The 236,992-nt window shown below is 42.3% G+C and overlaps 2 protein-coding genes, 1 long non-coding RNA gene and 2 pseudogenes across 11 annotated transcripts; 1 reads left to right on the forward strand and 4 right to left on the reverse strand.

The window, feature by feature from the left end:
* Window positions 1-2,172: 2,172 nt before the first annotated feature.
* On the reverse strand, window positions 2,173-43,781 carry ASCC2 (activating signal cointegrator 1 complex subunit 2). Of its 2 annotated transcripts, none has more exons than XM_012763874.2 (20): window positions 43,666-43,781; window positions 38,849-38,946; window positions 33,513-33,671; window positions 32,977-33,147; window positions 31,408-31,537; window positions 25,905-25,972; window positions 24,869-24,979; window positions 23,355-23,467; window positions 18,621-18,695; window positions 17,879-17,986; window positions 17,573-17,641; window positions 17,279-17,353; window positions 15,739-15,931; window positions 14,115-14,329; window positions 13,066-13,185; window positions 6,815-6,914; window positions 6,598-6,728; window positions 5,318-5,417; window positions 3,992-4,071; window positions 2,173-2,743 (listed from the first exon to the last, which is right to left on the reverse strand). In XM_012763874.2, the coding sequence occupies exons 2-20, from the start codon at window positions 38,927-38,929 to the stop codon at window positions 2,572-2,574; spliced, it is 2,271 nt and encodes a 756-aa protein (XP_012619328.2). In that variant the 5' UTR covers window positions 38,930-38,946; window positions 43,666-43,781; the 3' UTR covers window positions 2,173-2,571. The 2 variants fall into 2 exon arrangements, with proteins under 2 accessions (XP_012619328.2, XP_012619329.2); XM_012763875.2 differs by lacking the exon at window positions 43,666-43,781 and adding an exon at window positions 35,711-35,760 and having other exon boundaries at window positions 38,849-38,942.
* A 391-nt stretch (window positions 43,782-44,172) lies between these two features.
* On the reverse strand, window positions 44,173-60,081 carry LOC142863453 (uncharacterized). Its single transcript, XR_012914217.1, has 3 exons — window positions 59,968-60,081; window positions 58,047-58,139; window positions 44,173-44,491 (listed from the first exon to the last, which is right to left on the reverse strand). It is a non-coding gene; the product is annotated as an uncharacterized LOC142863453 (long non-coding RNA).
* A 16,244-nt stretch (window positions 60,082-76,325) lies between these two features.
* On the forward strand, window positions 76,326-210,831 carry MTMR3 (myotubularin related protein 3). Of its 8 annotated transcripts, XM_012763878.2 has the most exons (21): window positions 76,326-76,519; window positions 151,623-151,707; window positions 162,009-162,098; window positions 162,511-162,627; window positions 166,112-166,144; window positions 170,274-170,356; window positions 172,612-172,778; window positions 179,628-179,724; window positions 182,902-183,015; window positions 187,586-187,791; window positions 188,366-188,497; window positions 189,880-189,991; window positions 193,210-193,405; window positions 194,211-194,396; window positions 197,051-197,221; window positions 198,423-198,568; window positions 199,338-200,745; window positions 202,538-202,648; window positions 203,115-203,203; window positions 203,978-204,004; window positions 205,928-210,831. In XM_012763878.2, exons 2-21 carry the CDS (start codon window positions 151,705-151,707, stop codon window positions 206,097-206,099), a joined length of 3,660 nt encoding a protein of 1,219 aa, XP_012619332.2. In that variant the 5' UTR covers window positions 76,326-76,519; window positions 151,623-151,704; the 3' UTR covers window positions 206,100-210,831. The 8 variants fall into 8 exon arrangements, with proteins under 8 accessions (XP_012619332.2, XP_012619333.2, XP_012619336.2 ...); XM_012763879.3 differs by lacking the exon at window positions 203,978-204,004; XM_012763882.2 differs by lacking the exon at window positions 202,538-202,648.
* Window positions 90,361-90,418, reverse strand: LOC142863810 (uncharacterized; annotated as a pseudogene).
* Window positions 160,809-161,403, reverse strand: LOC142863482 (ras-related protein Rab-22A pseudogene; annotated as a pseudogene).
* Window positions 210,832-236,992: the final 26,161 nt, after the last annotated feature.

Consider the following 236,992-nt stretch of genomic DNA (forward strand, 5'->3'; position numbering starts at 1 on the left):
CTACCCAGTCTTTGTTGACATCTTTTTAAAGAGCTACACAACACTCCCCTGTGTTTCTTTGTGTGTTGGATTTTGTTTTTTGTTTCCCTCCCTGTATTATTAATATTTACCCAAGCTCCTAGAGTGGCAAGACAAGCAGGTTCTCGCCAATCATTCACTCTTTCAGACTGCACCTGGCCCTTTAAGGGGGCGACTCAAGAGAGGATGTGCCTCCAGGCTCTGCTGCTAACTTGCCAGGGGCTTTGGGCAAGTTACTGGCCTGTTCCCACCATAGGTTCCCGGCCCCTTTTAATAAACAGTGTTAGGCTCTGCCCCCGACCTCTCAGGGGCACTGTTCAAACACACATGTCCACCAGCATTGCCACCCACGGACTAGGAACAAAGACATTCAAGTTTTAAGTCCACTCAGAGACACAGGTCTTCAAAGCTTCCTGGGAAACGTCAGTGATAGTCGTGTTCTCTGCCAGGGCCCAGAGAAGGCACTTAGAAAATACCTGGGCAGGAGAAGCAGTCGGGGTGATGGGACACAGTGACGAGCAGGCAGGGACCAGAGCTCCCACCCCACTTTGCTTCTAACACTTCTGCAGCTGCTGCTCTTAAACCTTGGGGTCTCCTCTGATTTAATTGGCACCAAGTGGAAACATGTTATCTGGTCCAATGGGCTCACTTCACAGATGGGAAAACTGAGGCCCTGAGAGGTGAAGAGGTATGCCTATGAGCCCCTTGATGGCTCCTGAGTTGTTTTCAAAGCACCCCTGAAAGAGTACCCCCAAGATCTGAAAAGAGAAAGTAGTAGTTCCTCAAGGGAGACTGAGTTGAACCTGGCGCTACATTCTGAAAATTCTGAGAAATTGCCTGGCTTCTCAAACTCTTTAAAAGAGGGTGTTCATGTGAGGCCTGGACCCCACTCCAGGTGATTGGGAGGCACAGATGACACGTGAAAGGGAGGGGGGCTGTACGAATAGGAACAGGTAGGACCAGTGAAGCCTGACAGCTCCCTGATCCACCTTCCCTCGCTCCAGGGACAAGCGCTGGGTCTGAGGAAAGGAATGGCGCTGCCACTGAGCTCAGTCACTGGCGACTGCTTGCAAGAGGTAACAGAGTCTTCCTGCTGCCAGTCAGGACGGCTAACCCTGGGCCCGAGCTCTGCTAATCTGGCAGCAAGAGGGGAGGACACCACCCCCGTATCTGCGCTGCATCTCAAATGCACCAGAAGCAGCGGCGAGACAGAAGGATTGCCATTGATTTTCACTTGTGTGGGCTGACCCGTCAAGTGCCTGTCTGCCTCTGCTTCAGACTCGCATCCTAAGCACGTGCAAATAAATTGCACGAGCATCCACGGTGCTTTGTCAAGGCCCGGCCAGGCATGGGCCCCGGCTCCGCTGATGGACTCCGGGCCAGGCCGAGCCAGGCTGGGTGAGCCCGGCTGATCCTCCACCAACTGGCAACATTCCGGGAGGCCCAGGAATCAGGAGGCCTGCCAGTTGCTGCCACGACAGCAGCTGGTTGGCTGGCCATGCCTGGGAGGGGGCTTTGAGGAATGAGGCCCAAGTCCCACTCTCTTCAATAGGGTTTGGCAGTGATACCCTCGTTTTTTAAGGTTTCCATCCAACTCTTGATTTGGGGGGATTTAACAGAGCGGATGTGCAACCTTGAGGTGCTGTATTCTGGTACTGGCTCTGCCACTCGCCAAATGTCCTCGGGCCAGCTATGAGGAGAAAGCACCACTCCGGAGGGATCTAGGGCCCTCTAAAGGCCAGAGACCAGGCTGAATGTCCAGCCCTGCTCTGCTACTTCCCAGCTATGGCCTGAGCAGGCACCTTCAGCCCTTAGTGCCTCACTTTACCCATCTGTACTATGGGGCTGAAAACAGTACCTACCTCCTAAGTGGAGCTGTCAGAGCTGGGTGAGAGCACAGAAAGGACCACAGGCCTCACACCCTCCAGCCCTTCATTCCACGGCAGGGACTGGAGGCTCAGAGAAGGCGGTGATGTTCTCAGGGCCCCACAGCCAGGCAGAGACAGCCTGGGAGGGGTTACACTGACAGCCAAGCGCGAAAGGTCAATGAAAAGGGCACAGTGACCATTTTGCCCTCTTGGCCTCCAGCTGGCAGCTGTCCCTGAAGAATGAGACACAGTGGGAGTAGGTGACAGGGACATCATGGATCACTGCTTGAAAGGGTCAAAAACTTTATTTGCAGGCCTTTTTGTATTTGAATATACGGGTTTCCTGACGTCCAGGGAGAAAGGGAAGTGGTGTCTTGCTACGCCAGGTTTGGGGCTTGCCTTGGGCTCCGTCCCCATCCCCGCCCCTCCCCGCCAGTGCGGCTGGGGGAAGGTGCCTGCTCGCTGGCGCCAGGGGCTGCTCCGCTGTGGGATAAGGCACTGTGTGTTCTCTAGAAGGCGCTCATGGCTGGCTGGTGGACAACAAGGCGGCCTTCTCAGGGGCTGCAAAGCTGAGGCTGCTGAGGGGTTGAGTTGAACTTGGGGCCCGGCAGGGGGCCAGCTAGTGAGGAGGCCCCAGGCTGTGGGTAGGCAGCAGTGCCTCCCTGCTGGGGCTGGTGCAGCAGCCTCAGGACGGGATCATGCCTTTACTCTTCTTGCGGTCGGCCATGGTTCTCCGGTTGTGGTTGGCCCTCGTTGCCTTGCTGGCTTCCTTCTTCCTGCGTTCCTGCGTCGTCTCGCGGCTTTGCCCGTGGCCCCGGGGGCCACCGGCCACTGCCGTTGAGCTGTCATGCCGGTACCTAAGGGAGCAACAACCCGTCCCCAGGAGATTCTGTCACCAGAAGAGGCTCTGATGGGAAGAACCCACAGCCTGCCTCGTTGGTTACTGGGAGAGGACACACAACTTGGGCCAGGTCACCTATGTCCCAAGTTCAGATGGGGGGAGAAATGGAGCCGGGCGGAGGCGGGGCTCTGGCCAGCCCTGAGCCTGGTGTTTTCTTTCTCTGAACCTTGGTTCCCGGTGGGTCCATCGCTATGCTGTGGGGCAGGAGCAGCTGGTGGGCTGACTGCAGCCCACAGGAGGGGAACAGGGCTTGGGTGGGTGGCTTCCCTTGACGTCCAGGGCCACATGCTACAGATGAGACATTATTCCTGTCTTACACCCCAGGGCCTGGCTCAGTGGTCTCCAAAGACCAAGTGCATTCACAGACATGACCTAGGACCTTTTCAGACCATCTCAACTGCTGGGATACGTCCAAAGCTCTGTGCTTGTGGGGTTGGGATGAATGGAAAGTCAGAGTTATGCTGCTTCCTGCTCAACAACCTTCTGTGGCTCCCTATTGCCTTCAGAATGAACTCTAAATGCCTTCCCTTGTAGTGAGGCCTTGGGCACCAGTAGGCAGTGTATCCCGAATGAGTGCAAGGCTAGGAAGGGGGAATGGCCTAACCCTGGCAGACCCTGGGCCCCTCTAGACTGTTTCCTCACTGGAAAGATGAAGGGCTGGATTAGAGGACTCTCTGGCTACCCACTCCCAGCTCCCCTCCGAAGACCTCTCTCCCTGACCACACCTGCACTTTCTTGCCTTTCTGTCCTCGAGTCACAAGCTCCTCTGCGCCTTTCCCACCCAGCTCAAGTGCCCCTGTCCCTACCATGTCTCTCTCAGCCATGAAGGACATGTGTCTGTCTGCCTGAGATCTCTCGTATTTTACACTCTTCCTGACACCAGCTAGCCCTGGACATGCTGGGCTCCTACACTGGGCGATGAACCCCTTGCCATGTTCATCAAGTAACGGTTACGAGTGTGGACCCAGAGCTGAGCCAGCCATCTGGGCTCAATCTTTGCTCCACCACCTACTAGCTGTGTGACCTTTGGCAGATTACTTAACATCTCTGGGCTTGTATTTTTTCATCTGTAAAATGCGGTTTTCATGATAGCTAAAGTAACGCACATGAAGGACTTAGGGTTTCTGTATGGGCTCCCCAAGGGGTTGGCTGGACCTTCCCCACGTGGGTCCCCTCCTGCCAGAAACAGCCTTTGAATGCTCACCCTTTCCTGGCGAGAAAGGCCATGCGTCTGGCTTCTGCCTTTTCCCTCAGCACTGCAGGGTCCTGCACAAAATGGTCGGGCTGTGGAGGGGAGAGGAGACAAATCTGGAATTGCTGGGTAAGGCCCTGCCCAAAAGAATCTCATTCACGCCTCCAGCAGGGGGACGCTGCGGCACAGCACAGTGACACTGCAACCGAGTGGGCTTGCTGTGGTCTGAGGTTTCCACGAGGAGCCCCCTGCTCACCTCTTCCCCGAGGAGGAGGAGGTGGCTGGAGGGCCTGGGGCTGCTAGCGTGGATGGACTGTGGCTGGAGCGTGACAGTGACATGGAAGTGGGGGGAGGGGCAGGGTGGCCACTGCGAGAGGCCACGCAGGGCCCTGAAAGCCAAGAGAGGCTTGGAGGCCAACTTGTCCTGGGAGCTGGAGGCCTCGGCCTTGCTCTGGTGCCACTGGCCCTATGCTGTGGGAGCATCTGCTCTCGAGGACAGCCTTCTGTGCCAAGAGTGCAAGAAGGCTGGACCAGTGCGGGAGGACACTGCGACCCAAAGACCACAGGCAGGCTTTGGTGGTCAGCGGTTTTGTAAAAAAAAAAAAAAAAAAACCAAACCCAAACAAAAGAAGCAGAATTAGTAATATGTGCAAACTGGTAGATTTTACATAAATGCCTTGGCTGACCCTTTGCCTGGGAAGGGAAATCTGCGGTGACTTCAGGCCCGCGCTTGCACTGGGGAGCCCCTCAGGCATGGTGCGCGCCTCCCGCCACGCAGCGCAGTCCCCACCAGGCCCTGCTACTCAGGGTGACTGGGCCTGCAAACATCTGGATTTGTCACCCTGCTGGGAGGGCATGAGAAGCTCAAGGGGTCCCAGGCTACTGCCCCATTCACCAGAGCAGTACCGCTTTCAACTGTTTTATATGTCGAGGTTTGAGTTAAGATTTCATTTGGAGAATAAGTTCAGCTGCTAAAAAATAGAATTTTCAAACCCACTCGTCCAGATGACCTCCCAGGGCCCTTGGGCGCTAACTGCTCTCTGAATCTAAGAGTTGCCAGCCTGGGCACGGCAGTTGACAGTTGCCCTTCCCCAGCGCCTGGGCTCCTGGGCCTAATGAACCTGGCAGCTCAGAGGCCCAGCCTCTAATCTGTACCCTGGGCAGCAGAGGGAGGTTCTAGGCCAGCAGCTCTGCAAGCAGACATCGTGGGCTTGAAGGGACCCCTCCTGTCCCCGGCAGTGATGACCCATGGCCAGATGCAGGGTGGGGGTCGCAGTGCTCCCCATTCACCGCTCAGAACCGCACCCTCCCCTTCATCTGCCCCTGCCAAGGAGGTACCTTGGGGGCCTCATCTTCAGCCTCCTCTTCCTCATCATCCTCTTCCTCCTGCCCTTCTCCAGGCACTTTGGTTCTCAGTACCTGAGGGATGGTGAAGGGCCTGAGGGTGTGGAGAGAAAGTGAGATCAAAGATTAGGCTCTTCCTGGAGAGAGAAACTCAAGGAGGAGAAACTCAGCAGGGTGTGAGGAGGCTGCCAGGATGGGAACAGGCCTGGGAGGCTGGGAAATACCTAAGTGCTTTTCAGGCCAGCTTTGCTTCCTTGAGGGTGCCAGGGTTGCATGTGGGGCCAAAGGAGAGGCTGAGCTGAGACCCTGGGGGCCGCCAGTCCTCCATTAGTTAGGGTGGCTCTGCTTTTTTGTTTGTTTTTTAGAATGGGGTCTCTTGCTCTGTCCCCGCGGCTGGAGTGCAGGGGTGCAATCATAGCTCACTGCAGCCCCCTGAGCTCAAGTGCTCCTCCTGCTTCAGCCTCCCAAGTAGCTGGGACTACAGGAGTGCAGTGTGCCCTGCTAGTTTTATTTTTTGCAGAGAGGGGGTTTTGCTATGTTCCCCAGGCTGATCCTGAACTCCTGGCCTCAGGAGATTCTCCCGCCTCAGCCTCCTGAGTCACTGGTGTGAGCCACAGTGCCCGGCAGGTCTGCCTTGATCTGTGCTGGGGAATCACCATAAGATCCCACCGAGAAAAGTTTTCTGCAATTAAGAAGAAAAATGTAGGCTGGGTGCAATGGCTCATGCCTATAATGTTAGCACTCTGGGAGACTGAGGTGGGAAGATTGCTTGAGGTCAGGAGTTCGAGACCAGCCTGAGCAAGAGTGAGACCCCTGTCTATACTAAAAATAAGAAAAAAAATTAGCTGGGCAAATAAAAATAGATACAAAAAATTAGCTGAGCATGGTGGTGCACGCCTATAGACCAGATACTCAGAAGTCTGAGGTAGCAGGATTGCTTAAGCCCAGGAATTTGAGGTTGCTGTGAGCTAAGCTGATGCCGCAGAACTCTAGCCTGAGCAACAGAGCAGGACTCTGTCTCCCCGCCTCCAAAAAAAAGAAGAAAAATGTAAAACCACTGCATATGAACAAATAAATGCCTACTCAGGGTGGGCTGGGGTGGAGGAACACTGGAGAGGGAGTAAGGAGGCCTGGGTTTGGGCCCTGATTCTGTCACTGATTTGCTCCTGTGATCAGGGCTGTGGCTTCCTCATCTGTATAAACAAGAGGCTGCGGAAGGCCCGTGGACCTGAGAGCTGCTCTGCCCTGGAATGTTCCCCGTCCTACGGCCTCACCTGCGGCTGATGAGCTCATCATCGGAGTCTGCATCGTTGGCGCCCACCTGGTTGCCATCGTATGTGTCATCATACTCATCCTCGTAGTCGTCACCATGGTAAGGTAGGCTCTCACCTGGCTGCAGCGGCACCTGCAACGGCAGAACCATGGGTCAGAGGGGCTCAGAGGCTGGCCCAGTCTCCCCCGCCCAGCAGAGGCTGGCCTTGGGTGGCCTACCTCCTCCACCACCACGCTGTACTGCTCGTAGCGCTGCCGCTGCTCTACCACTGATCGCTTGTCATTCAGCAGGCTCCGCGTGTTCTCTTCCTTCCTGGTGCTAAGGGGGAATGGCAGGGAGAGAGGAAGGAAAACTATCAGGCTTGGATGGCTGCAGAGTGCAAAGGGTCTGGAGAGGCCACAGCTCTCACTTCTCCACCTCCTGGACTGGCACAAACCGAGACAAGTGAAACCACGCTTTGGTGATGGCGTGGGTGGTTGCGACTCTCATTGCTGCTGGTGCCGGTGGGGACAGGTCCAGCCACTTCAGAGGACATCCCAAGAGCTGCCAGTTTTTTTGCTTATTTTTTTGAGACAGAGTCTCCCTTTTTTGCCCCAGGTAGAGTGCAGTGGTGTCATCATAGCTCACTGCAACCGCAAACTCCTGGGCTCAGGAGATCCTACTGCCTCAGCCTCCCAAGTAAGTGGGACTACATGCCCAGCTATGTTTTTTATTTTTAGTAAAGACAGGGTCTCGCTCTTGCTCAGACTGGTCTTGAACTCCTGGGCTCAAGCAATCCTTCTGCCTTGGACTCCCAGAGTGCTAGGATTACAGGCATGAGCCACCACACCTGGCTGAGAGCTGCTGTTAAAATGTAAAACGTATACACTTTTTGACCAGAAAATTCCCTTTCAAGGCATCTACCCTAGAGAAACCCTGGCTGTGTGCACAAAGAGGCCTGGTCAGGGATTTTCGTTTGAGCATTGTTTGTAACAGTGGAAAATGGAAAGCAACTAATGTCCATCATGAATGAAATGGTCAAATGAACTGTGCCACACCTGTATTACAAATCACCGTGTGGAAGTTCTCGAGAACAACATTGATCTATTTGTGCTGACAGGGAAAGAATTCTAAGACTTTTTCCCAAGGAAAAAAGCAAGCTAGAGAAAGCAAGCTATGATCCCAAAAGCAAACAAGACCGAATCTGTTTCTATGGGCCCATATCCATGTACATAAATGCACCGAGACAGGGCTAATAAGCCCCCCACGTCAAATGACAATGGTTACTCCCAGCAGGGACCTGGAGTTTGAATCTTCTAAAATAAACAAAAATTTAAGAAAGAATAAGACTACATGTGGCTTTCCTACTGAGCTCAAGGGAGGCCAAGGGATACCTCTGGAGTGTGAGGCGTGGAGGGGACCTGGCCTCTTCCTCTCACCCCTGCTTCACCATGGTAGTCTTCTCTCTGTTCCATGGTTTAAGCTTCCATGTAAGATTTCACTGGAACAAAAAAAGTCTGAAAGTCCAACTCCTGTCACACCACAGGGGAGGAAACGTGAGTACGGTGAAGTCAGGGGGAAGGGACGTGCTTGGGGTCACAGTGAGCTGCAGCACAGCCTGGTCAGGGACTCAGGCCTCTTGACTTACGGCTTTGTAAACCTGTGAAAAAAAAAACAGCCTGGCTTGTCAGACACATATACAGGCCTGTGGAATGCAGCTTCTAGACCTGCAGGGGAAAATCAATATGAGACGCCAGGCAGGAAAATCCAGCTTAGCTGTGAAATTGGGTCTCTGGAATGTATCAAGGGTATGGCAAAAAAAAAAAAAAAAAAAAGAGAGACACAAAGCTGGACATAGCTTCCATAAAAATCTTCTATCAAGTGGCTTTTGGAGCAGGGAGGGAGCAGGCGTCTGAGTCTGTCTGGGTCTGTCTGAGTGTGTGGGGCTGCCTGCCTGGGAGCCTGGAGCAGGTTGGGGCTGCAGCCTCCAGCCTGGCAGGCTAGGAACTGCCTTCCTTCAACCGTCTCATTAAGGGCCTACTATGTGCCATGAAGGGTGGAAGGCTGAGCTGGGGAGAGATTCAGAAACAAGTAAAATATGAATCTGCCCCCATGGATTCATAATTGCAACACAGGTGATGGGAAGCAAACGACAGCTACCATGAAATGTGTTGAATGGAGGCACGGCTGCCCGGGAAACAAAGAAATGCATTCCAGCTGGGGGCCTGGAGGAAGGGGCAATGGAGTCTTCATGCTGGGGGATATTTGATCAGATCAGGAGTCCCAGGCTGTGGCAGAAAGGATGGTGCATTTGATTTGGACCAGGGAGAAATCTCAGTCCACAGGAATCTGTTTGTTTTTTTTTTGACACAGTCTCTGTTGCCCAGGCTAGAGTGCCGTGGCGTCAGCCTAGCTCACAGCAACCTCAAACTTCTGGGCTCAAGTAATCCTGCCTCAGCCTCCTAAGTAGCTGGGACTACAGGCATGTGCCACCATGCCTGGCTAATTTTTTCTCTATATATTTTTAGTTGGCCAATTAATTTCTTTCTATTTATAGTAGAGACAGGGTCTCGCTCTTGCTCAGGCTGGTTTCGAACTCCTGACCTTGAGTGATCTGCTTGCCTCGGCCTCCCAGAGTGCTAGGATTATAGGCGTGAGGAACCCGCCTGGCTGACAGGAATCTTTCACATCCACCAGGGAAGGCAGCCTGTGACTGTGGCCTTGGTCCTGTATCTGGCTTTCTTCACCAAGTCAGGAAAGAGGTGGAGAGGAAGTGGAAGAGAGCCAAGCTAGTCCAGGTGGTTGGTGCCATGGCAGGAGCACAGCCATGCATTTGACACACATCTCCCAAGGGCCTACGAGGGACTAGGATCTGTGCTGGACCAGGGGACTGAGACAAATGAGAGGTGTTGCCATCCTTTCTTCCATACCCTTGGCTCCTGGTCCGACCCGTCAGACATGCTGTGTGGCCTCTGATTAAGTGGCTTACTGGCAGGGCCAGACAGAGAAGCCTGGCAAACTCTGCCTACCCTAGTGGTCTGCCTGGGAGACGATGCAGGTAGCGACAGTGAAGCCTGGCACCTGGGCAGCCTGTCCAGGGAGTTGCGACTCTGGCCCTATGACCTCATTTGGAGCCAGGAAGGAAAAGAAAAATCAAGAAAAATCTTTTCCAGGCAGGAGAAGATCTGTCAGAGGGCCAGAACTTCAGTCAAGTTTGGAGATACGGGCAACAGTGGCTTCAGAGACTGTCATTGGAGCAGAGAGCTTCCTCGGCTTCCTGCAAGATGGCAGCAAGCACAGGGAACACGCAGGCTCCCCTGAAACCTGGCCACCTTGCCCTTCCTCATCTCCCCTGCCTGTCCTTTGAGGCCCAACTCAAACTGGTCCTCAGGGGTGTGATTCCTGCCTTTGAACCTCTAAAGGGCCTGCAGAGGCAATAAAGCCTTCCTTTTCCAAGTGAGGATCAGTGGATCCAGAGAGGTAGAGCAACCTTCTCAAGATCACACAGCTTCCAACCGCAGAGCCAGGGCCAAACGCAGGTCTCCTGACTCAGGCCTGCTCTGTCACTTCCTGGGTTATGTGACCACAGGCAAGTCCTTTATCCTCACCGAGTCTCAGTTCCTTCTCCCAGCACCTGTTTCCCAGGGCTGATGTGAGAGAGAAATATGATATCATGTGTAGAAGTGGACCCAGCACCTGCTAGGCCCATCAGAATGAATCCTGTTTCTTTTATTGCATGACTTGTGAGAGGCTTTAACGTGCCAACGTGCTCTATGACTCCCCAAAAGGCAGACAGAATGCAGACATTTTGGGGGATAGAAACTTTTTTGAGGGAGAATAACTTGTTATCTTCCGGGGCACCACGAAACAGTCAGAGGCGTTAGGGGACCCCACCTTATACATCCTGCCTCCCCCACTGGCTACGCTACACCGGCAGCACACATGCCTGGTGTCTGCCCGACAGCCGCGCTCCGCCTCACCCACGCGCTCCACAGAGCCTCATCTTGCCCAGGTGTTCCCACCCTCCACTCCGCACCGCAGCTCCAGGCCTCGGCCCTGTGACGTGCTTCTCCTGATGAGATGTAAGGGAATCTGGAAACTTCTGGGAAATGTTTCCTACTTTCTAGGAGAGACACGGGAAGACCTCATCTGGACTTTCAGCTGCACTATTGTTTCTGGAAGCCATTGTTTCAGTTGTGACCACCAGGTGAGGGCCCAAGAGACAGAAAAGATGCATCCTGGATGACATTGCTGTACCACAGGTTAATTAAGCCTAGACTGCCCTACCTTATAGCTCCTTGTCACTCAAGGGGATAGATCTTCTTACTACTTAAGTCACTGAATGTACCCTATCTGATTCAACAACACACACACACACACACACACACACACACACACACACACACACACACACACACGTTAACTCAGGTATATCTGCCTTGCACTACTTGATTTCTCATATGCTCCCCGAGGGCAGGGCTCTGAGCCTCTCCACCCTGCCTACATTAGGACAGGTGTCCCTGCACCCCTGCACCTTCCCACTCTGTCATTACTTGTTTAATGGTCTCTTTCCCACGGTCTCTATGCCATTTGAGGGCAAGGCCTGGGCACCTGGCTCACCTTGTTTCCCTGGTGTCTAGCGTAGGATCTGGCTCTAGTAAATTGCTTAATAAATATTTGCTGAATGAATAAATAAATAATGAACACATGAATGGAGGCTTTGCCTCTTTGCAATCCTCAGCCCCTGAGCTACTTAGCACAGTAAGTCTGTCTGTCTGGCAGCCCGGAGGGCCTCAGAGCAGGGACACAGCCCTCCAGAAACCTGGTCACCTCAGTGCCAACCTCTCTGCTGACCCTTTGGCAAAGCTTGTAGATGACCTATGACCCTGGCAGGGTGAGACAGGACCTTACAATACCATGGGCCCTGGGAAAACCCATAGATCAAGGTCAAGGGAAAAGGCCATGTCCAGAGTTGCCTAAGCTATGTGGGGGACCTACCAATCAGGCTCCTGCATTGGAACAGGGGGTCAGCCTTCTACTCCTTGTCTGCCCCTTTCCCACAGCTGGAGCTGCAGGGAGTCACGCTGGCTTGGAATAGTGGCCACCAATGCAGGATCACAACTCTGGCTTGGGATCTGGAGATGTCGCAATGTGTATGACTAAGCAGTTTGCAAGTGCTTCCTGTCCAGCCAGCCAGATGGCTTCATAGCCGCCCTGCGCCCATTCCCGAAGCCCTTGGCCAGACAAGCTTCCAGCTCTGGACAGCCCTAGGGAGGGGGAACAGCATGGGGCCCTAACTGAGGCAGCAGCTGGCACTTCTGCCACCAGGACTCCTACCACAAGAATGAGGCTGGTCTCCTCGCTCTGTGAACCTCACCACTCCTATCTATGTGGCAGGGGAAAGGGCAAGCTGTACTTTCTCAGAGGTCCCCTGACTTCTGGATTCCACAAACCAACACCATTGCAGAACTTTGGGTGACTAGCATGGTGTTGCCAACATCTTATTTTGCAGTTTTCTACTTGGATGTCATACTCTCTACCATCACCTCTGACTCTTGGTCCTCCGATGGGTCAACATTCCAAAGCCGGGTGATCTTTTCAAAACATAAGCTATGTCAGCTCATGGGACCCCTGCCAGGCTCACTATGGCCTCAGAGCCACTGCCCCTCTTGTTCACTCTGCTTAGAAAGCTTTTCCTTCTCCCCTTTGCAGAAATGACCCCTCCTCACCCTTCAGCTCCTGGTCCCACATCATTTTCTCAGAGGAGCCTTCCTGCCTGGGGTGAAGCTCCTCCCAGAGGCTCGGAAGTCTGTGCACCTCCACCTTGTAGTACTTGCTATATCTGCAATTTGACATTGCTTGTTTGATGAGCTGATTAATGCAAACTCCACGTGGGCAGGAGCCGTGTCTGTTTCACTCTCCACTACATCCCCAGAACCTAATTAATCCAGGCCCTAGAATGCTGTAAGAACCAGACAAATATTTGTGGAATGAATAAATAAATCACAAATGGACTTTTCAATGCCAAAAAAGTAGAAAGGACATAAACTAAAAATAAATAGAAAGGCCTTAAAATGGAATACGGTCACCTTCTGAAAAGCTCTTTCAGTGCAAGGCTTTAATTTTCTCATTTTGTACCAGCCTGGGGAAAATCAGGTCAAAGAGTAGCTTCTGGGAAGCACTGCCCAACTCTACCACCCAGAGATCTGATGGTTAACACATGGAAAGATGTAAAAAGAAGGGAAGAGGGGGATAGTTTTGGCTCTTCTGGCACTTTGCTATCGACAAGGAGGATTTATCAACCTCCCTGCACGGAGTCGGGGCCTGAAACATCATCATGAAAGAAGCTGCTCCCACCTGCTGGAGCGCACAGGTCCAGGGCTGAAGCTCTGTGGCCAGTTCTGTAAACATGGAGTCCTTGCTTACTCTCACTTTCTCTGTGCACTTCCAGGGTTGGGGTACCTGGAACCCTGCGGCCCGCTGCACTCACCTCCTGCCCTTGTGCACCCGGCTCAGGTCCACTGAGTCCCTGCTGAACACGTCAAACTCGTCGTTCTGGAAGACGTTGTGACGAGATGTGAGCAGGGGCGTTGGGTCTGGTTTCACCTGTCTGGGTGGAAGCAGGGACACTGAGATCAACTTGAGGGGGCCATGCCAGCTGATGCCCACCTGCACCCCACTTCTCCCTGCCACGTTGTATCCATCAGATTTTCCACTCCCCTTCAACAGCGTACCTAAGACAGCCTAAAAAACTTTTAATGGGGAGACAAGGTCCTTCCCCAGCCAGTCCCTGCCAGGGTATGCAGCCACACCTGAAACGAAGCTCCCCTTCATTCTGAGTGCCATTCATACAGGTTTCCTCTCTATTTCTTAAAGGCTCTACCCCTCATTTAATGCTCACAAAAGCCTTAAGGGACAGGCATTCATAGATCATTCAACTCCATTGTGCCTCAGTGCCTTCATCTGTGAAATGGGGCACAATGAGGCTGAGGAGCTTATCCAAAGGCACAGAGCTAATCTCACTCATTCATTTGGTAAACATCATTCGTTCATGGACAAATCACCCAGCTATGCACTGGTTCCTGCTGTCCTATGGGGACTTCGGGGCAGCAGTGGGCCAAACTCAGAAAGGGCAGGTGTGAAGTGAGAAACTTTGGTTATCCTCTCTCAGGAATCTCCTGGGAAGGTGGTAATGACAGGGGCAGGTCAGGAACTCAGGAGCTCTGAAGGGCTCAGCAACCCTTTGTCTTAGCCTGTGTCTCTAATCCGTCTTCCCACAAAGGGTAGCAGGGATGCCCAGTTGTGCATGCTCCCTGCTCTGCACCAGGCAGGTGAGACCCTGCTGGAGGACCTAAGGCTTTTATTAATATGTTTCCCCAAAGAGGGCATCAGTTTAAATGGCTGGGAAACACCACTGTGGGAAAGAGAGAGTAAGTTGAGTCCCCCGGGCCACGAGGGAAGGCAGAGAGGGAGGCAGAGGAAGGGTCCCCACCCCAAGGCAGCCTGGGCACTGGGAGCCTCCTCCCCTCTCTCCCCCACCTGTCTAGGCTGTGGTCCAGCTGGCTGAGGGGTGGGGCCAGCCGCTCCTCCAGGATGTTGTTGATCACCTGCTCCGGGTCGTAGTGGTAGTGCTCCAGGCAGGCCAGGATGAAGCCCTCGCCCAGGTCTGGCAGCAGGTCTTTCACTTGCGAGATGAGCGAGTCCAGCTCCACGCCACACACGGCGGTGCCCAGGGCAGCAGCTGCTCCCATGCACTGTCACAAGAGCCAGAGTGAAGGAGGTGACAGCTAAGCCAGGCAAGTGATAGGGCAACAGGCTCCAAACGGCACTGGACTCGATGTCAGGGGACCTGGTTTGAGTCCTGTGTGATCTTAGCCAAATGACTCAAGTCTCTCTGAGCCTCCATTTCCTCCTCTGTTAAAAAGGGGGGGGGGCAATCTATGACTTACCAGCTGAGCTGCTTCTGGCTGTGTGACTTTGGGCAGGGTCCTTCACCTCTCTGAACCTCAGTTTCCTCCTTACAAAATGGACACACTATCACCCACCTCATAGGGTTGTTTCAAATGATTCAAAGAAAAGCTGTACATAAAGTAGCGAGCACAGGACCTGGCCCAGACTGGGCACTCCATAAATGGCTGCGCTTTCTACGAATCAAGAACTTTTCTTTCCTTGCAAAGTTCGTTTGTTTAAAAAAAAGAAAATAAAAGAACTTTGCCAACTCTAACAACGGACTGATGCTGAGTTGAACAGCATCCATGAGACCTGGACTGTGTGGAGATGTTCACTTATAATTATATTCTTTCCAGTAAGGGAGATTCATTTTATATATTGCTCAATGTGGCTTAATTTGGTTAGCCTTTTAATTTAAGGAAACTTACAAATCACAGCAATAAAACCCTCCATGACTCAGATCAGCATTTGTTAATGGAGTAGGAAGAGCCAGCCAAGCTCAGAGTGTTCCAGGCAGCAGCTCTGGGAATCCCAGCAACCTCACGCAGGTGGGGGCTGCACCTACCCCCGCCTTCCAGAGGAGGGACCAAGGCTCAGGGTGAGTGGTGTGCCTAAGGCCACACAGTTGACAACTGGCAGGACCAGGCTACACCCATGAGCTGTCTGACCTGAGTCCCTGTGGTCTCAATCCCCGGACCACACGGTCTCCCAACATGCAGCAAAGCATCCTGGGCTCAGTGGCCGATGAAGACAGCTGCAGACTCGGCCAGTTCTGGAAAAGCTTGGAGAGAAGGCACTAGATCTGAGGTTTCCACATTTGCTCAGTGGAGCCCTGCAGGCCCGTGGAGGGGCTTCCAGGGAGGCCAAGAGGAGGGTCCTGGCACTATTCCTAGCCGCAATCAAAGGAGCTCCACTTTTATCTGCATAGAGGAGAGGTCCAGGAAGGATTCACGTGGGAAAAGCTTTGCCTCCATTTTATAGAGGGAAAACTGAGGCTTCCATAGCTTCAGCAAAGACCCAGTCCAGCATGCCCTCAGCTTGGGACCCTGTAAAGGCAGCACAGAGCTGGCCAGTAGCTCCAGGCTGTCAATTCTCAAAGAAACCTTTTTTCTGAGCCTAAAAACAAGGCAGAGAGATTTCCTGCTGCCTCAACCTCTCAGACAGGGCAGGAGGGGCTGAGGAAGCAGGGGAGACCACTGTCCCAGACACACACCTCCTCTTCCTCTGAGTTCTCCGGATATGATGACGATTGACTGACTGGCTCCGCTGTCACCATGACCCCATTAGGTTTCCCATTGGGCTCCTCAGCCACTGATGGGTCTTTAGCGTCCGAGGCTTTCCGTCTGTCCACCCCTTCCCACGCGCTCTCGACTGCCTGGAGGATGTAGGCAGTCCGTGTCTCGTCCCTGTGAGGACGTGTTAAGGGGTCTCTCTTGGGTCTCACGGCCTTCGCTGCCTTCCCGGCTCTGGGGCACTGTAATTTCTCAGTCCCTCCCCAGCATCTGACCCCACAGCTTCTGCCAGGGGCCTTCTGGCCTGCACCCAGAGGGTGTTAGGGGCACCTCGGCTGTATGGGGAAACGGGCCAGACCACAGCACACTGCCCACACCCCAGCATGTGCCACTCAGCCCAGAGCAGCTGAGTAAAGACAGGGCCAGAGATGCCATCGCAGTAAAGACAGGGCCAGAGATGCCATCGCAATGTCCTGGGACATGGGTTTGGATAAACCAGCAGCTCCTTTTCCATTCTGACCACCAGGAGAAGGGCCTGACGGCCACGGCCACGGCCACTGGGCCTCTGGTCCCACCAGCTGAGGGAACTCTGCAGGGTCTGGGGACCCACAGGCCTGCTCCTTCTGCCCCACCCTCTCTGCCACCCTGGGTGCTGTCAAGACAGAAATCTGAGAGTGGCCTTAGATTCCCTCACTCATAGTCCAAACCCACATCATCCATGCCTGGATGCCCGCAACAGCCTCTCCCTGGCCTCACGGGGGGCCAGGCCTGTCCCTTCTCCTCCCTGTGCCACACAGAGCTTTTCCACAGTATAGAACTGCCCATGTCACCTCTGTTTTCGCAGCCTTCCATGCTCCCCAGTGCTTGCAGGACAGAGCCCAAACTTCTTAGTGACAGTCACCTCAGGGCTGTGCAGGTTACCAGCCCTCAGCTCACCTGTCATGGCCCAACACCCCCTTTTAGGAGACCTTTCCCCTATGGCCACGCCCTATACTCTACCCACTATATCTGTGGGCTCCTCTGAGGAGCCTGTTCACTTCTTCTTCTATCCACTGGGAACGCTCTTGTCCTTGCTGTTAGCGCTTGGCTTGGCCTTCTCCTAGTCCTCCTGCTATTCTCAGGATGGACATCACTTCCTCCTGATACCCCTAGGCAGAGCTCTGTTGTGTGAGGCACCTCCTCTGGTTTCCTGCCCTCTGAATGCTTTCCATATGACACTAACTGCTGGTTAACTCATCTGCCTCCCTTCCTGCAGTGAGGTCTATGAAGGCAGGGCTGAGTCCATCTTGGTCACACAGGCCCAGACTCTCCAGAAACACCTAGAGAAAACAGGACTGCACCTCCCCTGCCCTGAGCATCACAGCAGTCATCTCCTCTAGAAAGAGGGGGTAGGGTCTGGGTGGGCATCTTCAGACAGCTGGCTGGCCTCAGCTCCAGAAACCTCTCCACTCCTCTGGGTCCCAAGCAGCCTCTGTGATCTAGTCAGGCCGGGCCCCACCCCCGTGGGCTGTAGTAGGATACAAGACTGACGAGGCCTGCTGCAGCAAGCTGATGTCTTCGGCCACTGGGAAGAGTGCATCGTAGTCCCGGAGGAACCTGCGGGGTGGAGAGCAGATGAGAAGGACAGGGTTAGGACCACCAGGACGCTGTCCTGCTGCAGGGCGCTCCATGTGTCTGTTACCCCAACCTTGGAGTGCCAGGACCTTAGAGCCAGGGTGAGCCTATGGCAGGGGCTCTATCATGAATGGCCTTGTGGGGGCTGGTGGGAGGACCATGAGCCTGTCCCATTGTTGGTCCCAGCTCAGCCGTACTCACCTCTTCTCCTGCAGCACAGAGCTGAAGATCTGCAGGAACTCTTCGATGAAGCCCTGAACATTGTCACAGCTGCAACAGGACACCAGGGAAGATGAGCCCATGTAATGCAACATGATCACAGCTCCCTCTCATGCCCCCCTATGCCTCTGCAAGGCTACGGCCCGTGAGCACAAAGAGACATTTTTCTCAGTTTCCCATCTGTTCAGCCAACCCCAGAGCAAAGAAGGAGGCCAAGATGAAGTGACAACAACTCTCCGAGCTTGGGGAGGGGGTTCTTCCAACGGGAGGCAGTTCTAGAAGGTTTACCTGCTTTCTAGTATGGGGAGGAGGCAGATCTGGTTCAGGATTATGTGAAAAATCTCCATTAGCTTCTTCCTAGAATGGGAGAGCCTCTGCCATAGGTCACCTAGCAGCCTTTGAAGGTCAGAGAGAAAAAAGAAAGAGATTTAGGAGGCAAAAAGGCACCAAGGGAGCTCCTCCCTAGCAGTTGCAGGTGCCTCCCCAGGGCAGAGAAGCCCTCAAAGGTCAGTAGTAAGAGCAGCTGGCAAAAGGTTGCAGGCCTGGAGCGGCCAGCTGGATCCAGGGCCGCTTCTCAGTTCACACAGTGGGTCAGGAACTAGCAGGCTGGTTACCAAAGAGCTTGGAACAACAGCTGAGGGGAGGGCTTACATGCAGGGCCCAGCCATCCTATCAGTTGTATTTCGGGGGAATAGGGTTAATGGATTCAACTGCCTAGGTACAAGCAGGACTTTGAGACAAATCTCCTTTGTGCTGTCTGGTAACACGTAACTCTCTACTTGTCACAATCTTTCTCCTTAGGTCCTCACATAATTCCTTAGAGAGCACTATTTTTTAAAAATCTTAACAATTAAAAAAAAAATGCAGAGACCAGGAGGCAGCCAGGTAGGGACACACGAGTCTGAAGCTGCACAGTCCCTGGTCCTACCCCCTTGTCTTAGCGATGGGGATGCTGAACTCTGGGGAAGGCGGAACCGTGCTTGAGCCTCTCTTTCCCAAAACAACATTCTTAGGTTAGTCTCTGCCTCACTTGCTATCTTCAAGCCTCCTCTTCTTAATTGCAGATTCCATTTCGGGAATTGCCACTTCATAAAAGGAAGCCAGCCTGTGGAGGCAAACGTGGGTAAAACGCGGAATTAGCTCAGCAATGCCACACTTAGTCAAAGCAAACCCAAGCAAGTGGGATGGTTCATTTCCTGTTTCCACACAATTTTCTCCAAGGGCTCCCCTGCCGGCTCCCCTGCCTTCTCCCCGAAGCCACCCTAGATTGACCACTGTGGCTGGTCCCAGGAACAGCCTCATGGGAAGTGACCTGTAGCTGTGTCTCTCATTCGGATGGGAAATCAAGGCCCATATAGGCTCTTTCTAATAGAGTAACCAGATGGCCACTCAGGACTTGCTGAGGTTTGAGAAACAGACACAAGGTTACTCTTTTTCTTACTCAAAAGCTGCCAGTTTTATGTGCACTGAAATGTACTTATATAAAATAACATTTCTTTTTTTTTTTTTTTTTTTGAGACAGAATCTCTCTTTGTTGCCCAGGCTAGAGTGAGTGCCATGGCATCAGCCTAGCAATCTCAATCTCCTGGGCTCAAGAGATTCTCCTGCCTCAGCCTCCCAAGTAGCTGGGACTACAGGCATGCGCCACCATGCCCAGCTAATTTTTAATATATATATTTTTAGTTGGTCAATTAATTTCTTTCTATTTTTGGTAGAGACAGAGTCTCGCTCAGGCTGGTTTTGAACTCCTGACCTCGAGCGATCTGCCCGCCTCAGCCTCCCAGAGTGCTAGGATTACAGGCGTGAGCCACCATGCCTGGCCTAAAATAACATTTCTTAGATTAGTTATGTAATAGAAAAAGCTTTAGCTTCGGCAACAAAGACAGTTTGGCAAGATTTAAAATCTTTAAAAATTGTTTTAATGTGAAAATGTCAACACAATATTTGTATTTGTTCAAAATAGGCTAAATGTTCTTTCTTCACATTGGTTTATGAGTTAAGCCAGTTAGCATTGTTTCTATAACTTTTTAATCAATTTATTTATTTTTTGGAGATGAGGTCTGGCTACATTGCCCAGACTGATCTCCAACTCCTGGGCTCAAGTGATACTCCCACCTCGGCCTCTCAAGGAGCTGGGATTATAGGTACCCAGCTTATAATGTTGATGAAATTTAAAATTATATATATATATATATATATATATATATATATATATATATATATAAAGATCATTTTCAAATAAATAAATTAAAAAACAACAACAACAACAACAAGAAAACAACTGCTAGCAGCTCCCTACCTCCTACGACAGCAAACCATAATCTTTCTCTCTGGTACATCTATACCTGGCACAGTGTAGCCAACCTTAAGTCTCACTTCAGTGACTTCACATGTACCCCCTTCCCAACTCAAATTCTAACTCTCCATCCCAGCCATACAGTCCCTCACCATCCTCCCAAAGATCTGCATTCCCACAGCCCTCTGGCTTCCACTTAGGCTAACCCCGCCATGGCTCTCCTCATCTTTCTCCTCCTCCTTCTCCATGCAGCACTCCAGGGCTACCTCCTCCCTGTGCACTTCCTGATTCTGCTTGCTCTCCTCCTTCCCAGAACTACAGGCACTGCACCTGAAATATGTTGCCCTGATGACTGAAAATGCAGCGGCCTCTATGGTGTAGCGTCATTCTCCCCTCAAACACCTTACACTTCCCAAAGCCAGAACTGCAGCTTAAGCGCCTAGGACAGTGCTCACTTTGTAGCTGGTGCTCTATAAATAATTATCCATCCATTAGCTGGTTTCTGGCAATATCTATCCTACTGTAGCAGAAGGTAACTAGGCCAAAAGAGGGAGGCCCCACTAGGCCCACAGCATGGCACTAGAAGAAGACAGAGAGGGCAGTTTGGCCCAAACAGGTTCAGTTGTTGCCAGGATACATTGCTGGTGGGAGGGTAAACTGGAACAACCCCTATGGAGGGTGACTTGGCAAGATCTATGAAAATTAAAAATGCACATACCATCTGTCCCTATAATTTTACTTCTAGGAATTATTCCTCAGATACACTTGCAAAAGTACAAAATAACGTGTGTGCAAAGTTAGTCTTTGTAGTATTTTTTTTTTTAATAGCAAAAAACTGAAAAAAACCTAAAGGACCATCTATGGCATCTGGTTCCCCATACTCAGCCATACCAAAGATGGAGGGTGCTTTAAAGAGGGCAGATAGATAATGTGTATATTTGCATATATATGTATGTATGTGTGTATGTATGTATATATCTTTCTCTGGAAAATTCCACAAAAGAACTAATGACCATGGTTATGTATGAGGAACAGAACTGGAAAAGGGAGACTTTCCACTGTATATTTTATACTTTTTGAGTTTTGAACTGTGTGAATGTATTATACATTCATAAAATTAAAGGACAAAAAGAGATACACTCAGATATTCTTAGGGAGACGTGAGAGAAAGGAGGAAGAAGGTTGTTACGAGAACAATCAGCAACAGAGCTGTTTGGACCATTGGAACCCCTTTGGGAGAGTTCTCGGGAAAGGAGGCGGCTGCATTTGCTCAGAGGGTGTGTTCTCCACTCCGCCTCCAGCACAGTTTGAATAGGCTGGGCCAGCTCCAGGTTGTTTGTGGGTCAAAGGCAGTGTCACTTTTAGTCAAACGTGAATCCCTTTCTCCAGTCTCACCCCTGCCTGTCATTCCTTGCAGGAAAGTCAGCTCTTCCAAAACTTATGCCCCTTTCCCTCTCCAAAGACCCTTGCAAAAGCAGTTTGTGCCACATTTGGGGAGATGCTTTAACAAAATGGAAAAATGCCTATGATACGTGAAAATGAGCAGAGTACAAAATTCTAAAACTAGTGTGATCTCTCAGTGCATTTCCTAGTTTTCTGTATTTTCCAAATTTCCAACAAGCATGTGCCACTTTTATCATGAGAAAAGATACTTTTTTAAAAAGAGTGGGCAGCTACCTGTAGTCCAGGGAAGATGTTCATCAGCACTTTATTCTAACACTCTCTGGAAGGCTGATGAATCCTAATGTCTGACTGTCATAAACCGAGGAGACCAGGGAGGGGACATGGCACCAGCTGCCATCTCTGGCACATGTAAGCGCTAGATGAATGTTTTGTTGAATGGCAAAGTAAGTGACAGAATGGATAGATGGCTGGATGGATGGGGTTGGGCAGCTCCCAGAAACTGCTGCGAATGGGAGAGAGAGACGCCTGGCAAGAGTGACAATCAGACACCACTAAGAACTGGCCCAAGCCCGTGTTGCCAGGCAACATGCAGGTTGCCAGCCCCTTCACCATGCCCTGGGAACACCCATGCCGGCACACCCCAAGGAACAGATGCTCATGGTGATAAGATGGCAAAGTGCTGTCTCCCTCTGTGTCCCATATTCTCCTCCATGTCTGCCTTCATCCCAGCAGGATCTTTCTGAGTCCACTGGATAAAAGCCTCCCTGCTGCCTACAGAATAAAGGCCCTGCCAGCACATACAAGGCTCCTCGAAGTCTGACTTCTCCTGACTTACCCAAAGTCAGCTCTTGTTACTGGCTCGTTTTCCTGCTGTCCTGGTGTCCCCGCCACCTGCATCCTGGCCCACCCTGTTCCCTGGCTCTCCCCAGAACACACTCTGAGCCTTTGCATCTTCACTTCACCTACCTAGAATGCCCTTCTTGGCACTGCAACTTTTCTTTCTTTTTTTTTTTTTGTGGACTGAAAGACAGACAGATGCAACTTTTCTTTGTCTGGAAGATTTCTGTTCATTCTTTAAGACCTGTTTATTTATTTATTTTTTAAGAGAAAGGGTCTCTCTCTGGCGCCTAGGCTGGAGGGCAGTGATGTGATCATAGCTCACTGTAGCCTTGAACTCCTGGGCTCAAGCAATCCTCCTGCCTCAGCCTTCATGTAGCTGGGACTACAGGTGTGTATCACAATGCCTAGCTTATTTTTAAAATTTTTTGTAGATATGGGGTCTTGCTATGTTGTCTAAGCAGGTTTCAAACTCCTGGGCTCAAGCAATCCTCCTGCCTCAGCTTCCTAAAGTGCTGAGATTACAGGTATGAACCACACTGCTGGCCTTCAAGACCTCTCTTAAGGGTCACTTCTGGCCCCACTCTTTTTATTTTTTTTTTATTTTGGCATATTACAGGGGTACGAATGTTAGGTTATGTATATTGCCTTTGCCCCACCCGAGTCAGAGCTTTAAGCATGTCCATCCCCAAGACTGTGTGCACTGTAAGCATTAGGTTGAATATAGACACCTCCTCCCTCCTCCTCCCACCTCCTACCTGCCCGGCAGCCAATGAATGTTATTACTATATGTCTGGCCTCACTCTTATTGTTTCCTTGAATGTGTTCTACCCTGGACTAGATGCTGAAATCCTAAGACCATTTGTTTCTTTTTTTTTCATTCATTCATTCATTTATTTATTCCCCAGGTACTGCCCCTCTAGACATTTCTTATTGACTCCCTGTGCCTGCCCACAATAAGGGCTTTGAAACAAAATGAAGCAGAACTGAAACTACCCTTTTCTTGGTTGTGTTGTTGTTTTTTTCCCCTCCTGTCCTGTTCTTAGCCAAAAATGGGAGTGCTTCTAAAAGGCTGGCTCTACACTAGCAGGCGCCTTATCTGTTTTCTTCACTGCTGTGGCCCCGGGCTGGAGGAAGGACTGACATACGCTAAGTACCCAGTAAGCATTTCTTAAATGAGTATGTAAACCAGAATCTTTACTTCAACAGCCAGAACTACTGCCGTACCTGTAACAAAAGTCGTGCTTCTGGAAGGTCTGGCAAGCCAGAGGAAAGATATCCAGAAAGGCCCAAAGTGTAGTGCAGGTATCACAAAGGTAGAGAACAACGTCCTTTAAGTCCTGTTGCCAAAAGAAAACAATGCATTGTTCTTCTCTGCCCCTGTATACAGATCTGCAGTGGGTCTGAGACAAAGTTGATAAAGTTGGGGTCTCCAACAGGCAGGATGTGGCACAGGAGAAAGAGAACACTCAAGATCCTGAGCAAAGCCCAGCACTGTGTCCATGAGCAAAATCTGAGCAAGTCACCTAACCTCTCTAAGCCTCAGGTCCTGCTACTGTAGCTCCATGGCCTTCCACCCAACCTCTCTAGAGTTACTTATAGTTCTAAGATAATAGGAGTTTCTCTTCTAAGATGAAGGGGAACCAAGCCCCAAATCTGAAGACATCTCTGGTCCTGTGCAGGAAAGGAACATCCCAGTGAGGATAAGAATACCAAGCCCACACTTTTCTCCCATTTTGAAGAAGATATAGAGAACATAGAGTGCTTTCCCACACACTTTCCTTTATTTTATTTTTTTTGAGACAGAGTCTCGCTTTGTTGCCCAGGCTAGAGTGAGTGCCGTGGCGTCAGCCTAGCTCACAGCAACCTCAAACTCCTGGGCTCAAGCAATCCTGCCTCAGCCTCCTGAGTAGTTGGCACTACAGGCATGTGCCACCATGCCCGGCTAATTTTTTCTATTTTTTCTATTTTTCTAGTTGGCCAATTAATTTCTTTCTATTTATACTAGAGACAGGGTCTCGCTCTTGCTCAGGCTGGTTTTGAACTCCTGACCTCGAGCAATCCGCCCGCCTCGGCCTCCCAGAGTGCTAGGATTACAGGCGTGAGCCACCGGGCCTGGCCCCACACACTTTCCTGATTCTCTTGACACCTCTGAAAAGTAGGCTGGGCAAGTGTTAGCATCTCCATTTTATGGATGAGGAAACCGAGGTTCAGAGGGGTAAAAGGATTTGCTCTCGCAGCACCTGGCATGTGCCCTGCCGAGATGAGAGTGCAAGCTCCAGGGGCGCAGCACATGGCTGCCTCATTCCTGCTCTACCTCCAGTGCTTAGTGCAGCACCTGACACATGTCCAGGCTCCTTAAATGTCTGCCTTCTGTCTGTCGTCCCCATAGACTCTAAGTTCCATGAGAGCAGGTGCCATGTCTGCTTTTCCTTACTGCTTTACCCTGAAGGCCTAGCATAGGGCCTGCCATGTGCTGTGGCTCCTCGATATAACTCTACTAAAGGAACGACGAGCTCAGTGAATAATGCACAAATGGCCTGCTGAGCGAACTAAGTAAGGACTAGACCCTTGTCCTCTGAATTCTAGTTCCCTGTTCTTCCTGCTACTCCATCACTGAAGCTCCCAGAGAGAATTGCAAACCTGCTGAAGGTGTTCTAAGCCTGAGTGATGGGAATACACAGCCACTCACTGAGCTGGGGAAAGGAGCTGCAAGAGGCTGGGCTGAAGGGCAATCTCACCAGGAGAGGCATGTCACTGGGGGTCAACCGACCCCTCTCCTCGAGCTTCTGGGGTGTGGTGCTGGCCCCGTCCCCTTGCAAACCACAGTGCTGGAGGATATTGCTGAAGACCTGTGAAAGGCAAAAAGGACTCTCTCATACTCTAATAAACCAGGCTGTGCCCCCCTCCTGCAGCCAGGACTGGGTAACACGGAAACTGTCTTAGAGTCTTCAGAACTGGTACCTATGTCCCTGGGATACCAGGTGAGATAATGACCTTCTCAGAGAGTGGGGTCAGAGTAAACTGTGTAAGATGAGGATTATGGGAGCATCCTTCTTACAGGATTGCAGAAAGAGCTGAAAAGACAACATGTAAATCTCCCAGCGTCCAGTAGGCATTTTCTGACTGGATGGGCTGACCAAGTGTCTGATAATGAACATTTAAGACATACCTTTAGCAATATATAACAGATTTTTGGAACCTCTATAGATGGTTATTTATGAGAACTATATTGAAATAAAAGACAAATGAACAGTGGGGGCAAACAGAGCCCACTATAAAATATGGAAGTATCGGGGGGAGGGCTATCTTTAGGCCAGCATGTAACTATTCCAAAAAGTCATTGTGAACAGTGGATATCTCTTGAAGGTGGGATTAAGGGGGAAGCGTAATATTCCTCTTTCTGTTTTTGAATATTTTCCAAACTTTCTACAATGAACATTATTTCGCAAAATGCTTTTGTAAAACTTTAAAGCTCTTATTTGAGAAACACAGGTCTCTTAGAGGAATATCTTCAGAGGCATATGGCTGTTGGCAAGTGACACAAAACACAAGCCAAACTCTTTCTGTGTGAGCGCCAAGGAGCCCTTAGATGTCAGTCTTGTTCAAGAGGAGGAAAGGGTAAATGTGAAGGGGCATGGTCTAGGGAGATGGCCCTAGAGAGGCAGGTGGGGAATAAATATGTCCCCCAGATCTTCCAGAAGTCAAGGAACACCATCACGTGGAAGGGGTCTGCCTCCAAACTCACCCTCCCTTGGGCAGGGCGAAAGCTGGTACCTGAAGGATGGTGGGCATAGTTTCATCCAGGTCATTATAGTAACTTGGCTGCTGGGTAAAGATGTTTCCTAAAAAGAGAAGAGAAAAGTAGGAATTGGGAAAAGGTGGAAGGTGGAGGTGGGGAGGTGGTGAAAAGGACACACTTAAACAGTTGCCAGCATGTTCTGTGACCTTTCTCCCCTTTTCTAGGCCTGTCTGTGGCTAGGACCCAGGGACTAGTCCTGGCCTCAGGCCCTGCTGGCACTGAGTTTTGGCCCAGCCTAGAAACTTCCCCAGGGTGGGGGAGGGACCTTGCTCAGTACAGTTTAACCTTTTAAGCACCTCTGCCTAGTGAATTGCGTAAAAGACCTGCCCTGGTCAAACCGGCTCGCCCTGACATCCCCAGGGATTGATCACAGTTGGGCACGGTGCCTCCTATGACAGCTTTGGCTTTGGAATCGGGAGTTAGTCATCCAGGAAAATTAAGAGATATGATCTCTTTGCTCAAGAAACCTGGATGCAATATTCCAGGACCCCTGCCAGGCCACACCTCCAAAAATGTGAGGAGACTCCAGGGAGAAATTTCTCCGGAAATTCTCGTACCTTTCCCTTTTGAATATGCTAGCCATACTAATCCATGCTACTCCAAGGTGAGAGGCCTGAGAAGCAGCTGCAGATAGATTTACCACACATTTGCAGTTGTTCCTATAAAACGAAGCCAGTCTCCGAGTGTTTACTATTCCCCACGTGCTGCTGCTGGGAGTGCGTAGGTTAGAGCATATGGTAACTGGAACAGAGACCAAGTGTTCCGGCTGCCCAAATGGCAAGGAAGAGGGAGGGAATCAGGGAGGATCACAGCTAGCTGGGGGACATGGCCATGTGAAATGCCAACGCCTGTAAGAGGTCAGGGCTCTTCCTGGTGTTAGGATGTTCTGAGGTGTCCTCTGCCTTTGGTCAGGTGTGTCCTTGGTTTCCTTACTGATGTCCCTGCAGCCCTTGCCGGACCCCGGAGGATTTGAAAAATGAATGATATCAAAAGCCAGATGGAGCTGGGTGAGTAAGCAAGTCACTAGGTGGCTGGACTTTCTGAGACACTTTCCTGGAGGCCGCTTCTTTCCTTGATTCCAGAAAGCTCAGTTTTACCAGCACAGGCTTGCTCAGTACCTTCCACCTCCAGATGGGTGCTGATCCCACAACCTGTGAAGGTGCACCCAGACCATCTGCACCCACTTCCTACCCCTGACAAGCAAGGAATGACTGAGCTATCTCTTTACCACCCTCTGTTCTTCCTTGTAAAACCCTCCTACACTCATACTCAAGGTCAAGTCCAAACTCCTGGCCATGGCACAGAGGCCCTGTGAGATCTGACCCCTGCTGGCATTCCAGGGCACCCTCTCCCTGTTCCCCACATTGCATTCCTCCCTCAAACTATCCTCAATCTCAGACAATGAGCCCTGTTCCCTCCTTCTGCCTGGAGTACCCTCCCAGAGCTAACTCCACTATAAGGCAGGTGTCACCTCCTCCAGGGGGAAGTCTCCCACAACTCCCAGGGCCACACCATGTTCCCATGTCATCCCAACCATCTAGCACTGGGAAGGCACACTCTCCTGATCCTTCCAGTGCAAAAGCCTAAGTAACAGTGAGGTTTTACAAGCATCAATATAGATCAAATTTCACAGTCTATCCTTGCCATCTTCTGAATCCCTTTCGTCTCCTTCATCTGATTCTAATAACAGTGACGATCTCTCTAACTTTTGATCTCCTACAAAAATAAATAAGGAACAGCAATGGCATCTTCCAAAATGTCCCTTCTCACATGAAAGCAGTTCAGAAACCCATGGCAAATGGCAGTTATTGCCAAATGGGTCACCGCAGTCCATGATCAGACCAAGGCCCAATCTACTCCTCGTTTGCAACGCAGCTCCAAGAAAGTCTAACTGAAAGGTTTGCTTTCAAAATTATACTTGCTGATTCACAATACCAGCCTTGAAGGTATTTAAAAAAAAAAAAAAAGAGCAGGGTAAAGATGGGGCTTCTGCCCACAGGAGAGTCAACCAGTTCCCTTTCTCCCACCTTCTCTCCCTTGTCAATCCTCTTACAAGTGATTGCTTTGCCCAGAAGTTTCTGTGGTGTAGAAATTGGAGGCTGCCCCTTGTGCTTTTTGCTCAAGAGCTGAAAAGAGAGCTGTGTGTGTGTGTGTGTGTGTGTGTGTGTGTGTGAGACTGCAGGCCACTTTTCCATACCATTCCCCATGTACCCACTCCCAACACACACACACACACACATGCACAGTGAAGGGCTCCTGAAGCCTGGTCCTGATCTGTTTTGTGTTAACCACCCTCTAAGAACCAAATAAGAGCTCTCCTTAATAAGCCAGTTTAGGACCCTCAACCTGGGGGGTTTGCAAACACCCTAAAAACACCTCAGAATCTATAAGGGGGTACATTTTTTCTGGAGAGAAGCTTTCATCTGATTCTCAAAGGAGTCGGTGACTCAAAAGATTAGGAACCCGGGCAGCAGGCAGGGCTTTCTTGCCCCACCCTCGCCACGTCAACTCCCCTGGATCAGCATAGCCATCTTACACCCAACAGCTTAAGCACTGACCTCGCCTCTCCTCACACCCCTCCCTGCCTCTCAAAGGCCCTTTTTCTGCAAGCAACACCAGTTTTCTCCAGAACTGTTAAGATCTCTCTTTCCAGTTGAGCTCACCAAGCCCTCCTTCTGCCTCCTAGATGACCTTTCCCCAACAGTGGCCCAACCAGGCTCTTACCTTAGCACCAACGCTGGCGCCCCCATCTCCTCCGTGGCCTCTTGCCTCCACCCTCCCAGCCTGCATGCTGGCAGATTAACCTTGTTACCAGGTGGCTCCTCGCCCTGCTTCAAGCCCCTAGAGGCTTCTGGCCTCGTCACAGTAAGGGCTCATGCTTACCAAGTGCTTGTAACATGCCAGGCTCTGTGCTCTACTCACACTATCTCTTTTTTTTTTTTTTTTTTTTTGAGACAAGAGTCTGGCTCTGTTGCCCCAGGTAGAGTGCAGTGGTGCCACCATAGCTCACTGCAGCCTTGAATTCCTGAGCTCAAGTGATCGTCCTGCCTCAGCCTCCTAAGTAGCTGGGACTACAGATGCACGCCATGATGCCCGGTGTGCATGTATTTTTCTATTTTTGGTAGAGACAGTTTTCGCTCTTGCTCAGGCTGGTCTTGAACTCCTGACCTCAAGCAATCTTCCCGATTCATCCTCCCAGTGTGCCACCACGCCTAGCCACACCCCTCATATTTAACCCCTATAACCACTCTATAAGCCAGGTATCTTTATTTTATTTGCTTATTTATTTATTTTTATTTTTGTAGAGACAGAGTCTCACTCTGTCTGTCAACCAGGCTAGACAGGTGCAAAGTGGTGCCATTCATAGCTCACTACAGCCTTAAACTCCTGCGCTCAAGCAATCCTCCTGCCTCCTAAGTAGTTAGGACTATAGGCATGTGCCACCATACCTTGCTGATTTTTAAATTTTTTGTAGTGATTGGGTCTCACTATGTTGCATCAGGCTGATCTTGAACTCCTGGCCTCAAGTGATCCTCCCACCCCAGCTTCCTGAAGTGCTAGGATTATAGGTGTGAGCCACTGCGCCCAGCCTCTGTGAGGCAGGTATCTTATTTGTCTTCTCTTTCTGCAGATGAGAAAACTGAGGCTTAAGGTAGTTAATTGACTTGACTAAGGTGACACAGTTAAGAATAGAGCTGGGGTTTGAATTGGGCAGTTCAACTCCAAAGCCTGCCTTCTTAGCCACCAAGCAATACCACTTCCTAAGAGCTAAAGGCTGGCATGGAGCCTTGCTTGATACAGCTCCAACTTCCCCCTCCCCCGTCTCCCGCTGTTACCCTCTTGGAATGCTCTGCTCTAACCAAACTGGCCTAATAATTGTCTAACTAACTGTGCCTTCTGTTGCTCACTCACCCCATCCTCTCTGTCTATGGTAAAATTATTAAGGGTCTTTCCCTGGAAAGATAAAAAAAATATTAATGATGACTAGGTAACAATTAATTTAAATGAGAACCAGAGATTGTTCTAATGAAAAGGCTGGAAGCAAAATTTCGTATACATTACAAATATTTAAAAAAAATATATACAAAGACTGGAAGGAAAAAATAACCAAATGGTTATCTCTTGTTAGAAGTTTAGTAATTGCCTTCCTGCTTCTTTATAATTTATACTCTTCCAAAATTTTCTAAATTAACATATGTTGCCATATTATTATTATTAGGGAAAAAAAGAATGTAAGGATGGGAAGAAGGAAGGAATGAATGAATGGGACCATTACAAAGGATAACTCAGCTTTTTAACTAAGTAGGTAGAAGATTTTGTGCTATGATCTCAGGGTAAGGAAGGCTGGCAGGTGCCCAGGGCAAATGCCACTCTGTGCCAGGCTCAACTCTGTGAGCTACTATTTGAAGAGGAATCCACTGGACCACTCTGTAGCATTAGAACAAGGCTACCATTTCTGATAGAACTTTCCAACCCACTGCCTCCTGATAGGATCCAACCACTGACATCCATTCTTTTCACAACCCAAGAGTCCTCTCTGAACTCTGCCTCCATCTACTTTCAGCAACAATGCAAATCATGACATGTTTGAGGCAGCCCCATCATCCCTGAAGCAGGGAGTAGCAAGGAGTGAGAGCTTGAGAGTCAGGTCTACATGGACACATGTCCCAGTGGGACCACTTATTAGTCATGTCCTCTTGGGCAGGCCCCTTACATTCTAACCTCGGTCTCCTTATCTATAATGGGGACGATGACAGCACTTATCTCATAGGGCTGCCATGAGGACGCAATTGAGATAACATATGTGGAGTGCTTGGCAGAGTGCCAGGGCCCCAGAACACACTCAAATGAAGGTTAGTTATCACTACTGCTCTGACTCTCATCGCCAAAGGAAACGTCCCCACTTCCTTAATTATTTGAAACACAGCCTAATACTAAGACTCTCAGGTCCTTGAGGAACTGTCTGGTACACATTTTAGGGGGAGCGGGATGGGGTCTCGCTCTTTCACCAGGTGAGAGTACAGTGGTGTAATCAGAGCTCACTGCAACCTCAAACTCCTGTGCTCAAGTGATACCCCTGCCTCGATCTCCCAAATAGCTAGGACTACAGAAGCATGCCACTATGTTCAGCTAATTTTTAAGTATTTTATAGAGATGGGGTCTTACTGTGTTGCTCAGGCTGGTCTCAAACTCCTGGGCTTAAGCAATCTTCCTGTCTCAGCCTCCCAACATGCTAGGATTACAGGCCTGAGCCACCATTCCCAGCCCCTGGTACACATTTTTATCTCCACTCTCCCACTGCACGTAACCCCTTCTTTGAGTTGACACTCATACATCCATTAAGCAATTTCCCAGCACTACCTACCCTTACTGTGCTGAATCCCTCTGTACTATCTAATTACACTGGCCTTTGCCACCTCTCCTTCAGCATGTGGAGACTGTTTCTGTGCATCCTCCCGGCCCCCACATCCTACACACCTATCATCTTCTGGAGCAGCGGTGAGTTTCCTTTTCCAAAGAGCACACAGAGGTCCAGGATCTTTGGGATGTCGAAGAGGAAATTATTGTAGAGGATTTCTCCAAATGCAGAGGGGGAAATGAAGTGATCCTAAGGAAAAGTGCAGAGAGAAAGGACAGAGATTTTCTGAATGCTCAGACATTGTAAACTAATAGCAAACTCATGAGAAACAACCTTTGGGTTCATCAACTGGGGATCGGCTAAGCAATGATGGTCTGTGCACACTGTGGGGCCTGAGCCTCCCACACAGACTTGGAGCCACAGCCATCTCCATTTTAATGCAGAAAGAAGCAAAAGCACACTATAAAACAGTCAGCTGGGAATTCATTCTGAAATATTTACAGGTAAATTAGCATGATGTCTGGGATTGCTTGAAAAATACTCCAGGAAAAAAGAAAACTCAGGTACATGGGATTCTTTGTACTTTGTATATGAAAATTTTGTATATGTGTATATTTGAAAGTTTCATACTAAAAAGGCTTTGTAAAAAAGCAAGATCCTTAGTCCCAGCTATTTGGGAGGCTGGGCCAGAGGATCGCTTGAGCCCAGGAGTTTGAGGCTGCAATGAGTTACAATGATACCACTGCACTCTATCCAGGGCAATAGGACAAGACTCGGTCTCAAAACAAAAACAAAGGCCGGGCGCTGTGGCTCACGCCTGTAATCCTAGCTCTTGGGAGGCCGAGGCGGGCGGATTGCTCAAGGTCAGGAGTTCAAAACCAGCCTGAGCAAGAGCGAGACCCCGTCTCTACTATAAATAGAAAGAAATTAATTGGCCAACTGATATATATATATAAAATTAGCCAGGCATAGTGGCGCATGCCTGTAGTCCCAGCTACTCGGGAGGCTGAGGCAGAAGGATCACTCTAGCCCAGGAGTTTGAGGTTGGTGTGAGCTAGGCTGACGCCACGGCACTCACTCTAGCCTGGACAACAAAGCGAGACTCTGTCTCAAAAAAAAAAAACAAAAAACAAAAAAAAAACAAAAACAAAACCAAAAAAACCCCAAGATCCTATTTTTTAAGTACGCATGCACACATACATTCAAAGGCAAAAAAATTCCCTGAAGGAGCATGCACTTTAACAGAGGTTATTTTGGGGGGGAGGGGATTTTGTGGGTGACATTCACTATCTGTCTAATATTTCTGTAATGTTTAAGTCGTTCAGAGACAGCATTATTCTTTTTAAAGTCAGGGAAAAAACAGTAAAGTGTTTTAAAAAGAGCATACAAGTCCCTTTAAAAAGTCAGAATCAGTGCTTTTCCCCTCTGACGCACAAGTAAAGGCAGAGTCACACGTCAGCTGGCAAGGGCCCTGCCATTGATAAAACACTGGGTGTGATGCAGACCGACCTGGTGAATTAGAGGATAAGGGAGGTGGCACAGATTTCATTTCCAATGGTGGGAATAAAGGTGGAGGGAAGACAAAGAGGAAACCCAATGCTTCCAGAGCCTTCCTTCCCAGGGGTGGTGCGCCTGGCACAGAGGTGTTGGGTGTCAGGTGGTGACCTGTCATGGGATCAGGGGCTTACTTTGGATTCCTTGTGCGTGGACATGCGGAGGAAGATGAGAAAAACACTTCGATGGAGGCGCTTCTGCATATCAACAACCTCAGGGGCTGGGGCCACCCACTCGTCAAACTTGCGGGGCACATAGTGCAGGTAGGAGTCCAGGCACTTCTGTAGGGTCTCATCGAAGATAACCTAAGCCAGGCAACAGAGGAGAGTGAGGATTTATCCCTGAGGCCCTAGGGCTTTTGTGTGGACTGTGCAGGAGCTCACTGTCCATCAGCCCTGGTCTACTGCAAACACTCTAACCCCAGGGACCAAGGAGGTATGCATGAGCTGAGGGCTAAACACAAGTTTCTAAAAATGATACTCTGGAAGGTGAGTAAACATCATCTTAAGACTGTGATACAAGACAGAGCAATCCAAACCACAATGTGCTGTTAAGGATCCAGTCTAAGAAGGAGACAAAAAAAGCACCTCCTAGAGGAAGAAAAACAACAACAACCAACCAACAGCATGTCATGTGCTTTGTCTTAGTGTGAATTTTGATAGAATGTTACCTGGCACCAGAATTTATCGTGAGGCAAGGCCAGGAGCCAGTCGAGGTCATTGGCTACGAAGGTGGCGCGTTCCAGGTACTCCTCCACTAGGGCGGGAATGTTGTCTTTAGGGGGCGGTTTGTATAACACAAAATACCGGTCTGCCTTCTGCTCGGGGTGCTACGGATCCAAAAACCACGTGTTAACGTGGCAGAGGTTAGTCAGCGAGGGCCCATTTGCCAACCCACAGCAATGACAACACTTGGCTGTTCCAACCGGTGACCCTCCAAAGAGCTTTTTAAGCATAAAGAACCAAGTGTATCTAACAAAGGTGGCCATTTAAAACCATGTTTTGGAGAGTATTTAATGACATGGGAAAGGTTTAGGGAAGCAAAAGCAAGATACAAAACTCTATTTAATATAACCAGGTTCTGTTTTTTTTTTAAATATACATATTCACACACTGATACAGATTTTAAAAAAAGAAGTTGGAGGGACAACACCCCAAAGCTAACAGTGGTTATCTCTAGTGTTGGGAAGGGTCGTTATAGGTTGAATATATTTTCCAATTTTTAAAAAATGAACATGTATTCCTTTTAAAATTAATTTTTAATTATACAAGTGAGACATGAGCATCTTTTCTTTCAAAAACTTGCAATGCTATAGAGATGATGAGTCACCTGGGATGACACCCCCAGTCCCAGGATCCCCCTGAGAGGTATCCACTCACCCACAATCTGGTAGTTGTCCTCGCAGAATGTTTCTAAACATTTACATTAAAATATATCCACATAAAGCATTTATTTGGGTCTGTTTTCTTCCTTACACAAATGGTATCATACTGTACATATCACTGTGCTATATCCTTTTTATAACCAGAAAAAAAAAACCTCAGTAATTTTTTTTTAAAGAAAAGATTCTAATCAAGTAACTGCAGGTCTCAGCTTAGAATCACAGGCTCTTTCATCCAGCCCTTACCTTGTCATGAACAAACCTTACTTTGTTCACCATAAAGCAGAGAAGATGGGCTCAGTTTTCCCCTCTGACTACATAAGGGTTGCTTTCTCCGGGAGCACTGGAAGCAGGAGGACAGCCAGGCAACATCTCAGCTGTTACCAACCGTAACCCACTCACTTCCAGTCTGCTGGTCCAGGGGGTATGGGAAAATTGAGACTGATGTGTCAGTCTCTTTGAGAACCACCTAGAACTTCCTACTGCTTTATGTAAGTTTTCAAACTGTGCAGTCTTTGGGTTCCATAAGAATTCTTGGGGACATTTATCTGCAGGACTCCGTCCCATTTAAATAAAATGTATAGAGTGGAGCTCCAAGCATGAATCTGTTGTAAAAGGAATTCTGCTCACTGAGCAAAGTTCAAAACAAATGTTTAGAGCCTAAATTCATCCCCTTGATTTTCTCCTTCCTCTATCTGTTGACACTTTACCTCTTTGACTCACCTCTCAGGCCAGGCTACTCATTCCCCTTAACAGACACATACACACATACACACACACCCAAGACTCTACTTTCCTGCAATCCTAAGGGGGTGGGGGGGAAGAAGCACATCTAAGTAACCAAGTGAGCACATAACAGAGGAAGTGACAGCTCAAACCTGACAGAGGGACCGTGGGAATGCAGAAGGGACTTAACAGAGCCTGGAGGACAGGAGACGGCTTCCTGGAGCAGGCAGCATCTGAGCTGAGCCTTGGAGGACGGGAAGGATTTTTAAACAGGAGAAACAGCATTTTTATAGAGTCATAAACACGGGCGATAAAAAAGGGGCACAGATTGCACTGGGCAGTGGGAGATGGATTTGGAGAATGCTGAAACAATGACAATGAAAGCCACCACTTATTGAGGACCTGCCCTGTGCCAGCTGCACAGTAGGCATGTTCCATAGCCTATTTCTTTTTTTATCTACAACAATTTAAAAGGGAGATAGTATTCACCCCATTTTACAGAGGAGGAAACAAAGGCTCAGTAGGTTCAAGAACTTTCCCAAGGTCATAGGGCTAAGGAGACAACTGAGACTGGATTTGAACCAAAGCTTACACTGCAGACCTACTCAGTGATCTACAGTATCCACGTGCCACCCTGGTCTGGTTGCTTGTCCTTCAGACCTGGCTGTTTTCACCTCCTCCAGGAAGCCTCCCTGACTCCCACTGCAACTGGATTAGGAGCTCACCTGAGCTCTCCCCTAGCACCTGCACTCTGTGCTTACCTGTCTGTACCAACTGGACAGCATCAAAAGTGCTTTCAGATCAGTGGTTCCTGGGGACAGGAAGCAAGGAAGGGATGGATCAAAGAGAAGAAACGTCTGGGGATGGCGGAAATGTTTTTTTATCTTTTTCTTTTTTTTTTTTTTTTGAGGCAGAATCTCACTCTGTTGCCCGGGCTAGAGTGCCATGGCACCAGCTTAGCTCACAGCAACCTCAAACTCCTGGGTTCAAGTGATCCTCCTGCCTCAGTCTCCCGAGTAGCTGGGACTACAGGCATGTGCCACCATGCCTGGCTAATTTTTCTATATATTTTTAGTTGGCCAATTAATTTCTTTCTATTTTTAGTAGAGATGGGGTATTGCTCTTGCTCAGGCTGGTTTCAAACTCCTGACCTTAAGCGATCCACCCGCCTCGGCCTTCCAGAGTGCTAGGATTACAGGTGTGAGCCACTGCTCCTGGCCTGGCAGAAATGTTTACTGTCTTGATTATGGTGATGGTTTCATGGGTGTATACAGATGTCAAAATCAAATTGTATACTTTATGTGCAGTTTATTGTCCTTCCATGATGCCTCAATAAAGTTATATAAAAGGGAAAGGCCTGCCTTCTCAACTGTTTCCCTCACTAGCCTGTAGGTCTCTGGAGCCAGTCTGAGCCTTGCTCTTAACAGCATTCCCAGTCTCTAGAATCATGCCTGGCTGGACAAAAGAATGAATGGAGGCAATGAATGACCAGATCCTACTAAGGTCTTTGAAGGACCTTGAGTGCCCAACTCAAGAGTGGGGACTTTATTCTGGAGGGAATGAGGGGCCATGGAAGATTTCAGAGCAAGGCAGCAGCAGGCTCCAGCTGTGTCCTCTCCCCCACCCAAGTCCACCCCACCATTCAGTGAGCCTAGCTTAGGTCCTGTCTGCTCTGTGAAACTATCAGAACATTCTCTGGCCATCACATTTCTGTTTTTCTTGATAGGAAACTGTTTTGCACTGTTCTTCAAATGTTGTATCAGTCTTGTCTTCCTCGAGAGCCCACTCACCCATTCCTGCCCAAGACTATTTCTTCTGGGTCTTCAAGTAGAGCCATTTGAACAGTAGCTATTCAACCAACGTTAGTTCTACCTATTACCCTACAAAGGCAGTGTAGCGACTGCCCCTTGGCTAGAGAACTTCCTGCCCCAAGTTGAGACTAAATCAAATATAGGGTGGGCACGTATCTTAGGACAATCTTTCAGGAGCTTCCCGTGTCCTGCCTAGCAATGCTCTTCAGTATGGCCAAGAAGACCCCTCCCCGATCAGGCAGCTGTCTCCCTCAGCTCATCCCTCTTCTCACCTTACCCCCATTCAATGCTGCTGTCACTGTCACTGTTGTCATCACCATCACAACTATAATTTATTGAGTGCTTACTATATCCTAAGCATAGTGCTAATTCACAGATATTTCATTTAATCCTTAGAACCCCCTTCCCCACTTCCATAAAGCTGGGCCTATTATTACCCTTTTTGGATCCTGAGGATTAGAGAGGTTAAGTAACTTGCCCAAAGACACACAGCCAAATATTTGTGAGATTAACACAAAGCCCGTGCTTGGAATCTCTGCTATATTGCCAGCTACCACCTCAAGTAACTTGTGGGTGATGTAAGAATCAGACTCACTTGAGACTCCAGGTCTGATTGCATACTCCAGTCCTCCAGCCAGCTCCACCCTTCTGCTGTTGCTCTGCCTGACTTCAATACCCAGTTCAGAATCCCCCTCCTCCAGGAAGCCTTCCTTGGCTGTGCATGCGTCCCACCAGCCCCACAACCTAACAACCCGAGTGTTCGTTCAATACACAGGGGGAGGGATGAGGTGGAAAGTCAGACTCAAGCACCCAAGGAACCAGTCTCCACCAATGCTGTCCAACAGAACTTTCTGTGATGATGGAACTGCTCTATATCTGCAATGGCACTCACCACATGGAGCTATTTTAATTTAAATAAATTAAAATTTAACAAAATATCTAGTTTCTCAGTTCACATTTCAAGCACTATCCACATTATAAATGCTCAACAGCTACAGGTGATAGACAAATGGTTACCTGCTTGAATACAGTTCTAGATTTTCCAATAAATATCCTCTATACATAAAAAAAATTATGAAAAGGAAAGGAGAGGCTTTATAGCAGAAAGTTTAGGGTACGGGTTCTAGGGTCAGCCTGGCTGTGTTCTCATCCTGGCTCCCCTAATTTCCTAGTCCTGTAACCTTGAATTCTCAGTTTCCTCATCTGTAAAATGGAGACAATCAAAATAGCTATTCACAGGGCTGTGATGCGGCTTAAGTGAGATAATCCAGGTGAAGTGTTTAGAATGGTTTGGCACAGGGAGAGTACTCTGTAATAATGTTAGGTACTATTATTAGGGAGTATTTAGGAAGTAATAAGAAGCCATCCAAAAGGCAGGAAATAGAACACCAAGCTCCTGTTTCCCACGACTTTACTCAAGCCCCTAGAAAACACTTCCTCCCACCTTGTTCAAGTAAACTCATATTCTTGGGAAAACAACAAGTGGGTATGGGGACTCCAGTCCCTGCGTCTGTCTCCTTCAGCAGCCTGGCACCTCTCCATGGCTCTAATCTCTCTCTGCAGCTGGTAATCAGCATGTTCACAGCCTCCTTATTTTTCAGTCTCACAGGCCGTGCCGGAGTCTATGTATGTGGTGCTTCTTATCCCAGTTGAGATAAAAGAGTGCCCAACCTCTGAAATCAGCGTTCCCACCGAAGTATGGATAGCAGCTTAGATAGCTCAGAAAAAGTCCTACCTGAAACCTGAATACCCTTCACAGGGTCAAATCCCCAAACCCGGCTTTGAGATGGGTCCATTTCTAGCCCAACTCAGGCTGAGTCAGAATTGCCAACAGACTGATTCAAAATTAAATGCTTTGGGGGAAGGTGTGGGGTGGTGACATGGAAAATACTGCTCAAATTCAAGCTGCTTCTCGGAAGGAAACTTCTACCCCAGGCCTGGAAGGGCCCAGGGGTGTCACATCTACTGAATCGTTGACCATGGCCCTCGGGCCATTCTTGCAGCAGATAAAGAAGGAATTTACTTTTTGCTTCTGAAATTGCAAGATTGAAAATATCAGGCTGAACGGCCTCAAGGCAACCGGCTCACCAGCGCGGGTGAAGTCCTCGGCTTTCCTGTCTTCGAGTCCTTGTGGGTGATCTGGAGTTGGTCCAGGGGCAGAGCTGGCATTGTGCTGCGTGACCCTCCTGAAAGGAATATGGATGGGAAGAACAGAGCAGACACACAGACTCCTGGGGGTAGGGCCTGCTCTGGGGCTGATCCCAAAGCTGGAAGAGAAGCTTCAACCTCTGGCCTTAGGAGGCTCCCATAGTGGGCCTCCAATGCACCTACTGATCCAGACAAAGTGACTTTTAAAGGAGTAGTTCTCAATTGTGGAGGAAAATACTTCCCAGGTGACTCCTGATGTATTCCCACCTGCTTCCAGAAGTAACTAGATCATCCTTATTACGGCTCCAGCTCTGTGTGCTCAGTAGCCTGTGAGATCTGTGAAGACAGTGCCCAGGGCTCTCTTTCTCTTTCCCATGACCAGCACAGGCCTGGTACAGAGGCCTCATCGAATATTTGATGAACAACTGAATACAACGACACTCTTCCTAAGACTCTAACCAGATTTAAGTCTTTTGATGGTTGGAGCCATGGGCCTTTTCTCACTTGTCCTCTACAAAATTTTATAACCTCTTAAAATTTTATAACCTCGCTAGGCTTCAGGGAAGGACACAGATGAACAGAGGACCAAGGAGGAAGAGAGAATTCAGAGAAAACTACCAGTGCAAGCTCTTTCCAACAGGGCCTCAAACTGGCATCAGAGCCAGTGAGTGACAGACCCCAGGTCTCCTGTCTTCCTGTCCAATATTCTTTTCATAATATCATTTGGCCTGACCCACAGGAGGGACACATGTTGGCTGAATCATGGAACGGAAGTGAATTAGGCCCCTCACAAGACATGCCATAAAAGGCTGGCACAGTCTCAAGGACTATGTGAAGACAGACTGAGACCAGGATGAGAAAACTGTCACCTTCTGAGCCCTCACAGACCAGTTACAGGGCATGGTGAGTCATGAGCTACCAGGTATCCTGTGTCTCAGACCTCAGGCCAGGCCTAATAATATGAAGACAGACTGCTAAGGCAGGGTCTCTGCCCTGGAGGAGCTTGTGGTCCAGTGATAACAATAATGACAATGACAGCAGCCCCAACATGCTTACTAGATGCTGGAGTGCTCTTCTAATTGTTTTCAGCATTAACTTAACTTTGTCCACCTTAACTTGCTTTACATGTATGAATGCTCACAACATTGCTAAGGTTAGTTCTATTATTATCTTCATTTTATCAATGAGGATACAGAGGCTCATAGAAGATAAGAAACTTGCCCAAGGTCTCACAATTAGTAGGTGGTGAAGCATGTTGGCTCTTAACCACTCATTATACTGTGTCCAGTCTAGTCAAACTTAGGGGCAGGGTGGGTTGGAGGGTGGAGTGGCTGTCAAAGCATATCTAAAGGAGAGTTCGAAGAATCAGGAGAAGCTGAGTAGTCTGGATAGTGGAGACTGGCCAGGGAACGGTGCCCCAGGCAGAGGAAACAGCTTAGTAGTACACAAGGAACCTTGGTTCTGGCCTATTTTAAGGACTTTAAAGATCCCCACCCTACAGGAATACAATGAGAGGACCAGTCTGCCTAGTCCTCTTGAAGCCTGGTCTAGCTCTAGGATCCCCGTGAAGCAAATGCACGGTCTCTTTACACATGTGGTGGCCTAGAAAAAAAATCACAAGGTAAAATAATAAGGGCTGGGGGGAGTTTTCAACTTTCATCTTTGCAAAGCATAGATAATATCCTCTGCTGTGTGTATGTTATTTCTAATCCAGTTACTATCTTACTAGCCTCTCACAAGCCAGTTAAGGACAATAAGGATTATTATTTTTATATGTCCAAAGAATAACCCTGATCCAGTCAAGGCAAATACATTAGTGGCCAAATTGAAACTGAAGCCCTGCTTTTTTGCCTTGGGCTTTTGTGCTGAACATGTTAAAAAATAATTTTTTCCTAACCATCCAGCGATGCTGGAAGGGCAGTTGGAAACACCAGTGATCTGCGTGCCAGTGCAGAAATCTAAATAACTCGCAGGCCCAGTTCTTTCCAGGCTCACTCACCAAACAAAGCAGTGGGAACATAGGGTAGGGAAAGAGTCAGAAAAAAAAAGGCAGGTCTCCACCCTTTAATCTCTAGGCCCCAGAGTCCAGCAGGTCTAGACAGGTAGAGACAGCACCTGCTTTCAGAAGAAATTCACTCCTACAAGCTGGTGCCTGCAAGAGTTCAGGACCAGCCTGGCTTGGTGGTTAAAGAGAACTCTACAGTCCTACAGCCTGGGTTCAAATCCTGGCTCCACCTCTTCTTACCCATTTTGAGACCTGAGAACCTTGAAACAGTTCTTTAATCTCTCTAATCCTTCATTTCCTCATCTGTGATACTGGAATTGTAATAGTACATAATTTCTCAGGGTTGCTGTGAGAAGTTATCAATGCTGAGTGTTTAATACAATACTTGGCATATCAAAGGGATTTAATAAAGTTCAGTTGTTGTTGTCATTCTAGTCTCAACCATGGGCAGGGCATTTGGGAGTCTTCATTTATTTAGCAAACGCTAACTGAATACATGCTGGGTCCTGGGCATGTAAATGACTATCATTTGGTATTAAAGCTGTAACAGGAAAGTTCCAAAACTGGAGCACAGAAGAGAAAGGAGGATGTTACAGAGAAGGTGACCTATAACCTGGATGTTGAAGGACAGGAGGAAAAGGTGGACATTCCAAGCAGACAGCAAGCATGAGCAAAGACTCAGAGCCTTAAAAGTATGTCTTTGAAGAAGAAAGAGACATTTGGAGTTGCTGAAAACAGAAGGTCAGAAAGAGGATGACAGATTTGAGAAGAGGCTGGATAGGGAAGATAGGGACAGTTTAAAAAGAGCCTCAGATGCTACACTAAAAATGTTGGCCTTTCATCTGAAGGCAGTGAGGAGTCATTTAATGGGGGGGCATGACTAGTAAACTGGTGGCAGAAGAGACCTCTTATGAGCCTCCAGAGAGGCAAACACTGTGTTAATCATCTAATTCTGCGGTCCCCAATCCCTGGCCACAGACCCAGGCCACATAGCAGGTGAGTTGCGGGTGGACGAGCGAACCTTCATCTGAATTTACAGCTGCTCCCCATCACTGGAATCACTGCATAAGCTCCACCCCCTGTCAGATCAGCAGTGGCATTAGATTCTCATAGGAGTGCAAACCTTACTGTAAACTGCTTTAAACTGCACATGCGAAGACCAGGAGAGGTGGCTTACACCTGTAATCCTAGCACTCTGGGAGGCTGAGGTGGGAGGATCACTTGAGGTCAGGAGTTTGAGACCAGCCTGAGCAAGAGTAAGACCCCCATCTCTACTAAACATAGAAAAAAATTAGCTGGGTGTGGTAGTGCATGCCTGGAGTTCCAGCTTCTTGGGAGGCTGAGGCAGGAGGATTGCTTGAGCCCAGGAGTTTGGGGTTGCAGTGAGCTATCATGACACCACTGCACTCTAGCTGGGGCAAGCGACATAGTGAAAGTGTCTCAATAACAAAACAACAACAACAAAACAAAACAAACAAAAACTGCTCATGCAAGGGATCAGGGATCTAGGTTGTGCTCCTAATGAGAATCTAATGCCTGATGATCTGAGGTAGAGCTGAGGCGGTGATGCTAGCACTGGGGAGTGGCTGCAAAGACTGATTATCATTAGCAGAGAGGTTTGACTGCCCAGTAAATGTAACATGCTTGAATCATCCAGAAACCATTTCCCCAGACCCCTGGGTCCATGGAAAAATTGTCTTCCATGAAGCTGGTCCCTGGTGCCAAAAAGGTTGGGGACCGCTGATTAACTCACTCAAAGATTTTTGAGTAACTACTCAAAAATGGCACTGAAGACCAGAGAATTCTAAGGTGGGAAAATAACAGACCTGGTCCTGCCCTTCACAGAGCTTACAGTCTTTATGGGAAAGACAGATATGTATCCAATAGCCATAAAAACAAAAACCAATAACATAATGTATTGCTATGTAGGTAAGGCTCATCAGGCTATGGCAACATTTAACTTAGATACCGACTTGAGAAGGGGGGACGTCAGGGAAGATTTGAGTTTTTGTCTAAAGTATGGGTAGAAATTAACTATGCAAAGTTGGAACGTGAAGTTTCAAAAGTACAGGGACAATAACCATGACTATGTCTGTGCCCACCACTGTACCCCCCTGCCTGGCAGGGTAGCAGAAGCCAAAAGTCAGGAAAGGGCTTTCTTTAGGAGGGGATCTCAGTACAAGCTCTAATTACAATATGGGCTGGTAGCATCCCCAGGGCTACTGCTCCTTCCGTTTTGCTGACTGTCATCACTCTTCTGGTCTCAATTCAATATTACTCTCCTAAGAGACCTTCTGATAGCTCTACCTAAAGTATTCTCTCTCTCACAGCTTTAATTATAACATCTTGTGCATTTACTCGTCGTTGACTGTCTCCTCCCACTAGACTGTACTCTCCAAGAGTGCAGGAACCTTGTCTGTCTTGCTCTGTATCCTCAGTGCCTGTCACGTAGGATGCGCTAGACCAGGCGCTTCACCAGTATCTGTTGAACTAATAAATGAACCCCGAGTTGGGGTGGGGGTCTGTGGCTCGTTCACAGCCACTCTGGGGCCAAGCCTCGAACCTGGGGCTCCTGGCTCTAGCAGCCTAGCCTCGGGGGGGCGACTCAAGGCCCCTAGCGCAGCGTAAGCCTCAAAGCCTCGGCCCCGCCGTGGAGGCCAGAGGGTGGGGGAGCCGAGGCCGCCCAAGGCACAGCCGCGGCTCCTCCCGGACCCCGTGCTCCGCATCCAGCAGGGCCCTGCCACGCACTCACCTCGGCGGCTCCACCACCGGCGCTGTGCCGCCGCCGCCGCCGCCGCCGCCGCCGCCGCCGCCGTTGTTCACTGTGACAGCTCTCAGAGCTCCCGCACTTCCGGGGTCAAACGGCGATTCCGCAGCCACGGACCGGAAGCCATGGCCTAGCCCCGCCCCCGGCGGCATCTGCCTCTAGGATACTGGCCTGGGTCACGCCCCTAAGACTCCGCCCCCACAAGGAATCCGAGTAGTTGTGACCAAGTCCCTTTCCCCCATCTACTTCCTTTCCTGCTAATTTAGCAGAGAGGATAGGTCAGCTGAGGGCTGGTTATGTGATTCCCTCTCTTGGAAAATCCAAGGTTGGTACCAGAGATGGCTTCTCAGAATCCCAGGCTTCAACTTCCTTCCCAACCTTCTCAGTCATCGTTTTACAAATTTAATCCAGAAGAGAAGCTTTAACAAGTCAAAAGCATAAATATGATGTTGAGCAAAAGAAGACAGAGGAACAAATACTGACTGTAATTTCGTTTATAAGAAGTTCTAGAGCAGGCAAAACTAATGAGTGGTGATGGTGATAAGACGGTGGTTACCTCTGGGTCTGGTGAACGGGAAGGGGCCAGACAACGGAAGCTGGGGTCATCCCGTCTTCATTTTGGTGGTGGCTATGTAGGTGTGTTCACTTAGGAAAATTCCTCAAATTGTATACTTAAGATTTGTGCACTTTTCTGTATTTATGCAGTACAATTTTTTTTTTTTAATTGGGAAGGCTAGGTATCTTCAGAGCAGGATGCGATTTTTCCACAGAATATTTCAGGTGGTATAGGGTCAGTGATTCCCAAACCTGGCTGTGGATAGAATCATCACAGAAAGCTATTAATAGTTAAGAATACAAATGTCTAACTTCATGTCAGTACTTTGCACACAGTAAGGGTTCAAAAGCCACCACCATCATTACTAGGGTATTACAGAAGCCAGTAATGTAGCACATAACTCAACCCTGGGGATTATGAAATATTCCCCAGCACCCTCTTAGTGCCAGCAATTTGCACTGGAGCTACAAGAACTGTTTGGTCTGGTACCTGTTCTTAAGGAGCTTACAAGGTAGGAGATGCAAGAAAACCAAGAGCTACGAGGCAATGTGATAAATACAGGATACTAAGGAAGTAGGGGAGACGGGTTCTAAACCAAAAATGGGACTAGAGGCATTGGGTACTATATTAGTTATGTATTGCTGTGTAACAAATTATCACTGACTTTGCCACTTATAACACTACACATGTATAATCTCACAATTTCTGTGGGTCAGGAATCCAGGCATAGCTTAACTGGCTCCTCTGCATCAGGATCTCCCAGGAAGCTGCAATCAAGGTATCAGCTGGGGCTGGAGTCTCATCTGAAGGCTCAACTCAAAGAGGATCTGCTTCCAAGTTCACGTGGCTGTTGGCCACATTCAGATCCTTGAAGGTTGTTGCACTGAGGGCCTCAGTTCCTAGCTGGATTTTGGTCAGAGCTGCCCCAGTTCCTTGTCACATGGACTTCATCAATGTGGCAGCCTGCTTCATCATAGCATGCAAGCTGAGAAGGCAATAAGAAGAATCTGCTGGCAAGACAGATATCACAATATTTTTTATTTTTATTTATTTATTTATTTTTGAGACAGAGTCTCACTTTGTTGCCCAGGCTAGAGTGAGTGCTATGGCGTCACCCTAGCTCACAGCAACCTCAAACTCCTGGGCTCAAGCAATCCTCCTGCCTCAGCCTCCTGAGTAGCTGGGACTACAGGCATGCACCACCATGCCCGGCTTATTTTTTCTATATATATTAGTTGGCCAATTAATTTCTTTCTATTTTATAGTAGAGACGGGGTCTCACTCTTGCTCAGGTTGGTTTCGAACTCCTGACCTTGAGCAATCCGCCCGCCTCGGCCTCCCAGAGCGCTAAGATTACAGGCGTGAGCCACTGTGCCTGGCCCACAATATTTTTTAAAAAATTGTTTAGAGATGGGGTCTTGCTCTGTCGCCCAAGCTAAAGTGCAAGGATGCAATCATAGCTCAACTATCCTCAAACCCCTGGGCTCAGGCAATGCTCCCACCTCAGCCTCCTGAGTAGCTAGGACTACAGGTATGTGCCACCACGCCCAGGTAACTTTTTTTTACATTTAATTTTCTGTAGAGACAGGGTCTCACTATGTTGCCCAGGTTGGTCTTGAACTCCTGTGCTCAAGAGATCCTCCTGCCTCGGCCTCCCAAAGCCCTAGAATTACAGGCTTTGATGGGCTACTGCATCTGGCCAGAAATCACGATCTTATGTAACATAAATCTTGAAAATGATATCACCTTTGCCATGTTCCATTGGTTAGCAACAAGTCACAGGTCCTGCTCACAGGGGATTTTACAAGGCCATGAATACCAAAAAGTGGGGATCAGTGGGGCCACCTCAGAGTCTGCCTGCCACAGATATTTAGAGGACACACATCAACCCCAGGTCTGCAGCAGAGAAAGTAGAGATACAGAAAGTTAAAGGCAATTGTGACAGTAATGACCACACTTGTCACACCTTTACTTCACCCTAGACACTGGGACAAGCAGTTTACATATATTATCTCCCAAACTCTTTAAAAGAATTGTAAGAGCCGGGCCGGCTCACGATGGCTTACTCCTATAATCCTAGCATTCTGGGAGACTGAGGTGGGCGGATTGCTCAAGGTCAGGAGTTCAAAACCAGCCTAAGCAAGAGTGAGGTTCCGTCTCTACTAAAAAATAGAAGCAAATTAATTGGCCAACTAAAAATATATAGAAAAAATTAGCCAGGCATGGTGGCATATGCCTTTAGTCCCAGCTACTTGGGAGGTTGAGGCAGTAGGATCGCTTGAGGCCAGTAGTTTGAGGTTGCTATGAGCTATGATGACACCACGGCACTCTAGCCTGGGCAACAGAATGAGACTCTGTCTCATAAAAAAAAAAAAAAAAAGAATTGTAAGAGATAGACACTGTTATTATCTCATTTTATGGAGAGGTTTAGAGACGAGACCAGAGTCACAGAGCTGATAAATGGGTAGAATGGAGATTTGAACCTAGCCCTGTCTGGGTCCAGAGCCTGTCCTCATAATCTCCCTACCAAGAGCCTTCCGAAGCTCCATCATGCAAGTTTGGGGGGGTCTCAAGTGCCACAAGTTGTGTGAGGTCAGTGGATGTTTCCCTTTGTTTCTATCATTTTTTAGGCAAACTGATCTTCTACTGACATGGAAGGAAGGGACAGAAAAAAGTGCAAGAAACTGTGTGTGTGTCTTTTTTTCTCTGTTGTCACACAGATTGGCACATGGAAAATGCAATCTGCATCTTGGTGATTGGTTGGAAGGAAATCACGTGTAGTAGCCTTTGATACAGGAAAAACTTAAAATAGGACTTCTGGAAAATGTATGTGTTGGCTCCATCTTTCCCTATGGGTACAAAGATTTTCATGTCACTGAGGTTTTGAAGCTAAATAACATGACTCTAAAAAGAGAAAAACGTATAATAAAATACCTAACTTCCCCAAACATATCTCGGTTTCCTCATCTGTTAAAAGGGTTCATTAATACAACCTCATCATAATTAGAAGACTTAAATGAGATAATATAGACAATAGCAAGCACATAGTAGGTGCTCAAGAAGTTTTAGTGTTAACTCTTATATTTCTTTCATCTTTCTCCTTGCATGAAGAGCATAATGAGGAATGTGAGTTTCCAAAGGACGCATTCTTGTCTTGCTAACACGTGTCCAACTGAAATTAAATTAAAAATCCAGTTTAACAGAAGAAGCCTCAAACCATGCATAAGTCATTTGCAAACATGCAAATACACAGGGATTTCTTGGCCTGTATTCTCTTCTAGATCGGAAGCAAAACAATTAATTTACTTTAAGAGCAAATATTTGGGTTGGCAAAGGAGGGGAGTCCCCATGGTGCTTATAACTAACCAAGTCTAGGAGTGACAAGGGAGAAACCTGCAAATAGCTAGAGCTAGAAAAGAGACATAGGAATATCTGGATCTGAGTCTTGTCTGGGCCAGACACTCTGAGTCACCTCAGAGGAATCAGTGTGGCCTTTCTGTGCACTGCAATTCTCTAGCAAGCATGTGTCTGTAGAGCACCCGTTGTTGAGATTTGCTATTCTTGGGCCGATCCAGTGTTCATTTCCCACCAACAGCAACTTGATTTCTCCCTCCTGCTTCAGTCTGCATGGAGTGGGGTTGAATCCTTACTCAGGGTTTAGGGGTTCGAAACTGTATGTCATCTAGTACTGTATAAAAAATCATCCCCAAATGTAGTGGCTTTAAAACAGCAACAATAACTTATTATCCCACATGGTGTGTGTGGGTTAGGAATTCCAAAGTGGCTTGCCTGTGTGGTTCTGGCTCAGGGGAGCTCAGGAAGATGCAATCAGATGTCAGCTGGGATTGCAGTCATCTGAAGGCTTGCTTAGAGCTGAAGGATCCACTTCCAATGTGAATCGCTCACTCATAGGGCTGGCAAGTTGGTACTGGCTGTTGGCAAGAGGCTTCGGTTCCTCTCTACGGGGCTGCTTGAATGTCCCCACAACATGGCCCCTGGCTTCCCTCAAAGAGAACAATCTGAGATCAAAGCAGAAGCAGCAATGCCTTTATGACCCAGCCTTGGAAATCACACACCATCGCTTCAGCCATATTTCTATGGGTTACATAGGCCAGCCTTGGCTGACTCATACATATTATGAAACAAATAATAAGAAAACTAGGCCAGGTGTGGTAGCTCACACCTATAATCCCAGCACTTTAGGAGGCTGAGACAGGAGGATCACTTGAGTCCAGGTGTTCAAGACCAGCATGGGGAATATATAGGGAGAAACTGTCTCTACAAAAAAATGGAAAAATCAGCCAAGTATGGTGGAGTGTGCCTGTAGTCCCAGCTACTCAGGAGGCTGAGGTGGATTGCTTGAGCCCTGGAGTTTGAGGCTGCAGTGAGCTGTGATGACGCCATTATACTCTAGCCTGGGAAACAGAGCAAGACCCTGTCTCAAAAAAAAAAAAAAAAAAAAGCCAGCTTTGGTTCAGTGTGAAAGGGACTATACAAGGACGAATATCAGAAGGTAAGATCATTGGGTGCTATCTTGGAAGATGGCTGTCACATCAGTTTAACATGAGCATGGACAATTGGCATATTCTAAACCTTCGGCCATAATGATCGGCTCAATAATAGATACACGATCCAAATCTATCCAGTGATACCCATTTCTGGGACATTTATTTGGAGCCCAAGGGAAAGAGAAATCTCTTCCTGATGAGCTAGCTAGCAATAAGAATGAACTAAGCCTATAGTGGCCAGAGGCTACTATCTGGAACCTGAGACTCAAACCAACACAAAGCAAAGCAGAACTAAGAAAAGGAATGACAGGCAGGGGGAGAATGAGAGATAGAGATGACACCATCTGAGCCCTGAATCCTGAATTTAGATATTCGTAGACTTCTCTCATTTCTGCTTTGTTTAAGTCATTTTGAGCTGAGCGTCTGTTCTAACACAACTTCTAGATGCTCAGTCCTTCTCATGTGTAGTTGACCAGCCTTTTTAAAGATTATGACTGGCACCCACTGGGGAAAGAAGGATGAGATACTTAACTATTCAAGCTCATGACCAGAGGGGTTGCTAGCATTACAAGTCACTACATAGAAATGGAGATGTTAGAAATAGATGTTAGCTTGTGAATTGACCAGGTATACCTTGGGCACCCATCAATGGGTACTAGACCAAGGGTGTTCAGAAGAGGTAGATGGTGAAAAGGTAGGGAATCGATTGGTCGTGGAGTCTGATGGTCTGGGTGTTAATCCCAGTTATTATGCATCTCTTACTCACTGGGCAAACTTGGACAAGTTACTTAGCTTTTCTGAGCCTCCTTTCCTTATATGCATAATGGAAATAGTAGTACTATTCAACCTACTATGCTCACTAAGCAAATATTCACTGAGCACCTACTATGTGCCAGGTACTATCAATAAAGCAATAAAAGCCGGGCACGGTGGCTCATGCCTGTAATCCTAGCTCTCTGGGAGGCCGAGGCGGGTGGATTGCTCGAGGTCAGGAATTCAAAACCAGCCTGAGCAAGAGCAAGACCCCGTCTCTACTATAAATAGAAAGAAATTAATTGGCTAACTAATGTATATAGAAAAAATTAGCCGGGCATGGTGGCGCATGCCTGTAGTCCCAGCTACTCGGGAGGCTGAGGCAGGAAGATCGCCTGAGCCCGGGAGTTTGAGGTTGCTGTGAGCTAGGCTGACGCCATGGCACTCACGCTAGCCTGGGCAGCAAAGCGAGACTCTGTCTCAAATAATAATAATAATAATAAAGCAATAAAAGACTCAGTTCCAGCCTTCAAGGTTTTCACAGTCTTGCTAGAAATATGAATAAAACATGAATTACAACATGGTTTGAGAAATGGTGCTAAAGATATACATATGGTTTTTTGAGGTCATAAGTGTAAAAGCAGTTCATATATGGAATATACATGGACTTTCTAGAAGGCATGCTATATAATCTGAGTTTTCAGGCATTCTAGGAACTGACAGATTGGAAGAACATAACAAGGAAATAACACAGCCTGGGAAAAGACCCAGTGGTGTAAAAGAAGGTAGACCATTCAGGAAATTGCAAGTAGATGTGGATAGCTTGAATACCAGGATTTGAGGGTATCTTAAAGAAAGGCCAAGTTATGGAGCGCTTTGTAGATCATGATATGGAATTTATGGCAGGGAGTGGGGGAAAGGCCCTGGAAAGTTTGAATAGAGCTGAGAAATTTCAGAAAAGTATTTTATTAAAAAAAACTTTTGGTGGCCGGGCGCGGTGGCTCACGCCTGTAATCCTAGCTCTCTGGGAGGCCGAGGCAGGCGGACTGCTCGAGGTCAGGAGTTCGAAACCAGCCTGAGGAAGAGCGAGACCCCGTTTCTACTATAAATAGAAAGAAATTAATCGGCCAACTAATATATACAAAAAATTAGCCGGGCATGGTGGCGAATGCCTGTAGTCCCAGCTACTTGGGAGGCTGAGGCAGGAGGATTGCTTGAGCCAGGAGTTTGAGGTTGCTGTGAGCTAGGCGTGACGCCACGGCACTCACTCTAGCCTGGGCAACAAAGCGAGACTCTGTCTCAAAAAAAAAACAAAGAAAAAAAAAACAAAAAAAAAAACTTTTGGGGGGTCAGGGTCTTTCTCTGTCACCCAAGCTAGAATACAGTGGCACAATCATAGCTCACTGCAGCCTTAAACCCCTAGGCTCAAGAGATCCTCCTGCCTCTGCCTCATGAGTAGCTGTGATTACAAGCACATGCTGCCATACCTGGCTAATTTTAAAAATTTTTTTGTAAAAACAGGGTCTTGCTATGTTGCCCAGGCTGGTCTTGAACTTTTGGCCTCAAGTGATCCTCTTGCCTTGGCCTCCCAAAATGCTGGGATTACAGGCATGATCTATCACAACTGACCAGAAAGGCATTTTAGAAATATAACTCTAGTAGCTATTGGAGTAGAGAGGATGGATGGTAGCTAGAATGGAGCATAACTTGAGTTGCAGTTATCTGTTGCTGTATGACAAACTACCCCAAAATTTAGTGAATAACAATCATGTATGATTTCTCATGATTCTCTGAGTTAGCAGGGCTCAGTTGAAAGGTTCTTCTGCTCCATGTGGTGTCACCTGGGGTTATCATTTGGTTACATTCAATCACATGCTCAATTTGGGCTGGAATATACAAGACCACTTCACTCATATATGTCTGTCACCTCAGTTGGGGTGGCTAGAACAACTGGTAGCTGGGTGGGCCTCTCTCACCACATGATCTCTCATCAATCCAGTGGTCCTCAAGTAGGGGTGATTTTCTCCCATAGGGACCACATGTCAATGTCTGGAGATGTTTTTGTTTATCACAACCAGAGCAGCTAGGACATAGAGGGATTCTGCTAAACATCCTACAATGCACAGGATAGCCCACCACCATGAAGAATTATCTGGCCTGAAGTCAACAGTGCTGAGATTGAGAAATCTTGGTCTAGCCTGAGCTTTTACCCGGTGATTTGGACCCCAAGAGGGTAAAAGTGGAGGCTGCCATATTTCTTAAGGCCTAGGCTCTAGAATTCGCAAAGCATCATTTCGTCCATATTCTTTTTTTTTTTTCTTTTAGAGAAAGAGTCTTTCTCTGTTATCCAGGCTGGAGCGCAGTAATGTCATGGTAATCACTGCAACCTCAAACTCCTGGGCCCAAGGGATCCTCCTGCCTCAGCCTCCCGAGTAGCTGGGACTATACTTGTGAGCCACCACACCCAGCTCTACTTCCTCCATATTCTGTTGCTCAGAGCAAGTTACAAGGCCCGCTGTGACTCAAGGGGAAAGGAATTAGGCTTCTCCCCCTACATCCACAGGCATCCAGTAATCTACTTTCTGTCGGTAGATTTTTGGTGACCATTTTTTACAGACAATTCTATATAGCCAGGGAGACTACTGACTGAGAGAGATTCATGTGAGGGGTGATAGTGGTTTGGGCTCAGGCATTGGCAAAGTGTGCTCATGAGAAAATGAAATAATTGTAGTTGGAATCTCTTTGCAAGTGTTAAATAAATATACTAATTTCATAATCCCCATTGTCCCCAGCCAGGAACTGCTGTCCCCAGCAGCTTTCAGATAAGCCAGGCTTTCTCTCACTAGGCCTCTGCTCCATGTCCGTCCAATCCCCCTGCCCTCTGTCGAGTTCATCAAAGCTTCTGCTGACTCCAGAAGAATCCAGAGAATGATCACTGCAGTGAAAGTCTCAAATCATCCCCCAGGGCCCCTAATAACAAAACATCTGCTTGTCATTATCCCCTACCCCTCTGGGTTTTAGTGAGAAAACAGCATTTAAATGATAATAATGGTAAGTAACTTAAAAAGCAGACCTCCTGGCTTCCAAGACGGGAGGTTTCATTTGAAGGCAGCTAATTATCCACTCATTATAGTTTACAAAGAGGGGTTGTCTTGCCTCCTGTCACTGGTCTGTGAACAACAGTCAGAAAGATGAAAAAAATGTCCGAGTTAAGACACTTTACATTTCTGGGACACTTACAGGTTGAAAAAGAAAAAAAAAAAAAAAGACACTTTACAAATCAGAGGGCAGGGAATCCTCAAGTCAAAGAAGAATCTTATCGAACACGTAACTGGAACCCCTCATTTTACGGGTGAGGAAACTGAGACCTAAGAGAGAAAGGGGCTTGCCCAGAGTCACCTGGTAGCCAGGAGGGTGGCAGAATGGGCATTGGAATTGAAGTCTCCACACTGGCTCTAGCCTAAAGCCCTGCCCAGGAAGATGAAAGGGTAGGTCTGTCTGCCCCACACAGCCTGGAGACTGCACTCAGACCACCCATCAAAGTGGCAATTGGTGTATCCCAGCCTCTCCATAATCATCAGTGTGGGACGACAGAGCCACAGAACCAGGAGGTGGAAACGATTCCTCAAGGGCTGGGACAGGGTTTAAATTGCAGAGAGGTCTGGGGCAGGGGGATATTTGCTTCATGTCAAGATTTAACATTTTTAATTTGGTAGTGTCTTGGACTTTTCATATAGGATCTGAGAGGAAGGACTTTGAAGACACTTCCAGATACCCTGATGATGGGGTAGGTTGATACTTGATGTTTTTATCCATTAAACCTGGGTTTTCAATCCAGTGGGATATTTCCAGCTCTTTAACCTTTCCTTGAAAATAAGTTACTGGAAGATATGCCTTGACCATCACGAAAAGAAGAGAACGTTACTTTCTCTTCTTCTTGGGTGTCTACCCTGGGCTTTCACAGCCCCTACATTCTGATTTCTTAAGTGCAACCATCCCTCTCACTTCAGGCCACTAGCCCATGGCTGCTTCCTCTGCCTGGAATAGCCCCCTGATCTCCTTGTCAAAGTAAAACCACCTCTTCATCTGGCCTTTCTCCAGGTTATAATCATTCTCCTCATATGCGCATTCCTAGCTAGCTTATTCTTTTCCCTTGTGTAGTATTGGTCACAGCTTATCATTGTATTATTGTACAATTGTCTAATCCATGACTGCCTCTTTCATTAAACTATGTGTTCTGATAAATTAGGGACCTCATCTGTTTTGTTCACCAACCATATCCCCAATGGTACCTAGCATCTAATAGTGTGCCATAAATATTTGCTGAATGAATGATTAAATCAAAGTGCCTGGATAATCTACACCAACTCTTCCAATTCCAAGAAAAGCATTTCGAGGAGGTGCATTTTGAGAGACTGAACTATTGTCCGTGCTGTTTTAGTCCATTTGTGCTGCTATAATAGAATGCCTGAGACTGGATAATTTATAAAGAACAGAAATTTAGTTCTCACAGCTCTGGAGGCTGGAAAGTCCAAGATCAAGGTGCTTGCAGGTTTGGTTGTCCAGTGAGGCCTACTGTCTGCTTCCAAGATGGCACCTCAATACTGCTTCCTCTTGAGAGGAGGAGTGCTGTGTCCTGACATGGTGGAAGGCAGAAGGGCAAGAGGGTTGAACTTCCTCCATCAAGCCCCCCCCTTTTTTTTTGAGACAGAGTCTCACTTTGTTGTCCAGGCTAGAGTGAGTGCCGTGGCATCAGCCTAGCTCACAGCAACCTCAAATTCCTGGACTCAAGTAATCCTCCTGCCTCAGCCTCCTGAGTAGCTGGGACTACAGGCATGCGCCACCATGCCCGGCTAATTTTTTATATATACATATTAGTTAGCCAATTAATTTCTTTCTATTTTTAGTAGAGATGGGGTCTCGCTCTTGCTCAGGCTGGTTTCAAACTCCTGACTTTGAGCAATCTGCCCGCCTTGGCCTCCCAGAGTGCTAGGATTACAGGCATGAGCAACCGCGCTTGGTCCATCAAGCCCTTTTATGAGGGCATCTAATCGTATTCACGAGGGCCGACCCCCTCAAGACTCAATTGCCTCTTAAAGACTCCACCTCTTAATACTATCACATTGGCCACCCCTGAATTTTAGAGATGACACATTCCAACCATAGCACATGCCCTGGACAATTGTAGTTCCTTTTCTTAACAGAAGGCTCCCCATGAGGCAGGAATTCTGAGCCCAGGTCCACAAAGGGACTTCCAGGACCTATGTACCCCTTGAATTGTATGCAGATGTGTTGGGGAACATTTACATTTTTTTATAGAGAGGGTGCATGGCTTTCATCTTGTCCTCAAAGGACCATTCTCAAAATGCTATGAACCACTCACATCAGCATTATGCTGAATTTCTTCTTCCCTTCTAGCTAGAAAAGTCATTCTGAGGCTCAAGAATCTCTGGTGACAGGAACATAGGTTAGGCTGGGCGTGGTGGCTCACGCCTGTAACCCTAGCACTCTGGGAGGCTGAGGCAGGAGGATTGCTCGAGGTCAGGAGTTCGAAACCAGCCTGAGCAAGAGTGAGACCCCGTCTCTACTTAAAATTAGAAAGAAATTAATTGGCCAACTAATATATATATAGAAAAAATTAGCCGGGCATGGTGGTGCATGCCTGTAGGCCCAGCTACTCAGGAGGCTGAGGCAGGAGGATCGCTTGAGCCCAGGAGTGTGAGGTTGCTGTGAGCTAGGCTGACGCCACAGCACTCACTCTAGCCTGGGCAACAAAGTGAGACTCTGTCTCAAAAAAAAAAAAAAAGAAAGAAAGGAAAAAAAGAAACATAGGTTAGTGTCAGGCTGCGAGGCAAGCAGTGGTCAGAGCACAGTGGCTAATCCATGGGATCGCAAAAAAATGCATTTTCAGGCCGGGCGCGGTGGCTCACGCCTGTAATCCTAGCACTCTGGGAGGCCGAGGCGGGCGGATTGCTCAAGGTCAGGAGTTTAAAACCAGCCTGAGCGAGACCTCATCTCTACTATAAAAAATAGAAAGAAATTAATTGGCCAACTAATATATATATATATGTATATATATATATATATATATATATATATATATATATATATATATATATATATAAATTAGCCGGGCATGGTGGCTCGTGCCTGTAGTCCCAGCAACTCGGGAGGCTGAGGCAGTAGGATTGCTTAAGCCCAGGAGTCTGAGGTTGCTGTGAGCTAGGCTGACGCCACGGCACTCACTCTAACCTAGGCAAGAAAGCGAGACTCTGTCTCAAAAAAAAAAAAAAATAAGCCGGGCGCGGTGGCTCACGCCTGTAATCCTAGCACTTTGGGAGGCTGAGGCGGGCGGATTGCTCGAGGTCAGGAGTTCGAAACCAGCCTGAGCAAGAGCAAGACCCCGTCTCTACTATAAATAGAAAGAAATTAATTGGCCAACTAATATATATATAAAATTAGCCGGGCATAGTGGCGCATGCCTGTAGTCCCAGCTACTCGGGAGGCTGAGGCAGAAGGATTGCTTGAGCCCAGGAATTTGAGGTTGCTGTGAGCTAGGCTGACGCCACGGCACTCACTCTAGCCTGGTCAACAAGCGAGACTCTGTCTCAAAAAAAAAAAAAAAAAAAATGCATTTTCAGCTTCAGTTGGTTTGGGGGTATCAGGGAGAGCTTCCCGGAGTAGGTGCCAATTAAGCTAGGCTGTAGTGGACTGAGATGGTTTGAGAGGCTGGAAGTAAAGTTGGGGGGGGGGATAGAGTCCAGAATTCCCTTCTGGCAGCCCAATGTCTTCATCAACTTCCATGTCCAAAAGGAGAGCCTGTTTAAACTGTCCAGCATTGAGGTCATTTTTGTCCAGAGATCAGCCTGGCTCTAGGGTTTCTTTTTCCCTTTCCCTTTAGAAGAAAACATGGGCTGATTTTGTGATGCCAACCACTGCCAGTGGCCCTTTGTTCCCTGTGTTGAATTATTCATCCTGTGAAATGAATTATTAATTTCCAATTTTGTACAGCAAATACCAGGCAAACAGGTAGAAATAGAGTTGGAACTCTGGGCATGGAGCCACAGACCTCCCCAGGTTCCCTGCAGCACAGGCCACCAGGGCCAAGAAATTATGCAGGAATCCACAAGGGCTCACCCTGGAATGCACTTGACTGAGGGTGAAGTTGACACAAGATCATGGTGCCCCTGAAGTGGCTGGGCTCCACTAACCTCCAGCTCTCAGGCCTCTTGCTTTCCGGAGGCTTTGCCGTAGCACTCCTGGCTGGCTCTGGCACGGGGCTGTGGTGCAAGTGCAGAGTGGGCTCAAGCAGCTTTCAGTAGAGTCACCTGGGTTTGAATCTGAGCTCACAGTCCAAGTGACCATTAGTCAAACACGGTTTCTCAAGCTTGGCTCTGTTGACATCTTGGCCTGGATCATTCCTTGTCGTGGGGGACTGTTCTGTGCATTGTAGGATGTTAAGGAGCATTTCTGGTTTCTACCCACTAGAAGCCAGTGCCGCAGCTCCCCTTATCTCAGTTATGACAACCAAAGATGTCTCTAGACATTATCAAGTGTCCCCTGGTCACCTGGGGGACAAAATTACTCCCACTTGAGAACCACTGGCTAAATGCCTTCACTTCCCTGAGGATTTTTTTTCTCATCAGTCAAATGGTCTTAAGATGCTTTCCAGCAGTGGTTGGCACCGTGGGCTTCAGTGGCTGAAAGAACACATCTGTCCAGCATTCCAAGCCAGAGTCCTGAGAGTCAGCCTGGCTGAGCCACTTATCGGTCGGTCATATGCCCACTCCGATATTAGTGTGCACATTCAGTGGACTGTGCTGGTTGCTTTAAGCCTATTAGGTCCCACCTGTGGAACTTGGGATGGAATTGCATCCCCCAAGTATATGATGCAATGAAGATTTAAGTACTGATAAGATCTAGTGACCATTCCTAAAGCAATTATTGCAGCTGGAGGGGAGGAAGAGACTATGTTGATTGGCTGGACCTGGGACTTGACTAACACTTGGAGTTGGGGGCATGGGGAGGTGTGGAGGTCAGCCTCACCCAACCACAGGGACTGGAAGCAGGAGAAGGTTGGTTTCCCAATTCCAAAATAGAGATGCTGCTACCAGAAAAGGAGAAATGGATGCTGGGCTGTCTTGGTCCATTTTGTGCTGCTATAACAGAATGTTTGAGATGAGTAAGTTATTTATTTATGTATTTAGATGAAGTCTCACTCGGTTGCCCAAGCTAGAGTGCTGTAGCATCAGCCTAGCTCACAGCAACCTCAAACTCATGGGCTCAAACAATTCTCCTGCCTCAGCCTCCTGAGTAGCTGGGACTACAGATGTGCACCACCACGCCTGGCTAATTTTTTCTATTTTTAGTTGCCTGGCTAATTTCTTTGTATTTTTATTGGAGATGGGAATCTTGCTCTTGCTGAGGATAGTCTTGAACTCCTGATCTCAAGCAATCCTCCCACCTTGGCCTCCCAGAGTGCTAGGATTACAGGCATTACCCCACACCCGGCTGGGTAATTTATAATAGAAAGAAATTTATTGGCTTACAGTTCTGGAGGCTGGGAAGTCCAAGTTGAAGAGGCTGGCATCTAGTGAGGGCCTTCTTGCTGTGTCATCCCACAGCAGAAGGGCAAAGAGAGGCTGAGAGAGAGCAAGAGATTGAACTAGTCAGCCTGAAGCTCTTTTATAATTGGCATTAATTCAATCTTGAGGGTGGAGCCCTCCTGACCTAAACATCTCCCATTAGGTCCCACCTCCCCAAACTGTTACATTGGGGATTAAGTTTCCAACACATGGTAGCAGGCAAGAGCAAAGGCTTTAACAATCCCTGTCCTCTTACATGGGGAAAAGAGAGGGCCACTGGGGAGAGGAGCGTGTTAGTACATCTGTGTAGAATGGATCGGATTTCTCTTGTGCACCACTTCACATATGCTTTTGGACTCACTTTTTACTCCAACTGGTGATAGGTGCTCTGAGGGCAACTTGATAGCACCTCACTTCTTTTGCTCTGTGGGTGTGGGGTATCTGCCAGTCTCGGTACTCACCTACATGTGACAAAGAAGTGCAGGACATTAGTGCCCCACGAGGCAACCCTTTACCAATAGGGAAGGGGGCTGATGGACAAATGCTTCCCTCTTTATTCCTCAGAGTTGTGGTTTCCAGGACATATTTCCTACAGCATCTCAGGAGGTCTTGAGGGATTGAGCCACTAGTCACCATATCAGGGTCACTCACGGCCTGTCCTTATCCTGGCTCTTCCTCCTTGCCTCTCCTTCACTCCTGCTCCCTGGGGCTACTTCCTGCATAAACTATTCACACAGAAGCCTTTGTCTCAGATTCTACTTTTGAGTGAACCCAAGATAAGTCAAAGATTTTAGCTAGTTTGAGACTTAGATTTGTCTTTCTACTTTTTAGCCATGTGAAAAGCAAATAGAAGTAGGTTTTGTGCCTTTAAATTGGCCTCCTGCCTGCTGATTGGGGGCTGTGCTCAGAGGACACTGCATGAAGGGGCTGAAAGTCAGGATTCTGGAATCTCAGCAAGGCCCAGGCCTTTCCTGCCAAGAGGCAGCCGCCTGCCAGCTGCTGTGCCCAGGGTGGGCAGGTGGGTGGCAGAAGCGTCCCAAGATGAGGCGCTGCCCGGAGACAGCTGTCAGGAGCTGACTGCAGAGACCTTGAGAACTCTATTAAGATGTCACCAGCCAAACAGGGAAGGCTGACCTGCCTCCAGCTGAGATCCTGTGCTTCTGACCAACGTATCAGGATACCGACATGTTCTCAATGCCACGCGGGCATTGAGTGCTTACTTGGGGTGGCTTGCTGGTGACAAAGCAAAAAGCAGCCTTTGCAGAGATAGTGAGAGGGGCTGGAGAATGGGCTGCCCCCCTGTCTCAGCAGCCTTGCCTCTCCCCCACTGACCACAGTGTCTCTGCTTCCTGCTCCCCTGAGCTCGGTTTCCTCTACCGATGCCCACTGACAATCCCTGATCCGGATCAGGTGAGTGTCTCATTTTCTCAGGCCCATGGCCCTTGCCCAGCCACCTTTTCTCAGCCCTGGTGCCTCCCTCCTGGTAGAGCCCTTGGCAGCCTCCCCGGGCTCAAACCTCGCTCCCTGCCGATTGCCAATAAGGACAGCAGGCCCCGTATATTGCCTTTAACAATCCTCTAGCTCCCTAGCAGAAAACCAGCAGTGCCAGCAGGGCATGAAGGCAGTTTATGGTCAGGTATACCTGGGGAATTTGGGACAGAACTGAATATTTACAGATTAGTAGGCTGCTACTTTTTAGTGGGTCCCCAGGGTAGTTCAAGGGTCCATGTGGGGCATTCAAGCCTCTTCAATCTCATTTTGTCTTGTCCCACAACCATCTACCATTGAATCAACTGTAGCTCCATGACCATCCCACCCTCCCTCTAGCTGCCATGCCTGTGCCCCAGCTGGTCCCCTGCACAGAAGGTTCCTATTCCCCTTTTACCTGGCATACTTTGAATCATCTTTCAGGTCTCAACTGAGTGCCACCTCTTGTAGGAAGCTTTTCTTACCTTCCCAAACTCAGCAAGTTTCCTCTTATAAGTTCCCAAGTTGCCTAGAATAAACCTTAGCACATTGCCTTGTACTCATCTGTTTATGTGTTTGTCTTCTGCAACAGGTGATAAATTCCTAGACATTTAAGTACTATATCCAGTTCACCCACTGTGTCCTCAGACACAGGCCCTTTGTGTCTGGCACAAAGAAAGTGCTCAGGAAGTATTTATTTATTTTTTTTTAAGAGACAAGGTCTTGTTCTGTCTGTTACCTGGGATAGACTGGAGTGCAGTGGTGCCATCATAGCTCTCTGCAGCCTCGAATTCCTGGGCTCAAGTGATCCTCCTGCCTCAGTCTCCCAGGTAGCTAGAACTATAGGCATGCACCACCAGGTTAGGCAATTTTTAAATTGTTTTGTAGAGATGAGGGTCTCACTATGTTGCTCAGGCTGGTCTCAAATTTCTGGCCTCAAGCATTCCTCCCACCTTGGCCTCCCAAAGTACCGGGATTATAAATGTGAGCCACTATGCCTGGCCTTGGTAAGTATTTGTTGAATAAATATTAGGAGGCTTCACAGTGTCTAGTAATTTGACTTGAGGGTATATTCCAAGTAAATGAGATCTCAGCTTTTATATAACATGGAAAATAGTGGAAAAATAATTAATTCATATGTTAATATGGTATGTTAATATTATCAAGTTGTTAATGTATCAAATACATATTTCAGCAGTCCCCAACCTTTTTGGCACCAGGGACCATTTTTGTGAAAGACAATTTTTTTCCACGGACTGGGGAGGGGAGGGATGGTTTGGGAATGATTCAAATGCATTACATTTATTGTGCACTTTACTTCTATTATTATTACATTGTAATATATAATGAAATAATTATACAACTCACCATAGGTTGGGGACTCCTGTGCATAGGCAATTATTTTAAAACTCATATAACCACAAATTTTGAAAATACTGTATTATTAAAAACAGGAAGAAAATAAATATGTACCAATCTAACAACACAAGCATTGTGTATTTTCCTCTAGTCCTTGCCTGTGGGCAACTATATTTTCCTAATTTGCAGCACATGCTCTTTCTACCCTTTCACTTAACATTACAACACCAACATTTTTCATGTTGGAACCTTGCCCTTTGGAGCTAAAAGGAACTTTAGAAATGATCCCATTCATCTGCTTTATTTTTAGTGATAAAGGCTTAGAGTGGTGACTGGCGCCAAGTCTCCCAACAAAATGACAATTCTAGTTTCTTAACTTTCTGACCTCTGATGTCACTTTCCTGCCCTGTAGCCCTTGGGATTTTCTCAGACACTTTCCCTACTTTTGGTTCCGAACAGAAAAATACTTTGAAATGAGAATTCTGAAGCACTGATGGATCATAGTTGGACTTGCATGTGATCATTTGTTAGAATTTAATGACATGAAATTTTATACTCCTATGGAACTCTCACACGCTGCTGGTGGGAGGGTAAATTAAATTGGTACAACCACCTTGGAAAACGTGAGAATATTTCCCAAAGCTAAACATCTACTTACCCTGAGGCCAGAAATTCCTTTCCTACATATAGTCTCACCAGAAATGAGTGTGTAGGTCCAACAAATATGTCTAAGAATATTCTTAGCTTCTTTTTTCATCATAGCAAAAAATTGGATATAACCCCAACATCTATTCACAGTAGAATGGATAAATAATTATGATCTGTTCATATAATAAAAGTACTAGACAACAATGAAAAAACAATGAACCTCTGCTACGTATCAAATCATATGAGTCTCATGGACATAATGTTGCGTGAAAGAAGGCAGATATAAAAGAGAATACACTGTATGGTTCCATTTATATGAAGTTCAAGATAGGACAAACTAATCTACCATGATAGAAAAATAGTGGTTATATAGGAGGGCAGGTATTAACTTATAGGGGGCATGAGGGAGCATATTAGAGGCTAATAACACTCTATGTTTTGAGGTGTTGGTTACATGTTGTTTACATACATGAAACTGCATCAGGCTGTACACTTAAGACTTGTGCACTTTATGTGTGAACTAAAATATTAAACATACTATGCTCCTCAAACTGGTGCAATCTGAGTAAGGTCTGTACTCTTATTAATTGCATTGTGTGAATTAATTTTCTGATAATGATCTATAGTTGTGTAAGATGATAACACCGGGGGAAGTTGGGTGATGGGTACACAGAACCTATCTATATTATTTTTGCAACTTCTTGTGAGTTTATAATTATTTCAAAATGTAAAGTTAAAAAAAACCTTACCCTCCCCTTTCTTTATTAAAAAATCTGATAGTTTAAATATATTACTCTTTTAATCACAATCCTTCCCACCTTCAACCAAATTTATGGATCAAATACGTTTACTTTCTTTTCTAAGTGGTTCCAGGTCCTTCCTTCCTTCCCCATTTTTTCCTTGAGTATCATTGAAACTGGCCTTTTCCTCTTTTCTCTTACCTCTAGATAGATCATCCCACCTCAGTGACTGTTCTAAGAAGCCATCTCCACTTTGCTGCCCACAGGTTCTTACTACCCCCATCTTGGTGAATCCGAGAGCTGGGAAGTCTAGAATTCTTAATTCCAGTCTCCTTCCTGCTCCAATCCCTGGTGACCTGTGGGCAGGCCTTTAATTTCTAAGTCTGGGTTTACCTGTTTGGAAAATGGGTTGAATAATAGATGCCTCCCTCACCAGGGTGTTGGACTATAATTACTGTTTGCAACGTTGCTTAAGATGTGGGAGATGAAAGGTAGTTTGAAAAGTCCACATTATTGGCATTAGTAATAAAGCCGAGGAATTTGTTTGTGAGTTTGTAAGGTTGTCATAAGTGGGGAAGGGGGGGGAGATAGATTTTATGTGGAAAAACCTTGCCCAAAAAACAGCCACAGATCCAGGCTGGTATAAATAGCAAGAACATGTTGTACCTCAAAGTACTTTGCAAATTTCACATTCTTCCATGCCTCTGAAAAGATAGAACCCACAATTCCAAAATTGAAAATAAGGTGTTTACCTGGGGTTATAAGGCAGAAAATTCAGGGTCTGATGCTTGGCTGAGAGCATTTTCAGTTCTCTTCACAATTTACAAGAAAAAAAAAATGCAGTTTCAGTGCAAGGTTCTTTATTTTTACCATCAATACTTTGTTTCTTCTTCTTGCGTTCTGATCACATTTCTATCAATATCGCAGCTAGCAATAACTTTTAGAAACCTACCATTTTTAGAGCACTTTATAAAGGAGAGGTTAGGATAAAATAAAAGGCGAATACTCAGCTCAAGCCCTCAAAGCATTTACCATCAAACCAGAAGATAAATGGGACTGAGTGGCCTATATTTAGAATTTACTTCATGGTGCCCTGTTATTAATAATAACTTCCCCCTTTGTAGTGTCCAAAGCCCTTTGAAATGTATTACTTCATTTGATCCACCAACAGTGCTGGAATTACAAGCTCTGATTTAAGGGTGAGGAAACTGAAGTTCAGACAGAAGTGACTTTTCTAAGGCCACACAGCCTCTAAGCAATGGTATTAAGACTTAAACTTAGTCTCAGGAATTGGAATGGTCTAGGGGAATCTAGTGGAACGATGTAGTGAACTTTCCACTGTACCGCCACGCCTGGTAGTGACTCAAAGGAGAGCCCTGGATTTTTGTCCCAGGTTTAAGGGTAGCCTAGGCCAAAGACCAATGCCACATGCCATCTAATCAGTGGGGATGTGTAGTATAGGGTATGGGCCTTGGACTCAGAGGCTTTGGTTTCATTCCTGGCTCTTAATGGTTATAAGGATTGGGGCATATAACTCACTTTGCTGAGCTTCAGTTTCCTTATCTGTTAAATGGATATATAATAGCAGTGCTTCCAACTTCACTAGGTTCTCTTAAAAGAGATAATCTACGGAGAGTACTTAGCCCTGTGCCTGGCAGACATAGGCTTTGCCTAAGGTTATCAAGTGATCTTAGTAGACAAATGAATAGTCAGTGCATCTTAACTCCTGAAAGGAACCATCATGGGCCAAGAACTAAAAAAAATTAATCAAACCAAAATAGCCCCCTCTTTGCTTTTTTTTTTTTTTTTTTTATTAGAGACGGGGTTTTGCTCTGTTACTTGGGCTAGAGTGCAGTGGCACCATCATACCTCACTGCGACCTCAAACTTGTGAGCTCAAGCAACCCTCTTGGCTCAGCTTCCTGAGTAGCTAGGACAACAGGGCTGTGCCGCCATGCCTGGCTAATTTTTAAAAAATGTTTTGTAGAGAAGAGGGATCTCGCTTTATTGCCCAGGCTGGTCTCAAACTCCTAGCCTCAAGCAATCATACTGCCTTGGCCTCCCAAAGTGCTGGGATTACAGGCATGAGGAATGGCATAAGCAAACTATTTTGAGATAGCTGTAAATTTACATGCAGTTGTAAAAAAGGGTAAGGAGAGATCCCCTACGCCCTTCATCCATTTTCCCCCATTGGTAATATCTTGTATAACTATAATATTATATCACAGGAAACTGACATTGATGCAATCTACCCTCCCTATGTGGATTTCACCAGTTTTACATGCATTCATTTGTGTGTGTGTGTGTGTGTGTGTGTGTGTGTGTGTGTTCAGTTCTATACAACTTTACGTTTGACCAACATCACAGTCAACACACAGAACAGTTCCACCACAAGGGTCCTTCATGCAACCCTTTTATGGCCACAGCCTTTTTCCTTCCTCCCTGTTTCTCTAACTCCTGGAAACCACTAATCTATTCTCCATCTCTATAATTTTGTCATTTCATGAATGTTATATAAGTAGAATCATACAATATGTGGCATTTTAAAATTGGCTCTTTTCACTTAGCATGATTGCCACTGCACCAGGCTTACTGTTGAGTTTTGACAGTTGTTTGTCAGATATGTAGTTTACAAACACTTTATGAGCAGTATGTAGGTTATCTTTTCACCTTCTTCCCAGGGTCTTTCACAAGCATAAGTTTTTAATTTTGATGTCATCCTATTTACTCATTTTTCATTTTATGTGTTTGCATTTTTGGTGTCATGTTTAAAAACTTTGCCTAGCCCAGAGATTCTCTCCTGTGTTTTTTTTTTCCTAAAAGTTTTATTGTTTTATGTTTTACATTTACGTCCTTATCCATTTTGAGTTAATTTTTGATTATGGTCCAGGTTCATTCTTTTGTCTATGGCTGTCTAATTGCTCTGGCGCTATTTATTGAAAGAACCATTTTTCCTCTTTTAAATTGCTTTTGCACTTTTGTCAAAAATCAATTGGGCAGATTTATATGGGTCTGTTTCTGAGCCAAGAACCCAAAGGAATTTTGACTCAAATATTGAACTCAGGTGAACAAAACACAGAAATCAATCCATATAGAGAATGAATGAAGACTAAAATGTGAAACATTTATCAAACAATCTAATGCCCTATGTAATTAAGTGTGAAGCTATAAGAAATTGGCTATGAGTACCTTGATCATTCAAACACAGGCTCAGAGAAGTGGTTCCAAGCAGCAGGATATATTGAAATGGCCTTGACTTTGGGGCCAGGAGATCTGCAATTGGACTGTGATTTCCTCATTTATCACCTGAGTGACACTAGGCAGGTAAGTGAGTTAACTAACGTCCTGGAGCTGCAATTTCTGCATCATTCAGAGGAGACCACATAACTTGCCTCGCAGGATTAATCTGTGGACCAATGGGATGGAGCCTGCAAAATGGCTGACACTAGCTGGGTCCATAGTCGCTACAGCAAGGGCACATCCGAGGAATGGTTTGGAGGTTTTATCCCATGTTCCATCATCTCCTTCCCAAGCATCCAAGGCAAACATTCACTCTAAGTTAGAAGTGTGTGTGCTGTGCAAATATGCCTTACAAATGCAGCTTGGAGACGAGTTCCCTAGTCCCTTCTTCCAACCAAGCTACTACTCTTAAGCCCTTGTCTTATAGAATTGCAGAGACACTACACTTTTACGCCATAGGTTGGGCATCTTTTCTACTGAGCATCAGTGCCTGATGGGTTTTTCCTCAAAACTATCATTTAAGGGTCCCCATTTCAATCTCCTTTGGCCACTGAGTCACCCTGCAAATGAGGTTCTCATTGTTCTTCTGTGGACACCAGCTTTTCCCTAGAAGGGGGAATACATTTGGTACCTAGCTCCTAAGGTGGCTCAGGAGGATCAATAATAATGAAATGCAGAATATTTGGCAGATTTCCTCACATCTTACATGGATTAAGTGCTGTTGAGCAGGGGACAGCAATCTATGGCTCAGGCCAAAACACTGCCCCCACCCCTCCCTCTAGCCTGTTTTTGTGGCCTTGGAGTCAAGAATGATTTTTACATTTTAAAGAGCTGTAGAGGCTATTATAAAAAAGATGAAAGGTAGCAAGTGTTGGCGAGGATGTGGAGAAAGGGAACCCTTATACGCTGTTGGTGGTACTGTAAAATAGTACAGCCATTTTGGAAAACGGTATGGAAGTTCCTCAAAAAACTGAAAATAGAACTACCATATGATCCAGCAATCCCACTACTAGGTATCTGTCCAAAAGAATTGAAATCAGTATGTTGAAGAGATGTCTGCCCTCTCATGTTCATTACAGCACTAGTTACGATGGCCAAGATATGGAAAGAACTTAAATGTCCTGTAGTGGATGAGTTAATTTTACAAAGGGTAGTATATATATGCAAAATGGAATACTATTTAGCCTTTAAAAAGAAAAAGGCTGTGCATGGTAGCTCATGCCTGTAATCCTAACAATTTGGGAGGCCAAGACAGGAGGATTGCTTGAGGTCAGGAGTTCGAGACCAGCCTGAGCAAGAACGAGACCTGTCTCCACAAATATGTAGAAAAATTAGCTGGGCATGGTGGCTGCACACTTGTAGTCCCAGCTACTTGGGAGGCTGAGGCAGGAGAGTTGTCTGAGCCCAGGAGTTTGAGGTTGCTGTGAACTATGATGATGCCACTGCACTCTAGCTGGGGTGACACAGTGAGATTCTGTCTCAATTAAAAAACAAACAACAGGCTGGGCGCGGTGGCTCACGCCTGTAATCCTAGCCCTCTGGGAGGCCAAGGCAGGCGGATTGCTCAAGGTCAGGAGTTCAAAACCAGCCGAAGCAAGAGCAAGACCCCCGTCTCTACTATAAATAGAAAGAAATTAATTGGCCAACTAATATATATATATATGTATATATATATATATATACACAAATTAGCCGGGCATGGTGGCGCATGCCTGTAGTCCCAGCTACTTGGGAGGCTGAGGCAGTAGGATTGCTTGAGCCCAGGAGTTTGAGGTTGCTATGAGCTAGGCTGATGCCACGATACTCACTCTAGCCTGAGCAACAAAGTGAGACTCTGTCTCAAAATAAATAAATAAATAAAAATAAAAAACAAACAACAACAATAAAAACTCTGTCATTTGCTGTTGCATGGATGAACTTAGAGAATATGATGTTAAATGAAATAAGTCAGGGACAGAAAGAAAAATACCATGTGACCTCATTTATATGTGGAATTTAAAAAATAGACAATAGGATGCTAGCCACTAGAGGCCGGTTGGGGCAAGGAGGTAGACAGGGAAAGTTGGTCAATAAGTACAAAGTTATAGTTAGATAGGAGGAATAAGTTCTGGTGATCTATCACACAGTAAGTTGACCATAGTTAATAATAATGTATTATACATTTCAAAATAGCCAAAAGAGAGTATTTTAAGTGTTCTCACTGCAAAAAAAAAGATAAATATTTGAGGTGATGGATATGCTAATTACTCTGATTTGATCATTCCATAATGTATACACATATTAAAACACCACATTGTACCCTGTAAATATACACAATTATTATCTGTCAACTAATATTAAAAAAAGAAAAAAAAAAGAGAGGTCAAGGAAAGAAGGAAGAAAATGCCACAGAAATGTATGTGGCTTGCAAAGCATAAAATATTGCTTTTTCCTTTACAGAAAAAGTTTCTTATTTCCTGTTGTAGAGGATAAAAATGAGGCTCAAACAGGAGGGAGTGTCATATAACTGAGGTCAAACAGCAAGGAAATAGGGCTGAGTGAGATGGCTCACACCTGTAATCCTAGCACTTTTGGAGGCCAAGGCAGGGGGATCATTTGAGGCCAGGAGTTTAGGAGACCAGCCTGAGCAACATAGCAAGACCCTGTCTCTACCCCAAAAAAACAAAACAACAACAACAAAAAAAAAAACACCAGGAAATGGTCAAGCTATGTATCTATTCATCCATACAAAATATATAGATTGGTCTCTCTTTATGTATAAGGATATAAATGCTTACAAAATGATGGGGTAGTTAATACAGTGTTTCCCAACGTGGGTTCTAAGGAGCCCAGATCTGAAGAGTTGCCCAGAAACATGTCCTCAGCTCAAATCAGTTCTGGAAACTCTGAACTCTGTAACCTGTCCTTAGAAGGTCCCTGTGCATCAGCATATCAAGGATCTGAGAAGTTCTGCAGCAAAGAAAAAAAACCTGGTTACCTTGTTGACCTCAGCATGTCCCAGATATTTTCAGCTGGGAATCTCTTTTTTGGTTCTGTTTATTTTGATGATAGCTATGTAATATCATTCCTCAGAAACATTTGGGAAACGCAGAGGTCATAAGCCAATCCCTTGGGTTTGAAAGCCAGCCCAGCCACTTCTTTGAGTGGGACCCTCAGGAAGTCACCTGATCTTTCTGAGCCTCACCCGTGGGAAGCAGAGACTCATTTTCAGCTACATCTCTGATCCTCTCGTTCCTGCCTTTAGAGCTGTATTTCCTACAGAGGTGTCTGCTGGCGATCTTCCAAGCCACCGCGCTGGGAGTAGAAAATGAACTTTATATTTTTTTTCCTCTCTGGTGGGACACAAATTAATTCTATGATTTCCTGAAAAGTCCAAGGCCTCCACATCACACTGACTGCCCTTCTATGCCACATATGCCCTCTTAAGGGAGGGCAAAGTATGTCAGTTTCCAGAAAACCAGACCTTAAAAAGTCAAGAATGTGGGACCCATGGAGACAAATGGAAGACGTCCAATAAAAGGATTCGTCAACATCCAGTGACTTGTTGGGACAGGGTGGATTATTTCCTAGAGGTGCTGATGAAGGAATTTGTAATATTGAAAGAATGTGAGCATTGTAGAATCCAGCCTGCACTCTATGATTAACACAGCATTAAATCATGGAATTTCAGCAAGATTCTCCCTTTAGAATGGTGACCCTGCCTCACAGAAAAGCGCCCAAATAAATATATGCCTGTTCTGATTGCTTGGTTCGGTGCGTAGGCCAGCTCTCTTTTGCCTTAGAGTCTTTGCATATGTTGTTCCCTCTCCTTGAGTCATCTTTTCCCTTAACTTTTGCCCAATTACCTTCTACCCTTCTTTCCAGTCTCTGCATCAATGTTATCTAGACCCCCATAAATCTGGGGTGGGTCCCTCTACATAATTGCTGCCATAAATCCTGTATCTTCTCCAATTGAGCACTTACTGGGGCTTCTGTTGACTTTGTCTTGCCAACTAGACCATAAGCCTCAGGAGGGCAGAGACTGGTGTTGTCTTGTTCCCTGTTACATGGGCAGAGCTTGTCTTGGTGCTCAATAAAGGGCATGCATGCTCAAGAAGCATTTGCAATAAAGAGATTGAGTGAACGCATGCATCTCTTTGAACTCCTTGGCTCTTAGACACATTGGGGAAACTGAAGCATCTTAAGGGACTCCATAGAAGTGTGGCAGGACTGGGAATGAAATCAAGATCCTGTGGTATTAGGCGTGAGACTCTTTTTTATACCCCTCGACCACTTCTTAAATTCCTACCCAGCAGAGCTTCTGTGGCCTTATTCTGTTCTCTCTTGTCATCACCGCAGAGGTTAAGACTGTTTCAGAGAATTATTTCATAATAAATGGGATCTGGGAGTAGAGGGAAATTTATCTAACTCTCAGGGGTAGGAGAAATGTGTGCCTTTGGACCTTGAATTTAAATGAGCCAGCAAATCCCTGCTAATTCTCTTCTCTTGCTGGGTCCCGTCTGCTTCATATGCAGCAGAGGAGAAAGCCAGCCTGTGTCACCTATGATTTATGCCCTGCTGTTTGCTCTTTTCCCCTAGAACATTAAACACCCTGAGCAGAGAGGGAAGAGGTAATCTCAGGATGCCTGGCTGCCAGACGGGTGTCTGGGGGTGGGGAGCTCTCTGTTCTGTTGGGAAAAGGGAGGTTGAAAAGTTAAAAAAAAAAAAAAAAAAAAGACCCATGGGGCTTCCACATAAAAGGAACAAGGGAGTCTCTGTTTGCCTTGACCTCCGCAAAAACAATTGGCCTCTGAGCCAAGAGACCTGGGTGCTTGATTCACTCATTTACTAAGTACCTTTGGGCAAGACTTTCCTCTGTTTGGGCCTCAGTTTCCCTGGTTGTCAAAGAGGAGTCTGGATGGTTTGAGCTCCCCATAGCCTCCAAGGACAGGGAGCTAGTTGGTACAGTGGCCTTGCATGGAGAGAGGCAGTGTAGTGCGGAGGTTAACCCTGTGGACTCCAGCTCCACGTCCCACTGGCTGTGTGGCTCTGGGCAAGTTACCTACCTCTCGGAGCTTCATCTGCATGATGGGGTTAATCACCAGGACTTTCCTCATTGGGTGGCTGGGAAGCATAGCCAGGCTCTTGGAATGGTTACTGTTACTGAGCCAGCACTTATAATAATCTGAGTCAGCTGTTATTGGGACTGTTCTTCCTGAAATGGTCCTCAACAGTGGACTTGATTTCCCTCTACCTAAATTCCTTGCTTGGGTCCCGCTCAGTGGAAGCAGAGTGTCCTAGTGCATTTGGAAGTTCTGGGCAGAGGAGAGGAGGAGTTATTTTCAGTGGGTTCTGGTTCTATTTGTAGCTGGTGAGTTGGCCCAGGCTGCAGGGAAGCTCGGGGCAGAGCAAGCTGGGCGCTGAGAGGGGTGTGTTGTCTTACACTGGGGAGGGGAGGGAAAGGACACAGAGGAGACAGAGAGGACAAATGGAGAAGGAGGGAAGCCACCTCCCACTTATCCCCCTGCTCCCATAGATTTCTAACCTCTTCTTGCCAATTTCATCTTCTGTGTCTTCCCTGGGGGAATTTGAAGGGGGTGCCTGACCTTTTAAAGGTGGATTTAGTTTGTAACATGATGTGATCCATCAACGCAGTTAACAGTGTTTCCATCCTGATGGCATTGACTTTCTCAGACTGAAATGGGACCTGTATCCCCTGCAGAATTTGGGGGTATTTTTAAAGGTGGGTGGTGGCTAAACCACCAAACACTAAGTCATTTTTGGAAGTGTAGAGGAAGCGATCTCATTTCCCCGGTGGACACTAGGGCAGAACCCGCTGACCTCCTCCCCGATAGCTACCCACTCCATGTGGCTGAGCAGGGTGCTTAACCTCTCTGGGCTTCAGTTTCCTCATTTATGAAATGGGGCAGTGGTTCCAGGGAGACAACTTTGGAGCTCTTGAGTCCTTTCTAGCTGCAATTCTGTGATTCCCTGATGCAATAATCAAATTAGGCGAGGCTGATCCTTTAATCAGAGGATGGTTGGTAGGACTGGGAGGCTCCAGAGAGAGGATGCCACCCTACCCTGTCATTTTCTGGATGAGAAAACTGAGGCCTTGAGGGTGGGGTCAGATCAGTCAGTGAGTCAGTGGCTCAGCTGGATCAGTAATCCAGGCCTTTCCCGACACTGGACAGCCCGGTACCTCCCCTTGGGAGGAAGATGGGAACCACATCTACTGAGCGCCACTGTACAAGTGTTAACTCATTCAACCTCCATAGTGATCCATTTTCCAGATGAAAGTCACCCACATACTAAAGAATGGTGGCAGGTCTGCCTGATTCAAAAGCTCAATCACTATTTGAGTGTTTTTCAAAGTTGAGTCATTTGGGCATCATCTTCATGAATTTTTGACATAATTTTGCTTTATTCTAGTGTTTACTTCACATTTTTCTTTACATTGATTTATTATTTTATTTTATTTTATTTTATTTTATTTTATTTTATTTTATTTTATTTTATTTTATTTTTAGAGATAGAGTCTTGCTTAGCCACCCAGTCATAGCTCACTGTAACCTCAAACTCCTGGGCTCAAGTGATCCTCCTGCTTCAGCCTCTGGAGTAGCTGGGACTACAGGCACACTCTACCATGCCTGGCTAATTTTTGTATTTTTGTAGAGACGGGGTCTTGCTATGTTCCTCAGGCTAGTCTTGAACTCCTGGCTTCAAGTGATCCTCCCACTTTGGCCTCCTAAAATGTTAGGATTATAAGTATGAGCCACTGTGCCTGGCAAAAAAGGCAAATAATTTCTTTTTTTTCTTTTTTTTTTTTTTTGAGACAGAGTCTCACTTTCTTGCCCAGGCTAGAGTGAGTGCCGTGGCATCAGCCTGGCTCACAGCAACCTCAATCTCCTGGGCTCAGCAATCCTACTGCCTCAGCCTCCCTAGTAGCTGGGACTACAGGCATGTGCCACCATGCCCGGCTAATTTTTTTTATATAGATATTAGTTGGCCAATTAATTTCTTTCTGTTTATAGTAGAGACGGGGTCTCGCTCAGGCTGGTTTTGAACTCCTGACCTGGAGCAATCCGCCCGCCTCGGCCTCCCAGAGTGCTAGGATTACAGGCGTGAGCCACCGCGCCCGGCCATAATTTCTTAGTATTATTATGAAAATAGTTTTGACCCCAATAGACTCCTGGAAGAGTCTCAGGATCCACCAGGGACCTGTGGACCATGCTTGGAGAACTACCACTTTATTCTGAATTTGAGTGGAAATGACCCACCCCAGCAATAGTGGTACAGTGTAGTATCTGGAAAATTCTGGGAGATTTTGAATCACAGAAACATGATTCAATTCTAGTTTCTGTCTGACCTTGGGCGAGTTGTTCTTCAAAGTCTGAAAGCCATAGTTACCCTGTCTGCTAGCTGCACTGGGATTTGAAGGAGATGCTGAAGCACTGTGAGAGTTTGGGGCTAATCCACGCAAAGCTCTCCCTGATATAAATGACTTATTATATAAGTAAGCAGCAAGACCTCGTGTTGAGAAGTCTGAATTTTGGGGGCTGGGAGAGTTTTGCCTTCCAGGGGCCCTGCATGACTTTGGAAATTCTCCACTCTCTATCAATCAGCTTTTGTGTCTGTCTTAGGCTACTTCAAAGAGTCCCTGAGCGGTTCGAAGGATATTTTCAGCTTTGAAGATAGCAGGGGGAGTCAGGCTAAAAGGACAGCAGGAGAAAGAGAGGGAGGCCAGGCCGGTAGAGGTGGCCCCTCGAATGAGAAACAGGGCGGTGAGAAGAAGCTGTCGTTGAGCCTGGATTGGTTTCCCTTCTTTTTCCTTGACTCACTGCACGAAGTTAGGGCTTTGTCTTCAGCCAAAGCACACAAGCACCCTGTCCACTTGGCTTTTCATAGATACAACATGTTTTCAAACGCATTCCCTACAAGAGCCCTTTTACACTTCTGTGAGGTAAGCAGGGTGGTGATTACCACCCCACAGGGCAATGAGGAAACTGAGGCATGGAAAAGGGAAATGAGGAGCAAGTATACGGAAGCACCAAGATTCAAATTTAAGTCTTTAGACTCAGACCAGCTTTCTTTCCATTGTGTCTCCTTAAGGCCTTCTCCTTGAGGTGAGTTTCCAAGGCCATGCACCAGTTTTTCTCTATCTTAGAATGTTACTAAAGCCTGCCTTAAAGGTAAGCAGGTGGGCAGCAGTGGGGTTAAGGTGTAGTGTGAAATTTACAAGCACAAACTTGGAGTCAGATCGGCAGGGTTCAAGTGCAGGACGGTAACAACATCTGCTCATAGGGTTGTGAAGATTACATTAGATATACACGAAAAGTGGTCATATAATGCCGAGTATAATCAAAAGGTTCAATCCAGCCAGGTGCATTGGCCCATGCCTGTAGTTCCAGCTACTTGGGAGGCTGAGGCAGGAGGATCACTTAAGCCCAGTAGTTTGTGGCTGTAGGCCTGTGGATAGCCACTGCACTCTAGCCTGGGCAACAGAAGACTCCATCTCTCTACAAAACAACAAAAAAGTTTCCTTCAATCCATCCATGTCAGTTATTATGAGAGCAAGGTGGGGCAAATAGTGTGATTTCACGGGAATAGAGAAATTCCTTCCACATCCTAAACACTGGTTGAGGATTTAATTGAAGATTGCTTTACCCAGATTAAAAGGCAAACACTGTGATATTCTGTCTAAAAAGAAGTCAAAGTGATAGCTAATCCTTTAGCTCTCTCCATATGGATTCCTGGGGAGCTGTGGGATTGACTGAGTAGATACTGACTGCCTATTGGCTGAACTTTTTGCCCTGTGCTATCTCATTGGGAGCTGGCTAGTTTGTGGATGCGCTGTACTGGATTCAGGTACTAGCTTCAGTCTAATCAGAGGCTACCGGCCTGTGGAAGGCCATCCTTCAGTCTTTCCCTGAGCAGAGGGTTAGGTAAGGGAATTTTTGCACAGAGGGGACTGGTGGCTGGTAGGAACCTTAGTTTATTAGGCAATAGAAAAAACAAATTGGAAAACATTTTAAATTTTTTTTCACTTTTTTTTAGTTTAAGTTATTCATCTATTCTATATATTTACTATCCTCTAATTCCATAAAGGCTACAATCATATAACAGAAAGGAAAAATCAGGACAGCAACATATGAAGGTGCAAAGTTGAGGTAGGAGGAACAGACCTGAAAGGCCAACAGGAGGCTACTGTTGAGTTTCAAATTTAGCTCTGGGTTTTCTGTAAGCCAAGGTGAAAAGAGAGACACAATCAGCCTCATAACACTAGTTATCAGAAAGGAGGAAATGTACCAATTTCTAGGTGAGTAAAGCAAAGGATTTCCTAATTTTGCATTCTAATTTCTTACTTGAGATTTTATGACATTTCATGCAACTGTGTTATGCATTGGGCAGTACAGCATAGTGGGCAAGAGCACAATTTTGTTTCTTTTTGTCAGTGGGTTTGGGTTTGAATTTTGTTTTAATATGTATAGTTCATCCTAGGCTTCACTTTCTTCATCTGTAACATGGAGATAACAGCATCTACCTATTAAAGTCATGAAGATGGCATTAGATGAGTTGTATAAATACATGTTAGCTATTAGTTAATCAAGAAATTTGACTGCACAGTCTTGCAGTCTTGCACAGTTTCAGGTGCTGAGGAAGTGATGAACAAGACAAAATCCTTATTTTCAAATAGCGGGGTAGAAAGACAATAAACATTGAATAAATGAATAAATAATTTCAGAAAGTGCTGCAGAGAAAACTTTATAACAAATGCAGGGATCGATTTCATCTGACTGATTTTCTCTACCATTTTCCAGAAAAGTCAAGGGTATAATTTTTTTTTTTTGAGACAGAGTCTCACTTTGTTGCTCAGGCTAGAGTGAGTGCCATGGCATCAGCCTAGCTTACAGCAACCTCCAACTCCTGGGCTCAAGCGATCCTGCTGCCTCAGCCTCCTGAGTAGCTGGGACTACAGGCACGCGACACCATGCCCGGCTAATTTTTTGTACATATATTTTTTAGTTGGTCAATTAATTTCTTTATATTTTTAGTAGAGATGGGTCTGGCTCTTGCTCAGGCTGGTTTCGAACTCCTGACCTCGAGCAACCCGCTCACATGGGCCTCCCAGAGTGCTAGGATTACAGGTGTGAGCCACTGCGTCCAGCCAAGGGTATAACATTAAAATGGAACTCAGAGGAGGTGAATCTGTTAGGGATTAAGGTAATACAGTTCCAGTTTGTGAATTCTACAGGCTAGTGTAGGTAGGTTACAATTTTGGATTTTGGTTTAAAAACTCATTTCTTCCAGCTGAACTTTTGATTAGGAGCTGAGGTTGAATTAGTTTGAAATTGTATTCTGAGTATGATCCCTAGCACACTATATTTACATGCCTTATATTAAATTAGTTTTATTCTGACCACAATTGCAAGTGAAAGGTACCACTATTATTCTATTTTTCCTGGTAAATAAAGTGAGCCGTGTCTTGCCCAGGGTTACAGAGCTTGAAAAAGATGCCTCCTAAATATCTGTAGGACCACTTCTGGTTTATTTCTTTCTGATTTTTTTGTTACCGCTCCTCTTCCGCCCATCTCCCATGTAATCCTCCTTCCTTGGCTATGAGGTGCTCCGCCGGCCTCTCCCGCGCCAGGAGAATTCGGCTTCTCTGCAGCCCCGCCCACCTCCTGGGGCGTGACCAGCAGCCCAGGCCCCGCCCCTGTCCAACTCGTAGCGGCCCGCCCCCTTTTCCCCGACCCGCCGGCTGAGCGCCTGAGCGTGCGCGCGCGTCCCCGCTCGCGGCCCGGTTCGGCGTCGGGAGCGCGCTCTGTGTGGCCGCTGCCGCCATGTTGTTGTGGTTGTGAGAAGGCGGCAGCGGCGGCGGCGAAGCAGTCGGATACCACGGTCCAGTGGCCCAGGCGCTGCTCCCCGCCAGCCCTGGCTGGGAGCCTCCTGGGGTGGCGGAGGAGGCCGTGCCGTGGCGGGCCTCGCCATGTCCTGCCGCTCGGTAAGAAGCCCACCCCCGCCCCGTCTCTTCGGGGTGTGAGGAGGGGCTGGAGGAGGGGCCGGCCTCTACCCCGGCGCGGCGGCTGTCACCCTCTGAGGCGGCGACGGCCCGCGGGGCGTTAGGGACTGCAGTCAGGGCCCCGGTAGGGGTGTCCAGGGTGGCCGCGCCGCCGCCAGAGGGAGGCGCAGGGAGTGGGAGTGGGAACACAGAGGCTGGGCTCGGCCCGGACCCTGGGCGCGGGGGAGGCGGGGTCCCGGGCGCCGGCGGCCTTCCCGGACCTGGCGGGGAACAGGCCGGTGGGGCTAAGGGTGTGGGGCATTACGCCAGGAGCATCGGGGGAAATGTCCACAGACCCTCGGGAGGTGGGTGTGCGCCCTTTGCCCCCGATCGGGTCTGTGGGGGGCTACGGTGGCAAGAGGCCAGAGGTTGGGGGCCATGGCAGTCCTGGGGCGAGCGGTGCAGCCCGGGCCTTGTGGGAAGGAGGAGTGGCCGCCTGACTGTGCAGCAGGGCATCCTTCTGACCTGGTATTACTCGGGTGGGAAAGATGGTTCGGGGGCGGTTGAGGGAGCTCTGGGAACATTGGTCACTGGTGAAACAGCTCCGTAAAGATTACATTGTTATTTCTCGGGTAGAAATTTTGCTTGATATATTGCATCTCGGGACGCATAAGATGATATTGTTGGTTGTACTTTGGGCTAGAAAACTTATCTCAAAATTATGCAGTAGATTTTATGGCCACTTTAATAGGCACTCCTCTGGAATCTGATAATCTCACTTGTATGAGTTTGCGCATTGGCTGCTATTAGGTATTGATTTTCAGGTGTCTTCTCTAGACCCAGCCCTAAATTCTTACTGTTTTAGTATCTTAACATCCACTTTGTTAGCTGATAATCTGTTTATTCCCAACCATCGCACATACACAAAAAACAGTGCACATACTCTTCTAGTTGAGGGTCGGCTTAGTTTCTCATAACGTGAACCATAATGCTGTCAAAGGCCTGGGTTGAATTACAGGAGATGTAAAGTGTTTGTTATTTGTCCATGGAGAGGTGACACAGACCTACCCCTTTCAGATGCAGGGCTGTTTTAGTAGGGCGAGAGACACTGATGGCTTGAAGAACGACTTCCCTTCTAGGGCCTGTGGCTTGGTGGGAAGACGAGTTTACAGAATGACACTGTTTTGAGTAAACCCACTATGGTATGTGATATTAAACTAAATTTGGAGAGTTCTAGAATTTAAATTGGCTGTCTATGAAGGCCCCTGATTACCTCCCTTTTCTTTCAGGTGACCCAGAGCAGTGCAAGTGACCAATACAGTGGTGCAGTCCCACTTGTAGTTAATGGCAAGACATAGGAGAATCTTAGTTTTTCAGCTCAGGCCAGGTTCTTTAGTCAGTGGTTACCTAGTTAAAGTTATTTGTGCACAAGTCATTAGAAACATACTTGGTAAAATTAGATGCTGCTTAAGTGGAGATATATGGCACCCAGAGATACATTGAGAAATCCAGAGGAAAAGCAGAGAAGGAGAGGCTGCTTCTGGATCACAAAGGGGTCCACTAAAATTGCTTCCCAACATCCCAATATCATGGTTGCTCCTAAACTATGTGACTCAGGTTTCTAGTAAAGTGGAGGATAGGATAGGTGTGTTAAGTCATTTGTGACTTGGGTTGTGAACCAGGAAGATTTACAGTGGATTGTGAAAAGTTCTTGAAATTTGCCCTAGGCCAGGAGGAGTGGTAAAGTCAGTTTAAAAATCTGCTGTAGTTCTGATTAACACCTTCACACCTTCTGTGGTTAAGTAGAATGCTGAGTTACCAGAGGAAGTATTCATGTTTCATGTATGGTGAGCGTTGTTCTAAGTTTGGAAGAAAGTATTGTTATAGTTATGTAAGGTAGTGAAAGAGTTTGGTAAATATCCTGTCAAATCATAAAGTAGTATTTTTAGAGAGGTGCACCCAGCTGTCCACTACAAGAGCCAGAGGCCATGTCTGTCTGTTTCGTGATGTCCCCAGTACACTTCTCAGCATATTCTATGCTCTCATATTTTTTGAGTAAATGGATAGTATTGATATGGGAAGAAGAACAGTTACGGTAGTTGATATCAGCATTAGTTATTAAAAACTGCTTGATATCTTGCGCTGGATTAAAGAACCAGTTTTTAGTGCTTGCTTGGAACTTTTGAGATTCTTTTAAGAGATTCCATCTTCTAAAGACTGTCAGTGAATACTATCCTGTCCCTTGTTTTTGAGTCTTAATGCAATTAGGTTTTTTAGTGTTAGTTAATTTTTCTTTTTTTTTTGAGACAGAGTGTCACTCTATTGCCTGTGCTAGAGTGCTGTGGTGTCAGCCTAGCTCACAGTAACCTCAAACTTCTGAGCTCAAGCAATCCTTCTGCCTCAGCCTCCTGAGTAGCTGGGACTACAGGCATGTGCCACCATACCCGGCTAATTTTTTCTATGTATTTTTAGTTGGCCAATTAATTTCTTTCTATTTTTAGTAGAGACAGGATCTCGCTTTTTCTCAGGCTGATTTCGAACTCCTGAGCTTGAGCAATCCACTTGCCTCGGCCTCCCAGAGTGCTAGGATTACAGGTGTGAGCCACTGCACCTAGCCTGTTAGTGAATTATTTTAAGAGCTCGTTTTATTAAATGCAGAGGTAGTGTAGAGTAATGGGAAGTTCTGAATTGGCAGACAGATTCTGATTCCATCTGTGTCATTAATTGCTGTTGGGAATGTCACTTAACTTCTCTGGGCTTCAGTTTCCTCATCTATACAATTAAAGGCCTATAAGGCCCGGCGCAGTGGCTCTTGCCTGTAATCCTAGCACTCTGGGAGGCCGAGGCAGGAGGATCGCTTGAGCTCAGGAGTTTGAGACAAGCTTAAGCAAGAGTGAGACCCTGTCTCTACTAAAAATAGAAAGAAATTAGCTGGACAACTAAAAATATGTAGAAAAATTAGCCGAGCATGGTGGCGCATGCCTGTAGTCCCAGCTACCCAGGAGGCTGAGGCAGAAGGATTGCCTAAGCCTAGGAGTTTGAGGTTGCTGTGAGCTAGGCTGATATGACGGCACTCTAGCCTGGGCAATAGAGTGATACTCTGTCTCCAAAAAAAAAAGAAAATGGCCTATAGTCTTTGACCTCAAGTAGCTTCTCCAGCTTGATTCTGCAGATCTTTAATAATTTCTAATTATGTTATTTGATATTCATCTCATATAGGTGGGTGAACCTTTTTTGTTTAAAAGAAACAACATTCTGTCTCGAGTTCTGCTTTCAGCTTATAGATTTTAGACAGTGTTCAGAAGTGCTCTGGAAATTGAATGTATGTTGCAAGTATTATGCAGAAACAACATGCTTATGCTGTTGTAATTCACTCAGTGTTGAAATAAAATTGAGTTTCACATAAGGAACTTCATAATTTAGTGTGAAGCCACAAGACTAAGAATGGTTTGGGGGAAGTTTGTGCAATTTAGTGGCTAGTTGTTCCTTACAGACCACCCACTTCTGTAATTTTCTGTGGTGAATTTATACATGTAATTTCATAATCAGTGAAACATTGATTTAAGACAAAGTACAAGATCAAATCCATATTGGATTAAACCAGGACTCCCAGAAATTTTAGAGGCTACCAAAGTTATTAATGTTAACAAGTCATTTTTTTGAGACAGAGTCTCACTTTGTCACCCCAGCTAGAGTGTAGTGGCGTCATCATAGCTCACTGCAACCTCAAACTCCAGGGCTCAAGTGATCCTCCTGCCTCATCCTCCTGAGTAGCTAGGACTACCGGCACATGTTACCACACCCTGTGTCTAACTTTTGTAGAGACTCTTACTCCTGCTCAGGCTGGTCTCAAACTCCTGACCTCAAGCGGTCCTCCCACCTTGGCCTCCCAGAGTGTTAGGATTACAGGTGTGAGCCACTGCGCCTGGCCTCCTTGTTATTTATTTATTTTAATATTTTTTGAGACAGGGTCCTCCTGCATTGTCTCCTAAGTAGCCGGGACTACAGGTGCGTGCCACTGCACCCAGCTAATTTTTCTATTTTTGTTAGAGACAGGGTCTTACTATGTTGCTCAGGCTTATGTTGAATTCCTGGCCTCAAGCGATCCTCCAGCCTTGGCCTCCCAAAGTACTAGGATTACAGGAGTACAGGCATGAGCCACTGTGCCCATCCTCTGCCTAGCTATTTTTTTTTTTTTTTTTTTTTTTTTTGAGACAGAGTCTCACTTTGTTGCCCAGGCTAGAGTGAGTGCCGTGGCGTCAGCCTAGCTCACAGCAACCTCAAACTCCTGGGCTCAAGCAATCCTCCTGCCTCAGCCTCCCAAGTAGCTGGGACTACAGGCATGCGCCACCATGCCCGGCTTTTTTTTTCCTATATGTATTAGTTGGCCAATTAATTTCTTTCTATTTATAGTAGAGACGGGGTCTCGCTCTTGCTCAGGCTGGTTTCGAACTCCTGACCTCGAGCAATCCACCCGCCTCGGCCTCCCAGAGAGCTAGGATTACAGGCGTGAGCCACCGCGCCCGGCCTGCCTAGCTATTTTTAATCTTAATTTTATGATGCCCACTGGTGTCATACTTTCATCTTCACTTTTGTATCTAGAAACTTAATATGCCTTTTAAGTTCATATTTGTATTATATATTAAAAATGACAATTGTAGCAAGAGAATGGATAGGCTGGTAAGTCTTGGGTTCAAGACTGGGTTGTGTTTTTCATTAGCCCTGTTGTTTCTGGCAAAGCCACATAACCCCTCTGAGCTCCAGTTCCCTCATTAGCAAAAGGAAGAAGAGCAACCTGTCTACTTAACTCAGTAGACTGTCAGGGAGATCCAATGAAACGGTGTATATGAAAAGCAATGTTAAAATGTAAGGAGATGGTGTTAGAATCCTGTTGTATTAGAATTCTATTTTTTCTTGAAGGGTTGGCTTGTAGAACAGTGGTAACCTGATACATGTTGTCAAGTGCAGAATTTACTAATGTCGATGATACGGCAGTCTGCTTCAGTACTTTGCCTGGAGAGACGTTTAGCACTTGCATCCTGTCTGCCAATAGTAGTATTAGTCACAGTGCTGCATTGGCTTCGGAGTGACCTGGGATGTTTCACATTTATCCAAGGTATATACTTTGGAATAGATATGCTAAACTTCACCTATTTTCTTATGTTGGAGCCATGGTGGAAGGTGGTAGGAGAGAGGAGCTTAGCACATTCTGTGTAAAGTTTTAGGGCTGTGTTTTCTAAATAGCAGGTGGCACTGTCATAAAGTAATGAAATCAATATGGTTATTTAAAAAAAAGCATTAAAAAAGAATATATCAATATATTGCATAACGTAAAAGGAAGTATTGATTTGGGAAACTTGTTTCTTCTTAAATATATGTTATGTGTACTTGGTTGCAATTTAAAATGCATTTTTTCTTATGGGCTGTGGTAAAACTTTGAAAGCCATTGTTTAGGGACATGGTACCTAGGCAATGAAGGTAGAATGTCTACGAGATAGTAAGTCATAAAACAAATGAAAAAACAGAAGAAAATTGTGAAGTCGGATTACCTTAAAGCTATTCTGCTAATAGTGAAATACCTCCTAGTTTTGTTACAAATTGTTGATGTAATGAACAAGGCACATAAACTTATGCTAATATTCTTAAGTACTTTTTTCCCTTAAGATGGAATACTTGGTAACCACAGAGGTATTATCTTGTTGCTGACTACTACAGAGCATCATCTTGCATATGTCCAGGCTTGGATCTATTATGTGCCCATTTGAGTCTTCACACAATGTTCAACATGATTCTATTATGTGAGAGGGTAGCAGGCTTTTCTGATTTCATTTATCTGGAGTTTAAATCTAATTTTTTTAGTAGCTAATGCTTTTATAATTTAGTTGCAGAAGAGAAATAGAAATTCATTTGGTTCTGTGAATTATTCATAGAGCGATAATCTGGCAAAATGTAAGGAAATTATATTGATAAATTCTGATATAATTGGAAAGAATTGGTATACAGACAAGATAGTTAGCTTGAAATAGGGTTGTTATTTCTTCTATACCTATGATTTTTTATAAGATAAACCAAATATATAATTGTTAAGTATTTAGACTAATTCCACAAACCACATGGGAAAGCAGAGTGTTTATAAAGAGTTTTGCAAGTGATACAGGACAATAATAATAATGAGTTAAAAAAGAGTTTTAACTTAATCTCATTTTTATTTTCAAAGTGAAATTATTTCTAATTATGAAAGCTACAGAATATACTCAGTATTAAAAAACTCAAAAAAACCCCAAACCAAAAAACGCTTGAAACAACCCAGGAGAATAAAAAAGTAGAGATAATTTACAATCACACTTGGATATAATGTTTGATTTTTTTTCCTTATGCATTATATATATATAAATATATTTATTATATGTGAATATATTTATTTTATATATTATATAAATACATAACATAAAATTATATTTAAATATATAACATTTATATGTTATGTAAATATCAATATTATATATTGATATCGATATTATATATCAATATCAACATTGATATATAATATTTATATTATATTGATATTAATATGTTAAAATTATAAATATATATACTATATATATATTTTTTAAAGAGATGAGAGTCTTGCTGTGGTGTTGTCCTGGCTGGTCTTGAACTCCTGGGCTCAAGCTAGCCAGCTGCCTCAGCCTTCTGAGTAGCTGGGATTACAGGTGCTAGCTACTGGACCCAGTATTTAAATACATTGTCTATTGAAATACTTAAAGAGCATCTTTCCATGTGAAATTGATATTCTGTTAATGGATTTTTAGTGTTCTATAATATGGATGCATCATAGTTTATAGCAATTCCCTGTTAATGGACATGACAATTTTTTTCTTAAACCAGTGCTGTGATGGACTTGTTTGGACATTTTTATACAATTGTGCTGTTATTTCCTTAGGATAAATTCTTAATAATGGGCATGTCAGGTCAAAGGATATGTGTTAAATTTGGATATACTCAAGGTGCTTTGTAGCTAGAATGTCTATTTTAAACTTCTATCAATAGCATATTGGTGTCACATTCCATAAATTCTTGCTTCTGATTTACCTTCTTTAGCTTCTTGGGAATTTAAAATAGTTAGAAATAGTTTTTCTTTTGTTCTTTTCTCAGCATTGGAACTTAACCTCTACAACTTAACTCTATGGAGGGACTGGTAAAAATGAAAGTTCAATGACAAGGAAATGATTTAGACTAGATGTCTTCAAACTTTTTGGTTGCTCATCCCATCAGTAAAAAATTTTGAGCATTAGGCCAGGTGCAGTGAGTGGCATGGTCCTATAGTCCCAGCTACTCAGGAGGCTGAGGGAGGAGGATGCTTGAGGCCAGTAGTTCGAGGCTGTAGTGTGCAGTGATCATGTCTGTGAATAGCTGCTGCACTCCAGCCCAGGCAACATAACTGGGCCCCATCTCTTAAAAAAAAAATTGAGCATTAATCCTCAATTTTTAGGTATTTAATTTATAAGTCTACATATAGTAACTGCTTATTGGGTATTCTGTGAAATATAAACCAAAAAAGTTATTAACAAGGATGAAAAGTAAACATAAAGTTCAGAAATTTTCTCCTTTATCCCAGTAGAACATCTGGGATACTCTTTGAGATATATTATAGTCTGCTTTGGATACCACACTATTTTAGATTCTTAAGCTTTAATATTGGACATTTATGGAATATTGTTTTTGGGCATTTCACTAGTTTTGCAATGGTCCAGTTTTGTTGGATTATGATCGTTTTTTAAATGTCCGGTGCTCTTGGGAGTCATATGTGCAATACTGGCAAATATAAACTTAAAGTATCATTTTGATACTTTTTGTCATTGTTAAGGTGGCAGAATTTGAAAAGGACAAATCATAGGTTAGGAAACGATCTAAATAGTCTACTTCTCTTAGATATGAAGGATTGATATTGTATAGAGTATGTTTTAAAAAATTCATGCTTTATGGAAAGCAGTTTTATTATAATGTATATCCCTGTTTTTTAAGCGCTTAAGTCTTAGGGACTGAGTGAAAGGATGAATAATTGCTACTTGCTTTCCTTTGCTTGCAAAGTACCACAATTAACCTGTCACTCTAACTCCATTTGGAAGAGCCTGAGCCTGTAACATTTTAGGAATGCTTTCTTGGGCTGAAACTTTCCTTGATGATTTTTAGATTAGAAGATAACTTTTTTCTTATGGCTACTCACCCCACTTAAGTTAAGAAATCAGGAAACAGTGCTTTTCTCTTTTCTTTTCTTTTCTTTTCTTTTCTTTTCTTTTCTTTTCTTTTCTTTTCTTTTCTTTTCTTTTCTTTTCTTTTCTTTTCTTTTCTTTTCTTTCTTTTCCTTCCCCCCCTCTCTCCCTCCCCCCCCTTTCTTTCTTGCTTTCTTTTGAGATAGGGTCTCACTTTGTTCCCACACTGGAGTGCAGTGATGCAATCATAGCTCACTGCAGCATGGAACTCCTGAGCTCAAGTGTTACTCCTGTTTCAGCCTTCTGAATAGCTGGGACTACAGGCATGCACCACCATGCCAAGCTAATTTTTAAGTTTTTTGTAAAGGTGGGGTTTTGCTGTGTTGCCCAGGCTGATCTTGGAACTCCTGGTCTCAAGTGATCCTCCCTACTCAGTGGCATGAGTAACCATGCCGGGCTTAATCTTATTTTAGTTTTTTGTACTAGAAAAAATGAATCTGTCTCCCCTTATCATGGGGAACTTAATTTCAGTTATTTCATATGGGTCATTGTCACAGGAAGATAATATTAAAATCTTAGAGATCGTGAAAAGAGATTATATTAAGCAATTTGAGTGATTATATTTTGCCAGTAAAAGAAATGAGAGAATTTATATTGAAGATATTTGGTATATACAGTGTTTTGGACAAAAGGCCAGATATCCCTTTACCTTAGGTAACACAGTTTATAAGGTACTTTCAGATACATCTTAGATCATCACATGGATTTGAGACCATCATTTAATTAGGGCTGTTGTGAGTTGCTTGAGGCTACATGCCTAATGTTTGACATCATATTTAAAGAGATAGGCTGAAAATGCTGCTGAGGTAGGGATAGGTGGCTTTTCTTTCCCTCTCTCCTTAGCACCTAATACACTGCCTTGTATAGAGTAAAGCTATCAATATTTATAGACTAACTGTTTAAACTATTATTTATTTACACATGTAAATAAGTTATAGTATTGTAAAACCAACACTTAAATTTTCTGTAGATTGTTCCTTCAGTCTGATGTGCACACAAAGTATTTTTGTGGGAGAGGTCATTAATTTTAGATCAACCTTTCAGACATCCCTTTACTTTCTCTTAAGATATTTTCCAGGTAACAAAAAAGTCTTGATGTAATTCCTTTTACTGTGTGTATCACTCTTACTGGCAAGACTATATATGTGTGTATATGTATTATTTATGTCGTAGACTGCTGTTTAAAAAGGAAACATACTCATTAGTTGGTCTTTGCATATATAATGGCTCTCAAAACATGGTCTCCATGGTTTGCTGGGGGTGAATGAAAAGGAACAAGTAAGATTCCCCTCACCTGTGTCATTCTCTTTATAAAAATTTTTTTTAAACTATTTTATTTATTTATTTTTTGAGACAGCATCTCGTTTTGTTGCCCAGGCTAGAGTGAGTTCCATGGTGTCAGTCTAGCTCACAGCAACCTCAAACTCCTGGGCTCAAGCAGTCCTGCTGCCTCAGCCTCTTGAGTGGGACTACAGGCATGCACCACCATGCCTGGCTAATTTTTTGTCTATATATTAGTTGGCCAATTAATTTCTTTCTATTTATAGTAGAGACGGGGTCTTGCTCTTGCTCAGGCTTTTTTTGAACTCCTGACCTTGAGCAGTCCTCCTGCCTTGGCCTCCCAGAGTGCTAGGATTACAGGCCTGAGCCACCGTGCCCAGCCTTAAAATTTTTTTAAATTTATTTATTTTTTTATTTTTTGAGACAGAGTGTCATTCTGTCACCCAGGCTAGAGTGCCATGGCATCAGCCTAACTCACAGCAACCTCAAACTCCTCCTGCCTGAGCCTCCTGAGTAGCTTGGGACTATAGGTGCGCTCCACCACCTCTGGCTAATTTTTTCTATTTTTAGTGGAGACAGGATTTCCCTCATACTCAGGCTGGACTCAACTCCTGTCCTCAAGCGATCATCCTGCCTCGGCCTCCCAGAATGCTAGGATTATAGGTGCGAGCCACCTCATTTGGCCCACCTGTGTTGTTCTACTTCCCTGTACACAGGGGTCTGACTGACTTAGAAAACACTGAAGAAAGTTAATCTTCCAAAGAGCTAGTGTGCTGCTTGTTCTGCAGTATTTAAAATCCTCTTTGGTGAATGAACTAATAACCCTTTTATACAGGAGAGACTCTGCAAGGACATGAATGGAAATATTAGTAGTGATTAATTTCTGTATGGTGGGATAATGAGACTTTTCTGCTTCCTATTTTTTATAGTGTCCTAGTTTTTCTATAATGATCATGTATTATTTTTATAATTTGGAAAAACTGCTATTTTAAAAGTCTTTTTTAAAAAGAACTTTATTTTGAAATTATTTATCTGAGCTGGCAGAAGAATGAAATAATTTTAGATTCACAGGAAGTTGCAACAAAATGTAAAGGGGGTTCCTGTGACCCTTCACCCGATTTTATGATGTTACCTCTTACACAACTGGGAAACTGGCATTAGTACAATCCACAGAGCTTATTCAGATTTCACCAGTTTTACATATGCTCTGTTTGTGAATGTGTGTATCATTCTATACAATTTTATCATTTGTGTAGATTTGTATAATCATCATCATGATTGAGATGCAAAACTATTCCATCACCACAAAGATGTCCCTCATGCTATCTCTTGGTATTTGCACCCATCCATTACATACCCCCCTCATCACTAACCACTGGCAAGCAAGAATCTATTCCTCATCTATATGATTTTGTTATTTAAAACATGTTATATAGGCTGGGCGCGGTGGCTCACACCTGTAATCCTAGCACTCTGGGAGGCCGAGGCGGGCGGATTGCTCAAGATCAGGAGTTTGAAACCAGCCTGAGCAAGAGCGAGACCCTGTCTCTACCATAAATAGAAATAAATTAATTGGTCAACTAATATATATAGAAAAAATTAGCCGGGCATGGTGGCACATGCCTGTGGTCCCAGCCACTTTGGGAGGCTGAGGCAGGAGGATTGCTCGAGCCCAGGAGTCTGAGGTTGCTGAGAGCTAGGCTGATGCCACGACACTCACTCTATCCTGGGCAACAAAGTGAGACTCTGTCTCAAAGAAAAAAAAAAAAAAGCACGTTATATAAAGGAATTCATACTGTATGTAACCCTTTGAGATTGGCTTTTTCATTCAGCACAATTTTCTTGAGATCCTTGCAAGTTATTGCATCTGTTGATAATTTGTTCCTTTTTATTGCTGAGTTGTATTCCATGGGGTGACTATACCACAGTTCATTTAAGCATTCACCTGTTGAAGAATACCTGAGTTGTTTCAGTCACAGTCAACAGTGAGAAAGTGGGTGGTTAACTGGCTTCAGTTCCTAAGCAGAGTGGCAACTATAGGAAGTGATATGGGAGAAATGGAGCAGGCCAGCTGATTTGAACTTTCTCATTGTAAACTCCACTATGACTGAAGATAGTCTGAGCTTTAATCATAATTAAACACAAGAGGACTTATAAGTAGTTTTTCTCTTCTTAATGAGTTGATTGAGAATTATGAATGATACCTTTAAAAAATTAGTTTCTATGAACTTTGTAAACACAGGACTCCTTTTGTTACTACCATGGCCGAAAGAAAACAAAGAAACCAAGGTCATGGGATTCCCAGTTCTCTTGCTTCTTAAGTGTGGTCTTGAGCAAGTTCTGTAGCATATGTTTGACTTTTAAATATCAAGTGGGGTTATAGCAATTTAGATGTGATACAGATTTTGTACATGTGATATGAATTGGAAGATACTTAGGCAAATTATTTTATTATGATAGTATAGGCTTATTGGAGTTTTGGAGATAATATACAGCTGGGAGTTGAGCCACTATAAGTTTACATACTCATCTGGTGATGTTTTAGGAAGATCTATGTAATATATCCTTCAGGGTTTAAGTAGAGCTTGTCAGCTTTTGATGTTTACTTCACATTTGTAGTGACTTAACGGTTTTGTGAATGAGGAACATTCAAAAAGATTAGCTTTCTGGGTTAAGACATTTGTAATTATCTGCCGTTACATTATTCTTTTAAAGAATAAGATTAACATTGCAGAGCAGTTGAAGTAATAAAGGCAGGTACTAGTATAAATTTTGGGGGTTTTTTTAGTTAGAAATTTTAGAGTAAAGAATAACAGTCTTGTTGGGGAAAAAAAGTCACATAGAGAAATCTACAAAGCCTAATTTCCTCTGTCCCCAAATTCCACAACCCTGGCTTGTTTTTTTAAAAGTTAAATTTAAATATTTCAAAATTTAGAAAAATATGGCCGGGCGCTGTGGCTCACGCCTGTAATCCTAGCTCTTGGGAGGCCGAGGCGGGCGGATTGCTCAAGGTCAGGAGTTCAAAACCAGCCTGAGCAAGAGCGAGACCCCATCTCTACTATAAATAGAAAGAAATTAATTGGCCAACTGATATATATATATATAAAATTAGCCGGGCATGGTGGCGCATGCCTGTAGTCCCAGCTACCCGGGAGGCTGAGGCAGAAGGATCACTCGAGCCCAGGAGTTTGAGGTTGCTGTGAGCTAGGCTGACGCCACGGCACTCACTCTAGCCTGGGCAACAAGGCGAGACTCTGTCTCAAAAAAAAAAAAAAAAAAAAAAAAAAAAATTTAGAAAAATATGGAGAATGATTTAACAAACATCCTGTATCTAATTTAATAGATGCTTATTTAATATATTTAATAGATGTCTGCATCTTTTCAGATTTGTCTCAAAAGATATATTTATATTTGTTTTTAAAAAGTAAAATATCAATACAATTGGAGTTCTTCTTGCCTTCCTCCTAGAGCCTATTTCCTTATGCAGAAATTGATATGTATCTTTCCTAGCCCATGCTCTTATATTCTTCCTATGAATATCTGTATATATTTAACATGTAGTATTGTTGCGTTTCAAATACATATGGTACATATGAAAAACTTGAGATTTTATATATGTTGATGCATGTATGTTTACTTCATTAATTTTAATAGCTGTGTAGTATTCTGTTATATGAATAGAACACAATTTTAGTCACCTTTTTTTTTGAGACAGAGTCTTGCTTTGTTGTCCAGGCTAGAGTGAGTGCCTTGGCATCAGCCTAGCTCACAGCAACCTCAAACTTCTGGGTTCAAGCAATCCTGCTGCCTCAGCCTCCCGAGTAGCTGGGACTACAGGCATGCGTCACCATGCCCGGCTAATTTGTTTTTTAATATATATTAGTTGGCCAATTAATTTCTTTCTGTTTATAGTAGAGACGGGTCTCGTTCTTGCTCAGGCTGGTTTCGAACTCCTGACCTTGAGCAATCCGCCAGCCTTGGCCTCCCAGAGTGCTAGGATTACGGGTGTGAGCCACTGCGCCCGGCCTTTAGTCATCCATTGATAGTTGTTTCCTTCCTTCCTTCCTTCCTTCCTTCCTTCCTTCCTTCCTTCCTTCCTTCCTTCCTTCCTTCCTTCCTTCCTCCTTCTTCCTTCTTCCTTCTTCCTTCTTCCTTCTTCCTTCTTCCTTCTTCCTTCTTCCTTCTTTCTTTCTTTCTTTCTTTCTTTCTTTCTTTCTTTCTTTCTTTCTTTCTTTCTTTCTTTCTTTCTTTCTTTCTTTCTTTCTTCTTTTTTTTTTTATATTTATCCTGAGAACCTCTTCCATCCTTGTCAAGGGGAGTGCTAACCTTCTCTTGTTTCATACAACACAGATTTTCAACAAATATATAAAAATATGTAAAAATTTTCCTTAAGTAGGATCAAACTATATATATATATATATATATTTTAGTTTTACAATTAGCTTTTTTCTCCCAGTAGTAATAGTATATTACAAGTATTTTACCCTATCACAAAATATAGATTTATCTAATTTTTAAGGACTGTTTTTTTTTTAAAAAAACCTTTTTTACCTCTGCAGTTATTTACTTTGTCTCTTACTAATGGATCTAGGGTTTTTTGAGTATCTTTTTTTTTTATCAGAAAAAGTGCTGTCTGTGAAGGACATTATTGCATTTGTTCTTTTGAACAATTGTAGGATTATTTTTACAGAAATAATTCTGCAGAATAAATTCCTAGGGAATAGAATTGCATGCAATAAATATCAATGCTTTTGTATTAAAGCTAAACCAGTATATTTATTTATTTTTATTTTTTTACGTGTAGTATCATGTTTTTAATTAGGCTACATATAATATATATGCACATTTTTTAAGCCAGTGTATTTATTTGTGACTTTCTTATTCTTGATCTGTTCACTTAGGTCTGTTCACAATGGTACTACATAAGGGGTGCTGAGATGGATAGCTTCATAATATAAAGCAACTAATATATTAAAATTGTACAGGAGGGACTAGGAGTTCCAGGTTTATATAGGTAAGGCACACAGAATTGTGTTTGGGGAATAGTTTTAGTTTTGCTAGCATAAAATAGAATGTAGAGTAGTTAAAGGTAAGTTTGTAAAGTGTGTTTGCTCCAGATTGTTGGAATCAAATCATTAAAGTGTTGGAATTTTTTACTGTCTGTACTGACCCCTTTTGGCTTTTGACATGAAAGACAGTGTTGAGAAAGATGGATCTGGTGGCAGTGTGCAGAAGTGGGAGCAGGCAAAGATTGTAAAGCAGTGAACAACTTGTACTTAGAATTAGGTAATAAGGACCTCAATTAAGGTGGTGGGAAAAAATTAAGGTAGTGGCAAAATGGTAATTCAGGTGGTTGGATTAAGGTGGAACATTGTTAGTTGACACCTTAAAAAGGAAATATACCAATATTTGTGACTAATTGAATGGTTGGTTACAAGCAGTGATTCAAAGTTGATGGATTTTGGGTCTAGGAGAATAATGATAGTACAGATATGTGGGAATTTGGAGGAGGAGTTGGTTTTGGAAAAGGACCAAAATGAAGCCCTTCATACATTTAACATTGAGGCCAGGAGATGTCCAAATAAAAATGTTCTGCAGGAGCTTGGAGATAGAGAATTTGAATCTAAGAAGAAAGGTAGGCCTGGCCTGGCGCAGTGGCTCATGCATGTAATCCTAGCACTCTGGGAGGCCGAGGCGGGAGGATTGCTCAAGCTCAGGAGTTCCAAACCAGCCTGAGCAACAGTGAGACCCGTCTCTACTATAAATAGAAAGAAATTAATTGGTCAACTAAACACATATGGAAAAGATTAGCCGGGCATGGTGGTGCATGCCTGTAGTCCCAGCTACTCGGGAGGCTGAGGCAGAAGGATTGCTTGAGCCCAGGAGTTGGAGGTTGCTGTGAGCTAGGCAACAGAGTGAGACTCTGTCTCAAAAACAAGAAAAAAAGAAACGATGTAGGTTAGCAGTAGGAGATCACAGGATAAAATAGAAACATTATTTCTTTAAACATATTGTTGCGGTTGCTATCAAAATGCTATTGGAATTATCTGTTCTAGTTTTTCAGATATTTACATTTTTATTTTTTTTTTTTGATGTTTAGTGTTGGCTATAATTGATTGACAACTCTTCTATATTATAAGGGCAAAATCTAAAGAATGTAGCTTTAAGAGAATTGTGGTCTGAAATTTTTTCATGACTTCTCTACTCTTTTTCTTGCTGTCTTTCCCTTTTAAAAAAAGTTATTCAAGTTTTACTGATGAAAGAATAATGTATTTTTTGAAATATTTTGGGTCTCTTTATTTTCTCCAACTAAAAGTAACTTGGAAAATTTGTCTTAATAATCTTATTGGAAAGAGAGGAATTGCCAGCTATACTTGCCTTTAAATAAATTAATATCTTAGATATTTTATTGCTTGAGAAATAGTTTGCTTTCATAATTTATGGTTTATATTTGAATTTTTGATAGTATTGATAGAACTTTTCTTACTCTCTGGCTTATCTATTTTGTTTCGAAGAAAAAAAATTAAAGTGTTCATGAAAGAACATACGCTTGAGAACATACTTTGTGACTCCATTTTTATAAAGTTTAAAAAACTGACAACAGGAATAGATTGGAATGGAACTCAGAAGAAGAATAGCTTATCTTTGGGAGAGAGGACAGGAGAGATTGTAGAAGTCCTGGTAATGTTCTATATCTTGATCTGGGCTGTAATTTCATGGTTGTGTTCAGTTTATAAGAATCATTGAGTTGTGCGCTTAAGACGTGCACTTTGTGTGTGTGATACATTAATTAAAAACTTTAACCCACTCATATTATTTTAATACAGTCTGCTGAATTTCACTTTTAGCTTTTTTTTATTTTTTTTATTTTTTTTATTTTTTTTATTTATTTATTTATTTTTTTTTTTGAGACAGAGTCTCGCTTTGTTGCCCAGGCTAGAGTGAGTGCCGTGGCGTCCTAGCTCACAGCAACCTCAAACTCCTGGGCTCGAGTGATCCTTCTGCCTCAGCCTCCCGGGTAGCTGGGACTACAGGCATGTGCCACCATGCCCGGCTAATTTTTTATATATATATCAGTTGGCCAATTAATTTCTTTCTATTTATAGTAGAGACGGGGTCTCGCTCTTGCTCAGGCTGGTTTTGAACTCCTGACCTTGAGCAATCCGCCCGCCTCGGCCTCCCAAGAGCTAGGATTACAGGCGTGAGCCACAGCGCCCGGCCTCACTTTTAGCTTTTGCTATGCCTTCTCCACTACTTCTGTTCGTATTTGAAAACACTTAATGATGAAACATATTTTACCTTTATTATGTGATTAAAAAAATATAGAAGAATGCATAAAACAAATGTATAGCTTAATGAATTTGAAAAATGATTAAATTGGAGTGTTTTTTTGGAACGTTATAAGTGTATATTTGTTAGGAAGGAAGGAGTTGATGGAGGGCTAAAAATTGTGGCGGGAACAAAGTTTTAAGGAATCTCAAAACACCAGATTCTAATCTTGGCTCTGCCTTTAAGTTACTGTTATTTTGGGTAAGTCATTTAACTGTTTGGGGCTTTTTTTATACAACTGGGATAATATTTAACCTTCTTTTGCAATTTGAATAGGTGCAATTCAGGGTAGAGTCATAGGAATATAGAATAATGTTACTAGATAGGTCTTTTTTTTTTTTTTTTTTTTTGAGACAGAGTCTCGCTTTTGTTGCCCAGGCTAGAGTGAGTGCCGTGGCGTCAGCCTAGCTCACAGCAACCTCAAACTCCTGGGCTCAAGCAATCCTCCTGCCTCAGCCTCCTGAGTAGCTGGGACTACAGGCACGCGCCACCATGCCCGGCTAATTATATATATATATATTAGTTGGCCAATTAATTTCTTTCTATTTTTATAGTAGAGACAGGGTCTCGCTCAGGCTGGTTTTGAACTCCTAACCTTGAGCAATCCGCCTGCCTCAGCCTCCCAGAGTGCTAGGATTACAAGCGTGAGCCACCACGCCCGGCCTAGATAGGTCTTAATTTAGGCCACTTACCTAATAGGGCAGAATTGTGGTGAACAAAGGTGAAATGAAGGCTACATAGCTAGTGATTATTATCATTTGTTTATATTAGGTTAATGCTTACTTAAGTATGATAGGCACTAACTACTCTAAGTTATTTACATGTATTAACTCATTTAATTGTCTAGGAGTATTCCCAGAGGTAGTTATAATCATTCCAATTTTACAAATGAGGAAATTGAGGCAACATGAGGTTAAATAATTTGCTTAGGTGGGTTGAGTTCTGGAGCTTGAGCTTTTTTTTTTTTTTTTTTTTTTTTTGAGACAGAGTCTCACTTTGTTGCCCAGGCTAGAGTGAGTGCCGTGGCGTCCTAGCTCACAGCAACCTCAAACTCCTGGGCTCGAGTGATCCTTCTGCCTCAGCCTCCCGGGTAGCTGGGACTACAGGCATGCGCCACCATGCCCGGCTAATTTTTTATATATATATATATATCAGTTGGCCAATTAATTTCTTTCTATTTATAGTAGAGACGGGGTCTCGCTCTTGCTCAGGCTGGTTTTGAACTCCTGACCTTGAGCAATCCGCCCGCCTCGGCCTCCCAAGAGCTAGGATTACAGGCGTGAGCCACAGCGCCCGGCCTGGAGCTTGAGCTTTTAATTAACCATTTTGCTATACTGCCTAGTTATGTGAAACTTAGAAGATTTTCAGGCAAATATTAAGATCTTGTAATAATCTCTTGGAGGTTTTTTGAAGTAAAAATTTTGGTTTTTTGAACCAGAATTTGGAGAGGAGCCTCATTTGTTTTGGCCATCATGATTCTGGAGAAGATTGGTGCTAATATTTATTGGGTTTTGTTCCCTTCTTGACAAAACTCATTTTCTTCCAAAACTGCTAGGATGCGTAAGCACTTGGTAGTTTTCTTTTAAAAATGTATTTATTTTTTAATTGTATGGGAATCTATGACTAATTTACAAATATTGTTTAGATTTTTAGGCAAAATGTTGAAGGGAGTTTTCAAATTTGGAGGCAGACCAAAGGTTTAGTGTTGTTTCAGTTTAATACATTGACTGCCACACTAGAAAAAAATTTTTTTTCCCCTGGGGCTATTGTGTTTTATTATGAAAATAGATTAAAAAGCTCAAAAATAAAACAATCCTTTTTTTTTTTTTTTTTTTGAGACAGAGTCTCGCTTTGTTGCCTAGGCTAGAGTGAGTTCCATGGCGTCAGCCTAGCTCACAGCAACTTCAAACTCCTGGGCTCAAGCAATCCTTCTGTCTCAGCCTCCCAAGTAGCTGGGACTACAGGCATGAGCCACCATGCCCGGCTAATTTTTTTATATATATTAGTTGGCCAATTAGTTTCTTTCTATTTATAGTAGAGACGGGGTCTCGCTCTTGCTCAGGCTGGTTTCGAACTCCCGACCTCGAGCAATCCACCCGCCTCGGCCTCCCAGAGAGCTAGGATTACAGGCGTGAGCCACCGCGCCCGGCCCAATCCTTTCTAATTTAATGAAAAATTTGTTATTTTTTTATTGTTTTCTGTGTATGAGTTATATGCAACTTGAAATATAGTTCTCTTGGCTCATAAGATGAAGAGACTTGTGAGTTACATAGGCTTCATGAGGCCCCAGGCTCAAAACTAGTGTGAGTTAAATACAACTCACATGGCAGTTAATGTGGTAAGCAGCATCTGTCTGGTCTTGGTATTAGAGCAATAATTAAGATTCTGTCATATTTATGGTGAAATTTTTTTTTCCATTAAGGTATAATTACATACAGTAAAACTCACCCTTTTTGGGTATGGTTCTGCTAGTTTTGAAAACATGTAGTTGTGCAACCACCACTATGATCAAGATACAGAATAGTTCCTCAAAAAATTTTCTTGTTACCCTTAATGTAGATAGCAGATTCCCTTATCTCCAGTCTCTGGCAACCACTGATCTGTTTTGTCTATATTTTATCTTCTTTTATAATTACATATAAATGAAATCATGTGATATGTAGCCTTTTTTTTTTTTAAAGATACAGGATCTCTCTATGTTGCCCAGGATGGCTTTGAACTCCTAGGCTCAAGCTATCCTTCTGTCAGCTCAATATGGAGCCTTTTGAGACTGGCATCTTACTTAATGCATTTTATGATTAATTCATGTTTTGTATATCAGTAGTTTTTGTGCTCAGCAGCATTCTGTTATATGGATAGACCACAGTTTCTTTATTCATTCCCCAGCTCATTTTGGTTGTTTTCAGTTTTTGGTAATTACAAATCAAACTGCTATAAAAACATTCATGCACACATATATGTACACATGTGCATGTGCCCATCATTTTTTTTAATGGTTTTAAGAAAAGTGCCTAGAGCTTTTATAACTTTACTGCAGAACCTGAAAAAGCTGGTAATTTTCACAGAACATTTTATTTTATTTTATTTTTTTGAGACAGAGTCTCGCTTTGTTGCTCAGGCTAGAGTGAGTGCCGTGGCGTCAGCCTCGCTCACATCAACCTCAAACTCCTGGGCTCAAGCGATCCTCCTGCCTCAGCCTCCCGAGTAGCTGGGACTACAGGCATGCACCACCATGCCTGGCTAATTTTTTCTATATATGTTAGTTGGCCAATTAATTTCTTTCTATTTATAGTAGAGGTGGGGTCACACTCTTGCTCAGGCTGGTTTCGAACTCCTGAACTCGAGCAATCCGCACGCCTCGGCCTCCTAGAGAGCTAGGACTACAGGCGTGAGCCACCGCGCCCGGCCAGAACATTTTAAATTGCTTAGTAAACTTCATCCCTAAAAAAGCCCACTTTGGAATGAGAATAATGTGTTTATATAAATAATATTGTAGTGTAAATTATAAATCATTAAGAATTTAAAAAAATTAAGCAAGTAGGCATACATACTTAATGGATAAATTTATATATAAAACTCTTTAGTGCATAATTTCATATTTTGTGTTCTTAGTAGCTTTTAAATACAAGACTCTGACTTTCTTTTGTTCCTCTAAGTAGTAGAATAGTTATGTAACTGGTTATCAAAGTTGGTAAGTAAAATATATTTGGGAAAAATTCTGGCACTACAAAGTTCCCTTTTCCTTTCCTCCCCTCCGTCAAGATGTCTGGAGGTATTAATATTGATAACCAGAGTTTCATGTGAACAAGACATAAAACTTAGGTTGATTAGCTACTTGAATAAATTATCTTTTTTGTTCCTATGTAGTGAACTTTCTTTTTGCAGCAATATGAGGCCAAGATAAAGAGGTGGGACTTTCTTACCTTGGAAAAGAGTTTGCAGGCAATTTTTGCAAGTTAATGTTTTGAGATTCCAATTCTGATGATGAAAGAGGACTATGGAGACCCTAGGTGATTTGTCATTTTAGAGAATGTCATTTAGAGAATTTGTCATTTTATGTTTTTGTGTGTTTGTGTAGTCTATAATCTTAGTTTAAGCCCTTTATAAAATGGGTATCTCATTTGTAGGTTATCATTGTTTCTGGCTATTTCACTTTGAAATATCTACTCAGAGATGCCCAATCTTGCCTGTAGTGGGGATTGCAGGTTAACAGTTGGTGTTCTATATATGATTACTTGATGTGGACAAGACTTTTGGCTTTGCTTTTCCTGAAACTACAATATTGCTGATCCAGCTCTAGAATTCCATGATAAGCTTGCCAAAATTAACACTATGGGAATATGGTGGTAGCAACTATGAGACTAGTAATACCACTAGAATTTTAATTAGCTGTACCAATTGCACACTTAATCTTACACTGCTACCTTGTGAAGTAGGCAGGGCAGGCTATTTATTAGTCCAACTTTACAGGTGAGTAAATTGTGTTTCATAGCTGTCAGCACTTTTCTGAGGTTGCACTGCTAGGGAGTAGTCAAACTAGTGCTTGAATCCAGACATCAAGTTAGATGCTGTTTCCACTATTGCAGTTTAGTATAGTGAATAAGAGCTCAGACTTGGGTTTGAATTGTGGTTTTACTGCTTACCTTCCTGTCATCTTGGGCAAGTTCCTTAACTTCTCTGTCGCTCCTTTTTAAAATGGAGATAACAGCACCTCTTAGGGCTCTTGTGAGGATTCAGCAAGTGCTATATAATGGTAGCTAACCAATAATAAACACTCTGTATTAGCTAGTTGTGGTTGTTGCTACTGTTACTACAGTGATAATACAACAATAACACACCCTCTTTCTTCTAAGGATCAGTCTTAAAGAGTTGAAAGATGGTAAATGCAAGAAGTAAGAATATTCAAAGATGATACAATAAGTAGCAAAGGGTTGGTGATTTTGGCAGGAAGATGAACAATTTTGGGGTGTGTGTGTATTTTGGTTTTAAACATGGAAGCAATTGGACAATAAAGTACAAGTGTATTAGGCAGTTGGAGTTTTATAGATAGGGTTGAGAAGGAGGAACAGTGCTGGAGGAAAACTTTGAAATCATCATCACAGATGACATACTAAAGTTTACATTGTACCAAGATTTAAATAGCACCAGCTTGCTGCTCTCTATTACTTATGATTCTTAGAGCTGTTTCTTACATCAGAATGGAGTAAGAAGCTTATCACACATTTTCCATTTTTAGTGGTTATGCAGAGAATAATACAGAAAGCACATATCCTACAGTCGTTCCTCAGTGTATGTGGGGGATTGGCTCCAGGACCACCACATATGCCAAAATCCCCACATGCTTGAGTCCCTCAGTCAGCCATCTGGAACTCGCCTGTGTGACTGTGAAAAGTTGGCTCTCCCTATATGTGGGTATCTTATCCCTTAAACACTGTATTTTCGATTCTTATTTGGTTGAAATAAAAAGTCCTGGTATATAAGTGGACCCGTGCAGTTCAGACCTATGTTGTTCAAGGGTCAATTGTATAAATAAAATTTCATATGTATACTCTTAAGGTGTAGGGAATTCTGAAATACAAGTTAAGAGGGTTATACCATTTGGTACTTGGGTTCTGTTTGGATAAGGTACTTCTTTGGTGTAAGATAATATTCTTCTAAGTATTCTAAATTAAATGCAAGTTGATTGAATTTACTTGTTAGGGAATATCTTGCTTTTAATATAATAGCTGCTATATGGAGTTATATATTTTATGTATTCAGTGTTTTTGAACTTGTATCTTATCTTGTATTTGTATGGCTTTTCCATTTTTTAATATTAAAGCAGTATTTATGGGTTTTTGGTGCATATTTTAAACTTATGCACTAAAAACTTCATAAGCAGTTTTTAAATTTTGGTAAATTTCTTAAACCTGTTAATCTGAATATATTATTAGTTTTTTTCCAAAATCATTATGTATCTGTTTACTGAAAAACTTGAAACAAGCTCTGATTCATCCTGATCATTTGCTCTCATGCCAGGTTTTTGTTTTGTTTTGTTTTTGAGTTGAGGTCTTGCTGGTGGGGATTAAGTGATCCTTTTGCCTCAGCCTCTGGAGTAGCTGCGACTACAGGTGCATGCCACTGCACCCAGCTTGTTTTTAAAGTTTATAGGAAAAACATCAGTGTCTTCTCAAGAGACCAGTTCCATATATGAGTATTTATTTATCTTACTTTGTATACCCTGAAAACATAATTATCATCTATTTTATTCAGAGCTAGGAGCTTCTCCATTGCTACTCTGTGGAACTTTCGGTTGCCCTATATTCACTTCTTCCCCATTCCCAACATTGTTTCACTTTCTAAACACTAAGAATTACAAAATTTTTTATTAATGGGTTTATCTACAAAGGTACAGTAAAGTAGCTATTTTTCTTCTTTGGTGATATTTGATGGACCTTAAGAGATTTCTGGAGTATCTCAAGCTTTTATTAACTTCAAAGTTCTTAACTGATACAGAGAAGTTAAGATGACTTTTCCCTCCTCAAGGGCATAAAAAATTTTAAATGAACCCATTTGCATAAAATCTCAAAATCGTTAGGACAATTTTGGACACTTGTGCTGCACATAAGAGAATCTTTAAACATGATAACTACTTAACCCCCCTTGTTTTATTCATCCTCTGTCTTACTGAAACAACTGAGTAGCTTGCTTAGATATGTATCTGTATCCTTTCTTTGATAAATACTTTGAGGGAGTCTTTTGAAATATGGTGTTTTGGTCACCATTCCAAGTCTACAGGAATATGGTTTCATGATAAACCAAACAGAAAGCACACTGGCAGCAGTCCAGAAGCTGAGTCACTAAGGGGTAATGATAGACACTTTGAAGGGAGTGACCTACCTCAGGATCATATTTCAAAGCTTCATGCTATGATTACATCAGTAAAAGGTAGCCAAGAAATCAAGATGAGATCTTGCTTGTACCTCCTGGGAATAATGGTACATAGGTAGGAAGGACTTCCCATAGTAGGATGCAAGTAAGATTTTTTTTTTTTGCCTAACAATCTTGTAAAACTTGGTGGGAAACACATTGAGGATTCGCAATGATAGTGACCTTTGTGTGACTGCAGTGCTGTTTCTTTCCCTGTGCCTGGATGAGAATAGGCTTGTAGTGACTAAGGGTTAACTCAGGAAGCTCGCCGTATCAGTTTTCTAGAGCTAAGGGAATATACTTAGCTCAGTAGTAAGCACAAGTATCATGTTCATGTCGGACACTGTAGCTACTGTCTACTTGAACAGACCAGAAGAAACCAAAGCAAGACCAGAATCAGATCAGTTTTCAGGAGAAGACCCTTTGCTTACTAGCGTTGGACATTTTAGGAGCAAAAAATAGTATGAAAATGGACTTGCTTCAGAACTGTGAAGTAGATACTGATTGTTTTTGTGGATTAGAGTAATTAATTGCAGCTCCATTTTTAAATCCAATTTCATAGCTGTAAGTTTTTCTAGGTGGCAAATTAATCTCTAATCATTACAAAGATCACTTAACTGTTGCCCCTGTGTAGAAATAGCAGGAGTATGCCTTTTTCATGTTGTTGAAGTTTGTCGCAGAGATAAGAAAACACCTAAATAATCTGAAAATATTTTTCAGAGATAAGGCTAAGTGAATATACCATAGTGATAGATTGACCCATTTTATTTCAGAACTGTATCAATAAAAAATGCTAAACATGATAACACTTTATTGTAGAATATTAATGGAGGATTGCTTTTAGTTATTTGCTATATTCTGTCAAGCATAATTTTTAGGAATGAAAAGTTAGTTTGCAAAGTGCCATCATTTATTTTATGTGAGCTTTCTCCAGAATGTGCTTCTCAAAAGTTAAAAGTGCTTTTCTTTAAGAAAAATGTTACTTTTTGATATTTTTATATAATTTAAGAATATAGATTGTCCCCCCACTCCCAGTGATATGAACCTGGTTTCATTGCACTGAGAGGAAAAAAAAATTATTTTTTTTCTGTGCTTTTCTGCTTTTTGAGATTGAGTGGTTTGACATTGGCCTTTTTGTTTTTGAATTTGTCTTGTGTGTGCTATTCCTGCTTAATTTCTTATGGTTTAAACTTGTGTTAGTAAATTATTTATTAGCTAGCTTTATGGTTTAGCAAGTTACCTAATCTCTATGCACCTTAGTTTCCCTCTTTATAAAATACGGAAAATAATATTATCTACTTTGCAAGATTGTTGTAAGATTAATGACTAATGGTGAAGCAGTTTAGAAAAGTTTCTCTGTATATGTTGGCTGTTACAGTTATTATAAGCAAGGACCTTGACTTCTCCCTGATACTATTTGCAGCTCTTCATTTTTGTAATTTTTTGGTAAGTAGTGTGTCTTTTAGAATCTAACAGAACTTCGTATTAAGGAATAATAAACATCTCCTTGTATTTAATTCTTTATCATAAATAACCATAAATTTGCTACTTGTTAAAAATAGGGTATTTTTTTTGCCTCATATTGAGTTTTTGAAAGATAAGAAATTAGTACAATACGGACCCTTTTCTAATGTTTTATAGGTGCTCACATGCTACTGAATGTAGGTCTTTTTTTTTTGACACAGAGTCTTGCTTTGTTGCCCAGGTTAGAGTGAGTGCCATGGCATCAGCCTAGCTCACAGCAACCTCAAACTCCTGGGTTCAAGCAATCCTGCTGCCTCAGCCTCCCGAGTAGCTGGGACTACAGGCATGCGCCACCATGCCCGGCTTATTTTTTCTCTATATATTAGTTGGCCAATTAATTTCTTTCTATTTATAGTAGAGACAGGGTCTCGCTCTTGCTCAGGCTGGTTTCGAACTCCTGACCTTCATCAGTCCGCCCTCCTCAGCCTTCCAGAGTGCTAGGATTACAGGCGTGAGCCACCGCTCCCGGCCTGAATGTAGGTCATTGTTTGAATTGAATTCTGAGTGTATATCTGAATCTAGTGCAGGTATGTAAAACAAAACAGTTTGCATGGGACTGGAGGTACCATTGGAAAGATAAAAATTATAGTTGGTAGCAAACCTTGTTGGTTAAATTAAGTGATGGATCAGCAAAGAATTTGGGGTTGCTGGTTTTTATTTAACACTCAGTTGTTTTTGAAATGATTAACCCTGAGACAAAGTAATTTAAATCCTAGATATGCTAGGAAACTTTAGATTCCTTTCCACATCAAAAACCTCTTTTGAAGAGGAAAGCATTTCTTCAGAGAGATTTAGCTCCCTGAGTGCTAATGAATTTTAGCCATTGGTTTGGTGATCTTCTATGTTAACCAACAGCAGTCTCATACTTTCGTTTCAGATTGATGCCATTATTAAGTACATTTTAAAAATGAGATAGCTCTGTTTCTTGCTAAACTATTATATATATATAAGCCCAGTAAATTGACCTTTATGCCTCTTTTCCTTTTTTCCCCTGTGATAGGACTTTTCTGTAATTATAGGTTAGTTAGTTCAGTTTGGGAGTTAGATTTTCTTATTTTTTACATTTAGTAGAATTATTGCTAATTCCTAGGTTGTATCCTTAAAACTAGATTTTTTGAACATTTGGAGATCTACTCTCAACCTTTAATTATAATATAATAGTAAAAGGAATAGGATATTCTCCGAGTTTTTGTTTTTGAGATCCTTGCATTTAATTCATGAAATCAAAATAAGTTAACTTACAGATAGTGGCATGTTTACTCAGCAAGACTTCTAGTTTATTCAGCTTTTAGTTTATGCAGTGAGGCTACTCATCCCCATTTTCTAGTGGTTGAAAGTTTGAATATTTGTACCAGGACCGGCTAGTTGTTTTTACCTATCCTCCATGTAGTACTGACTGACACAAGGGATTAATATTTGATACAAAGGGCCAGTAGGTATTTTTCACTGATATTGATATACAGATAACAGGAGCAAGTTTTCTTCTGGGCTTGTGCAGCTGGGACTGCCTCCAGGTCCCCCACCTCCAGCCCCCCTTCCCTAGCAGGAGGACTGTCTGCAGTGGCAGAGAATGAGGCCAAACAAGTAAGTAAAGGGGAGCATGAGATAAAGAGATGGATCCAGTGGCACTGAGCCTTAGAGGCCTTGGTCCTGAAGTGCTTTGTTTGTTTCTATGCACTACCTCAGTGTCCTGTGAGTCAGTAATTTCTGATTTTAAGGTAGTTTGAGTTGGGTTTCTTTCACTTAGAATTGAGAGTTCTGACCAGGTGTGGTGGCTCATGCCTGTAATCGTAGCACTCAGGGAAGCCGAGGCGGGAGGTCAGGAGTTTGAGACCAGCCTGAGCGAGAGACCCCATCTCTACCAAAAATAGAAAAAATTAGCTGGGCGTGGTGGTGTGCATCTGTAGTCCCAGCTACTTGGGAAGCTGAGGCAGGAGTTTGAGAGTTTGAGGTTGCAGTGAGTTATGATGATGCCACTGTACTCTATCCAGGGCAATACAGCAGGACCCTGTCTCAAAAAAATAAATAAATAAAAAAAGAATTGAGAGTTCTGACTAATGTATCTAATGTTAGTCTGACTAATACCATTCGTACAGTGTGCTTTCTAAGTATTTAAAGACAATTTGGACTTCATTCTCAAGGTAAATATTTAATATACATAGGTAAACTCAGCATACATATGAATTACTATTCAGGATCAGTGGAGTGAAAATAATAAAGTATCTTCCATCTACAGATGGCCTTTGCTTAGACAGAAAAGTGTTTATAATGTATATAGCATGGATCAGTATTCCTTTTCAAGTATGTATTAATTATACAGTGTAAAGAGATTATTACCATGATAAATAGAATAGCAATGATATGAAGTCAGATTGTAATAATAATTTCATGGATTAGGCTTAAATGTCCTCTGTTTTCTTACAAAGTAGCTGTGGTAACCATATAAAAGGGACACAAAGAGGGGGAAGAAAAATTGGGTGAAAAGTAGGACAGACAAGAGGAAATGAAGAGGTGAGGTATGTATCCTAAGCATTAGTGAACCACTAGTATTAATAATTGCCTTAAGTTCCATGGATTGCCTTCTTCTGGGTTAGATACTAAACTCCTGTGATGCTAGTCTTCTACAAAATGAATTGATGGTAGAGATGAAGAAAAGTCTTTATTTGTTTTCTTTAGACTGAGGTTAAAGTTGATGTGGTTTACTAATTAGGTTTTAAGAGCATATTTCTTGTCTTGCTTTTTAATAAGTTGCCATTATGTTGTCTTTTGGCTTTCAAAATCTGGTTCTTCTACTTGATCTTAATTGCTTGGGGGTAACACATTAGGTGACAATGAAAGGTGAGTACTCAAAAGTTTAAGAATTGTTGTTTTGGAAGTCTTTGATTAATGGGACTAATGTGTAGGATTTGCAGGTAATATGAAGAACTTTTAAATATTCCAATCCCCAAATAAACTTGACCATTGGCAGGAGTGTGGTAAGCCAAGTATTTGAGATATCTGCTACACCACCCAACTTTTAGCCTAATCTGTTTTAGCTGGCTTGCCCTAAGTAAGTTGAAACTTCCTTTAATGCTTCATTGTGGGTTAAATGAAGTTCATGGAGCCTGTTGAAAGGGTCTTAGTTACACAGATCTTCATGGTCATCCATAAAGCATACATTCCAAGTTTAGATTTACAGTAAAATGGTCTGTATCCCAAAACATAGTTCCAATAATGTTATAATGCTTACTAATGGTATAATTTAGGGCAGGTCATTAACTTCTCAGAGCCCTACCATAACTAAGATTTAGGGAAAATATTTGTCTTACCCAGAGCACTTTTTTTTTTGCTGCCAAATGGTAAAAAACAACCTCAAAAAACAAAAAAAAACACAGCACCAAACCCAGCTTTATAGTTTGCACAAATTTTGCTTTATTTCTAGGGTGTCATATAAGTGGAATCATACAGCATATACTATTATGTCTGTCCTCTTTCACATAGCATAATGCTTTTAGATTCATCCATGTGGTTATAAGTAGTAGTAGTTTATTCCATTTAATTGTTAAGTAGTAGTCTATTGTATGGATATTCCACAATTTTCCCTTCGTTTCCTTTTTGAGACAGTATCTCACTACTCTGTTGTCTGGGCTAGAGTGCAGTGGTATCATCATAGCTTGCTGCAACTTCATATCTCTGGGCTCAAGTGATCCTCCTCCCACAGCCTTCCAAGAAGCTGGAACTACCAGCTCTTGCCACCACATCCTGCTAATTTTTTGAATGTTTTGTAGAGATGAGAGTCTTATGTTCTTCATGCTGGTCTTGAACTCCTGCCTTGGCCTCCCAAAGTGCTAGGATTACAGGCATGAGCCACTGCTCCTGGCCCACTATTTATCCATTTACTAGTTAATGGATATTTGGGTTGTTTCCAGTTTTTGGCTATTATGAATAAAGCTCCTATGAACATTTCCATATAGGTCTTTGTGTGGACATGTGTTTTCATTTCTCTTGGTTAAATACCTAGGAGTAGAAATGGCAGAGTTGTATGGTAAGTGTATGTTTATAACTTTATAAGAAACTGCCTATTTTGCATTCCCACCAGCAATGTATGATAATTCCAGTGCTCCTAATCCATGTCAGTTGGTATTGTTAGTCTTTATTAACTTTACTCATTCTAGTGAGTCTGTAGTAATTTATCATCATGGCTTTAATTTGTAATTTCCAGATGACTAATGATGATCATCTTTTCATGTGCTTGTTTGCCATTTATATATCTTTGGTGAAGTGTCTGTTCAAATCTTTGCCCATTGGAAAAAAACAGTAGGTTTTTTGTTTATTGATAAATTTCAAGAACTCTTTATATTCTGGATATGAGTCCGTTATCACAGGTTTTGAAAATCACATGTTTTGCAAATATTTTCTTGTAGTTTGTGGCTTGCCCTTTCATTCTCTTAACAGTGTCTTTCAGGTAACACAAAATTTTAATATGTAGTCCAAGTTAATTTTTTTTTTCTTTTATAGTTAATGCTGTCTGTATTCTATCTAAGGAATCATCTCTAAACCTAAGGTCACTAATATTTTCTGAAGTTTTTTCTGAAAGTTTTATAGCTTTATATTTAAATCTGTGAAATACTTCAAATTAAAGTTTGTGTAATGAGTGAGTTAAGGGTTGAGGTTTGTCTTTTTGTACATATTGTAGATATCTAAATTTTCTTCTGAAAATGATGTATTATGTACTACCATTCAGTTTGAAATGTTTTCTAATTTGTAATGCTTTTTTTGGCCTGCGGATTATTTAGTAGAAGTATATTGTTGAATTTCCACATATGTGGGTTGTTATAGATGTTTTATTGTTACTAATTTCTAATTCCATTGTGGTCAGAGAACATACTCTATAGGATTTCAGTCTTTTGAGTTTGAGATTTGTTTGGTGGTGAGGCTTATGGTCTGTCATGGTGAATGTTCTGTAACTTTGAAAAGAGTGTGTCTTCTGTCGGAGAACATCAATTATTGGTTGGTAGTATTATATTTGAGTCTTTTATATCCTTCTTATTTTTTTGTCTACTTGTTCTATTAATTACTGAAAGAGGACTACTAAAATATGTGATTGTAGATTCAGTTCTGCCAGATTTATTTATTTATTTTTAAATAGAGATGGATGTCTTACTCTTGTTCAGGCTGGTCTTGAACTCCTGACCTCAAGTGATCCTCCCGCCTCAGCTTCTCAGAGTGCTAGAATTACAGGCGTGAGCCACCACACCTGACCAGTTCTGCCAGTTTTTGCATCTTATATTTTGAAGTTCTGTTTTTAGGTGCATAAATAATTAGGATTGTTATGTCTTGTTGGTTAATTTACTTTTATTTTATCATAATGACTTGTCCCACTTTATTTTGATAATATTTACTGTCCCCAAGGCTACTTTGTCTGACATGAATTTAGCTCTTGTAGTTTTCTTAAGTCAACTGGTTGCCTGGGGTGTCTTTTCCCACATGTTTCTTGTAATCAGCATATAGTTAGGTGTTGCTTTTTTATTAGGCTAACAGTATCCACCTTTAAATTTTTGTCTTCAAAACGTTCATTTATGTGTAATGTAAGTATCCATATGGTTACGTTTAAATCTACCATCTTTCTATGCTTTCTATTTCTCTTATCTGTTCTTTCTTTTCTTGTTATTTTGCGGGTTAAGTATTTTGTGATTTTTCCTTTTACTTCCTCTATTGGTGTATTAGCTATACTATCAGCTATACTTGTTTTATTTTTTCTGTGGCTGTTCCAGAGTAGGCACATGTAAATTATCATAGTCTACTATCTATAAGAACTCTCTGGTAGGGTATCTCTGTTTTCCCACCTCTTATTCTTTTTGCTGTTGTCATACATTTTACTTCTAAATATGTTACAAAACCTGTAATTCATTCATAATATATATGCTTTAAACAGTCAATTGTCTTTTAAAGAGGAACAGGTTTTATTCATTTGAATTCTTCAAAGCTTTGTCTTTATTTAAAACTTTGTTAGGGTAGGCTGAGAGGAGCCTTTGCCCTAGGGTGGCTAGTTTAGCCCTGATTATAAGGTCTCAGCTGAATGCACTGAGTTTGGTGAGGTCTCTTTACTCTGGTTGGTCAGAACCAGAACACTTGTGTAAACTCTGGTAGTTGTGTTTATAGTTCCCAAGTAGTTGCTTGTTATTCAATGATTGTTCTTTGCCCACCCTCATGAAATTTCACCCAATGAAGGGTGCCCCATAAATTACAGCTGCTTAGCCTTCTGATACTTATTTAAGCTTCAGGTCTGCTTGGATTCTCAGTTCTCCCTTTTTGGCTGTGGTCTGGAGAGTGCCTCAAAACACAGAGCTTGGGCAGGTAATTTGTTTCATTTCTCTCAGGGTTCACAGTTCTGTGCTTCTGTTGTCCAACATCCAAGAATAATTGTTTTATGTATCTTGTCCAGTATTCTAATAGTTTAAGGTGGAAGGGCTAGTCCATGCAGTGAGTTGTGATGACGCTCTTAAAAACCTGCTTTAACATTACAAGAGGAAAAATCATTGTAAATGGCTATTTTTCATATGAAGGAAGCATTGAATTTTCATGTTTATTGTTTAAAGAAAAACTGTAGCCAAAGGTATCTATTATAATTGGGTTAGGGTTAGAACTATGGACTTAAGTTTTGTTTTCTTAGTAATATTACCCTCTTTTCCTCTCCTCACTTGAGAAAAATCCCATATGTAAGACTTTATTTTTTTTCGAGCCAGGGTCTTGCCCTGACGCCTGGCTAGAGTGCAGTGGCGTCATCATAACTCACTGTAACCTCAGACTCCTAGGCTCAAGCGATCGATCCTCTTGCCTCAGCTTCCCAAATAGCTGGGACTATGGGCGCTCACCACCATGCCCAGCTGATTTTTTTGTATTTTTGGTAGAGACAGAGTCTCCCTCTTACTCAGGCTGGTCTCAAACTCCTGACTTCAGGCAATCCTTCCGCCTTGGCCTCCTAGAGTGCTAGGATTACAGGTGTGAGCCACCATGCCCGGCCTCTTTATATAAGATTTTTAAAATTGCACTGGAGCAGTAGTGCATAACAGTGCACTCCTGTAGTGCTAGCTACTTGGGAGGCTTTGGTGGGAGGATCACTTGAGCTCAGGAGTTTTAGGACAGCCTGGGCAACATAGTGGGACCTCATATCTTGAAGAAAAAAAATTGCCATGGGATTTGCATTAAAAGTTGCAGTACCCACCTAATAGCTTTATAATCATAATGCTTAATTTTTATCTGCCTTCTAAATTGAACAGTCCTTTTTCACCAACCGGTACCTTTATTTCATTTGAATAAATTTTTTTTTTTTTTAACATGGGATTTTTTTCTTATTAAATCTATTTACAGGATAATTGACTATTTAAACAAAAATAACAACAATGTATTTGGGGTTTATATTATATGTATAAGTAAAATATTTGACAATGATAGCATAACTGGGAACAAATCTTTTTTTTTTTTTTTTTGAGACAGAGTCTCGCTTTGTTGTCCAGGCTAGAGTGAGTGCCATGGCATCAGCCTAGCTCACAGCAACCTCAAACTCCAGGGCTCAGGCGATTCTCCTGCCTCAGCCTACCCAAGTAGCTGGGACTACAGGCATGTGCCACCATGCCCGGCTAATTTTTTCTATATACATTAGTTGGCCCATTAATTTCTTTCTATTTATAGTAGAGACAGGGTCTTGCTCTTGCTCAGGCTGGTTTCGAACTCCTGATCTCAAGCAATCTGCCTGTCTCGTCCTCCCAGAGTGCTAGGATTACAGGCGTGAGCCACTGTGCCCAGCCTCCTTGAACAAATCTTTATGCCAAATTTGCATCACCAAAGGAGTAGTGCTAGCATTTAACTATTGACAAATGAGGACAAATAGTTTTCCCTCATTTTAATGTCATCATTACTAGGTAAACAATAGAAGCTTATAAAAATATGTACTTAATACCTTTTTTAGGTTTCCTTTTATAGCTTTAATGTCTTGGTAAAAAGCCATTTTATTGAGAAATTGACATTATGTCCATGTTATCTATGGGTGAGATCTTTATGTAGCTTGAAGATCTTAGTGAGAAAATGCTAGGTACTCATGTTAAATGAGATTAGAATAGCTGTAAAGGATCACTCGATATAGGGAATATATTGATAAAATATAATTTTGAAATTGTAAAATACATTATTCTCTCTGAAATCATGAAATGTCTTGTTGCTAATGTAGAGAATTTAAGTGTTTAATTTAGGAAAGATTAGTGACTGCTGGTGTTTTCCGGCATGAGATGAACCTGGAAGGGAAGTGTTGGGGAGCATGGCCTGTATTTGAACTGTTTAGAACTTTCTTTAGAGATATATAGTTCTTTCTTACACTAGCGTTCGAGTATATGCCTCAATAACATTTTTTTCTTGTTTTACTGAAAAATAAGTTCACCGTGTTAAGGAGGCATTCCTAAATTGGTCACTTGATTTAAAACAGCTTCCATGAGTTCTAATTAACTTAGAATGTTTTAATTTTTCTTGTTGATGGTAGGTAGGTGCACTCTGAAGCATTCACTGTGCCTTGAAACATCTTTCTGTTTTATATATTTGCCTTTTTCCTTTGTAAGACTTCGCTTAGGCTTATTAGTACAATACATTTTTACCATGTACCACTTATTTAGTAGGCACTGTTAGGCTTATTATTACAATGCATTTTTACCATGTACCACTTATTTAGTAGGCACTGTTAGGCTTATTATTACAATGCATTTTTACCATGTACCACTTATTTAGTAGGCACTGTTAGGCTTATTACAATGCATTTTTACCATGTGCCACTTATTTAGTAGGCACTGTTAGGCTTATTAGTACAATACATTTTTACCATGTGCCACTTACTTAGTAGGCACTGTTATTCTATAGGCCCCTGTGCGTATAGTGGTGAACAAAATCTGTCCTTGTTCAGTTTGTAGCCTATGAAGAAAAAGGGGTAAGAATTGGAGAAATACATGTCTAAGTTGCTTTGAGTGGATAAAATACTCTGAATTATTAAGATAGTCTTTCTTTTGTATACTAGGGATTTTAAGAGAATCTGTCTCAATTTTTAAAGATCATGTATCATGTCATATGTTACGAGGAAAGGGAATCTTAATAAAGTATGATGCTCCTGGTTGTAGATAATAAAAGGTAAAAAAAAAATTGCCTTTAAGAATAGAAAGGATTGTCTGTTTATATGGTCTGTTGAATTGTCTTATTTTCTCCCTACAAAGGGACATTTTAGTGTAAGGCAAAAATCTAAAATTACTGCTCTTAATATCATATGACTACATAGTTTTGCTAGTAGTCACTGGGTCATTAATTAAATTACCTCATTTTATGCTTCCTGTTCTTTTTCTGAGGGGGAAAAAGGTTTATTGTAGGCCCTGCTTAATTCTTTAACAAGGCACATTTTTCTTAATAACATAACTATACATACTTAAAAGTAAATGAGAGTTCCAGAAGTGGAATTGCTGGATCATATGGTAATTCTGTTTAATTTTTTGAGAGATCTCCAGACCATTTTACATTCCCACCAGCAATGCACAAGGATTCCAATTCTCTGCACAGCCTAGCCAACACTTTTTAAAAATAAATTTGAAACAATTTTAAATAGCTGTCTAAATGAGTGTGAAATAGTATCTCATTATAGTTTTGATTTACATTTCCCTAATAACTAGTGATGGGCATCTTTTCTTGTACTTGCTGGCCTTTTGTACTCTTTCATAATGTCTATTCAAGTTTGTATTAGTCTTCTCAGGCTGGCATAACAAAATACCATAAGCTGGGCAGCTTAAGCAATAGAAATTTACTTTCTCACAATTCCTAAAGCTAGAAAGTTCAAGATCAAAGTTCCAGAAGGGTTTGGCTTTTGGTGAGGGCATTCTTCCTAAAGAATGAGGTCTCCGTTGTCTTTTCTTATGAGCACACTAATCCTGTTGGATCAGCGTGCCACCTGTGTGATCTCATTTAACGTTAATTACATCCATAAAGGCCCTATCTCTAAATAGGCATATTGAGGGTTAGGGCTTCAACATTTGAATTTTGAGGGGTCACAAAGCTCATAAAAAGTTTGCTCACTTTTGGAGTTTTTTGTTGAGTTGTAGAAATTTTAAAATATATTCTGGATACTCGTCCCGTATATTAGATATATGATTTGCAAATAATCTCTCATTTTGCTGGTTGCCTTTGTGCTGTTGATGGTGCCCTTTGCACAAAAGGTTTTCATTTTGATAAAGTACGATTTATTTTTGCCTGTGCCTTTGGTGTTACATCCAAGAAATCATTGCCAAATACATTGTCGTGAAGCTTTCACCCTATGTTCTTTCAAGAGTTTTATGGGTTTAGCTCTTATGTTTAGGTCTTCGGTCTATTTTGAATTTATTTTTGTATATAATCTAAGATAAAGGTCCAACTTCACTCTTTTGTATATGGATATCCAGTTTTCTCAATACCATTTGTTGAAAAGATTCTCCTTTTCCCATTGAATGGTTTTGGTATCTTTGTCAAAAGTCATGCAAGGGTTTATTTCTGGGCTGTCTATTTTATTCCATTGTTCTGTATGTTTATCTTTAGGCCAGTTTTCATACTGTTTTGATTACTGAAGCTTTGTAGTAAATTTTGAAGTTGGGAAATATGAGTCCTTCAGTGTTTTTCTTCTTTTTGAAGATTGTTTGGCTTGCCTACTCAGAGTCCTTTGAAATTCTGTGCAGATTTTAGGATGAATTTTTCTATTTCTGCAAAAAACATCATTGAGGTTTTGCTAGAGATTGCATTGAATCTGTAGATCACTTTGGGTAGTATTGATATCTTCACAATATTAAGTCTTCCAGTCCATGAACATGAGCTATCTTTCCATTTATTTGTATACTCTTTAATTTCTTCTAGCAGCATTTTACAGTTTTCTTTTTTGTTTCTTCTTCTTCTTCTTCTTTTTTTTTTTTTTTTTTTTTTTTTTTTTTGAGACAGTCTCCCTCTGTCCACCTGACTGGAGTGCAGTGGCATTATCACAGTTCACTGCAATCTCATGCTCCTGGGCTTAAGTGAACCTCCTGCCTAAGCCTCCTGAGTAGCTGGGACTACAGGCACATGTCACGACACCCTGTCTCTATCTTTTGTAGAGACAGGGTCTCACTCTTGCTTAGGCTGGTCTCAAACTCCTGACCTCAAGCAGTCCTCCTGCCTTGGCATCCCAGAGTGCTAGGATTATAGGCCTGATTAACTGTGCCCACCCTGTTTTATGATTTTCAACATATTAGTCTTTTGCTTCCTTGGTTAGGTTTATTTCTGAGTATTTTATTCTTTTTGATTATTGTAATTTTTTTTTTTTTTTGCCAAGGAAGACGGGAGTTTTTAATATGACAGACATCTTGTCACAACAGAAGACCAAGAGAACCTGCCTCAAATCTGTCTTCTGTAATTGTTTTCTTTTTTCTTTTTTCTTTTTTTTTTTTTTTTGAGACAGAGTCTCACTTTGTTGCCCAGGCTAGAGTAAGTGCCGTGGCATCAGCCTAGCTCACAGCAACCTCAAACTCCTGGGCTCAAGTGATCCTCCTGCCTCAGCCTCCCGAGTAGCTGGGACTACAGGCATGCGCCACCACGCTCGGCTAATATTTTTTTGTATATATATTTTTAGTTGGTCAATTAATTTCTTTCTATTTTTTAGTAGAGATGGGGTCTCGCTCAGGGTGGTTTCGAACTCCTGACCTCGAGCAATCCGCCTGCCTCAGCCTCCCAGAGTGCTAGGATTACAGGCGTGAGCCACCACGCCCGGCTTGTAATTGTTTTCTTAATTCTTGTGTTGGAATTGTTCATTTCTTTTATGGATTGCTCGTTATTATTTTTGTATCTTAGACCAAGAATAGAATTGCTAGATTTTATAGCTTATAACTAACTTCGTTATCCATACTGATGTTTGTAATTTATCTGGTTGTCTTATGTAATAGGCTTTAAAAATGTTTGGCATGAAATAATTTGAAAAGCATTTTTCTGTTAAATTTTTTGAAGTCAGTGTTAATTTGTGTGTCCTGTGTTCTGTCTGGAGATATTGGACTGGTAGCTTGCAAGTGGCCTAAGCCTTGGAGATAAATTGGTTTAAACTGAAGAGTAATTTGAGTGGATAATTGCATATACATTTTAAAAGGATAAATCCCATGTTTTTTTTGTTTTTGTTGTTTTTTGAGACAGTCTCACTTTGTTGCCCAGGCTAGAGTGAGTGCGGTGGTGTCAGCTTAGCTCAGCAACGTCAAACTCCTGGGCTCAAGCAATCCTGCTGCCTCAGCCTCCCGAGTAGCTGGGACTACAGGCATTCACCACCATGCCCGGCTAATTTTTTCTATATATGTTTAGTTGGCCAATTAATTTCTTTCTATTTATAGTAGAGACAGGGTCTCGCTCTTGCTCAGGCTGGTTTCGAACTCCTGACCTCAAGCAATCTGCCTGCCTCGGCCTCCCAGAGTACTAGGATTATAGGCATGAGCCACCACACCCGGCCGATAAATCCCATTTTTTAAAAAAGGAACCAAGAAGTTTTGTTTTCCTTTAAAAATACTTTGTTGAAATACCATTCATATGCCATAAAACTTAACCTTTTTTAAAGTGAACAGTTTAGTGGTTTTGGTGTAGTCAGAGTTGTACAGTCATCACCACTATCTAATTTCAGAACTACCACCTCCCCATACCCTTATAACCTTTAGCTGTTACTCTACTTTCCCACTCCTATTCATTCCCTGGCAACCACTAATTAACTTTCCGTTTCTATGGATATACCTATTTTGAAATATTTTAAATAAATGGAATCATACAATATGTGACCTTTTTTGTCTGGCTTCTTTTTATTTAGCATGATGTTTTTAAGGTTCGTCTATGTTGTAGCATGTTATCAGGATTTTCATTCCTTTTAGTGGCTGAATAGTATTGTATGGATATATCACATTTTGTTTATACATTCATCTATCAGGGAACATTTGGATTGTTTCCATTTGTTTTTTTTTTTTTTTTTTTACTATTGAATACTGTTGCTTTGAATCTTTACATACAAGTTTCTATGTGGACACATGTTTTCAGTTCTTTTGAGTATGTACTTAGAGTGAAATTGCTGAGTCATATTTTAACTGTATGTTTAACTTTTTGAACTACCAGACTGTTTTCCACAGTGGAGTTATTATACCATTCATACCAGCAATATGTTAGGGTTCTAATTTCTCCACATTTGACTGTACTTGTTATTATATGTCATTTTGATCCTAGCCATTCTAGTGGGTTTAAAGTGGTATCTCGTTGTAGTTTTGATTTGTGGTTCTTTAATTACTAATAAGTATCTTTTCAAGCACTTGTAAGCCATTTGTATCTCTTTAGAGATGTGTTTATTCAGATCTTTTGCCCATCATTTATTTGGCACTTTAAAAAAATTGTTGGGTTGTAGGAGTTCTTTATATATTCTGGATACAAGTCCCTTATTCTTGGGTTGTCTTTTCTATTTCTTGATTGTGCCCTTTGAAGCATCAAAATATTTACTTTTGACGAAATCTTATTTTTTTCTTTAGTTATTTATGCTTTTGATTTCATATCTCAGAAACCATTGCCTAAACTGATGTCATGAAGATTTCCTCCTGGTTTTTTTTTTTTTTTATTTCAGCATATTATGGGGGTACAAATGTAAAGGTTACGTATATTGCCCTTGTCCCCCCTTGAGTCAGAGCTTCATGTGTGTCCATTCCTCAGATGGTGTGCATCGCACTCATTGTGTATATATATACCCATAGTGTGTATATTTATATACACCCATCCCGTCCTCCCCCTTCCCACCTGCCTGATGCCCAATAAATGGTGTTCCTATATGTCCACTTAGATATTGATCAGTGAAACCAATTTGCTGGTGAGTAAATATGGTGCTTATTTTTCCATTCTTGGGATACTTCACTTAGCAGAATGGGTTCCAGCTCTATCCAGGAAAATACAAGAGGTCTTATATCACCATTACTTCTTAGAGCTTGCATCACTGCCTGAGCTCTGCCTCCCCCTCCCCACCCCCCCCACCATCTGGGGAAAAATTGTCTTCTATGAAATTGGTCCCTGGTGCCAAAAAGGTTTTGGACTGCTGTATCAGAGGATACTTTTATTTTTCCGTAGTGGTAGTGGTAGTAGTAGTAGTAGTAGCAGTAGTAGTTTAGTGGTAGTAGTTTGTCAAAAGATAAAACATGAATATTGATGGGATGTCTAAAGTGATGTGCAATGTGGTGCATTCCATAGGCACAACAACACTTGTGTGAAATGTTAAGAGGTGTTTTTTAGACTCTTTAAGGGAGGAAAATGTATTACATCATATCTGCATAAGCACCTTCCAAAATTAATTTTCAGTATACAGGTAGGTGAACAAATATGCTCCTTATAAAATATTAAAACATAGAGCTAAAATACCTTTAATCATTTTCAGTCCTGTTCTTTTTCTCATCCTCTGTATAGGTAATCACTATATAATCAGTTATTTTTTTTTTCTTCCAGGCCGCCCCCCATGCCTTTTATGTATGTATGTACCACCAAATAATATGTAACATTCTTTTTTTTTTTTTTAAACATTTACTCATATTTTCCCCCATTGGTGGATATTTAGACTGTTCCCAGTTTTTGTTCTTACAACCTATTTACAGTGAAGTTGTTTTTTTTTTTTTTTTTTTTTTTTTGAGACAAAGTCTCACTTTGTTGCCCAGGCTAGAGTGAGTGCCATGGCGTCAGCGTAGCTCACAGCAACCTCAAACTCCTGAGCTCAAGCGATCCTCCTGCCTCAGCCTCCCGAGTAGCTGGGACTACAGGCATGTGCCACCATGCCTGGCTAATTTTTTCTCTATATATTAGTTGGCCAATTAATTTCTTTCTATTTATAGTAGAGACAGGGTCTCGCTCTTGCTCAGGCTGGTTTTGAACTCCTGACCTTGAGCAATCCGCCCGCCTCGGCCTCCCAGAGTGCTAGGCTTACAGGCGTGAGCCACAGCGCCCGGCCTTGTTTTTTTTAAAAACATGCCTCCGGTGCATGTGTGACTACTTTGTTGAGGTATGTGAAGAGAAGTAGAATTGCTTAGTCATATGGTATGCATAGCAGCAGTTTTAATATACTGCCAAGACCATTATCATTACCAAAAATGTATACAAGTACTCATTTTTCCACTAGTGCCAGTACTTGAAATTAACCAATATTTGACTTTTTGCCAATCCTTTGGATGGAAAATAGTTTTCATTGTTTTAATTTGCATTTTTTCTGATTATAAATTCTGATTTTAAATTCTGATTTTTCTGATTTTAAATCAGAAAAATCTCAATCAGGTTGAGATATTTTCATATGTTGTTGAACATTTGCATTTCTCCCATAATTTACTGGTTTTTTTTTTGTCTGTTTTTTAATTGGTAATTCTCTCTCATGGATTATAGGAAGTGTTTTATTAGATATGCTCGACTCTTTTTAGATTATTGTAAAAATGGCTTCAGGAAAGTGCACATTTGTTGTCTATTTACTCTGACTTGTCATTTTTTTGTTGTTGTTGTTTTTGAGACAGTCTCACTTTATTGCCCAGGCTAGAGTGAGTGCCGTGGCGTCAGCCTAGCTCACAGCAACCTCAAAACTCCTGGGCTCAAGCGATCCTCCTGCCTCAGCCTCCCGAGTAGCTGGGACTACAGGCATGTGCCACCATGCCCGGCTAATTTTTTGTATATATTTTTAGTTGGCCAATTAATTTCTTTCCATTTATAGTAGAGACGGGGTCTCGCTCTTGCTCAGGCTGGTTTCGAACTCCTGACCTCAAGCAATCCGCCTGCTTCGGCCTCCCAGAGAGCTAGGACTACAGGCGTGAGCCACCGCGCCCGGCCTGACTTGTCATTTTTGAAGGTGTTCTAACATTTAAGGGGAAGGTCTATATTTTGACTGAAATGTTTATGGTATTGGGCAAGTGGTTGAGGGCTGAGAGTGGTATGTGGAGAGTGTTGTGGGCCCAAGTGACTCTGGGAGGCACATAGATTGGGTTCCACATAAATGGCCTTTTAATTTCTTTCAGTTGAATCAGTATCAGTGCATCTGTTTCTTCTTAGTATTTGATTTCCCAACAAAAGCTTTTTAAAAAAAGCTTTAGAGTATGTGCAAGTATATATTTTTACTTTTTAAAGTTTATTAAGGTAAATTTGTATATAACAAAATTTGCCAGTATATTTTGAAAAATGGATACACTTATACAATCACCACCCAATCAAGATATAGAATATTTCTATCACTGCAAAGAATTTCAAGTGCCGTTTTGCCATCAATTCCTCTTGCGCCAGTAAACCACTGATCTGGTCTCTGTCACTGTAGGTTAGTTTTGCCTCATATGGAATTTAATTTAGTCATTCCCAGACGTTTTATGTGGACTTCAGAGCTTATGATTGCATTCAGTTTATTAAAAATGTAAACTTAAAAATGATTAACTTTAAGAATTGTTGGTTTAAAAGTTTTGTATTTCCCTAGAGTTGAGGATTATTTCTGAAAGTGACTTGGGAACTTTACTTCACTATTTAATAAATAAAAAATTTTTCTTTAAATTCTGCAGTGGAAATACTGACACAACAAGGTTAACAGTACTTGAATCTCTGAAATGAGATATAGCCCAGTGGAAGGAAGACAGCAGTAGTTGATCTACCTCCTATCTATTTCCATACTTGCCTCTTAAATGTTAGTTTTCATGGTACTGTTATCTATTACATACATTGATTTTTTTTTTTTTGTTGTTGTTCTATATTGTCATGTACATACATACAGACAGTGCTTTGAACAAAGGACAACATCCAGAGTGATATAGTAGTGTTTTTGCCAAAGCTATGTTTTAAAAAAATAATTTTCTATTACTATAGTCTAACCAGAGGAGAGGGTACCTACTTTTTCTTCTTTCCTTTTTTTTTTTTTTTTTTTTTAAAGATTAAGAGTGGAGAGGGAAGGAAGGGAGTATATCTAACCTGATTTCTAGCATTTTGTAAGACAAAATGTGCAGATTCATTGAGATTGCATGTTAATATTTGGTAGGAACTCCTGATGGGCAGCTCTTCATTCTTCCTTGCACATGTGCCTTGATCTCACTGCACACCCTCTATTCAAACTTCTATAATGGTTATTCTTTTGAAAAAAATACCTATCTGTGCACACCTTCTATTCAAACTTCTGTAATGGTTATTGTTTTGAAAAAATACCCATCTCAGTAGTCTCATGTTGACCGGGATTACAAGGACTGGTTATAAATCTGAATGCCAGTGTAATCTATTTCAGTCTATTACATTGTGGGTTTTGGATTTGAACCAAGAAGTTCTCAGTTCTCTAAGTCTTTCTTGTTTGTTCTTATAATTAAACTGAGATATGATATACATATAATATAGTAATCTTAAAGCTTGATAACTTTTTACATATGTATAGACCCATGTAACTACACCCAGATTAAGATACAGAACATTCATAGCTAAGGTTCCCTTCCACTCTTTCTCAGTCAGTACAAACCCTTAAGAGATAATCACTGTTTTGTGTTCTATCACCATAGTGCCTTTTACCATGAAACTAAAAAAAAAAAAGTTCTTTTCAAAATGTTGTTTTTTGAGTGTAAATTTAACAGCACTGAATCATGGCATAACTAACCTATTAGTAAAGTTATAATCGAAGGTTACTTGGAAGGCATTGAAGGGAGCAAGACAGATTACATGATTCAGATGATTAACAGCATCATTCTAAGATAGTCTTATGTAGCATTCCTCATGGCCAGTATACTTTACTTTGGGCTAGAGAACATTCCCTTTTTTCTTTTTTTAAAATTTTAGCATATTACTTGGGTACAAATATTTAGGTTACATATACTGACCTTGCCCCACCTGAGTCAGAGCTTTGAGTGTGTCCATCCCCCAGATTGTGTGCTCTGCACCCATTACATGTGTAGAGAACAACGTTCCTTTTCATTGGGGTTCTACCATAAGGAAAATACTGAAAAAAATATAAAAGAAGAATGAAACAATGTAATGAATGTTCATGTACTTACAACCTAATTTAGCAAATACTTGTCTTCCATCATACTTTTTCAGATTTAAAAAAAAATTTTATTTTTAGAGATAGGTCTCACGATGTTGCCAGGCTGGATTTGAATTTCTGGGCTTAAGGGATCCTCCTGCCTCAGCCTCCTGGGATTACAGGTATATGCCAACTGCCACTGTGTCCCTCAGCTGTTTCAGATTTTTAAAAATAACTTTTTTGCTATAGTATATTTGAAATAACATAAGGAATTCCCAGTCCTCTTCACCAGTTGTTTATATTTTGTTTCATATGCATTATTTATTCCTCTCTCCATTTTTTTCCCCTGAGTTATTTGAGAGTAAGTTGGAGGCACTGTCCTCTTTGCCTCTAAATGCTTGAGAGTTTATTTCCTAAGAAAGGACATTCTCTTATATAACCACAGGCAATTCTGCATGGGTTTTTACAGATTAATTTTGAGGGTAATTTATGTCCAAGTTTTTGGATGAACCTCATAACTGGCAAAATGTTTCACATATTACCTTAGATTTGTATACCATCAGAATGTTTAGTGTGTTTTAGTAGTCTTAATGTAAATGTAGCTTGTTTTACTATTGGTAGGGTCATTTTGAAATTTGAGAACTAATGCATTGGCTACCACACTAGAGGAAAAAAATTTTTCCTTGGGCCATGGTGTTTTATTATGAAAATAGAATAAAAACTTTGAAAATAGGCTGGGCACGGTGGCTCACGCCTGTAATCCTAGCCCTCTGGGAGCCTGAGGCGGGAGGATCGCTCAAGGTCAGGAGTTAGAAAAAAGCCTGAGCAAGAGCGAGACCCTGTCTCTACTAGAAATCGAAAGAAATTAGCCGGACAACTAACAATATATAGAAAAACGTTAGCCAGGCGTGGTGGCGCGTGCCTGCAGTCCCTGCTACTCAGGAGGCTGAGGCAGAAGGATCGCTTGAGCCCAGGAGTTTGAGGTTGCTGTGAGCTAAACTGATGCCACGGCACTCTAGCCTGGGCAACAAAGTGAGACTCTGTCTCAAAAAAAAAAAAAAAAAAAAAACTTTGAAAACAAAACGATCCTTGCTAATTTAATGAAAAATTTTTAATTTTCTGCACATGAGTTGTATGCAGTTATATTGTCGATATTAATTGTAACAAGAACATCAAGTAAAATTTTTCACAAACCAATTGCATGGTTTTGCTCAGATGCTACCCATGTAACATGTATGCTACAGTATAATGGTGTGAGTTGCCTGCATGCCATGCGGCTCCCAAGGTAGAGACATGTGAGTTACATATGCTTCATGAGGTCTCCGGCCACACCACCCTGAACGCGCCCGATCTCGTCACATATGCTTCATGAGGCCCCAGGCTCAAAACTAGTGAGTTAAATATGACTCACATGGCAGTTGTATTAAAATACATCTTGCAGACTTGTATTTGTTTCATTGAGTGGTTGTCACCTGGTATGCTGTCTTCCTGTATATTCACATAATATTTGAACTGAGAGGTACTAATCAGACTTTAGTCTGTCTAAAGATGATAGTAGTATAATATAAACCCGAGAGAGCAGGCACTTCTTTTTTCTTTTCTTTCTTTCTTTTTTTTTTTAAAGAGACTAGGTTTCACTGTGTTTCTCAGGCCAGCCTCGAACTCCTGGCCTCAAGTGATTCTCCCACCTCAGCCTCTGGAATGAGGGGGACCAGCTTGTACCCTGGACTACAAGTGCATGCCATCACACTCAACTAGAACAGGCACTTTTTTTTTTTCGCTTTGTTGCCCAGGCTAGAGTGAGTGCTGTGGCATCAGCCTAGCTCACAGCAACCTCAAACTCCTGGGCTCAAGCAATCCTGCTGCCTCAGCCTCCCGAGTAGTTGGGACTATAGGCATGCGCCACCATGCCCGGCTAATTTTTTCTCTATATATTAGTTGGCCAATTAATTTCTATTTATAGTAGAGACGGGGTCTCACTCTTGCTCAGCCTGGTTTTGAACTCCTGACCTCGAGCAGTCCACCTGCCTGGCTTCCCAGAGTACTAGGATTACAGGTGTGAGCCACCGCGCCCCGAGAAACAGGCATTTTTAGTTGTCCCTTCTTACCACCTTCCACAGAGATGATGCATTTGTGCTTGTCCAGCCACATTTATTGTCCTACCTGTTCTCCCTATAATATTATAGATTTTTAGGGTAGTTGATTTATGGATAAAGTTGTTTATATTTATCTATGGAAGTGAATAAATTTGCTTTTGAAAATTAAACTGAGGACACTAAAGATCTTAGCACACACATCTAACCAAGTGAGCAGCTATCGGAGTACTTGAAGGTCATGCCCTGTCTGGACATTCTAGAGCCCAGTTTTTCTCTTGTACATGTAACTTCTGAAGTTTTCCCATGCCATATTTGTGTTTTAATATAAAGTCTGTAAGTAATCTCTTTTCTCTAGTATCTAAGTTTCAGTACTTTATTATAGATTGTAATATTTGGAGAATTTGAAAAAAGTCCTATCACTTTTAAGGAAAACTGGGGCATGTGGGGTGATCTTGTCACATCATGGTGAGGTGTTCATTCTACTCTGATATTTTAGAGTCTAGAAACATACTAGCTCTTTGACCTTGGGCAAGTTACTTAATCCTTAGGAAACTTGAAGCCCTCACTGTTAAAATGGGATAAGTAGCACCTACTTTAACAACCCTATGAGGATTAAATGAGCTAATGCATGAAAAGTACATAGCTCAGTGATTGGCACATAGTTCAGTAAATACTGAAAATAATGGTATTTATTTGGAGTTTGGTTTTGCTTAACAACTAATATTAAGGTATCTAGAGTACTTTACTAGGGATATATTGTTTTATTATAGTATTTAAACAGAGCTTTATGTGCAATATATTTTAACTGTTCTCTTGTGAACTAAGAAATGGACACTTCTATAATGAAGACCTTTTAAGAGCTTTTAAAATGTACCTTAGTTTGATCTCCAATAATCTCATGAGATTGCTAGGTCAGGGGGATAATTACATTTCTTTTGAGAGCTACAAGCAGATACCTAGACAGTGTGTAGTGCAGCTAGTTATTGACTGACAACAGGACCATAGTGTTAATAGCTAATATGTATGTGATGATTAAGTGCCAGGTACACTTCTCAGTGCTTCTGTTTATTAACTCACTCCTCATAATAGCATATAAGATACTGTTGCCATGTAAGCATGAGAAAGAAAAAGTGACTTGCTCATGATTACAGAACTAATAGATGCCTGAATTGGGTTTTGAGGCAAGGGCAGGCTCTTAACTATGTGAGAATGCGTTAAAAACTGATATTCTTTAACATGCAAATGTACATTTTTAATTCTTACTTTAAACATTAGTATTACCCTTGAAAGCTTAAATACAACTCACATGGGAGTTAATGTCTTAAACTTTTGCTAGTTTTGAGCTTGGGTCCTCGGGAAGCATTTGAAACTCATGTCTCTTCACCGTGGAAGCCCCGAGAACTATTTTTCAAGTTGCATATATATATATAACTGACGCACAGAAGACAATAAAAAATAACAAATTGTTCATTAAATTAGAAGGAATCATTTTGTTTTCGAAGTTTTCATTCTGTTTTCTTAATAAAACACTATGGTGCCAAGGAAACTTTTTTCTAGTGTGGTAATGTGTTAAAAACAGCCAAAACCAAAGTGATAGAACAAGGTAAAAGGAGAAGTCATTCTTTCACAAGGCCATCTAAAAAGTAAAGAATAGAAATAACATTGCCACAAATTGTGGGGAGTAGAATAAAGTAAGAAAAAAGCAGGATATCTAGTTTTAAATCCTGACCTTTGCAAAAGAATTTGCATTTCTGATGAAGTTTACTATCTGGTTGAATAATCTCTTCTCTCTCTGCTCGCTTTGAGGAGAAAAGTTTAGAAGGTGAAGATAAAATTGGCTATCCATTCTGAAATCCTTTAGCTAGGTTTGCATCTCTTTTCTGTAGCCTACAATTACATTGTAGACCAAGATTAGATTCAAGAAGAATGGAAGATTCCTTAATCTGGCTCATACTGTTTACCGAATCTAACCCCATGATAAACTTTTTGGAAAGTCAGATAATTTGGTTATGCTTGGCAACTTTTAGGTAGTTGCAGTCTCATTAATATACTGATCACATGGACCAAATTGTCTTATCCGGTCAGCTTTTTGCTTCCTTGCTCTTATATTTGCTCTATTGTGCTGGTACCCATAACAACATAAACTTACAGCCCAGTAATGCTGGGCAAGTAGACTTCCTTCCTGCCCTGGAGCTTTTTCCTGTACTAGATGCCAGCTCTGAGGATGGTGAGCCTGGGAATTTAATGGAAAACCTGATTTCCTGACTCTCTTGGGTTAGATTAGATTATCTCAGTGCTGAAATAGGCTCTAAGAAAGTGGATAGGTAGAAAGCAATGCCTAGCTTGAGGACATTTAATAAATGTTCAGCTTTAGAATGAATTGATCTCTTGCTTTGTTAACTTCTTGAAAATGCCATTGGCTTTAATGATACTTACTATTGAACAGTGGTGATCTGCAGTAGAACATTATGTAGTGACACCAAGTTTTCAGTTCAATAGCCATTTATTTGCCTTGGTAAATTCTATTTTCTCATATTCCCAAAGTGTTTTTGTCAGTTTCTAAGTGAATTTGAGTAGAACATAAAATAATAAATTAAAAATGGCCCCTGTCATGCTTTCCATTTGAGTTTTAAGGTGATTATGGTTTTTCATATTGCCGACCTGGCCAAAAACATCTAGGAGAATTTGATCTGAGTTGTAGATTTAACGGCTTATATTTTACCACCTTTTCTTAAACTTTCTGTCAAGCACTCTCTTCTATAGCTGACAAAACTAAGATACTTATTGATGTTGGCTTAAGCTTTTGTTATTATAAACTATCTCATTTTTTTGTTATCTTTCTAGTCATTTCTACTGTTTTAGCTTTATTTTGTCTTGTACGTCATTTGGATTTGTAGCTTGAAGATCTTATCAGCAGGGCTGAAACTTATTTCTCTGGAGAATGCTGACACTTTAAATGACTATAAAAATCACTTAGTTGTTTGAGTGCCTGTTGAGTGCCAAGAAATCCTCTTCTAGAGACTTCTTTCTTTACCACACACTGTCTACCTTTACTCACAGCAGTTTTAAGGCTCAGGAGCTGTTTGATCTTTTTTTGCTTGGTCACTTGTTTCTTCCATAAAACTTTGAAGGTTTGTTTTATAAAATGCTTATTTTTAAAGTATAAAATTTAAATAATAGCACTACATACAATTCTTAAGTCTCAAATAAACATCAATGTGTTTCATAAATGTGTGAAAAATATGTAAAGTCATTGCATGATAGAATAAACTTTCAAAAGCTGTGTTTTTTAGTTGATGGTTCTTAATTTGGCATCATTCTGTACTGACTTGATGCTTCAATAGGTTCACACCTTTCTTAAATCCGAGTCTCTGATTTGGAACCATGTATGCACTTCTGGTCATACTCCGGAGAAAAAAATATGTATTTGTGAACTCAGGAATGAATTTTTCTTGGTTATTGCTGTGAAAGTGTGTAAATTCTTTTCCTGTTTTTCTGTAGCATTTTTTTTCTCAGGACTGGTTGCATAATTTGCAGGGTTATTTGCTCAAAAATTAAGAATTTCAACATGGCCAGAGCAGAGTATTAAACCAAGTGTGGAACCCTATGTGACTGTATAGGTCACATGCCCATGAAGGTGGCCCTGTCCTGGTTAATGTGTTCAGTTCTTCAACAGGTGATTTAGAAAATTGTATATTTTCTAATCGTGTTGCATAATTGTATGTTTTGTGATGTTTATTCGAAGAAAATATATACTAAAACTTAAACTATTTTACAATATTTTGTTTTCTAACTTAAAATCTTAGTTAACCACTTTGGTACGGTGCTCACCGGCCACAAAACCTTGCCCACAGCCGGCACTCATAGTCCGGACTATAGTTTGTGCTGTGCATTGATGATGAATCCATTTTGCTCTTGTGTGATGAGGAAAGCTTTAAAGCACTGAAAGCTTGTTTTACTTTACAGGCAGCTTTACTTGTAATGTAAATCAGAATAGATAACATGCATATGTTTTTATTGTGGTATTTTTAAATGTTCACAATTTTAGTTTGATAAATGAAAAATTAGAAAAATCATATCATGGCTGTCTGCTAAAGTCCATGCTCGGTTCATCTGTGGCTGTCAACTATAGTTGACGCTCGTACCAAAGTGGTTAAAGAATATCACAGTTCAAATTATTCTTGTCAAAGGTTTGAATAAAATAAAAAACACAAAACACTGTGGATCCAAAAGATGGGAAAGGGGCTTTACAGGAGCCTATAGTTTATGGTATTCAGGCATTGAAGTCTTACAGAGATAGACTTCTGAAATTGACCCTGAGTTGTGACTTTTAAGTCATGTGCTTACCTCACTCTTGAGGTAACCCTATCAACCTTTCCAGGCATAATAATTGAGATTAGCTAAAACTGCTTTTAGCAATAGCCACATGCTGATTTTCCCAGTGAGTGAAATTGAGCATCGATTCCTGGAAGCATATTTTAATGAAACTGCTCAAACTTTTCAAGGTAGACGATATCCTGGAGTGACTTTTTATATCTACGAAGGTATCACATGACCACTTTATATAATAACAATTGGTGTGGACCAGGGGCACTCAAACTACGGCCTGCGGGCCACATGCGGCCTGCCGAGGACATTTATCCGGCCCTCCGGCCCGTTGGGTGTTTTTGCCACCGCTGCCTGTCCTCCTTAGCAGCCAACTTATCCTGGGCTCACAGTGTGCATGTGTGGAATGTGCACCGCACTCTCCAGTGGCCCTCCTATAGTCTGAGGGACGGTGAACTGGCCCCCTGTTTAAAAAGTTTGAGGACTTTTGGTGTGGACTTTCAGATAGTGCTGTAACTGTTAGAGTATGATTATTGTATATTTAACAGATGAGGAATTTGATGGGAGCTGAAACTAGAACACTTTTTTTCCCTCCAAGTAGGAAATTGGAACATTGCCAAGGTTCAACCTTTCTCCTTTTTAGTTTTTTAATTGTTGCTTATTGCCCATAAACTAGCAAGTGGTTGAATGGTTTATTTTACTAAAGGGACTGGGTGACTCACTGATGCCATCATAAAACACATGCCATGTCATGGACTTGATCTCCTTGGAGGCTAGTTAAATTTATGAAAATTTTGGTACCTTTGAGGAACCTTATACTTTGCCCAAAATACTGGTCACCTGTGAATGCTTACCCTTTGGTTATAGAGGAAACAAGGAATTCATTTACATTCCCTAAGAAAGGGATTTGAAACATAACACTAGTGACTTTGGGAGAATAGTGCATATAATCTGATTGTATAATCTTTTCTAAAGACACTGTACTACTTTTGGGTTAGGGTTAGTCTGTTTTAGGGTACTGTTTCTAGGATTTTAAAAGTTAAAATAGAATTTACATAGTAAAATGCACAGATACAGGTGTGCAGTTTGAGTTTCATTAAATGTTTATATCAGTGTAACTACATCCTCAATCATTATGTAGAACTTTTACGTCACATGAGAAAGTTCCTTCATGCTCCTTTCTGGTTAGTCTCCCTCTCCCCCAACCCACTATAGATTAGCTTTGTCTGTTTTTGAATTTCATCCAAATGGAATCCTAACAGTATTTATTCTTTTGCAACTTGTTACTTTGAGTCAACATAATGCTTTTGAGATTCATCTATGTTGTTTTAAGTATTAGTAGCTTGTTCATTTTTATTGCTGTATGGTAGTCTGTTGTAGAAATATACCACAATTTGCTTATCTGATCATTATCAGACATGTTGGGTTGTTTCCACTTTAGGGCTCTTAAGAATAAAGTTGCCGTGAATATTTAAGCCTTTTGATTACTGTGTGCTTTTATTTCTTTTGAGTTAATACCTAGGAGAAGAATTGCTGGGTCATAAGATAGACGCATGTTTAACTTAAGCAGTTGTCAAACTGTCCTCCAGAGTGGTAATGCTAATTTGTACTTCATGAGCCGTGTATGACTTCTACTCAGTATCCTTACCAACATTGGCTCTTGCCAGTCTCTTTAATTTTACTTGTTCCAGTGGGTTTAAAAGAGTATCTCATTGTGGTTTTCATTTGCACTTCCCTGATGACCGATTTGTGAATATTTCTCATACATGACTCCTTTTCATTTTCCTAATGTTTTTTGACAAGTAGATTTTTAAAGTTAGAAAAAAATTTTATTGTGGGAAAATATACATAACAAAATTTATTGCCATTTTAACCAAAGTACACAATTTAGTGGCATTAAGTACATTCACAATGTTGTAAACTGTCACTATTTTCAGAATGCTTTCATCATCCCAGACAGAATCCCTGTACTCACTAAACAATAACAGTTTTTGGTTTTTTTTTGTAGAGACAGATTCTCAGTGTGTTGCCCTGACTGGATTTGAACTCCTGGGCTCAAGCGATCCTCCTGGTAGCTGAAACTATAGGCACAAGCCACCATATGTGGCTAGAGGCCTTTTTTTTTTTTTTTTTTTGATGCAGGGTCTTGCTCTGTTGCCCTAGGCTAGAGTTCAGTTGCATCATCATAGCACACTGCAACCTCAAACTCCTGGGTTCAAGTGATCCCTCCTGCCTCATTCTCCTGAGTAGCTGGATCTACATGCTGTATGCCAGCACACCTGGCTAATTTTTCTATTTTTTGTAGAAATGGGGTCTTGCTGAGGCTGGTCTCAAACTCCTGAGCTCAGGCAGATCTTCCTGCCTGGGCCTGTCAGAGTGCTAAGATTATAGGTGTGAGCCACCACACCCAGCTGGGACTGGTGATTTGAATTACTTTGGTGTTACTGGAGGTGTTTTAACCTATATTTTATTTTCTGGTTAGGATTTTGTGATGATGATCTGTATGAATTCCTTCCAGCTAAAAATTGGGCTTTGACTTTACAGGTAGACTTTAAGGGAGTTGCTTTGGGATGTAGGATAGACTGGGGTCAGGGATGCAATGTGAATTAATACTCTAGAGGTCAAGGTATAGTTTTAAGATGTTTTGTGAAATTTATTGATCAAATGCATTTTGTGGCTTCATACTGGGATGAAAGGTGTTCTAATTTACATAATATACCATTAGTTTTATAGTGAACTGAAAGGCAGCTTGATCCTTGTGGGTTGAGAAGCATTAAATAAAGAATGGAAATAGGAGAAACATGCAGCAGTGCTGGAATGAAAATAGGAATGAAGATCCTGGACAAACTTTGAATCGCCTTGAAACTGCCGCTTCGTCCCAATGATCTGGAATATATTATAATATACTTAAAAAATCATAGCTCTCTTCAGGGTTGGATGAAAACTCAAGATGAGTTTGGATGAGTTTTCATCCAAATTAGAATTCTAAAGAAACTTGGAGTGGTTCTTGGATCTTCCCACTAGGTGGCAAAGGAATAATTTAGAAAATATAGTCAAAACATGAAGGTTAAAAGATTTATAAAGTAGTTCAGTAGTAACTGCTCTGAATGCATGGGAAAGATTAATGCCAGATATGTAATAGATAAACTAGGAACTGAGTTTGTGTTAGGGATGGAGAAGTGATTGACTGAAATTTATGCATAGGCACCATGTTACAAGGATCAGTTGACTCTTCCTTTAATTAAGGGTCATTCCCAGAAGCCTAGTTTTTCCTCCTTCCTTCACTCCCTACTCCCCTTTGCTCCCTTTAAATTTTGTCTGACTGATATAGGCACCAATAGATTGTTTGCAAACCCCATTTGTTGTACCTTAAACATATCCAGATTACTGTGTTCTGTCTATTCCTTTCTAGTTTTTTTCCCTCTTAAGCAAATGTTTAATCTATGTACTTCTTTCCTCTCACTTCATCTTTAGCCCTCTGGGAACTTTTACAAGTCAGCAGACTGCATAGTCCAGATTCCCTCTTGGGGAGGTTTAAATACACATTAATGAGTCTTTGGAGATGTTCATTTAAGGTTTTAAACACTTCAGACTCTTATATTTTACCCTAGAAATCTCATCAGATCTCAGTTGCATTGGGGGATGAGGCACTTATTTTTTATTGTTTTTATTTTTGAGACAGAGTCTTGCTTTGTTGCCCAGGCTAGAGTGAGTGCCCTGGCACCAGCCTAACTCACAGCAACCTCAAACTCCTGGGCTCAAGCGATCCTACTGCCTCAACCTCCTGAGTAGCTGGGGCTACAGGCATGCGCCACCATGCTCGGCTGATTTTTTTTCTATATATGTTAGTTGGCCAATTAATTTCTATTTATAGTAGAGACGGGGTCTCTCTTGCTCAGGCTGGTTTCGAACTCCTGACCTCAAGCAATCCGCCCGCCTCAGCTTCCCAGAGTGCTAGGATTACAGGCGTGAGCCACCGTGCCTGGCTAGGATGAGGCACTACAAATGCTATTTAAATACATTGAAATAATATTAAATAGGTAATTAAACCATGCTACATAAAAGTAAATATTTGTCTAGGAGAAATACAAACAGCCACCAGGCAAGTAATATGGGGAAAAAGCTTACACTTCATGTTATAGATGAGGACTAAATAGCTGAATATATATAAAGTATCTTAGATCAGTTCTTATAAAAATTGATATTTTTATATCAATTGACATTTTTATATCGATTTTTATAATAACAAAGAATATGAACATACAGGATGAATATGAATATGGATTCTCTTAGGTAAGATGGAAGATTATTTAAATGGTAGTAAGGTAACATAAAGAGCGAGTTCATTGTTAGGATTTTTTTTTTAGTTTAACTAGGCAGAATACTAGGTTAGTAGTAAATCTGTTGTAGATTAGCTAGTTAAGTTGCATTTCATTCTGATAAACCTTTATTTGCAGTTGATCTATATAAAGTTATGTTACAGAACATGTAAATTAGTTATAATTGCCATTTTTAATTAGTATATTTCTGGTTTAAGCTTTTCTTGTTTTTAGAAATGTTTACTTTTATTTTATTTTATTTTTTTCCTGAGACAGAGTCTCACTTTGTTGCCCAGGCTAGAGTGAATGCCATGGCGTCAGCCTAGCTCACAGCAACCTCAAACTCCTGGGCTCAAGAAATCCTGCTGCCTCAGCCTCCCGAGTAGCTGGGACTACAGGCATGTGCCACCATGCCTGGTTAATTTTTTCTCTATATATTAGTGGGCCAATTAATTTCTATTTATAGTAGAGACGGGGTCTCGCTCTTGCTCAGGCTGGTTTCGAACTCCTGACCTTGAGCAATCTGCCTGCCTCGGCCTCCCAAAATGCTAGGATTACAGGTGTGAGCCACCGCACCCGGCTGGAAATGTTTACTTTTATATTAAGTAGATAATTTATTTCAGTTATCAGTTATAATTAATGAGCTATAAATTGTGTTCTTTGAAATTGCTGTGTGATTTATAAATAGTAATAGATTTCTTTTTTCTTTTTTACTTGACATGTCCACAGGTTGAAGTCAAATATTAAGTAACAGATTTCTCTATAAATCAAACTAAATTCAAGATGTACATCATCATACTCTGGATATAAATTGTTTAAATATTAAAGTAAATATTTGACATTTAATCTTAGGGTGTTATCTTTCTTTGAAGCTGTAATTTTGGAGCATATTAGAATTCTAGATTGCTTAGAAATTGTCTAATTTCTGATGTTAGTATGAAGGAGAAAATATCGTATAGTTTATATTACCATGTTATGAAAAATGAATTCAAATGAGCATTTTTGTTAAGCTATATAAGACTTTAAAAAAATTTTGTTAGGTTTTACCTATTAGATATTGAATACTTAATAATTACTCGGAAAAGTATCCTGTGTTCAGCTGGTATAGGAAATAGTAAGCGAAATATGTAATTGAGTTACAGTAAGTCCCCAATTCTGCCTTTTTTGTTTTACTTTTTTATTTAAGAAAATCAGGCCAGATGTGTGAATCATCTTATTTGTTTATTTAGGGCTCTTGGTTTATGGTGACAGAAACTCAAAGCTTTAAACAAATAAACCAAAAGGAAGATATGGTTTTATTGACAAGATACTGAAGCATCTTACATAATTGGTGGAAGAATTGTAGCACATGCTTTAGGGACCATGAGGACTGGAAGTAGGGAAACAATGTTTCAAGTACTCTAGCTTTGTATCTCTATGTTATGATAGATAACTTAACTTTGTATCTCTGTTATCATATCAGTGTTTCAAGTACTCTAGCTTAGGATGTTGATATAATTTTCTCAGGCTTCTCCTGGCTCATGGATGCATGGTCCAAACTCTTTTCTTCCATTTAGTGTCTTAGTAGTTTTTTCCACAGTGCCCCTAGGCTAAAAGAAATAGCTAACAGTTCTATTTATTATGTAGTTAGGATCACACATCTTTTTTTAAATTTTTTATTTTATTTTTTTGAGACAGTCTCACTGTCTTGCTTAGGCTAGAGTCAGCCTAGCTCACAGCCACCTCAATTATTGCTTTTTTCTTAAAAAATTTAAGTAGTCTTGTAATGTCCCTGTGAATCTAGTGTGGTACCCCAGAGTGCCTTAGTGCGCTGCTAAGGAACTATGGTTCTACTGTGTTTCCCCGAAAAGACCTACCCATAAAATAAGCCCTAGCAGGATTTCTAAGCATTTGAGCAATATAAGTCCTACCCCGAAAATAAGACCTAGTGATGGGTGTGGCTATGCAGGGTATCTGCACAACCCTTGAATTTCGTTGCAGAGCGGTAAAGACTAGCAGCTCTTCTCATCTGCCCCATCGTGACAGCTGCTATCCCAGACGTGACTGGAAAGGTGTGGGCAGCCCCACCAACAAGGTTGGCTCCCCCTGTCAGGTGCTGGCCATCCTGTGTGTGCTGCAAGCTGAGGCTTTGAGGGGAAAATAACACATCCCCGGAAAATAAGCCCTAGGGTGTCTTCTTGAGGAAAAATAAATATAAGACCCTGTCTTATTTTCGGGGAAATTTGGTAGTAGAGAATTATTCTGGTTGGTTCCATGTTGGATCATGTGGTTAAGGGAATATGGTATTTGTTCAGCCTGGGTCACTTACCCACACCTGTGTTTAGGAAGGCATAATATTCTATAGCATGGTATATATGTTTACCTAATTCTAGTTTAAAAATTTTAAAAGGACATAAATCAACCTCTTGTATATATACTTACATATCTGTGACTTTTTCTGTAATAGATTTTAGTAAATCTCACCGAACACTTAAACTCAAATAGTTTGTGTATAGATTTGAAAGTATGATATTTGTGCTTTTAAGAGTATCTGGGTACGGCCGGGCGTGGTGGCTCACGCCTGTAATCCTAGCACTCTGGGTGGCTGAGGTGGGCGGATTGCTCGAGGTCAGGAGTTCGAAACCAGCCTGAGCAAGAGCGAGACCCCATCTCTACTATAAATAGAAATTATTTGGCCAGCTAATATATATAGAAAAAATTAGCCGGCATGGTGGTGCATGCCTGTAGTCCCAGCTGCTCAGGAGGCTGAGGCAGGAGGATTGCTTGAGCCCAGGAGTTTGAGGTTGCTGTGAGCTAGGCTGATGCCACGACACTCACTCTAGCCTGGGCAACAAAGTGAGACTCTGTCTCAAAAACAAAAACAAAACAATATATGTATATAAATTAATGAAAATTAAAAAAAAAAAACTTTTGTGCATCAGAGGATACTGTCAAGAAAAGGCAACCCAAAGAATGTGAGAAAATATTTGCAAATCATATCTAATAAAAGATTAACATCTAGAATATAGAAAGAACAAAAATAGACAAAGGACTTGAATAGACATTTCTCCAAAGAAGTTATACATATAGCCAGTAAGCACAGGAAAAGATGCTCAACACTAGTCATTAGGGAAATGCAAATCAAAACAATGATGAGATTCTACTTCATGCCTATTAGGATGGTCATTATCAAAAAAGTAGAAAAATGTTGCCTAGAATGTAGAAAAGTTGAACCCCTGGTGTGTTGCTAATGGGAATGTAAAATGGTACAGCCGCTGTGGAAAACATTGTGGCAGTTCTTGCTCCCCCCCCCCAAAAAAAAAATTAAATGTGGAATTACTACACGACTCAGCAATTTGACTCCTAGGTATATACCCCAAAGAAGTAAAATTCAGAACTTGAACAGATTTTTGTACACCAATATTTATAACAGTATTTATTCATACTAGCCAAAATGTAGAAACAACTTAAATATCCATCAATGGATGAATTTATCAACAGAAATGTGGTATATACAGATAATGGGATATTATTAGCAAGGAATGTAATTCTGATACATGCTACAACATGGATGAATCTTGAAAATATTATGCTCAAATAAACCAGATAGAAAAGAAATACTGTATGATTCCACTTATTTGAGGGTACTTATAAGATTCATAGAGACAAAGTAGAATAGTGATTACCAGGGGCTGAGGGGAGGAGTTAATGAGGAGTTGTAGTGTAATGAATACAGGCTTACAGTTTGGGATGATTAAAAAGGTCTGGAAATGTATAGCAGTTATGGTTACACGACAGTGTGAATGTACTTAAAGCCATTAAGCTGTACACTTAAACTGTAAACATATTTTAACACAGGAAAAAAACTGAAAAAAAATACATAAAATAAGTTTAATTTGTTATAGTTCAATTATACCTTAAAAGATTTTAAACGTGTCTGGCTGATCCAAAAGTTTTTGAAGACCTTAAAGATGAAATAAACTGGATAGCTTTGAAAACAATTTTTCCTATAACACACTATTTTATAATGGGAACAGGTCTGTGGAACACAGGCAAGCAATGGCTATATTTTAACTCCAGGAAAGCTTTTAATTATTCCTGTTGGCACTTTCATCTATAAGAGATGAAAATGTTTTATTACTAAATAATGTAAAACAGATTAGAGGTCATTTCATTGTTTACTGTTGGATTGTCAGATGAGAGAGGAATAACAAATGGTCTTATAAAGGGGGTAGGGTTGGATTCTGTCATATGTTGTTAGCAGTGATATAGTGAAATAGGAAGTATGCTCATTAAGTTCACAGATGACTTGTCAGCTCCTTGGAGGATAGAATTAGAGTTCAGAATTTTTTTTTTTTTTTTTTTTTTTGAGACAGAGTCTCACTTGTTGTCCAGGCTAGAGTGAGTGCCGTGGCGTCAGCCTAGCTCACAGCAACCTCAAACTCCTGGGCTCAAGCGATTCTCCTGCCTCAGCCTCCCGAGTAGCTGGGACTACAGGCATGCGCCACCATGCCCGGATAATTTTTTCTATATATATTAGTTGGCCAATTAATTTCTATTTATAGTAGAGACAAGGTCTCGCTCTTGCTCAGGCTGGTTTCGAACTCCTGACCTTGAGCAATCCGCCCGTCTCGGCCTCCCAGAGAGCTAGGATTACAGGCGTGAGCCTTTTTTTGAGACAAGAATCTCACTTTGTTGGCCAGGCTAGAGTGAGCGCCGTGGTGTCAGCCTGGCTCACAGCAACCTCAAACTCCTGGGCTCAAGTAATCCTTCTGCCTCAGCCTCCCAAGTAGCTGGGACTACAGGCATGTGCCACCATGCCCAGCTAATTTTTTCTATATATATTAGTTGGCCAATTAATTTGTTTCTATTTATGGTAGAGACAGGGTCTTGTTCTTGCTCAGGCTGGTTTCGAACTCCTGAGCTCAAACCTTCTGCCCTCCTCGGCCTCCAGAGTGCTAGGATTATAGGCGTGAGCCACCGCGCCTGGCTGAGTTCAGAATTATTTTGACAAGTGACAAGAGCTTGTAAAGAATATTTTTAGGAACAAATGTCTAGTAGTAGTATTCAGACAATGGATAATAAAACATTGATCAAAATCTCTAGTTTTGTGGGAGAATGAATATGAATAAAGCCCATATTCTTTGAAAATGTAATAGGACATGTATATAAAAAATACATTGTCAGTACACAAGGGCTTATTGGTTTCTCTTTATGAGCAGTATACTTAACATGAAATTTTGATATATTAATGAACTTACTGAATGGAGAGAGAATATGGAATAGAGGTTGATAATGTACCCAGGGGTCCTCATACTTTTTAAACGGGGCCAGTTCACTATCCCTCAGACCATTGGAGGGCCAGACTGTAGTTTAAAAAAAACTATGAACAAATTCATATACACACTGCACATATCTTATTTTGAAGTAAAAAAACAAATGGGCAAAAACACCCGCATGTGGCCCACAAGCTGTAGTTTGAGGACACCTGAGTAAACTGTGGAACGAGAATGCTTGGGTTTGAATTCTACCTTTTCCACTTAGCTGCCATGACCTTGGGAAATTTACTTCTTTGTATTTTTTTCCAGCTGTAAATATGATAGGAACAATAATGGTGGCTTCCATATAGAATTATTGTGGGGTTAAAGGAGTTAATATGTATAATACTTTAAAAACAGTACCTGGCATATAGGGAAGTGCTTAATAAAAGGTATAACTGCTAATACAAGCTTAATAGCTGGTCAGTCATTTTATTAATCTGAGGTTAAGCTTGTATGTTGCTTGATTTGGGAATATATTCTCCTTGTTCTATTACATCTTAAAAAATTTATTTTTATTTATTTATTTACTTATTTATTTTGTGTGTGTGTGACAGAGTCTCGCTTTGTTGCCCAGGTTAGAGTGAGTGCCCTGGCGTCAGCCTAGCTCACAGCAACCTCAAACTCCTGGCCTCAAGCAATCCTCCTGTCTCAGCCTCCCCAAGTAGCTGGAACTACAGGCATGCGCCACCATGTCCGGCTAATTTTTTCTATATATATTAGTTGGCCAATTAATTTCTTTCTATTTATAGTAGAGACGGGGTCTCGCTCTTGCTCAGGCTGGTTTCGAACTCCTGACCTTGAGCAATCCGCCCACCTCAGCCTCCCAGAGAGCTAGGATTACAGGCGTGAGCCACCGCGCCCGGCAAAATTTATTTATTAAAAAATAATTTGGTGTAAATGTAAAGTTCTTGCTCTTTTTGGGTAGCATACCACATATTATTACCATGCTTTCTGATGCTGTGGAGTCAGTTATTCATGTGGATGCAATACCATGGAGGTTCTTTGCCACGTATTAGAAAGCATTACATATATATGATTGAAAAATTACCTTGGCTCCAAGTTAGAAGACACCACTTTATGGTCTCACCTGTTGATGAAACCTATCTGGTCCTCCTTTGTCAGTTCAAGAAAGGTTGAGAAAAGGACAGGCAAGACAGTTCTCAGATTTGAAACAAACGTGTTATACAAAGAATGGAACATAAAAAAATTCAAGAATGGCTTCATCACAGAAAGGTTATATGGCCTCCTGATTTTATATGATGGCCTCAAAGAAGAGATCAAAGAGGAATAAGACCACCTTCTTGCTGTCACTTTTGCATATCTGTGCATGGTGAACTTTCATACTCTATATCCTTGTTTTAAAGCAGTTTTTTTATCTTTATAAAACCATCATTTTATACAAAAGTGGCATTATGTTAATGCCAGTTCAGGAATTAAGGCAACTTTTGTACAGCTACTAAAGTAAAGGGCTAGGATCTCATTCTGTTTGGTTTGGTTCAAGAACTCTTTTTACATGCTCCATGAAATGACAGTTTACAGTTAATTATGACCACATATTATCTATTACTAGCTTAATGCTGGAACATGAAAGTAGAAAACTCCAGTATTCCCATGGATTATAATGAGAATTATCACCTCTATTTTTAATTGCTTTTTTTAGAGATTGGGTCTTGCTCTATCACCAGGCTGAAGTGTAGTGGCATGATCATAACTCACTGCAGCCTTTGTCTCCTGGACTCAAGTGATCCTCTTGCCTCAGCCTCCCATAACTGGGACTACAGGTGCATGCCACCATACCTGGCTAGTTTTTTTGTTTTTTGTAGAGACAGGGTCTCATTATGTTACCTAGGTTGGTCTAAAGCAATCCTCTCGCTTTGGCTTTCATTGTTTTTGAGAAGAACTTTTATTGTCCCAAAACTCTTAGAAAAATTATTTCATTGATTAATCAAACACTTTGAGTAGCTCCAGAGGGAAACTTGTAGTGTGGTGGGGAAGGGGAAAGGAATTGGGAAAGGGAGGAGAGGTAGACATTGATAAGAGAATAAATGCTAAATCATGTGTACTTGCAAAAATGCAGTCAAAGTTGAGTGTCTTGGAATGCTAGGAGAGCTCTAGGGATCTGATTTGGAGAGAAAAGGCAGTCTGGGTATAGGAAATAAAAATACAATGGCAAGGCATTTGAAATGAACATAGAATATTCTAGAGGGGAAGAGTAAGATCGTCATTTGGGGGAGACCTTGTGGTTGAGAGGGAATGTCCTAATTTTGGGGGGGACCTTATAGATCTTGGCAGTTGTTACAATAATAGTACCCCGAGAGTTAACTGAGAATGTGTAGAGAATAATGGTTTATGTTGGATTGGCCCACTCACTTAAATGATTTCTTCTTAACTTCAAATGCCTATGACTAAAATGTTTGCTTTGGCAAAATTACACATTATTTTAGGCCTTCAAAGTTTATAATGTACCTTCCTGTGATGAAGACTTAAAAGTTCGTAATGAATAACAGAAACTTATCTTTCCTGATAGTTTGTGTGAAGACCAGCAGGTGGAAACATTTGAATTGATGGTAAGAACGAGAATGTAGAGATTTTTAAATGGACACAGGAGTGCTTGAAACATTGAGTGGGTCCTGGTTAATTTCTTATTCACCTAGATTTTTAATTTTTAAAACTTTTTAAAGACTAGTCAAGTATAGCAGTGGAAGCAGAGAAGGAACAAAGAAATCTAACTGGTTATGATCAGTTAGTTGTAAACACCATTGCACTTGGGCCTGCCCACCTAGATTGGTTTTCTTTTTATCTGAAAAATAGTTACTGAGCATCTTCTTTCTCTTAGAATTAGTATTCATTGATCATTGATTTGAGGACATTAGCACAATGACCCTTCATTCTAATGTTATCTCCATTTTACAGATAAGGAAACTGAGCCAATGTCTCAAAGTGACACAAGTAAGTTTTGGAGCCAAAATTCACATCCAAAACTATCTGATTCCAGAATCTGTACTCTTACTTACTAAGCCATATTGTAATACCTTTCATGTTTAACATAGTGCTAGGCCCTTAGGTCATTTTCTTAATCAACATTTGAACCCATCTAGGAAATCATCCTTCTGGTGGGACAGAGATAAATAATTATGACATGTAGTGTTATAAATTGAAAAAGCTCTGTTGAAATGGTATAGTAAACTGCAGGAAAGCTTTCACAGTGAAAATGTATCCTTCAGTTCATGGCTTGAAACATGGGATTTATCCAGGTGGATAAAGTGGGATGTGTAAATCAGGCAATGATAATAGTGGTAAAAAAAGCTCATGTATGAAATTTTAAAAAGCAGCCCTCAAAGTTGGAGTTAGTATATATAATGGTGTCTCTTGACACCATTATATTAATGGTCTCTCTCTCCATGGCATCTCAGATTCAATAAAAAATAGTTTGTTTTTTTTTAATTCTCACTAGCCTATGTAGTGTTTTTTCTTTTAAAGATATTTGTGTTCCATTTAAGTAACTTCAGATATCACCAGTGATGTGTATACTACACCATGGAAACACTGCTAATGGAGTATTTGTACTGAAAAAATATACGCTGCAGAATATAGAATTTAGATTAGATGTAAGAAAACTATTGAAGATGTAAATCACTAGAAAGGAAAAAGTGTATGTTCTTCCCAAGTTCCTTATATTGTCTCGAATTTTAGCATATATACATGTCCTGACCAGAAACACAAGTAGTACAGAATGTGTTGTCCAATCATAGGCCTAATGGTTACCAGAAAGCTTGGATAAATGTTACAGTCCTTTCTTCTCTTTGAGACATTAGCTTCTCTTCCTTGCCCCCCTCCTTGCCCCCCTCCTTGCCCCCCTCCTTGCCCCCCTCCTTGCCCCCCTCCTTGCCCCCCTCCTTGCCCCCCTCCTTGCCCCCCTCCTTGCCCCCCTCCTTGCCCCCCTCCTTGCCCCCCTCCTTGCCCCCCTCCTTGCCCCCCTCCTTGCCCCCCTCCTTGCCCCCCTCCTTGCCCCCCTCCTTGCCCCCCTCCTTGCCCCCCTCCTTGCCCCCCTCCTTGCCCCCCTCCTTGCCCCCCTCCTTGCCCCCCTCCTTGCCCCCCTCCTTGCCCCCCTCCTTGCCCCCCTCCTTGCCCCCCTCCTTGCCCCCCTCCTTGCCCCCCTCCTTGCCCCCCTCCTTGCCCCCCTCCTTGCCCCCCTCCTTGCCCCCCTCCTTGCCCCCCTCCTTGCCCCCCTCCTTGCCCCCCTCCTTGCCCCCCTCCTTGCCCCCCTCCTTGCCCCCCTCCTTGCCCCCCTCCTTGCCCCCCTCCTTGCCCCCCTCCTTGCCCCCCTCCTTGCCCCCCTCCTTGCCCCCCTCCTTGCCCCCCTCCTTGCCCCCCTCCTTGCCCCCCTCCTTGCCCCCCTCCTTGCCCCCCTCCTTGCCCCCCTCCTTGCCCTGTCACCCTGGCTAGAGTGTCATGGTGTCAGCCTACCTCACTGTAACCTCAAAATCCTGGGCTCAGGTGATCTTCCTGTCTCAGCCTCCCGAATATCTGGGACTACAAGTGTGTACCACCACACCCAGCTAATTTTTCTATTTCTTTCTTTTCTTTTCTTCCTTGTCTTCCTTTCCTTTCCTTTCCTTTCCTTTTTGTAAAGATGAAGTCTCCATAACGTGCTCAGGCTAGACATGAACTCCTGGCCTGAAGTCCTCCCACCTAAGCCTGGCCTCAGATACTAGCTTCTTTGACATACTATTTTTATGTTGGAAAATGCAAGAAACATAAGTTGACTTTGGAGAATAGGGTATTATTCTTAATAGTTAAGCTCACACACTTATTGGAAAGTTGAGAATTCCAATTATGTCTGTATGAATTGTTTTTTTCATGCTTCATATTAATGTTTCTATATAAACTGTATACGTAGAATACTCCGTAATACTTACAGAATAGGTTTCTGTTAGGTTGTATATTAGAGAAAACTTTTTTTTTTATTTCTTTTTTTTTTTTTTTTTTTTTTTGAGACAGAGTCTCACTTTTGTTGTCCAGGCTAGAGTGAGTGCCGTGGCGTCAGCCTAGCTCACAGCAACCTCAAACTCCTGGGCTTGAGTGATCCTTCTGCCTCAGCCTCCCGAGTAGCTGGGACTACAGGCATGCGCCACCATGCCCGGCTAATTTTTTTATATATATATATATATCAGTTGGCCAATTAATTTCTTTCTATTTATAGTAGAGACGGGGTCTCGCTCTTGCTCAGGCTGGTTTTGAACTCCTGACCTTGAGCAATCCGCCCGCCTCAGCCTCCCAAGAGCTAGGATTACAGGCGTGAGCCACAGCGCCCGGCCTAGAGAAAACTTTTTATCTTAAGAGAATATTTCACTAATATTTTAGTATGTTTAGTATGAATGTAAGTAATTTAGCCACTATCCTTTTTTTAAACACCCCTCCTCCCCATTTTCTGATTAATAGGTTAAGGAAAATGATAGTGTACGAATTTTTTAAATTCAAAGTTTAGTTTTTGTCTTCGGTGTGAACCCAGGCTTGTCTGAAGTTTTCTGAGATGTTGATTTAAATGCAGTTATTTAAAAGTGTGTAAAGGGAGAAATCCTTTTTACTTAGAAACTTCTTGTTAGCCCTGATTTAACTTTGTACTTTTTGCCTGCCTTTTTTTTTAAAGTAAAACATGTTGATAAATTCTGCTTTTTGGTTTTAGCTGAAAAAGTTCATTTTCTTCCTAAATATATTTGGATGACAGTTACATGTATCCCACTGTTTACATGAGATAAATGTTTGTTTAAAAGGGCGGACCTTTTTCTGGGGATGTGTTGAATTAAAGATAGTGTTCAGGTCAAGGTAATTTCTGGTCTTTTGGCCATTTAATAGTCTGAGGAGAACTGTTTATAAAGAGTAGGTATTTGAGCTTACCATTTAAACAGAGCCCACATTGTGGTGTGTGGTTATTGGAGGTTATTTGCATTTTTATTGGCTTGTTCTCAAAAATATGAGTAGCCCCTTTCCTAATTGCCAGAACATAAATTTTAACTAGGCTAGTAGAAGAGTAGGTTCTTATAATTTCACACAGCTTCTACTATCTGGATTTTGTGTCTCTTCTCTGACTATACCTCTTGGCTAGCTGGAGTTGGACGGTATTTAATTATGACAGCAGTTAAAAATTCAAATCTATTCTTTTCATTGTTAAGTCATGTGCTTAAAGGATACATCTGAATTTTCACTTAGCTTTCCAGTCCTTGTCCATTTTGATGCTTGTTATGCTGCATAAAACTGAGTAGAAGGAGCTAGAACTTTTGAGTCTATTTGTTTATAGATGGGGAAAGGAGCATTAACATTTCCAATAAATATTCGTATACTGATAAGCAATAGCAGATTTAGCTAGGTTTGGGATACAAATAACTATTTTTTGAGTGTAGTTTATTTTTGAGTGTATGTAGCTCATTTATATATGAGCATACACTTAATAGTTCCAGTGGCAAGCTAGGGGGATGGTATAAAAAGGGTGGAGTTTGGAGACTGTTTTTATGGCAGGATCTAGAAGCAAAACATAACAGAATAAGCAGTGTAAACTTGGTATGTTTCAAAATGACATTGGTATGTTTTTATCATGAATTTTTCCTAGTGTTTTAGTTGCCTTAAAAAACCCACATTGGCCGGGCGCGGTGGCTCACGCCTGTAATCCTAGCACTTTGGGAGGCCGAGGCGGGCGGATTGCTCAAGGTCAGGAGTTCGAAACCAGCCTGAGCGAGACCCCGTCTCTACCAAAAATAGAAATAAATTAATTGACCAACTAAAAATATATATACAAAAAATTAGCCGGGCATGGTGGCGCATGCCTGTAGTCCCAGCTACTCGGGAGGCTGAGGCAGTAGGATCGCTGAGCCCCGGAGATTGAGGTTGCTGTGAGCCAGGCTGACGCCACGGCACTCACTCTAGCCTGGGCAACAAAGTGAGACTCTGTCTCAAAAAAAAAAAAAAACCCCACATTTTTGGTCTTTGCTGCCTTTGGTCTCATTGATTATTTTTTCTCTTGAGTACATAAAAAAATGGGAGCTTGCTCTTTCTTTTCTTTTCTTCTTTCTTTCTGGAGCTCTTAAGTTCAAAACGTTTTCTTAAGATTATTAAAGCTTTTCATAGGGATTGATCATTTGGGGTCTTCTGTCCAAGAAAATGCAATTAAAATTTTATTCTTTAAATGGTAGGAGGCAGGAGGGACAGAGTCTGCAGTCTAGTGTTATTTAAGATATATATATTAAGAGGGGCAGAAGTTATTAAAAGATTATAATTAGGAAAATTTAAGTTTCCGTGAGGAGATGTGAACTTCTGGAATTCAAACCCTCCTCCTACCCCCTTAAAAAAAAAAAATAGAACATTTGATTTAGGCATTGTTAGTGAGGACTCTGGGGCAAAGTAGGGAAGAAAAGAGGGGGATGGTAGGGGAAACCAGAGTTACTTCTTTCTACTTCACTGGAGGTTAATTGAGAACAAGTGGCAGGACATCAAGGAATATGCAGGAATTTGCCTTCTGTTAATTTCCCAAAGGTAGACCTTGGAACTAGTCAAAGGAACAGAAGTCAAACCTTTTTGCGGCCAGGCGCGGTGGCTCACGCCTGTAATCATAGCACTATGGGAGGCCAAGGCAGGCGGATTGCTCGAGGTCAGGAGTTCGAAACCAGCCTGAGCAAGAGCAAGACCCTGTCTCTACTATAAATAGAAAGAAATTAATTGGCCAACTAATATATATACAAAAAATTAGCCGGGCATGGTGGCAAATGCCTGTAGTCCCAGCTACTTGGGAGGCTGAGGCAGGAGGATTGCTTGAGCCAGGAGTTTGAGGTTGCTGTGAGCTAGGCTGACGCCACGGCACTCACTCTAGCCTGGGCAACAAAGTGAGACTGTCTCAGAGAAAAAAAAAAGGGTATCAATGAAATTTGTATGAATTTTGTTAAGGTCGGTTTGGTCACTGTTAATCTTTTCTCAGAAACATGGTCAGGGCTTCTTCCTCTTCCCTACTGAGATGTGAAAAGCAGTAAGGCCCATGTGAAACGCAGCTGACTTAACTGACTTAGTGTGCTCTAGCACTTTTAGACATTTACATTGCTTTCGACTTCTAACATTTTTGGGTCCACATTTAGGAAAGCAGCTGTGGTACTACAGTAGCTGAATGCAGCCATGCTTTTGCATTCTCTCCTTATTTCTATTTTCATTTATAGTTGACTTGAGCTGCGAAAGTTTTAGAATACTTGAGTTGAGGTTCAGGGAGTAGGACTAAGTCATAGTAGTTTTATGTGGCTTATAAATGCTTGGGTTTTGGTTAATGATAGTGATTGGATTATCTCCCTATTCTGGAATAATCTTACCCATGTGCTACAGAATCCTGGTTTCTGATATGTGAAAAGTTAAAAGATATAAATGAAGAGACACACTAAAAAGCTGAAAAAATCACCCAAAATAGTGGCAGTTGTAAATCTACTTCTTAAAATTTAACACTTCTGAATTTTTAAAAATATTACCTCTGCACTCAGGTTTTGCTCTGAATATGTTTATTAACATTCAGTGTATGTGCGAGAAAATCCATTTGTTTTTACATAAGTGAAAAGTAAATTCTTTTAAAATTCTTCAAGGTTGCATTCTTAAAGTTTTCAACTCTTAATTATCCTGCATTTGAAAAGAGACTGGGCTATGTAAAAAGGTGCGGTAGCTCACGCCTGTAATCCTAGCACTCTGGGAGGCCAAGGCAGGCAGATCGCTCAAGGTCAGGAGTTCAAAACCAGCCTGAGCAAGAGCAAGATCCCGTCTCGACTATAAATAGAAAGAAATTAATTGGCCAACTAATATGTATAGAAAAAATTAGCCGGGCATGGTGGCTCATGCCTGTAGTCCCAGCTACTCGGGAGGCTGAGGCAGCAGGATTGCTTGAGCCCAGGAGTTTGAGGTTGCTGTGAGCTAGGCTGATGCCATAGCACTCACTCTAACCTGGGCAACAAAGTGAGACTCTGTCTCAAAAAAAAAAGCTTTCCATTGTTTCTTTGAAGTTAAACTGTATCTCAGCCAGAAAAGTGTTGCTTTAGTCTCCCTCTACCTCCCAACATTTTAGAAGACCTGTCCAGAGCTTCTGAGTTTTTCCTCGTGAATTTGGCTCAACCTGATTAGTTTTTGTAGTTGGAGTTCTTTTATTGTATAAATGGTCCAAATTTGTGTGCCTCTTTGCCTTTATTGAAGCTTATGTGCTAGGTGGCACATACAAGTTCACATAGACTGTTCTTGTAGGTGTGGAATATGTTTCTTCTTGGCCTCAGAGCCTCCATGCCTTTCCTCTTAGTCATTACCTTATCTTATGAAAAGGGACTTAGAATATATTTTGTAAGGTCTCCCTCTCCAATGAAGTTGCACTGTGACATCCAGTATTATAGTATTTAATATTCAAGTATATTTTTACTTTCTTTAGCGTTATCTCTCAAAATAGATAAAATCCTATCCATTTGGGTACAGCATGCAACAATAAAAATTTTTACTTATTTCAGGTAACTTCGGAAAGATTTATTTTTTTAACCCCCTTGGAGATGGAACTTTAGAACCCTGCTTCGCCCCTCTGTGCCTGGGGTTTTTCTGTTCACTAGTGTTAATGTGATTAAGCATCCCTTATTATTAGACCTTTTAGAGAATCTCTTCGATTTAACATAATCATGTTACATTCTGCCTGTACAAATACATAAATGCTCAAGGTTACCCAAACATAACTACTTACTCTCTGAGGTATATACATGACTGGTGTCACAGGAAGGTACCTTGTGGTACCAGAGACCTTCTTTCTGACTCATCTCTCCATGGCCCTTATCTGACAAATAGTCCTAAGACACATGGGCAGTTTTTGATTTTGCTGGCAATGTTTCACAATGACACACTTGTTTCCACCAAGCAGATGTCTGATTGTGGTCATTGGGAAGAATAGTGATTGCCAGCATTAAGCCCACCTACCCTGAACCTTTCTTTTGAGTGATTGCCAGCATTAAGCCCACCTACCTGAACCTTTCTTTTGAGTCTGTCTTTTTGTTTGGTCCCTCTCTTGGAATTGCCTGTGGAAATTTTACACAAACACTTTCTATGTTAATGGTTGTCTCTTATTTTTGACAGAATAATTTATGATTTGTAAAATACGTCAGATGATTCTCACAGTAGATTTAGTGATTTCCATGAATTAAATCTAGCACCATCATTCTCAACCCCAGACTTGACCTGTCTCTTGAATTTAATCCCATTTCTCCCCTTAATTACCTGCTGCACATGCATCTACTTGGTAAGTCGTCTTTAAAGTCAGCATATCATAGCTTGCTAGCTTCCTTGGACTCTGTCTTTCATTTCTTAATGATATCATCCTTTTTCTGGTTATTTCAGGCCTTAAAATTTTGTGGTTTTCCTTGACAAGTTGCTCTGCCTCCTATTTTCTGTTCTTAATTAGTTGCCAAACTCAGGCAATTAATGCTTTGACTCACTTCTTTCGCTTCCTCTGCATTTTCACTATCTTTGAGATATTGGGCTCTTAGCAATTCATATCTGAATTACTAGTCCAGGAGCATCCTAAGTGACTTTTCCCTCTCCAAACCATCATCCTTGCTGCTTCTAGTTGTTAGGCACCACCACTTTCATTTTATTATCCCTTGCTTGTAATGCTTTTGGTTTCATACCACTGAATGATGTCTAGACTCCTTACTTAGAATGCAACTGTGGTCCTTGAACAGAAAGCTAACTGCTTTTCTAGCCTTATCTTCCTGAACACTCTCTTGATATTCTGATTTTCTACTTCTCAAAAATGTTTTCTTCCTACTGTGGTATAGTCATCCTCACTTGAATTACTCCTGTTCCCTTCTTTATCTTTATTTAAATCTCACCCAGTCTATAAGACCCAGTTTAAATTCTTCATCTCCGGTTAAGACTCCTTGGACCATCACTCCTCGGAACTCTGAGCACATGCATGTTGTCATGTACCTTTTAGTACATTGACACTTCTTGAGTTGCAGTGAACTATATCTCATCATTTTTGTATGTGATAATTTTTAAGTGAAATACGCCCTCACATTTACTATTTCATCTGATTCTTTTTTTAACAGATGAGTACAGTGAGACCCAGCTCCAGTTCTTTTAAAGAAATGTTTCTAATGCCCTGTTACTATCCTAAAGTAACAGATATAATTTAATTTAAAAAAATCAATATAATGCCCTTGCTCCAATATAAAGGAAAATTAAAAAGGAAAATAACTTGTAATATGTATTTCATTATGCAAATACTCAGGTAAAATTATACTGTAGCAAGAAAAGGTCCTACAGATTTACAAACCCCTCAACTTTCCTGTTACACTTGATACTTAATATGGTTTGTATCCGAAGTTGGAAAATATGAATAGCTTTCATTTCTTATATAGCGTGTGGCAAATATGACCTGAATTATAAAATTTATTTTATTTTTTGAGACAGAGTCTCACTCTGTTGCCTGGGCTAGAGTGCCGTGGCATCAGCCTAGCTCACAGCAACTTCAAACTCCTGGGCTCAATGGTCCTTCTGCCTGAGTCTCCCCAGTAGCTACAGGCATGCACCTCCATGCCCGGCTAATTTTTTCTATGCATTTTTAGTTGGCCAATGAATTTCTATTTATAGTAGAGACGGGGTCTCGCTCTTGCTTAGGCTGGTTTCGAACTCCTGCCCTTGAGTGATCCGCCCACCTCAGCCTTCCAGAGTGCTAGGATTATAGGCGTGAGCCACCATGCCTGCTCTGAATTATAAAATTTAAATGAAAAATTATTGGGAGATAAAATATTATGAAATGGTTAAAACTCTTTATTATTACATATTTAGCTTTCCTTTTTATGATTCTTAGTTTAAAAAGTTTCCGGAGGCTATGGAAATAATGTATCATATTTTACTGACTCTTTAATTTTAGGGCTTTGATATACTATACAGTCTTGGTCATTTATGTGACTTCATGTTATTTAAACAATTAGCTCAAGTGGAGGAGTTGTGGGATGAGTTGAGACATGGTCTTGCTATGTTGCTCAGGCTGGTCTTCAAACTCTGACCTTAAATGATCCTCCTGTCTTGGCCTTCCAAAGTACTGGGATTATAGGGATAGGCTACCATGCCTGGCCCTAAACTCTTTTTTTTTTTTTTTAAATCACCATACACAAAAACCTATAGCCACAATAAGGTTGTCATTTATAGAGAGGATTAATAATTCCATAATATCATAAAGTATTTAATATGTGGTCCGATTTACCCAAATGTCTCAGTTTATTTTTGTACTTTGAATCAGGATCCAAATAAGGCCCATATTGCAGTTGGTTGTCATGGTCACTTAAGTCTCTTTTAATCTATACATTTCCCTTCCATCTTTTATTTTGCAATTTACTTAAAAAATTGGTTTTTTTCCCCTGTAGTTTTCCATAGACTAGGTTATTACTGCATCCTGTGTTTCATTAGCAGCTGTAAAATAGTGATCTGATTCTTCTTAATGTATCAGGTTGAATACTTCCCTCATCAACTGTAACACTTGATTCTATACAGGATAGGAAAAGGCAAGATAAATAATTGTTTCCTCTTACCAGTTTTCAGAAATTAGAGTTTGGTTTCCTGGCATCTTGTGGTGGTGGGGGTGGGAGGGTGGGGGTGGTGGTGGTCTAATATTTAAACATACTAAAACTCAATCCTTTGCAATTTACCTGTTTTTGCTCAAAGTATTCTATGTTTGATCAGTGAGTATATCTTCAAGTTGGCTCCAGAGTTTTTTTGAGATACCTTCAGTAGTCATTGATGGTTTTCTTGCTTTCCAGTTTAAATAAGATGTTCCAGAGTCAACTTGTGCATTTTCTGTTCTAAACCTAGAATTGGCTATTTTTTTCTCAGGAGCTCTCTGGCTCCTTTTCAACTGGGAATTAGTCTTCAGAGGTCATAGTGTAGGTGCTTAGAATGCTTGTTGCTGCTGGGTTGATCCCATAACTTTTCCACAGTAAGATGATTATTTCATGAAGAATTTGATTATATTAATACTTTTCACTGATTTTTAAATTGAGTTATAATTCACATCACATAAAATCTACCTTTTAAAGTATATAATTCAGTAGTTTTTAGTATAGTCATAATGTTGCACAAACATTACCATTAACTTAATTCCAGAACATTTTCATCACCCCACAAAGATACCAAGTGCCCCACTAGCAGTCATTCCCTATTCCCGTCTCAACCCAGCCCCTGGCAGTCATTAATGTCCAGAATAGGTGAATCCATAGAAACAAAGTACATTTCATATAAATGGAACCGCCTTTTGTGCCCCAGGTTTTTTCACTTAGTATGTTTTCATCCATGTTTTATCATGTATCAATATTTTATTCTTTTTTGAATAATCTATTAAATGTACATTATATATGCAGAATGTACCACATTTTTAAATTCATCAATGGATGCATATTTGGGTTTCCAGTTTTACTATTATGAATAATGCTGTTAAGAACATTTGTGTACAAGTTTTCATGTGGACATGTTTTCAGTTCTCTTGGGTGTATACTTGGGAATGGAATTGATGGGACATATAGTGACTCTGTGTAACGTTAGGGACTTCCAAACTGTTTTCCACAGAGGTTGCACCATTTTATTCCCACCAGCAACATATGAGGGTTTCACCTTCACATTCCACCTATGCTTTTTAGATTAGTATCTTCATCATTGGAGTTACATTTTGAGTTATTTAACAATTGCGTAAAATATGTCTAATTCACTTCTATATAAGTTGTTGAAGATACAGCAGTGTGAATGTGTATATGATGCTGTCATTAGAAATTTATCCTAAAACACAAATACTTGTGTAACAGAACAACTAAAAAATTCAGTAGAAATCCTTTTTCAAAGGTTTCTTTACAACAACATCCAGTTCTTCTAGTAATTTCATAACTTCAGGAATAATTTCTTTGCCTTTGCCCCTCTCCTTTTTATTATACTTAATTCCAACAAGTGCCACCTTTGCACACCCTTAACTTTCTACCTAAAACAGCACATCTTTGTTACTGTGTATCACCAAAACTGGCTTTATTTTCTTCACAATACTTACCCACTACCTAATGTTAGATATTTCTTTGTTTTTAGGTGGGAAGGCAGATAGTAAAATTAGGTTCCATGACTTTTTGTTGACAGCTGTCTTCCTAACGTCTAGAACAGTGCCTGGAATATAATAGGTATTGAGCAAATATTTATTGAAATGAATAAATGAGTATTTTATACTAACTTGAGCTAGGTTCTTGAGATAGGTCAAATCACCACGCTTTGGTTTGGGTTTGAGGAATGGTAAGAATGATGACTCTGGCTTGATTTATTCCAGAGCCATCTGGTTCTTCATCATTCTAGCCTCTAAAAGGAGGAAGCAGGGAGACCCTGCTTAGTCTTCTTAGACTCTCCATTTGTACCTCTTGTGTTTGGTTTGTATGCCATTCACAAACTGATATCTCCCACATTTATATTAATATCTCTAGCCTCCTCTTCCTTGATCTCCAGGTAGCCTGTGGCAACAAACCAATCCAGGCTGGTTTATCTACACTTGGTATCTTAGTTTGGATATCTGATAGGCCTGTCAAACATATCATGTCTCCAATGGAACTCCTAATTTCTTGTTCCTTGTCCTCTATCTCTACAAGGGGTGGGGAACCCATTTTTTTATGGATGTCCCTCATCAGTAAATTGGAAATCCTTGCTTCTAGTTGCTGAGATAAAAAGCTTAACTTCTTTTTCTCCCATATTTAATTCATCAGCTCAAATCTTGTGTGTGGTATTTTCAAAGTATATCTAGAACCCAGCAACGTCCCCCCACTTCCATCACCACCTTTGAAATATCACATTCTCTTTTGCCTGGATTATTGAAGTAGCCTTCTAATTGGTCTCCCTGCTTCCTCCTTTACTCCTCACCCCCAGCAGCCTTGTCTGTTCCCCCCACCAACAGCCAGAATGATTCTTTAAGTTGTCTCATGACACTCCTCTGTTCACAATCCCCCAATGGCTCAACATGATCTGGGACCCGCCACTTCTTTGATGTCTTCTGTTCCCTTACTTACTTTGTTCTTAAAGAGTTTACATTGAATGTTGAAGCCCAAGCTCCCTGAAATAGCCTGTTTACTGAAGTTTAGCAAACCAGAAATGTTAGCTTTGCATAAGAGCAATCAAAACGGCAACTCATTCACTTTTTATTAGCCTATCTTTGAATTTCTAGTTGGGTATTCTCCTTGCTCCTTTTTCATTCTTAAAAAAAAAAAGGTAAAGCTATTAGCATAGTTTGTAAGTTTTCAGAAGAACATAGAATATTTGGGTACTATGGCAATTTTTGCATATTTTGCATATCAGACTAAGTCAGTTTGGTTTCCACAGATGGGGGATCTATTTTGAGTTTACAGATAACCACAAAACATTCTGAAATACGAGAATATTGTTTTTGCATTTGCATGTTGATTTTAACAGATGTTTTATTATTTTCATCCAAGTTTTATTAACATTAGGAATGTTAGGCTTTGCTACTTTTTTTCAGAAATAGGTTAAGACCAAAAGAATTTTTACATAGGAATTATTGAGTTTGGATTGGACAAGTGGGAATTGGCTGGGTGATACTCAACTTTTTCTTGGCTGACTCTGGTTAGGTTTTTAGGTCTACATATGTACAGTTCTTTTAATTAAGATATGACCAGTTAGAGGAAAAACTATTGCCAATTTTATCTTTTTTTTTTTTTTTTTTTTTAAGATCTCAGCATAAGGGAAAGAAGAACCTTGTTGGACACTGAAGAAGGGACGAGGATTTCTCCTCCTAGTCTGGGCCTCTTGTCATGGTAAGTACGGAAAATAACAAGGAAATTGGAGTCAAAAAAGCTCTCTCCTGAAAACTAAATGAACACCAAAATAACTGGGTAATTGATAGTTACCCAATTTTTTTTGTGAGAAAACATTTTACTTTTCCTTTCCCATATCTCTCTTCTTGTCTCCTTTTATTTTATTGTTTGGAGTACTTTATAATTATTATTACTAGTAGAGTATAGAGCAGTTTCATTTCTATTTACTACAATCCTATGAGCCTAGATATTATCTCATTTTCAGTCAGCTAGTAAGTAGAATCAACACTAAAACACACATTTCTTGGACTCCAGGTTTTTTATTCCTTTTCTGGGAAGTAGCATGTGGTGAAAACGTGTGTGTGTGTGTGTGTGTGTGTGTGGCTGAATTATGAGATGGTCATCTGCATATTTTAATTTTTTGACAAATTGTATATATATTATGTACAACATGATGTTTTGAAACACGTATACATTGTAGAATGGCTAAATCAAGCTCAAGCTGAGCACGGTGGTTCACACCTGTAATCCTAGCACTCTGGGAGACTGAGGTGGGCGGATCGCTCAAGATCAGGAGTTCAAAACCAGCCTGAGCAAGAGCGAGACCCCGTCTCTACTAAAAATAGAAATAAATTAATTGGCCAACTGAAAATATGTAGAAGAAATTAGCTGGGCATGGCGGTGCATGCCTGTGGTCCTAGCTACTTGGGAGGCTGAGGCAGAAGGATTGCTTGAGCCCAGGAGTTTGAGGTTGCTGTGAACTATGCTGATGCCATGGCACTCTAGCCTGGGCAACAGAATGAGACTGTGTCTCAAAAAAAAACAAAAACTTATTGACATACACATTACCACAAGCATATATGCCTTATGCATTTACCTTTCTGGATAGAAGCAATTCCCTACTTTCTCTATTCTATCTCAAGACAGTATTTTGATCCCATAGAGGTGGAGCAGCTCTGCATACCCCCGCCTACATCTTTGACTAAAAAGAAGATATAATGAACGTTTCAGTGACACATGGACCATTTAGGGCCCAGTCCAAGCAGAGAAGATGGTGCAATGCATCAACCACATTTTACATTCTCTGAGGATATGTAAACAGTGCTTCAAGTCTTAAAAAAAAAAGTCGTCTGTAATGTCCTACTTCTACCTTGTGATGTTTCCTAAATCCAAACTGTTATGCTGGAGCACAGAGAGAATTGAAAAGGCCATGTTAATTTCAAGCTTCATTAGGGACATGTATGGAAAACGCTTTCCAAAATTAAATACAAAGTGAAACACAACAAACTAGTTGTGCAGAAATGTCATATTAAAAGGAAGAGAAAGGTAAAAGCTCCCATATTAAAGCTGGGACATTTTTTTCTTAGTTTGTGGGCATTACAACTTTCTGATTTGTCTTATACCCAAACATTGACTTTTACTATTATTTCTCTGGACTGTAGTCTATTGCTTTTCCCACAGAGTTTTTAACAAATTGAAAAAAAAATGCTAGTATTTATATGGTGTGTATGCTTAGTTCTGTATTGAGGGTTGTATATCATATAGCTAACAACAGCATGGTGGTTCTTGTCACTGGGGTCTCTGTGGTGCCTAGTAGACAGTCTTCCTAGTATTCTCCCTGTCCTGGCCCTATAAACACGCCCTGGAGATGCCTCTGTGTGTAACAATTGGGGAGCAGTGTGGTCATGTGTCTTTTGTTTTTTAAATTTCTCATAAAACAGCATTATAATAAATTTGTAAACATCCTCATTTATAGTTCTACCACTAGAACTCATGATTGTATTCCTTTTTAACTAGTCCGTTATGTTTTATATAGTTAGAATACATATTAAGTTTCTATTTTGTTTATTTCACTAAATGAATTAAACATTTTCCTGTATTAACTCATTGGATACCTAAAGATCATTTTATTAGCTCTGTAACATTTTGCAAGTTGAACTGTTGATTTAACAATATGCCATATTTTGGCATTTAGATTGTGTGTCCTTAAATCCCTAGTTTTTGTATAGAGAAATCAGGAGCACTGAAATTTTGTTTTTAATGTATACCTCTGTACTAATTTGGGAATAACATCCTTTTTTTATACTCATAAAGGTTCTTAAATGAGGTTGGATTCTATCTTTGAGAGGTGATTAGGAAAATGTTTTCATAGTATGCATAGGCTTGAGGTTTTCTATAATACAGAAGTACAATAACCCTCATGGACACATCATTTAGCTGCAATAATCATCAATTCATGGCTATTCTTGTTATCTGATTTCCTCACTCCTACCCCTTTGGATTATTTTGAAACAAATACCAAACATATCAAGAGAAATGGTATTTTTTTATGGCCTTCAATGCCAGTCTTAGGAAGAGTCATTGAAATTGACAGTAGGACTGGTAATTACTTTCATTTTTACATTTTGCCAACATCAACACTAGACGTGAATTTGGTTAATAGGACTAATGGGTCGTCAGTCTCTCTTCCCCACATACTTTAAATATTTAATCTCTAATGATGACTTTCCCCTCTTAGGTAAGCACTTCTCTCTTAACTGCATAGTTTAGCCGGTAGCATAAACTGGCCTTGAACTGTCGTGACTGGTCCTTTTTTTCATAGATGATCCCACTGATCTTAGGGAGCTGGGTGGAGACTACAAAGTGCCAGATTCCACAATGCCTGCTGTTCTTCTGCAATACCAGGAAATCGATGATGTGGAATACATTCTAATACTAATATGTTACTACTTATATCTTAGGAGAAATTTGTTTCCAAGACTCTCATCAGACCAGTACCTCCCAGTTTTTCTTTCCAACTTTCCACACATTGACTATCTCAAATTTGGCCTCCTTTTTTCACCTGTGAAACTTACAGAAACTGTAAGAAGATTCAACTGTTTAGTTAAGAAATGTTTTTTGGATAAACTTTTGTTTATAAAGTCAGTGGAGTTGGTCCTAATGTTAATTAGGACCTTGAGGATTAAATGCATTTTTGTGTACAAGGGGAAAAGTTGTGAAGCCTTACAGATTATGTGAGCTGAGACAATAGCTTTTGAAAAGAGCATTTATTTGATTTGACTATGAAAAATAAGTACTTCATGCTCTTGTCTTGCTGGCCTAATTCTCATTTCTCATGTTGAAAATCATTTGTTTTCAGTAACTACTTAGGTTACATGTATTGGTCTGGATTAGCACCCAGGTGAGTGTGCCAGCAAGAATGAGTAGGTAGGCCAGGCGTGGTGGCTCACGCCTGTAATCCTAGCACTCTGGGAGGCTGAGGCGGGTGGATTACTCAAGGTTGGAGTTCGAAACCAGCCTGAGCGAGACCCCCCCACCTCTACTAAAAATATAAAGAAACTAATTGACCAACTAAAATATATACATACAAAAAATTAGCCGGGCATGGTGGCGCATGCCTGTAGTTTCAGCTACTCAGGAGGCTGAGGCAATAGGATCACTTGAGCCCAGGAGATTGAGGTTACTGTGAGCTAGGCTGACGCCACGGCACTTACTCTAGACTGAGCAACAAAGTGAGACTCTGTCTCAAAAAAAAGTAGGTAAACGGCTTCTCTTTATATATTTTGTAAAGCCTGCTACATTCAATTCTGTGCTAAAGGTCAGCAAAAACTAGGCCAGGGAATCATGTAAAGAAGTAATGGGGGGGCCAGGCGTGGTGGCTCACGCCTGTAATCCTAGCACTTTGGGAGGCCAAGGCAGGCGGATTGCTCCAGGTCAGGAGTTCGAAACCAGCCTGAGCGAGACCCTGTCTCTACCAAAAATAGAAATAAATTAATTGACCAACTAAAAATATATATACAAAAAATTAGCCGGGCATGGTGGCGCATGCCTGTAGTCCCAGCTACTCGGGAGGCTGAGGCAGTAGGATCGCTGAGCCCCGGAGATTGAGGTTGCTGTGAGCCAGGCTGACGCCACAGCACTCACTCTAGCCTGGGCAGCGAAGTGAGACTCTGTCTCAAAAAAAAAAAGGTAATGGGGGGTACCTCTATAAAATGATCTTAAAGAGAATAAAAGTTTAGACCGTACACATTTATGAGTTAAAAAGCTAGCCCAAGACGGGTGTGGTGGTTCACACCTATAATCCCAGCAATTTGGGAAGGTGAGACAGGAAGATCCCTTGAGGCTAGGAATTTAAGACTAGCCTGGGCAATATAGCAAGACCCCAAATTAAAAAAAAAAGACTGGGTGATGACTCATGCATGTAATCCTAGCCCTTTGGAAGGCGGAGATAGGATCACTTGAGGTCAGGAGTTTGAGACCAGCTTGAGCAACATAGCAAGACTCCATCTCTACAAAAAATACAAAATAACTTAGGTGTGGTGTCACATGCCTGTAGATCTAGCTATACTCAGGAGGCTGAGGCAAAAGGATCAATTGAGCCCAGGAGTTTGAGATTGCAGTAAGCTATGATGATGTCACTGTAGTCTAGCCCAGGCAACAAAGCAAGACCCTATCTCAAAAAAGAAAAAGAAAGAAAAAAATACTAGCTGGATGCAGTAGTATGCACGCTGTAGTCCCAGTTGCTTGAGAGGCTGAGACAAGAGGATTGCTTGAACTCAGGAATTTGAGGCTGTAGTGAGCTATCGATTTTCCACCATACTCCAGCCTGAGTTGACACAGTGAGATTCAATCTCTTTAAAAAAGAAACAACAAAAAAAAACTGGGAAAGTATATTTAAAGTGTACTTATATGTATTAATTTTTAAAAGCTTCCCCGCCCCTGTTTTTTATAGCATTTTCTTCCTACCACCTATTGGTTTATGAGAGAAACCTCCCTAGATTCAAGATTCTCCGTATCTTTTCTGTTTAGTTCTCTTTAATTACTCAGTGTTAACTTTAAGTCAAGAGCTACCTCTTAAGAATGCAAACAGGATTTTTTTTTATATAAAGGCTAGCACTTACGATAGAAAAAATGGGTTCCTTTCAAATATGACTCTGCCCTGTGTTACTCCTTCACTCATTCATTGACCTCAGGAAATGAGAGGAAAGGGATAAAATGGACTCTTGCTCACCCTAGATAATTATACTTTTGGAGATCCTGGGCCATATATCAACCTTACTAAAACATATCAACTTCATTAAACATTTTTTTTGCTATATAAAATTAAAAAGATTATGATTTTGCTTTTGAAATTATTTGATTAAGTATAATTTCTTATGATAAATAACTCTAGGGAAGTGACACTAACATATAGCTTGTTTTGAAATAATAGTCTACAAAATTTCAGTCACTATTAAACATAATTTGTTACATTTCCTGGGCAATTTATACAGTTTTAAAAGTTTTATTTTCATAATTTGAAGCCATTCATTTCTTAATTTTAAATATGAAACTTTTAAAAAGGCCCTTAAAAAGCTTGTGCCTCAAGATAAAATGGCCCTGTGGAAGGGCTGGAATGGGCCCAGTTGGCTAGCAGCAAAGGTGCTGGATTTTGTGGGTGAGTGGATGGTGGTTATTAAAGTCTGTTTGGCTTTTTCCATCATAGGTTAGCACTAGGAGAATGGTTTTAGGGAAAGCCTAACTTTGGAAATAAAGCAGCTCTAATTGGTATGTAGTATTATAGTATAGTGGAACAGCAGTTCTGAAACTCTTCAGTCTCAGGACCTCTATTTTACACTCTTAAATTATTGAACCCTCCCCTCTCCAGAGGGGTTGTTTATGTGGGATATGTCTGTGTTTATCATAGTAGCAATTAAAAATGAGAAATCTGAAAACTCATAAATTCATTTAAAAATAACTATTCATTTAAAAAATAATAAAGCAATTACATGGTAACATAACATTTCTGATGAAAAATATCTTTTTCTTCATCCAAAGATAATATATAAAGTGGCATTGTTTAACATTTTTACATATCTCTTTAATGCTTGGCTTAATAGATGACGGAGAATTATCTACTCTGCATCCAACCTATTACAGTGTTTGAAAATAAAGTGCAGCCTCACATAGATATGTAGTTGTAAAAGGGAAGAATGTTGTTTTCCCAGGTGATTATTTATATTTTTCTTTAATACTACACTGAAATTTGACGAGTGTTAATTCCTTTTAGATTAGTTACAGTGTGGAATCTGAAAGCATATCAGTGAACTTTTTATATTATGTTACATTAAAGCCATTATGTTACATTAAGCCATCTTAAAGTTTAAATGGATCTTTTATCCATGCATGATTTTGTAACATCATGCATTGGTTATTAGGAAAATAATGGGTTCATTGAATAATGTAGATCTTCCATATGTTGACATATTTCATTATATAGTATTTTTAAAAAAGCAACATTTAATATCACTACCACTTTTATGATAAAAGTCATAAGTATTGGGTAACTGTCAAGTTCATGATGGGAGATTACAGGTTTTCCACGATCTAATTTTTGCATAAAAGCTTTGTTATTGGCAGCTAACAGTGTCTTTGGGGAAAAGATCTGCCAAATGGCCTAGTCTAAATTGCCATAGTTTGTCCATCAGTTCTTCCAGTTAGAAATAGTATTTAATGAAAAAGTGGCTAGTTCAGCTTGTGATTGACACAAGTGCTTTTACCTTGAGACACCTATAACACTAAAGTATGCAGCAGAGGTGTTTTACTTATTTCTATATACAACAGACTTCTACTTATGGGTCAAGAATTAATAGTTTTTCCTTGTTTTATCAAGATCATTGTTAGTGAAATTGGTACCACTGCCTAGATTTTGCTAAGGTGCCCAGTTTTATGCACCAATTCTTTTTGCACTATTAGTACAAATGTCAACACAGTAAGAAAAACGATGCCTTGATATTTTTATGAAGGTGGGTTTGACCTCACAGAGCCCCTGTGAAATCAGATTCTGTTGACTTCATTTTTTTTTTTTTTTTTTTTTTTTGAGACAGAGTCTCACTTTGTTGTCCAGGCTAGAGTGAGTGCCGTGGCGTCAGCCTAGCTCACAGCAACCTCAAACTCCTGGGCTCGAGTGATCCTTCTGCCTCAGCCTCCCGAGTAGCTGGGACTACAGGCATGTGCCACTATGCCCGGCTAATTTTTTATATATATATATCAGTTGGCCAATTAATTTCTTTCTGTTTATAGTAGAGACGGGGTCTCGCTCTTGCTCAGGCTGGTTTTGAACTCCTGACCTTGAGCAATCCGCCCGTCTCGGCCTCCCAAGAGCTAGGATTACAGGCGTGAGCCACAGTGCCCGGCCTGTTGACTTCATTTTGAGAAACACCCTAGTAGAGTATTACCATTTTATGATTATATTTGCTATTAGGTAAAACCGTAAGTGTATACAGGGAGAGTTTTTTCCCTGTTAGGGGAGGATTTACAAAATTACTGGACTCGTGATAAGTCAAATATGCAGAAATGACCAGTAACCAGTGGGTATAATTCTTAGTGCTGTCAGTTGAACGTGACATGACTTTTGCTCTTTCAAAAATTGCTATGTAAACCAGATGCCATTATTTATAGACAGGCCTTCTAATAGATGGCATTTCTCTTGTGTATTCCTGTTTCATAAAGATTCATAATGTAAAACGATCACTATTTTTGTACAAATCATAATTAAAGTGCCATGTAGATGAGAATTTATTGCTGCTTTTGAAATTGCCTTAGTAGAGATAGGTCTACTTTATAATGCAGAGTAAATGAGGAATAGTGGTTCTACTTGGGACATTTGGTTCTTAAGCTTTTTCTTAAAAATATTTTTAAAGCTTTCTGCTATGGAAATTTCACGTAATTAAAATAGACATAATGGTCTAGATGGTGAACTCCTGGTTTCATCAGTTATCAATTCATGGACAATCCCGTTTCATTTATGCTTCATTCACTTCATTTTTTTAAGTTTCATTTTTATTTATTTATTTTTTGAGACAGTCTCGCTTTGTTGCCCAGGCTAGAGTGAGTGCCATGGCGTCCTAGCTCATAGCAACTTCAAACTCCTGGGCTCAAGCGATCCTACTGCCTCAGCCTCCCAAGTAGCTGGGACTACAGGCGTGCACCACCATACTCGGCTGATTTTTTTTCTATATATATTAGTTGGCCAATTAATTTTTCTATTTATAGTAGAGACGAGGTCTTGCTCTTGCTCAGGCTGGTTTTGAACTCCTGACCTCGAGCAATCCGCCGCCTCGGCCTCCCAGAGTTCTAAGATTACAGGCGTGAGCCACTGAAACCGGCCCCCCATTATTTTTTTGAATGAAACTTTAAAATTTATTAATGTATTTACATAATTTATAATCTTTAAGCAGTGGTCTCATAAATACAGACTACAACTTTACATATGCTAAGCAACAGATACTTGTTTTTCCCCACTAAAATACTTGGGTTAAATAATTGACAGCATTTACATACTTTCTTTACTTTTTCTCTTCTTCTCTTTTTTAAACTCCCACTAGTCAGTTTGGAACATATGCAATTCAATTTATTCCAGGCAGCTTCTCTACCATCACCATCCCAATCACAAGAGCTTATTTAAAAAGGTGCCAATAATGTGTCTGGTGACACATACACGACAGGGTCAGAAGCAAACCCAGAGGGAGCTAGGCACCTACTGTTATCATTGTTAATTTACTGTATGCATCCTAGGCTAATATAATGAAAAGTGCTTTAGAGATGGCAGAGATGAAATTGTTTCCACCAGTCCTATAAATAACCCATTTTAGCCTCAAATAATTGCCATCTCTCCACTTAGGATATCCTATCACATTTTAAATGATACAACCCCCCTCTAACAGTGGTAACAGAAACCAAGGAAATTATAATCTCCACAAGGTCTTTTTTTTTTCCCCCCGATGACCACGAAAGTGCTAATCTTCCCTTTACAAATGTTACATAAAATCTTGATTACAAAACTACTCAATTTAATCCTACCATCCATACAATTATATGTTCCATTTTGGCAAGGTCAAAAGCCAATGATGTAGTCCCTTTGTACACCAGAAATTCTTTACACAACAGAAGTCTGCAGACTGAAATACTGCTGCAGTCTTCAAAGAGAGAACAGAACCGGTCAATTCCTGTGAATCCTTTTTGCATGAAGACTCAAGACCAGCTATATGAAAACTGGTGGCAGGGACCCCAGCCCTCCTGTTAACTTTCAGGACCACCTACTTCATCCACTGAGAGCTCAGTCAACAGCAGCTTTGCTTTGGCTCTGAAGGCTGTCTTCGGAGTTTGAAGCCCTTACCGCCAGATGGCGGGTTGGCGTCAGTGGATGGAATTCTTCGACTAATTTCTATAAAGAGTTCATTTGTTTATCGCGTTTTTTGCGCTGGTCTCTACAAAAATTGAATGAATGGAGTCAGCGTAGTCCTTAGCATCTCTCTCCATGACTTCTCTTACATCGATAAGGTCGCACTTATTTCCAGCAATAGCAACTACAATATTAGGTGGGCCATGCTGTCGAAGCTTTTACCCAATTCTTTAATGTTGAAAATGTCTCTTTTGTGATATAAACGATTATAGCTGCAGCCGACCCTCGATAGTACATTGGTGCTAAGGCACGAAATCGTTCTTGTCCAGCTGTATCCCAGATTAGGAATTTATGTAGCTCATTTTGGTACTGGACAGTCTTGGTCATAAAAGATGCCCCTATTGTTGGGTTGATGTTTGGATCAAAACTGTCTTCCACAAACCGCCATACAATACTTGATTTTCCTACACCTCTATCCCCAAACAGACACACTTTGAGTTCCCTCAGCGCCATGGCCCGGGAGTCAGGGCGTGGGCCCGCCGCCGCCCTAAGTTGAGGGAGAGTCAGGGCCCAACAGGAGCATCCCCGGCGCCACTGCCGCCACACGGCCCAGCCCCAGCGGCGAGGAGCACAGAGACCGCGGCCGCCTGTCCTCCCGCCCTCAGCTCGGCCGGCCCACCGACAGCCACCAGGGCCCGCCTCAGCCATAACACCGCTGTGGCCTTCCGGGTGCCGCCGTAGCTGCCATCTTGGGACGCCCTCCCCCATTATTTTGAAGCAAATTCCAGACATCACATTTTATTCTTAAATTCAGTATATATTTCTCAAAAAATAGGAATTTGAGAGGAAAACACTAAATCTTAGTTTCTCTTGAAAGTAATGTACTAACAACCTATTAGTGCCTAATAGAAATGTTCTAACCTCTGACACTTTCTGTATCAATGTGTTCTCAGGCTATAGTCACCTAATATATTGGATGGAACACTTTTTGGAATGAATATTTTTTTCCTTGAGCTTTTCTGCCTGTTTACTTTGGTCTTTGGACTCTCATTATGATTATGCTAGTAGACATGGCAGAAAAACTAAATATGGATGACTGCAAGCTTTGAAATTATTTTAAGGTTTTGGACTTTTCTAGGATGAAGAGACTCGGCACAGCCTTGAGTGCATCCAGGCCAATCAGATCTTTCCCAGGAAGCAGCTGATCCGGGAGGATGAGAATCTTCAGGTAATTACAGTCCACTTTTGACTGTAAAATATTTTAGCATGATAGTAACTATGTAGTGAAGCTAATGGATTGAAGTAATGCACTTATGTAATATGGTTTCCTAAACCATGCATGTAGTAGAAATGCAAGTTGGAAAACAGTTCTCATTTTAGCAAGATTTATTTCCTGAGAATTCACTGTTTAAGGTGATCTTCTCTGTGTTGTTCCTGTAGTAGTCTAGAATTTGAATGACTAGGTAGGTATATTTGAATTAGGTGGGTATAAACCTATCTCCTTTAAGTTCCTTACCCACTTATGTACTATATTTTCAACTTGAGTGGCAGAGGATTTACCATTCATTCACATGATCCATGTTTGAAGACTTTGATTTAGTGCTTCAGGACTCTGAAGGGTTTCTTCTTCTATTTTGAAGGTCCCTTTCCTTGAGCTTCATGGAGAGAGCACAGAGTATGTAGGCCGTGCTGAGGATGCCATCATTGCCCTTTCTAATTACAGACTTCACATCAAGTTCAAGGAGTCTCTTGTTAATGTAAGTGATTACCAACTGTTTTCCTTCTAAAGTAGATGGAGAAAGGAAGTAAAAAAACTTGTTAATGTTCTGGAAGAAAGAGTCATACAGAGTTAGGTGTGTGAAAGTATTGTGTGTTCTGCTTTTCTCTTAAATTGGCACTGAAAGGACGCTAGGTTAGCTAGCTCTTATGCCTGATTTTAAAAGATGCATGTAGTTGTCAGCTGAGGTGTCCATTGTTGAGTTAACATTGAATGATTTGCTCTAGATGCTATATCATTATGCTTTATAAAGGTATAAGAAGGCTGAATAGGCTTTTATTCCTCAATCTTTAGCAGTTACCAACTGCCTCAGTCGAGATAATTTCCTGGGCCTTAATGTCAGATGATGAGATGTACTTTGAGCTCACTGCAGACTCATTATAGGATGAAGTTACTCTAATAGCTCCTTAGTGGTATAAGTATAGATGTTAAGTACAATGTTTATTTGCATAATGGACTATATATTACTGAAGAAGAGGAAGGCTTTCAATTCTCAAGAGTACATTTACCCTTTTTCAGTATGAGGGTCCTCTCAGTGAACTGGTTCTTCCAGTGTGCTGCTATCATTAGCAGTCTTAAGTGAAACCCACAAATACCTGAAAGTTCATGTACTTCCATCAAATGAATGCCATTGCCTTTTTTTTTTTTTTTTTAGACTCACTCTCTTGCTTGGGCTAGAGTGCCGTGGCATCAGCCTAGATCACAGCAGCCTCAAACTCCTGGGTTGAAGTGATCCTTCTGCCTCAACCTCCCAAGTAGCTGGGACTACAGGCATGCGCCACCATGCCTGGCTAATTTTTTCTACATATTTTTAGTTGTCCAGATAACCTTTTTCTATTTTTAGTAGAGACGGAGTCTCACTCTTGCTCAGGCTGATTTCGAACTCCTGACTTTGAGCAATCCTTCTGCCTCGGCCTCCCAGAGTGCTAGGATTACAGGTGTGAGCCATCACGCCCAGCCTCTTCTTCCTTCTTTACTTGCCGGTAATGTGACTTTCTGCATTTCAGTTTTAGCATAGAGAAGTGTATTATGACACCTTATAAGCACTCAGGACTATAACTTCATTCAGATCATGTTTTGGGTTCATTTTGGGATTCTTTGAAACTTGTTCATTTTACTCAGTCCAAAAGTTATTCAACTCCTCAATCACATTCTTTTTGTTCGTCAAAAGACTCAGTGGCTGTTATTTTCTTCGTAATTATCATTACTTCTTATTCTTTGGAGTTAAGAATTTATATCCAGGAGCAATTTTGGCCTGAATTCCTTCTGGGTTCTAGCTGTAGTCATAGCTATTATTATTATGTCAATTTTCTGTCTATTAGTTAAAAGGACACCACGAGATTTATTAAGGAAAGAGGCAGTGCTATTATTTCATACTATATAGCACTCTGTTCAGAAGGGTCCATTTGGATTTGAGTGGTGGTGATGAGGAGAGGAAAGAATAGAAACTCCTATAAGGAAAGTCCTAGCAACCAAAAATTGCCTACCCAGCTATGTAGAAGTCATGATAGTAAGATTAGTAGAACTTCCCAATGCTAATTCTGTTCTTTCAGTGTTCAAATGGTTGGAATCAATGAAATTGTGATTAAATCGCATGTGGGAATGATAGTTTCATACCATTGCATTTTCACATATCATTGCCTATTTATCAGTTTATTAATTGATGGCTAAGTATTTTAGAGACTGCTTTTAGATCTATATGGGAATAAGGTCTGTTGGAGAGAAAGCATGGAACTGATCGTTTCACTCATCAGCTGAAAGCTCTTCAGCATTTACTTTACTACTTTTATGATGAGGTAAGATTACTTAGCAGGGTGTGATGTAAGGCTGTTTGTGATCTTTAGTTCCTGCCAGCTTTTCTGTCTGCTTTCCTCCTTTCCCCTTTCTCCTCTTTGTACTTGTAAAACCAGCTTCCTTGTACTATTCAGCCATACCTCACACCTCTGCATTCTCTCTTCTTTCCTGTCCAGAGAGTTTCTCTTCATCTGTCAAAACTTAGTTCAGGTGATAATTTCTTCTGTGAAGCCTTTTTAGTCCCTATTCCCTTTCTGACAGTCAATTCCACTCTCCTGGCATCTTCTGTATCTTGAACATACTTTTATAATACAATATTTACCAGATTGTTGTAAGTTTTGGTTATTTGTCTTTGTATCCAGCATGTCTCCTGGTGCTATGATATGCAGTAAATATTACATTAATTGAAATTAATATGGGTTTGAAGTGGTATTAGACCATTCTCCCCTCCTTTGGATTTAAAGCTCATATTTAAACAATATATTTCTGTGTGAATAAACTATGTCATCATTGTGTCTGAGGGTAGCCGTGTGAATAGGTTGTTTACTAGAATTGTTGGTCCCCATTGTGATTAAGGAAACTTGTTCCTCAACACTGTTCTTATTTTGATCCAATTCCTTATCTGAAAATGTTTTCTCTGTTATTTAGCATTATAACCTTCTAAGGCTGCAGTTCTCAACCCCTGGGCCACAGCCAGTATGGGTCTGTGACCTGTTAGGAAAACAGGGCTGCCTCACATCACCGCCTGAGCTCCACGTCCCTTTCTCCCTCCTCACCCCCCCCTTCCCATGGAAAAATTGTCTTCTATGAAGCCAGTCCCTGGTGCCACAAAGGTTGAGGGCTGATCCTCTAAGGCATAGAAACCTGCATGTCACTTAAAGAGCCCAAGATAATGGCTTTGCGCAGAAAAATGATTGTGCCAAAAGTATTTTGGCATTGGTGACTTTCAACATTTCGGGTTGAGAGAGACTAGAACTTCTCCATACAAATAAGTTAATCTCATCACAGTTAGTGGTAAGTTTCCTGAAACCTGGGGTTACTCCAAGAAACAGTGGCCCCTCCTGTATCATGTTCTGGATAGAGACCAGAGAGTTGGTAGTGGTGATGTCACTCCCTTCTTCCTTCCTACCTTCCCTCTTTCCTTTCCTAAGCAGATAAGTAATTCAGTAAAATATGAGATCAAGAGGCCTGCTTTAAAGGTTACTACATCTAAATCAAACACACTTAAACCATCAAAGCCTAAATATGCCAGTATATGTTGTGGCCCATGTTCTAGTTTGCATCATTTTGTATGCTTAAATCAACACATTTAGCACTTGAGAAAATGACTTACCATCAAATTTTAAATTGCTACCTGGTATCCTGTGTTCTCTTTTAATTTCACAGCACATTTAGTAAAATGTGTCTGTAGATTTCAATACCATAAACATCATTACTTTAACCCAGGCATATTCATGGAATATCAAGTTCCAATTCCTAGGGTAAAGAAGCTCTGTAGTAGAGTTCATGTATAGCATTTAAGGTATGAACTGCTCCCATTCTGTGCTTTTCCCAAACCATATTTTTACATATTTATGGGCATATTTCTTTGAAGCTTAGATAATTTATAAACAAGTGTTTAAGTAGAATTCATAAAAGTTTAAAACAAATTTTTTTATGTAATTCAATAGACTGCTTCTCAATCTGCTGCTTCTGAAATCCCAGTAAGTAGCATGAGAATCCTAGATGGTTGCTGCACCTGTGCTTGGAGCAGATTGGTTTTGAGTGTCAGATGCTCACCCTGCAAATGAGCAGAATGTGTCCCCTCTGCATGAATCCCTTTCCTCTTACCAAAGTTCTAGTAGTGTATGCTATGGTGAGAACAATTCATGGGGTAGAGGATAAAGCCCCACAGTTTATATATAAGCAGACAGAAGTGACCTTCAATAAATGTAGACCAAGTTTCAACCAGAAATTTGCAAAATCAACATTAGTATTTAAGAGGACAATAAAACTTCTGTTTCCAGACTGGTCTGTCAATGCCTCTTAGGAATAAAGTGGAAGCATAGCAGCTGGAAACACCTTTCCTTAGCATTTCTTCACGTTTTCCCATTGTCTAAGTATAGTACAGCATTTTTGTTCCCCATGCACCAGAATGCGGTTATTGTTAACACTTAATGTACTTTGGCCTAGCATTCATATACCATTGGAGGCCTCTGAAACCAATACTAGAGGTTTGTACATGTCAAAGGTGACCAATAGTTTGGGTCTTTAACCTATGACAGTCGTCATCCTCTGATTGGAGAAATTCCAGATTTCAGATTTAGACTCATCACTTTATTTTCACTGTTACTGCCATTTTTACTTCATGTGTATAGAAGATTAGAAATTCCCATTCAAGCTATAAAAAGGACATTTGTTTTTAAAAGGGTAGAAATTATCCCCCTTTTAAATTCTGGTGCCTAAAAGTAATTCACATACATGCATGCACACACATATGCACACCCAAAATGAATTGAGGAGATAAATATAGTAAGGTATGATGATATCAGATCCATCTGGAATTTGACAGTACTGTGGATCTTTAATACCTGTGCATGTCTGTTAAAATTTTTAACTGCTACTCTTCTGCTTTTTTGGATTGATGCTCTTAAGGGTTTTAGTGCCCATGATGTAACTTTCAGCCTTTTGAGGAATTGTTTAATAGCACTGAATGTGTCTGATGCATTGTTTGAGCATGAGTTTGCTGGAATTAATGTTAGGAAAAGCATTGTAAAGGGACATAGTTACCTGGAAGATAGAAGATGGAGGAGAAAGGGGCAAAAAGAAAGTAAGTTGCTATGAGACATCAAATTAGTGGGCTAGAGAGGGTTTGAAAGTGATTTTAGACTACTTGCTATTCTTCTACAAATGGAATTGTCTTTAAGAAATCTTGGTTTAAATTCTGTTTTCCTCTTGAAGATCCTTGGTGGAGAGGCCACTTATTTGTGGAAGAAAAAAATAAAATAGAGCTCATATAGAAGGGCAATTGTAGAGGAAGAAAGACATACCATATGTGGTGGGAGGAGCCCAGGCTGGAGGACAGACATGGATTCTGGTCCTGACTTTGCTATAATAGCTTATGGTATAGTTTAACTTTCCTGGGCTATAAAATGGACTGGCTCTTGAATCTGTAATTCTTTGCCTATGAGGTTGACTATTGGGTACGTCTAATTATAGAATGGTAAGAGATTGTTCCTCATATGTGAGGAAAGTTGAGAAACCTAAAGCAATGGGGGGGGGCTTTAAAAAGTGGGGAAATAGTGTGTTTTGGTTGCATGTATGAAGAAAATGGCGGTTCTGCCTTTTTAGTTGAGGCCATCTGTGGAGGGAGTGCTGAAGGGAAACACTGGAGTAGAAAGGAGAAGCAAAAAGGGAGATACTCGTTTAATAAAAGATTGATTTTTTTTTATATGCCCCTATTCTTGCTGCACAATAAACTTCCCTGCATGTGACAATCTGCATGAATATTAAAACCTGCTGTTCTCCGTATTTGTGACTTGCATACACCTGGTGGTTTTAGGTAACTTGTTAGTAATATCTGCAATCTGATTTGAATGCATAGAACCAGCATTGTTGTTCTTCCTTAAATACGTGAAAATTTGTATATTGAATTCATTTTAGGTAGCAAATATTTTGCATGTTCTGAGGTGTTATATTATTCTTACTCTGTAAGTTTGGGCACAGGCCCTAGGGCTCTGGTTCAGTAGTAGGGATGTAAAACTTATCTGTTCTTTGTAGTATAGTAGAACTGGCTGAATCATTCCCCCCAGCTGCTGATAGTATTAGCTGGTTTTCATGTTTTCTAGCTACAAGGAAAGGCAGTTGAAGGGTACCTGGGGTACAGGTAATTGCTGGGAGAGCAATCTCTCCATGTGGATTTGTAAAGCTCACTCTCACTTCACTCCAGGCCCTGTGCCTCATTGCCTAAGTTGTGACCATCCAAGTTTCAGAAAGCAGAGGCTGGTAGCATGTAGGAAGGCTGGAGGTTCACCCAAGGAAGCCGGCAAAATTTTAATTGGTAAGATTTTCGAAAACTGACACTAGAACTCAGACCTCTTAATTGCCAATCTGGCACTTTTTGGGGTAGTATGGGTAAGATAGTCAAGGGAATATGTCTTAAAAAAAAAAAAAAAAAAGGAATGAGTCTGTTACAGGGTACCCAAAGGACTGGCTTGAGAACAAATCAATGTTATCTTCTAACCTCTATCTTCTTAATCTCTGTATTCCTCATTTGTAATGTATCTCTACTGATACTATTTTTTTTTTTTTCCTTCTTAGACGTACAGGTCTTGAAAGAATTCTTAGCCGCTTCAGCTGCAGTTTCTCACAGCTCCTTGGGGTTAAGGACTTAAACAAAAACAGAGGGCCAAAATCTCCTTTTTTCTCAGAACACAGGCAAGATTTTAGTCTTTCTCTTACTCCCAGTCCTATTAAATTTGTAAGGGAATTTTTACAGATTATAGACTTAAAAGCAAGAAGACTTTAGTCCTGAGGTAGAAACTCCTAGCCATTTATCTGAGTAATATTATTTCGCTTTCTTCTCTTCTTTAATCCTTGCCCCAGTTTCTGTTTCTTTGTCCCAGACTTCTAGCATTGGACTTCTTTTTGATCCCTGCAGCTTTGTTCTGAGAGTTCTTTGCTGACTCTGGCACCTGCGTGGTATGCAGGGTTTGTAGGAAGCTGTTCTTGAAACTGAGGGCCACCCTGTGCAGGCAGCACTGGCTCATTTCTGTCTGTGTTGGATGAGACTGCCTTCCTCTTCTCATGCTAAACACAATTGTTGAAATGTTGTTTGCAACTCCCAGAGCCACATTGGCTAAGCTTGGTAGATACAGTGTAAGAGACAAGTGGCCCACCCCTTTTTCAAGGAATAAGAGAATGCACTATTATTTTACCAGGTTCTTTTGAAGGTCTGGAAATTGATTTTTGAAGCTGGAGATTGAATCAGGGTGATTTGAGGGACAGGAGGAGGATGCTTGTCACCCTGAGGATTTGGCACCTCCATTCAAATGTGTTCCCTGCTGTCTCCCTATCCACTATCCTACATAATCTTATGTTCAATTAGTCTGCTGACCAGATTGGCAAGGAGGGAAGGAACCATTCTAACATGCTCGGACCTAAGGCCTACTTGGCAAGCAGGTCTCCTGAGTGGTCTTTAGAAGCAAGTCAGACGTAGTCAGTTTTAGGATATTTGATCACTGTGTGGCCTTCTCCCTCCTTGATACCTGTGGGTCTGTTCTACCAAGCAAACAGCATGACCAGCAGCTACTGTCCTGTCATCTTTTCTGTGCAACCTGCAGGCAGTTTAGACCTCCAGCCTTTTTTAGGAGCCGCCTCTGCTGACACTAATCCATAAGCCCACTCTATCATTTGGGGCAAACAACAGATACAGTCCTACTTACGTTGTGATCTTCGGTTCTTTTCAATAAGCAAGATGGGATTACCATTCTGGTTCCCTTTAGCTTCTGTGTCATTGCAAATCATAGCCGATAATAGCATCTAAAAGTGTAGTACTTTGATCTTGTAAGTTTGCTACCTGAGAGATTCCTGTGTTCTTCCAGTGGTGATACTGCCTCTTTGTTTATTGTCTTCCTGCTATGACATGACTTGAGGCCATTGATTTACAGATAAAGGGAAGCCCTGATTCACTCTATAGTAAATCACTTGAGTACTATTGATCCAGATAAGTTTGCAGTTGTATTTACTTCTTTCCCCTGTAGGGCTTTTTCTAATCAGTCTTGTTGGACACATTGAAGAACTGTAGGGTCAATCCCTTGTTGACTAAGGGGACATCATCTTTTTTAATTACAGGTTCCATTACAGCTTATAGAAAGTGTTGAATGCCGAGATATATTTCAGCTTCATTTGACTTGCAAAGACTGTAAAGTTATCAGGTACGTGGTATGTTTGTGCTTCTGTTTGATATGGAAAATATTTTTAAAGAATGGATCCATGGTTTGGTAATTTAGCAAAACACCTCATGAGAATCAGACTTGATAGGAATATTTTCTGAGTAGTTAGTGCCTAAAATATTTTCTTCAATATCTTTATGTACTTTGGTATATTTCAAAGATTTTTTTTTTTTTTTTTTTTTTTTTTGAGACAGTCTTGCTCCATTGCCCTGGGTAGAGTACAGTGGTGTCATTACAGCTCAGTGCAACCTCATACTCCTGAGACCAAGCTATCCTCCTGCCTCAGCCTCCCTAGTAGCTGGAACTACAGGCATGTGCCATCATGCCTGCCTAAGTTTTTCTATTTTTGGTAGAGACGGGGTCTCGCTCTTGCTCAGGCTGGTCTTGAACCTCCTGACCTCAAGCGATTCTCCCACCTTGGCCTCCCAGAGTGCTAGGATTATAGGCATGAGAAAAATGTTTTTTGGTTTTTATTTCAAAATAATTTCAAATTTACAAAAGTACAAAAATAAAAATAGTACAAAGAATATCAGTGTACCATTTACCCAGATTCATGTGTTATTGTTAACACTTTACTGTCATTGGCTTTATCATTTGCAGAGGCCTTCTGTTTGTGTATGAGAGAGATAGTATTTTCCTGAACAATTTGAGAATAAGTTACATAATCATGGCTCTTAACCCCAAAATACTTTAGTGTGCTTTCCTAAGAATAGGGATATTTTCTTATATAACCACAGCATCATTATCAACTTTGCAGTTTTACATTGATAATACTTTTATCCAATCTATACTATACATGTTCCAATTTTGTCAATTGACCTAATGATGTCCTTTATTGCATTCTCCCTCACTGAGTATAGGATCCAGTCTAGGTCAGATATTACATTTAGGTGCCACAACTCTATACCCTTCTTTAATCTGGAACGTTTTACACATCCTTTCTTTGTGTTTTATGACATTCACATTTTGAACAATACAATCTTTTATTTTAGTATCATTTTGTATTTGTCAAATATTTCCTTAATTAAATTGAGGTTTTGTACTCTCAGCTGGAATATACTGTATATGATGTGTCCTTTTCAGGGTATTGTATCACATCTGGAGGCAAACAATGTCCACTTATCCCTCATTCATGTTAATTTTGATTACTCCAATCAAGGTGTTGCTTGATTTCTGTATAATTCTTATATTTTCTCCCTTGCAACTAATAATCTATGGGAGGCATTTTGAAACAGTGCAAATGTCGTACTTCTCATCAAAATTTCTCTATAGGTTTAGCGTCCATTGATGATTTTTGTCTGATCTAATTTTAACTGTAATAGTTGCAAAATGATGCTTAAGATTTGTTTTGAAATTTAGTAGCTCTAGAAAATTTAAATTCTGCACAATTTTTCTTTTTCCCTTTGACCTACTCTGGGGTGCCAGTAAACATTATGTGTTGGCATATTGATGAGTCACATTGATTGGGATGAGGGAGAGATTTAAGTGACCCCTTGGTTTTAAGGTAAATATGTAAGTTTCTTTTTAGTCAGTGAGAATTGGCTTTTGATAGATACTGGCTACAACTCAGTTTAAAAAGCTTGCTTATTGCTATTACTCAGTTTTTAACACTGCATTCAAAAGGACAAAATATTTAAACAAATTCTTAAATCAGTTTGCACTAATTATTTTGACCTCTTAGTTGTATATACTGAAAATTGCAGTTGATAATAGAATTTTTGTTTTCTATGTGGTCACAGCTGAAAATTTCAGTGTAATCTGTCTTTATTTTGGATCTGATTTGTCCTAATTGCTAAATAAGCAGATAATGAAATCATTCCCTAACTGACTAAAAGTAGTGCTGTGACTTTTTTTCAGCGTGGCCTATGTCATTACAAAACCAAAAGGGTTTTTCTAAACATATTTCTTAAGAGGGACAACCAGAAAACTTTGATGCAAGAAGTAGAATGAAAGCCCATTCATGAAGGAGAATAACTGCCATTTTTCTATAATTGTCATTAATCTCAAAAGATTTCCTTAGCCTAAAAAATAGGTTTTCCACGTGTCTAGTTTTTTTTGGCATCGTACATCATTGGCTAAAATTTGTTGGGTCCTTTTTTATTGTAAATGATGATCAATATGTGAATGACTGCCTCTGATGCTTTCTTGATTGTAATTCCCCTTTCACCATGAGTGAAATGGTGGCTTTTCTTATGTTTGTTAGCTGTCTTCTGATTACTTATTTGGCTTTACCAAAGGTGTCAGTTTTCAACCTTTGAGCAGTGTCAAGAGTGGCTGAAGAGACTGAATAATGCAATCCGACCACCTGCTAAAATAGAAGATCTCTTTTCATTTGCATACCACGCTTGGTGCATGGAGGTCTATGCCAGTGAAAAAGAGCAACATGGAGACCTGTGCAGACCAGGTAGGCCTTTCTAAAATGCACAAATGGCAAGGGGCTTTGTCGAGCTACTTGCTGGAGGTATCTTTAACATAAAACAGGATGCCTAAGCTTTCATGTATTCAATCAATGTGTATTTTATGAAGCACCATAATGATGTGCCCATCATTCTTCTAAGCTTTTAATGGAACATGTTTCCTGCCTTCCAAGAGAAGGGAAGAACACTAGGCTTGGGATTACAATCTCCTGGGCCTAAAATCAACTATGAGGCTCCGTGGTTGTTATGAAAGCCTAATAGAAGCCATGAGTTTTGTGTACATGTTTGGGAAGACTTCACATTAGAAGTGGCTTTTGAGTAGGCTTTGAAGATTGAATAGGAGTTCATTGATAAGAGAATGGGAAAAAGAACATGAGAGAAAGTATCATAAATAAAGGCACAGAGGTGTAAAGATAGGTTGTAGAATAGTGGAATATAAAATGGCTTTTGCCGTCTTAGAATTTTCAAGCCATAGATAACGTCTTGTCACCCTTTTTATCCCATAGATGAAGAAACAGAGGTCCAGAGAGGGCCAGGTTCCTTCCTCAAGGACAGATAGAGCTATTGAGCCTGTTCTGGAACCCAGGCATCCTGACTTCTCATATAATCTTTGTCCCATTCACTGTTTTTGCCTTGACCAAGTTCATGTTGCTTCTCTGCATTTAGTTTTCTGTAAACTCTTATGCTGCCATAAATAGAACTTTGCTGGTCTAACACTGACTCTGAGTGTGTTAGGCTTCGAGGCGAAGTCTTGAATTTCTAAGCAGTGAAAACTTATGAGCCTCCCTCAAGTAAGTTTACTCTTGGAACTTTTTTCTTTATACCAGAAATTTAATCCTTAATCTTCAGTCTTATAAGTCTGCCCTGGGTTATTTTAGACATTTGAAGCTAATCTAATTATACTTTGTTCCCTGGTCCATCACTGATTGAAACTTTTGGTTCAGATTTTTGTTCTGTTCAGTTTAAATGCTTATAACAGACATAAGCATTATCTTATTTTTAAAGATGCTTTGATGTTTACTTTTGTTTGATTCTCATGACCTCATCAGACAGGGAGGATAGCCTGGTGTCTCTGTCTTGGGAGCCAAAGAAATGGAAGCTCACAGGTAAAGCTTGTTGTCAAGTCTTGCTGCTAGTCACTGACAGAGCTGGGATTTAAAACCAGTTCTCAGCTTGTGACTGACTGTGTGGTGTGCTATGGATACAGAGCTTGAAAAACAGGTCCTCGTGGAACCTCAGGGGAAGCCTCAGAATTTAAACTTTTCACAAGCCTGTCCAGGCTGGTGGAATCAAAAGACATCCACGAGACCAAACGAACCTTGTAAGTTTATGAGAATGTGCCTAAACTCTCACTTCACATTCTTAACCATTGAAATCTCTGTGTCGTCTTTACTGAGGTGCCATCACATTTTAAATTTATTTTTTGTTTCGTTTGTGTCTTTTCAAGTTTGGGCTTTTGTTGTGTTGTTTTAAGAAATGAGGTCTCACTCATGTCCAGGCTGGGATGTAGTGGCATGATCATAGCTCACTGCAGCCTCAGACTCCTGGGTTCAAGCAGTCCTCCTGCCTCAGCCTCCTGAGTAGCTATAGGTACATGCCACTATGCCTGGCTAATTTTAAATTTTTTTTGTAGAGCTTAGTCTCGCTGTGTTGCCCAGGCTGGTATTGAATTCCTGACCTCAAGTGATCCTGCCTTGGCCTCCCAAAGCATGGGGATTATAGATGTGAGCCACCATACCCAGCTGGTTTTTTTTTTTAAAAGATTAAATTTATAGACAATGAAGTATGCAAATCTTACATGTATATTTGCTGAATTTTTAACCATTGCATCTTATTTAAAAAATTTTTAGTCTCTGTTATCTCTTAGGATAATGAACTTAATGAGTGCATCCTGCTGCATTATGTTAGAAACACTTTAAGACCCCTAACAGCAAGAGGCATTTCCTAATTTTGGGTTGCCAGCATTCAGTCAACAAGGCTTGCTTCTCTTATCCTGTTCTCTTAACGACCACAGACTGAAAAATCCTCATCTTTGTAAGAGGACTTTATTTCCTTGATAACTTTAGTTGTTTTGGATTTGAGCCAACTCTTTAGCTGTTTCCTAAGAGGTACCAATTCAGAACTTCACTCTTGTCTTTTAATTGTGGGTGACTTTGTCCTGAGGTAGGATGACTTTGGTCTCTCGGCTCTTTTTTTTTTTTTTTCCCTGAGACAGAGTCTCACTTTGTTGCCCAGGCTAGAGTGAGTGCTGTGGCATCAGCCTAGCTCACAGCAATCTCAAACTCCTGGGCTCAAGCAATCCTACTGCCTCAGCCTTCCGAGTAGCTAGGACTACAGGCATGTGCCACCATGTCCAGCTAATGTTTTCCATATATATTAGTTGGCCAATTTCTTTCTATTTATAGTAGAGACGGGGTCTCGCTCTTGCTCAGGCTGATTTCGAACTCCTGACCTCGAGCAATCTGCCCTCCTCGGCCTCCCAGAGAACTAGGATTACAGGGCCAGCCACCACGCCCGGGCCCTAGGCCCTTTCCTTCCTGATTATGTCTGGTATTCTTTGGCTACCAGGACATGGAGATAGCCACAACATGTTCTCTTTTTGTGGGTTTGTGATACGTGGGGTGTGTTGGGATAAAGTGCTGATTTAGGAATTAGTAACCTGAATTCAAACACATACTTTTGTTTCGTTGGGGGAGAAGGAAAAACCAAAGCACTGGGCAAACCATTTTTCCTCTCTGTACTTTAGTTTCCTTTGTACTTCATACTGAAACATTGATATTCTTCCTGCCCAAGCCGATCTGGGTTTCTTGAAGATCAACTCTGTTAATGCTACATAGTTCAATTCAGTAAATGTTTGAGTGCCTTTTTTATGCCATGCTTGTGAAAACACTTCAGAAATTATGCAACTATAAGGTAATGCCATCATAACTGATTCATTGGAAATAACTCTGAGTAATGATTACATTTTGTTTCTTCCCAGTGTGCACATCCACACTGAAGTTAACCTGCCACCATTCACATGAATCTTACTGTATTTCAGTGACTTGGTTGAGTGTAATGTGTATATGTGGTTTTCTCTTATGTATTTTCACTGTGGAGTACAGAGGAAAAGCTTGCTTTTAATTAAAAAAACAAAAAACACCGTTGGTGGCATTTTAAAAGCCAGTCTACCTGGTTCTTTTGTCTCCACCCAAAATTGTTGTTGGGTGGCTATAGCATTACTCACCAAATGAGCATACCAGACAACCACATTCTTATAAGTCATCTTTAGGATGAGACAACACTTGAGATACTTCAAAGTCATGCCTTTTTATAATCTTCCCCAATACATGAGATCACAAGCATAGATTGTGAGGGGTAGAAATTTAGTCTTTCTGCAGATAATAAATCCTTTTATGGATTCTCTTCCACCTAGCCTGTTAAGAGTAGAATGTATCAGAGAGGAGAGAAATGGGAAAATTACATCATTGCCTTGGTATTCATATAAATCTAGTTTCTAGTTGTTGAATCTGTCATTAATAGCCATACTGTGGCCACAGCTGTAGATCTCGAGCTTTGGAATAAATCTCAGCATTGCTGTTGGAGTCCCTGTGAATCCTACAAAAGCCTTTGCAAACACTTGATCCTGCTCTTAGTCCCTTAAACTCTAAAAAAGGAGTAGGCTTAAAGCTAAAAGCTTCTCTTCCATGTCCTCAACTTCCTGCTCTTCATTGCAGCTGGCTTCTTGGTGATGGCTGTGTCCTAAAGCATTAATCTGAAGGTCCTGACAGATAACTCCTCAGTTCAGCTTCAGTTTGGTAGTATCAGGACTACCTCTCTGATCTCTCCTGTGAGAAACATCCATCAAACACATCTTGTTTATCCACAAATATCATGACTTTGGGTCTTACACTGCTGGACAGCTGCCTACCTATCTGTCTTCTGGTTTGAATGCAGCTCAGGAAGTGTGCAGGACTTTTGAAACCTTTTTACAAAGAAAAGAGTAATTCCTCTCTCCATATTTGAAAGTGTGGGAGGGATAGTTCTTACCTTCTCTAACTCTGGTACTGGTCTACTTCCTCACACGCCAGGTAAAGGCCTGTCCCTTCTATCTCGAGCCTTTAAGCTGTGTGCAATTATGAGCTTGAATACTCAGAATCAACCAGGGAGCTAGACTTTTTGGGGAAAATTTTTTAAACTGCCTGTTGACACTGGTTATAGAGAGGTTAGAGAGTTCATTGCCTTAAAAAAAGTTCATTTCCACTAAAATGGGAATTGCTGGACTGTATTTGTAGTATAAGAAATGCTAAGTGTTGAAAAGGGACAAATCCCCATTTGGGGATAGGGGAAGCAGGCAAGAAGGGTTGAAATAGAAACATAAAGCCAAACAAAAACTTTATGGCCCCAATATTTAAAATAATTTGGGATATTATATTTAATACTGAATCAGTTGATTGATGGGAATTCTGAGATGGAAATTCTTAAGGTGAATCTAGCAATTGATGTATTTACTTTTCTGGCTAAATATAAGTGAACATCTAACATAATTTTCAAAAGTTTATTAAATTACTCATTTAAGATCTCCTAGATTTTTTTGTGAAGTTGTAGTTTTCAAACAAGTTGTGATTCACTAGTGGGTTATGAAATCAAATTTTAAAGATATGAAACAGAATAGAAAATTATTAAAATATATCACACATAGTAAGTGGATATTGTGAAACCCCTTTTTATTTTTTTTTATTTTTATTTTTTTTGAGACAGAGTCTCGTTTTGTTGTCCAGGCTAGAGTGAGTGCCGTGGCGTCAGCCTAGCTCACAGCAACCTCAAACTCCTGGGCTCCAGTGATCCTTCTGCCTCAGCCTCCCGAGTAGCTGGGACTACAGGCATGCGCCACTATGCCCGGCTAATTTTTTATATATATATCAGTTGACCAATTAATTTCTTTCTATTTATAGTAGAGACGGGGTCTTGCTCTTGCTCAGGCTGGTTTTGAACTCCTGACCTTGAGCAATCCGCCCGCCTCGGCCTCCCAAGAGCTAGGATTACAGGCGTGAGCCACAGCGCCCGGCCTGAAACCCCTTTTTAAAAATAACTGTTGTGATGTGAAACATTCTTATTTTGGATTGTGGTCATCAGTTTCAAAGTTTATGTAGTCACTGCTTTAGAGGATACAAAGATAATTAAAACTCCATGTTCTCAAGGAACTTAACAGATTCCTATACATGCGACTTAATATGTTTTTCTCTTGTGTATTGCTCAGAATTTCATGCTCTGGATGGTGGTTCTAAGCTCTTCTTGGAGTTAAGGTTCTACAAAGTAAATTGCTAGGAATAGTGGTAGTGGTTATTATCTTGCGGGTGTTATTTTTAGATCACAAGATTCTTTTAAGGTATCTGTGTTTTACCCTAAGATAGAGATATTGATGTATAAGATTATTAATAAAAGTACTTTCACCTAGCCACTTGTCGAGTATTCTTGATGGTCAGTATTCCTTGCAATTTGCTGACAGATGGTACCCCAATTCGGATAGCTTTTTTCCTATTGGGAAGCCCGCTATATTGCTTCTAAAACTTTTCGAAAATGGGATGGATTTAGCTATTATTTCTTCCTGCATCTGTGAACCTCTTTTTATAGCTCTTCTTCAGGAAACGTATAGTACCTAGCTTAAGCTCAAGAAAAGCAGTTTAAATGAGAAGTAGTTTTACAGAATTGTCTTTCATTTAAGTAATTGCTATTTCCTATTCTGTTACTCCTCCTAGGGAGGGCAAAGCATTATACCTTGATCGCCAAAATAGTCTCTTTTGTGCTTTTATTTGTTGAGGTGGTTTTCCCAGCTCCCACTAGCACTTATATTATAATCTGTAACACTACGCATTAGGGGTACTGCTTAATTTTTTTTAAACAAAATTACTGCCCTAGGACTGTTTGTTTTTAAGGAAGAAAATTATTTCAGATTTACTGATGTTTATGTTAGGCTCACTTCTCCCTTTGTTGCTGTCTTAAGGAAGAAAAGGCCAAATTCATTAGGGCGAATGTAGACAGATTATACCTATTTGGGTGGATGTTATCACAAATGATTAGCACTTAGAAGTATGGTGTTTCCTGAGATTCCTAGGTACTGGCTGTTATGATTCCATGACCTCTTATCTGCAATTCTGTAAAATGCTCCGAAAATGAAAAGGCTTTTCTTACTCTATTTGGTGGCTTATCCTGATATGAGCCGATAGGAGGCCATTATTGCTTTGTTTATCCAAGTTGGTCTAAATTATCCATACATTTCACTGGAAGAAGAAATATTAATGCTCAATTAAGTAGATCCCATTGAGAGCATGAGCCTGATACTATAACATATGCATTGTCTTACCTTTCTAAAATATGGGAAACACTCATGTTCTGAAATCTGTACCAAAGAGTTTTGGATGAGGACTTGTAGATCTGTATTAATACTCTTGGTGATCGTGTTATTGATTTTCTTATGTGTACTGTTGGTCTTATTGTAGAAGTAGGAAAGTAGCCAGTGTAGTGACAAGAGCATGGGGTTTGGGGCCAGATAGACCTGCCATGATAACCTTTCTCAATTTCGGTTTTGTCCTTTATCAAATGAGTTCAGTGATGCTGCTCTGAGTTTGATAGTAGAGATTAGTTGAAATAACATAATTCTTGATCAGAATTAGTTTTTTTCCCTTCTTATAGTCTTAACCTGAGAGGGATCTTTTTAAAGTAAAACTAAATGTATGTTATTATTTATACAATTCCTTTAAAAAAACAACAACTTAGCTTTACTATGCTTTTATTCTACCTGTTTTGCAAAATGGTATTTATTTCTTCCTTTTTTACTGTCTATCTCTGGCCCCTAGGGGAGCATGTAACATCAAGGTTTAAAAACGAGGTGGAGAGGATGGGTTTTGATATGAACAACGCCTGGAGGATTTCCAACATCAATGAGAAGTACAAGTGAGTTATATGGGTCCTTGTGGACTGTTTCTCAGCCATTGCCTTTGCAGAAACTCTAATTCTCATGTGTCAGAACATTTAAACTTAGACTTTTTCTTTGAAATGGACTTATATTTATTAAGTCTAAATCTGTGGTCTCCAACCCCCAGACTGAGGACCAGTACCGGTCCATGACCTGGTAGGAACCAGGCCACATGGCAGGAGGTGAGTGGTGGGCCCGCAAGCGAGGCTTCATCTGTATTTACAGCAGTTCCCTATTGCTGGCATCACCACATAACCTCCGCCTCCTGTCAGATCAGCAGAGGAGCACAAACCCTACTGTAAACTGCATTCAAGGGATCTAGTTGTGTGCTCCTTATGAGAGAATACTGCCTGATGATCTGAGGTGGAGTTGAGGTGGTCATGCTCATGCTGGGGAGTGGCTGCAAGTACAGATAATCATTAACAGAGAGGTTTGTATAGTAAATGTAATGTGCTTGAATCAGCCCCAACTATCCCTGACCCCAATCTATGGAAAAATTGTCTTCCATGAAATCAGTTCCAGGTGCCAAAAAGGTTGGGGACCACTGGTATAAATGTGTGATCTTCAGAGTACTTCTTGAACCTTCTGTTCCTATTGCTGTCTTTGGGAGTGGAAAATGATTCTTACTTACCAGGATCCTGGAACCTTCCTTTCTACCCTCCCCCCAGGCCTCTGTTCTCCCTGGCACAGGCATGACTAGATAATACTGTGTTTACCTGTAGGCTGGCAGTTTCCATTGTTCTCATCACCACTAAGCATCACATTTAGAGATAGGATCAGTGACCTCATAAGCAGTGACAAAACACTTAGGAGCTAGTTTGTATGACTGTAATTTTATTCTAGATTCTATGAAATAGAAGTACAGGTTGAGTATCTCTTATCTGGAATGCTTGGGACTGGAAGTATTTCTGATTTGAGATTTTTTTGGATTTTGGAATTTGCATACACATAATGAGATTTCTTGGGAATGGAACCCAAGAATAAACACAAAATTCATTTGTTTCATATACCTTAATAGCCTGAAGGTAATTTTATATAATATTTTAAATAATTTTGTGCATGAAATAAAGTTTTGACTATGGCCCATCACATGAGGTCAGGTATAGGATTTTCCATTATGGTGTTATGCCAGCACTCAGTTTCAGATTTTGAAGCATTCTGAAGTTGTGGATTAGAGATTCTCAACCTGCATTACTCTATTCTTTAATATATTGATTTAAAACCAACTTCACAGCTATGATCATTTAACCATTAAATGTTAATATAATTATTAAATATTTAGTCTTTACCTGTTTCCTTAAAACTTTTAAGTGCTTTGGGTGGGGAAGGGCAGTTAACTACTGTGATGTGTGTGATCCAGGTTTTTATAAACCAAAACAAAGTTGTCTAGGAGATTTAAATTAATATATCCTCCTCCTAAATTTCCTTGCAACACCAATCATTTTTGTGGTCCTTTGAGCTGCCTTAAATTACCATACTGTTTTTCTGGTCTGTTTGTGGCCAGCCATCAGAGTGTTTTCATTTTTCATTTGAAAAGCTACAGCTAATTATTATACACAGCTTTTAACCATAGGCCTTGGCCTAGGATTTAAGAACCCAGGGTGTTGTGAAGAAGTCAGTCGCTGCTGACCTGTCTTACCTTTGCCTATTCTCAGTGATAAGTCAAAGCAGAGAAGGAGAGTGGAGACAGGAGGGGCCTCAGAGAGCCTGAGGCTGCCATAGGCTTTCGTGAGTGTAATCCACCTTTCCTACACTGGAAACTGTTTATCCACAAGAGCAGCTAGTGCTTATAGAGCGGCAAGGGTAGTAGAGTACCTATAACACAATGAACTTAATGTTCAGAAAATTGAATCTGAAAACTGTAAATTAAACCAAGCTTGTTGGAAAAATGAAATCCCTAATATGAGTTTTAAAAATTTGTCTGAGTTTACTAGTTCCACCTCAAAAGCAGTCTTCAGGTGTTGAAAGTTCATCATACTACAAAGGAAGAATGAAAGTATAAAACAAAAGAAATGGGACTCACAGAGAGAGTATTAGCTATGATCACTCTGTCCCAGGTTATTTTTAGAAGTTTGTGCGTTAGGTGTTAGGAATTTTTTGTAGCTACTCTTGGTCATAGCCATTCTCCTTGTTTAGTGGCTTTTTAAATTACTCATACTTTATTGTCTAGAAATTGAGAATAGGGAGAGAGATTTAGTGGAAAAAATAATAAAAATCTCCAACTCCTAAGCCAGTTTGTGTTTTTCTGCCTCTTCCCCTAATGCATAGGATAGGCTAGAGCAGAGGTAGGTAGGGGACAGTTTGTGTGTTTTGGGATTTGGATTAAAGGTTTTATTGCCTTTAATATCGAAAAGGAAAATTTGGTTACCCATAAAGAAACATTGATCTGTAAGGATAAACCTATCAGAAGTAGTGCTTCCCAAGACAGCAGCTTGATTAGCATGTAGCTAGTATCTGTCTTCCCTAATGAAAAAAGAGCTTTTTTTCCCTGGGTGTAGGTCTGAAGTCTGTTTTATAGAAATTACGATTAATAGCATAGTCACAATACTAACCTGGCTCAATAGTTTGTGTATGTAACAAGTAGGCTGGCATTTGGTATTGGTTCCACATACCCATGGCTACACTTGTTACCTATAAGTAGGACACTCTGTTTGGTTCAAATCAAAGAGTAAATTATAATCATGTGAGGTCTTTGGAAACTTAAAATTGTGGACTTTTGTCCTTCATGTTTCCCTCTCACAAAAGCCTGTAAGACAGGGTGTGGTAGAGGTGACGCAGACTTTGTTTTGTAATTGGTATGGGCAGTTGTGGAGTTAAAAATGACCTATATATTTGTTATGACAGAGTTATAATGGAGAACAAAGAGACTGCCCATGCCAGCTCCTTTTTTTCCATTGATAGTTAAGATTGCCACGTCCTAAAAGGCAGCATCAAGTGGAAATCCAAGATAGTATCCCTTGATATATACATAAACAGTTAAAGCAACCCATTCTGTTGATGGACCAAAATTCAAATAATGTTCCTCATTGCGTTTAACTAGCTCTTTGGTAGCATAATCAACATCCTTATGCTGGCTCACCTAGTATATCTCCCTCTTCTTCCCATCTTCTCTTCTATTTTCTTCTCTTCTCCCCCTTTCTCATCTTCCCTGTTAGGTTATGTGGTAGCTACCCCCAAGAGCTCATAGTCCCTGCCTGGATCACTGACAAAGAACTAGAAAGTGTAGCAAGCTTCAGGTCTTGGAAGCGCATCCCTGCCGTCGTCTACAGGTAAGTACGCTGGACCAGCCCTAGCTTGGGCTTGTGCTGTTGCCCACTGCATGTGGTCTGCTGCCTCTGCTGCTGCTAACCTGGGAAGGGAGGGTTCAGAGAATTTCCAGGCAGGTCTGTACTTCTTACTGCTAAACCTGCTCCTCCAGTGACACACTGGTCCTTGCTGTATCCAGAACACTAGCTTGGTGGTTCAGTTGACATAGATAAGAACATTTTAGTAAAATAGTTAGCTGGACTTGCCATTTCAAGATGATTCTTACATTTTGTGAGAAGATAATCTGTTACCGCATTCAGCTTCAGATGTTAGGAGGGCTTTTGGATTCAAAGAGATAAGTCCTAGAAAGTGAGAATTGGGAGTATAGAGTTGAGTCATCTGTGATTGTCTTTGTGGTTGAAACTTTGATACATGGAAGAACTCGGTTTTGAGAGAAAGCATTTAGAAAAGAAGGCTGGGGCTTGACTGGATAGAAGATTTCGGTGATCAGAGGCATGAGAGCCAAGGGATGCAAGTTCTAGATGGGGACAGTGGCATGGTGATGAACTCAGATTTTGGAGTCACAGACATGAGTTCAAGTCTATTCTGATACCCCTTGCTGTGGCACCTTTAGTTAGTTCCCTAACTGACCTCAGTCTGTTCCTAATGAATAAAATGGGAACACTTAATTTGCTGCTATGCTGTGACATCTGAATGACAGCCTATAATCACTGGGCTTCTCTTAGCAACATTGGGAGTAGGTTGGATCCCTGCGTGCTGCTTTTTATAGTTCTGTGAATATCTCAGTTCTCACGGGATTGTGTTAAATTTTTCAGAAGTCATTCCTCCTCCTCCTGGAAATATTTCCGACATTACCATCTTGTTACACTTATACTCTCCATTCCATTTTCTTAGTTTGCAGACTTTTTTTTTTTGACTCTCCTTGAGTTGGGCCAGTGTGGTGGCTCAGTTAGAAATAAGTCTTTTGTGCCAGGAGGCATTCCTCTGAAATATTGAGGTTGTAGGAAGGGATTTTTCTCCTGTGGAATTCCCGTGGAGGTAACCAGCTTGTTCATTTAGTCCACTGAATTCTGATGCTCTCCCTGAATAGAGATGGAAAGGTATTTGCTCTGACCCAGGGGAACCCATTAAGTTTTCAATCTCAATTTTCATCACTTGTTTTCAGAAACCTCTAGAAAAGTAGGTCAGTAGATTTACTTATCACTCAAGTGGTAAGGATGATACAGGAATTAGAGAGTAGTGAAAGCTGAAGGGATTTGAGTCTTGTCATTGATCAGCCCAACTAGAATGGGAAAAGCAGCCAGTTGCTGCTCTGATCAACAGCTGTGTTAGGTTAGCAGCCCTGGCATCTGTGGGGCTTGCAGACTTTGAACAAAAGGGAGAAGCACTCTCATTTTTGGAGAGTGAATTTTCTCCTTTGGCACAGAAGCCTAAGAGTGTTAGTTGAAGAAAAACTTCTTAAGAGTATAATAAAAATGGAAAGCCTTTCTCACCCTTCTGAAATTTATTCTAGAGGGTATGAGGAATTCTCTCCCTTTCTAGAGACCCTAGAAAATATATAAATGAAAATTTTTATTTGCAATTTTTTAGAGGAAAATCTGCTTTCAAAAGATTACAAATGAGCCAGGCGCGGTGGCTCATGCCTGTAATCCTAGCACTCTGAGGCGTGCAGATTGCTCAAGGTCAGGAGTTCAAAACCAGCCTGAGCGAGACCCCATCTCTACTATAAAAAAAAATAGAAAGAAATTAATTGGCCAGCTAATATATATAGAAAAAATTAGCTGGGCATGGTGGCGCATGCCTGTAGTCCCAGCTACTCGGGAGGCTGAGGCAGGAGGATTGCTTGAGCCCAGGAGTTTGAGGTTGCTGTGAGCTAGGCTAACGCCACGGCACTCACTCTAGCCCAGGCAACAAAGCGAGACTCTGCCTCAAAAAAAAAAAGATTACAAATGAAAGTTCTCTGTATAGTCCATATTAAAATCAGGCAGGCATCCTGGAACCTGGTGTCTGTCTCAGAGCATGTATCTTGTATTTCTGAGCTCCCAACTGGGTTGCTATATTATTTGGGAGTTTTGTAAGGGGTATGTTGAAGAATGTTTGTAACATTACCAGTCTTCTGCTTTGCCAGCCTGGGTGGCAGTATGCCTCTGAATCTGACTTACATTTACTTAGTTTAGTTTTCTGTAGGCTGCAGTAACGATTCCTGAATTTGCCAGACGCACTTACTTGACAACACCATGCTGAACCAGTGCCTGATTAGGGCTTTCTTCTACTGTGACAAGAGAGCACTTAATTGGATTTATTATTGAAGGCAGAGATTGCTCTAACACAGCAAGATGGTGCAAAGGGCACCCATCTATAGTGCAATTCACAGCTCCCCTTTATGCCTGTGGTGATTATTAGAAACTACCAGTCATTTAGGGAGCTTGCCTAATTCTAAGTTAGGGATAGTTAAAATAATTATGTTTCTATGTAAAATTGGAGCATTCATTGTTTTAGTGGGGGGATATCATACATTTTAATTTTTATACATTTCCTGATTCTACTTGTTAAAGTGATAGAAATGCTTTTTTCAGTGATTTTTAACTATAGTGTTTGAGTTCTCTTTCGTACATTCTAAAGCATTTTAGAGGACTGCAGAAAACAACTGTTAACTGCAATAGCTTAGTTGAAATCTATTATAATGCCAGTGGCTTTTAAAACCCAAGACCCAGGCTGAAGAGTGCCATCTACTGCTCCTCTTGGGCACTGCTGGGAAGCATTGCAGAGGAAAAGGATGCTTAGGAAAGGCCCCACAAGTTTTTTTTAAGCAGAAAAAAAGATTTTATTGGCTCAGGGAACTGCAGAATATCAAGCCAGGACCATTTCCATCTTTTCATTCTGCCTTCCACTAGCCTCTTCTGTGAAGCTTTGGAGTCATTCAACTCAGCAGTTACCCAGTGCCTGTTATTTACTAGGGATCATTTTAAGAATCGGTGAGGTTTTATTTCTAGTTTGGCTCCATTCAACATGTGAGCAGGTTGAGCATGTTGGTAGTATACAAGTACTTTTAACTACTTGTCTACCAGTGAGGGAGGATTTTAAAACTACAAGCAGTGGGTAGTTCCAGTGGAATTTGATTATTCCCAAATTTAACTTATGGCTCATGAGCTTTAGGATTAAAACAAAGATCTCATATTGTTCCCTGAAGAAGACAGGTAGATTCAGTAGTATGTTTTATTTAAATGCATCTATGTCATACATACGTGTTTGTATGCATATGTGTGTTCAAAACAATTTTTAAAGGAAAGTAAGACATGGAGAGTTTCCTCTGAATAGAATTGGGGGATTGAGGGATATTTAAATTTTTTGCTTACCAGCTTTTGGTTCTGATTTATTTTTACAGTGAACTGATTACTTTTATTAAAGAAAACTTTACTCTGAGATATGCCACATACAGCTCACCCCGTTAAAATGTACAACTTAGTAACTTACTATATTCCAAATTGTGCAAACATCACCACAGTCAATTTTAGTACATTTTCATCATCTGAAGAAGAAATCCTATACCCATTAGCAGTCCTCGTTCTCTCCCCAGCCACCCTAGCCCTGAGTAACCAGTAATCTACTTTGTGTTCCATAGATTTTCCTATTCTGGACACTTCATATAAATGGAATCGTATAGTATGTAGTCTTTTGTGTCTGGTTTCTTTCACTTAGCGTAACATATTCAAGCTGATGTTATAGTATGTATCAGAAGTTTATTCCTTTTTTGCTGCCAAATAATACAATTTTTCTAACATTTTAATTGCTAAAGTTTGCCTAATTAGGAAAAGCCTGGGTTTTAATACCTTCTTAAAGTATACTATGAGTACAATTTCTGGTTTGTCTTCTTGAAAAAGAACCTGTCCAGAGTATGATTTACTGAGGTTGGTGCTGTTCCTTCTAAGAGCCTGAGAAAGGATAGCTGGCTCATTGAGCTATCTGCCTGTAACAAAAGCAGTTTGTGAGTCATGAAATCTTGGGAATTTTGTAAAGCAATTCATTGTGGGCCAGGTAAGTGTTTCATTCCCAAAGGTGAGATCTTGTTTTGAAAAGAATCCCCAAGCCAGCTGTGAGTACAGTTGTTGCAGTGGACCCTCAGATGTCAGTGAGGCAACACATTTTTCTCTCTTTTGGCATCTATTATGCCAGGACATTCAGGGTCAGTGTTTCAAAGGAGAGAGAAATCCTTCATTGGGTAGTAGAATTAGTGTAGTATTTGTAGATTATTTTTTACCTTATTTTCCAAAAAGTAAAGATCCAAACATTTCAGTTATGAATATTTTTTCTAAGAGCACAGTCATTTTGTTAACTTTACAAAAATCTCTGATAATTGAGAACGATATGTATAGGTTTTGTTTATTTTTGTTGATGCATAAGACCTCTGCCCGTTTTAATACTGGGAGGACTTGAAGCTAACCCAGCACTTACTTAGAGACAGGCTATTTGTTAAGGCACTTTAAATCCACTACTTTTACTTGTGTGAGTACAGAGCATCTGAATGGGGACCCCTGGGATGGGTACAGTTGTTGTCTCTTGTTCCCCGCACAGGCACCAGAGCAATGGAGCTGTCATTGCCCGCTGCGGACAGCCGGAAGTTAGCTGGTGGGGCTGGCGAAATGCAGATGATGAGCACCTGGTGCAGTCAGTAGCCAAAGCTTGTGCCTCTGACTCCCGATCGAGTGGCAGCAAGCTGTCAACTAGGAACAGTTCTCGAGACTTTCCCAATGGGGGAGACCTTTCTGATGTGGAGTTTGGTAAGGTGCTCCCTGAACCCATGGTGGCAATTTTTATAGCATCCGAGAACCTTTTCTTGAAATGGCCTTTTCCTTAGAAGACATAGGGTTAATTTTGTAGAAGTATGATGCTTCACTTGATGGGATCATTTGAGGAGTCATGGGTCTTGGCAAAGACCAGAAAGACCCTTTGTTTTAAAGTTGGTTTAAGAGACTAAAGTGTTGTCTTTCTTGCCATCGTGACAAAAATTAGAATATTTATGTGATAGGGACTTGCAGTGTCTCTAGACCATAGGGGGCAATATTGGGTTTTATGAAAGGAGGACTATAGGTGTAGAAATGAAGTACAGAAGATTGGGCTGTGGACCCCACGTGTGCTCTGGGAGTTGGTGTTTGAGAATAAATCCCCATCAACTTTTGTAAGAAGGCAAGATAGACTATAAAGTGATAGAAGTCCTTTGTATCAAGGGTTTGGGTTAGAGAGTTTCATTTTATAGATCTTTTTTTGGTATCATAGTATGTGCTGTGGTTTTAATTTTGCACAGTTCTGGGAGAAACTGGTTCATTTAGTCCTCCCCCTCCCCCATGTCCCTAGATTCTTCTTTGTCAAATACTTCAGGAGCAGAGAGTTTAGCCATTCAACCGCAGAAGCTTTTGATCTTGGATGCACGCTCCTATGCAGCAGCTGTGGCAAACCGAGCCAAAGGAGGCGGCTGTGAATGCCCAGGTGAGGTGTATGGTGCTTTTTCCTCCAATCTTTTTCCTTAAGAGTCTCCTCTAGCCCATGCTCAACTGAAACTTAGTTCTCAATTTGAAGTGAGTGGTAAGCCATATTCCTTATCCGGTCTTAAAAGAGCCAGAGCTTCTCTTTGGATTCTTACCCCACTGTGTATGTTCTTTTCTGGGGAGAAATGGAAGAAGTGCAGTGAAGCCACATAATCTTCCTTCCCTGTGCTAAACCCCATGTACATGATAAGGAAAGCAGATCCTCTTCCATAATAAGGCTTGTTCATGTTTGAAAGCTGCTGCTTTAGTGGGCTCGATTTCTCAGCCTTTTGGTTGCCTTTGACCAAAGGGTATGCCTCATCACTGGCCTCCTAACAAACTCCTCACTGAGGTCCTCTACTCAGGAAACCTGAGGTGGAAATTGAAGCAGTAAATACCAAATTCCAGTAAGGTGCCTCTGTCCTGACTTGAAACACTCCTACCGTTGCAATGCTGGCTTTCCCCAGGGAGAGGACCCTCTCCCCTCACCCCCACGCTGGCTGTGTGCTGACGATGTAGGCAGAGGCACCAAGCTGCTGCTTTAGATGTGATCTAAGTTGGAAATTGAAAAGCATCTGTACCAAGGTGAAATTTGAATGCACAAAGGCATTTTTCTGTTGAGTTCTTTTAGAAGAGAAAGCCACAAGTTAGATGAGGCCCAAGAAGTAAACCTGGGTAAGATAGAAGTTTATAGGTCTTTCTTTTAAAAATGAGTTTTTGTCGGCCGGGCGCGGTGGCTCAAGCCTGTAATCCTAGCACTCTGGGAGGCCGAGGTGGGCGGATTGCTCGAGGTCAGGAGTTCGAAACCAGCCTGAGCAAGAGCAAGACCCCGTCTCTACTATAAATAGAAAGAAATTAATTGGCCAACTAATATATATATATAAAATTAGCCGGGCGTGGTGGCGCATGCCTGTAGTCCCAGCTACTCGGGAGGCTGAGGCAGCAGGATTGCTTGAGCCCAGGAGTTTGAGGTTGCTGTGAGCTAGGCTGACGCCACGGCACTCACTCTAGCCTGTGCAACAAAGCGAGACTCTGTCTCAAAAAAAAAAAAAAAATGAGTTTTTGTGTCAATGTCGTCTTCACAAATCTAACCTTCCTTTTTTACCCTTTTCAAAAAGACAGCTAAAATTCAAAAGCACCGTTTTCCTCTTATAATAAAGCACTGGGCTAATAAATAAAACATTGAATAAATTCAATGTTTTGAAACTGCATCAAAACATTGCAGTTTCATTAGGCAGCAGCTGCAGTGGGTGTATTTTATAGCCAGTTTGCTGCTTTTAAATTTGGCCATGTGGGCTTTAAATTCAACATATTTATTTGTGTTCTCTTTATTGTTCTTTCCAGAGTATTACCCGAACTGTGAAGTTGTGTTTATGGGGATGGCAAACATTCATTCTATTCGGAGGAGTTTTCAGTCTCTGCGGTTGCTGTGCACTCAGATGCCAGATCCAGGAAAGTAAGACCTTGGCTTTCATTTTTTACTGCTCTTGAAAAAAAGAGTTTGGAGTTGGCTTTCCTTCTGTTTCTTGGTAAACTTCAGTTATACTTTCAGTCTCTATGAATGTCTCCTTCCTGAGTCAGAAGCATGACGGCATAGCGGAAGAGCTGGGAGAAAATCGAGCCCTTTGAAAGGTTTTAAAATGTGCACACAGAACAAATCTTGGCCCTTAGAACAGAAGCATTGCCTTGTTTTTTGGGGACCTCTCCCTTCGCTTCTACATTGCTTTTGGCCCAGAGTAATTTAATTGTTTGATTTCTGATGTCCTTAGTGACACTTACCTGCTGTGAACTGGAATGTTTTACCATGAAGAGTGAGAATTTATTCATGTTCTAAAAGGGTTAAACTTATTATTAGGTCAGTTCCTCTTACATCTCTCAATTTCTAAACTAGTCTCTCATTTACTCAAAACATTATCATTTTTATTGCTTATTAAAAATGAATGGCTGGCATTTGCAGTGAGGAAGGTGAAATAACACCTCCTCCAAGAGTACTGTTTGAATACAAGATAAATTAGAAGGAATGTTCTGTAAAATAAATATTGACAGATAAATATTTAAAAGCCCCTCTTTTACTATTTCAGAAGCCAGAGATACGGTGCCAGAGAAGACAGAATTTTCTTTTCCCTGGTTGTGCTGGGTCCCATACTTGTTTCCCTGGGTCCTGTTCTGTAAATCTCAAGATCAGGTTTTGCTGCGATCTTTATTTGATTTATCAAATCAGATGCTCCCTGAACCACTTGTACTGATTCCCAGTAGCAAATGATTAAATTCATCATAGTTGCAATCAGCCCAGAGGGTAAAGTGGTGTCCTTTCAGGAAAGCTTGACTGAAGAAATGAGCTTGCTGCTTTCCTTTGGGGATTAGCCTTTTGCATCTACTACACAGTTCCTAGGACCCAGCTAGCAGCACTCTTTCCCCTAAGGTGGGCTGTAGGAGGAGCCTGGCTTCGGACCCAGGAGATCTGCCATGAACTGACTGTGGCCTTGGCCATGTGGCTTAATTACCATGGGTCTCATTTTTCTTGTCTATAAAATGAAAAGGATATAATCAATACTACACGATCTGATAGCTTCCATGTACTAAAATTATTTCTTAAAAAGCTGTTTTTGAAACTCAGAGTCAAAAAGGTATAATAGTCCTAACCTGGTTCATATCAGTATCTGGGAGGTGGGGAGAGGATTAAAGAAGGAAGCACTGCTTTTATGTATTTGGCAGCAAATCACAATGAAGTATTAAAGTATTGAAGTATTTTCCTTGTAAATTAAAAGCAGCTGTGGCAGTGATAGGACAGCTATTAAGCCGCCCCCCCCCCCATGTTTGGGACTGTGGAGGGTGAGGGGATAGTATGCTTCTACTTCAGTTTGCCATGAGGACAAGGGAGTTTGGGGTCTCTTAGCAGTACCTCCTTGGCTGGCAGATCATTTGGAGTGCAGCTTCTCCATTAGGCATGGACCACACCTGGTATTGAATAATCAACTGGTATTGAATAATAGTTCAGTTAGGTTCAGGAGAACCTCACACTGGTTCTCTTGTTTGTTTCTCCAGGGGCTAGGAAGTAATTTAGTATTTGCTCCCTTAAGCTTTATCTTTCAGTTTCTTTTGAGATGTGAGGAATGAGAATAAATAATCAGGGAAAGAAAATGTTTTTCAGGTACCTACTAGGAGGTAGAAAGCCTTGAGATTGGATTTTAACCCACAACAAACTTAGAATTCATTAAACAGTAGGCCTCTTTACTGTATTCTAGGCACTGTGCTGTGGGTATGTTTGTGACCGAGACAGGGTTAGCTGTCTAAGGAGTTAAGGTCTGGTTGGTAGACCAAACTAATCTATATGAAACCAGTGTTTATGCATGACATTCTCTTTTCTGTTTGCCTGGCAAGACCCCCTCCTTAGATTTTTCCCAAAATTCATACTCATTCCCTAAGGTTTAGTAGTTCTTTATAACCTTCTCAGAGTCCCTGGCAGAAGTATTTATTCCTTCCTCATATTCAGTGTTTGAAGACCTGGATTGTCATCTTAAATACAAATCTGGTCTCATTTGGAAAAAATTCAAACTCATTCATCGGCATTGGGAGGGGTAGGGGAAAGCACAAGAAACAAAATGTCAACACAGTTAAAAATAAGAATGGTCTGCTTGTGATTACTCTCAAGGGGCAATTCTTGCTTGATAACTCCTAAAGGCCTTTCATAAAAAGATTCATCTAGATCCCTGCTGAATCCAGTCTGTGTTAAGCCCAGCAATACGGTGTGGCCATTAGTGTGCTAATTTGCATATGTCTAAATCATTAGGTTGGGCCCATCCAGTTTTAGTCAATAAACATTTAGGACTTGAGTAGTAGGTGTTAGTGTCTGGATAATAGGCAATATGGTCTGTACCATTTTTGCATATGGCATCCAGCTTATATCCTATTATAGACATATTTATATTTGGGTTTTCTTTTATGAGAATTTTTTTGGGCAGAGTTGCTGATTATTAAATACAAATATTTTCTGTTTTACATCTTAGAAGTGGCTACATTTCCTTTAGGTGGAGAGTCCAGAAAGAGCTATTTTTCTTATACTGTGCATATTTATGGACTGAAAAATATTAAATATTTTCTGAGAAATTACCTATATAGATTTTGGAACAAAAGGTGGTTGTATTAATCAGTGTCTCTTTCTTTTTTAAAGAGATGGGTCTTGCTCTGGCTGGAGTCTGGAGTGCAGTGGCATAATCATGGATCACTGTAACCTTGAAATCCTGAGTTCTAGCGATCCTCCTGTCTCAGCCTCCCAAGTAGCCAGGACTACAGGCACATGGCACCGCACCCAGCTAATTTTTAAGGTTTTTTGTTTGGTAGAAATATGAGGTCTTGCTATGTTGTCCAGGCTGGTCGTTTGATCAATCTCCTGGCCTCAAGTGATCCTCCCATTTCAGCCTTTCAAAGTGCTGGGATTATGGGTGTGTGCCACTGTGCCTGGCATACAGTCTATTTCTAAGGCTCTCCTCTATTATATAGTAGGGCTTGGGTCTCATCCTTGGATATGTTTTATAAACAGAGTTTTTCTGTTTGTTTTGCCAGTGTTATATTTGAAGAGAAAAATCTTTAGGAATTGTTTTTTAATTTGACAGGCATTGGGCATAATGCAACAAGTCAAAAATCAGTATTTCCTTATCTCCTCCTGTTTTTTAGTTGGCTCTCGGCTCTTGAAAGCACTAAATGGCTCCATCACTTGTCTGTGCTTCTAAAATCAGCACTTCTGGTAGTGCATGCTGTGGATCGTGATCAGCGACCAGTGCTAGTGCACTGTTCAGATGGCTGGGACCGTACCCCTCAGATCGTGGCCTTGGCTAAGCTCTTGCTGGACCCTTACTACCGAACCATAGAGGTCAGTGCATCTAAAGGGGAGGGCTGAGTGGGGGAAACCTGAGGGTTTTATGATCAGGTCTAAAGAAAGTAAAATTTCTTTGTTTTTAATCATTATTCCTTTACCTTGAGCTAAATTGTGATGGTACCTACCATAGTTCTTGTCCCTTGTAAAATGGGGCAGATTGTGGGTAACAAGGTATTAATATAGACATATTTCTTTTGTAGCCTATCTACTTGGATAAGTTTTGGCTACCCCAGGAAAATGGGGCTCTGTAAAAGGATCTTGGCATGTTTATTATTATATCTAGTATCTAGTACATTTTTAGATATTACCACAGAGTGTTCTGTGGAGAAGGAGCCCTACTCTGAAATAACCATCTGTTGGGTTAAAGATGTAATAAAAGCCATAAAGTACCCCAAAATATATGTGAATGTTTGTAAAAAATCTGAGGTTGGGAAGAATTTTACAAACATAACTTTGTAAATATAACACCAAAGGCAGAGATTTAAAAATAAAAGAAATTAAGAAAAAAAGGTGTGGCTTTTATATAGTGAATGAAAGAGGCTAAAGATATGAACAGAATCAAGAAAGCTTAGATAAATGCACAGTTAGTACCCTTTCAATGATGGAATGGAGTTGAGAGAATTGGGAAATTTCCCTAAGCGTGTGTCCCATCAGGGATAGAGCCTTTGGCCAAGGAGCTGGGCTGGATGGGCTTACTGGGAGGCTGTTAAAGGGGATCACTGTCTGTGACACCAGGCTTGGGACTGTCACAGTCTGGATAGTCCAGCACACATGGTCTTTCCTGGGTGCTTCCCTGCAGGGTTTCCAGGTCCTCGTGGAGATGGAGTGGCTGGATTTTGGCCATAAATTTGCTGACCGGTGTGGTCATGGGGAGAACTCGGATGACCTGAATGAGCGTTGCCCAGTGTTTCTGCAGTGGCTCGACTGTGTTCATCAGCTTCAGAGGCAATTTCCTTGCTCTTTTGAGTTCAATGAAGCATTCCTTGTGAGTTTGGGTTTGCGATTCTTCGTTTGAAGACTGTCTCAGTTTGAGGGGGTGTCAATACAAATGTTAGTGGGCCATTTTTCACATGAAACTATGCAGCCTTTTTAAAGTTTAATAGGCGATTTTTTTTTTTTTTTGGAGACAGAGTCTGGCTCTGTTGCCCGGGCTAGAGTGCCGTGGCATCAGCCTAGCTCACAGCAACCTCAAACTCCTGGGCTCAAGTAGTCCTTCTGCCTCAGCCTCCCAAGTAGCTGGGATTACAGGCATATGCCACCATGCCCAGCTAATTTTTTCTATAGATTTTTAGTTGTCTGGCTAATTTTTCTATTTTTAGTAGAGATGGGTGTCTCACTCTTAGGCTGGTCTTGAACTCCTGACCTCGAGCGATCCTCCTGCCTCAGCCTCCCAGAGTGCTACGATTACAGGTGTGAGCCACCGTGCCTGGCTGAGGGGTGATTTTTTTTTTTCTTCCATTTTTATTAAAGAAAAAAAAAAAAAAAAAAACAGTAAACAGGCATTCGTTTACTAAGTGAATCAAGATATACTAGGTTATATAAAGTCCTTGGGTTTTTTTTAAGCTTAGCTTCTAAAAGGGATGATAGAAAACCTAGACAGCAGTTAGAAATAGAAGCAATCAGAATATCCCATGCTCCCTCCAATCCATCTACCAAACCCCCTAATTCTGTCCCATGCTCTCTGCCCCCTCTCCTTTGACAGAGATTGCACCCTATCCTTGCCTTTTTCCAGCCCCTCTGTCTGCCAGTACATCATCTCCCATCCTTTCTCATCTGTTCCACTGACTGGTTCTCTGCCTTCCGTATCAGCATGCTTCCCTCCCTCTCAGACTGTGACCATTAGCATACATACGTGTTGTAATGTCTCCCATTTTATCAAAACCCTTTCTTGGTCCAGAATTCCCCTCTAGATATCATCCCATTTCTCTCTTCTTAAGAACAGCTCCTCAAGTCTTTCACTCCTTGTTATCTCCAACTCCTCTTTCCATTCTCTCTTAAACCCACTCCAATCAGGCATTCATCCCACCACTTTATCAAAGCTGTTCTTGTTAAGGTGACCAGTGACCTGTGCCCTTCATGTTGCTAATCCAGCGATCAGTTCTCAGTCTTCATCTTTGATCTGTCATTACCATATGGCACAGTTTAACCACTTCTTCAATTGCTTTCTTCAGTTACCTTATAGCACTTCCTTGCTCTTAGTCTCCTCTTACCTCGCTGGCTAGTCCTTTCTGTCTTTTTTGCTGATTCATGCTGATCTCCCCAGTTCTGAATGTTGGAATACTCCACAGCTCAGCCTCCAGGCTGCTTCTCATCTGTGCTTCCTCTCTAAAGTTCCCATCCAGTCTAGTAGCTTTAATTGCCATCTATATGCTAATGAGTCCCATATTTATACATCATCAGCTCAGACCTCTCCACTTAACTGCAAACTCACATATCCAACTATGTGACTACTCAGTGTCACCATTTGGATGTCTTAATGGTATTTCAAACTTAATAGGTTCAAAACTTTATTCTTGATTTCTATATCTCCCTTACCCTGATCTTCCAGAAGTTTTCCATTTCACCATATGGCAACTGCATCCTTCTGTTCGTTTAAAGCAATAAACCTTTATGCTATCCTCATCTCTTTTATATTCCACATTCAGTCTATCAGATTTCTGCAGCACTGATTTCAGAATATATCTAAAACCTGATTACTTATTACCACCTCTACTGATGCCACACTGGTCTAAGCCACCATCATCTCCTGCCCTAATTCCAGAGAGTCAACCCAGCACAGAGTCCCTTCTAAAACATAAGATAGATAATGTCATTCTTCTGCTGAAAAACCTCTAGTGACTTTACAATTTCACACAGAGTAAGAGCCAAAGTCCTTAAAATGGCCTACAGAGCCCTCCTAGAGTTACCTGTCGAGGCTCATTTCCCACCATTCTCCCCTTGTACAATCTCCTTTAGTCACACTGGCCTCCTTGCTGTTACTCAAAAATCACAAGCATGTGTGTGTGCAGTTGCCTCTTCCAGGAGCATCCTCTCCCCCCCAGATGCCCATATACCTGCTCTCACTTCCATCAGGTCTCAGCCAGTGAGGCCATCCCATACTGCCCCATACCTGTCCTTTTCTTCTCACCCTGCCTTGTACACCATCGCTCTGGTTACCCTTCACCTACAGCTAGAGCAGGCTCCATCAAGGCAGAAGCGCTGGCCAATTATTGCTACATAGCCAGCATCCATATCACTTCTAGGGCATGTGAAATGCTCGATAATGATTTATTGAATGAACAAGTAGTTTTACAGGTGTGCTCTCAGCTCAGACATGAGTTGTATCCAGACCTGCTCATGTACTCAGTTCATATGCTTTGTCACTTGTGAGAGTGGCTGTTAACTCAGAATCTCAGACTGTTTACCAGGGAAGCTAAGAGTGGGGATGCCAACAATCTGTCTTTGGATGGTGGTTGGGGTCAGGCCCTGGAATTAGTGGTATGAGAAGGAGGCTGTTGAGTGGCTTATTGGGCTCCCCCAGTGTGACATAGTGAGCTGAAGTGCCGTCAGGGATGTCAGGATAGGGTGACTCAGCTGGGCTGAGTGTCTCAGAAAATGCATGGCCTATTGCTTAATTTTTGCCTGATTGAACTCCCCTAGGTGAAACTGGTGCAGCATACCTATTCCTGCCTCTTTGGAACATTCCTGTGTAACAACGCCAAGGAGAGAGGAGAAAAGCATACTCAGGAACGGACATGTTCTGTGTGGTCGCTTCTTCGGGCAGGCAATAAGGCTTTCAGAAACCTACTGTACTCCTCTCAGTCAGAAGCCGTGCGTATCCATTAGCCTTTCCTGCGTGATCGGAAGGAATTTGTGGGTGGGGGGCATATGGGAGCCTTTCTGAGTAGTGACTGTTTGTGAAGGCATCTCTTCTGTCTCCAGGTGGGTTGTGCCATTTTTTCTCTACCATTCTGTCCTGAGAAAGGCCTGCTTCCTGGTGGTGCTTTGACCTTCCGACCATTCTCTGCTCAGGGTGGTTTGGCTTAAAATACATCTCTACTTTGCCACCCTAAACCCGAATCTTTTCCAGCACCACCTCCACAGCTTATTTCTAGCATGTTCTGTCTAATGAGTGAAAGAGGCAGTTAAATTGCTTCCTCTGCCTCCATGCCCATAGTACCCTCCCTTTGTTAGCAGGCAGTGATACCCACTACAGCTTCTGTCTTAGAGCAGGAAAATGTGTGTCACATGGGCAGTGGGCATGTGTGTTTTTGTGAGTCTCTGCTCACATGGAGATCTGGCAAGCCCTTTAAGACTTTGTTCCCCAAAAGAACATTTTGTTAAGCAGAGAAAAGGAGGCATGTACATCTGTGTGTCAAGATATAATGTTCCCTTTGTCAGAATGTACCTTAGATCCTAAAGAAGTCAAAAGGAGGCTAATTAGAGGTTATATTGCTTTGCTGGACTATTAGTATGCTTCTCATTACATTTAAGTAGTCAAAATATTTATAAGCTAACTGCTTCTCTCTCTCCTTCACTGTGCCTGCTGGGGAAATAACAGTATAGGAAGAAAATATCCTCCTTTTTACATGATTAATTTAAATGATCCTATAAAACAGGTTTGACAGTGTCTACTGAAGCCATGCTTTTGTATCAGAGGAACAGACAATCACTGTCTAACAGAATGACTCGCTTTCTTATGTAGTAAAAGCAACAAATTAAGCTGATGAAAATCATTCATTCAATAAAGGTGACCTGAGAAATAGTTAATGAGAAAGGAATCCTTAAATCCTTTAGATATTCATGCCCACAAGGGGCTCTTAGGTGAAAAATATTGTCATGTATAATCTCTAGTCCTGTATTGGTTGTCTTACGAAATAGACCTGCATCCACAGGTGCTGCCTCTTTGTGGAGACCCTGCTAGCCCTGTTGAGTGTTCCAGCTGGGTACTTGTTCTCAATCCTCATTTCCAGACATTTCTAGAAGACTTATTGGGACATGTTTAAACCTATGTACTCCCCTCTCTCTTCAGGTGCTGTACCCTGTGTGCCATGTGCGTAACCTGATGCTGTGGAGTGCCGTGTACCTTCCCTGCCCATCCCCGTCCACCCCTGTGGACGACAGCTGTGCACCATACCCAGCCCCAGGCACCAGCCCTGATGATCCCCCTCTGAGCCGGTGAGCCCAGGGGTCATGCCACAGGCCTGACTTCCTGTTTGGGTATATTCCTATGTTGGGATATGCCCAGGAATGGCCAGAGATCATTCCATTGTCTAGCTCTATAACGTCTTTCTTAGATCTCTGCAGTTTTTTCGGGGAAGTTATAATGATTTTTGGGTTATGAAGCTCTAAGAGCCTTGTTTCTTTCTGGAAGTGAGCTGGGCCTCGTTGTTCCTTCCTTTTGCATGCACTGAGCAGTTTCTCAGTTGTAGAACAAATCTTCTGGGTTCTCTGTGACCCCCTGGTTTTTGTTTTCACCCTCTGCTCTGTGCTCCTGCTTCCTTGCCACGATTAGTCATCTAAGGCTTGAAAGGCAAATGCAGTCAGATGATAGAGAGTTTGGCTTTGCCACTTGTGAAATAGCTTTATTAAATTCAGATTGATAATACATTAATTAAAAATATATCAAAAAATCAACAATGTTAACTTTGCCACCAGCTGAGAAACACAGCAGCATCATGAAGAATCTTTTAAAAATAGCAATTGCTGTTAGCTGATTGGCATGTATGGGGCATTGGGTAAAGGTGGTGTGAGGAAATCTGCAGACTAGGAGAAAAACTCGGCTTTGCTGCTCTAGCAGTCTGCGCCTCACTCTAAGGATGCCACAGTTCCATGAGTAACTGTAACGGCCAATTATGAAACAACAGCCCGTTAAAACCTGTCATCTCCTACTTCCCTCTGTAATAGTCTCTGAGATTCTCATTTCACCCAAACTCCTTTCTTTTAGGCTACCAAAGACTAGATCATTTGACAATCTGACCACAGCCTGCGACAACACAGTGCCTCTGCCCAGCCGGCGCAGCAGTGACCCTAGCCTGAATGAGAAGTGGCAGGAGCACCGGCGCTCGCTAGAACTGAGCAGCCTGGCTGGCCCTGGAGAGGAACCTCTTGCTGCGGACACCCTGGGGAAGCCCACCAGAGCGCTGGGGGGTGCTGAGCTGTCTGTTGCAGCTGGAGTGGCCGAGGGGCAGATGGAGAACATTTTGCAAGAAGCCACCAAAGAGGAGAGTGGGGTAGAGGAGTCTGCCCACAGGGGGAGCACCGAGATGCAGGAAGTCAAAGAGGAGGCTCTCTTAGCAAAGGAGAGCAGGAGGAAGACGCCTGAGGGCTCAGCCATGGGACTTCACCAAGACCCAGAACTGAGTGATGCTGCTCTGAAGAGTAATCCAGGCCCAGGCCTGTCTCTGTTCTCACAGTGTATTCCTGAACAGCAGGGTGGGAACAGTGTTCTCCCCAGTTCTCTCCAGGCCCCACCCATGGGAGAGAATTCCCAGGAGCTCCCTGTGGAGCAACTTCCAATAGGAGAGATGGCAGAGGATAATGAGGAAAAAGTCCTAGTCCCAACAGATGGAAAAGTTGGCTATACCTCACAGTCACATTCTCTACCTTCCCAAGTCCCTTTTGAGACCAGAGGACCAAACCCAGACAGTTCCATGGACATGTTAATGGATGACAAGGTAAAGTCAGAAAGTGGGCCCCAAGGCCAACGTAGACCTTGCCTGGTGAACCCGGGCAGGTTCAGTAGCAAGGACGTGCTTCCCCAAACCATGGAGCCCAGGCTTCCAGAGAGGAGCCTGGTTGAGAGGCCCCAGGTGGGGTCTCTGGTGCACAGGACTTCCCCTGGCAGCACTCTCAGTCCAACTCGTTCCCCTTGTGCCTTGCCTTTAGCAGAATGTAAAGAGGGGCTTGTGTGCAACGGTGCCCCAGAGACTGAAAACCAGGCCTCAGAGCAGCCCCCAAGGCTTAGCACCCTCCAGAAGTACCCTGCACCCAACGGGCACTGCGCCAGTGGAGAGGCTGGTAGGAACAAGGACTCACTCAGTCGCCAGCTGTCTGCTACAAGCTGCAGCTCTGCCCACTTACACTCAAGGAACTTGCACCACAAGTGGCTGCACAGCCACTCTGGAAGGCCGTCTGCAAGTGGTAGCCCGGAACAGCCTTCCCGCAGCCACCTGGATGATGATGGCATGCCTGTGTACACGGACACGATCCAACAGCGCTTGCGTCAGATTGAGTCAGGCCACCAGCAGGAAGTGGAGACCTTGAAGAAACAAGTTCAGGAGCTGAAGAGTCGCCTGGAGAGCCAGTACCTGACCGGCTCCCTACGCTTTAATGGAGACTTTGCAGATGAAGTGGTGAGTAGGCTGTGGTTCCTCCATAGCTGCCTGAGGAGACAGGGCACGCTGAGGCCAGGCAGCCTTTGTGCTCAGTGCATGGTGATTGGTACAGATTTCTAAAAGGACTGGGAAGGTCCAGAGTAGCCCTGTGGGGAGAGGCTGGAGATCAGCCTCAGCCGTGTAAATGGCAGCTTGCCGCTGCTTTTCTGCTTTGCCTGCTTTCCCCAGATGTCCTTAGGCAGTTAGAGAAAGAAAGGAAGAAAGTTAGCACACACTACGTGGTTGATCAAATTGCTTCAGAGGGAGGATCACACGTGTTCTAAAAGGCTTGAACTCCTGGACAGAATGACATTTATAGGGCAATGCCAAGTATTCCTATCAAATTGTAGTTCCTTCCTACCTTAGTAGCTAGTAAAGTATTAGCCCTCCCAGATACTTCTCTCTCCTCTCTCCTCCCCTTCCTCTTCCAACCTCCCCCCTCCTCCCCTCCCCCTCCTCCCCCTCCTCCCCCCTTCCTCCCCCTCCCCTGTCTCCCCCTCCTGTCTCCCCCTCCCCCCTTCCCCCCTTCCCCCCTTCCCCTCCCTCTCTCCTTCCTCCCCCTCCTCCTCCCTCTCCCCCCTCCCCTCCTTCCTTCCTTCCCTCCTCCCTCCCCTCCCTCCCCCCTCCCCCTCCCCCTCCCTCCCCCTCCTCCCCCTCTCCCCCTCCTCCCCCTCTCCCCCTCCTCTCCCTCTCCCCCTCCTCTCCCCCTCCCCCTCCTCTCCCCCTCCCCCTCCTCTCCCCCTCCTCCCCCTCTCCCCCTCCTCCCCCTCTCCCCCTCCTCTCCCTCTCCCCCTCCTCTCCCTCTCCCCCTCCTCTCCCCCTCCTCCTCCTCTCCCCCTCCTCCCCCTCTCCCCCTCTCCCCCTCCTCCCCCTCTCCCCCTCTCCCCCTCCTCCCCCTCTCCCCCTCCCCCTCCCTCCTCGCCCTCCTCCCCCGGCTCCCCCCATCTCCCTCCTCTCCCCTCTCAGGTGGGGGGGGTCTCGCTGTGCTGCCTACGCTGGCCTCAAACTCCTGGCCTCAAGCGATCTTTCTGCCTCAGTCTCAAGTGCTGGGATTACAGACATGAACCACCATGCCCAGCATGGTTTAGTTCTCCTTAACTATTTGTGCCTACCCCAAGGCAGGTGCTGGCAGTAGCAATAGAAGGGATTGGTTTCTAGCACTGATGGCATTTGGTGGCTAGTAATGGGGATACCAGAGGGGAAGTTCTCAAGGAGGTCCTTCTGGGCGGGTCTGACTTGGTGTAGGCTGAAGTGTAAGTGTGAGCCTGGCTCTCAAGTGGTCAGCGTACATTAAAGGCGGGCACATCCAATGACTTTCAAAGTGACTTCTTGGCTTTTCCTTCATGCTAATGATGGTTTTTCATGTTCCCAAAGAGTCTTCCCAAGAAAGGAGGGCATGCCCAGAGCACTCAGCATTAACTCAGTGGGAGGGTTAGGTTGACAGGCCCACTGGAGCAGCTGACACTCTAGAGTTCCCATTGCATTTCGGTCACTTTTCCCTCACTTTCTAGAATCCTAAGGCCTATCTTTCCACTCCACAGTCACTGTATACAGTCACTGCACATAACCCGTGTGTCCCTCTCCCAGCTGAGCCCAGCCCCATTTCTGTCCCTGTCCAACCTAGTTCTTGATGGCTGATGCGTCTGCAGATTCGGCAGCTCTATCACTCAGGCCCACCCAGAGTCCTCAGTGTTCCCTCCCTTACCAAGCCCTTTCTTCTTCTGGGAGGAGACCAGGTTCATTCTGTTCAGCTGTGTTTGTTTGCCAACAGACTTCAATCCCCGACTCGGAAAGCAATCTGGATCAGAGCTGTTTGTCTCGCTGCAGCACAGAGATTTTCTCTGAAGCCAGCTGGGAACAGGTGGATAAACAGGACACAGAGGTACAGGCTCAGCCCCTGCTCTGAGTGCCGTGTATGCAACTATTAACATTTTGTGGTTCTTCTCCACCCCCATCCCTACCCCGTGCCCTGGCCAAGGAAGAACCTCATAGCACGGTTAGCCTTGAGCCTTTGGCATCTCAGCTTCTGCGAACCCACATCAAACTTAGAATTTCTGAGCCAGGGAGATTCAGCTGCTCTCCCTCTTCCTTGCCTCTATGAACTAGAGCCTTGCCAGCTCTCACAGTGACCCAGGGTGCTGCTGCCTGCCATTTTATCTCAGGGGAGATTGGAGCCCCTCCAGGGAAATGATTTGGACGCCTTTCTTGTACTGTTGACATCAAACCTATTGGGTTGGTGCCACTGGAGCTAAATGCGGTCCTTGTGACTCTTGCTTCTCCAGCATGGCTCTGCTGGCTCCAGCTATGACTCATCTCCTGTCACTAACCTGGTCCCATGTGTTTTGCAGATGACCCGTTGGCTCCCTGACCACCTGGCTGCCCACTGCTATTCGTGTGATAGTGCCTTCTGGCTCGCCAGCAGGAAGCACCACTGCAGGTGCCATTGGGGGGTGGTGCGGTAGGGTGGGCTGGGTATGGAGGCTAAAGTTTGGCCCGTAGAGCCTGTAGAGTGGAAGGTTGTGAGCATCTGGCTGGCAGTGTTCTGTCTGAAGCAGTCCCCTGGGGTCTGATCTTCTGGTCCTCCAAAATTAGTGTTTGCAGAACTGCATTTGGTATCTTTGTTCCAATTCAGAATGATCACTATTAAATTTTAAAATGTGCAAATGATAGCCTTTTTTATTTCCCAGATTGGTAGAGCGACAGCCACCACTGAAACCACCATTTCTTATTCCCAGCATAAAATTTCTTCCCATTCAACATGGCTGCTATGAGCAAAAATAGTTCTCTTGCTATAGGCAGGGAACTTCATTTTCCTACTCCTCTTCGCTGCTTCCTGACTCTAAACCTGTTTTCCCTTGTGCCGTTGGTGAGCAGCTTGTAGCTGGGGGAAGCAGTAGGAACAGCTAAGGACAGAGTCTTCCAGTCCTAAGGCTCCTGACTTCTTTTTCCTTCTGGATTGGAGTAGTGAGTTACTAGGGATGCTTTGCCCCAGCTGGGGTGGCAACTGTCTGGTGGATATTCAGCGTTCTTGGGATAAGACGTTTATCAGAGTCATGCCATGGCTCACCCACATGGGTGAATCTGGATTGAAAATGGAACAACCTCTCTGCCTCGTTATGATGCTTCTGGGACCATATATCTCCCCACCCTGCACCCCATACCCGAATGTCTTTGGTTGGCTTCTCCTGAGCTCTTTCTTCCCTCCTTGCAGGGACGCTGACCGTGTTGATCAAACGTGGTGAGCATATGCAACAACCTATCTGTGATGTCTGTACATCTACAATAACTTCACACTAACGCTGTCATTCCCCCCTCTCTGCACTCACTGGGGTGAGGCCTGGGTTAGGGTCCACAGGCAGGCAGGTGGGCGTGTGGGGGCAACTGAAAGCAGCTGACTGAGGAGACCATTGAGGGTGTCAGGCTGCAGCCATGTGCTCCCCTCCTGACCACACAGGTCAGCCAGGCCTTCTTGCTTGTGACAAAAAGCAGTGTTTCAATAGGGGCTGGTCTCGTGTGGGAGCCAGTTGGGTTGTCAGAGCTGTTTCTTTTGGATTAGTCATTAAGATCCCAGAATGATGCTAGTAACTTTCAGGTCAAATAGCATCACTGTTTCTTCTTCTTTTTTTTTTTTTTTTTTTTTTTTTTTTTAGAGACCAGGACTGAACGGAGGTGTGATCTTTCCAGATAATTGTTTTAGCATGAAGACTCCATTTAGGGTATTTCAGGATCCCCTGAAAGAAATCACAAAAGCTTAACTGATTGACTTCATGTCAGCCTTTTCAGCTGAACTCCAGCAGGGATGTTAAATAAATGTAAACATTCAAAATTTTTTTCTGTGTAACCACGGTTCTTGCTGACTCATGCTTTTTAGAAACAGAGTTGTGATTTTTTTTAGTTCTTTGTCCTTCCATTTCGCTGTGTCCCACCTTTTCCTTTTGCAGTATTTCTTTTGTCCCCAAATGGTCTTCAGTATTCTCTCCTTCTGTGCCCAAGTGGGCCTTAATCCAGCAGGTTTGCATTCTGAGAAACATAAATGAAGTTAGTGAATGATGCAGGCTAAGAAAGAGGGTCTCCCTTGAGCTGCCTTCCCCCTAGTCTTTCGTGGGCTTGTTAGGCTCCTTGGAGTTTCTTGTTGTGTTCATTGGGATGATTTGTATTTTAGGGCCCAGCAAAGGTAGGGTTGTAAGGTGGACAGAAACTCATCCTCTGCCACTTCCCTTTCTTGTTAGCTGTGACCGGCAACTATGTGGGTGTACAGAGGGTTGTAAGGTGGGCAGAAACTCATCCTCTGCCACTTCCCTTTCTTGTTAGCTGTGACTGGCAACTATCTGGGTGTACGGACCTGTGTGGCACAGTTGCATCAGAGCTGAACTTTCAGGGGAGGAGGAGAGGGAGGCTTGGGCCCTGGGTATAGTCAGGCCTTATGGATGAGCTCTGATTTTCTCTGGAGATGCATGGAGCAGGGGAGTGAGCCATAATTGACTGACACCAATCTAATAAGGGGTATGTGTGTGCACGTGTGTTCATCTGTGCTCTTGTCCTTCCACCTTTCCTCTTTCACTTTGAGCATGCATCACGGGCTGCTTGTCTCCTGGCTTTGCATGCTGCTGGCAGAGCAATCCAAGATGGCAGCAGTGTACCCTTCATGTTGCTGCCTCTGAGCCCCTGGGAAAGTGGCCCTTAGGCAAGGCTCATCATTCCCCAGCTGGGCTGAGTAGTTGTTTCTCTCATCTGAAGGACCTGAAAGCAGCTCCATTTGACTCTGGCCTCTTAGTGTTCACAAGCTACACAGTGACCATTGTCCAGGTGGATGTGGCCACTGGGTTTTCTTATATCAGGACTTACCCATTATTGGGTCCATTTGTTCTCACAGATATCTCTTGAGCAGCATCCTCCTGTATACCTGGAAACCTCGAGTCATAGTGGTGAGGCAGCCATGTATCTTAGGCTCTGGAGTGAAAGTGGCATGTGATTCTGCTACATAGGGACGCCCTCCCTGCTCACTTTGTTCCTGGGCTAGAAAAATGAAAGTGTTTGATCTCAGAGGAGTCTCTAGCACATCCAGATTACACATAGCCAAGTCTACCTTCTGAAGTTGGTTTCCCCCACCCCATACCTACTAGCTGAAACTAACAGTTTTATTTCTTCTTCCCATCTCAAGGAATTGTGGGAACGTGTTCTGCTCCAGTTGTTGTAACCAGAAGGTTCCAGTTCCCAGCCAGCAGCTCTTTGAACCCAGTCGAGTGTGCAAGTCTTGCTATAGCAGCCTACATCCCACAAGCTCCAGCATTGACCTTGAACTGGATAAGCCCATTGCTGCCACTTCAAACTGAAGCTCAGTGACCTGGGGTGGGCAGAGGCCAAGATGCTATTCCTCTGACAGGTCCACACAGCCTGGGCAGACCAAGAGGCCCGTGCACTTGGAGTGGGGGCATGGAACTACCTGTACGGAGTGACAGAAATTTGGGATGTACCACTGGATTGTAGATTGATTTTTTTTTTCTTTTCCTGTCCCTCACCCCACCCCCGCCGCCCCTACCTTTTCCATCCTTCCTCTCTGCCTTCAGAAAACAAAGTCCCTTGGTTGTCTTAATTTCTTTTTTTTCTGATGGAAGACCAGAGGATGCCAGGCCTCTGTAACAGCTGAGCCACCTGCCATCAGGTGACGCTGAGGGATGGCTTGCCTGGTTCTTCTGGGTGACAGGAGGCTGGTCAGAGCCAGGAGTGGAGATCTGAGACAGTGAGCTGGGAAGAAAGCCAGTGCTAACATTTGTGACCATTCCTCACGCCACCGCCACATCAGAGCTGTTTGGGAAACCTTCGCTGTTGGGGAGGCTGGAAGCAACTTCCCTAAGAGCACTGCCTGGTGCCTTCTCCCTCCCCGGAGGGGCTGGCCCAGCCCCACCTCACAGATAAATGGGATCGGCATTTGGAGGGAGGGGCACGTGGTAAATGGCACTCTTCAGCCCCCCTTTGGAGAAGGAAGGTATATGATCCTTTGGGGCAGGTGAGAGGGGCTGGGAATGGGTCACCAGCATGTTGTCCCCTGTGGGATTCTGTTTTTAACTTGACCCAGGTTGGGGCTCCCTCAGGGGGCTGCCTCCCTGGGCCAGGCTCTGTAGTGCTTCCCACCCTCGCGCATAAGAATGGAGACTGGCCAGAGTGCAGTGGCCAAGGCCAAAGCCTGCCCTGAGCCCAGGCATACCTGGGTCCCTCTTCCAGAGCCTGGTCCCCCAAACAATCTCTTTTCCTCGGCCAGCACAGGGAAATCCAGACTCAGGGTTCCAAAAATCCCCCTTTCCCAAGCCAAACAAATCATGGATCTCCCCCTTGAGGGTAGAATCAGCCTTTAGAGTTAACAAGCCTCTGGAAAAGGGAGCAAGTCCCCATACAATCAGCCTTCCTCCTCCCAGCTGTCCTCTTCCCTGCTCCTGGCTGCCTGAGTAGGCATGTGTCTGGCTGCTGGCCAGCAGTGAAGGGTCACTTGGTGACTCTGCAGGGTTCCCTAGAGAAGTGACATGGCCTGGAGGAGATTTGGGGCACCTTTCCTCAGTGAGCTTTGATATGGTCCAGAAAGAGCTTTAAATCAAGAATATTTGTGGTAGAGGTGAGTGTGGGAAGGGTGGAGAGGAGTTTAGGGTTCGTGCTTTGTAATCTTGGCATCCATGTTTTGTGCCTGCCCTCCCTCTTGGGGAAGGGCCATGCTTGGCTCTGCTGAAAGCTGCTAACTGGTGACAGGGCAGATAAGCCTGAGTTCTGACCCTGCCCTGTACTCTCCTTCCCCTTTGGAAGCAGTTCCATGGCCAAGGGCAAGTTGTGTCTCAGGAAGGTGGCTCCTGTGTGTGCCTGAGTGTGATTAAAGTGTGGCCCAGAAGCCTTTCCTGGTGCTGTCAGTCCAGGCAAAGCCCAGAAGCATCTGCGCACATCTCTGACATCCAGCGGTAGCAGGTTGCTCAGAGTTTGAGTTTAGGGAAACAAGGTGTAGTTCTCCGCACTGTGTGGTCTGGTCATGCAGGTAGGGATAAATCAGTCTAATTGAAGATTGTGCAGTTCCTAGTGACAGGTGCCAAGAGGTTATGATACGGGTTTCTTGGGTCTGATGTACAGTGTGAATAAATGCTTGCAACTTTTAGCCCTTTTTTTGATCAATGAAGCACTTTTTTAATATTTTCCTTTGTATGTAAAGGAGGAACCGTAACTCTCCGTAGCTGTACATATAACCCTTTTCTCCTAAAGAGGAGTCAGTCATTGCTCCTATATTTTTCATTTTTTGTCAAAGCAAGAAGTAAATACTTTAGAATTGTTAAATATATAAATAAAGTGAATAAAGTTGAGTGTTCCGCATGGTAGCATTTGCTAACACGTTCTAATTCTTTGCCCTGTGGTTTATCCCCTCTTCATCCCTTTTTCCTCTTACACAGAAGTGGTTAGAGGTGCTGCTGGGAAACTGACCTTTGGCAAAGGAAAACTACGGATTTCTTTTCGACTCTAGACCTTGGCAAGGAGCCCCACCATGATGCCCAAGCTCTGAAACATGTTTCCTTAATGATTTTGCCCCTAAGATCTCTTAAGCTAAAAGAAGGTAAAGCAATCAGACGTCTCAACAGTCAGCTATTCTTATCTTGAAGAATTGCACATCAGTAATAACTAAAACTACCTCCGGCCTCTGGGCCTTTTTTTGGCAGCTGCTCTGATTTCAGGGCAGCCAGTGCTCTGGCCCCTTAATTCCACCCCACCCCGGGAGCATCAGGCTGCACCTACAGTGTTAGGAACAGAGCCCTGCATGCAGTGGTAAGTGAAAGGAGATGAGGGGTGGGGACTGGAAAATGCTTCTGCCTATTCTTGGATGGCAGAAATTGGGTGGGCAGAGAAAGAACTTGGAGGGGCAGACACAGAATTAGATGTGATTGGGTAATGTGCCCCAAGGATAGGTTTCCCATCCTCCGTCCCCTGACACAGGGAGGAACCTCTGCTCCTTAGGTCTTTGACTTCTGCTTCCAACCAAGCAAGACTGTGGCATCTGGTTACTTCTAGACTAGTTCTTCCTCTTCACAGAGGTGAATTTTCTTTCACCTACATCACTGTTGGGCATCCTACCCATCCCACAGGTCTGTGCATGAGGTGTGTTGCGTAGTACCTTCCTTGGGAAAGTTAGTGTTGTGCCCAGCTCTGGGGTTGCCAGCCCAGCATCTGTGGTGAGTGGGCTGGGCCCAAAGAATGACCTGCTCAGAGCCCCACTGAGGACCTTAACTCTTTGGGGGCAGTCTCTCTAGGGTTACTCTCTGGATGTAACCTCTGCCTAAAGTGTATAAGCACTTAGAAACAGCTCAGCTGGTTCCAATCTGAAGGCTGAGAGTTTGGTCCAGCAGGTATTTGAGAATAAGTCTGTCCTCTAGGGGGCGAGGGTGTCACCTCATTTGCCTTCAGTTGACCAGGGAACCCAGTCTGTATTCAGACCAAGTTGTGAACAACCTATGTGCCATAGCTGGCATGTGTCTACACATAGCCACTACTGTTCCTGAGGTCTAATGGTTTAGCCCTCAGCAAATCAAGACCTCGAGGCTGTTGGAGGGGTCCATAAATGGAGAGCTGCTGGGTATAGGAAGATGAAGAGCCCGGATGCTGGTGAGACACACACAATGTGGATCAAAGGCAAGGAATTGCCCAGGTGAAGGTGGCTGCACATGGACAAGGGCGGCTCTCTGTGTAAGGCCACCTTTCCTCAGGCTATCACATGGAGGAAACTGATCTGAAGCAGTGGGGTACTAACAGTGACCTTGAGCTGCCAGGATGTCTTCATCTCAGAACTTTCCTAACCTGGCACTCTCATTACCTTCCTTTCTGTGCTTTGGCCGCCTTAACCTCAGTCCAGAAAGATGATACTGCTGCCTTAATCTGAGATTTTCTAGTGAGGATATATAGTAAATTTTTTCTCTAGTTAATTTTGCCAATATGTTTAGTTACTTTCCATGTTAGCAAAGAATATTTTAAGAATAATGGTACTGTGACAGCTAAAGGAGAATGAACAGAATGGTGCCAGAGGATCTGTTAACCAGTCTCTGTCTATTAACAAATATCAAAATGGGAATTGAAGATATATTCTAGAATAAGATTATAAGCTGTTGTCCTTGAGATAGCTGATACACTTGGCTGCTTGCACTTGAGGCTAGGAGAGCCCATGCTTGTTGAAGTTAACTCTAGCCCTGACCTCTATTGATCTTTAAAGAATGAGGGCTGATTGGAAGGTGCTGTTGCGGCATTTTATTTAGCTGGTGCCAATTCAAGTGACCTTGTTTCCAGGGCTGCAGCCATACCCACCCAATTGCATTAGCTGACGATAGGCTGAGTTAAAAACAGGCCCTGGGCTGTGGAGGAAAATTACTGATTCTCCATTTGGAATTTTGGATAACATGGTAGGTGTGCCAGCTGCTTAATTTCTAGTTACATTTGCAAGGAGGTGGTTCTAAGTTGAGGTTACTGAAATTGACAAGATTTCTTGAGGGCAGGACCAGAGGTATGAGAGGCTTCTAGTCATGAGTAGGAGGTGACCTGTACACACCCGCACGGAGGCCTGTTCCTCTCGGCTGCTATGGAATTCATCTGCTCCATGTTCTGTGAAGATACCAGTTGCTTCCCTGCTAGAACAAGGCCTCTTTCTACGCCAGTAGGTGTTGGAGGCATGGGGGGTATGGCCAGGGGAAGGGCATCTTCTGAAATGGGAGTTAAAGTTTTTAAACGCTGCTATTGTATTTTATTTACCATTTAAGGTCTTTTATATCTGAGCTCTTAGGCTACTTTTCTTACAGTGCTCATAGCAGTTGCATTTGAATTGTATTTTCAGTGAAATTTGTTTTACATTGGCATTTAAGATCGGCCTTTAACTGCTTTCCAACTCGTTTATAAGGTTTTTTTAAAAAATGAAAACATAACCCATGAGGCTTGGATGCTGTTTAAGAAATATACTGTGTGTTGCTGCTGACAATAGTGCTTGCCTATTGTAACAGCATTGATTCTGCTGTAGCCTCAGTGACCATTTAAGTTGAATAAATCTCATTTTCACCCACAAACAGTTGTTCAGCCCCTGGATTTGGGTTGCCACTCTGGTTCTCCAGCCAGTGCTGTGATGCAGGGTCTTAGGTTCAAGGAATGGAATTGGCTTATCCCTAACTTAGTTCAGGAGGGAGGAGCTCATCAAGGAAGGGGTGGTGTAGAGGTAAGTATTTGTCTTCCAGAGGCAGGATGCATGAAATCCCAATGTTTAGAGGCGGGAGGGACTTTAGATCTCCTGCTTTCATGGTTTTCATACTGTTCTGTGGGGAAGGGAGCCCCAGGCCCACCCAAACATTTATTAGACTCCCAAGTAATATCTGATATGAAGAAAAGTTTTGGTGCTTAAAATAAAAGTCTGAAAACTGCTAACTTAATCCAGCCTCTTTTTTCATTGAGGAAACTGAGGCCCAGAGAGGGGCAGAGACATCCAGAATATCCAGTGAGTTTACAGCAGAATTTGAACAAAGAAAACTTTCCTGACTTCTTCCCCCTCTTGTGCTCCTGGGCTTCCAGAAGACAGCCTTATGTAAATAGCTATATTAACATGGTTCTCTTTGAGTTAGCCAAGCCAGAAATCTTGGAGAGCAGTTTAGTATAGTTGCTACCAAAAGGCTTCAATCAAGAGCCATCCTAACCAAAATGGAAAGGCTATGATATTACAGTATAATCCAGTGTTTGTTATTTAACATTTCAAATACATAAAAACAAGTGATACTTTCTTAGCATGAATCATCTATGTTCAAGTCATAACATGTTGGGTGGGGAAGAACATTTTTAATGAATGCAAATGGCTATTTTGAACTGTCTCAGCATCCAGTTTATTTCTGAATTTTGTTTTGGTTGTACAATATGGGGGGAAAATCCTGAGTTTTACAGAGTAGTGGCAAATGGTAATAGTCACAGCTTGCCTGCTGGCTCTGGTTATTGACAACACTGAAGTAGATATGTGAAAAGGGGGATTAATAGAATATCCAACACCTGCTTTCAGTCCTTACCCTCCATGTACCAGGTAAGAAACACCCAAAGGTTATAAGCATTAGAATGACTCCAAGGTGAGGGCCACTAGCACTGAGTTGGGCCTGGGCTTTATGATCGCAGCACTGGACCAGTGCCTCCTGTCAGTGACCCCTGCGAAGTCCACACCCACGTAGCAGTGGAGACCTTACTGTGAGGTCTCAGGTAGCCTCAGCTAGTGTGTGTGTTAAACTCTTGAGTGTGCATGGTTTAAAGATGGTTATTAATAAATATGACATGTGGAACATGTTTTCAGAGAACGCCTGATGCACGAACACAAAAGTCACCTTGAAAACTACCAGCGTGGTAGAAAGAACCTGAGTTTCAGAGGCCACAGGCCTAGGGTGGAATCCCAGCCCTGCTGTGCCAGCTGAGTTGCCTGTGGGTGTTCAAGGAACTCTCTGAGCCATTTCCTCATCTACAGCAGAGCACTTGGCTCCTAAGTCGGGTTTGAATGTGGGTTCTTGGTAAATGCTCCCTTCCCCACCATCCCATGAAATGAGATGGCATTTCTGTCTCTGGCTTCCAACAGACATTGGAACAATCGGAGCTGGGCAGCGCTTCCTTCCACCATATATTAAAACTAGGCCCTACCCTGGCTGCTTCTACCTTACAGGGGTAAAATTTTGACTCTGAAGCATTCTGATCTGAATTTTGCACTAAATTGCAAATATTTCACTAGTCAAAGATGAGAGTTGATATATGTAGTAAAGAATTTTTAAACATGCAGGTCTGCATGTGCACTGATGCTTTAAAATTGTGTAAAGGCAGTGGGAGGGGAGAGCTGGGAGAAATTGCTTGCTGGGATTGAGGCAGCATCTAAGGATTCCTAAGTCCTGCCATGGCAGCAGTCCTGTGGAGAATGATGTGGCTTCGCTTTGCTGAACAACTGATGAGATTTAAGTTCCTGACTAAAGACAGAACCATGAGACATAGACTAGCTTTCCAGGTTGAGAAGTGGGGAAGGCAGAGCCAGCGGGCCTCATCTCTGTGCAGCACAGATACCTGAGGCCAGGGCCTGGGCCAGGTTACGTGCTCTTACTGTCCTTTTAAGAATCCCAGGGCCCAAGGTTGGAAAAAGTGAAGACCTTGCATTCAGATGTTCCTCCCTACTGTCTACAATGCCAGAGGAGCCCAAAGTTGCTGAATGTATTTAAGGCTGGGTCATCTAAGTTAAAATAGACATGAGTTAGTGGTAAGTGCTTGCCCGAGTGTATTTTGCCAGCTGGAAGATCAATCCTTAGAACCGGAGGTTCTTTTGAGTCCCTGAGAAAGTGCTGTTACCAGCTGGCATGCACTGTACTGGGGCAGCTCCCACTTTGGAAGTCCTCCTCAGCCCCTGGGACAGTCTGCATTCTCAGGAGTGGTATGATTCTTTGTTCTCTTTCATCTGCCTAAATAAACCAGCTAGCTGCTGCCTCAGAGACTGCTGGCTGGGTCTCGGGTAGAAAGCGTCTGTCAGCCTGCCAGCCTGTTGCCGAGAAGAGGACTGATTGAAATGTGGGCCAGGGTTGGAATTCCTTGCCTCTGAATAGTTGTCACTGACCCCTAGAGAGCATCTTAGTTTTGGTCTGATAGGAGGTGGGATGGGGACTTGGCTGAGAAGCAGCTGCTGGGCTCCGGCCTGAGGTGGAGCAGCTCCACTTATAGGAGGCATTGCAGCCAGCAAAGAGGGCTACCACCTCTGGCAGCAAGGCACCTCCAAGGAGCTGCTCCTGGGAGTTCCTACTTAGGCTGATTCAGGGGGAGGAACAGTGGCAGGCATGAGGGGCAGGGAGAACAGTACTTCCTTCTCTCTCCCTGGTGCAGCAACATCTGTGAAGCTTGGTGGGGGTGGGGGCAAGAACAAATGTCACCAGCAGTGCTGCTCTTCTTCCTTTCTCCCACCTCCACTTTTCTGTTTTCCTTCCCAAATACCCAGAGGTTCTAATGTGATCCCCTGGCTTTGGACACCCTGGGCACCACATACCATCAGGTGGGCAGCCCAGACTCACCAGGAGGCAGGATGGCTGGCTGGAAACACCAGTGCTGAGTGCCTCCAAATAGATTGTTTTTTATCTGAACAGGAAACACGCCATTCTTTCTGCTGTTCATTCTGAATTGGCTGAAGTGGGTGCAGGCCTGGCTTCTGGGCCCTGAGGGCTCAGGGCATGGCAGGAAGTACTCTCCTGGTACTTTCTTGCCCTGCCAAGAACTGGGGGCAGAATGAGGTGCTGGGTACTGTAAGGGATTTTGAGCAACCCAGTATGTGAACCTTTCAGTTTACAGAGCACTTTGGAGGCTGTTTTCACTACAGAAAAGATTCTACTGTAGAATTTTCCAGTAGTATTTTGCATTTTAAAATATACTGTTCATTAACACAAACAATACAATTACAGTTCCCAATTTCTAGAGGTAACTGACTTAACACCTTTATCTAGCAGGTTGTCTTGGTTTCATGTTTTAAAAATGTTATGCAACAAAGCTTTCTTTACTCGTTTTCAGTGTCTGTTACAGACTAGTCAAACCATGGTACAGGATTTTCCACCAGAAACCCTAACACTTTGGAGGTTAGGGAATAGGTGATGGTTGAGTAAGTGACAAAGATGATAGTAGCTGGAATGGATGCTATCAGGCTTTGTGCCACATCCATCATGTCTTCAGACTCCTTTTCTTTCAACCTTGTTTGATTGGCTCCTTCCCCTGTCCCTACAGCTATCCAGTTCTCCAGCCTGAAAAGCAAATTCTTGCAAGTCTGCCTCCACCAAGTACCATATCTTAATCCTTCCCTTTACCATCAAACTAGAAAACAACCAGTTCTATACGGTCTCTGACTCACTGCTGCTTCCTCCTCAGCCTGCTCCTGCTGCCCCCTGACACTTGGCTCTGGCGTCCCTAAGGACCAGCCAGGCACCGCAGCCCCACCCCAAAGCACTCCTCAACCACTCCACAACACGCAATCTTGCTGCTCTTCCTGCGGCTGGCCCATCCTTGGGACTTTGCCGGCAGCCCTCCTGTCCCTGCTGCCTAGGTATGGTGCTCCTGAGGCTCAGCTCTCTGCCCTGCTTGCACACATGCTTGCTTGGAGATACAGAAATGAACGTACTGGAAATGGAGGCCTGTTAACCACAGATCCATGCGTGTCTCTGCCACGGATGCAGCAGAGGCCTCCTGCCCCAGGTGCTTGGGGAGACTGAGAGCATCAGGTGTCCCCACCTGCATCACCCTATGTGGCCATGCTTCACTTGCGCACTCTGTCCCCCTGTCCCCCTACCCCCACACAGCTCTGAGGCATTAACTCAGGGACGAGTTCTCATGGGCCTGAAGACTGCTGGCTCAGCCTTGTCAGCTAGGAGGGAAGTCACAGGGCTGCACCTGAACTGAAAGGCCTGCAGCGCCTGCCTGTTCCTTTTCTCTGCTTGCATGACATAGCGCCTAGAACAGGGGTAAGTGTTGGTGCCAGTTTGCCCTCCTCTCCCTCAACCCCAAGTAGGAAGTTCACCTATTTCCACATTGTAGTTGAATTCACCCTGATGCCCACCCCCTTACCCCACCCTCTCCTAGGACTGGAAAAACTGGGACTAGGAAAAGCTCCTTCACTCAGTCTGTTTATGAAGTTCAGTCCTAGGAAGTTCTGGCCCCCTATCAGGCAGGAATAAACCAGAACACCCAAAACTGCACATGGCTTGTATGTGCTGCTCTAGGTGAGGGCAGAGTGACCAGCAGCAGGGACCTCTGCCTCTTCTCACCTGGGCCTCCCAGAGACCTTTGCTAGTCCCATGTCCTTCAGGTGGCCCTGCTACCCTCCAAAGCACTCCATACCCTCAGAGATCACTTACAAAGCCTAAGAACCCTGGCTTTCTGCTCAGTCACCCTCTGCCCTGTTCTGCCTTAACGTTCTGTGTCCCCTCATTGCTAGGGACCGTAACCAAGGCCTCCACCATGGGGTCTTGGCTTCTACTAGCTCTGGTTATATGACTCATTTAACAAAGTAATTGAGGGCAGAAGCTCTGTGCAGCCTTCAGTGGTGACTCAGACACGTCCCTGCCCCTACTGTTCCATGAGATGACATGGCACTTCTGTCTCAGGCACTGTTTGCTCTGAAGAATGTCCTGCTTATTAGAGAGGCTCAGGCAGATAAATATATTCAAGGACACCCATTCATAAAGAACAGGGACCTGAGAAAGCCTCTTAGAGTCAGCCCACTTAGAATGGAGACCAAGTTTCATATAGTAAATAGAAGGGTTTGATCAGAATTTTACCCTGCAAAATGAAACTGTTAAAACAAGTACCTGTTTTTGAATTAATATATATGATTTTTATCAATTAAACATGTACAACATGATTTTAAATATGTATACATGGTGGAATGGTGAAACTGAGCTAATTAACATATGCATTATCTTACATAATTTTTGTGGTGAGAGCACTTAAAATCTACCCTCTTAGTGATTTTCAAGAATACATCACGTTGACTGTGGTCACCATGTGGTATAATAGATCTCTTGAACTTATTCCTATCTAAGTGAAATTTTGTATCCTTTGACCAGCATCTCCCAAATGTTTTGTTAAATATCTTTTAACAAAATGTAATTGTAACAATGGGCTAATTCTTTGAAGTATTTAAGTGTATTCACCTCCCAAAATTATATGATTGCACAATAGGACACCATTTCATGTTTGATTTTCCAGTGTAATAAATCACAGGATCATTTTTGCAGAAGTTAGTCAAGGGCTTCCTTAATTTCCCTCTTAATCCTTTAACCACTGATATTCACATCATCCCCTATGAAGCACCTACTCAGTTATATTTCCTCTTCATTTGTTAATGGACCTGCTAACTTAGGTCTTTATTTGCCAATGGCTACACTCATGTGAGCAGTTTCCCAACATCTTTCATCGACTCTATGAAATTTTGCATGTTTTACAAACCTTATTGTACTTTGCCCCTTATTTTGTATTTTCAATATCAGAAGTTTATGACATCTCACAATCCATTAACAGGCAGGAGAGCTGGGCAATGGTGGATGGGGTGTTAAGCAGGTAAAGATGTTAAGTGAAGAGTCATTTTCTAAGTGCTCTGTTGTGTCAATCCTTTTCAGGCCGGGCACGGTGGCCCACGCCTGTAATCCTAGCACTCTGGGAGGCCGAGGCGGGTGGATCGCTCAAGGTCAGGAGTTCAAAACTAGCCTGAGCAAGAGCGAGACTTCATCTCTACTAAAAATAGAAAGAAATTAATTGGCCAACTAATATATATAGAAAAAAAATTAGCCGGGCATGGTGGCGCATGCCTGTAGTCCCAGCTACTCGGGAGGCTGAGGCAGAAGGATCGCTTGAGCCCAGGAGTTTGAGGTTGCTGTGAGCTAGGCTGATGCCATGGCACTCACTCTAGCCTAGGCAACAAAGCGAGACTCTGTCTTAAAAAAAAAATAAAAAGAAAAAGAAAGAATCCTCTTCACATCTGATGAGCACCACAGCCTAGTGGCCACAGGAACTTGGATACTGACTAGTTAGATGTAGCTCTGAGGAAGAAGAGCATTCATGAGTGTTTGACCCATGGAGCATGTCTTCGAAGGACAGCAGTAGCTTCAACAGATACTAGGTTAAGGTAAGCCAAGGCAGGAGGGCAGGTTTGGGGATCTGAGCCAGAGTGCATGGGTCAGCAAACAAGGGAAGGCAGGAACTATTTGATAAAGGTTTAAGCCAAAAATGTCTCCTATGTCAGGCGAAATGCTGGTCTCAATTCTATAGCTGTTTGAGGTTTCTGAATAGAGAATGGAACAAGATAATAGGTAAGATTTATTATGAGCTAGGCACGGTTTAAGTACTTTACATGAATTAACACTTATCATAGGACCTCACCAAGCTTAGAGAATTATATCCTCATTAGAAACTCAGGTGACTGAGCCAGTAGAGCTGTTAAGGCCTTTGCCCAAGGTCACCCAGCAAATAAGCAGTAGAGCCATGGTTTGAATCCAGGCCTTCTGCCTCCTAAGGTCACACTGTCAACCACTCCACTGCCTGGTTTCTCCTGAGCCTGCCGGGAGGCAAGACAAAACGAGTTGGAAGAAGTAAAGTATGAGTACTATCACATTGGTTTTACATAGGACTATTTCTTTCTGAAACTCAAAACTGTGTTATGCACAAAGCAGTCACAACTGCAAGAGGGAACCAGCTACTCACTAAAATTCATTTTGTTTCTTAGGATCTGTGTCTCAGTGTACAGCTTCCCTGTCTAACACAGGGACAAATCAGCATTTAAGATCAATTTGCAGCAGACACCAGTTCTGTCAGGTGTTGAGACAACCTCAGCCTGAGGACACTAGAGCTCAGAATCTGCCCAGGCAAGTGACTGTGTGTGCACAGCTCTATGCCACCCGACAGAGCCCTGACTCAGGGTTGTGGGACCTGCGTTCCAGCCCCCTTAATCACTTATCTGGGTTGGGAGTGGTTAAGCACTCTCCTCTGCTTTAATTTCTCATCTGTGGGGCTATTGAGGATGCAGGGAGGAAATAGCTCATGTTTTACAAAGTCGGGCTGTTCTGCTCTGGAGTGGGAAGGGTGGCATCCTGCCAGTGCGCTCACATGGACGTCTCCTGTGGCTGATTCTCTGCACCTTACCTGCTTTCCCGTGAGTCCCATGGGAGATGGTGGGAATCTGCTTGTCTGCCACGCAGCCTGTCAGCTACAAGGCAGCAGCACCTGTCCTCTTACCCAAATCTGCCAAACCCAAGAGAACAGAGAGATGTCAGGTTTTTCATATTGGGTGGACCAGTCTTGGCTATCTCTAGCCAGGGTAGTCTTCAACGTGAAACACTAAGGTTGTGGTGTTGCCAGGGACAGGTTTTCTGGGAAAGGTGAGAAGCTCTGCCCTGGGCTGCTGAAGTGTCCAAGAGACGGGCTCCCTAGCGTGGCCTTGCTCCCAGCATAGGTGAGGTCTGGGCTAGTGGCCAGCAGTGCGGGCCCCTTTCCTTCAGGGGCCGCCCTACCTCCATGTTGGCCAGCATCTGCACGAGCAGCTGGTGGTCCCTGAACTTCCCCAAACACAAACCTCTTGATAGGTGCCCATCCTGAGAAAGGACCGATAACAGGTGATCTCCTGGCCAGTTTATGGTGTTTCCTCTGTCCCCTAAGGGCAGTATTGCCTTGTGTGGCACCTCTATGAACACAGATGGCCTGCACCCCATAGGGAACAGAAAAGTGGGGTTAGGCAGCAGGTCCAGAGGGTAGAGGGGCACCCCATGCCTGCCAAACAGCTTAACTGTGGCCTTAGGGGAAGTGCACCCCTCTTAGAGTAGGAGCAAACTTCCAAGGACCCTCAAACACCGTTTTCTTGTGATGCCCTCAGCTCCGCTCTGCACTTCAGTAGTCCTGCTGTCCTGCGGGTCCTTCCCACCTGCCCTGGCCCCCATGTCCAGAGCTGCTGCTGCTGCTTCCTCTTCCTTCCCTCTTCCAGCCCAAGGTCCCACGCCGCTGCAAGCCATCCAGAACAACAGCCTCACGCTAAGGCATAGAAAATATAGAAGCCAGAAACGGCACAACTGCCCAACAGGACAAGGGATAAATAACTTGTGAAACATTCATCCACAAAACAGAGCAATGTTTGTAACAATGTATGTAACAAGCTAGTTACATATAACCACATGGATGAATTTCACAAAATATTGGCTGGAGAAAAAGAATAAAATTATGTGCTATATGATTCCATTTATAAGTTCAAAACCAGGCAAAACAAAGCTATTTTTGCGGGTGCAGAGACATGGTAACTATTAATACAAAAGCCAGGGCCCTGGTTGTCGCTGTGGGGCTGGAGAGAGCAGGCTAGGGAGGATACATAGAGGTTTCTGGAATGCTGGTGATGTTCTAGGTCTTTTTTTTTTTCTTTGAAACAGAGTCTCGCTTTGTTGCCCAGGCTAGAGTGAGTGCCCTGGCATCAGCCTAGCTCACAGCAACCTCAAACTCCTGGACTCAAGCAATCCTCCTGCCTCAGCCTCCCGAGTAGCTGGGACTACAGGCATGCACCACCATGCCCGGCTGATTTTTTCTACATATTAGTTGGCCAATTAATTTCTTTCTATTTTTATAGTAGAGACGGGGTCTCGCTCTTGCTCAGGCTAGTTTCGAACTCCTAACCTTGAGCAATCCGCCCGCCTTGGCCTCCCAGAGTGCTAGGATTACAGGTGTGAGCCACCATGCCCAGCCAATGCTCTAGGTCTTGATTGGAGCAGTGGGTTTATAATTCATCAACTTCTACAGATACGTTTTTATGTACTTTCATACATGTGTATTACTCCATGAAGTTAAAAAGAAAAAATAGCTCCCCAGCCCTGCCTTGGTTTTCTCAGGGCACTGGCCCCTGTGTGCATGCCTGTCACTCAGCTGGCCTCAGTGGGGAACATCAGGCGGGAAACTGCCGGGCCTAAGGACAAAGCGGTGGCCCAATCATTCAGTGGGTCCTGGATCAATGAACCAGGAGTCCCACCTTCATTCCTTCCTCTAGGTTGTCCTGCCCCAAGTGCTGTCACATCCTTGCCCCAGCCCCACTGCATTCTCCAGGGAGTTTGGCTGTGTTGACCTGGAGCACCTAGTTTCCTGGCTGCTGTTGGGCCTGGCTTGGGTGGCCTTCCCTGCCCTAGGTCTGTTTCTTATGGAGGGAATCTGCTATGACAAACCACTCCAGCACCCTAGGTTTAACTTTGTGTCTGGTGGGATGTTTTTGGTCTCCATCATTTGCCTGTGAAAAGTGATCATCTCACAGTTAGGGAAACACTGTAGGGACCTCATGCCAGGGAACCTTTGATTGTATACAAGGATACAAGCCACATAACAATGTGAGTCCTACTGTGTCAGGTACCCCATTAGGCACAGGATCCTCATCCTCATGGCCAGGACTGTTAGGACATGAGTAAGTGATGAATGCTGCAGAGCAGTCTGGAGACCTGTGGGAATCTGGACTGAGCAAGTCGGAGAAGGGAAGTCATGTCTAAACTAAGACCTGAGGGATGAAGAGAGAAAGAGAGGGAAGATGCTGAGCCACTGCTGTCCTTTCATTTAGCCCTGACAACAACCCTTTAAAGTAGGTGGTATTCCGATTTTACAGATGGGGCAACAGGCTCAGAGGTGAAGAGCCCAGCCCAAGGTCACCTCGCTAACAGTGGCAGAATAAGGACTTTAACTCCAGCCTACATGACTGTTGTTACAGTCGGGGCCAAGAAGGATGGTGGTGTCTGGTTATGGAGCAAAGTGGATGTGCGGGATCAAGAGTGACAGAGTAGCACTGACGTTCTGTGGACTAGGGAAGGATCAATCAGAGATGACTCCCAGCTTCTGCCTTGATCGTCTAGGTGGGCAGTGATTCACATTCACCAAGATGGAGAAAAGGGAAGGATAGGTTCGGAGAAAAAAAAGTTCATTCACCTAAATTTGATACATTCTACTTCAGTTAAAAAAAGCAAGTTGATTAATGAAAACAAAATGGAGATGATTGCATGCCTAGAACCCTGGCCCTATGCCCACCTTTCCCTCAATCCCAGCGTTCTCCCGCATCCTTCATCCCCTCCTTCTAATGTCCTCACGTACACTGGTTCTTTCTGATCTTTGTGCCCTCTGAGACTCAACCCCAAGCAGATCATATCTGGGAGGACCACCCAGAAGATGCTGCCCTTGGCCACACCCTCCACCACCTCCCCTGTGCTTTCTCCTGCTCTCTCCCAGCCTCTCCCTTCTCTGCAGAAGTTCTATAAGGGCAGGGACTGCTTGTGTGCCTGGGCTCCTCAGGGTAGAGTCCCCCAGACCATTCTAGTGCTCAGACCATTCTCTGTGTGTAGGGCCAGCTTCGTGGCATGCAACCTCTGTTGTCGCACAGGGCCCTGAGCTTAGAAGGGCCCACCTGTGATTGAATGCTATTCTGTTACCGTCTTGAAATTCCTAATATATTTAACAAGAGGTCCCACATTTTCATTTTGCACTGGGCCCCACAAATTATATAGCTGGTTCTGTACATGTGTCTGCATCATGATGTCAGCCAGTGAGTGGCAGCCTTCCCCCTTGGTGACAATGAACCTCATTTCCAAGTAGGAAGACCCACTGCTTCAACTCACAGGGAAATAAAGCAAAAAAGAGCTCACTTCTTTTGTTTCTATGAAATACAGTTTTATGTGTAGTTTTATGGGTAATAATTTAGGAGGGAACCCTTGGGAATAGAATACCAAAATAACAAATTATGCTCCATTAACTGTGGCTAATTGTTTCTTACATCTTGGAGTGGAGGCACGCCTGAGCTGCTTTGGCACTCACAGTTACAGGTAGGGAGGTAGGTCTGCTTAGATACACCCTAGGGCCCCTGGGCAGGCAGAGGAGGAGGGAGTGATTTAGTATGAGTTCAGCATCTGAAATCTGAAATGCTCCAAAATCTTAAGTTTTTGCGCACTGACATAACACTCAAAGGAAATGCACCTTGGAGCATTTTGGATTTCGGATTTTTGGATTAGAAATGCTGAACTGGTAAGTGTAATACATGTATTCCAAAATCCAAAAACAAAAATCCAAAATCTGAAACACTTAAAAGGTCCCCTAGCCTTTTGGTAAGAGATATTCAACCTGTAATCCCAGCTTAGCTTCTGAAGCATAAAAGCATAGCAGCATCCAAACATGCAAATAAACCTTAGGACAGCCCTGCAGGTCTAGTGTCTGGTTTGACTTTGTGGAAGAAAAGTGTTTCCTGTTTTATGGAACCCTTTTATCCGCCGCTCCCCCCCCCCCCCAGAGAGAGCCATTCAGCGTGAGTCACAGAAGGCTGTGCCTGGGACTGTCGGAACCCCCAAGAGGAAGGTTGTAGGTCTGGTTCATGCTTCACTTAGGGGAAGGCCTAGGACTGGTCCTATAGTCTAGACTGGACCAGGAGGCCAGGCTGGGGATGGGATGGGCAGTGGGGCAGGCATGGGGAGAGAAAGAGGAAGGTAACCAGAAGAGAAATGGGTATTGAAGGTGACTCTACAGAAAGACCATAAGTGGGAAAGTCAAGAAACATTTTTACCACCATCTGGAATCCACGGGTGCTGGAGATTGACTTTGAGTAGGCTGTTTTCCTTCTGGTGAGGAACAGCTTCTTCTAGATGTGGCAAGGTTAAAAGTCCACACTATTAATATGTTGGATAGTGAGCCTTCAACAGGGTCTAAAATAGGACTTTGACCCATACAAGAACAATTTTGCCAGTCTTCGGGTTTTCTTTCTTTGGGGTTCTTTTGGATATGTTTAGCTCTATGTCCATCATCCAGGAAAGACAAAGCTAACCCATTCATTGTCAGCACAGAGAATTCTGCAAGGGTCACTGAAGACAAATTATGCTGGTTTGGGAATAAGATAAAGGAAGATAAACCTCTCTTTCCACAACTACGTGCTAACCTAGAAGTACCTAACTGCTTTAGTAATTTATTTTACCTCATTTGACACTGATCTATGATGTGATCCACATGACTCATCATCACCTAGAAACTCTCTAACTGCTTTCTCCTGCCTCTGTGCCCTTCCCAGCTCTGCCTGACACACTACCACCTTGTGCCCCAGACTTACTCCTTCTTCTCATTGGTTCTTACAGCTGTCTTGTGCAATATGGGATTGGTCTGGGGTTCCCAAGAGTAGGCCAAGCTTCCTCTCTGGTAGTGCTTTCTAAAGTGGTATTGGTTTCTGAACTGAGAGCTCTATTATGAGCAGATACTGCAAGGACTGTTGTTCTGAAGATGAAATTTCATATATCTGAACGTTGCCAAAGAAGGCTCTTCATTTAGCATGGCGTGTATACTAATACTATGGTCTTCTATTTCCTACCTAGAGAACTCTTGCTATTCATTGACCCACTAAATTTTTGGGTTTTGTTTTGTTTTTTTGGAGATGCGGTCTCACTACATTTCCCAGGCCAGCCTCAAGCAGTCCTCCTACCTCAGCCTCAAGAATAGCTGGGATTATAGCATGTACTGCCACACCTGGCTTATCCAGCAATTCTTGGTGTGCCAATTTGTGTTTTAGCTGTGCCAAAACGAAGGATCAGGATTATCTTCTAAACAAAAAGAATGAGCTCCTTCCCCTGGGTCTAGGCACTAAGGCATTTCCCTGCTCACTAATGGGGTTAAGGGTATTCTCATTTGTTTACTGCAAATAAAAATTGTGAAATTTTTATTCTTTGCCCATTTTTATTGGGTTATCTTTCATATTGGTTTATAAAAACCATTATATATTGGTGTTATGAACTTTTTATGAAATATAATGTAATCCTAGGCTGTCACTTGCCTAAACAATTTTTTTAGTGTCATCTTTGTTATTAGTAAGCTATGTCTCTCAGCCTCCAACCTGCCCTTCTACAGTCTGTTCTGAGATGCTGAAACTGAAACAGCAAAACTACAATTCTTAGCCAGCTGGCTTCTTGCTAGATCTTGCCAATGGGGCACTAGAGACTAGAAGACAGGAGGAGAGCAGAGGGAGTTGCTCCTACCTGTTGTGCTTGATGCTCCAGTCGGTGTAGCTCCAGTATTGGCTTGTTACCATGAAGGCAACACTTGGTTCCAGTTTCCAGCCTCTATTAGCAATCCCAGGATGAACCTCGTTGCAACTCTTGGAGGTACCAACTTGGTTGTACCGGTGGTAGGCAGAAAAACGGCCTTCCAAAGATGTCCACATTCTAATTCCTGGAACCTAGTGAACATGTTATTCAACATTGCAAAAGATGTTGCAGATGTGATTAAGGTGAGGACTTTGAGATGGGAGATTATCCTGAGTAATTGGGCTGGGCCAATGTTATCATAGGGGGCTTTAAAAGTGGAAAAGGCATGCGCCTGTAGTCCCAGCTACTTGGGAGGCTGAGGCAAGAGGATCACTTGAACCCAGGAGTTTGAGGTTGCAATGAGCTATAAGGATGCTACTGCACTGTACCCAGGGTGACAGAGCAATACTCTTATCTCAAAAAAAAACAAAAAAAAAACAAAAAAACGTGGAAGAGGAGGGCAAAGTGTCAGTGTCAGAGTGAGGATGTGTGAAGGACTCAACTGGCCATTGCTGGCTTTGAGGATGAAGGAAGGAGCCGTAAGCCAAAGAATGTGGGTGACCTCTAGAAACCTAGAAAAGGCAAGAAAATGGACTTTTCCCAAGCTCCTCCAGAAAGGAACACAGCCCTGCTGGCACGTTGGTTCATAGCTCAGTGAGTTAAGCCAAGAATGGCTGTTGAGGTGCTTGAGGAGAGCAGTGTCCCCTGGGGCTCAGAGTTCCAGTCTGGTTCTGCCATTGGAGACAACATCGTCCCTCTCTTGCCCTCAGTTTCTTCATCCACTGTGTGTGGGGCACCATTATCTCACATAACAAAGTAAATATTTCTCATCCCTGAAGGGCTATTAGCAGGGAAAGAGGATGATCAGATATGTGATTGGGAAAGATCATGTGGGCTGCAGCATGAAGAATGGTTGGCTCACTCTTCTCATACATATTTGTCAAAAATATTACCGATCTTCTAAGGACTCGCTCAAATGTCCCTCTTCCACAAGTACCTTCCCCACCCTAGCTGACCTCTTAGTTGAAATTATTCTCTACCAGGTGCTCCCCATAAAATGGAGAACTACATAGACTGCAAACTCCTTGAAACTGGGAATCATTTTCATCCATGTGTGCTCTCCAGGGATAGGTCCATACAAGGACTTAATAAATGTGTACAGAATTATCTTCTGCACTAAAAAGCCATTGTCGTGGGGCAGAGGAAGGAATAAGTGAGGCACTCAACACTTGTTTGGGACTCAAGCCTTCTTTTGATAAGGGCATTTATCTGCAAGCCTCAAGATGTGTATGATTAAGCATTGCAGGATGTATTTCCCCCAGCTCTGAAAGGTTTCCATCTGCCTGGAGTGCTGATGTTGAATAGGACTGTCTGGGAAGTAGGTCCTGAGGCCAGCCTGGTTTATTGTCACGGGACTTTAATCATATCCTGCAACTCTGAAGCCTGAGAGCTTTCTTTTCACCTCGCACAATACAACGCCAGCTTTGCCTCGCTGGATTATTGATAAATGGGAATGAGCAATAGTGACCTGCTTTTTCTTTGCTTTTGAGAATTTGGCCCATTAAATATATTATTCCTTAGATTCATGCAATTCAGTATGATGGAAATAAAAAGCTTTTATTGAACACCTGTTTTACATTTTGAAGATCAATTCTCTTGTTTTATAATTTAAAATAACTTACAGGAAAAAAATCAAAATATCTTTTATTTAAGGAAAAGCTAGAAAATTCCTGTGACTTTTTTATAGTGTCTGTAACCAAGAACGGTGGGCCTGAGACATCCAGAAATTTCCTAAATTTTAAAAAGAATTTCACTGGCTATTAAAAATTATTCTGGGATTGATTTTTATTAATACTCTGAGAGTGTGGTGGGGACAGGGTTTAATTGAGAAGGGGCATGTGAGAACCTTCTGCAGTGACAGTCATACTTTACAATTGGATACAGGATACATATGTGAATACATTTGTCAAAAAGACTAATTCTAATAGCAAGTTATGATGATGGTTATGCTTGAGAGTGTAGAAAGTGATCAAAGTCACCTTGAATCAGAGCTCAGCCCCTGCCATGTTCACATGTCCTGAGGCTTTCATCTACCAGCCCATTGGAATCCACTGCTGAGGGCTGGGCAGCGAGGAAAAGATGTCCGGTTCTCCAAAGCTGTTGAACCTAGAAAATAAAGGGGAGGCAGGTGTAGAACTGTGGAAAATGAGAAAGATACTAGCTAACATGAACTCCATTCTATACTTGAGTGTTTTATTTTTCTTCTAGCAACATGCTAAAAAACAGCTTCAGGGGAGGATCAGAGCAGAAGTTCCCAATGGGTGGTAAGGGGGGAACCCTATAGGTTCTGAGATTCTTTCGAGGGTCATGTGGTCTAAACTGTTTTCATAATATGAATAATACTAAGTTGTCATTTGTCTTTTCACTTGCTTTCTCTTACAAGAGTACAGTGGAGTTTCCAAAGGCTGCATGACATGTGAGATTTTAACAAACACAGAGGCAGGTTTAAGCATCCAGCTGTCTTCTTTTAAGCCAGACATTAAAGAAATTTTCAAAGATGTAAAAATGTCACTCTTCTTGCTATCACTGGAGTCTGGGGAAAAAATGTCACTCTTATTAATTTGGTTTGTTTTAGACAACATAGTTATTTTTCATAAAGATGTTATTTATGTTAATGTGTAATGAGCATATTATTTTTAAATGAGTTAAATATTTTTAAATTTCTCCATTTCAATTTCTAATATGGTAAAATCTGATAGCTGCTACATAAAGGCTCTTTAGGGGTCCTCAGTAATTTTTTTTATTTAAAATTTTTAAAAATTGAGGTGCTGGAATAATAGGATATTCATATGCAGAAGATGAACACTAACCCTTACCTTGCATCATAGACAAAAACGAATTCAGTGTGGGTCACTGACCAAAATGTAAGTGCTGAAACTATAAAATATCTAGAAGGGGACCTGGGTGTGGCATTGTGCACCTGCAGTCCTGGCTACTCAGGAAACTGAGGCAGGAGGATTGCTGGGGTTCAAGCCCCACCTGGACAACATAGGAAAACACTGACTCTAAAAAAAATTTACTAGAGGGAGTCAAAGCAGATTTGAGCTGACAGAAGAATTGGTGAATGTGAAAATAGGTCATTTGAGGTTATCCAGTCTACCAAAAAACAGAAGAAAAATGAACACAGCTTCAGAGACCTGTGACACCCTACCAAGTGTAACCATATATGCATAATGGGAGATGAGATGAGAAATAAAGACTATTCAAAGAAATAATAGCTTCAAAACTCCCCAAATACAGTGAAAAACATTAACACATCCAAAAAGCTCAACAAACTCCAAAGAGAATAAAATCAAAGAGACCTAAACTTAGATACATGATAATCAAACTATAGTCAAAGACAAGGAGAGAATTTCGAAACCAGCAAGAAGTAATTAGTTGTATACAAAGGATCCTCAATAAGATTAACTTATTTCTCTTCAGAAACCACGTAGGTCAGAAGGCAGTGAGAGAGCACATTCAAGGTGCTGAAGGAAAAAGACTGTCAACCTAGAATTCTATGTCCAGAAAAACTATCCTTCAAAAAAAAATAAATAAAAGATTAAGACATTCCTAGATAAAACTTGAGAGAATTGGTCACTGGCAGACCTGCTCTACGAGAAACACTAAAGGGAGTTCTTCAGGCTGAAATGAAAGAACACTAGATGGTAACTTGAATTGACATGAAGAAATAAAGAACAGTTTGGCAAAAGTAACTACATAGGTGAATATAAAAGTTAACATAAGTGTATTTTTGTTTTCTAATTTACAAGAAAACTGCATAAAGTAATAATAAAATTGTGTTGATAGGCTTACAGTGTATAAGGATGTTTATGTATGATAATAGCACAAAGGAGGGGGAAGCTACAGATTTTGTATACTATTGAAATGAATTAATTCAATAAATTAATCTGAACTAGATTACTGTAAATTAAGATGTTAATTGGAATATTTTCCTCTAGGAAAATATAGTAACAGAGGGGGTGGAGCAAGATAGCTGAATAGAAACCTCCAGCGATCATCTTTTCACACAAACACCAAATTCAACAACTGTCCACATAAACACCTTCAGAAGAACCAATAATTAGGTGAGTGATCACAGTACCTGGTTTTTAACATATCAAGGAAAGAGGCACTGAAGAGAGCAGAAAAGACAGTCTGGCATTACCTACACTATGCCCACGCCCCTGCAGTGCCTCACCAGTGCCCCCAGTGGAGAGAGAGAATCTGTGTGCCTGGGGGAGGGAGTGCATTGGAACTCAGGCCCACCCTGGCACAGGGGAACACAGCACAGGGCAGAACTCTGCTGGCACCCATGGATGGAGCATTTAGACGAATCTGGCCAGAGGGAAATCCTCCACCCTGAAACCCCAGTTTCAGCTGGCCCCACCACCGGCTGACAAAAAGCAGTCTGGGGCCTGGACTAAATTTGTAGGGCAGTCAGGCCACGAAGGCTGCAGTCCATGGGCAATTCCTGTGGCTGTGCTGGCTCTGAGCCAGTGGACTTGGGATGCACATGACCCAGTTGAGACACCAGTGGTGGCAGCCAAGCCAGTGTATAGCGTATCACCCCAAACCCCCAACTATAGGCATTGTGGCTCAGGGAGTCTTCTTCCACTTGGGGAAAGGAAAGAGAAAACTCCAGAGGACTTAGTTTTGCAACTTGGGTACCAGCTCAGCCACAGTAAAGTACCAAGCAGACTCCAGAAGCCTCTGAGTCCAGGCCTCAGTTCCTGGAAAGCATTTCTAGACCCATCCTGGGCCCTGAAGGAAAGAACCTAGTCCTGGCAGGACTCACCTCCTACTGATTGAAGAGCCCTTGGGCTTTGAATAAATATCAGAGGTAGCCAGGCAACAGTCACCATGGGCTTTCCTGAGACCAGGATGGTTTCAGGTATGACCTGGTACTGGTGGCCAAGAGGAAGTACCCATGTCACTCCTGCCCCAACTCCAGCAGCCCAGCAGAGAAAGGGAAGAGAGTGAGAGATATTGCCTGGGAATTCTCCCATATCTTTCCCAAGTCCACCAAGGTGATACCACCAGGAATCTGCAAGAGTAATAGCACTACTGGGCTTGGAGCATCCTCAGTGCTGATATGGCTATAGCAACCAAAGACTTAGATCACAACACTCAATTCTCTTTGAATATCTGGAAAGCCTTCTCAAGAAGGATGGGTTCAAATAAGCCCAGACTGTGAAGATTAAAATAAATATCTCTGAATATCCACCAGCATGAAGAACATCCAGGAAAACATGATCTCACTAAATGAACTAAATAAGGTATCAGTGACCAATCACAGAGTGATGGAGATTTGTGATCTTTCAGACAAAGAATTCAAAATAGCCTCCTGAAGAATCCCAATAAACTTCAAGACAGCACAGACAAGGAATTCAGAAGCCTACCAGAGAAATTTAACAAATACTGAAAAAAAAAAAAAAAAAAAATCAAGCAGAAATTCTGGAGCTGAAAAATTCAACTGACAAACTGAGAAATGCATCAGAATCTCTCAATAGCAGAATTGATCAAGCAGAAGAAAAAGTGTGCTTGAAGACAGGCTATTTAAAATACACAGAAAAGAAAAAAGAAGAAAGAGTGAAACATGCCTATAAGATCTAGAAAATAGCCTACAAAGGACAAATCTAAGAGTTATTGGCTTTAAAGAAGAAGTAGAGAGATTGGAGTAGAAAGTTTATGCAAAGAAATAATATAGAACTTTCCAAACCTACCCATATTTCAGGAACAAGGTCATAGAACAACAAGCATATTTAACCCAAACAAGACCACCTCTAGGCAAATAATCAAGCTCCCAAAGGTCACAGATAAGGAAAAGTTCCTAAGGGAAGCAAGAAAAAAGGAAAAAATAACATATAAAGGAGTGCTGATACATTTAGCAGCCGACTTCTCAGTAGAAACCTTACAGACCAGAGAGAGTGGCATGACATATTCAAAGTGCTGAAGGAAAAAAATCAACCCTAAAAAATGATATCCTGCAAAAAGACTCTCTCAGATAAACAAAAACTGAGGGATTTCATCAACACCAGACATGTCCTATAAGAAATGCTAAAAGGAGTTCTTCAATCCAAAGGAAGAGGACATTAATGAACAATAAGAAATCATCTGAAGGTATACAATTCACTAGAAACAAGTACACAAATACAGAATAATCTATTGGTGTAATTGTGGTGTATAAACAACTTATATCTTGAGTAGGAAGACTAAAAGACAAACCTATCAAAAATAAATCAACTTTTTGAGAGATAGTGTAAAAAGATATAGATGGAAACAATAAAAAGTTAAAAAGTAGGAGGGGATGGAGTTCAAGGACAGAATTTGTTAGATTTCTTTTGTTTGTAAGCAGAGTTGTCATAGTTTTAAAATAATTGGCTATAAAATGTTTTTTGCAAGTCCCATGGTAACCTCAAATCAAAAACCTATAACAGATACCCAAAAAATAAAAAGCAAGAAATTAAAACACACTACCAGAGAAAATCACTTAACAAAGGAAGACAGGAACAAAGAGAGGACCACAAAACAACCAAAAAACAAATAACGTGGCAGCAGTAAGTCCTCACCTATCAATAATAACATTGAATATGAAGGGACTAAACTCTCCAATCAAAAGACACAGAGTGGCCAGGCGCGGTGGCTCACGCCTGTAATCCTAGCTCTTGGGAGGCCGAGGCGGGCGGATTGCTCAAGGTCAGGAGTTTAAAACCAGCCTGAGCAAGAGCGAGACCCCGTCTCTACTATAAACAGAAAGAAATTAATTGGCCAACTGATATATATATAAAAAATTAGCCGGGCATGGTGGCGCATGCCTGTAGTCCCAGCTACTCGGGAGGCTGAGGCAGAAGGATCACTCGAGCCCAGGAGTTTGAGGTTGCTGTGAGCTAGGCTGACGCCACGGCACTCACTCTAGCCTGGACAACAAAGCGAGACTCTGTCTCAAAAAAAAAAAAAAAAAAAAAAAAAAAAAAGACACAGAGTGGGTGAATGGATTAAAAAAAAAAAAGAGCCAACTATATGTTGTCTGCAAGAAACACACTTGTACCTATAAAGACACACATAGGTTGAAAATAGAGGGATGGAAAAGAAATTCCAAGCAAATGAAAACCAAAAAAGAGCAGGAGTAGCTATACTTCTATCAGATAAAATAGATATTAAGACAAAAACTGTACAAAGAGACAAAGAAGGTCATTATATAATGATAAAGAGGTCAATTCAGCAAGAAGATACAATAATTCTAAATATATATACTCAACATGGAATACCCAGATATATAAAGCAAATATTATCAAAGCAAAAGAGAGGGAGATAGACCCCCAATAATCATTGGAGATGTCAACACTCCATTTTCAGCAATGGACAGATCATCCAGATAGAACAACAAAGAAACATTAGACTTAATCTGCACTATAGACCAAATGGACCTAACATATTTACAGAATGTTTCATCCAAGAGCAGCAGAATACATATCCTTTTCCTCAGCTCATGGATCATTCCCAAGGATAAGACCATATGTTAGCTCACAAAACAAGTCTTAAGTTAAAAAAATTTGAAATCATATCAAATGTTTTCTCTGACAACAATGGAATAAAGCTAGAAATCAACAAGATCATTAGAAAATATAGAAACACATGAAAATTAAACAATATGCTCCTGCATGACCAATGGTCAATGAAGAGATTCAGAAGGAAATTTAAAAATGCCTTGAAACAAATGAAAACAACATATCAAAACCTATAGGATACAGCAAAAGTAGTAATAAGGGGAAAGTTTATAGCAATAAGTGTGAGGCCTTACCAGAAACTAACTCTGCTGTCACCCTGTCCTCAGACTTCCAGCAAAGACAGCTGTGAGAAAATTAATTTCTGTTTAAGATACCCCGTCTGTGGTACTCTGTTATTGCAGTCAAGCAATCCATTAGAAGCATCAAAGAAAATAAAAATTTTAGGAATAGATTTAACCAAAAAAGTATAAGACTTGTACACTGAAAACTATAAACATTATTGAAAGAAATTAAAATCTACATAAATGGAAAGATATCCATGTTCATGGATTGAATAGCTTATTATTAAGATGGCAATACTCCCAAATTGATCTACAGATTAAATGCAATCCCTGTCAAAATCCCAGTTGTGGCCAGGTGTGATAGCTTATGCCTATACTCCCAGCACGTTGGGAGGCCAAGGCAAGAGGATTACTTGAAGTCAGGAATTTGAGAACAGCCTAGGCAACATAGTGAGACCTTGTCTCTACAAAAAATTTAAAAATTAGTCAGGTGTAGTGGTATACATCTGCAGTCCTAGTACTCGGGAAGCTGAGACAAGAGGATTACTTGAGCCCAGAAATTTGAGGCTGCAGTGAGGTATGATTACACCACTGTACTGTACCTGTTTGGCAGAGTGAGACTTTGTCTCCAAAAAAAAAAAAAAAAAAAAAAAATCCCAGTTGTCCTTTTGACAGGAATTGACAAGCTGATCCTAAAATTTGTAGGAAAATGCAAGGAACCCAGAATAGCCAAAACAATCTTGAAAATGAACAAAGGTGGAAGAGTCACGCTTCTTTGATTTCAAAACTTACTGCAAGCTATAATAATAATTAAGACAGTGTGGTAGTAGTATCAGGGCAGACATATAGGTCAATGAAACAGAAATAAGAGTCCCAAATTCACAATTTTGGTAAAATTATCTCTGTCATGGGTGACAAGATGATTCAAAGGGGGAAAGAAAGTCTTTTCAATATATTGTGCTTGAATAATTCAGTATTCACATGCAAAAAATGAAGCTGGCTCCCTACCTCACACTATATGTGAAACTTAACTCAAAATGGATCAAAGACTTAAATGTAAGTATAAATTTCTTATTGGAAAATATAGGCATAAATCTTTGTGACCTTAGATTGACAATGGTTTCTTAGATATGACACCAAAAGCCCAAACAACAAAAGAAAAATAAAGTCTTTTGTGCTTTAAAGGACATCATCAAGAAAATGAAGACAACCTAGGCTGGACGCGGTGGCTCACGCCTGTAATCCTAGCACTCTGGGAGGCTGAGGTGGGTGGGTTGCTCAAGGTCAGGAGTTTGAAACCATCCTGAGCAACAGCAAGACCCCGTCTCTACTATAAATAGAAAGAAATTAATTGGCCAACTAATATATATAGAAAAAATTAGCGGGGCATGGTGGCGCATGCCTGTAGTCCCAGCTACTCGGGAGGCTGAGGCAGGAGGATTGCTTGAGCCCAGGAGATTGAGGTTGCTGTGAGCTAGGCTGACGCCACGGCACTCACTCTAGCCTGGGCAACAAAGTGAGACTCTGTCTCAAAACAAACAAACAAAGAAACAAAAACAAACAAAAAAGACAACCTAAAGAATGGGAGAAAATATCTGAAAATCATGTATCTGCTAAGGGACTTATATCCAGAAGATATAAAGAATTCTTACAATGTAACAACAGAAAGACAACCCAATTTAAAAGTGGGCATGGGATTTGAATAGACATTTATTCAAAGAAAATATATAATGGTCAATAAGCAAATGAAATGATTGTTCAACATCAGTAACCATTAGGGAAATGCAAATAAAAACCACAATGAGATATCATCACTTCACACCCATTCCGATTTTTTTAAAAAGGGGGGAATGACAAAGCAAGGATGTGGAGAAATTAGAATTCTCATACACAGCTGATGTGAATATAAAATGGTATAGTTGCTTTGGAAACAGTTTGGCAGTTCCTCAAAAAGTTAAACATAAAATTACCATATGATCTAGCAGTTCCACTCCAAGAAAAATGAAAATGTACGTCCGCACAAAAACTTGTACATGAATGTTCAGAGCAGGATTATTAACAGCAAAAAGGTGAAAACAAAAACCCAAATGTCCACCAACTGATGGATTTATAAAGAAAATATGGGAAACAATGGAATATTATTCAGCCATAAAAAGGAATACATGCTACAACATGAATAAGAAGTCAGGTGATAATGCATGATTCCATTTATATGAAATGTCCAGAATCAGCCAAAATAGCTCAGTTGGGAGAGCATTAGACGGAAATGTCCAGAATAAGCAAATCCTTAGAAACAGAAAGTAGATTAACGGTTGATAAAGATTAGGGGAGGGAGGAATGGGAAACAACTGCTAATAAGCATGGAGTTACCTTTTAGGGTGATGATGATGTTCTGGACTTAGATGTTGGTGATGGTTACACAACTTTGTGAATATACTAACACACACTGATTTATACACTTTGTTGAATTTTATGCATGTCAATAAAAACTATTTTAAAAAGGATGGCTTTCAGTATATACACTATACTTCAATAAAAATTTATACACAAAAAGATGATGGTTTCAAATTAAAATAAGTGAAAAAATAATGGACAGAAATAGTACATTTGCAATGTATCTTTTCAGAGATCAACTCTATTATGCATAATTTGAACATATCCTAGTTAATCGCAGTTAATCTCAGTTAATGTTTGGGATTCTTCCAATAAACATGTGCATTCAGTCAACATGTATTATTTTTCCTTTTTATCTTTTAGAGATAGGGTCTTGCTCTGTCACTCAGGCTGGAGTGCAGATCATAGCTCACTGTAGCCTCAAACTCCTGGGCTCAAGTCATCCTCCTGCCTCAGCATTCTGAATATCTCAGACAACAGGCACATGCTACCGTACTCACCTAATTTTTCTATTTTTTGTAGAGATGGGGTCTCGCTGTATTGCCCAGGCTGGTCTCAAACTCCTTAGCTCAAGCAATCCTCCTACCTCAGCCTTGCAAAGTGCTGAGATTATAGGCATGAGCCACCATGCTCAGTATATATTTATAGAGCATGTCATATCTAGACACTCTTCAACAAAAAAGAAGGGGTCCACAAGTTATTGATGACTAGAGGTCACACTTTGGATTTTCCCAATGCCTCTTACCATAGTACATCTTTCTGTGCTATGCACTGATATGACTGAGATTAACAAAGCCCCTGGCATATTTAAGAATATGGCTTCCACAGAAATCTTGCTTTCTGTGAGAAAGACAGTTTCCTTAGATGTAAGTTCTAGCTAATCTATAAATGATGCCTTCTGCCAGTCCTTCTCTATTCCATTTTTAAAGGCAGGTAGGTAATTTTTCTGTGATGTCTTAAATACTTTCCACCTGTTTACCCTTTCTTTTGGAAGGATGGAAAAGGTTTTTGTTTGTTTAATGAAAAGAAATATAAGAAAAACCTGCCTCAGATTTCTCATATTATTGTACCAGTTTATGCTAAGATCATAAGACTTCTGAATCTTAAATTAGGGACCTTCTCAATCAGAGATCATGAATACTTACACATTTAATTTATCATTGTTAGTATAAACTAAGGCAAGAAAAACGCCTGTCATATTGCAGACTGAGGCTGCAATATGGTCTCATAGGAGTTCTAAACCATTTTTTGGGTAACTGTCCTTTTCCAAGTACCAAGAGTTAGAGAAAATAAAGGGGAGAAAATAATAAAGGGCCTCAAATTGTGGGCTGTCAACAGTGTGGTGAATTTTGAACATCACTACATGTTAGGTCTCTGTGCAGATGTACCAAGTAGCAAACATGGAAAGCCAGTTTAAAATCTATTTCATTTGAAACTTTTTTCTATTAAATGATAATCATTAGGAGTAATAACATCATTTTATATGCCACCAAAACTTCGTATTCAGCAGAAGACTGAGCCAAGTAACCGAAGAGAACATTTCTATAATGCTTGCAAATTCAACATCTTCCTTGACATCATTTCTCTTAGTCTGAGCACTCGAGCAGGCAGCAGCCTGTCACTTACAGCCCCTGTCATTTCCTGTTCCAGTTCATTAAACCCTAGGCTTTCCCCAGAAACACACACTCACGTGGAGATCCTTCCGCCACTCAGAAAAGATCAATTCAAAGGAGGCAGGAATTGATAGGCAACTCTGAGTGCACATGAAGGCCATAATAAATTGCCACTTACATATGGACATATTTTGTAGGTTGACAATATATGGGCGGAAGCTGCAGGAGCTTATGTTTAGACCTTACAGCTGGTGACTTATTTCATATTGACTGGCTTCTCCGTGGCTGCCAAAGGATGGATAAAGTTCAGAAGCTACAGCCAACATGGCAACTCTTTACCTTTGCCTTTCTTTCTAATAGATATCTCAAATAAGTTAGCAATACATCCCGTTCAGTTCTCTACATCATTTTGCGCCTCTTTTCTTCTCAGGGATAATTAAAATTCTAGGACTCCAGAATCACATTCACAAATACATTTATAAACACCACTGACCACTCCACTGACCAATCACATGGCTATTGCATGCTCCCATGGAAACCAGAATAAATTAACATCCTGACATAGAAACAAGTGGGTCTAAAACAATGGAGCACATTTGATTTAACCTTAGGGAGGACGGAGACAAGGATGGAAGGGACTTCTCTCTAACTAGCTCTCCTCTTAACCATGAGTCAGGCCCTTGGAATTGCAAAGGCAACATGTAGCTTTCAGGAGCATGTTGCTGCCAGGAGTGGAAAGTATCTTAAACCTCCATTTCTCTCCTGGTTCTAAAGCAGTAGGCAAAAGGTCTGATTTTATTGGTTTGAAG

This window comes from Microcebus murinus, chromosome 22, assembly GCF_040939455.1.
Source record: "Microcebus murinus isolate Inina chromosome 22, M.murinus_Inina_mat1.0, whole genome shotgun sequence".
Taxonomy (NCBI): domain Eukaryota; kingdom Metazoa; phylum Chordata; class Mammalia; order Primates; family Cheirogaleidae; genus Microcebus; species Microcebus murinus.

Excerpts from the sequence above, each read along its gene's own strand:
- MTMR3 (XM_012763878.2), top strand. Across the intron at positions 162,628-166,111 it reads TCAAGGAGTCTCTTGTTAAT|ACTGCTTCTCAATCTGCTGC; the intron begins GTAAGTGATTAC and ends GTAATTCAATAG. Across the intron at positions 187,792-188,365 it reads CCTTTCTGATGTGGAGTTTG|ATTCTTCTTTGTCAAATACT; the intron begins GTAAGGTGCTCC and ends CCATGTCCCTAG.
- ASCC2 (XM_012763874.2), bottom strand. The coding sequence starts at position 38,929 with ATGCCAGCTCTGCCCCTGGACCAACTCCAGATCACCCACAAGGACTCG. Across the intron at positions 31,538-32,976 it reads CCACGCACAAGGAATCCAAA|GATCACTTCATTTCCCCCTC; the intron begins GTAAGCCCCTGA and ends ACTTTTCCTTAG. Across the intron at positions 25,973-31,407 it reads GCTGCTCCAGAAGATGATAG|GAAACATCTTTACCCAGCAG; the intron begins GTGTGTAGGATG and ends TTCTCTTTTTAG.